Source organism: Aedes aegypti, chromosome 2 (assembly GCF_002204515.2).
Source record: "Aedes aegypti strain LVP_AGWG chromosome 2, AaegL5.0 Primary Assembly, whole genome shotgun sequence".
NCBI classification, from domain to species: domain Eukaryota; kingdom Metazoa; phylum Arthropoda; class Insecta; order Diptera; family Culicidae; genus Aedes; species Aedes aegypti.
Window position 1 is genome coordinate 228,116,139 of NC_035108.1, and position 234,244 is coordinate 228,350,382.

The 234,244-nt window shown below is 37.4% G+C and overlaps 1 protein-coding gene and 1 long non-coding RNA gene across 7 annotated transcripts; one reads left to right on the forward strand and one right to left on the reverse strand.

Annotated features, from left to right (window-relative positions):
* Positions 1 to 12,118: 12,118 nt before the first annotated feature.
* On the reverse strand, positions 12,119 to 234,020 carry LOC23687660 (longitudinals lacking protein, isoforms H/M/V). 6 transcript variants are annotated; one of them, XM_021844272.1, is made up of 10 exons: positions 233,272 to 234,020; positions 193,430 to 193,685; positions 193,195 to 193,359; positions 40,171 to 40,575; positions 39,970 to 40,102; positions 39,209 to 39,802; positions 38,366 to 38,556; positions 32,329 to 32,786; positions 18,077 to 18,344; positions 12,119 to 17,769 (listed from the first exon to the last, which is right to left on the reverse strand). In XM_021844272.1, the coding sequence occupies exons 2-10, from the start codon at positions 193,637 to 193,639 to the stop codon at positions 17,401 to 17,403; spliced, it is 2,793 nt and encodes a 930-aa protein (XP_021699964.1). In that variant the 5' UTR covers positions 193,640 to 193,685; positions 233,272 to 234,020; the 3' UTR covers positions 12,119 to 17,400. The 6 variants fall into 6 exon arrangements, with proteins under 6 accessions (XP_021699964.1, XP_021699962.1, XP_021699961.1 ...); XM_021844270.1 differs by having other exon boundaries at positions 39,209 to 39,859; XM_021844269.1 differs by having other exon boundaries at positions 39,209 to 39,859; positions 39,964 to 40,102.
* Positions 155,737 to 166,950, forward strand: LOC110676422. The gene is made up of 2 exons (XR_002500369.1): positions 155,737 to 156,995; positions 166,811 to 166,950. It is a non-coding gene; the product is annotated as an uncharacterized LOC110676422 (long non-coding RNA).
* Positions 234,021 to 234,244: the final 224 nt, after the last annotated feature.

The following is a 234,244-nucleotide window of genomic DNA, read 5'->3' on the forward strand; positions in this document are numbered from 1 at the left end:
CTGACAATAACGTTAGCCGTGAAATACGGAGGCGCATCATCAGTGGAAGTCGGGCCTACTATGGCCTCCACAAGAAGGTGCGGTCAAAAAAGATTCACGCCCGCACCAAATGTACCATGTACAAAACGCTCATAAGGCCGGTAGTCCTCTACGGGCATGAAAGATGGACGATGCTCGAGGAGGACATGCAAGCACTAGGAGTCTTCGAACGTCGGGTGCTTAGTACGATATTTGGCGGTGTGCAGGAAAACGGTGTGTGGCGGCGAAGGATGAACCACGAGCTCTCCCAACTCTACGACGAACCCAGTATCCAGAAGGTGGCCAAAGCTGGAAGGATACGATGGGCAGGGCATGTTGCAAGAATGTCGGATAACAACCCTGCAGAGATGGTGTTCGCTTCGGATCCGGTCGGTACAAGAAGGCGTGTAGCGCAGCGAGCTAGGTGGACGGATAAAGTGCGTATCGATTTGGCGAGCGTGGGGCAGAACCGTGGATGGAGAGATGCGGCCACGAACCGAGTATTGTGGCGTGAAATTGTTGATTCAGTGTTATCTGTTTAGATGTTAACTAAATAAATGAATTGACGGCAAATATAAAGTACAGTGGAGGAAATGTATCAGTGAGGTAAGTGGATCATTTGTACAAATTGAGCATAAATAGGACAACGGTCGTACAGTCAACTCTCCCTGACTCTATATTGAAGGGACCATCGAGTTAGGGAGGTATCGACTTACAGAACACAAAACCAGTGCAACTGCGATCCAAGGGACCATCGAGTTAGCCATGAAAACCAACTTTTACTATGGTTCTCTAACTCGATATCAAGATACGGAATATCGAGTAAGGGAGAGTTAACTGTATTTTGGACCCCCTAAGGAAGTGATCTTAGTTTTTTGTCCCACCCAACGAACATTTTTGCTGAATAAGAGTTGAACGAATCACGCTAAAGCTTATTTCAGTTTAATAAACTATTGTACAGCTACTAATGTTACTTGGGCAATTAATTAATTGCACAGCGTCATCCAACAGCTGAGATCTCGGCAAAAGATCAAAGTGCCGGCTAGGGTAAATGTACCAGTTATGGACATAGTGGCTCCCTATTTCGCCATACGTTATCACTTTAATGTCTTCAAATTTTGAAAATTGTTGTGTGTTGTAGTAGTTAGAGTTAAGATATATCTTGATGTTAAAGCATTCAAATAGACTTAAAATGTGAATGTTATTAAAATGTCACATATGGCCAAATAGGGAACCATTATGGCTATAACTGGTACACTTTCCCTACATTGTCAAAGAATATCAGCTTATCTGTTAAAATTTTACGAAGGGACCATCGAGTTAGGGAGGTATCGAGTTACAGAACACAAAACCAGTGCAACTGCGATCTAAGGGACCATCGAGTTGCCATGAAAACCAACTTTTACTATGGTTCTCTAACTCGATATCGAGATACGGAATATCGAGTAAGGGAGAGTTATCTGTACTACATTTCCGCTATACATCGCGTAATCGAGCATGGACCCAAATTCATGTAAGTAATGTAAATTTACGCAATTTGCAATATAAATTTGCGATAAATCAGGCATTTTCTTTATATGCGTGTTAATTTTATGATTTGACAACAAACAGGGTGACCAGCGTACCGGGAAATCGGGAAAACCGGTAAAATGCCAGGAATTTCAAATCACCGGGAGAAAACCGGGAAATATACGGGAATTTCAATCAACGCCGGGAAAATGTTGCATACTAGTACTTATGAAACTTGCAAATAGTGTTTTCATGAAGTTCCAAATAGCATTTAATGTTACAAACTACAATGTTAGGGTGTTATCAATTAAATTTGTCTAAGCAAGCTTGCAATTCGCGAAGCTCCAACTTTGCAAAACAAACTTTCTATGAATCTTATTGGAACCAACTTATAGGAAAGTTTACCTAACTTTTCAAAAACATCATTTCTATGAATTTGACATATAAATATAGAAATAACAACGCTTCTTTTTGGAATTTTGAAAAAAATATCTTTCCGAATATATTTGGAATATTCAAACATATGATCGTGGCATCGCTTCTAGTTTGATAATGCTAAAACATATTATAAAACTCTAATCCATTCCAGAATTATAACTATCTGTGTTATTTTGTCAGAAATAATTGCCCTGAGAAAAACTTCTATGTTTTTGGGGGCATACAATATATTGAATTAATTTCGAATGCTTTATGAATGACCATGCTGATGAACGAAATTTTCGACAATTGATAAACTCTTTTTAAAGTATACCAAAACTGTGTGGCTGTTAAAAATTAAAACTATGGTTTATTCTAAGGTTGGCTAGATCATCATACAAGCCGGGGTCAAACTTTTAACGGCACTAAACATTTTCATAAAAATAATAAATTCCACGGTGAAGTATGCTGTTCTGTGACAGAATTGGCCAAGAAATTTTCTACTGCGATATGAAATTAAATTTCACCTCAACTGCGTACCGCAATAAAAAAAGAAGATTTTGTTGGTCATTTCTGAAAAGAAATTTTGAAGTCGCGGCAACAAATCTGATTTCTGTTTTACTTTTCGGATTTACTTACGGACAGTAGTAATGCTCTGGTGTATCGCCAAAATAAGTCGTACTTGAATTCATTTGAAATGATAAAAAAATCGTAATTAACATTTTTTTTTGCTTTTAATGAAACCGGGAATATTTTTGGAATTCCGGGAAAAAATCGCATAAATAAATGTAATCGATTTTTTCAACCTACTAACAGTCTCCATACAAAACTCTTCGTTTCTCTTATATGGCAATATACAATACTTTTCTAAACCATAGAAAAAAATAACTTTTGAGCATTAAAAATATTATGAAATTTGTTGATAAATATTGTAATACACATGAAGTATGAGTTCTGAGTCAAATCAAGCAATTAAATTACCATACAAGCTGACAAACTTGCATTCAAGTTAACTGAAATAGTCAAATTTAGTATTTTCAACATCCAATATCTCAAAACCTAGACGTGCTATGATGTTTCTGCTGAAAACGGCAATGGATTCAGCAACCCTTAATTAAGTAAATAACGGTATTTTGGTGCTTGAGACAAAACCATGTTCCGCAGTGTAATTGGCGCTGGGTTCCTATACTAGACAACGCTGCTGATGATTTAACAAAATGGGGGAATGCGACACAAGTTAGTTCCGATAATCGATGGTTTCGGGATCCTGACTTTCCGTACAGCGCCAAACTGGCCGGAACAAAAGCATAAATCCATTGAAATTAAAGAAGAGCTACGAGCTAGTGTTTTGTTCCATGATATCGTACTTCCAGATGTAGTTCTATCCAGAATAGAGCACATTTCGAAGTGGAAAGTCCTTGTACGAATGGTGGCAACTATGTTTCGTTTCCTAACGAACTGTCGCCGTAAGATCAAGAAACAATCAATTGAAGCTTTACCGTATTCTAAGAAAGGAGCTATAACCGTCTCGGTTAAACAAGTTCCTTTGCGGCAAGAGGAATATTTATTAGCAGAAAATTATCTATGGCGCGTAGCGCAGGGTGCAGAATTTGCGGATGAAGTGAAGAAGTTGATCAAAAACCAAGATTCTCCCAAGAGTCAACCGAGAATGATCGAAAAGAGTAGTCCGTTGTATCTGCTGTCATTTTTAGATGAATGTACTGTTGTGCGAATGGAAGGAAGGACGGTAGCGGCTGATTATGCTGCATTTGATTAGAGTCTATGAATGGTTCATTCTTCCAGTTATTCTGCCAAAAGAGCATTTGATTGTTAAGAAGTTAGTGGAATTCTACCATCAACAATGTGGTCACGGCAGTCGAGAAATGGTAGTGAATGTGGTACTTCAGTGGTTTTACATTCCAGGATTAAGGTCCTTGGTTGAAAGAGTTTCACGAGATTGCTTGTGGTTCAAGGTACAGAAAGCAAAACCAGTTGTACCTAGAATGGCACCGCTTCCCGAATCTAGAATGGATGTAAGCGAACATCCTCTCTCATACGTCGGTGTGGATTACTTTGGCCCTATCGAAGTGGTAGTCGGACGAAGACGAGAAAAACGGTGGGTGGCATTATTCACGTGCAAGACAGTGCGTGCCTTCCACCATGAGGAAGTGTACAGTTTATCAACGCAGTCATGTGAAATGGCTATTCGTAGATTTGTGAAACGTCGAGGAAGCCCCATTGACATTTTTTTCGATAATGGGACTAACTTTGTCAGCGCAAGCAAAGACTTGGAAGCACATATACGAATCATCAATGTAGAATGCGCTGATACGTTTACGGGAGCGAAAACTAAATGGACGTTCAATCCCCCTTCAGCCCCAAACATGGGAGGCGTATGGGAACGAATGGTTCGATCAGTCAAGGCGACAATGTCTGTATTTGCAAACGGAAAAAGGTAAACAGATGAAATTCTGCAGACTTCTCTAACAGAAGTGGAGGAGTGCTTCGTGAAGCCCAAGCAGGACAGTTCGGTTTTGCGTCGTCCGATTGATTTTTCTGACGGATTCGCGCGTATTTTCGTTGCCGGAGAATTTTTCCCCTGTTTTGGAGCGCCTTGCTGGGTAGTGCTTCGTGAAGCCCAAGCAGGACAGTTCGGTTTTGCGTCGTCCGATTGATTTTTCTGACGGATTCGCGCGTATTTTCGTTGCCGGAGAATTTTTTCCCCTGTTTTGGAGCGCCTTGCTGGGTAGTGCTTCGTGAAGCCCAAGCAGGACAGTTCGGTTTTGCGTCGTCCGATTGATTTTTCTGACGGATTCGCGCGTATTTTCGTTGCTGGATTTTTTTTTCCCTGTTTTGGAGCGCCTTGCTGGGTAGTGCTTCGTGAAGCCCAAGCAGGACAGTTCGGTTTTGCGTCGTCCGATTGATTTTTCTGACGGATTCGCGCGTATTTTCGTTGCCGGAGAATTTTTTCCCCTGTTTTGCAGTAGTGTGTGTTCCTTTGACTGCGACGCTTGCTCCTGCGGGGCGGGTGATGCGGTCAGGATCGAACGTGTTACGCGTGGAGTGCAGTGAAAATGTGTATAGTGTTTTACGGAAACCCCAGTGCAGCGACGGAGAAAAACTGCTTCACATCCTGGTAAAATCGTTCTTTATTATTGTTTACTTTACTCACTTATTACCAATTCAAACTAAATACGTGCCAGGGTCGAAAATATAATTTTCGATTCGGGAAGTGTAAAAACATTGCATATATCCATTTGATATCTGGATGTTTTTATGCGGGGCTTACTGTAAATAAAAATGACCTCAGAATGTGTGTGTATTTACTGCCATTCTTGAAATGGGTCGTTGGAATTTCAGTAGAGCTATCACCTTTCATCTCCTGGGCTAAAATTGTCTGCAGATATAAAGATATCGAAGGGTATCATTAAATACATGCATACAATTTTCTTCCATAAAAGCACTGCCGGCCAGTGGGAGGTGGATTGTATCACACACACACACACACACACTTCTCTAACAGAAGTGGAGCACCTGATCAACTCATGCCCGTTGACCTATGTTTCCACCAACGTACAAGAAGATAAAGAAGCACTTACACCCATTCATTTTCTGACAAGCTGCCCTTTGATAGAGTGTATGCCGTCTAGAAACGCAATGCAATTGTCGGATAGACTACGAAACAGCTATTGTCAAGCCCAATATTTAGCGGAAAAGTTGTGGAGTCGTTGGTAGCGATAATATTGTACATCCCGATAAAATTCAGAAAGAGGACTTCGCTCAATTTCCTCTTCTTTATCAACGAACTTAAGGTAACACACGATAGACTCATCTTGGCATCCATGAACAATCTATGTTCAAACTATCGTTGAAAATAAATTTTTTCTGTTTTATATCATATCGGTCATTTGGTGATCTATCGGATCATATGCTTGCTAACAACAGGCATGTTGATACACTTTCAGTTCATCTCTGTCCGGTAGAACCGATATCACATCCCCAAAACAACAAAATTGATCATCATTTATGGATAGCAAATAGTTGCACCTTAAGCACCGCCAACACATTTTCAATCGGAAGGATTTTGGCGCGCTCTAACTGACAAATCCTCCGTTCTGGTGAAACTTCATCCGTCAACGTGATGTTGGACTGTTTTCAAAAACAGTCGAGATAAGAGCCGAGCCGGCAGAGCAATGACAGTTAGTTTGTTCAAAACTTCGCTTCGGAAGTCCAACCGGCGAACTCCAGATTGGTGCTGCGAAGTCAATATCTACCACTGATGAGGTCTTGGGAGCGTGGAGTGATCGAAGAGGTCTTCACAGGAGATGATGGACAAATACGTTCGGCGATGGTGCGTACCAAAACAGCATTGGAGAGGCGAGCAGTTGCGAAACTAGCAATATTGGAATTTGGAGTATAGTATAGTAAGCACTGTGGTCAACAGTCAACAACAGGGCTTACGGGGCATTCCTAGTCGTGCACTCGTCGAGTGAAGCCGCCTTTCACTTGTACCGTACACCCCCGTTAATTTGAACGATACTTCGGGGTTCATTTTTAATTTGAACATCTAGTCACCCTAGAACCGTGTTTCTGGTCACCGCTTTCACCGTTTTGTTTTGATTCTGCGTTCCGTTCCACAGCGTTCCATTCCACTTTACTCCGTTCCATGAGCTAAATGACGTTTGAACCATTTTTAATCTGAACGATGTGCAAATTAGCGGGGTACAAATTAAAAAGTGTTCAGATTAAATGTGGCCAAACCAACGGGGGTACCCGGTACTCCATGTTGCGCTATCATCGATCTTTTTTCCCACACCGTTGTGGTTTTTTGATTCGAGTAGTCACGCGAGTTCCTACGTGCACCGCAGGAAGAAGCTATCCACAGCATAGTTCTGTGGATAGACTTTTCATCATTTTGTCACCCGAAACCAAAATCGCCAAAAACCAAAAATTGGTGAATAATTGGTTCATCGGGCAGCCCATATATTTTTTGTTTTTGTTTTTTTAAGGCACTCCGTGCTCGTGGCCACTACTGTGCCGGAATCAGTTTATCTGTATCTTCCTTACCGATACAGTTCTATTTTTAACTAATCTATATTTACATCAGCTTTCACTCTCTTTTACTCTTTTACTCTCACACCGAGCAGGTAGGAGAGTGCTCTGCTGTTGGTCCAATCGATTTCCATAAGCCATAGTCCATTGCTCTTGCGGTGGTTCGTTTTGCCGTGTTCCTGAGTCGTTTGAGGCTAGCTGCCTGCGAAGTGGGTCAGTTTGTCTCAGTTACCATCTGATACTGACGGAGGATGGATGTGTTCCCCTAAGCACGGTCCTCCGTGCGGCGTCTTCTGGTGGCTGGACGGGTTATTTTTTGGAGGGGCTGGGAATTGAATCCATGACCTTCCGCTTATTAAGCGAAAGCGTAACCTCAAGGCTACGGACCCCCCTATGGGTAAATATTGTTTGGATCTTCTCGTTCGCTTCTATCTCGTCGCTCGACACCCAGTGGTTCTCAAATAGTAGTGATTCCCGATCGTTCTTTTTTTTTTTGTTAAAACTTTTTACCTTCGTTTACTTTTGAGTCAGTCTCAGGGCAGACCACTGCTCTAGTACATCAAAACAAGCAAATCGAATCCATGGAGACTAATGTTGAGGAAAACGTGTCCCCTTTATCAGCTACCGTAGTTTTCCAAGAGCAAACAGACTCGGCTATTCCCTCACGAACTCACAAACAAATGGTCTCCGATAGTGGTCAGCCTAGCAGTTCAAACAAATTCCCTGTACTTCCCTCGTCTTCTGGTACCTTTGTTAAGGACATATCCCCTTGAGTACCAAAATGGCCTCTAATATGGCCCCTTACTTCCCCCTACACTTTCCGCTCCCTCCTCCCACGCTTCTCACAGTGTTTTTGAGATCGATCACAAAACATGATTATTTGAAGTTACTAACCTTATTGTAGAGGGGTGGTTTCTTAACTGAAAGCATTCCAAAATGTGTTTTACATAAATTACCAGTTTTTGAATGCAAACACTTAGTTATTGCTGTGATTTGTGTTGTAAAATACCATGCACTACCGAATCACTTCTTCTTCACGCACCGAGATATTATTTGCTGGCTTTTCGGTGCCCATTCTTAAACTCACTTTTAATGGTTCTTCTACTCACCGTAGCAATTCAAAAATCTGATGCGATACGTAAAACACTATAATTTTCCTCGCGCCGTGCTCCTGGGAGCAATAAATCACTTAAATTAATCGATTTGTGCTCGAAAAACATCACCGGTACGCGAATTCACTGAGGCAACATTGTTTATGAATCGGATGCGCAGCTCTCACTGATTGGAAGTGATGTCAGTTTTTATGTTTGGAATTAAAATCGTTTGGATATTCATACACTTGCTACAACCACGTATTTTACAATTTCATAACACTCAAAAGGTGTATAATGTCACAAGCGTTGCAAAACATTTTTATGCGTGAGAAAAACAATGTACAACGCAATTTAACTGCAAAAATGACTATTAAATATTATACAGTACAATTGACTGTAGGATTCAAATGCATACTGATGACAACTTTCTCCGTCCGTGAGAAGCGAGAGAAGAGAGGATAAAACTGCCAAAAAAAGTAAACAACACACGCATGGTGTAAAAAATGCTTATAATTTTGGTCAAAAAACATGTTTTCACTACCAAATGAAATAAATTGTGATTTTGATTTATTTTTGGCCGACTCACATGACATTGTGCTCCGCCTTATTGGGTGGCTCGAGAGGGTGCTTTAGCGGGTGGCTTGAGTGGGTGGTAACATTATGTTTACGTGCTCAATGAACTTTCACCTTAAGGTGAAACAGCTTGGAATCAACATTCGATAATGTACCAAAACTTTGTAGGTACAAATCTCGCGAAAGAAGCATCAAACTACATTGCAATTTCTATTTTAGCTTTGTGCACTAGCAGAAAGCTTAAAATAAGAAGATTGACTTTGTACTTTCATTTTTTCAGCAGATTAGTGCCTTTGAAATCGTGAGTATGGGCACAAGCCGGCCATTGTGTCTGACATGTTTGGATTCCGAGATGTGTCACCTTAAGCCGGCGACCTTAAGCCTCGAAAGCTTATCCGCCCAGATCTAAGGGTCCCTTTCTGGTTTTCTTTCGGCCCAAAGCTAATGGAAAACCTCTTAACAAGTTACAAATCGCAAAAGATCTGACAAAATCGTTTCGAGGCATCCTTGAGGTAGACTCACCCAGCCGAGATGAATTGCGCGTCACTGTTAGTGATCGTGAACAGGCGATCAAGATTGTTCCTTTGAGCTTTTTTCGTTAGAGTACAGGGTCTATATTCCAAGTCATGTGGTAGAGTGCTACGGAGTGGTCACTGAACACAATTTAACTGACGCTGACATCATGTCAGGAGCCGGTGGATTTAAAAATCGTGCCGTTCCATTTGTACCGGTGCTTGAGGTTAGCCAAATGAACAAGGCTTTCCCTGACGGCTCGAAAAAGCCGTCAAATTCCTTTCGGGTGACTTTCGCTGGCTCGGCTCTACCAAGTGTACTGGTGATAGGTCTTCTTCGTTTACCTGTTCGTCTCTATGTGACGACGGTAATGCATTGCGAAAAAATGTCGGCAGTTGGACCACACTGCACTCTACTGCAGCAACAAACCGGGTTGTAGTAAGTGCGGTGATCAACATGCCGAAGGTTCCTGCAATACGGAACCTAAATGTACCTCCTGTAGCCAGGCTCCCCATGAGCTTACCGCATGCCAGAAGTACATAGAGCGGAAGAAACATAGAATAAATTCCTTGAAACAACGGTCGAAGCGATCTTATGCAGAAATTCTCAAAAAGATTGCTCCGACCATTGCTCCATCGGCCCATTCTAACGCAAGCAATAATATCTTCACGTCCCTGTCGGATAATGACCAAGGCTCTGACCTTGAGGGTGAAGAAGCTGAAGAAGAGTATAGAGCTAATTAGCACTTAAGTGACATTTGAACACACGTAGACTAGCATACGCTCGTCATACACAGTTTGTTTTTGTTTTCCTCAAAGAAACTTGCACACGCTTTCCAGACTCATCAAAATACATATGGAAATACCCAATTTGAAAAATTTACACCCGGATTCTGAGTGTTTTTCGAGACAGAGTGCATATTGTTTTCCTCTAAGGTTCACAACTACATCTACACTAGGGCACCCATACCATTGGGCGTGATAACCACTATACCGTGATTGAGACATGAACGAAGAGGAAGCGAGCTGTTGCAAAACGGCACTCGCAACAGCAGGCTTCGCCTAAAATTCCTATGGAACTCTGCATAAAAAATTACCTATCCCTTTCATCCTTTCATGAAATTTTAACAACAAGGCCAGTAAACGTCAAAATCTCATGCAAATTCAAAACAGTGCAGAGCCCCATTGTTCAACAAACTTTACAAACCCTCTGATAAATTGAAGAATTGGCGGAAATACGAAAAAGGCTTCACCTCCAGGTTTTAAATTCTCAACTAGAGACTTTCCGTCCCTTCCGGGAACATGTAAAACCCCAGTTGTTCCAGTTTCTTGTCCAGAAACTCCATAAACACGTCAGCAGGAGCATATTGATGCTTCCGGAAAAATGACTCTTTCTGGGTTAGTGGATTTCATCTTCGAAATGTTGGAAGTTTCACCCTCAACAAGAAGCCTCATCAACATGGCGTTTTCTTTGGTGAAACCTTTTCTGAAGCAACTATCTTCAAAATGGCCGATTCTTGACTCGTTCATATCTTTCGATGGATAATTTAACCAACGAGGTCGGAGATATGATCGAAGTGTTACAGTGGATTCAAGGGTTTGGACATAAGTCGAGAATTTATCAAGGTAATGTGTCGTCTTATGTCCAATCACTATTCCCTAGGCTCACATTTTTATCGAATAGGGTTCACAGAGAGCAATCGCTGCAGCTGTGGTGCAGGCTATCAAGACGCCAACCATGTGGTATGGTACTGCCCCGAACACGGTATTGCCAGATCCGATTTGTGTGCATCCCTCAGGGCCCAAGGGAAACCAGAAAAGGAAGACATTAGAGATGTCCTGGGTAAGCTTGATCTTGGTTATATGAAGCTCGTTTTCGATTTTTTGAAGCAAGCTGGAATATCTGTTTGACTCCATCGCCCCCTAACTAAAATTAATGCACTGGAAATAGTAAGTAAAAGGAAAACTATTATCAATTCTTTATTACATACATCACTTACAATAGGCGCAGAATTGCCAGCAGAGAGAAGACAATAACTATAGTGGGTGTTGACTGATTGAACTTACCGTAGGTAATTATGAGTAATATTGAATACTGATGGCGAAATGTGGTACAGGGTTACGTAGTAGGAGATTTGGAATGTTCGTGGGCTGAATAGCTGAATTGAAGACTAGATTTTTAAGTAACAATATTGTAAAACCCATATGAATTTATTCAAATATAATTTTAGTTTTGAGTGTGCCCAAACACCGTTACATACTTCAAAAGCCGTTTTTCAAAAGTTGCCATTTTCGCATTCGTCTATCGTGTGGCAGGTACGTCAAGGAAATTTCCATTACGAAAAGATCTTGGACCGACCGGGAATCGAACCCAGACACCTTCTGCTTGGCTATGCTTTGTAACCGCGGACTCTAACCACTCGGCTAAGGAAGGCTATATTAGTGGTTATTTCTTCCAGAGGATACCCGTTTTCCTCGATCATTTGATGTAGATGTTCTAAACCGCAGCCTGTAATATATCAAACTTTACGAATTTGCAAAACAAATCTAAAAAACGATGGTTCTAGCGATTGAGATGATTTGGTCACATCCCGGTTTGTACCAGACCAAGCCATGCAAAAAGGCTTGGACCATCCTTTGCAAAATCATGAAGTTTGGTATATTGCAAACTATGTTTCAGAACCGTCAATGTTCCTCCGAGGAACTGGTACCCGGATAAACGTGACATGTGACCAAGCTAAAAGGATTAAACCATTATTCCTAAGACTTGATTCGCACATTCAGGAAATTTGAGCTTGGATTCAGAACCGTCTTAAAATTAAATGAATTACCAATTGAATTAGTAATACCGTGAAGATTCTAAATTGTACAAGCAAAACATTCCGCTCACATTTGTTTTCGTTCTGCCATATGGAAGTGATATTTTATTAAAAAAGCACAAAATTTCATTTAAAATATCCTGTTTTAATTTTCACATGTAGTATGTATATAATATAATGCATGTATGTATATCCTTTTTGCTTAATTTTGTACACATATCAGTTGTATGTTATGTTTCGTCTATTTTCACCATCGATTTTCCATATTAAAATCTACACGATATTTTATCTACAGAGTTCTGCACAGTTTATTCTTTATATGTTGTTTTAGTAATTTTTCGCTATTTGGTTTTTAATCGATAATTACTGATGTTAAAACTGCTTTCGGAATCTACTTTGATTTGTTGATCGATTTTGCTTTTGAATAGTATAGCTATTTTTCATTTGTAATTATGTGATAGCTGTTATTGTCGGCGAAAAAAGTGAAAATAATAATAATTAAGAAGTAGTCCAAGACTTGTTATCCACTCTTGCGTCCGCTAAACGAACCGTAAACACGAACTTATCCAACAAATAATTTAAAATGACTTGCTTTTAAATATTGAACAGGACAATGAAGGGACGTTGACAATGCAAATAAAACACAAGTTTAAGGTAAATGTCCAATTGTCGACATGTTTACGTTGTATTTAATATCTTTCCTTGCTTGCGAACAATTTAAACTAATACACAAAATTTCCTGATATAAACAAAGAGTTGTTCTTGATTAATATCTAAAAACTAAATATTACTTGTCTCACCTTTTCGATTATTGTTTGAAGGGATGGGGAAGGCAAGGATCGACATGAAAAAACAAAACTAAACGGCCTCTATGATTCGGAAATTTTTATTCAACCAATATATTTACATTGGATTGATACTGATCGAAATCATAAGATCATTCAATGGATTCTTGTAAGATGAAAGGTTTAAGTTTTGTTTCAATGTGTTATGCAACACATAACAATATGTTTTCGTCTGCCATTCTAAAATATACGACCATTCTGTGTCAAACGGAATCTGCCTAGCTATTCTAAGAATTTATTTGATTCCTAAATGTTCAATCTCAAAAACTTGCTAGTTTACTCGCCATGTTTAGCCACAGTTTTCAATCTGTTCAACTGTTTTGGTTTTAGTCTGTTCTAGTCTACTTAAGTAATTCACACTTGTTTTGAATTTAAAAGATTTTCGTGTTTTTTTTTTGTTTTACAACAAATTTACCATTGCACTTAGATGAACTTGCCTGATAAGTAAGGAATTACCGAGCTCCATGATTTTGGGTGATAAATGAAAAAAAAATGCAGAGAACAGAATCATTACTTACGTTTAGTATTATAAGATGGTAAATGCAGTGGTCGATTTCTCTTCATCGATTTTCTCTTTGGATTATTCAGGGAGTTCAAACAGACGAACCAAATAAGAATTCAATCGAGATACTACCGCAATGTACCCATCGGGCGCGCTCCTAATTTCGCTCACTGAAATTATAAATATGTTAACGGAAGAAACTTGTGTTGGCTAGTATTATACAGTCAACCTCCATGAGTCGATATTGAAGGGACCATCGACTCATGGATATATCGAGTCATGGATCAGCAATACTATGGAATGCTGTTTGAGGGGACCATCATAGTATCCATGAAATTTGATTTTTAGTATGGTTCCATGAGTCGATATCGAGTAATGGAACATCGACTCATGGAGGTTTAACTGTACATACATAACATGCAGTTGAATCAATCAATATGTATAAAAAATATGGATAAAATGACAGTGAGCGAAAATAGGAGCGTGCGCGAAATATGGTAGCATCACGGTATAACAAAACAGTTATCCCCATAAGTGTGGTTGCATTCCAGCATGCGCGTTGCTTATTCCTGTATCAAATGTGAATCCATTTAACAACCACCAGATATCTTTCCAGAGGCATCATTGCAACAGTGCTATGAAACGGAAAGGTCTTTTGATCAATCTTTATGTAGGGAAAGAGCACCAAATTTTGACCCATTCGTACAAGTTTGTCCTACTTTGTATGAAAATCCGAAAATTGGTGCCCGAATTTTCGTAGGTCGAAAATTAGTGCTTTTTCCCTACCTAATATTCAAAGACCCATGGTTCACAATTCATTTTTAATTCGAATCAATCCTCTTCCATCAAATTTACAATAGGTAATCTCTCAGACATGGAACAACGATTAGTATTTGTTGATCTTACTTTCCAAATTTGTCAAATCCCGTCGACAGTTTTCCCAATTTCTGAGGGCCCAAAAGTTCATGACGCATTCAGAGTTTAAATTATAGATTACTGCAAAGAAAGTAGTTTGTTTCATAGAGTCGGTGTACCGTTAGCAGACAGTCCCCTATAGTCGCACTAAACGCATTTTACGGCCGTTTTGTGATTGTGTAACATTTTGCGGTAATTCACTTCGCGGTACGACATTTCGCGGTTAGTACCATTTGGCGGCATGTCATTACGCGATCAGTACCATTTCGCGGTTTGTACCGAGATCTTTTTAACAGTGAAACTTGAAGGATTGCCTATGTTCAAAAGAAGAGTAAATCACCGATAAAAATGTTTTTAGTGATAATGCCAACAGATTTCAGTGCAACTCATAGGAAAACCCACACCGCGAAATGCCATACCGCAAAATGATACTACTCGCAAAACGAAAAACCGCAAATTACACAAACCGCGAAACGGTACACTACGAAATGTTTTATTGCAAAATGCCGGACAACCCCATTTTGCTACTTATAAATCGATGCAAAATGTTTAACATCTTGGTATTATTGATTCACAGCTCGATTTTATTAAAAAAAATTATCGAAATTAATAGTTTCGATTAAAATTTAAGCTTCATTGTATTGTAGCACTACTGAAAAAACTATTTAAAAAAAACTAAACAAAAAAATTAAGAACTTTTTTACATTATTCAGAAGTTTTTGATCCATTCATCAAAGCAAATATATGAAAGATTTGTAGAAAATGATTTGTATTTGATTTGATTTGTATTTTGTTTACGTCGTGAAGTTAGTGCTACTATAGGAACAGAAAATAGAAACAGTGCTGCTGTAGGCACGTGTCCACTTAGTACGCTGTCTTCTCAAGTGACGTGAGACGACTAATGTTAATCAAATGGGAGCGAGTCCATAATTGTCACCACATTCGATTCGTCTCACCTCACACGCCGCGGTATAAGCACAATGAATATCAAACGAAAATATGTATATCTTAAAGAGCTCTCAATTTGCCCTTCATTTCAATTTGCTTTTACTGATAGCAAAACTAATATTCGATTTCTTTCTGATGCTTTTTGAGTAACGAAATTTTCTGTGATCTGTCACTTGAGTAGACGCACATCAATTCATGTGTGGTTCAGATCTGTAATTACGAGACCAACAAACCTGAAATGTTGAATGAATCATAAGTTTTTATTGTTTCGTGTCTCGTTTCAATGCGTATCGTGTACCATACTTTGACCATCTTTGCGCATTTAGGATCTTTTTGGCTTCTGAAAAGATGCTCAAAATTAGGGATTGTTCGTAATAGGGAATAAGGCTTCATTGAAAATTATTCATCACAAGTATCTAAATGAAAAACTACACTTTTGCATTAACCAATATCACAATACAATTGTCCAAATTCTTTACTAAATACGGTTGGTTCGGCGCTGTGCGTAGATAATGAATCAATTGTGGACCACAAAAACAATTTGAGTGCAACGCAAAATATTAAAGAAACATGAACATAACATTGTAAATGTTCAAAACCTAATATCCTAGAGTAATGTCCATTGTCGAAGATTTATCTATGTTCGTGTTATATTTCTCGATCGAGTGCAAACACGTGTTTGTATGTATGTAACGTTTTACGCATTTATCAAGTAAGCCACTAAAACTTAACATAAGTAGATGTCTTTTAATCAGCATAATTTAGTTAATGAAATAATAACCTGATTTAATTACAAACTTTTTAGCATTCGCAAGTTCAGTTGTTTTTACACATTTTGTTCTTAGAAAGTAGAAATGCGTTATGATTGATACAAAATCATAAGTAAATCCTGAGAGCCACTGATTTTAAGGCTGATTTTTCTTTGATTGATAGTCAACATAAAATTGAAACTGTAATTAAAAATTCAATACAAATGGAAGAATTATGTTCAAAACATTTTATTTTTCAATCGTTCTATCACTTCCAGTTAAGATATTATCCTTGTTCTCATCATTATAAATTTTGTTATTACAATAATAATCGTTTTCATGATGTATCTTTTTTACCACTTGTATCTTTTCCTGCATGATCGATTCACTAAAACGGTCTTTGATGCTTTCTCATATGAGTTGATTCCGAACACCGACTAATAGACTGTAGAAACAGACGGAATCATCGCAGCGAAAACACGTTCGCCCAATGTTAAAACACTGTTCAACAAGTCGGGTAACATGTTGCTGTAGTATTCAAAGGTTAAATTATGAACACTCATCACTGTCCAGCGACCAGCTTTCTAACGGTTAGATGGACAATTCACCACCCGCAGCGCTGGCATCGTTTTTATTCGTGTTTAACTTTTAAACACTACCATCGCACGACGCATCGGTCAAATAGTGATTTTAACATTGGACATATATGTCCTTGCAACTTGATCGCGATTTGTTTTAAGTACAGTAAAATCTCCATAGCTTGATATTGAAGGAACCATCGAGTAAGGGAGATATGGAGTTATAGAACACAAAACCAGTGCGATCCAAGGGACTATCGAAATAGCCATGAAAACCAACGTTTACTATGGTTCTCTAAATCTATATCGAAATATGAAATATCGAGTAAGGGAGAGTTGGCTGTACGTCTCTTTGTCTGTGCTAATACGATATGATATATTTTAATCGATGTTAACTATGTGGTTAATGGAAGTATGGTAGAAAGTTACGCCTGATAAAAATATTGTGTATTTCGCATCGAACAAGAATTACACACAACTGTGCGCACTTTTAACAATTGTGTGAATGTTTTCAAAAAAGTGCACACTTTTAGGAGAGTCTTATCTGATGCGAAATCCACAAAATGTTCAGTTTAGAGTATTGACATGCAATTACTGAAAAAACAGCAATGGTGTCTATTGGCACTGATCATCGGTGATGTTATCGGATCGATATTTGAGAAGAATCCAATCAAATCTGCCCTTGACATAGTACAACTATGACAGAGACAAATTCGAGGGACAGGTACTTATATCATGCCGTTTTTTGGTGGTTGATACTCGTAGTGCAAGGATTTTAAACTTTGTTGTCTACTAACACTTTAGTTGTCTGTGGAAGAAGTTGATTGCGGGAGCGTTGCGACTGATGACGGAGGAGGATAACGATATCTTCAACTTCTATCGTTCTCCTGTTTGATAATGTGATACATAGGATGATACTGCGGCTGTTGCTGCAACTGTTGCAAAGGCTGCTGATAGATGATGTGGTGCTGCTGCGGAATGATGTGATGCTGTATCAACTGCGGTTGTCCCTGTATTGCCGTGTGATGCGTTGCAACTGTTTGATGCGGTGGTGGCGGAGTCTGCTGCAGTTGATGGTGGTGGTGATTGGAATTTATGATGTGGATATTGACGGGCGATGGCGACGGAACGATGTGGTGGGTTTGTGTCGAAGGCGGCATTGACGACGTTGATAGCGCAGGGTTATAATGTTGCTGGAATATCGTTATTAAATCATTTGTTCCGATTTCTTCTGTTGTCTGTTTTGTTTGAAAAATTGATTGTTTGATTCATTTCATTATATTTCAATAATATAGATGTAACTACCATATTCAAGCTATTAGATAGTAGATTGATTGATTTTTGCTATCATTTTGCTTTACTGTAGAAATGTCAGTACTATCTCTGGTGATTTATCCAAGTTATTTAGCCTTTCATGCTAATGTTATGTATAATAAAATATGTGACTACTAAAAGAAATTATTACTGGAGAAGTTTAGAGTGTATTGTTTCTACATGATAGTTCTTACTGGTTTCTACTGCGAATTAATAATAACTGTAATTTACCGTGTTCTCAGGACTATGTTCATTGTGTTGAGGTTCTATTTTAAATTCCATCTGTGGGCTGCTAGTAACGCCGGCCATTGTTACTGCGGAAACCCCTACGTTGCCTCCGATGTTACCGCCCCCGCCTACACTTCCTGCACCGTGATTCGAATGCGATGGATTGGCGCTGTTTGGAGTGTCGTATTTACCGCGCTTGAATCGACCATATAGCGAACTGTACGGCAAATTATAATGGATGGCAGCCTGGTTGATCGACATGTGTCCCTGTCTGTAGATTAAAAAGAATATCGCAAGAAACAAGAGAAATAATTACCCATAAGATATCCACCACCAAAGTCAAAATTTGTTTGTCAATTTACTAATACCATCATTGCACCAGATTCCGCCCATTTAAGGCAAATTTTGAACAGCTACTGTAAAACTAAACATTACATACACTGTGAAATAAATGGACAAATTGATGTGAATTTTCGAAAAAGTTACACTTCTTCTCGGTGAGAATCGAACTTATGACTCTCTGTTCACTAGATAGCCAGTAGAAAAGTAAATTTTATGCTGTTCTGGAAATGTGTTTTCTAACACCAATTATATAAAACCAGGAATAAAACCAGTAATTCTTCAAACCTATGCTAGCCCAATCATAAACCTCTCATAAGACAAAAGAGGCCCATACTAGAGACGGTATTGGAGAGCAAATTTAAGGTACCTACTAAAACTTGTGATCATGCATTTTTGACAGTCCTCAAAACTGCAATAAACCTTCCACAAGTAGTATTCAAGATCAGTGTTGATAGACTCACACTCAAAATTTCAATCAATACGCTCTCCCGTGAGAGCAAACTCATTTGAGATCTGCTTCGCAAATCTCACGCATGAGATTTTGATGCAAAATCAACTCAAACCGTAAAAAATGATTCAGTCGCAAAACCCGGCAAAAACTCGTGAAACCCGAATGTTGTTGTTTACGTTAGAAGGGATTACTATAATTTTACCAGACTAACAAGAAATTATTGCCGTGTGTGAGTAAACTGTGGAAATACGAGACAATGAGTCAAAAAGGTGAGCCAACTCACCCATGATTTTTTGACTGCTGAGTTGCATGATTGACAACTCACCCATGAAAAATCTCAAGCGTGAGTTGTGAGAAATTGAGTTTTTCACAACACTGTTCAAGATAAGTTGAACTCACAATATTTCATGTTGTTGATTTGGTTAACGAATCAATATAAACTGTTTGATAATATTGCATATTATAAATAACAACAATCGCAAATAAAAACATCTGTGATGATGACTTTCCGTATTTTCGATACCTACCTTTATTTTCGCTTGTCACGCTTATTACATCGTGAATATTATGCATGAAACATCCGAAAAGCGCAATGCGCTTTGATAATATTGCATTATCAGAAAAACATTTTCATCAATTTGATGCCCGAAAATGTTGAACATTCCAGCATACATGGATTCTCCTATCATGGCTTCCATCCCAAAGCATCGATAATCACAATCATGGCTGTAGTTTTACTCAACACCATCATAGAACCACAGACAATAGAACCATAATATTTTTTTTGCAATTTCTCATCGCTGTTTTTCATCACGCCAATCTGCCATGAAACGGCCTACTTTCCTGTATGCAGTGCGGGAATAGTCATTGCGCAACAGTAACCAGTGCTGTAATGATTCATTACGCATATAATACACCCTCATTCTTGTTTACGGCGGATCCTACTTTCGATCGAATCCTATTCGTTCGAATCTACGGCCCACTTGATTTTGCTGGCGTAAACGAGAATCCAAAACGGTTTTCGATCGAAAGCGAATTCGAACGTAAACGAGAATAGGGGTGATAATTTCTGATAAACTCAAGAGGTCTTCTACGCAATTGCAAAAAATGTTGTACGTAACTCGTTACAGAACTCGATTTTTACAGCACTCGTCGTAATTATTCTACTCGGCAAGCATCGTAGGATTAATTTACGACTCGTGCTGTAAAAATCATCATTCTGCAACTTGTTCCGTAAACTACTATTGCTGAACTCGGGCAAGTGTAACAAGTATCACTTGAGAGTTCTTAGACTCAAGGCGATCTTGATGAAGACAAACTGATCTTCTTGAAGAACGTGATAAGATTTGTTCGTTTTATTCAAGAGGAACACGATTTGACGTTTGTTTATTTACACATTTCGTTTTTGGGAAAAAGTTTTCACACTTGATGCACGTAATGGAATGCTACGAAATGACTAATGGTAGGTATTTACAGCTCCTAAGTAACAATTTAAGTTTTATGAAATACTTCCAGGGTGCTTTAAATAAACGCCCATAAAAGAGTCAATGTACTTTTGCCTTCATCGCATCCCCCAAAACCTCTTGTAGACTAGAATGTGTACAGTTGACCCACTCTAAAAGAGGCTATGAAGTGTATAGCTATGTGACACAAATAAAGCAAAATAACATTAAGACGCAAGAAAAAATGGCACAAAAGTCAGAACTGAAAAAGCAGTTTTCTTCTTTTAAAACAACAAATTGATGAAAATAAAAACACACAGCCTTTTTATTTTGCAAATAAAAGAGCTTGTGTGTTTTTATTTTCTTCAATTTGTCTATTTAGAATGAGAAAACTGCTTTTTCAGTTTTGACTTTTGCACCATTTTTACTTGGGCCTTGGTAGCTATTTTGAGGCCACCTGTTCTAGATGAATGTCGCTTCATCGTTACAATAATTTTATCATAACGTCGATCTTGCCGGATTTATTCCAATGTAAACAAAACAAAATAAGATTGAATCTGTGATAATTTATGTTGTAGTGCTTGTTATTTGAAGTGATAAATTTTGATATAGTGCTCAAATCTTTAGTGCCGTGTGAGATTTATTGTGAAATGTGATGAAAAATAAGTAAATTTGCCTGTGCCCCCTCAAAGTGGTATATATCTAGTTATTTAGCATTTGCTAAAATAAACCGCCAGGTGAAGAATAAAACATATTCAACATTTCTTGGATACATTGGGCAGTAATTGTGCTGTAAATTAAATTTATCCAGTTTAATCATCATACAATAGCATCTTATGAGCGAATTCATGGAGATAATATGATTTGAAAAAAGTGAAATTGAGGCAATCGGAGTGAAATTAATATGGCGGAACCATAATTGATCGATTGTCATCGACAAATGCTGTTTTGTCGTCATAAATACACAAATAAGAGCACACTGTTATGATTTGGCATTTGTGGATGTAAAATTGCCTTAATAAATGCTGATCAATGACTCAGCTTTTTTTCGCTTTTTATGATAGCTAAGCAGCATTCAACAAAGTTTGACAGTTTGAGGGTGATGTTTTGGAGAATATACGCAAAAACAATGGAAACAGATATTAGTTTTGCATTTTCCTGTTAGGAATAAGAGTAAAAGAGTAATAACGCAATATTAGCGATGTTATATTGGTGTGGCAAGTAATAAATTTGCAATGCTAATGGTGTTTTCGCATCTTAAGCTAAATATGCTGTTCCGCTCAAGAAAAGTAAAAATTTCTGCCTAAGAAATGGTCAAGAAATTTCGTACAGTGAGCTCCATTTAAATTGACATTTCTTTTCAACTGCGTACTGCGATAAAAAAAATGTTTTTTTTTTAAGCATTTCTTGCAATTTTCTATGCATTTAATTTTCGTTTTTATTGGAAAAAGTAAAATAATGTGTATTTGAATACTTTATATTCAATCAGAATAAAAGTTGCTATTGTGACATTACGTTTGAATAAGCATGAATAGCTTTTCAACCGATTTTTTGTCACATTTGATAAAATGCAAAAATATGTTTTAATCAATTACGCGCTTTTATCATGTTTGTCCATTGTTTTAGATCTGGGCTCACAGTGACAGTTCGTGACAGCAGAATCTCGGCTCACCTTGACGTACATAAATTTCGTATCGGTTTCTCCCTCCCAGGTGCTAACCGTTACTTGTTTGTCTCGCAGGAAACCATTTTCAAGGTGCACACTTAACATACTTAACACAAAACTACTACAGATTGATGCTGGTAATAAGTCCAATAAATCGGTTGAATCGGATAGTTTCTAACCGTACATTAGCAAGAAATATATTTTACCAGACTTTTGATAAACTTATGCAAAAATAAGACCAAGTATAACAATTTTTCAAAAGTTGGAAGTTCTTGTGTCACATGAAACGCATAACTTATTTTTAGCGTGACTAAGTTATGACCGCACACTCCTAGGCATACTCGGATCATTTTCATGAAAAATTTAGCTTGAAAGCAGCCTGGCTGCTTGTTGATATCCAGTTCGCACCCCTAGGTGTAAATAAGGTAAGTTAGCAGAAGCCAAGTGGAATTCATGTAGTTTAAAAGCAGCTTTTATGACAACAAGGTGTAGGATCACAAGTCGGCCATTGTGACGGCCATCTTTAAACTCCAAGATGTTTCACCTTAAAAGGTTTTCAAAACAGCCAAGAGCCGAATGGGTCACTGCACAAAAATCTTCCTCTCTCTTTTACTCTTACATAAAATTTGTAAACAACAAGGCCAGTAAACGTCAAAATCCAATGCAAAATCAAAACAGTGCAGAGCCCCATTACAAAACTGCTTCACAACGCCTACTCCCTAATATTCCGCTCATTATGTGTTATGTGTTGAAATGTTTATTAAAATATTATTACGTGTTGCAAGAAAAATTAAGATTCCCGAAAAATCCAGAGCTATTCTGCCGTTATACGCATAATTGTCCCATGTTACTTATTGTGCATTTTGACTTTTTGTCATCAAACAGTTTATTTTTACGTACAGTTTTAGAAAACACTTACCAAAAATTAACTTTGTTCGGAAACTCAATGAAAAGCAAGCCAAGTCAATTTGTCCCATTGTTGAATTTCCACGCATAACTGTCCGCCTACTGTATTTCTACGCTTAACTGTCACACTATACAATTCGCTGCGCTGATCTCGAACAAAATATTCTGTTGTTAATTTTGAATTAGCTAATGTTTGGAAAAATCGTTTTGAACATCTTTTTTCGTTGGCTTTCCATGTGGAACACAACCTGTTTTATGTGTTTGTATTATCGGGATGCATTCATCATTCATGCGAGCCTGACGTCAAATTTGATTGAAATTTTCAATATCAAAATATTATTTCACATTCGTTTTTCAATTAATTTCAGTTGAATTTTCAGGGTCGATCACAAAATTCTTCTAGTTTTGGAATCGCGGTCAACGATTAGAAATTCACTGTAATTTTGGATTCATCACGGGGAGTACTGAAATAATCCCACTTGAAGAATCAGTAACCACTTTAATTTCGAGTCCATGGCTTGCGATAAATCAACTTCATGATTTAGCAAACCAAGTCTAAATAAAAATAGTTCCACCGTTTTTGGATGACTTGGCCACATGCTGGGTTGTTCCGAATACAGGTTCACTGGTGGAAGTGACCATTATACATCGACATGCATTCGCAACGTTATCAATTTTCTTGTTCAAATGTATTTAAATGACTTGACCACATGTCGGATTGTTCCGAATTCCCAGATCCCTGGAAAAAATGGCCTCTAAACTGTCGGTTCTGAAACCTAGCTAGCAACATCAAACTTCATAAATTCACAAATCAAGGCTAAAGAAGGGTAATTCAAAGGTTCTTGGATGACTTGATAACATGTCAGGTTGTTTTGGATACCCTGTTCCCCAGAGAAAGTGGCCATTATATTGGCGGTCCTGAGACCTATCTTGCCATATATCAAACTTGATGAAGTCAAATTCTAGTCAAAAGAAGAATAGTTCAAAAGATTTTGGATGACCTGGTCACATACTGGGTTATTCCGCATAATTGGCTCTTCGGTGCTAGTGGCAAATATGTTGGTGGTTCTAAAACTTAATTTGCGATGCATCATGATTTGCAAACAAAGTCCAAAGAAATGTCAAATCGTGTGAAGATTTGTGTCGTGAATTTTAAGTTAAATATTTACTCCGCATAATAACCTTGAACTCGCAGACAAGTTTCTGCAGGCTTGACAGCTGGAAGAGTCGATATAGGAATTTATTACATCTTATGAACTCTCTAACTTACTCATCCACTCTTTCTTTCACTATTTCATACATTTTCTCATTATCACACATACATAAAACTTTGCTTTCCATCCCAAACTATAAAATCGTATTTCTTCACTTCCCCACACGTGGCTCCGTTTGGCACATGTCACTTGAGCCTTCATTAGGTGCCTTAACATAGTCTTGAGGATATACGTCCTCTACATTCGGTACAATTTATACGTAAGAACGGTCATCTACAGCCGTATGCCTAGCACATAATTGGTCACTACTATCAGTGGGACTGTTATGCGTCGAAATTCACCAAAAACCCGGTATTTCTAGGGGTCTACCACAAAAGGCCGAAAACACAAAAGGCCGAATCACAGAAGGCCGAATCACAGAAGGCCGAATCACAGAAGGCCGAATCACAGAAGGCCGAATCACAAAAGGCCGAATCGCAAAAGGCAGAATCGAAAAAAGCCGAATAACAAAAGGCCGACTCACGGAAAGCCAAAATTTTAACCCTATCCCGCCCATGACTTTTTTTCATGATTAAAAATAGAAATGTACATTTTTGCGCAAAATCGTAGAACAAAACCTTGTTTTTGAACTATGAATTAGTGTTCAAGGTAACTTAAAATCAAATATGAGGTGGTGCTCTGATGCACCACCAGGAATTTAGAGTACTTTATGGCTCCAACGTATTTTTTCAGATGAGCTTTCTTCAAGCGCTTTTGTTATTGTCGTTTCTTATCTTTTCATTTACCTAAATCGTTACATGAGTATAATCCAATTCTTCGATGTTTTCTGACAGTAGAAGAACCGTAAACTGGATTAATTTAGCTTCATCATTACTCATATCCAAATTCTCCACTTCCGTTTCATCTCCTTCGGGATCGGGACAATGATAAAGTGTACGATATCGGAATCTGTAATATAGCTCTATAATATATAGAGTCTATATATTCTGCTTACAATACGATTCTAATTTTGAACTTACTTCTGGATCTAATCGATTTCGTAGTACGCTTATAGATTTTCGCTGCTTCATTAGTAACTTCGTCATATCCATTCAAAGCATCAGAATCTTCATCCATAAATCCGATAAAATCTTTTTCTGCACCGCTTTCGTAAAGTTGTCTTATTTCTTGACGATTTTTCAGTAAAATTTGTAAACTGAGCTGATAAAAACAATTTCGATATTACGCTTTTTTGTGTGCCGTGCGCCCAGTGGTGCATATGTGCACCATACAAGTTCCATCAAATTCAATGATGGCGAAACTAAATTGAGCATTTCTGAACATATGTTAGAGCAAATAAAGAGTAAATCTATTGGGAAATATTTTTATTGCTACCATGGGAATCAATTCTCTTTGTAATATCAGGCTTCGAAACCATGTACTATTTTTCGACCAGTAAAACCCATACCTTCATACATATTTTTCGTAAAGAAACATGTTAAATGTGTTCGCATCCCGAAAATAAGGCATTGAAGTGAGAGCGGAGATGTGTAATTATGAAGTAACATGAAAACAATATAATTTTGTTCGTTATTTTTCAAGATATAAAGGTTAGAAGTTTTGGTGCTCTACAGACACCATGGGCGGGAGAGGGTTAAAACAAATTTTAGTGAAAGCCAAACATTCAGCACATTTTTCTACAATATTATGAGTATTTTTACAGTAGGGTAAGACAGGACAAGATGCACAAGTAACATTACTAGCTGAATAACAGTTTATCCAGCTAAAATATCGTTAGAGTTTTTTGGGTGTGTGAGCTGGTCTATTCTTGGCTTACACACCCAAAAACAAATCTATAATTGGAGCTGTTGTATTTTGCACTACAGAAGTGTAGAAACTTCGCGAAAACTGGAAGGTTATACCACAGACAAACAGACGTAACATCTAAAACAATTATCAATTTAAAATAGTCACGTGAACATTTACGCCCAATGCTAAAAATACTTCATTTGGCCAACCGTGAACTAGGTGGCGGTAGTGAGCAAACGTCAAACTCGAACAAAAGTGATCTGAGCGCCATGAGTGGCTCGTCGGCCAACTACCAAATATTAGAATTGGGCGTCATTCTTCTGTGCGATGAAAATAATTAGAGTGTTACGTCTGTTTGTCTGTGGTTATACAGTGCCTGTTCGATTTTGGCAACATGCCAAAAAAAATCATGTTGCCTAAATTGAACCGTTCCAAAATTTAACGATTGTTTTTATTATATCTTTTATCACCGTAATAATGACCACGAATTAAATTTACTTATTTTGAATATGTTAAGATTTGTGACTGATCATGATCCATTTTTTCGTGTACATGGATTTCCGTGTTGCCAAATTCAAGCCAAGTCAGAATCGAACGGGCATTATACCCTATCTCAGCAATTATTCTCCTGCTTGTTTCGTAAAAGACTATGTTGGTATTATACCGAGCAAACGCTTGCTGTACGAACTCGCTGTCGCTCTTCGGGCCTAAAAATGGAAAAACATCCTCTGTTTGCATTATACCGGGCAAACGCCTGGATTTGCTGTTTGCATGACACCGAATAGATGCTATACACACCCTTCGGATATCAGAGACTTCGGCGGCCTTCTGCCGCCTCAGTTGCTTTATCCTCAATGCGGCTTCGCCGCATGTAAATTTTACACTGTTTACTGACATGACTGCATTTAACAAAGCATGGACTTGTTCTTTTCATTTTCAAGCTTTATTGTTTATGTTTGTAACTTTAATTCGACCTTCTGTGATTCGGCTTTTTGTGAGTCGGCCTTCTGTGATTCGGCCTTCTGTGATTCGGCCTTCTGTGATTCGGCCTTTTGTGATTCGGCCTTCTGTGCATTCGGCCTTCTGTGCATTCGGCCTTTTGTGGCAGCCTAGAATGTATTCGTCCTTTTGTGATAATCCCATTTCTAGGCATAACAGTCCCACTTTGAATTTCGTAGTTAAATTTACTTTATTTCCATAATACAAACTTTTGACTCTAATAAACACGCTATTTTTCATACTATTGTAAAGATTTTAATTTAATTTACCACAGACCTGGTCAATACGAGGCTTGCATATTTTGGAACATGGGACAATTATGCGTATAACGGCAGTATTGATCACCAACATTTTTCCATAAGAATATCATAGTCACCGATGACTTTGAAGCTGTTTATGTTGCATCTGCTATCACCGTGAAATGTATGATTTCAACGGATTTCGTTGAATTCCTCGGTTTTCACGTGAATTTTGCCTGAAGATCCCGCTAATTTAGAACCCTTAAATAATAATGTACCATTACGCTCTACAGCTTAATTTGATTAATGTAGCATAATCGAATGTTTATCTTTCATTTTTGTCGATCTTCGATTAAAACTGTTTGAATCTTAAATACAGCTACATGTGAGACGCTAATTGATACCGGGTAGCTGAAAATTACGCAGAAGAGGCCATTGGGAACCGTTCTGATAAAGTGAACACAATTCCTCATGTAAAGTGCGGTTTCCAACTACATTGGTCTCGCACGCTGTTACCCATGTTTAAACCGTATGCATAGCGGACCGTGATTCACAAGATTCGAGCATCTACGAAAAATGATTCACATCCATCAAAAGTTTTAATTTTGTAGAATCTCTCAGAGAATGTTTTTGAAACAACATTCCGAACTTCACATGCCGTTTGCTGCAAATTGTCAATAAGCTTGTGCTTGTGCTTCAAACCGCAATGGACCGATGCACGAGTTCACTATGTGACGTTTGAGCGGTGCCATTTACGTGACCATGGCAACGAGTGAATTCGGCACCGCTCAAACGTCAAATTAGTGAACTCGTGGATTGATCCATGGACCAATGCACGAGTTCACTCGTTGACGTTTGAGCTGTGCCGTGTTATTTAAGTGACCATAGCAACCAGTGAATTCGGCACCGCTCAAACCACGGTAAATGGACCGATGCACGAGTTCACTAATTTGACGTTTGAGCGGTGCCGAATTCACTCGTTGCCATGGTCACATAAATAACACGGCACCGCTCAAACGTCAAATAGTGAACTCGTGCATCGGTCCATAGAAGCAAGGTATTATGGACCAATGGACCAATGCACGAGTTCACTAATTTGACGTTTGAGCGGTGCTGAATTCACTGATTTCCATGGTTACATAAATAACACGGCACCGCTAAAACGTCAAATAATGAACGCGTGCATAGGTCCATGCACGGGTTTATTATTTGACGTTTTAGCGGTGCCGTGTTATTTATGTTACCATGGAAACCAGTGAATTCGGCACCGCTCAAACGTCAAATTAGTGAACTCGTGCATCGGTCCATACTCCGAAAAATGACATTTGGCAGTGACGTCATTCCTATCGCGAACTGGAACGAGTGCAAAAGAAAGCAAGGCCTGCTCTCCTTTACTCCTCAAGGCCTCATGCTTGACGATAGGAATGACGACACATGTTTTGATGGAAAATCGTTGTTTACACGTGGGAATAGCCTACCTTGTTGTGTCTACCGTGGCTCAAACGTCATATTAGTGAACTCGTGCATTGATCCATGCTTACTTTGGTGCATTTCCTCTATGCAGGGATTGCTCACTGCGCGTTATTTGCGCGAAGCAATCCAGATTTTTAAATCTCCCCGCAATACTGTTCAGTCGATTCATACTATTTTTATGCGAAAATGTAGCTCAAAGTATAGACAATCAGTGGCAAATTTAAGTGAATTCGAAAAACTATAATCAAAAATTATTTAATTTCGTTTGTTTTTGGATCTCAGTGCCCCTATTTTCGCTCACGATAAACAGATTTCATGACGAACATACTAAAATACGCGTTATGACGAATCTCGTTGTTTATCCTGATATTTTTGTCATATTGTTTGCATGAGCGGATATTGGAACACACAACAATACATACTTATGTTTCAATATGAAGAATTATTTTAACAAATTAAAATCATGTTCGACGACTTCATTTGAAATCTGTTAATGTTGCGAAAATATCCGTACGAAAGAGATTTCATTTTTATATGAAAAATCAGTTTTTGCACTAGTGAGCGGTAATAGGGGGATGAGAGGCTACTGTTGCCCTGATGGAACTTGGCCAAATTTCTTTCTAATTGCGATTCTATAACATTAGCTCGAATGACACTAGTTCGAATAACATATGCCCAAATGCGCCACTAGCCCGAATCTCACGTGCTCGAATATGAGAAGTTCGATTGTTAGTTACGAAGGAATGATTTCTGCTAAAACATTAGTTACTGATGGCGCCAAAAGTCGTCAAAGGTGATAAATAAATTTTGGAAAAATAGCCGATGATTTAAGGCGAAATAGACCGTCATTGAAATTTGTACCCGTCGTTGATGATTGTTGCTGAATCATGTTACAATTTCGAATTAAAGAAAATCAGTTGGTATTGCTGTGATGCAGCTGAAAAAGTATCAGCATCTATAGTGATACTTTTTCGTATTAACTGCCCATACTCGCAATACAGTCCCATTAGAAAAATCAGCATGTCGAGAAAAACGCTTCCAAACATAACTATTTTCGTTTCCCCAGTGCTGAAAGTAGCTAATAGTAGTGGCATTACACAACACATTCTCATTGCATTACTATAATGTATTTAACAACTAAAATACAGTTAAACTGATTGTAATTAATTTCCAAATATAAGATACAAACCAATGGAACTCGTTATCCGAGTATGTATTGCGGTTCTTTAGAAAATTTTCCGTTCTGCAGTAGCCGCGAAGTTCTACCGCAGCTGTCAAAGTTCTACCGCAGGCTTGAGAATCATTGTATCATTGAACAAAAACATCTAATCAAAATATGCTATTAGAGTCCAAAACTTTGAAAAAAATCAGAAAACAACAGTCATCAGCGTGGTTTCCAAGGTGTCTTCGCAACCGATCGATGATGCTTTGGGAAAATCAGTAATGTGACTGCTGTGGTAGCTTTCTGTTCAACCGTAGAACGGAAAGTTGTCTCTAAAATTGCAGTGTATCACTCACCAAACACAAATATACCCGCATACCAGTCCCATTACTTGGATCTCGCTTACTTTGTTCTCGCGCATATTGACACATTTATATTCAAGTTGGCAATAGATTCCAAAGCATTTATCTTTTTGCGTCTACCCCGTTTGGCATAATGACATATGGCATAATGCCGTTTGGCATACAGTCGTTTGGTATAATAGTTGTTTGGCATAATGTCATTTGGCATAATTGTGAAAAACATTGAATTTGATCAAATTCCTTCCATTAAGCAAAGGGATGTTGATAAATTGCTCACGATCGTACATTCCGTTGTCAGTTATTGATAGGACATACTTGTAATCTTCATTTTTCAAGGAAACCAATATCCAATAAAACTCTTTTAGAATAACATCACACATGGCTTCCGGGAGTCATTATGTCCGGGATATTATGAGGCATTTTAAAGAAAAAAAATGTGTCCCACACCTAAGTTTTGCCATGATATTTGAAAAAAAGGAACATGATATTTTATGACGGATATTTTTGTACCACTGCAGTATCTTCTTTTTCAAATTATGCCAAACGACCATTATGCCAATCGACTATTATGCCAAACAACTGTTATGCGAAATGACTTTATACCAAACGACTGTATGCCAGACGGCATTATGCCAAATGGCATTATGCCAAACGAGGTAGACCCTCTTTTTGCAACTGTTACCTAGTACTTGTATGGGGCTACCCCGTTTGGCATGAAGTCATTTGGCATAAAACCATTTGGCATAAAGTCGTTTGGCATAATGGTCATTTGGCATAAAAGAAAAGAAATTATAAATTTAAATAGTGCTACTTAAAAGAAGATCTGGTGATCAAAAGAAGGGAAAATCGTCGATGAAAATGTTAGTAGTCATAACGCCAACGTAGGAAAGAAGGCAAAATTGTCAATGAAAATGTTATTAGTTACAATGCAAACCACTAGTTTAACAACGTAATGAGAAAGAACAGCTTATGACCAAAACAAGGGAAAATCATATATGAGAATGTTAGCAATGGTAACGCCAAAAACATAGCAACTCAGTTTTCAATTATTATGCCAAATAACTATTATGCCAAACGACCGTTATGCCAAATTATTGTATGCCAAACGGATTTATGCCAAATGGCGTTCCCCCGTAAACACGGTCTCCAAATAGCAAAGGTTACACACACATTCCTTCCTCCAATCCCACCTGACTACAAGGACGTGGCCGGTGCCGTTAATGACCTTGTATAGATAGAGGCACTGCATTATGCACACTGAAGAAGATTATGACCAATCCCAGCCGAACTTCTAGTTGATTCTTTGTGCATCTTCGCTGACTTCGGCCAATCACGGAATAGCAACAATTGATATGTGTAGTCAGTCTAAGCTAAGCTAAGCTAATATTGTGCAATATTGTTTCTGATTTGAAAGGTCATGTGTCCGTATGGTTTTGAACAGCCATTCCAAATCAGATTAGCGTTCTTCTTCATAACTGTTTGAGTAACGCATTAGTAAAAATGTCTAGTCGGCCATACATTAGCGCCAATATTTTTCACCGCCAGATAGCACTAAATCTTCTCAATATCTTTGCCGAAGACACCAACATTTTATCTTACAAGAATCTTGAGGTAGAGAAGATTGAAGAAGCCACCTAGGGGATGGATTCCCAATCAGACTCTTCACCGCCAGATAGCCCTCAATATGCTGAATAACTTTGCCGAAGACATCAACCTTCTAGCTCATTTGTATGTTGAGATATCCGTTTGGGGGAATTTCGGACCCCTCGTGTCCACGCTTTATCCTCACCCTCACTCCTTACCCAAGGATTGTGAGACCAACTGAGCGCATTTACTTCAAAATTTATTTTTAAATTATTCAATCTACTAGTCTCCGAGTTGTGGCTATTTAAAAATTCAAGGTTCGTCTCGGGCTTTCAAGGGTGAAGAGTGGAAGATAAAAGCAAGTGAAAGATGCTACTACGAAGAACGAGGAAAGGCCTGGATTGAACCCATGTCCTTCTGCTTATGAAGCAGAAGCGATAGCCATTAGACCGCCATTTCAATAATATGTGTTAATACATATTTTGCCCATTGCGCTATATTTTGCATAATCATTTATGCATAATATGTACCAATCAACTGAAAATTTTATATCAAAATCTGTATAGAATAATTGAGCAGGGTGCGAGCGTTAAGATGTGTGGGAAAGAAAAGAATATCTATACTTACTTGACAGATTCTAAGGCTTCCATCATTGCGTCCTCAGACCAAGGAGTTGGATTAGATCGTGAGAGCTCTATTCCTTCTCGTTTACAGCGACCATACAATGTGCCAGTAGGAATGCCGAACTCTGTGCTAGCTTTCTGCACCGATGTTTGACCAGCACGTATAGCTTCCAAGGCACGATCGAGATCTTCCGCGGACCATGTTGTAGGTGCAGCATTGAAGGGAGCAGCCAATCGAATTCCTTCGCGGCGAGCAATTTTGTATAGTGTGGAAGACGGAATGCCGAATGCTTTTGATGCTTTGTTTGCAGATATCGTTCCGGTGCGCAGTGCCTCTAACGCGCTATTAAGCGAGTCCTCGTTCCATGTTTTAGATGGTCCCTCCTTCTTTGGCGTATCGATGCCGAGTCTATGTGCCCGTTGCCATAATGTTGTCGAAGGGATACCATATGTTGCAGAAGCCTTTAAAATAAATTTGGAAATATGATAAGTGAATAGGTTATACCGAAAATGTCTAGATTTTATAATCGCTTAACCCTGCCCTTTAGTTCAGAAAGAAGTATGGGCGCGTACTGCGAACTCCATCGAGGCACATTTCTTGTGTGAATAAGTTTCAACATGGACGTTCTAAAGTGCCAACCCAGTGAACCACGTATCGTATGAGAATGTGTGCCAAAAATCTCATATTCATACGTCAAATATCAGAATCGCACAATATGCCAAATCAAAACGAATAAATGTTAACACAAATTGTATATAATTCTCCACTACGATTCATTGTCGACAAACTTTGTTGACAACAAATCATGCCGTAAATAGTATAATCTAGAATCGCGTCAAGTTGTATAAACTGACAGATCATATATCAATGCAGACTGGCATCAAATGAAATCGCAATAACTTAGCAAAATTTGCCACCCGAGGTTGGTATCTTCTAGCGGTGGGCTTCAAAGAAAAACAAAGCGTGTGTGTTGTAGAGCAAACTTCCTTTCATATTGGCAAATAATCACTCCTCATTTATGAAGCGGTCTGTGGTGTAGTGGTATGGTACTGGGTTAGGGATACACAGGTCTGGTGTTTGAGTCTCGCTGGAAACTTTTTTTTATTTTTATCGGAATTTTGTGGCATCGTATTGCTGACCATGGAAAATCTGAAAAAGTCGTGGGAAGTGCGTATATGGCCTCCACTTTGGTGTGTATATAGCGTTTTCATGCATTTTATACGAGTCATTTGATTCACATATAATGATGTATAGCAAAAAATATACCAGCCAAAATGTTGACTGGGAAAATGTGTTGTGCTTGTGGTGAGCACTTGAAGGTGAAATGGAAGGTCATTGGTTCACGCTTCACTCTAAAAAGTGACATACAATAGTCGACCTTGAACTTAACTAGGAAAAATTTACAATTGCAATTACAAAAGTCGTCTCTGAGCTTACTAATATGTCGCGTAATTTTTATTATAATATTGGATTTTTATTAGGTACTTTTTGTCAGTACATATACTCGTACACATATCTAATTTATATATGTGGTCAAATGATCTCGAGAATGTTCCTGTGGCCGGAGTCTTTCCGGTGGGTCAATGGGTAAAACGGGTGAAAAGAATGCTGTGCTTTTATGGTAGTGTAAATTGATATTAGGGTAGATCAAAAAAAAAATGGGGTATTAGAAGAAGTCCGATACAGTCTCAACGGTCGGTTGAATATCGGATTTTATAGGTTTATGCAAATTAAAATGAATGTCATTGCAAGTAAATAAAGATAACATGGCATGTCTAAAAAAATAGCCCTTTTCTATCCGACCTGACTCAGTGACCTACCGGAATAACTCCGGCCACAGAAATATTCTCGAGGTCCTCTTGCAATTTTTAGAAACCAGATAAGTGTACAAGCATACTACTGACCAAAATAAATGAAACACTAACGGGTTAAATAAAGCGTTTTTTACGCAACCGACGTAAACAAAACCTTAGTGTAATATCTTCCTAATAACTGTGTATGATATTGACTCAAAAACTTGATTATCCCATATAAGATGAACTAGCCCAGAGCTACAAATCTTGTTAATAAAGATAGTCAAAGAAATAAATAACTGAAAACTTGTCATGTTACCACTACGATGTTTCAAATATAATGTTTTAGGTTATTTTTGTTACGTCAACGCTTATGTCAAACAAAACGAAATCTTATTATGTAATCAACCCCCAAAATATCTAAACAACTAATTTTTTTAAGTTACGGTATTTAGATGGAGCTGCCTGACAGCTTAATTTGTCAAGGCTGAACCCTCGGTCTGGCTTTTGTCAAGTTTACCCTCTAGGGATGGTACACAAATTATGTCACGCTAAATTTCAACTTTTTGGACCCCCTCCCCCCCCCCCCCCTTTGGCACACTTTTTTTTATGAGTCCTCCGAAAATTTTGTAAGGCTTGTCACGCTTGGCTCGACCCACACCCCCCCCCTTTGGAGCGTGACGTAATTTGTACATGACCCACTACCAGGACCAATACTCAGACGGAGTATGCTATGGTGTCCACAAGAACATTGTTTTTTATATTCGTATTGTGACGTGGCAGTTTTTGAAAAATATCCATATTCCCTTGCTTCTGAGAAAATAAAGCATTGTGAAAATCAGCAGCTACATCAGAATTTGTTTGAAATAGTAGTGTAGTAGTGTCATTATTAATACTGTCTAGTTGAAATGATTTTGAATAATTTGTCATTTAAGTGCTATTCTAATTACTCCTGTCTTTTACGTTAGATAAGAGGTTGGTAAATGGCTGGGCATGGCGTACCATTGGTACCTCGCGTACCTGAAGGAATAAAATAGACCCCTCTGTGCGGTCCTTAGCCTCTTGCCCAGCAACTTCTATCCCTACCTCCTCGCGGTACTGGCCGGGGTACGAGTAACCTTAGGGAAGATCGGGTAACCAACCCCCGGTGGGAACTTTGGTCGTATGCTGACAGGGAAGGGGGGGTTGGTGGTTTGCTTCTACAAACCTTGAGCGTCTGTACTCCATGTCAGGAGCGGCTCACAACAGCGTCTGTTCCCCAAGTGCTCAGTGATTTTATTTGGCCGCAGACGCACACTTCTACAGTTTAATTATGGTTTGGCTGGTGTCGAACTGCAACGTGTAACTACGGTGAAGGACTTAGGCGTTCTATTGGACACTAAGCTGACGTTTAAGGATCATGTTGCTTACATCGTCTCGAAAGCTTCTGCGCAGCTGGGTTTCTGTTCCGCTTCAGCAAAAAGTTCACCGATGTGTATTGCCTGAAAGCTTTATACTGCTCAATTGTACGCCCTATCCTGGAATACTCATCGGTTGTATGGTCACCATTCTACAGGAACGAGATTTAACGAATTGAGGCCGTTCAACGCAAATTCGTGCGCTTCGCCCTTCGCCGACTTAGGTGGAGAGATCCACTGAACTTGCCAAGCTATGAAAGCCGCTGCAAAGTTATTGATCTGGACCTTCTTGAACCTAGACACAATGTAGCAAAAGCGTGCTTCATCTCTGACCTTTTGCAAGGATCAATAGACAGCCCTCTGCTGCTCAGTTCATTGAACATCAACACTCGTCGCCGAAATCTCCGGTTTCATCCATTTCTGAACATTCCTTCCGCCAGAACAAATTATGACCTTCACGAACCAATGCGTAGCATGACCCGTGTGTTTAATAGTTGTTATCATGTGTTTAATTTTAATGTATCGCGTGGAACAAATAAGTGTAATTTTAGACAATTTTTATGTTAATTCATGTGAAATGTTTGTTTAGATTTTTTGTGGTTTTAGACTTAAGATCAATTGTCATTGGGGTGGGAACTTCACCTGTTGACTAAAGCGGTAAATAAATAAATGAGAACAGCTTTCCCGGGAAGCTCACGAGACTGATAAGAGCGACGATGGAAGGTGTGCAAAATTGTGTGAAGGTTTCAGGTGAACACTCCAGTTCGTTTGGATCCCACCGGGGACTACGACAAGGTGATGGACTTTCATGCCTGTTGTTCAATATTGCGCTAGAAGGTGTTATGCGGAGAGCCGGGGTTAAACAGCCGGGGTACGATTTTTACGAGATCCAGTCAATTTGTTTGCTTCGCGGATGATATGGACATCGTCAGCCAAACATTTGAAAAGGTGGCAGACCTGTAGACCCGCCTGAAACGCGAGGCAGCAAAAGTTGGACTGGTGGTGAATGCGGCCAAGACAAAGTACATGCTAGCTGGTGGGGGCGAGCGCGACAGGGCTCGCCTAGGTAGCAGTGTTACGATAGACGGGGATACTTTCGAGGTGGTCGACGAGTTCGTCTACCTTGGATCCTTGCTGACGGCTGACAATAACGTTAGCCGTGAAATACGGAGGCGCATCATCAGTGGAAGTCGGGCCTACTATGGCCTCCAGAAGAAGCTGCGGTCAAAAAAGATTCACGCCCGCACCAAATGTACCATTTACAAAACGCTCATAAGGCCGGTAGTCCTCTACGGGCATGAAACGTGGACGATGCTCGAGGAGGACCTGCAAGCACTTGGAGTCTTCGAACGTCGGGTGCTTAGGACGATCTTCGGCGGTGTGCAGGAGAACGGTGTGTGGCGGCGAAGGATGAACCACGAGCTCGCCCAACTCTACGGCGAAGCCAGTATCCAGAAGGTGGCCAAAGCTGGAAGGATACGATGGGCAGGGCATGTTGCAAGAATGCCGGACAGCAACCCTGCAAAGATGGTGTTTGCTTCGGATCCGGTTGGTACAAGAAGGCGTGGAACGCAGCGAGCTAGGTGGGCGGATCAAGTGCATATCGATTTGGCGAGCGTGGGGCAGAACCGAGTATGGAGAAATGCGGCCACGTACCGAGTATTGTGGCGTGAAATTGTTGATTCAGTGTTATATGTGTAGATGTTAACTAAATAAAAGAATGAAGAGTCTTAAATGTCAATTGTCGTCAAGTCTTAACAAAATTAGACTGTTTAGTAGTGATTCTAGTTAATTTCGTTTCTTGTTGCTAAAAGTATTTATTGGTCATTACGTTCATATATTCTTAAAGAAAAAAGTCACTTTCCTTGTCTGTTCAACAATTTCTCGAAACTAGCAAGGGTACCCTAATGATCGATCTCAGCGTCTTACTTTCCATAGTCATTATTATAGTGAATATTTAAGAGTAAAGTTACCTTAGGCTTCTATTACAGTCTTCTACAAGATTCACTTTTCGGTGGCAAATGTAATGCTTCACAACGCCTACTTTCTACTTGTAAATTTTGCGGAAATGAAGCTGGAATTAGATTATTCATACCTTTGTTACAAAAGAGATATTTCTTATTATGGCAATGTAAAAACCATATTAAAATAAGATTGTCGCCACTTATTTCTACTCAGTGAATCTACTAGTCATTTTTCTCAGAGTAATATTCCCTACGTCGTGCATCACATCCGAAATATTATTGCGTCTATGCCATATAAATTATGACGCGGCTTTAGGCAAAAAATGTCAAAACGGGATACCACCACTACAGGTTACGCCTTTGGTTTCCATCATATGGGCTAATGGATTATGCCCTCCCATCGCGGCAAGGTTGCATAACCAAGGGGAGGAAAAACATATCAAAACAACTAAATATGAGACTTTACATTATATTCCCTGCTCGGGATCCTAGTACACCTTAAGATAAATCCAGAACTAATATAATTTCTGGAGCGATTCCAAAAATTAGAATAATTTTGTAATCGGAATAATTTTGAAATTGTAGGTTTCCATCAAAATTGACATCTAGGGAAAGTGTACCAGTTATTGCCATAGTGGTTCCCTATTGGGCCATATATGACATTTTGATAACTTTCACATTTTAAATCTTTTTGAATGTTTTAACATCAAGATATATCTTAAATCTAACTACTACAACACATAAAACTTTTTAAAATTTGAAGACATTAAAGTAATCTCATATGGCGAAATAGGGAACTACTATGTCCATAACTGGTACACCTACCCTATGTATAATTTGCACATTATGAACTATGCTTATAGGAATGGTTGATGACGATACAAACCTTTGTTAAACTCATATTATGCGTACGTAGAGCTTCCAACGCAGATTCCATGTCTTCAGCCGTCCACGTCTTGGGCCCACTTGGAGTTTTGGGATCACCTGCGTTTGGACTCGTCAGGTTTGTGTATTGCGTTGATGATCCATCCAAGATACCTACTTTAGAATCCTCACTAGCATCGGATTGATATATATCTGCATGAAAGGAAAAGGAATACGTTATACATTTTTTTACAATTAAGAAAATGCTTGTAAAATCTATTATCAAAAGCTCCGTTGAGACACAATTCTCGCGTTCAGTATCATAAGGGCGTAACTGTAATGATCGATTTCTCTTAATCGATTTTCTTTTTAGCTAATAATTTGGCCGAACGAATATTTTTAAGTGCTATTTTTTATTTAATAGAAGCTACTCATCGTCCATCGTTATGCTACATCGTAAAATGTTATGAAAATCGATTGAATTTTGTGTTCTAATCCATAGAGAAAATCGACGAAGAGAAGTCGATCACTGCAGATACGCCTATATGCTACTGAACGCGAGAATAATACAAATCTCGCGTTCAGTATCATAAGGGCGTAAATGCAATGATCGATTTCTCTTCATCGATTTTTTCTTTAGCCAATTACTCAGCCGGGTGCCTGTTTTTGACTGCTTTTTTCGTTTCAGTAGAAAGAACACATTGTCCTTCATCATGTTACATCGTAAAATGTTACCAAAATCGATTGAACTTCGTGCATTAATCAAAAGAGAGTATGATACTCAACGCGAGAAATAATAGTCATCGGATTGTTTTTGCGTTTCGGACTTTTTATACACTTTTAGTTAATACATTAACCAACTTACCACTCATTTGGCTCTGACTCATCATTCCAGAAATCTCAGGGGTAACAACCATTCCGTGCATTGACGATTGATCTGGTTCTAGCTCCATCTGTTGTTGTTGTTGCTGCTGCTGCTGTTGGTGCTGTTGCTGGGTTTGTTGTTCAACTTCAGTCATAATCTCTTGTTTTAACGCAATCCTCGATTTCATTTCCGAAACAGTGCCGTTGTCAACAGCAGTGGTTGCAACTGTCACCAAGTTCTCCGGATGGTGTTGGCTAGACGTGCTTGAAGCATTGGATACTGGACTGTGAGTAGAATGGTGGGAGTGTTGCGATTGTTGATCGATCAGCAACACGTGCTGTTGATGTTGAGGTGTTTGCTGCTGTGTATGAGGTTGATGAGGCGAAAGTCGTTGATCTGCTTGTTGGGGTTGAGGTGTCTGTCGCTGTACTTGCTGTTGATGCTGCTGCTGTTGTTGTTGTTGCTGCTGCTGTTGCATTAAATGTGTCTGTTGTTGCTGATGCATAATTTGCTGGTGATGTATGTGCTGCTGTTGCGGTTGATTATGCATTGGATGCGCGACTTGATTATCCAGTTGAATAGCATCCTGAGGATCTAATGACCGGAGGGTTTCAAATTTGACCCGTATGTCACCATTATTAGAAATTGAATCTAATAAAGCAAAAATAAGTTATCAACCTGAAAACAGCGTGATTCATCTTGCAATGCGAAAGATAAACCACTGGTATAAGACTAGATAAAAAAGGGCTACTAACACTTACTAGACAGATCACGAGTATCATGGCTAGGAGCACAACTAATATCATGATGTTCTGTCACTGGAGTTGCCGTTGGAGCCGGTGGCTCAGGAGCAAAGTCCAAATATCCCATTGGAACACCCATAACGGAGCCATTCTGTAAAGTTTGGATGGAAAATTAATTTATTAGCTTATTAATGAGTAATCATTTGATATTTTACTCACTATTCCAACCCCCATTCCAAGGCTGGTCATTTTGGTTTTTCCTTCTTTGCCTGGTGTTGAAGTTAAATCGTGTGACTCCAACACAACTATAGGCGAGGATCCATCATCAGATACAACCGTCTCTAAATTACTGTTATGATTTCTACCAGATGATGAAGAATTATGGCCACTTTTGGAATCCTGTCCACTTTGGTTATTGTTGATTTGCGAGGATGAAGAATGAGCGTTTCTTGTGTTTGACAATGGCTGCGAGCCAGACGGAGGCGGAGGATGGCGACTGTCAGGTGATCGAGAACTGTAGGGTTTGTACCGTTTGACGGATGGTGAAAAATCCTGTTCGTATTGCGGTTCACTTACTTCACATAATCCTTTTATTTTCAACTGTTCCGCAGTTCGTAGCAAACTCTGAAAATACACAAGAAGGTCATAATAAGCGAAAACCGGGTAGAAGTCATGTGCATCACGATAAAAATCAGACAGAAAGCTACGTTTAATTTCCTCTTCTACATCAACGAACTTAAGGTAACACACGATAAACTCGTTGTGGTATCCATGAACAATCTATGTTAAAACTATCGTTGAAAAGAAAATATTTCTGTTTTATATCATATCGGTCATTCGGTGATCTATCGGAACATATGCCTGCTAACAACAGGCATGTTGATACACTTAAAGTTCATCTTTGTCCCCAAAACTACAAAATTGATAATCATAATGATCACCATAGTGTAAATAACACGATTTCCAACATAAAACGGACAATTTGATTGCTCACCAGCTAAATTTGTTCATTTGTTCCCACTAGGCATTCATACATACATCGGTTGAAGTGTTTTACTGGATAAAAACGTAAATTTCGTAACGGGTGTCCGTTAGCAAATACCCAAGGAAGTGACATATGTGTGAGGCAAGATTTTCAAATGTTCATTTTTCGAATGTTCTTATCAAGGCCTAGTTATCATCAAAAACGAATAGTTTTATCATTCCTGTAAATATTAGCCGTTAGGTTCTAGTGGAACAATAAGAAAAATCTTTTTGTTCTCACTGTTGCTACTATAGCCAAAATTGGTACTTCTAACCTATTTGTCATTTGCCATGAAAAGCTGTGAACCTGTAAAGACAATTATATTTATTATCCTGATAAATTTTAACAATCTAATGCAACAATCCGTGCGCTAAATTAGATTTGTTTGTATACTAAATTATTGGAAGCAGTTATTCATTTTAATTCATTTTTTCTGCAAATATGTTACACATTTTTGTTTTTGGTGTAAGTTTGCTAATTAGGTGAAGGTTGTTCAACTCAACTCAATGTCAAACAGAAATTTCAATTTCAAAAACTGTTATTCGGTAGGGGCTGTGATTCAAAATTTAACATATTTACTCGAACGTTTGTCTGGATTTCCTAAATGTGACAAACTTCGTATCGTAAGGAGGCCGTACTATCCCTAAAGTTATCATAAATAGCACAACTATCCGGCAAATTATCTTCGAACAGAAATACAGGCGGTTGAAAAATGAGCCTGAGGCCGTGTTGCTCAGACTCATTTCCCTGAAAATAACATTTTCCGAACTACGAAGCCACGAACTACTACAACCATGCTCTATCCTCCTAAGATAGAAAAGCAGATGGTTAAGCTTGAGTACTGCACACAAAATCGATCAATTTTGATCCCAGAGAGCCACAATTCAAGTTTCGGTGAAATGAAATGAGTGAGTGAGTGAGTGCGAATCATTTCACCGAAACTTGAATTGCGGCCCACCGAGATCGAAACTGTCGGATCCCATGTGCAACACTCAAGCCCAACCACCTCCCCCTCCATCTCAGGAATACAACGCACAGTTATAACAGTTCATGGCTTCACAATTCGAATTTCGGGGAAATGAGTCTGGTCAACACTGGCCTGAGGATGTTCCATCAAATAGATAAGTTCTATGTTAAAGCAAATAATGCAAAAATTTTTTTTTATATTACGAACGCTTTTGGTACGTTCCTCTAAGATCATTGAAAATCACTTGGTTCAATCTGTCTGAACACCGCCCATTTATACTTCGGTGGAATACTTGAAAAAACGGCATACAAATGCAAAAATGACCAATTTGGCAAATGAAGCCATCAGTCGATAGCTGTGAATTTTTTCATAAAACACTAAGCGGACTTAAGACTGTTTTTAATATCAAATTAAAGACGACCCATCATGTCCACCCAATCCCTATATTTTTAAAAACATTTCATCACAGCATACACAATTCGAATCGAATACGATTCGATTTTTCTTCCTAGGCAAACCAGAGACGAAATAAATACGTTCCTATCCCTTGCAGTTGTCCAATATTTCAAGCCGCATGAGGTAATAGATCAAAATCTAGAACACAGACAAGAATGCGACCAGTCAAATTTAGCTGCCAAATGTGACACCTAGGGACCGATTGTAGTACTAAAGGTGATACCAGCCTCTATTCACCCTGAACGAAAATGCATGATCACAGCCAAAGACTCTTGTTCTTAAACAATTGTCGTTTTCTTAGCATTACAAGCCCAACTGTTAAAAAAAACCTCTTCCTAGCAATGCTTAACCCTCTAATACCCAACACACTCTGGAATTTTGTCTATTTTTTCGTAGCTCGTAGGAAATTGTAATGGTTTTACTTTTGGCTTAAATTGTAGACCAGGCTTTTTTATAAATTTTGAAACTTTTTCGTGATTTTGAAAAAAAATTTGAAAAATTGTCTTCAAATACCTAGGGTTTATTTATTGTGTTTATATTTTTCTACAATGAACTTATCACAGATCCCTGGTGGTATTAAAAAAAAATTCTAATCTGTTTTCCCGTTAATTAGACGGAAAATAAAAAATGCACAAAAAAAATAAAAAATTGAATTTTTGAAAAATAACGGTAAAACTAAAATTTGTATTATTGCCAAAAATCAGTAACCAGAAGTACAGTCACTCTATTCATAGTCAGACGGATAGGACTATTGGAGCCATTCGAGCCATTCGAGCCAATCGAACATGACAGGTAGAAAGTGCTTGAATTGGTGAGCAGTATTGTACACGTAGAAATATTCAAATCAATAAAATAAAAGCATGAAATAAATAGCATTACAGGAAAAAATAACAAAACTTTATTGGTGTTAAAGCAAAGTGCAGTTTAAAAAAATATTCGGCGAAATTTGACCTTAATGAAACTCATTGGTTGATCGAGAAAACATATTAATTTGTCATTGTTGAAGGCTTGAAGGCGTTCAGTTGCCTATTCTTAGGATTTTCATTTCGCCAGACTGTGAATAGAATGACTGTAACCAGAAAAGGCTGCAAGGAAAAATGAAAAAGGGTAGAGACGTTCAAAAATAAAGATTAGAAAAATCAAAAACTGTAGAAATTTTATAGAAACTTAAGGCTGGTTTGCTACTGACAAGAAAAGGAATCGCCTATCTCGATGCGTGGAAAATTTCTTCCCGGAAATGGTCCAGAAAATCACATTTTTCTGATCGCAGTACACAGTTGAGGAAAAATGGCATTTCAAAGGGGGCTCTCTGTAAAAAAATTCTTGGCCCATTCAGTCAAGGAATTTATTTACTTTTCTTGAGCGAAACAGCATACTTAGCTTTAGACTGCGTAGTGCGATCAAAGAAAATTGATTTTCTTGATCATTTCTTGGAAGAAATTCCCCACGCATCGAAATAGGCGATTACTTTTCTTGTCAGCAGCAAATCAGCCTTTAAGCCTAATTTGCTGCTGAACAGGAATCGCTAAAGAAATTTCTCGCCGATTCCTTGCACAAATTTTCTACTGCGACTCCCGTTTGAACTGACATCTTTTTTCAACTGCGTACTGCGATCAGAAAAAAAGCGCTTCCTTGATCGATTCCTTGCAGATATTTTCCATGCATCGAGATATGCCAAGAAATTACTTGTCAACAGCGAATCAGGCTTTAAGATGAAAATCAATTATGTGGTTTGTAGTCAGTAAACGAACGCATTTTTTTAATCAGCCTGTCTGCTTTTCTTCAAACTTAACACTTGCTACACAAACTTGAGAGGAAAGGTCTCGACACTTCAAGGATCTTGTGTGAATCAATGTACCGTAAAGTGCCGTAATTCAGCGCAGTTAACGAATAAAACATTTCAAATGCTTAATTAAAAATTAGTATTGCATCAACAAAAAAGCTTTATGGGTGGATCGCTAGCAAATCTATTTTAGATTATGGCAAAAATATAAACTAGACTGTATTCACACGTTACAATTGTGATTTTTTTTTAAATAGTTCACTCGTTGAAATTGCCTAATTCCGCGCATTTTTTTAACGCTTTTCCATATTCCGCGCAGAAGAATGCCTAATTCCGCGCACTTGCAAAACAATCAAATTAACATTAATTTTGTATAAGGCAGCATCCATTCATTACGTAACGCTGAAATTGAACATTTTCAACCCCCTACCCCCCTCCACAACACTTTTTGTATGAAAAAAAAGTAAAGTTTTGTATGATCCGTAACGTAGACTTTTTATAATTTTTTGACTATCACATGAAATAAGGATAAACATTTGTTATAGTCTTTTCCTGAGACGAGACTCGCGAAGACGGTCTTCTTATTCTGTCGTTGCTGAGTTTTTTACTTATTCCTCTGTGTTTGTATCAATCAATCAATCAAACCCTCACATGAACATCCCAGCAAATATGCAATTGCGATTGCATCACACCGAAACATAAAAAGCCTTTGAAGTGAAATTTTATGCCAGGAAAAGTTGCAGACATTTGAAATAACTATAGTCTTATGTTTAGATTTATCAGCAGCTTTGGAAAAACTGCTCCGAACACTGAGGATTTTATAACCGTTTATTCAGTTTATTTGTATTCAAACAATACTTTTCAATTTTTCAGCATTTGGACGTTTCGCGACTGCGGAGACGTTGATATTTTTTCCTTTCCCTTGTCAGCTTTGGGGTTGCATGTTATTCCAGAAGAAATTTCAAAAAATAGGCAGTTTGGCGAAATCGCCCCGACTACCTCTACACACTTAAATTATTTTACCGTAATCCATGAATTTCACCGTAATCTCAACAGCTGATCAGTCCGGTAAAATAAAACACCGTAATTCCGTCGAAATTCAACGGATTGCGGTAAAATTTTACCGAAAACTGTAAAAAATTACCATACTCCGTTAATTTATTTCACCGAAATTTTCAGCTGTTGGTATTACGTTGAATTTCACGGATTCCTGTAAAATAATGTAAGTCTGTATATTCGTATTCTGCACTGTTCATGCAATAACAAATGTTTATGGACCTTGGTTTTGGACAAACTTTTCCTCCCACCATGAATGACCACGTGGTTTCTGAACGGCCGCTAGTTTTCCTGTAAGTGGGCTTTCCCGATATTCCGGTTGTTTGCGAAACGTATTTATGCATGAAAATACTTCCTCAGATAAATATTCAGCTGTGAAGACCAATATAGCATGTTTTACTTGTTTGTTGTTCTGTATATAGCAGTGCGCGGAATTAGGGACTTATGAAAAATGACGTGCCCTAATGCCGCGCAATACTTTTTGGGATAAATCTCAATAATTATGCTAATATTTGATAAGATTTCATAGAAGCCTCATGAAACACATCTGTAGCAAGTAGTTTCATAGAATATTGCATAAATAACGAAACATTTTCAATATAGAAATCACGTTTGTTTGTGTCCTACAGTCTTAGCACGGACGCTAAGGAAATTGAAAAAATGGCGTCTACTCAGACGGGCCTCCACTGATTATTTTTTTACGCCGCGAAAAATTGCTCTATTTGCTTTTATTTGTAATTCAAACTTATTCTAAATCAAAGTAGCATCAAATGGCGTTAAAAGTTGCTGCAGTATTGATGTGTATTTCCATATGTAAATAATTTTGTATGAAATGCGCGGAATTAGGCAATGCGCTGAATTAGGGCACTTTACGGTACACATGCAAAGGATTTAATCACAGAGAGTTAAGCACTAATATACATGATGGCAATACCAAATGATCTTCAATATGTTCTTATATTAGTTAGAAATGGTAAATCGTATGGATTGCATAAATAATGGGTAATCCAAAGCTGCCTAAAATCACTGACGTTATACCAATAGGAAAAAACAAGTAACTTATTCTTGCCCCGCACTCGGTGAATGAATTTGGTAAGTTGGAAATCAATAAAACTCCAAAAATAAAAGAAAAATGCGACACACAAAAAAAAAACCAAGCCAAATGATTTTTTTGTCTCGGGATCAAGTATGTATTAGTGTCGATTTTTACCACGAAGGCAACGTTGCCAATGAAAACTGATTCTGGTATACCGGTATAAGCAATGAGCATGCGAAGACACACCAGAGAGAACCCGAAAAAGATCGTGTGTGTGGCTAATGCGATGAGCTACGCTACATGGATCCTCGAAAGGGATATGGGGGTAATATGATTACATGGAGACATACGCTTGTTAGGTATAAATATAATAGGCATAACAGACATTAGGCATAAAATAGCTTGTGTGTGCCATAGGAAATTAAAATGTTAGCTCGTAAAAAATTGAAAAAAATGTTATAGTATTAAAAGGATAATGTATCATTAGTAATGCACCTAATCGAACACACCTAGAATATGCCGGTAAAATCATGAAATATGTGATTTTAACGTTTCAGTCGTTCGATTTCAAATCCTTCTACCATTCAATTGCATAAACATCACGATTCATTTTAAATTTCCCTGCAAAAATCCTTACACCATAATGGGAACACTGTTCCTTTAGTGGAGGTATGTCTTAGCGTAGTTCATTTTAGTGGCGTAATCAATGTATTTCTTATGGGACCCTTCTCTATGGGTACTAACTAATACATCACATTTAGGTGCAAGTAGAAACAAAATTAAGCAAAACAATTGTTTTTCGATTGCTTGTTTTATTTTCGCATCGTACACCATAGAAAAATATCACATAGTAATTTATTAATGCGAAACATGTTCAAACCACTACCTCACTATTGGAACGGTAATGTGAATTAAGCCCCGATATATATTCATAATATGGGTAGTCGATCATGCTAGTTTTCTGTTTACAACCAAATCCTATTATGATTCAAAAAATTGTTTTTTTTTTGTTTAACTAGTACTTTAAACAAATATTTAAATTTGTAATTAACTAGTAATATTAAAATATTTTCAAAATCAAAATTGAAATTGAAATAAGTAATCAATACGTTATTTGAATAATTTTTGTAGATAGGTCTAAATCAAGTAAGTAGATTTTCTGTTCCTGGAGAATCAACAAGAAGAAAAAACTAAACTAAAAAGAAAAAGGCGAACGACATGACGACTGGACTACAATGCTCCAGTATAATTATTTCTTTCAGACTCACCGGCCTTGAACCTCTAGCAGTGGTGCACGTTATTTAAGAACTAGACATTATGAGGCAAGTTCTCTCTCACTCTTTCCATTTTCAGGTTGGTTGGTTGGAACGAAGCACAGTCGCAACAGTCAGAAGAAAAAAAAACGGCAAATTTGAACTGTTAATGTAGCTAGCGGGAGTAGCTCATGGGTTCTGGTTTGAGAATTTTTTTAACTCCAGACTGCGATGTCGCGCTGTATTCGTGTGTATTGATTAGTGCCACCCCTTAATTTTTATTTCAACTTTTTACATAACTCCCCCTAAAAAGAAAAAAAAATGAACACCATCATCATAAACGCCTTAGTGTATAAAAGGATATACGGGTTCAGGAAAGAAAACTCTTCTGTTCGTCTCAAAATACTCTGAGCTACACACCACCGGCTAGGGTGAAAGAGAGCACAAATGGCAACGGGAATAAGACTGCTCTGTGGCAGAAAAAAAGTATATGAAATAGTTTTCCAAGCTTTTTTTTCCTTTATTTTGCTCATCAGAGGCATCAAAAGCATTTGGGTTGGGAATGGTCGATTTTTTTTCACTTGAAACGGTTTCATCCGGAGGAAATATATACATTATACACACATATATATACATGCAAAATTGTGACGGTAAATGATGCTTAGTGACCAATGCATGGCCCACTGAACACAGTGGTGGGTTTCTACCTCAGCGAGCATAATGGAACCTGTTCGATGTACCTGCCAATGAAACAGATCGATGATCAAGTAACTACTATCAACTATCGGATTGTGTTTCAAATACGGATTGAGCTAAAGTTTGGGCATTATTTTTAATCCTTTTTTCTTGAAGCTCCACTATTTGAAACATATGCTTGAAAACAAAATTGTAGCACACAAAACGAATAATGATTCCCTCTGAATATATAGCGAAACTTCGAAGACATCTTATTGAACGTTGAATAGGTTAAATTTAATGATATTTTGTACGATGGAAAACATCCGTGAAATCTTGCATGATCAACGATTAAAAATCGTCGTCATTCAAAACCGGTGTTTTCTGTTTAGAACAGTATTTTTTAATTGATGAGTTGTTATTCATGCCCATTACGTTACATTATTTTCACAATAAATAAATAAATAAATGAAGGGGTCGTCCATATGTTGCGTCACGCTCTTAAGGGGAAGGTGAGAGGTGACAATTCATAAAAAAATTTTCGAAGTCCCCATACAAAAAGTAAGACACCGGAAATTAGGGTGTCAAAATGGTTAAATATTTCATGACGTAATTCATAGACGTTTCCTAAGCCATTGGAATGGTCAAGTTAAAGCTCAATTCCACAGAAAATGGTTATGCAGGGATATACAGTCAAACAGTTGATTCATCGAGAACAATTTCAAAAATTTATCAGCAGTCATTAACTTGAAGCACAAAAATAAACGCAACTGTCACCTTACGATGAAAACACTGAATAAAAAAATCTTAATTCCTATTAACATAGGGGAACTTACGTGTTTTCGACCATATCGTTCTTTTCATCAAGGAAGGATTTTGTTGCCCAAATCTTCTGAAATTCAGCAGTAAGATGTGTTTTCATGCTAGAAGTATTGATGCAAATTTTGAAAGCAACAGCTTTTAGAAAACTACCCATGACGAAGAGAACAAAATACAACAAATCACCCTAGTTGAATTCGAACTATCGAGTGGTTTTTGTTCAACTTTTGTTTTATGTATTATCCTTTACGGCCTAACCAGGGTTGTTAGTTTGATATACCATTTGAACCTTATATGTCGTTTTTAAAAACGTAGAGTAAAAACTAATACTTGAATACTAACAATTGATCGCAGAGACTTGATAAAGAATAAAAAAATAAGTGTACCAATTACTGGACGACTCAGGTGGGCTGGTCACTTAGTGTAACCGCCAGATATTTAATATTAAATATTCGAGCTGTTTGGTGGAATATTTATAAGTAAATAAGAAACCGAATTTATAGGGTCGATGTACCAATAGCCGCATAGTTAAGAACAAAAAATCGTATAAAATCGAAAAATAACGCTAGTGGCATTATTTTTACATCATTCAAAAGCTTTTTATATTGGTTTTGTGAGAAAAATATGAAAAATACGATAACTTATATGGTTGTATTTATTATCGCTTGTGCCACTATAGGAATACATGTGCGCTTATAGCAGCACTATTTCTAATTTCTGTTCCTATAGTAGCACTAGCATCACGGCGTTGGCAAAATACTAATCAAAACCATACTTTTACAAAGCTTTTATATTTTTCCTTTAAAAAGTGGATCAAAAGCTTTCGTTTGATATCCAAAAAGTTCTTAATTCATTAATCATTTTGTATAATAAAAAATAGTTCTCAGTAGTGCTACTATAGGAACAGTAGGTTTACTATAGGCGCAAGAGAGCTCAAATTTTAAGCAAAACTAATTATTTAATCATTTTTTGAACAAAATCAAGCTGTGTATCAATGGTACTTAGATGAATAGCTCCTGACCTTCATGTCAAAAAATATTTTGAAAAGATTTATATCAAAACGGTCGTAAAAAGCCACTAGTGCGACTATAGGGGACTGTCCACTAAGGGACAGTCTATACTACCCTACTATACTAAAAAGGTATATTACAAAATTCGGTTTCCATTTACTGCCAGATATTTTTAAATCCAGTTTAGGTGCATATGGAGATTGATAACATCGTAAAAGACGGCATATGCATGATCATCCCACAATGAAGGAGTATGTATGTGAATATTAGGCATTTCATTCAGGAGGTTTGGAAGATTTGGGATAATGGCGACAAATATGGTGTTTTACACAAGTGTTTTACCTAACTCACCGTGCTTCGATTCAAGGAAAATGTTTCAAGACGATCATGACATTATTATTGCTAATAATGAATTTTGTACTTTTAGGCTACTTTCAAAACTTTATTAAATAATAGGAAAAATCAAACACATTTAATCGATAGAACAAAAATGCTAAAAAAGCTAAATTTTCATTTTTTTTAACCAAAACAATTTTAACACGATTATATTACTTCTCAAGAAAAGATTGAAAAAAGACACAACGCATGTTCGTTTGGATCACACTGTCCACTACTGCGAATCTCCCTTTCATAGCATAGATTCCCAACCGGTGCGGTGAAAACCACGATGCAAAACTTTACTTTTTCAGCCAACTTGCATGCAAGTTTACCATTTATTAGCTCAATTGTCCATAGAATTCAAAACACATGTGTAAAACTATACTTATCACAGAGATCATAATGTTTTCAATGATCAGAAGTTATTTTTGAACAGTCGTTCCAACTAACGGGCAGGATTCGCTAGATGGAAGGCAGTCGTGTTTTAATTAGCATATCCCGCTGTAGTAGTAGAACAGAGAAGAAATGTTTCAGTAAAAAATAAATAAACATTGTTATAGTAAAAACTCAAAATTGTAATATTGTCAAAAATCGATTGAAGCCTTCAAGAAAAAAACATATAGGGGTGGAGATAATCAAATATAAAAATCAGCAAAATCAAAACCACGAAATTGATAAAATTGCGAATATAAATAAGTCATTACTCAAATCATGCTTAGATCGACAAATGATTTAAAGAAAATAAAACGAAAAAAAAAATCGTTATAACACTTAGAACAAATTGCGATTAAAATCATAGTCGCGAGAACAAAATTAGTGTGTAAACGAACAAAAACGACACGAGCGCTGCGGGTGGTGGATTGGCCACCAACCATATATTTGAATCGACCGTTAAATAGGTAGTCGATGGACATCAATGAGTGTGACGTTTGTTTGTGTGTGGCATACATATATATATTCCACTAAAAAGCTCGAAGATTTATTATAATTCCAAATCATATAGGGCTGTGCAAATATCAATATTATCGATAATATCAACATTATAGGATATTTTTTTTTTTTTCAATATGCTCTGATATCTCTCGGCCCTATAAACTATTGTCGATTCGACATAAAGCCAGAGCACAGGGACGGTTCAAATATGACGTCCATCGTTTTTCGGGATTTCTAGACCCCCCTCCCCCTGTGTCACGCTTTTTCCAATACCTAATACACGCACTGTCACACTTTCAAAGACATCCCCCCCCCCCCTCAATGATGGACGTCATTTTTGGATGACACCTAAATGAAACTGGTTCAATCAAATTTAAGATATTCGTTGGGTATCAAAAGATGGCCGGCACAATGGCCGACTCCTCCCCCTACTCACGTTTTCAAAGGCACAAAACTGGAGAAATAGGTGGCAAACGTAGGGGCCTAGATAGCCGTAGCGGTAAACGCGCAGCTATTCAGCATGACCATGCTGAGGGTCGTGGGTTCGAATCCCGCTGGTCGAGGATCTTTTCGTAAAGGAAATTTTCTCGATTCCCAGGGCATAGAGTATCTTCGTACCTGCCACACGATATACACATGCAAAAATGGTCAATCGGCAAAGAAAGCTCTCAGTTAATAACTGTGGAAGTGCTCATAAGAACACTAATCTGAGAAGCAGGCTTTGTCCCAGTGAGGACGTTGATGCCAAGAAGAAGAAGAAGGTGGCAAACGTTCCTGATCTTCTTATTTTAAGCTTTCTGCTAGTGCACAAAGCCAAAATAAAAAGTGCACTGTTTTGGGATGCTTTCTTCGCGAGATTTGTGCCTTTGAAGTGTTAGTGCAATCTTAGAAGTTGATTCCAAACTGTTTCACCTTAACACTAGACAAAAGACAAGCATGCTCCAGTGGTACGGCCAAGAAACATTCCTGGTGAAAAGTTTCATTGGCTGCAGCGGGAATCGAACCCACACACTATGACACGATACGCTTAACTGCCTCACGACAATAACCGCTCGGCCACTAGACTCACTCCATAATGCCGCAATGGTTTTGCTTTCAATACCTCGGATATCCAGAAGCGCTCGATTTGGTGCGAATCCAATTCAATTTTGTGTGTACATATCCCGACTAGAGGCTTGTAACAAAAATATAATAAAATTTTATCAGAATATGATATGCATATCATATTATGATATAATTTTGTTAGGCTCCGTTATCCATAGTACATAATAAAACAGAAATATAACATAATGTGTTTTATTTCCATTTATGATATTTTTTTGTTCATTTTTAACAACTTTATAACAAAATAAATAGATAGTTATGCATTTCAATAATATACAATATTATCGTGTATCGAACAGTATTATAATTTTGATACTTTGTATCAAACATTATAACTTGGTTTGATATGTTTTTGATAGAATTAAAACACATTTTGTTATATTTATGTTACTATTCATACACTTTTTGTTATAATTTTAGTTATTTTAACAACATCCTGCATCAAGTTTGTAACAACCTATGTTCGAAAAAAACTTATAACATAATAACATATGCTGATATAATTTTGTTATGTACCCTTAGTCGGGATGCCACCGTTGTGCTGAATCATTGGAAGTATTTTTTCGATACTTACCGCATCAAAACAGTGGTGCCACCAAGAGTGCCTAAAAACAAGAGTGACGTCATGTTCCAGTTTTGACAGGTCTCCTGCTCGATTGGAACGCGGATTTGTTTGGAAATAACAGTTCACCGCTGTTCCACAACGGTGGCGCAATCTATGCTTTTCATGGCGGCTGTTTTGGTTATAAGCCCTTTTACGAGACGTTTCGGATCGTCTGATCGTCGCAAAGACGTCAATTGACAAGAGACCTGGAATTTTGTTTTGATAAAATCCAGCGTGATTTTTAACAACGCCTCATCTTACCAAAGGGGGGCATGGAGAAAATTACAAAATAAGATATCCAAAAATGTTCGTTACTGCAACATTACACCTAGTTATTGTGCATCCCGATAAAATTCAGAAAGAGGACTTCGCTCAATTTTCTCTTCTTTATAAACGATCTTAAGGTAACACACGATAAACTCTCGTGGCATCCATGAACAATCTATGCTCAAACTATCGTTGAAAAGAAAATATTTCTGTTTTATATCATATCGGTCCTTCGGTGATCTATCGGATCATATGCTTGCTAACAACAGGCATGTTGATACACTTTCAATTCATCTCTGTCCGGTAGAACGGGATTAATATCCCCAAAACTACAAAACTTATCATCATTTTATGTATAGCAAACAGTTGCACCTTAAGCACCGCCAACACATTTTCAATCGGTAGGATTTTGGCGCGCTCGAACTGACAAATCCTCCGTTGTGGTGAAACTTCTTCCGTCGACGTGATGTCGGACTGTTCTCAAAAAAATTCGAGATAAAAGCCGAGCCGGCAGAGCAATGACAGTTGCTTCGTCCAAAAGTTCGCTTCGGAAGTCCAACAGGCGAACTCCAGATTTGTGCTGCGAAGTCAATATTGTATCATTTAAGTTTTCACCTGTATGAAAAGCTACGCTAGAAATGCGCACAGTCATCAACCATCATATCGCGTAAACTGATGACGATGATTGAAAAGGTAAAATTCCCTCCCAGGTCTCCTGTCATTTGACCAGCTTCGTAAAATGGCTCATTATCCAATAAGCCGTTTTATGAGACGTTTCGGAACAGCTGATCGTCACTGCGGCGTCAATTGACAAGAGACCTGGGACTTTGTTTTGATAAAATCAAGCGTGATTTTCAACAACGTCTGATCTTATTGAACACGGACATGGAGAAAATAACAAAAAAAGAGATCCTAAAATGTTCTTTACTGCAATATTACACCTAATTATTGTATCAGCTACCTCTTTGTTACCCATATTTCACATAAAAGGCAAATTTGTGATCAGAAATATTTAAATAAATATTCTCATTCAAGTTTTTGCCTGTGTGAAAAGCTACGCTAGAAATGCGCACAGTCATCAACCATCATCTTCGAAAAAACTGATGACGATGATTGAAAAGGTGAACTTTAATCCCAGGTCTCCTGTCATTTGACCAGCTTCGTAAAATAGCTCATGAACCATTCTCGAAAACGTAATCAAACAACCGTAAGTCAGAACAGTAAACAAACTTAGTTTATCTATCCTACGTGTTTTGCAGACGAAATTCTACACGTTCCATTTCGAACCAACTCAACTTTTACTTTTATAACATTTCGGAATTACAAAATTATGTCAGTAAGATGTACAACTTCCGCGACCTAACCACTATTTTCACCGCACTGTTATGGAGAGACAAAGTGACGAATCAAAACAAAACAGTACTTGAGTGAATCTTACACCACGTCGTAAGTAATGCATCGATGTACGAGTTCACTATCTGACGTTTGCGGGGTGACGTGTTATTTACGTGACCATGGCAACGAGCGCATAAGCCATTTTACAAGACAGGAGACCTGGGATTACAATCCAGCATGATTTTTAACAATGCCTCATCTTATCAAACGGGGACATGGAGCAAATGAAAAAGAATCCAAAAATGTTCGTAATTGCAGCATTACACCAAGTTATTGTGTCAGCTACCTCTTTGCTTCTTCTCAAAAGGCGTTTTTTTTTTCGATCATAAATGTTTTAATAATTCTCGAAAACTTATTCAAATTATCTCAAGACAAAAAAATGAATAAAATTACTTAATTGATCCTTCGTGTACCGCAGACGAATTCTACATGTTCCGCTCCTACTAAACTAAATTTTTCATTTTTAGAACGTTTAATTTCGGGATTTACAAAACGACGAAAGTAAGATTTTCAACTTTCGCAACCTAACCACTACTTTCGCCGCCCCGCTGTATAGAGAGACAAAGTGACTTAACCACGAATCAAAACAAAACACTACTTGAGCCGATTTTACACTGGTAGAAAAACGTCGAAAGTAACTGTGTGAAACGGCTTATCATTTTGTTATAATTATTTTTGTTGTATTTAATAGAAACTACCTAGTTTTTGAACGTGATCTGATTGTATGCAAAATTTGAGCGATGTACATGGCGAAAAAATGTAAAAAAGGTGATTCATTTTAAAACAGTTTTAGAAGACAGGTTTTGATTCTTCTCAATGGATCAATGCACGTGTTCACTTGTTCACTCGTTGACGTTTAAGCGGTGCCGTGTTATTTACGTGACCATGGAAACAAGTGAATTCGGCACCGATCAAACATCAAATTAGTGAACTCGTGCATTGGTCCATTAGTTTTCTCAAAACCGTATGAAAGTTATTTACGTCGATTTGAAAAAGTAGTCGAGAATTATTTTTCATTTTAGGTTTCGCTTGTATGAAAAGCTACAGTCAAAATAATCCAAACGTCATTGTTACGTAAAAACATAAGTGATTTTTTTCCATCGATATTTTCACGTAGCTCTTACGTAAATCATAGGTAGCCCTGAATGAACGCATGAACTTTGGAAGATCGTCCATTCCACCGTCGCTAAACGTAAGAGCTACGTGGATTTTCCGGTAGCCTTTACGAAGCGTTTCAATAGGACCTAGATGGTTTTGCATTAAATTTAACAGTAATAAAGACCAATATTATTTTTAATAGGCTTTGAAAGAAAACTAATTCCCGATTGGAAAAAAAACTTAAACTTAAAAGATGGTGATGTTTTTATTGTCAATCTGAGCATTTTGAATCCTGTTTCCCCAATTTTGTGAGTTTGGTCTGTCTTGTTGTAGCCTTCGCGTGCTATAATTGAAAGAGGTTATAAATCAGGTATGAAATATGAAGTAATGCAGGGATTCTTCGGTATTCAAAGCAAATTTACCTTGAAATCAATCTTACACAGTGTTTAAAGCAGCAGCAGCTTCTGAAGTTCTTCAAAAATCAAGCGGGTGCCATCTTAGGATTTAAGCTCAACACCGAATGTATTTACACTATGCAGATGTCAAAATGAACTTAGGCACCTACGTGAATTTCACGTAAGTGCGATAGGTAACCTCAGTAAACATTACAGAGTCACTATTTGGTGGTTATGAATGGTTTGGTGAGCTTTATCTTAGTCAGGTGAAGCGGAGGTAAAATGAATTTGGAATGATCTACGTGATTTTTCACGTAGCAATGACGTTTGGATTTTTTGAGTGTACGCTAGAAATGCGCAGTCATAAAACTGATGACGATGATTGAAAAGATAGACCTTACTCCCCAACCCGGTGCTAGGAAACCATGTTTTCGTGGTCAGCATCAAACTCAAGAGCAACAACGTACATTGGCCTAATCATATTGGGGAAATTTTCCTCCAATACTAAAATGTGTTTCTAAATTGACTCTCTGTACTGCAATCCAATAGTTTGCAACCGTTTGTTCGAATTACCGTTGTTATGCAAGAAAATAAATTTATCGGAGAAAAAGATTTCGCCATCATTGATTGTTAGTCCTTAAACGGTTATTTTGTTTACAAACATTGAGCTGTCAGTGGGAACCAGAGATGTTTGCTCGTTATTTTCCAATGGAGTTGTATGGGCGGTGTTACTCCCAGGTCCAGGTTCTTTTATGTGGATTTTAAGATGAAACAGTTTTGAATCCAACTTCTAAGATTACACTGAAACTTTAAAGTCACTAATCTCGCGAAGGAAGCATCCAACAACAGTGTACTTTTTTTTGGCTTTGTGCACTAGCAGAAAGCTTAAAATAAGAAGATCAGGATCGTTTGCGTACTATTTATCCAGTTTTGTGCCTTTGAAAACGCGAGTAGGGTCACAAGTCGGCCATTGTGACGGCCATCTTTGAACTCCGAGATGTTTCACCTTAACACATCCGCAAAAATGATTCATTCGGCACCACTCAAACGTCAAATTAGTGAACTCGTGCATTGATCTATTGAAACAAATCAAAGGGGATAGTGTACAAGACATGCGGAGCCGCATTCTCTCGTTGCTGTGGTCACGTAAATAACACGGCACCGCTCAAATGTCAACAAGTGAACTCGTGCATAGGCCAGGGGAAGTGGTTCACCTAGAGTGAATTTCTGTCAGAGAAAAAGTAGATTTTGTATGAGATTTGACAGAAAAATGAATGACAAGTTCATCCACTTCTCCTGGCCTATAGGCCAGGGGAAGTGGTTCACATAGAATGAATTTATAGCAGAGAAAAAGTTGATTTTGTATGGAAATTGACAGGAAAATGAATGACAAGTTCATCCACTTCTCCTGGCCTATTGGTCCATACAATAGAAATATTAGTAATAGAACGCTAGTAGCGCTGTTGTCACAAAACTGATTTTAATTATTTTTACCTTTAATTGTGGTTTTTCATTGTTTGTTCAATGCCTTGTCGTTGTTTATGTTTTTATAATTAATTTGACACTTTGATGCCCGGTACTCAGGCTGTCTGTTCGTGGCAAACTAGATGTTGGTAACACGAACAGCAGCGACATTAGCATTCTTAGGTTAATGCTTCTACTGTCCATACCGCATGACGTTAACTACGCCAAGTGATTTGGTGCATTTGAATTTTAGCCAATTTTTTTTTAATTTTCATAATTGCAGCCTTCCTTAACTGCCGTGAATCGCAAGTCAGTCCCATCTGCATTTTCGTCAAAGTTGAGTTGAATTCAGTTTTCAACATAGTTTCCATTGCTCTTTCAGATCCACTCATAAGATACTATGATTTGTTCGGAAAAATTAGGAAAAAAAACAGCAAGTCAAATTGTCCCATAATGAAAAGTAACCGCATATCAGTCCCACTACAGATTTCCGCCCCGTGTAACGCAAAAAAGAACCGTGTTTTGATCATCTCTATATTTTTCTCGGAAAGATATCGAAGTGAAAAGCAAATTGTGAAAGTTTCATTAACATCTGATCATGTTTCAATCTTCTGGGATTTTTTGAATATTCGTATGGAAAACGAGTTTGGAAACTTCACAGCCCATTTTCTCAATGCCTACTTTTTACAGATGGGACTGACTTGCGATTCACGACAGTTTAGTTATAAATTAGAATGTAATATGTAATGGTTTGTGCATTTAAGAACAACGAGGAACTCTCCTTTCGGAGAAGTGCTCCAGTCATCGATATCGTCAATTTCAATTTGCCGTGTTGTCAATTATTCATGAAAAGGGCCGTTTCAACTGTTAGATTCGAGTAACACCCAATTTTCAATAGTTTATCGTCAAAAATCAATAGTTTTCTCCATTTGAGTGAAATGTTGTATCAATTTCCGGCCGATTGGGATTGGTGGGAAAATATTGAAAATCTACCGATAAATGATTGAGTTATTAGAGTTCAAAATCTAACATTATTTCATGACGGTCGCAATTAGATTTTTAATTGACACCTAGTATATTGCCGTAAGACGTAGTTAACGTCAAAAAAATGCGGTGTACAATTTCGTCATTAAGTTGTTTTGGAAAAATGACAAAAAATCAGAATTTTTGGTCGCGTGCTACTTGTATGTGAAGTTTTGAGGATACGCGTAAAAAATAATGTCAAATTGTAAAAATGTAGATTTAGAAATAGTTCTATTTTTTCCTCCATCCGTATGCAGGTTACCTACGTCGATCTGAAAATGTAATCGTGCATCATTGTCCCATGTTTTATGGATTTCCTATATACATAAAACTTTCATGCGAATAGGGACAGTAAAGGTAGCATCAAGATAGTGTGCCTATTCTAATCCCAGGTAGCGAACCTGTCAGGAGTGAACAGTTGAATAATTACTAAAAAAACATTCCTTTGCTTACTCAATAGAAGTATAATTATATTAAATCACAAAAAAAAACATATTTTGAAATTTTCTATGTTTCAACGGCTATAATTTATACATATTGTTTTGAAGTTTTTTTACACGGTCAAAACAAAACATTCAACTTTTTTTGGATTCCTACTTACCCTATGAGAAAACGTGTAACGTTGATTTATTGCTTTTCAATGGTTCCTGTGAGTCGAATTCTGATACCTGATACAGATACAGTTTTGCTACAGATACGCGTAACGTAAACGGGTATTTTTTTTCTATAACAGAAACGAACAAAAAGTCATATCTTTTTTAGCTTATGTATAACATTGCTCTCAAAAAATAAAAATATAACTATATTAAAATATAATCAGATTCAATTACGGTAGGTGAGCAAACTGAACAACCAAATTTCAAAATGCAGGGGCAACTGGTTTCACTCTTCGAAAACTGAAAAAAATGGCAAATGCACGCTCATTTTTTTTTCGTATATAATCCGTATGTACAACCGCCATTCATCCTTGTACTACACTAATGCATGAAAAAAATCAACATTATTGGGAGTATTTGTGATTCCCGCTGTAGAAGATAGACGATTACAGTTTACTTTGGGGTCTCTGTCCTCTGTTTCCTTTTAGCAACTTTTCTATACAAAGCATCACTTTCTGTTCAGAATGGTTTCCGGAATGAGATACATTCAAAAGAGCGTCTTCTACAGCGTATTTCATCATGTACAGATATAAGCGGCATCATACACTGACACTAATCGGCTCCGGACTTCACTTCAGTCTTCTCAATACATGGTTAACACAATACCGCAACCATGAGATTCCTTGACACGACGTTTTACATACCTCTCATAGCAAGGGAATTTCGGCGTTCATGCGTTGCATTATTTTCACCAGAATTAATATTAACTTTCAATATCTTGATTTGTAATATATGCAGAGATCTATTTGTCACTTATAATAAACACTAAACACTGCTCACTCCCGGACGGAATCGTATCACATTACTCGCAACTCTTCGTCCGAACCCGGTGACAGCGGTGCTCTACATAACAGACCAATGAAAACTAACTCGCGCTAAACTATACGCTGAGCACACAAACAAAATCGAATGTTAAAGCTCATTCCAAGATAGAGATTGCTTTACCTAAAAAAAAATGTTCTCACAAATACATTTCGAGACGATGTTCATACCACTACACGAGAAATGCATACCATACCAAATATGCACGTTGCTCGCTGGCTTCATATGAACGGAAAGACACTGGCTGGTGGAGTATCCCATACTTCTTCTTGGTTAGGTAGAAAGCAGACGAGGAAGACACCACAGATGAAGAAAAATATTATAACATTGCACTTCAACGTGCTGCGGTGCTTCTCGGCTGACAACGCCACTACTACCACCCACACAGCATAAACACCGATTTTGCTACTTACAGAGCGAGTGAGATGGGCCCGACACTAGGAAAAAAATCTCACATTGTACTTAGGGGAAAGTGGGGCATTGTCGGCTTGTCGCGCTGTTATATTTTGGACACATGTGGAACCTCACTTGGCATCAGCATCAGCGCGAAGGGCGCAAAACTAAAAAAAGAGAGTAAAGCCTTGGATTCTTATATGAATTACGTAATGCTATAGCGCAGTGGTTTTCAGCCTAGCCATCTTTTAACTTTCAGAACATGCCACGGGCAGTATAATTACTCAAACCCATTTTGTACCAAATTTGAACTAAACATGGTCAAACTGTAATTGTGGTTCCTCCTGCCCCCAGTTTCGGATAGCTTGATTTGTCAAATGATATTGAGGATTTTTCCCTTCAATAGACTCACACCTAAATAATTTTGTCACACCAAAATATTCTCCCACCATGTTTGCCATATCTGGACAAACATTTGAAAAGGGCCCAAGAGGTCTTGAGCCTTTTTTTAGAAACGTTGCTGTTGAGCCCTTTTTAGCCCGCCCACGCAAACTAATTCCACTATCGGAAAGATTGGTGTTAGCTCTTCCTGATAGTGGTATTGGTGAGCGTGATCGAGTTGAATTGGGCTCAACAGCGGCTTGCAAAGCCAATGTTTACCAATGTCGATGTGCCCTTTTGAAATGTTTGTCCAGATTGGATGGCGTCGTAGCTAACAAAACCAACAAGTAACGCAATATGTTGGATTGTACATTGAATGCAAGTTGCGTGCTTCTATTAAAGTGCCATAGAAACTGACGTGTGAGTATTTAGTTTTCCACGTTCAAAATGTGCACGAGAATCTATTCCTCAACAAAATATCCTTGTAATTTTTGCACAAGTGTTTCAAAATACATTAACTTTTCATGAATTTCATCGATCATGGTATGAAATATGCAATAAAAATAAGAAGAATGAAAATTCAGAAGAAAACGCATTTTTTTCTTATCATAACTCAAATTACTCCTGTGGATGTTGTAAATGCATTGAATAGGGTCCTAAAGCCCTGTCCCAATTTTAGTGCCAAACGCTTAAGTTTAGGCCAAAAACACATGTTTACTCAATTTTCTAATGTTTTCCGTTGGTTTAAGCCCAAAAAACATTTTTTTAGATTTTGTCACATCCTTTGGCTTAAACTCAAATTTTGGGTGTATTTTGTTTTCCGTGTCCCTTACGAAATGTCAGATAGGAACAACCCCAGTGGTCGAACTAAAACCCCTGTGGTGTTTTTGTCGACTAAGCGAACGTCAAACATGATCAAAAGTGTCAAGGTTCATTTATGGAACAAATTTTTAAATGAAAGTTTAAACATGATATAGCCATTATTTGAGCGGGAAAAATTGCTAAAGTAGTTTGGAGTAACATGCTCTTTCGTGTTATTAAATAAAAACAAGATTTCATTAAAAAATTTAGGACCCAATTGGCAATAAGATATACTGCTTTGCGTTGAAAAATGGGTTAACAAGTTTGGTTTTTGACCAACTTTGCCGCGTCGAAACTGGATTCTCAATAGTGCGCATAATGCACACGGTGGAGGGTATAGTTGCGCACTATAGCGAAACGACTCGCGACGCGGCAAAGTTGATCAAAAATCTAAGTGCGCACGTTGGTTCACCCGTTTTTAGTCGCGAAGCAGTACCCGACTAAGGGTACATAACAAAATTATATCAGCATATGTTATTATGTTATAAGTTTTTTTCGAACATAGGTTGTTACAAACTTGATGCAGGATGTTGTTAAAATAACTAAAATTATAACAAAAAGTGTATGAATAGTAACATAAATATAACAAAATGTGTTTTAATTCTATCAAAAACATATCAAACCAAGTTATAATGTTTGATACAAAGTATCAAAATTATAATACTGTTCGATACACGATAATATTGTATATTATTGAAATGCATAACTATCTATTTATTTTGTTATAAAGTTGTTAAAAATGAACAAAAAAATATCATAAATGGAAATAAAACACATTATGTTATATTTCTGTTTTATTATGTACTATGGATAACGGAGCCTAACAAAATTATATCATAATATGATATGCATATCATATTCTGATAAAATTTTATTATATTTTTGTTACAAGCCTCTAGTCGGGTATCCCGGCAAGAGGCTTGTAACAAAAATATAATAAAATTTTATCAGAATATGATATGCATATGATATTATGATATAATTTTGTTAGGCTCCGTTATCCACAGAACATACTAAACCAAAAATATAACATAGTATGTTTTATTTCCCTTTAAGATATTTTTTGTTCATTTTTAACAACTTTATAACAAAATAAATAGATAGTTATGCATTTCAATAGTATACAATATTATCGTATATCGAACAGTATTATAATTTTGATACTTTGTATCAAACACTATAACTTGGTTTGATATGTTTTTGATAGAACTAAAACACATTTTGTTATGTTTATGTTACTATTCATACACTTTTTGTTATAATTTTAGTTAGTTTAACAACATCCTGTATCAAGTTTGTAACAACCTATGTTCGAAAAAAACTTATAACATAATAACATATGCTGATATAATGTTGTTATGTACCCTTAGTCGGGATACTATTCCTGGATTAACGACATTTAATATGTACGTACAAATTCACAGAATTCAGATTGCGTCTGGTATTAAGGGCTAAGATTGGCCAATTTGGTAATAAATCATCAAAATGCAATGTCAAAATCATATTTAGATTTTCAAATTTATTTATGAACGCTAAAAAATGATAATATTTATCATAAATGGGCATCAATATCGCATAAAATCATTAATTTTTTAATTATGAATTTAGCGGCTTAGGTGTCCGGTACTGGGGGATCTCCCCCTAAGTTATTTGAAATGATGAAAATAACAGGGTGTATTCTAGTAAAAAGTATATCAATGCTTTTATCTCACTCAAGGTATTTTGTATTTTATTATGGAATCAATAAACTGCAAAATAGGCAGTAGAATACTGTTTTGTGTATGTTTTTTCACATGAATTCATAAGGTATCAGAAGGCCGGCACCAGAGGCACATTCCCTGCCATTTGGCAGAGTTGTGCCATCGCCATATCTGAGCCTATTTCATCATCTACCCGATGGGAGAGGAAAGGGAAGATGAGCGGTTCCATTTGAATTCGAATGTCGGTTTACTTTTGTACTTTTTGATTTGGCTGAAATTTGGCATATGCTTTCTTTATACCCAAAAAAGCCTATTTGCATCATCGGTTCGCCATTTTTACCCTAGCGTTACTTTTGAGAAGGGCCTAAGAAAAAAAGCCTGAACAATTTTCAAAAAATTAAATCTCAGAAACTATTTATCTGATCGGTTTGGTGTCTTCCGCAAAGTTTTAGGTTATTGTTGGAACTATCTGGAAAAAATATACACTGTAAAAAAATGTTGTATTTTTTTTATTTCGAAAATAAAGCTTAAAAATCCATTTTCTCAAAAATCGTTTTTTGATATTTTTTATTTTTTTTATATTTTAAAGTAGACAAAAAATGGAGTCATTTGCACAGTGCGTCAAGATGGAGAAATCATGGACAAAAAAGTTATGATTTAAAAAAAAAAAGGTTGATTTTTCAATATGGTCTAAATAAACTTTTTGAATGCTTTTCGACCCGATTTTATGAAAGTACGCAAAATTTGCAAAAAAAAGGTATATGAGAAAATTTTGCTAATTGCTACCGTTTCCGAAAGACAGCGATTTTAAAATTAAATTTATTGAAAATTCACAATTTTTGGTTGTTTTCGAATGTTTTTCGAGTTGATAAAATAAAGAATATTTTTTTTTCATGTTCTTATACAATGATGGAGCGTCCTATTTTATCACTTGCTTGTGTCTATGCTGCATCAGTTTTTTCTATACCAACATTGGTACTTGAATTAACTATTAGGTACGTTTCTGTCCGACCACAAAAATATACCAACGTGCTGTACTTTAAAAAAACATCAGGTACATTTGTGTGAGACAACTGGGCACGTTACTCCTCTACTCATAAAGCTTTTGTTTTCGAAAGGAAATATTTCATTATCTTAAATCGATATAAATGCATTTCACGTATTGATTGCTTTATATTCGTTATTTTGTTATTTTTAACTTTTAACATTTTGTTCCATATTTTCTTGATAATTACATATCAAAATATCACAATGTTGAATGTTGAAGTTGTGTTTCGTTAAAAAAATAAATAAATAATTTTTAAAGGGCACATTCATGAAAAATTACCATGAAAAATTACCAAATCAATATTTTTTTAAACATTTTAGTCAAAAATTATCCCGCTGGTCGAGGATCTTTTCGTAAAGGAAATTTTCTCGATTCCCAGGGCATAGAGTATCTTCGTACCTGCCACACGATATACACATGCAAAAATGGTTAATCGGCAAAGAAAGCTCTCAGTTAATAACTGTGGAAGTGCTCATAAGAACACTAATCTGAGAAGCAGGCTTTGTCCCAGTTGGGACGTAACGCCAGAAAGAAGAAGAAGAAGTCAAAAATTATCTGCTCTTTCAGACAATGAACAAATTTCTAGGCTTATGAGCCTCGAAAAACATTCAAAAATGACCGAAAATTGAAAATTATATCATAATTTTGTATTAAAATCGCTGTATCTTTAAAACGGTAAAAGTTAGCCTGATTTTCCCGTATACCTGTTTTGTTGTAAATTTTGCGTACTTTCATAAAATCGAGTTGAAAAACATTTAAAAAGTTTATTATGACCATTTTTAAAAATTCATCTTTTTTTAAAAAATCGTAACTTTTTTGTCCATGATTTCTACATCTTGACCCACTGTGCAAAAGACTTCATTTTATGTCTACTTTAAAATATAAAAAAAAAAAAAATCAAAAATACGATTTTTGAGAAAATTGATTTTTAAGCTTTATTTTCGAAATATAAAAAATTACAACATTTTTTTTTACAGTGTATATTTTTTTCCAGATTAGTCCCAACAATAACCTAAAACTTAGCGGAAGACACCAAACTGATCGGACAAACCGTTTCTATGTTATATTTTTTTGAAAATTATTAAGGATTTTTTTCTTAGGCCCTTCTTAAAAGTAAGGCTAGAGTCAAAATGGCGAACCGATGATGCAAAAAGGCATTTTTGGGCATAAAGAAAGCATGTGCAAAATTTCATCCAAATCAAAAAATATAAAAATGAAATTTGGGAAAAAAGTCGTCATTTTCTGTGGAACCGCTCAGATGGAAGAAAATAGGAGTAAAGTCCTTTGAAGAGGGAAGATCGCATAAGCGAAATGAGAGCATGTAGCTCTATACCACAATAGGTTCAAACAGCGCCCTTAGGCCCAAGTAAAAATGGAGCAAATGTCAAAACTGAAAAAGCAGTTTTCTCCTTCTTAACCGAGAAATCGTAGAAAATAAAAACACACAGCTGTTTTATTTGGCAAAAGAAAGGGCTGTGTGTTTTTATTTTCTTCGATTTGTCGATATCAAAAGAGAAAACTGCTTTTTCAGTTTTGACATTTGCTTCATTTTTACTTGCACCTTAAAAGGGCACTGAAAAACGCATGAATGTAAAGAGAGTCTATAACTCGTTGTCACAGCGGGTTGAGAATAATAGAATGTCCTGAAAATTCAGGTTTCTAAAATCAGTACTTTTATTTTTTGCATGGTATTTAGTTGGAGCTGCCCGACAGCTTTACTTGTCAAGGCTGAACCCTCGGTCTGGCTTTTGCCAAATTTCCCCTCTACCAATACGTCAGTTTTTGAAAAATACCCACACAGACAAACAAACGTCACACTCTCATCGATGTCCATCGACAGCCTTTTTAACGATCGATTCAAATGTATAGTAGGTGGCCAATCCACTACCCGCAACGTTCGCATCGTTCTTGTTCGTGTTTGACGTTTACACACTACTGACACCTGTTGGCCCATCGACCAAACACAGTAATTTTAGCATTGGGCGTCCATGTTCTCGCGTCTATGATTTTGATTGTAATTTGTTCAAAGTGATACGTCTGTTTGTTTGTGATACCCATATTCCCTTGCTTCTGAGAAAAGGAAACATTGTGAAAATCAACAACTCCATCAGAATTGTTTGAAATAATTGTGTTATTACTAAAACTGTCTAGTCCAAATGCTTTCAACTAGACTGTCATATACGTGTCCTGTTTAGTTCACCACGAACAGACGTAACACGTGGTAACACTTAGAACAAATCGCGATCAAAATCATAGTCGAGAGAACATGTTCGCCCAATGCTAAAATCACTGTGTTTGGGCGATGGGTCAACAGACGGCGGAAGTGTGCAAACGTCAAACGCGAACAAAAACGATGCGAGCGCTGCGGATGGTGGATTGACCGCCTATAATATATTTGAATCAACCGTTGAAAAGGTGGTCGATGGACAAAGGTGAGAATGTGACGTCTGTTTGTATATGGTCATGCCGCAGACAAACAGACGTAACACTCTAATTGTTTTCATCGTACAGCAGAATAGCGCCCAATTTTAATATTTGGTAGTTGGCCGATGGGCCACTCATGGCGCACGCATCACTTTTGTTAGAGTTTGACGTTTGCTCACTATGACTCGATGGTTGGATGTTCGCTGGTTGGAAAATATTCCAACTAAAAAGCACTCAAATGTCAACAGAAAATGTCAAACTGACTTTGACGTCTGAGTACCGTCGCGTTGCAATCTCCATATATAGAACAAATGCGTATGTATATGTGCGTTTCGTGACGGTTTGCTCTCTAGATGCGTTAGTGTGGAGCATTTTCACCAGCTGTCAGTCGTTCCAACTAACGGATCGGATTCGCTAGATGGAAGGCAGTCGTGTTCCAACCAGCGAATCCCCGCTGTACAACTTCGGTTTGAACCTTGCAACTTGTGTTGAACCGCAGACGCGCTTCGTCTCTATTACCAGTGTATCTAACCGAACCCTGTATATGTGTACTTCGGTTCAAACTTGGGTTCAAATAAGGGTTCATTCAAATATTACGTAACGAAAAATTTGCCAATTTTTGACCCTCTCCCACCCCCACGTAACAGCTTTTGTATGGGATATTTTTAATTTTTGTATGGACCGTAACACTATGTAAGACCCCCTCCCTCCCCCTGTTGCGTTACGTCCCTAATGGAACAAAGAAGGCAGACAGGGAACGGTTGAAAACCACGCGGATAAATTTTTACGATCTTCTTGGTTCAAATAGCAAGACTCTTGAGGCTTGGATAAATGTTTCATTTAAGCAGATCAACTAAGATCAATACTTTAAATAACATTTAGCAGTAACTTTATGAGAAAACCAAGGATTTTACTATATCAAACAACAAGACACGATTAGTAGAAATTGATAAGCGTATATATCAACAATTTTCTGCCTCTTCGTTTGTGTCATCGTTCTGAACCTCGGATGCAACCGAAGATTAGCACCAAAATTTGAACCGCGGTTGCAATCGAGGTGCAAATGGACCGGTTTTCGAAACGGCGTTTGCACCGATGTTCACTTTACACATGTTTGGGTTTAGGTTTAGTTTCGAGCGTTTCGGTTTGAACACGAAAACAGAGTACAATGAGAGTACAAAACCGCCTGAACCAACGTGTTCGGTGTTTGTTTGGGAAGACTGGCGTAAATGTTCACGAGACTATGTTTCAAAATGATAATTTTTCTAGCTGTTACGTCTGTTTTGTCCGTGGTCATGCTATTAACACAGTGTGTGCTATTATGATTACTCATGTCTTATACGTGAGATTAGAGTCTTAAATATCAATTGTCGTTTAATGTCTGAATAAAATTAGGCTGCTTTGCTGAATAGTAGTGCCACTCAGCTGGAAATGGGAATTGGGTCCAACGGACGTTCCCGTATCCGGTGTACCGAAAAATAGAGAATAATAAATAGTTATTTATGCAACAAGTTCCAAAATGATGATTTTTTCAGCACGAGTTGTACATTTAACCAGTGATTGCATGAGAACGCAAACGAACGAAAGAAAGGACTAGTTTCCTTCAACCTCATCTCTGGTCTCGAGCACTTCGGGTTTAAACCAGTCTCATTTGCGGCTTGTTGGGACATGGGCTTGTTGAAATACAACGTACAACACGTTTTGGGGGTAAGTTATAGATTTTATTATATTCTGTCGGTACGACTCAGTGAGAGTACCAGAATAAAGAAAAAAAAGCATAAAACTAATACTGTCTGGAACTGGGGATTATCACATAAGGCCGAATCACAAAAGGCCGAATCACAGAAGGCCAAATCACAAAAGGCCGAATACATTCTAGTCTACCACAAAAGGCCGAATGCACAAAAGGGCGAATGCACAGAAGGCCGAATCACAAAAGGCCGAATCACAGAAGGCCGAATCACAAAAGGCCGAATCACAAAAGGCCGAATCACATAAGGCCGAATCACAGAAGGCCGAATCACAAAAGGCCGAATCACAAAAGGCCGAATCACAAAAGGCCGAATCACAAAAGGCCGAATCACAAAAAGCCGAATCACAGAAGGCCGAATTAGAGTTACAAACCTAAAGAATAAAGCTTGGATATGAAATGAACAAGTCCATGCTTTGTTAAATGCAGTCATGTCAGTAATCAGGATAGAGGAACTGAGGCGGCAGAAGGCCGCCGAAGTCTTCGATATCCGAAGGTTGTGTATAGCATCTATTCGGTGTCATGCAAATACCAAATCCAGGCGGTTGCCCGGTATAATGCAAGCAGAGGATGTTTTTTTCATTTTTAGGTCCGGCGAGCGACAGCGAGTTCGGACAGCAAGCGTTTGCCCGGTATAATGCCAACATAGTCTTTTACGCAACAAGCAGGAGAATGATTGCTTGCGATATAACAAGTGTTAAGGGTGATTATAGAACGAAGCCACACCTCAAATTTTCAAGAGCACAAGACTTGAGAACCAAATGGCGCTCCGCAAATTTTATCCCATTTGTCACTACCAGCAAGCAAGCAATTTGATTGATTTTCAACGCGAACTCTTGTCAGATTCTCCAGTCTTGTGCACTTGAAAATTCAAAGTTTGGCTTTGTTTTATAATCACCTTAAGTGATCATAAGAATACTAAGTTTACTAAGAATACTTTTCATCGTACAGTGCCTGTTCGATTTTGACTCGGTTTGAATTTGGCAACACGGAAATCCATGTACAAAAAAATGGATCATGGTCAGTCACAAATCCTGTCAATCTCAATGGTTCTGTGGGCCTTCTTAAGGCTTACCATATTCAAAATAGGTAAATTTATTTCGTGGTCATTATTACGGCGATACAAGTTTTAATAAAAACAATCATTAAATTTTGGAACGGTTCAATTCAGGTAACATGAAAATTTTTGCATGTTGCCAAAATCGAACAGGCACTGTATATCCTTCCAGTTTTCGCCAGGTTTTTACACTTAAGCTAAGTATGCTGTTTCACTCAAAAAAAGTAAAGAAATTCCTTGACTGAATGAAATTTCCTACTGCGATCAGAAAAACGGTATTTTCTGGAACATTTCTGGTAAGAAATTTTCCACGCATTGAGACAGGCGAGTCCTTTTCTTGTCAGCAGCAAATCAGCCTTTATGTTGTACAAAATACAATAGCACGACTACTTAAGGCGCAAGAGAAAATGGCACAAAAGTCAAAACTGAAAAAGCAGTTTTCTCCTTTTAAAACAACAAATTGATGAAAATAAAAACACAAAGCCTTTTTATTTGGAAAATAAAAAAGCTGAGTGTTTTTATTTTCTTCGATTTGTCTATTTAAAAAGAGAAAACTGCTTTTTCAGTTTTGACTTTTGCACCATTTTTACTTGGGCCTTAAGCTCCAATTATAGAACTTTTTTTTGGGTGTGTCAGCTAAGAATAGACCAGTTGACGCACCCAAAAACCACTAACCATACACTCACAGACAAACAGACGTCACACTCTCATCGATGTCCATCGACCACCTTTTGAACGGTCGATTCGAATATATCCAATCCACCACTCGCAGCGCTCGCATCGTTTTTGTTCGCGTTTGACGTTTACACACTACCGCCATCTGTCGGTCCATCGGCCAAACACACCGATTTTAGCATTGGGCGTACATGTTCTCTCGACTATGATTTTGATCGCGATTTGTTCTAAGTGTTAGGTCTGTTTGTCTGTGATACACTCTTATTCAGCTAGTAATGTTACTTGTGCATCTTGTCCCGCTTACCCTACTGTAAAAATGTCCATAATATTGTAGAAAAATGAGGTTTCCCTAAAATTTATTTTAAAATTTCGGCCTTTTGTGATTCCGCCTTTTGTGATTCGGCCTTTTGTGATTTGGCCTTCTGTGATTCGGCCTTCTGTGATTCGGCCTTTTGTATGATTCGGCCTTCTGTGCTTTCGGCCTTTTGTGATTCGGCCTTATGTGATTCGACCTTTTGTGATTCGGCCTTTTGTGGTAGACCCCTGGAACTGCCAAAGTGGTTTCTCGGGTCGTTTCTTCCTAAAAGGTCTTCTAAATTTTTAAGTTCATTTGAATCACGTAGTTTTTCAGCTATAAGCCTAAATGAAGAATATAGCACATATTTGATCGGCGAAGAAATCTTTAATACTTTAATACTTCCATAATACTGATGGTAACGACACTTTATACCCAACATCAATCCGAACCATTAGCTCGGATGCTTATGTTTGCCTACCTAAAATAATCAGAGCATTAGAATGGAATAAAATAGTTAATGTTTATCGAAATACGTTTCCTAAAATCAAAACTGCAACTTTCAAACATTTCTTTGACAACATGAAAAAAATCAACTTCCAGAAGCCTACTTAGATTCAACCATAAACAATTATAGTGTACGCAGGACATATCAGAAAGGGGTGATTCAAAGTTTATAGCAAGCCAGCTTGAGCTTGAGCTTGATTGGCCGCCCGTGGATGCTACTCCAGTATCGCCAGATCAGCTGCACTTACACAAGGAACCAACCGAATGACTGCTTGGGACTAACAGACACCCTCAGCACAGAGAAACAGACGTAACACTTAGAACAAATCGCGATCAAAATCATAGTCACGAAAACATGTACGCCCAATGCTAAAAACACTGTAGTTGGCCGATGGACCAACAGGTGGCGGTAGTGTGTAAACGTCAAACACGAACAAAAACGACGCGAGCGCTGCGGGTGGTCGTTTGACCACCTATCAGATATTCGAATCGATCGTTAAAAAGTTGGTCGATGGACAGCGATGAGAGTGTGACGTCTGTTTGTCTGTGCCCTCAGTGTATAAGTGCTGGTTATCTTCTATTGTTAGGCTATAATGGCGCCTGCCACGTCAGAATGCAGACCAATTTGGGGAAGGGGGAGGAAATGATGTTGCACTTATACTAGCCCACTGTAGACCGTGGAGTCCGACTGCATCTACGCCAGTTCATGCGGAGTGTATGGATTGGGGGAAAGGCATGGCAGAGAGGTTTGCTTTTGTGGTTGACAGACTGCCTATGTATCAGGCGCAGGGATAGGCCTTTTCATGTGACAGATCCGTCTATGCATTTGTTTACATCGGTGGAGGACCGGTGCTAACACGAGCCTGTCATTTTCATAGAAGAACTGTCAAAGTGCTTCCCGATCAGCTGATTTGAGACGTCATGTGAATAGGCCTATTGAATCCTGAGAAAATTGAGAGAATCTCTCACGTATCGCTCTCTGTAACTATCATAACATGCTGCATATTATGAGAGACTGTTTATCGTATACTGCTACAACTTTGATCGGATTGGGGGGATAGTAGTGCATGATAAAACCCCTCTAAACATGCTCCAAGACTGGGAGACACTATTGCTATTGGAAGTTCGTGGATTGCTTATCGTGCCAGTAAAGAAAAACACCTACCCCCAACGGTAAACAAGCGAGAAAAATTGATTTTATCATCGCTCTCTCTTTGGGGCTCTCGCTCGCTGCTTCCATTTATTAGATTTGTTACACCTTGCGATACAATGACGATCGTGGACCGCAACAGATAGGATGTTTTTCTTTGCTTGCTTTGATCGTACTTCATACTCAAATGAGAGCGAATTCTGCAATGCCTGATCAGGCGTAAGGAAAGGCATGCGCGTGGAAAAATGGAAGCGTTGGGGAAACTGTTTCTTGTCCGTCTCTGGTTCTAGAGTTTGCTATGAACGAATAGTTTGAGTGTGATAGATTTAGAATGGAAGACAGAAGCAAATGAGATATATACAACTACAAAGTACGAGGAAAGGGACGGGCCTGGGATTGAACCCATGACCTTCTGCTTATGAAGCAGAAGTGGTAGCCATCAGACCACCAACCTTGTCAAAGTTTATAGCAAGCCAGCGTAAAAAAAAGAAAAAAAAAGGAAAGCGTATAGAAGTCTATAAAAAATATTAACAAGTGATTTTGAGGTTTTGTCCGACCATGCGCCACTGTGGGCCGGCTTGTTCCCCTATACAAATGATTTCAAAGGCTCTAATCTGCAGAAACAGCAAATGTACGAAACTTTTTTTTAGTGTGGTTCTCCTTAAAAGTTAAACTTACAACTCTTGATATTGTAAGTGTTTTATCCTTAGTGTTGTTGCCTGGAAATTTCAAATCCAATGCCTAAAATGGCAGAAATCTACTTCATTTGAAAGTGATCCATAATTGTGGAAAACGATCAGTGACTGGTCCATATCACTAGTTCACTATGAATATCCATTGTTTTCCCTTATGTTTATTTGCCCCAAGAAATCGGTAAGTATTTCATTGATTCACCTTATGAATTAATCTGAATCATGCCAATGCAGTGTCTTTCTCATTTCATAAAACACCCTTATGAACATTGATATGATAATTTAAGATTTTTTTTTCAGTAGTATAAACTACATTACTTTTTATTTATAACACTAATTATTATTTCTTTATTTGTTTTTAATACCTTCATTCTGAATATTTACAGAATTTGCAAAGCTTTCATTTTCTTAATATTAGGTAATTGATTACCTAACGTGTAAAAATCGAATTTCCACCTACTTTGTCGTGTTGCTGCTCGATTTACAATAATAATATGCATATTATGCAGTGAAGTACTGTTTCATATCGAGCTGTGACGCGGCGAAGAATGAAAATTCGATTTTCAAACGCCATTTTTCTGAGGCAAAATATATATTCATTGAATTGAACCATTACTCTCTTTTTATTAATCTTTTCTTTTGTTTTTTTTTTCGAATTTCACAATCTTTTATTTCCGTACCTACTTCTTTCCTAAAGCGACCATATATGTCCCGCGAAACGCGGGATACCCTGTCGGATCTTGTTCCCAATTAAACATTATTCGTATTGGATGTGTATTCTACAAACATTTTCGGTCTAAATCATAATCTAACTGCTCAGTTTAGTCAAACAATTAGATTTGACGCAGTAATATCATGTTGAAAATTGCGTTGTCCCACGAAACGCGGGACGTCTGGTCACCTTATTCCTTCCCCATTATTAGAATTATAAAAAAGTTATGTAGGATGTCAACGATGACGGTGATTTCATGCTGCTCTCCAGTCGAATGACGGTTCTGTTTATTATATTCTATCTAAAAATTCAATTCCGTATTAATTTCAAATTATCTGAAATTATACCAACTTATTACCTTTGAAAATATTCGAACAAATTGATGATGCTTCCGTAAATCAATCCGCAATCAGCGTCCAGTTATGCTTCCATTTGCAAATTTTCATAACAACCTTATGATTTTTTCACGCTAGTGACAGCTTTGAGCTTCATAAGGTGACCCAATGAAATTGATATCCGTTAATGAGGTATAACATGCTTCGTAATTATGGTTTTCATTGAACTAATATGAAATCCATAATAGCCTTATGAAAGATGGTATTATTAAGGAAATGACTAATGACAGCAATGGAAATCATAAGGCGTGCAATGAAATTTGAGAACGTTCATTATAATTAACTATTTTATCAATTATGATTATCATTTCAACGGTATGAAATCCATATTAGCCTTCTGAAATAGGTTTTTATAGATTTTTCAACGCTTCATAAGAGAAAATTTATGAAATTCTGAGTGTTGGAATTGCTAATATCACTAGTTGGAATTGCTAATATTCAGTATCAACAAACAAGAAAAATGTTTTCTAACAAAGAAATCATACTGAATTCAAGAGAACGAGGAACTATTATGTATAATATTTGAATTTTATCACCTAAAAGCATAGGAGAATGCTGATGGCACTTCTTACAATAAATGACTATTTAATGATAGCTTGGCAATACAAACTAAACATTTTTCAAAAACACCATTATTTTGCGGTTTAATGTTATGCTTATTATTTGATATTACAAATGACAGAAGACAAATATTATGACTTGGCAAAAATATGTTTACATCACATGCAAATATGTTTTGAGCGAGTTATCCGATGTTGAACGCCAAAGTGATCCATGACTATGTGTGATCCGTAACTGTGTGGGCATAGTTACCTACTATCAAAAAACGAAACACAGAATTTTTGCCGGCAAAAGAAAGAAATACAAACGAAAACATAATCGTGTTTTGGCGCATTCGCACATACACACACTTTCGAGCTTCGGCATGCTCACTCTTATGTACATGTATGCATAAAGCTTTTTAATAAAATCAGCATAAGCGGCCGGTGCTGAAAGGGTTCTTGTGGTGCTTTAAGTTACATGTGCGTGTTTTTGCTTCACACTTTTTTTTTTTTTTTCTCTCCCTTATTGTGGCACAGACCTATTGGTCCATATCGCCAGGTGTGTCAAGTGATGGTTGTCAATTGATGTACGAATGCGAAAAAAGTGTATTTTGATTATCTTCTGTCAGTTGCAGTTTCAAATCAAATCAAAAATCACAGATGTTGCAAAAATTAGTGGGAATCGTTTATAGGTTTCAATTCTTCGCGGGAATCACTCAAACATTGGCTCCTATCTCTCTCACAAATTCGGCAATTTGAAGATATTCATCATTTCTTTTAGTTTTCAGGACACTGATGAGGTCGGATTTATTGTCTAGGACAGGATACTTTCGTCTTGTTAAGCTATACCTCGGACAATCGTACAGGATATGGTTCAAGTTCTCTTGTACGTCACAGTATTCGCAGTTTTCAGTACGTATCAAATTCCACTTGTAGAGTCTTTCTTTAGTCGCTGTGAGAAAAGATCTTATCCTTCCTAAAGTAATGGTTTGTGTCGTATTTAAATCCATTTTGTAAAACCATGGCTTTCTATCTACAGACTTCATTATTTTGTAGTGTTCTTTTCCTTTTTCCTGTGATAGTCGTATGTACTCCTTATTCCATTCGTCTGTTAGTTCTTTCTTAAAGCTAATGAGAGAATCGCTAATGGTCAAGGGATAGTTTTCAACGTTTGATTTGTTAGTTCCTAACTTGGCTGCTGCATCAGCTCTGTCATTACCTATTATATTGATGTGACCGGGTATCCATTGTATGACTACTTTTTGTAAGTTATTGCAATTGACTATTGAGTAGAATAATTGTACTAGATAGTTTTCAATGTTTTTGTCTATAAGCGCCATACATCCACTTTGTGAATCAGTTAGGATAACAATTTTGAACTGGTTAATACTGATTGCGTACTCTATAGCTTCAATTATACCGGCAAGTTCTGCATTCATAATAGAAAAGTTGGGATTTAATTTGAAACTAAAAGATGTTCTATTCTCTTGGTCATAAACGCCATATTCTCCATCAATTGATTTTGAACCATCAGTAAAAATTTTAAAGTGAGTAAAATATTCTTCTCTTATTAGTTTAAGTACCGTTGATTTTTGTACAGCAAGTGGTGTGTTTTTTCTATTTAAATTGGGTATTGTAGGTACTATTTCAACTATATTATTATGGCAACTAATTTCTTTTATTGGTTGTATTTTACATTGTAAAACATGATAATTATTCTCTGAAGCTATTTTTTCAAGGTAACTATGGTGCTTAGGAATTTCGTCTGAACTTATTAATCTTTTTAAATGATTTACTATTGGACTGGTTTCAAAATATAGTGTTTTCAAAAGTTCTTTGTATGCTAAGTATTGTGCTCTATAATGTAAAGGAAATTCTCCAACTTCGGAATAAATAACCTGAATGGGAGTGGATTGTAGATAGCGGCAAGACGTTCTGATTGATAGATTTTGGACTTTCTCTATTTTGGACAAATCTGATTTACAAGCTTTCGAATAGACTGTTAAACAATAGTCTAACTGTGAACGGACTATGGAATTATTAATCCTTTGCAAAATCTTAGGGTGACAACCTCCTTTCTTCCTACTTAACATTTTTAATACATTAATTTTTTTCTTAGTTTTGTCTACAGTGTGAGTAATGTGTGCTTTGAAGTTCAACTTATGATCTATCCAAATACCTAAATGTTTATGTACAAATTTTATTTCTACTGGAATATTATTGATTCGCACATCAATATTTGATGGCACATTATTTATAAAAACTATTGTCGCTGATTTATCCGGATTGACTTTCATCCCTAAATTATCTAATTTATGTACAGAATGTGTTGAGTGTTGTATTCATGTTATTAGTCGTTCCTGTTACATTACTTCCAATTGCAATAACCGAAAAATCATCAGCAAATTGAATTAGTGAACCATCTTCTGTAATTTCATGTAATTTACTAGTATATATATTAAAAAGAATTGGTGATATCGGACAACCCTGTGGCAAACCCTTATTAGTTGTTTTTTCAATTAATGAGCCATCATTTAATGTTAGTCTAATTGTTCTTTTTCGTAAATAGAAGTATAACCAATCTACTATGTGTTTAGGAAATTTTTTTTCTAATAAAATTTCTAAAAGCTTTGAGATATCCACGTTGTCAAACGCTTTTGATAAATCTAGAAAGGTTACCATTATGCACTTCTTTTCTGCTTTCGCCTTTTCTATAGCATGGATTATGTAATTAACGCAATTAATTGATGAAGTTTTACTTCTGAATCCAAAGGAGTATTTAGACAAAATGTTATTCATTTGAGTAAATTTTACTATTTCACTTTTAATTTTAATGTTTATTGTTTTCAGAAAGATTGGAATCAAACAAATAGGTCTGTATGAACTAGGTAAGTTTTCATCTTTTCCAGGTTTTAATATTGCTACCGTTTTTATCACTAACCAGTTATCCGGGATTTTAAATGTATTCAAAACATCGTTGCACATATTGGTTATTGTTTTAATTAAATCCGTGTTTAAGTTTTTGAGGAAAAAATAGGAAATGTGATCATAGCCGGGCGCAGAACTGTCTTTCTTCGATTTAATTGTATTTATAAATTCGGTTGAGGTATTTTCTTTGTTGTAAACTATTTCATTTGTTATGTTTGGAAAATTTAAGTTCATGAATTGAGTTGCTAATTCTTTACTATTTAATAATTTTAAATTATTTTTTGATGGAAAACCTCCACTAATAACTTTAACAGTTGTCCATAACTGTTTGATGTTTAAATCTGGTGTAAGTGTGTCTGTTAAGTCTTGAAAATTTTTTCTCTTTGCTTTTTTAATTTCTGATTTTAGTTTGGCTCTTGCTTTTTTGAATTCTATAAAGTTTTCTATTGTTAAATTCCTAATATATTTTAAAAATTTGTCTTGTTTATCGTCGAATAGTTGTTGAATGTTATCATTCCACCATTTTTTAGGATAGTGCTTTTTATGTGGTTTATATTTTGTTTTTTCTATTTCGTGAATAAAGACGTTGCTTAGATGTTCCGGAGAGGTTATGCTACCTGGGTCTATTGCGTTTAAGTTTCCTATTGCCTTTTTCTTGTTTATTAGAGTAGAGTTGTAAATGAAATTCTGTGCCTGGTTTATCATTTTCAATATTATTATCTTATGGTCTCCACAAATTTCTTCGTCAAGGACCGACCATTCGGTATGAGGTGCTAGACTTGATGATACTATTGTTAAGTCTATTGCTGAAGGTGAGTTATTTGGGTGCCTAATCATAGTTGGTGAGCCGTCATTTAATATAATCAGATCTGAGTTTTCAATAAAATCTAAGATTAATTCTCCTCTTTGACAAGTTTTATTTGACTGATTCCAAACTGAATGGTGTGCGTTAAAATCACCAGCTAATATTGTTTTAATTTTTGTTTGATTTATAAAGTTGAAAAGATTTGTAAGTGGGGTTTTAAGTTGATTATTATTAATTGGACTTGGAGGTATGTAAATTGAGATGAACAAAAGTGGATTCACTGTATTTGTAGTTTTTATTACTATTGCTTCAATAGGTTTTATGTCGGGAAGGGTAATTTCTTGAATTGCTATTTCGTTTTTTATTAAAAAGGCTACGCCTCCGTAGCCTTTATCTCTAGTCTTTTTGAGAAATTTATAACCTGCAAATTTGGCATCTTCTTCTGGCTTTAACCAAATTTCTGATAAGATTGCTATGTCTATTTTGTGTTGTTGTAGTAATTGAGTGAGGAGTGAACGATTAGCTACTGGTCTAATGCTATTAATGTTATTCTGTAGAATAGTTAGATTGCGGACCGGATCCATCGCTATTTTTTGGGTGGTTTTGTAGGTTGTAGTACTTCTGGATTTATTAGTTCATTCAACTGCTCAATAATGCTGATAAGAAACTTATTTTCTGTTCCTTTCGTCGAGTCATTAGTGTCAGTGATGTTTTCTGTGATTTGTTTACGGATTTCTTGGATTTTGTTAATTAGCTTGTTCAAGTTGAGTTGTTTAACTATTTCAATTTTGAGTTTATTTACGATTTGGCTTAATTCGTCTTTTGTTATGTAATTGGAGTCGTTAATTTTCTTTTGTTTGGTAGTGTCTGGCTTTTGTTCATTAGTCTTTACTGCCTGCTTGTAGCTAATAGTGGGGATTGGTATTTCATGTGTCATGTTTGTTTCCGGTGCTATGGATGGTGGGCCAACTGGGGGGAATTCCGTTAGTGATTGTAGTCTTTGTTGTGTTTGTGATTGTAATTGTCTTGGGTAGAGTTTGTTTGCCTCGTCAAAAGAAAGTTTGTTGAAAGCCATAGCTTTACGGATAGCGTCTTGTCGATTCCTTTCCCTGCAGTTGATATCAAACGTTTTATGGGTTTCCTTGCAATGGAAACATAGTATGTTCGATGATTTACAATCTTTACCTTCATGTCCGTTTAGTGAGCAGTTGTAGCATCGAGTTTGTTCGGATTTACATGTTTTAGAGTTATGACCATACCTTAAGCACCTCCAGCAAATCTTAATGGGAAACAAGTAGACCTCAACTTTCCTTGGTATTGTGTAAAGTACAACTTCCTGCGGTAATTTTTCTCCTTCTGCGTAAATTTTGACCGAGAATGTAGGCATTAGCTTGTTTTGGACCATCTTTTGGATTCTCTCGACTTTAGTTATTTTTATTCTTTCGCATTCAATGTTTTCCAATAGTTCCTTGTCCGAAAAAGAGAGTGGTATGTCCCTGATTACACCAATGGTTTCCTGGTACATCTTGGGCACATAGATCTTGTATTTGTATGAGTCTGTCAGTATTTTGGAGTTGATTAAGTTTTCAGCGTGTCGTGGGTTGTCAAACGTGATTTTGTAGCGGGAGTTTCCAGCGGGTTTGAGTTCTTTGTAATTGGTGATTTTGATGTTCATGAGTAACTTAGCTATTTCCATAATGTGTAGTTTGTGTTTGTCGTCAGTAGGTTCCATAATGAATGTTTTGTACACTTTATTCTGAACCCATCCATCGTCCAGAAAACCATTGGTGTCCTTTTTCTTCGATCCCTTTGTCTTCGGGTTTTCGTTTTTTCTCGAGTCTTTTTCCTTAGTTTGGTTGTTGTCGTCATTAGTTTCAGTCAAGTCAAATTCAACGTCATATTTGTTCTTTTGGGTATGTTTGTCTTTTTTCATTTTCTTTTTCTGTAGCTTGTGTTCGTCGTCCGAAGAAGTCTCAATTTTCCTGCGATTAGTCATCGAGGCGTCACTTGCCGACTCATAACCTGTACCGGATTCATCATCGTTTATGGGGCCATAGGCTCCATCTTCGTCCTCATCCATGTCCTTCTACGAGTCTCCAGGGAGACCGTAGCAGAACCTTCACCTACCTTACTTGATCGAGATATTAAAACCAACGGAGTATGACTCAATTCGTTATTCGCACACGTTTCCACAAATCCACAATAATCAAAATGGCCGAAAAAGCACTTCCGACGAAAATCAAAATTTGAGGTTAGAAATTTTCCTCCGAATGAAATCGCGTCTCGCGCACTGATACACCTGGTATACTTTCCAACCGTCCTGCTCAAAGGTTCGAGGGAGAATGTGTGCTTCACACTTGTTTCACGTCTAGCTTGCGTCTAGCTAAAAACCTTTACTTCAGTGAATGTAGGTATTATTTTATGCGTTGGTGTGTAGGATCTTCCTTGTTAGGCCTGTTTGATGATCCATTCACTAGAGTGGTCGAAAAAAAGCAAAATATGTAAAATATGCGACCAATATTTAGTGAGCAATTATTTATTAATTTGTCAATTCCTGCGTTTTTCTACTTCTTTCTGGCATAACGTCCCCACTGGGACAGCGCCTGCTTCTCAGCTTAGTGTTCTTATGAGCACTTCCACAGTTATTAACTGAGAGCTTACTGTGCCAATGACCATTTTTGCATGCGTATATCGTGTGGCAGGTACGAAGATACTCTATGCCCTGGAAAGTCGAGAAAATTTCCAACCCGAAAAGATCCTCGACCGGTGGGATTCGAACCCACGACCCTCAGCTTGGTCTTGCTGAATAGCTGCGCGTTTACCGCTACGGCTATCTGGGCCCCTGCTTTTTTATAAGGCTAATATTAATTTATATTGACGTCGTTTATGTAGGAAGGAGGGCCTGGCCAATGACCACGCTCCATACCATGACCCCACAGTTATGGATCAAATAGTGTGGAGTCCAACCTATAAAATTCAATAAAACGACATAGAAAACGTAAAATTGTAATTTAAAAGCACGAATTGAATCGTTTCAAATTGGAACTTCGGTTAGTAAACTGTTTTGAGTGTAATATTTACATAGGATTGTATAAAAATTAAAAATTGTATCGGTTTCTGAAAACCATATTATGGATCAATTTTCATATTACGGATCAAATTGTGACATATTACGGATCAGTGCACTAAATCAAGAGATTTTCAACTCAATGCATCTGTATTGCATGATTTGGCGAAAGTTAACAATGTGTCACATTTTACTGCAAAAAATAGCAGTTGTAGAGCTGGAAACAATGGTAAAATGCCATTTTTTGTGATACTGCATAGTAGTAACTGAGACATGTACTGTTTTCGCTCCACACCAAGTTTTCCACCCATTTTTGTCTGCTAAAAAATGAAATTTACAAACCTGTTTTATTAGTATTATCATTAGTGCTATTGTCTAAATATGTCGAATCCAATGCTCAAAATGGCAGAAATCTACATTATTTGGAAGTGATCCATAACCGTGGTAAACAATCATTTCCTGGTCCATATTATGGATCACTAGTTAGAAGTGCTAATATTCGGTATTTAGAATCAACAATCAAGAAAAATGTTTTCCAAAGATGAATACATACTAAATCGAAGCGAACGAGCATGTTTTATGGTATAACATTTGAATTTTACCACCTGTGGGAGCTTATGAATGCTGACGGCACTTCTTACAGAAAACGACCATATAATGACATTAACTAATAACTAAACATTTGTCAAATACACTGTTATTAAGCGGTTGAATGTTGTGCTTAACATTACAAATAGTTGAACACAAATAGTATAACATAGGAAAAATATGTTTTACGTCAACGTTTATGTTTTGAGCGAGTTGTACGATATTGAACTGTGGGTGATCCGTAACTGTGTGGGCATGGTACATTATTATTATTATTTTAACAAAATGATCACGAGGAGAAAAGGTGGGTTCTAAGATCCCAAAAAAATGACACACGGTTAATGGACAACCCCTTTATGTCCAAGACTACTTGGGAGGTACGAGAGGGGATAAAAATATATAGGCACAAAAAATCAAAGGTAACCCACGGCATAAAAATTAACAAGGCAGTCTCTTTACTGATGTAAATATCAAGTTTCATTGTAAACATGTGACGTCACTCATATCGTACAATATACCTTCCGGACCACTAGATCATAGAATGACGTCGTCAAGTAGCTGTCAGCTTTCAGAATATATCACCTTCTTAATTTTAGTACACCGTGAGGTAACCAAGAATTTATTCTAGTATTTATTTTCAAATCAACCAAACTGTCTTCAAACAAAAATGAAATTAAGGCTTTCGCATGTTTGCAATGTAAACATGTTAAATAATGTTTGGAAACAAAACATATATAAACAAATACAAAGCGAAACTAAAGTTCAACAACAAAATAGGTATAACGTTGCCCAGCCAAGTGGTCATTTATGGGAGAAAGGGGGGAGGTGTGGTTGGCTCTCTAGAAAATGTCTATAAACCACGCCATTTGTCCACACACAAATTTTGAATTTTAGTCTTTGGCGAAATTTAGTTCTATTATTGCGGAAGTTTCTTTACCGTGGGGCAAATGGGTAACGAAAATCGTATAGTTGAGATTCTTTAAATCATAAAGACTTTAAATTTAAATAAATTAGATCGTGTAGGTATATTTGATTTTTGTGAAAAAATATAGGAAAAGCTTCTGAAAAATGACTGATACATTTTCACTTTCCCTACAAGTGTGTATTGTCGTTTTAAATAATAAATTGAAAAACTGACAGTTAGATTTACGATTTATAATAACTTCATCATTTGTTAAGTACTCCCGATTAAAAATAACATAAATAATATGTAGATGTTAATTTTTTTTAATTCATTTTTTTCGGTTTAGTCATGTTTATCTTAATCAGTCGACTAAATTATAATTACAACATTTTCGTTGTGTTTTTTGAAAGTTAAATTTGTATCTTACATGACCCCTAGATACTTAACTTCATCTGGCTAATTAATTGGAACTCCTCTCATCGTCACAACATGTCTAGTATTATTAGTTGAGTTCTGGCTTCCAATGCTAATGCTTCATTAGGAGAAATCTTCCATTTTTGCAAGTATGAAGAAAAAATATACAAACTTTTTTGCAATCCACTACAGATGACATGCAGGCTTCGTCAAATGCTTTTTCTATGTCCAGAAGAGCAAGACCAGTTGGAATCCCAACTGCATGCATAAAAATATTATATCAGCTTATGTTCTAATGATATAAAGATTTTATCGAACATAGGTTGTTACAAACTCGATGCAGGAAATTGTTAAAATAGCTGAAACAAAACAAAACAGTATATGAATACAGTTGTGTTCAGAATAATAGTAGTGAAAGCCGATTTTCATATAAAATGCTCAACTTTGACATGCTGTAACTTTGTTTCCTTATGAGCAATCGGTATGAAATTCTCGCAGAGAACTACCAATATATTTATGGGGGGTCCGTAGCCTTGAGGTTACGCTTTCGCTTCATAAGCGGAAGGTCATGGATTCAATTCCCAGCCCCTCCACAAAAAAAACCCGTCCAGCCACCAGAAGGCGCCGCACGGAGGACCGTGCTTTGGGGGAGCACATCCATCCTCCGTCAGTATCAGATGGTGACTGAGACAAACTGACCCTCTTCGTAGGCAGCTAGCCTCAAACGACTTAGGAACACGGCAAAATGAACCACCGCAAGAGCAAAGGACTATGGCTTATGGAAATAGATTGGGCTGAACAGCAGAGCTCTCTCCTACCTGCTCGGTGTGAGAGTAAAAGAGTAAAAGAGAGTGAAAGCAGATGTAAATATAGATTAGTTAAAAATAGATCTGTATCGGTATAGAAGATACAGATACACTGATTCCGGCACAGTAGTGGCCACGAGCACGAAGTGCTTAAAAAAAAAAAAACTACCAATATACTCAATTTTATTGTCACGATATGAGCCTCTGTACGTACCATAAATCCTTTTGTTCTTTTGACTTTTACTGTGCGCCGTGTGTTGGTGCTGTCTCGCTCTCTCTCACGGGCAACTTGAAAACAGAGTGCACAGTAAAAGTCAAACGTTTTATGGCATGCAAAGGCTCATATCGGTTAAAAAGTTAAACACCAGGTGAAACCCTTCAAAATAATAGTACCGTAATTTCGTGTGAAATTGATCATTTTTCACGGTTCTTTTTGTCTGTTTTCCATAATGTTGATAATGCCAAACAACTGAATGCAGGAAAACAAGTACGACGGTGAACCTCACTGGCTCATGTACCGAAATTTTCTTACAAATGTCATTTTAGTGCTAAAAAATATTTCGAAAACAAAAAATCGGGAGATCTCATTTCGAGGTGAAATTTATCACTTGTCATTGCGATTATTGATAGTTTTCAAAACATCTCTCATAATAAATTAGAGCTCTCTAAGTCCGATTATGCTTTCTAAATTCTTAACAATACATTATTTATAGAAATAATGATTAGTTTAATTTCAAGAATTAAGCGGAAAACGCCTAAATGTATGCAATTTCCTGAGGAATCTTGCGATATCAAACAGAAAATCAAATATTTCAACCAAATGAGCAAATCGGTACGAGTTTTGGTGATGAAATCTGTTTTGGGGATATATTCCAAGCATCCTTACAAACTACCAGGTTTATACCATGGTCAAATTCTGGTTTAGAATTAGATGTTTGTCAATGATGCACCGTACATAATTTTGAAATTTTACACTATTTTCATAGAAATAAACATTCTTTAATGCAAAAAACTTCGTAACACACGATTCGACAATAGTTACGACAAACAACGTTAATTCACTGTAGGTTACATTGATATTGTGCTCCATTAGGATGAAACAAAATCGTGTGGCACGGTTTCGTCACTAGGGGTGGCATATTCCGAGACGACGGCGATTGATTGACAGTGCGTGTTGATGTAATCCATATCACGAGTCCGGTCTGGAGTGATGTACCACGCATAGATAGAGTTTGCGGTCGCTAAGCTGAAAACTTGTTCCACAGAAATGCAGGAATCGTTTTCGATTAGACTTGATGTAAGCTGGGTATGGACTCCTACAAGCACGTCACCTCCAATCGTTTTACGGTTGTTATTCGTATTTCTATCGCAGCGGAATCCTCGTATCCTTCTCCAAAAATGTAGCTCGAAACTGATCGAGAATGTAGCTCCAACATATGTTCTTCAGTGTAGAAGTCTGTAAGTCGCAGACGTAATAGAGGGATTCCACGGAGGCATGCAAGTCGATTCTGATCGACCATTTCAAAAATATCTGAAACTTTGCTCAGTTTTTCAGTTCCATCTAAATCGTCATTTTCCGATATCAAATCTTCAAGTTGAGTCACGACTAACTTTTCAAAAGGGTGTATGTGAAAATGGTTCAAAAATATTCAAAAAGCTGCACAGCAAAAACGGTTCGTTCGATTGTTAGACAACTAAAGAAACAAAGTTAGACAACTAAATAAAGATTCCAAAAAAAAAACACACAGTAAAAAAAATTTTTTTTTGCATTAAAAAACATCATTTTTGTCACAAAAACTCAAATATCTCAAAACCCTATCGGAATACCAACGTAATTTTTTGAGGGAAAACGGTCCATTATATTAGCTATCTATCATAAAAAGTTGGTGATGGTAAGCCAATAAACAAAAAAGTTATGACATTTCAAATATTTCACAAATTTGACACTTAGTGAAAAAAATTTTTTTTTTCATTGTTAATTTTTTTTAGGACCGCAGTTTGTTGCTGAATTTTTTGTTAAGGGTACCACATGAGGTTAACAAGTTGTTTTCATGATATTTTATTTAATTATTCATAACTATTATAGCATCTATTAGAAAGTTAGACGCGATCCAGTGTTGTGATCTAAAGTCTTGATAGTGTCATATTTTTTATTGTACGTAACTGAAGAAAAATTCTCTCAATAGTGTTGAAACCTTTTGATAAAAGAAACCTATAAGAAATCTAATATTGAAGACAAAAGCTACAAAAAAAGTTTTCTATACAGGTATACGACTAGTTTACCTGCAAAAAGTTTACCTCGTAGAGAACAAGGCGGGTCTATACCCAGGTAATCTAGTATACGTAAAGCAGGTCGGTTTTCTCGGCGCTGGTTTTCTCCACAAAGTTAAAATCTGATTACACCTGGGTATAGACCCGCCTTGGTAGAGAATAGACTTTGTTAATCATATTTGGGAGAAAGCGAGTAACTTCAACAACATCAAAAACATGATAGGTACATACCATGAACATACTCACGAAAAAGCTAAAAATATACTACCACTATGGTTATAAAAGATTTAATTGTAAAATTTTTCTTCAGTCAAGCAAACGACACCAAACTAGTCAGTAAAAACTTAAAAGTGATTTTGTTTATTAAAATCTGACGAGCAACATGAGTAGTCGCTTTCTCAACTGTTGCAGGCCGTTTGCAGAAAAAAAGTGTTCGAAAGAGCTACGAAATCTCACCGAAAGCACCATAGATAAACTGAAAGCGGCTGGTTATGCTCCAATGTCTACATTGAATACAAATTTACGCATTTGTACGTCCTGCCGTTTAAACGTTGACAAACGGGCAATCTGTACATCATCGGTGGATCAGGTTGCAGGAAGTTTGAAAACAACAACAACTGAGGAATTACTAGATGCACCGACAACAACTGAGGAGTTACCAGAAGTACCAAGTGCAGATAGTCTTGCCACGGTACCATCAGCGACATCTGTTTCAACAAATCAATCAGAAGATGAGTGCACCCAGAAGGTCAACATCGAATGCTTCAACGAAGGGATAGCTGGAATAAAAGTGACTCCGATTAAATGGACGAAGATGGGTTACATCAATTATCCCGAGAAAAAATACCGTGAAATCAACGAAGCTGTACGAAGAAACCTCTTCAAATTAGGACCTGAGGATGTGGAAAATACAGACTACGATGAGGTAATTATGAATATGAAGGAAAGGTTCTCGAATCTAGCCACGACAAGGAAAGAAAAATTATTGATTTTGTCGATGCTGCCAAGCTCGTGGTCTATTCAAGACGCCATTGATGAGTTCAAAACCAATAGAAATACAGCAAAAGAGGCAAAACAATTCAAAAATAACTGTCTTGCAACCAAAAATGCTAGGTCGAGTACTTCATTAACAGATGAGACAAAAGAAAAAATAATTCAATATTTTGAAGACGATGAAGTAAGTAGAGCTATGCCTGGCCAAAAAGATTATGTATCTGTAAAAAAAAGATGGAAAGCGTCAAGCAATCCAAAAACGATTAATGATGACTACTTTGAAAGAAACGTATACACGCTTCAAGGAAATTAACAAAAATATTAAGGTAGGTTTTTCCTCATTTGCAAGCCTTCGTCCAAGGCAATGCAAGCTTCTATCCAATTCAGGAACACATAATGTTTGTGTGTGCACAACACACGAAAATATTAACCTAATCTTACATAGTTTGAAAAGAATCAATTTATCAAAGGATATTAAAATGTTAACTGGTAGTCTTTTGTGTGAAAATACAACATCAAATTGCTATCTACGATCTTGTTCGGATTGTCCAGATTCTTCATCATTGGAAAATACTTTATTCGCTGAGTTTGAAGAAAATTATATTAATCAGTTATCATTTGAGCAATGGGTGACCACGGATAGGTGTGACCTAGAAACTATTGTAAAACCTGTAGATGAGTTTGTGTCATTTTTTTGCTTGAAATTAGAAAGTTTAATTCCTCACGACTTTATTAAAACAGAGCAATCCCGCTTTTTAAAAAATACGAAAAATACATTACAAGATGGTGAATTTTTAGTCATTTGTGATTTTTCTGAAAACTATAGCTTTGTATTGCAAGATGAAGTGCAGTCCCATCACTGGAACGTACAACAAGCTACAATTCATCCATTCGTTATTTATTTCATTGGAAGTACGCAAATTGAACATTTTAGTTTTATTGTAATTTCCGAAGATTTAAGACAGGCCCAGTATCTGTAAATTTGTTCATTGCCAAAATGATTAACTTTTTACGCGTTGATAAGGATAAAGAAATCAGAAAGATATATTTCATGTCTGATGGAGCAGCATCGCAGTACAAAAACCGTAAGAATTTTTCGAGCCTATGTCAATTTAAATCAAAGTACGGAATTGATGCAGAATGGCATTTCTTTGCTACGTCACATGGCAAAGGTCCTTGTGATGCTATTGGAGGAACCATAAAGCGCATGGCCACAAGAGCAAGCTTAGCCAAAGAACGTGAGCATCCAATTAAAACTGCAAAAGAACTATTTGATTGGGCGAATCGCAGAAAAGAAGAAGATTTAACAAAATTATCATTTTGTTTTACTACTACTGAAGAGTACGAATTAACGGCATCAGAGCTCAGCGAGCAATATAATAACGCGAAAACGATCCAAGGAACCCAAAAATTTCACTGTTTCATTCCATTGTCAGAAAATAAAATTAAAGCAAAACTATACTCGAACTGTACTGATAATGATGCAAAAGTGTTCGATATTGTAAAAAAATTGAATAACAATAAATAAATAAATAAGTATTAATAAAATGTTTTCATGATCTCATAACGCATACCCAAATCCAAAACTTTTAAAGTTTATATATAACATTTAGAAACTCATCGATCATACTCTAAAAAAAAATATCCTGGTAAAAAAAAAAAATATTTTCGTGTGATCTGTTAATTCATTTTAATTTATACATATATACATATACATATAATATTTATACATATACATAATATTTATACATATAATATACATAATACTAATGAATACATGAAAACGACTTGTTTAATTCACGCAAGGCCCTTAGCAATAAAATCAGCAACAAACTGCGGTTCCCGTAATAATTTACACCGAAAAAAATATTTTTTTTTCTACTAAATGTGAAAATTGTGACATGTTTGAAATGTCATAACTTTTTATTGGTTTACCATCACCAAATTTTTATGGTAGATAGCTAATATAATGGACCGTTTTCCCTCAAAAAATTACGTTGGTATTCCGATAGGGTTTTGAGATATTTGAGTTTTTGTGTCAAAAAATATGTTTTTTAATGCAAAAAAAAATATTTTTTTACTGTGTGTATTTTTTTGGAATCTTTATTTAGTTGTCTAACTTTGTTTCTTTAGTTGTCTAACAATCGAACGAACCGTTTTTGCTGTGCAGCTTTTTGAATATTTTTGAACCATTTTCACATACACCCTTTTGAAAAGTTAGTCGTGACTCAACTTGAAGATTTGATATCGGAAAATGACGATTTAGATGGAACTGGAAAACTGTGCAAAGTTTCAGCTCAATAGAAAAAAATGAATTAAAAAATTTACCAAATTTTGGTGCTGTTGCTTGGAATCACTCAATAGGCCTATCTGTCAAGATAGGCAACATATTAGAGTTTAAAGGTATTTGCTCGCCTTACTAGTGATTTTAGTATTTTTTTTGTTTTTTGAAAAGTGAAGTGTTTAAGTTCAATTAGTAGTTTTTTCTCTTAAACATACTCTATAAACCTTCTCCTAAATTTAATAAAAAGTATAGTGACTTTTGTAGGTAATTTTTTTATGGCTACTGTTATTTTACGAACAAAATCTATTTCGCATTCTCCTATTCAGTTCCGACTTCAATGATGCCAAACAGTAGGTTGGTTGTCGATTTCCATGTGTTCGCATACTCATTATCAAAGTTATTCCAAAACCGAAAATCGACTTTCAATTAGGTATATGAAAAATCGTCGGTCTATTCAAAATGAATCGCTATGCAATATGTCATCTGTAATCGATAACTGAAATATCAGTACTTGTTTTGAAAATATTAAAACAATCTTTTACATTGAATGCAGAAATATTCAGATTTTCTTCCAAAAAAAAACTATCCAAGTTACCCCGTTTTACCTCCAAGATTGTATGCATATTTCCATATATCAGAAAATCTTGTTGGAATTGATTCACTCGAAATTAGAAGGAAACGGATGTCATTGATGGAAACTATAATTAAGGGCAATTCTCATTATGAGGGGAGGGTACAACAGGTTTGATATTGTCAAGACCGTTTCAAATTCCAAATAGAGTTCAAAACTAGGTACAGGGGATAGGCTAAATAATTGAGATAGGCAAAATTTTGCCCAAATTCAAATGCTTATAATTTTTTGAAAAATGCAACGGCAAATATGGTTTAGTTTTCGGTAAATCGCATTGGCCACCAAACACCGGAGATGTTCCGGATTTGCCGCAGTAGTAATGAAAATCACCAAATGTTTCAGATTCAGCAAATTTGAAACATTTGTATCCTTGAAGGACGAAAAAATCCAAGTCTACTTGAATTTTGATGTTGCGTTTGAATTGCGCGCATATCTTCTGCGCGTTACCGCCGCCGCTGGATGTGGATTTAATATAAGCGCCGCAATACAATGTTCATAGAAACTAAAACCAATTAAAAAATAATTGCCTGCGGACGCATTAAGATTTTTTGGAAATCTTCCGAAATATGGACATTTCCGTAAAACTGGTTCTGGAAAATATGGTTAATCACATTTGTATTTTCAATCATTATCCGGAACTATATTCAAGTGGGCATTATACTTCAAGATGATGCTTCTGGAAAAATATTCCATCCACTTTATAGTTGGTTCCAGGTGCCCTGGAAATAGTGGCCAATTAGGAACATGTCCGGAACCATATAAATATGGATATCAAACATAAAGATTATTGAAAGGGATGCATTCGACAGCATTTCCAGAACCACCGGTTGTCATGAGCACTCTAAAGTAGGTTGCAGGTGGCCCTGGAGATTTGGCCTCTCAGCTTAGTGCTCAGTGAGCACTTCCACAGTTATACAGCTTTCTGCCATTGCTTGCCATTTTTGCCTTCGTAATATCGTGTGGCTTTGCTTTATTGCCGCGGACTCTAACCACTCGGCTAAGGAAGGCTGCCATGGCTAATCTATTATCACTAGTAAGGCGAGCAAACACCTTTAAACTCTAATGTTTTTTGTAAAAGTGAAATGAAGTGTTAAAGTTCAAGGTGTCTGGGTTCGATTCCCGGTCGATGATCACTCTATAGTAGGTTCCAGGTGCCCTGGGTAATGTGGTCAATTCAAAACTTATCCGTGTTTTGTTGTTGTTGTCAGTAGCGATAGGGGTAGTACTGGGACTTTTAATCTGCCCTAAGCTCCTGCCCAACATTTGCTTTTATGGTCAGCAATACGATGCTACAAACTTTCGAGGAAAAAAAAGTTTACACCCAGTCTCGAAGTCTCGAATACGCGGATTCAGAATCCTCAACTTTACCGCTAAACCACTACTTGGTAGCGGAGCGATTATTTGCCAATATGAATGCATGATTCCTATACAACGATACTTGCTTTGAACTGGGTCGGTGATCAACACATAACAAATCAACGTCAAGCAAATTGTAGTTCGGTCGAACCTGAATCGGGATGGAGTTGAAAATGTGATTCAGAACGGGTTTCGTCAGTTCCAACCTAGGTTCAAAACGAATCCGACATAAGTAGCATATTGTCAAAAATATCAAGCTTGACTGGCAAGTTTTGGCTAAGTTACTGTGTACTGTGGTTCCATTCCGTTTTATCTGTCAGTTTATGCAACTTGGCACGATCTTATGGCGTTTTCGTTTATTGCTGGGGCGAACCTAGTTTCGCCCTGGATCCGCTCCAACAGCTGTCAAAACGTTTTTTTATTGGGTCGGATCGAACCCGGATCCGCTTCAGGTTCGACCCAAACACAACGAGGTTCGCTCTGCTAATTTTTTGCGATCAATTAAAGCAAAATTTAATAACAGGAGATGTTTGCGTGCATTAATATTGAGACTTTATTTTGTGATTTTGCACTTAGAGAAGCGAAATTTCATGAAATTATGTGGCTGACAGTTCGAATGTAGGTATGACACGTTCGATTTGACTCGAACCTGGATCCGTTTTCGTTCGTTTATTGCGAGTCGGGTCAGCTCTGACCGAAAACGCCATTAGATTAGTTTATTTACGACATGGTTTGTTGTCAACAAAGATTGTCGATAATGAATCGAAGTCTTAATGATAGTGTTGTCTAATAGCACAGAACACCTAGGTATAAGAAATGAATGTAATGTTTGGAATGATGCTAATAAAGAAATTAAAAAAGAATCGAAGTGAAAAATTATATACAATTTGTGTTAACATCTATTCATTTTATTTGGCATATTGTGCGGTTCTGATTTTAGATATAACTTGCTTATGAAGTGCATACGAATCAAATTGAGGATTTTTTCGAGGTTTTTTAACATTTTATACGATGTGCTCATGAAACTCAAAGCAAGTCTTATTTGAAAAAATATCATGTTTTTCTTATAAACCGAGCCCGGTCTTTTTTTCGAAACGGATGAAAATGGCGTTTTTTTTCATCTTCGGTAAGTAGGCCTTGACCGGGTTAGAGGTTTTTTTTCTGCGCTTGTCATTTTTTTTTCAGGTGAATTTTCATTCCGAAGTATTGCAGTTTGAAGAGAAGGAGAAACAAGTGGATTGCGAAGTCATTCTGAAGGTTCAAATTGCAAGACTCCTCACAAACGTTGGTGTTCCCGGCCTTTGACGTTTTTCTTGGTTGCTGTTGCTGAACTTGTATGGTGTTTGTTAAGTATTAATTTTCTATTTTAACCGTTCATTATTGATATTACTGTTTCTTGGTGTTGATTTGGGTTTTGTTCACCCCGTCATTTTTCCATTATGGAAACTTATGGAAACCGACGGGGATGCAGTTTCTATAGTATATGGGGATTCGAAAGAATCTTCATCTACAATTAAACCTATTCGTATCAAAACTTATCCTTCTACATTTATGGGACCTTATGTAGTGTTTTTTCCGGAAAAAGGAAAAACTTATCAATGTCCTTTTAATATCATCAAAAATTTACAAAACTTACAAAACTGTTAAGGAAATCAAAAAGATTTCCTTAGACAAATTACGTGTCATTTTTGGAACTCGAGAAGACGCTAATGCGTTATTAGAGTCCACATTATTTTTGAATTCTTATCGAGTTTACGCTCCATGTAACTCGTGTGAAATCAATGGTGTCATCTATGATGAATCATTGGAATGTGATGAGATTTTAAATCATGGTTCAGGAATATTTAAAAATAAAGCAATTTTGCCACTTAAAATTTTGGAATGTGTTCAATTATCGAAATTATTATTTTCAGATAAAGGTTCCTCATATACACATTCGAATTGCATCAAAATCACATTTGAAGGTCTGTTCTTCCTGATTTTGTTGTTGTTGACAATGTAAAATTTCACGTTAGGCTATTTTATCCTGAAATTATGCATTGCGATCGTTGTCTTCTTTTTGGAAACACGTCGCAATTTTGTTCCAATAAACAGAAATGTTCAAAATGTGGTGGAATTCATTCTCCATCAGATTGTAACAAAATTTCTGACATTTGTATTCATTGTGGCAAAAAACATATTTTTTTGAAAGAATGTGCTGTTTTTATAGCTCATCAAAAGCAATGCAATTTGAAGATAAGGAATAAGAACAAATTATCTTATTCTGAAGTTATTAAAAAATCTAATGCATTTTCATCAAATAATATTTTTGAACCATTAACTCAAAAGGTTGATATTGAAGATTCAAATGAGGAACACAATTTTGTGTATAATCCTCCTATCAAAAGAAAAATAATTAATAAAACAAACAATCAAAACAATATTTTTGATCCTCAATCATCAACATCTTATTTATCAAAATCTCAAAACATTCATGGTTTTCAAAAAATTAATCAAGATTATTTTGGGAACAAAAAAGATGATATTAAAAAGACTACCAATAATTCTCATGTTCAAAACGATGATGGGGGTAGTATTTTGAACATTTTAGAAGATATCATAGAATTTTTGGGTTTAAATGATTTTGGGAAAAAAATGATAAAGAAATGTTTACCATTTGTAGCTAGCTTATTAGAGAAATTGAATTCTTTTGGACCCCTCATTAGTTCCTTGTTTTGTTCCTAATGGCTCAAATCAAAAATAGTAGTTTGAATATTTTACAATGGAATTGCAGAAGTGTTATTCCAAAAATTGAAAGACTGAAAGCTTTAATAGTCAATAATGATATTGATATATTTTGTTTGAATGAAACATGGTTAGTGGAAACTAATTTTTTTAGAATTCCTTCTTTTGATATAATTCGAAAGGATCGTAATATGGCATATGGAGGTGTAATGATCCGAATTCGTCAGAACATTGAATTTAAATTTTTAAATTTTTCGTTGGACTCACCAATTGAATATATTGCTATTACTGTCAAATATAATGGAATAGAATTTTCGATTTTATGTTTATATATTCCTCCCCAAGCAAGTTTTTCCTTATTACATTTGAAAACAATTCTAAATAATATACCTTGTCCATTTTACATACTTGGTGATCTTAATGCTCATAATTTGGCTTGGGGTAGTGAGATTTCTGATGGCAGAGGTTCATTAATCATGGATCTGATTGATGAGTTGAATTTAAATATTCTGATTCATTCACTAGAATAGCAGTTCCCCCTGCTCATCATTTATGCATTGATTTATCATTGTAGTTTGGCCCTAAAATCAACTTGGAAAATTATAGATGATGCAAATGGTAGTGATCATTTACCTATTCAAATTACTATTCATTTTCCTCTTCGTGATCAACATCACCAAGAACCATTTGTTCCTGATTTAACAAAAAATATTGATTGGTCCAAATTTTCAGATTTAGTTTCTACTGCTCTAATCAATTTCGATTATTAACTTTCTCCTCTTCAAAATTATAACAGGTTTTCAGTCATTTTAATAGATTGTTTACAAAAATCACAGACTAAAAAAATATTTTTGGGGCCAACCAAAAGAAGACATAATTCTTTTTGCTGGGATCATGATTGTACTGTTGCACTTAAAAATAAATCTGAAGCCTTTAAAAATTTTCGTAATTCAGGTACTAGGAACAATTATATTTTTATCGTAAAACTGAAGCTTAGTTTACACGAATTGTTAAGTTTAAAAAAAGGAATTATTGGAAAACTTTTATTGAAAATCTTGATTCAGAAATGTCATTAAATAAATTATGGTCTGTTGCCAGAAAGTTAAGGAACAATAATATTCCTTCTACCTCTGTTTTGGAATATTCAGAAAATTGGATAGATCAATTTTCTTCGAAAATTTGTCCTGATTTTGTTCCTACCCCCATCATATTTAAAACTCATCAATTGTACAATGATTACCCTGATCTTTGTAATGAATTTTCAATTGAGGAAATGGAATTAGCATTATCTGTTACTAAAAATACTGCTCCAGGTAATGACAATATAAAATTTATCGTGTTAAAATAATTACCTATTGATTGTAAATTACATATACTATCCCTATATAATTCATTTTTGTTTCATAACATTTTTCCTTCTGAATGGCGATTCATAAAGGTAGTTAGTTTACTTAAACCTGATAAAAATCTTTCATTAGTAGAAAGTAGAAGACCTATTAGTTTATTATCGTGTCTGCGTAAACTAATGGAAAGAATGATACTTAATCGTCTGGAGTTATGGGCTGAGAAAAATAATATATTTGCATCATCTCAATATGGATTTAGAAAAGGTCGCGGAACTAGAGATTGTATTGTCGGCGCGGTAACTAACTTTTAGAAATGGTTCCTCGCCGAAGTCGGATTTTTCTCGGAATCCATGCAAGATACCTTACTTCGGAAGTGGTGCATTCGATTTGCATCTGGATGCGCTCGAATGCGCCCTACTTCCGAAGTAGGGTATCTTGCATGGATTCCGAGAAAAATCCAACTTCGGCGAAATGCATTTTCTAACGATTGACCGAACTTACAATATTGCTCTTCTAGCTTCTCATATTGAACTATCGTTCAAAAAAACAAGATGTAGTTTCTACTTTTCTTGGCGTTTCTGGTGCATATGATTCAGTTCTCATTGATTTACTTTTCAACAAAATGAATGATTGTAAAATTCCAATCATTATCTCCAATTTCATATGTAATTTGTTTTCCTTCAAAATAATGCATTTTTTTCATAATGGGTCTTCTAGAATGGTCCGTTATGGTTATTTTGGCTTATCACAGGGTTCTTGTTTAAGTCCCTTTTTATACAATTTATTCACCAGAGACATCATTTCCATTATTCCAAATGGATGTTATTTTATACAATTTGCGAATGATAATGTCATTTCTGTTAATGGTCATAGCAGAGAAGTTATTCGTCATTTTATGCATTGTTTAGATAATCTTCACTCATGGGCACATAATATTGCGCATTTCTTTCTCCACTGGACTATCGCAGAAGTTTTTACAAGTGCGGAAATGCTAATAAAAGTGCGCAATTGCGTCAAATCGAGTTGGTGTCTTCAGCGGGGTTATTCCTCGCAGTCTAAAGAATAAATGCTCTGAAGACACCAAAATGATTTGATGCAATCCCGCACTTTTATTCACATTTTCGCACTTATGGAGCCGCACTTCGCAGTCCAGTAGTGAAAGAAATACACAATATATAATTCATATTATTTTCTCGTAAACATTCTCCAATAAATATTGATTTGTATCTTAGTAATCAACAAATTGAACAAGTTATTGATTATAAATATCTTGGTCTATGGTTCGATTCGAAATTAAAGTGTCAGATTAAATATATTCAAAAAATTTGCTCGAAGAGAATATTTTTTTTTTTTTTGTTCTTTTCGATCTATTGTCACAGATGAACAGAGCTAAGATTTTTTATAAACTCTTGGCATATTTTTGAGACTATTACTTATTATATGGAGCAAACCTGAAGTGTACAGATGCATTGGTTTCAAAGTATCATATGTTTGAATTTTACAAATTAGGTTCGTCACAATACTCCCAGAAGGATAATTTCTATTTAAAGTAAAACTTGGAACTGCACTAGATTCTCTTAAAAAGTTATCTTACATAACTAACGCTTCTACCTTATAAGACCTTATTTTACGGAAAATGTAATATTTCGTTATTAATCAGTATTTCGAATTAAAAATGATGATAGAAGATCGAATATGATTAAAGTACTACTTAAAACCTTAGACGACCTTTTCGAACGCCGAATAAGAGAAACCAAATGGTTGAGCTAAGGTGAAACAGCACCGAAGCCAAACCTCGAATTTTACAGAGCACCAATCTAGAGAACTAGACAATCGTTCAGGCTGAAAAATTTGATCGATTAATCACCACCAGCGTTTTCAGCGCAATCGGTTGTCTGGTTCTCTAGATTTGTTTTGCAAAAACCCTAAACCTGAGGAAAATTGAAGTTTGATTAAATTTATTCCTAGCAACACTTGATAAAATACATTCCATAATAACATGCATTATGCATTCGAAAAAAAGAAAGTATATTCTAGTCAAGTTGCTTTTTCAAAGATTTGGTATGCTAATGAAGTCTGTCTTAAGAAGTATTATAAGTTTTTGTTCTCAAATAGAACATCCAACGAGTTCACATCATTACTAATAGTAATTTAGATACTTCTACATATTACGTAACATTCTATGAAAGTTTAACTTTTTATATCAGAGCACCTTGACTAATGTTTTGATACTGACATGAACTTTTTCCCGAAAAATTTGCTCAAAATAGCTGAAAAAAGTGACTTTTTGACGAAAAAAGTGACTTTAGTTGAAATGGCATCAAAAAAGAGACTTTAAAGTGACTGGCTTCAAAAAAGTGACCAAGTCACTAAAAAGTGACTTGCTACCAGCACTGATTTTTTGTCTACTTTAAAATATAAAAAAAATAAAAAAATATCGAAAACGATTTTTGAGAAAATGGATTTTTAAGCTTTATTTTCGAAATAAAAAAAAATTACAACATTTTATTTACAGTGTATATTTTTTCCAGATAGTTCCAACAATAACCTAAAACTTTGCGGAAGACACCAAACCGATCAGACAAATAGTTCCTGAGTTTTAATTTTTTGAAAATTGTGCAGGCTTTTTTTCATAGGCCCTTCTCAAAAGTAACGCTAGGGTAAAAATGGCGAACCGATGATGCAAATAGGCATTTTTGGGTATAAAGAAAGCATATGCCAAATTTCAGCCAAATCAAAAAATACAAAAGTAAACCGACATTCGAATTCAAATGGAACCGCTCTCATACGAAATCTATTGAAGTCCTTGCTGGTATTATTCCACTCAAATATCGCTTTAATGAATTGAATTGCAATTTTTTGATACATTGTTTTTCAATGGATCATCCTTTAATTGGTACACTAAAATCTTTGTTTGAAATCAATCCTTCTAAGGCGGCATCCACAAATTACGTAACGCTCTAGGGGGAGGGGGAGTAGGCTCGAGCGTTACGGTTCATACAAAAATTTGAAATTTTTCATACAAAAAGCGTTACGGAGGGGGGGAGGGGGTCAAAATTTTTTGAATTTTAGCGTTACATAATAAATAAACGCTGCCTAATAGTATATTGAAATCATTTATTTATTGTTCTAGAGAAACTATTGTATCAAATGTTTCTCCACATTTTTATGCATATCCCGACTAGAGGTACATAACAAAAATATAATAAAATTGTATCAGAATATGGTATGCATATCTTATTACGATATATTTTTGTTAGAAATCGTTATCCACAGAAAATATTGAAACAAAAATATATCATATTGTGTTATATTTATAGGAATTAAAGAAAAATTTCTTGGGTTTGTAAAACCAGCCAAGCGGTAACAAAATGTTATGATGTTAATTTAATTTTTGACTAATTGCAAGTGATTAAAAAGTCACTTGTTGCGACTTTAAATTGCTTGTTTTATATCAAAACATATATTTTTCTGTCTATTGCACCGAATATGAACTTTTAGTAGAATTGTTATATATGTAATTGATAAATGAACTGGTTATAACCATATATGTTTCTGTCTATTGCACGGAATATTATGTTTTGTTAAAATGTTCATATAATTGATCAAAATGCTCGTAACTTAATGAGTTACCCCGTATATTATACAGTATTATAATTTTGATATTTTGTATCAAAAATTATAACTGGATTTGATATGTTTTCGATAGATTAAAAACACATTTTGTTATATTTATGTTACAATTCATAGAACTTTTCGTTATAAATTAAGTTATTTTAACAACATCCTGCATCAAAATTGTAACAACCTATGTTCGATAAAATCTCCATATCATAATAACATAAGCTGATATAATTTTGTTATGCACCCATAGTCGGGATGGCATAGATGCTCATTCTTTTCAACCATGTGTGGATTTATCTTTACATGAAGAATTAAAACAAATTCCTCATCATACTCGTTCCCGTTATGCCCATTTATTATTTGAACGTAAATTTATTGGGGTGGACAATGATCAGATTTTTTTACTGATAAATTAGAATCTCCTTGTTCAATTTTTACAGCTGAATTAACATGTATATATTTTACAAGCATATTGATTGAGAATTATTCATCAAATATATTTATGGTGTGCTCAGATAGCCTTAGTTGTCTTCAAGCTCTGAATTCCATTAGATCTAATTTCAAAACCCATCATATTGTTCTATCAATTAAAGGGCTATTAAATGATTTATATTTCAAAGGATTTATTATCAAACTAGTGGTCCCGGCAAACTTCGTCTTGCCATCAAGTAGGCTGTTGAAAAACGCTATGGATCGTCCCATACAAAATGACAGTTCCGTTCGCTCTTGTTTTTTCGACTTTCCCGGTGAATATCCGGGGATTTTTATACACACAAACACGTCGGAACCCTTGACGAACAAAACGGAGAATAAATTGTTAAAATCCGTTGACCCGTTCGTAAGTCATTTCGTGACATACAAACACCATTCCATTTTAATTTATATAGATTTGTTTAGGTTCCAGCTCATTGCAATATTTATGGTAATGAACAAGCTGCTTTATGGACCGATGCACGCGTTCACTATTTGACGTTTGAGCGGTGCCGTGTTATTTACGTGACCATGGTAACGAGTGAACTCGGCACCGCTCAAACGTCAAATTGGTGAACTCGTGCATTGGTCCATTGGCAAAATTGGGGGTTTTTTCGTGGAATAATTTATAATTTTGGTATTTATTATTCGGAATATTTTACTAATTTGAAAAAATATACTATGAATGATTGGCAAATTTCTTGGAATACAAGTGTCAAAGGTCAATATTGTTATTCCATATGTCCGAAGGTAAAAATATTTCCTTGGTTCCGCAGTCTTCCTGTTGGACGTAATTTTATTTGTTTCTATTCTAGATTAATGTCAAATCATTACATTTGTAGTAATCATTTATATCGCATGAATATCACAGATTCAAATATTTGCAGCACTGGCAATCATATGAAGACATAGACCATATCGTTTTTGAATGTTCTCGTTTTAAGGTGAAGATGAATCGAAGCCAAACCTCAAATTTTCAAGAGCACGGATTCGTTTAAGCTGAAAACTTAATCGATTGGTCACTAGCTGGTGGTGACCAATCGACTATGTTTTCAGCTCAAGCGGGTGTTCGGTTCTCCAGATTCGTGCTCTTGAAAATTTGAGGTTTGGCTTCGATTCATCTTCACCTTAATGCACCTAGAGAAAAATTCCTTGATAGAATAATCAGTTTGAGTCATGATATTCCTGTGTCAGTTCGGGATATTCTGGGAAATCATTCACTTCCTGTCATGAGAATTTTATACAAATATTTGAATGAAATTTCTTATCGTGTATGATACTGCTCGTTTGTTTTTTTTTTTCTTTGATTTTATTTTCAGAGACATCAAGATTGGTACTCATCCATCTAATCGATTGGCTTCTGAATGCGTGCTGGCTCCGCTATGGATCGATTCCGGGAGAGCCTTTATTTAATAAATATTATTTTATAACGTTATTCGAAAAGATAAAGAGGTTTTGTGCCTTTTTGAGAAAGATTTCATTAGAATATCACTCAAAGGGGCTTTTCTCTCTTTCAAAATTCATAAGTTAAAAATAAATCAATAAATAAAATGGCGTTTGAATAGGAGAAGCTCGCAAATTTGCACAGCGTTGGCTATGTTTAGAGGTAAATATTGACAATTCGAGTGACAATTAGAAGTTCGGCAGTCAAAACTTCGGCGAAGTTCGGCGTCGGCATTCTAATTTGGTGCTTCGCCGACGCATAAGGATTGCCTTTGTCGGCGTAGCACTTCGGTAGAATGTCGACGCCGAACTTCGGCGAACTTTCTGTGATATTTCATTTCTCTTATGAACTTCGGTCTAAAGTTAATCTGAATGCACAATAGTAAAGAAATAATTTTCACATTTATTATACAGTAATGTCCCAATTTTGCCAGCCGCATGCTGCATTCAGGGTTGACAAAATCGGGTAAAAAAAATCGACTGGTTTCAAGTTTTATTTTAACTTAAGGATTTAATTTTATGATATTGTTAATATAAACATTGTTTCTTTACTTCCATTTTCTATGTACCGTAATCCAAGGTAACATTGATCAGTTTCTTGGATTTTTATTAAGATTTCAAATTTTCGGTCATTTGATGATTGTATAGACGTGGCCAAGGTCATAATGGATTACATGCATGCCCTGATTCGCTACTCACCACATAGTAACGCACATGCGCTAGTGTCTATGCACGAAAAATCGCTAAAAGGTAAGCGAAAAATATTTGTATGACGAAATGCATCTAACGAATTATTTCTCAAAATGAGGAACTATTTTCGAAAAAAAATATTTGGTACCGGTTGTGCGTAATGATGATGGCTAACATGCCTTCCAAATATTTTTTCGAGTGAAGCTTTCATTTTCGAGAAAATTGAAGTTAGATGCCTTTCCCCATACAAAATGAAACGAGAATACTTCTGCTGATCAACTGTGGTCATGAGCATAGCAGTTAATCCATTGACTTTATGCACCCAAATTTGCCAGTATAGACGATAAGCATTCTGATTAAAATAAATATCAATTTTAGGCTGACAAAATCGGGCAAAAAAGGATGCTAAAATCGGGTCAAAAAGGGAGCTAAAATCGTGGGTAGATAAAATCGGATCATTACTATCGATAATTACCAAAATACACAATTTGCTAAAATTTGTTTCGTGCAATGGGAACAGAATGGAAATATGTGCGAGGTTATTTGAAAGAGACGTCGAAGTACAAAACGAGAGTTTAGTTATTGGATTTGTATATTTGTATATTCGTTAATTCATCTGACTATCAATCAATCGAAACTCCATATAAAAAATGTCAACAATTCCAGCAGTGAATGTCAAAGAGCAGAACAGTCAATTTATTGAGCGTGATGAAAGAGGGACAAAGAATAATTTTTCGTGACGTCACCATAAACTCTTCTATAGGACAGCGTGAATGGCAGTGCACCCAGATTACCGACATTTCTGGGCCATGTCCAGAATGTTCTGGTTTCCCTTCAGCATGATATTGTCGCGCGCCCACTAAATCGGAACGCGCGTGTGGGACACGCGACGTGTGACTCGTTCCCGACATTACTATCATAATGACATGTGTGGTGCTGCATTCTTACGATGTTTATGAACACAGCGCACTATTCAAATATTAGTCGCGACGCTTGGAGATTGAGAAAAAATATAGGCGGCATCCACAAATTACGGGACGCTCTAGGGGGAGGGGGGGAGTAGGCTCAAGCGTTACGGCTCATACAAAAATTTGAAATTTTTCATACAAAAAGCGTTACGGGGGGGGAGGGGGTCAAAAATTTCAAATTTTAGCGTTACGTAATAAATGGACGCCGCCATATAAAAATAAATGTTTGTCCTTATTTCTGTCGGAACCATAATATTTAGTGGAGTGGAAGCGTCGCTTCGGTGAAAAGTTTTTTCTGACCCGGCAAACGGTCAAGTACAAGCGAAGTAAAGTGAAGTAAAACCGAGCTGGCTAAAGCTCAAGTAAAGTATAGTGTAAAAGTGAAGTGAATAAAGTAGTGTTTAGTGGATAAGTAATCCACCCGTGTTTTCTTTCTCCAGAGAAAGAAAATTCCCGTTTGAGGTACTGCGGCGCCTCAACATTTGGTCCTTCGAGCCGTGTGTTCTTTCCTGCGAGAAAGAAAATTCCCGTTTGAAGTACTGCGGCGCCTCAACATTTGGTCCTGGGGACGGACCTGGTGTAGTGGTTAGAACACTCGCCTCTCACGCCGAGGACCTGGGATCGAATCCCATCCCCGAGATAGTCACTAAAAAATTTCAGTGACGACTTCCTTCGGAAGGGAAGTAAAGCCGTTGGTCCCGAGATGAACTAGCCCAGGGCTAAAAATATCGTTAATAAAGATAGAAAAAAAAAAAAAACATTTGGTCCTTCGAGCCGGATACCGTACCTGTTGGAGTGGAACCGGCCTACAGTCCCCGGTTCAGTATCGAAGCTTTCCACTGGTCAACGAGGCACACAGTAGAAGCAGGACCCAATTACTCTGGTCATCGAGGGGACCATCCGACAAAATCCAATCAAGGTGTCGATCGGTCTCATTGCTGCTATTCCCTGGTCATCGAGGCGACCAACCGAGGAATCCCCGCCGATCAACGTGACGATTGGTTGCCAACGGTAACATTCTTGTCGCCGGCAATAACACCATAGAGTGTGGAATCTGTGCACAACATACCGTGAGAGGTTAATTCCGATCAGCGAGAGGTTCGATACCATCGAAACCTTCTACTGGTCAACGAGAGGGCGCACAGTAGAGCATCCGTTCTCCCTGATCAACGAGGCGACCAGTCGGGAAATCCTGTCGAATAGCGAGAAGTTCGAAACCATCGAAGCCTTCTACTAGTCAATGGGGCGCACTGTAGACGCAGGACCCGTTTACCCAGGTATTCGAGGCGATCACTCCAGGAATTCCTGCCGATCTGCAAGAGATCGGTACGAAGCGTGACATTCTTGCCACCGCAAGAGTACCAAAGGAGTAAGAGGCAACTACCGGTCTGTGAGGCGATCGGTGACAACAAAGCCTTCTGCTGATCGGGTAAAAAAATTCGACTGGTTTCAAGTTTTATTTTAACTTAAGGATTTAATTTTATGATATTGTTAATATAAACATTGTTTCTTTACTTCCATTTTCTATGTACCGTAATCCAAGGTAACATTGATCAGTTTCTTGGATTTTTATTAGGATTTCAAATTTTCGGTCATTTGATGATTGTATAGACGTGGCCAAGGTCATAATGGGTTACATGCATGCCCTGATTCGCTACTCACCACATAGTAACGCACAGTAGAAACAGAACTCGTTTCCTTGGATAACAAGGCGTGCAGTAGATACGGTATCTGTGTCCGGTGGTCAACAAGGTGACCATTCGAAAAAGTCCAACTAGTCAGTGAGCCGACTGACAATGAGGAATCCTGGTCGATCTACCCCATGAACTACTACTCGCCAAGAGCTGTGACACCCCGCATGGATGAGATACAGAAACTTGTCCATCTATGCGACCAAGTCATTCGCAAGGTCACGTACATCATCCGTAACCTGGTAAAGGATGGCCTATCCAAGACGAGATGCTGCTACGAGCGTACGAGACGAAGCTGGATATGTACTATCGAGAGTACTCCAACCTTTATCAGAAGATTCTGGAATAGATTCCAACGACAGGGTACGAAGAGCATGATGAGCAGCATCTAAGGTTCGACCAGCTTCACACCGAAACGCTGCTGGGGATCGAGCAACTATCCGCGAGTCTGGCTGCTAAGTTTTTAATAGGTGAGAGTGAACGCCTGGTTTTGGAAGGCTTCCAAAATAGGCAGCGGTCAGAGTACGGCCATGAGAAGCGCTCTGACACACCCGGCGTGGAAACGCCACATCACGCTGCGACGGGTGAAAAGTGGGACCCGCTACCAAAGAGCAGTCCGCGCATTGCAGAGAAGAGCAGTCACACAATTCAGCTGCTGGGACAGTGATAGGGATAGCTACAAACATGGTAAATCCGGAGTCCGCTTTGGGGGAGCTCTCTGTGAACCAGCCCTTCCACACTGCGACTTCCGTCGATAAACTGGACTTCATTTTGAAATAGTACAGCAGACCCAATCAGTGCGAAACGGTGCCAATGTATCCCGATATGGTTACCAAAGATTTTCCGGCTTGCAAGGAGATATCAGAGTCTGTTTGGCAGGAACTTTCTGGTCAATCCTGTGCGACCCAACTTCTTCCCGAGGAGACATCTGCTGTACAACCGGAGTTCGACCATGAAGAGCGTAACCTGGCATCCAGTGGGAAACCGAGGGTGCCATCCCTGGCTAATACCAACCAAATGGAGCCCATTCCAGGAAGTACTCTAGGCTGTCGTATGTAAAGTCATTGTGTGTTACGACAGCTACCAACCAATTCGAGTTCACTCAGGATGAGCACTACATTGGGTGTTACGACAGCTACCAATCGACCTAATCGCCTAGTCGCCTGATGCTCTTCACTCATCCGAGATTCGACTCGTCGTACCATAAAGGAGTGGCCTACGTCGAAATATGTGGAGTTCTTGGAAAGAACTTACAACATGTCGGATGGTCACCCAAGGACAACGAGGAAATGGCACAATAAACCAGCTAAACCACCACCTGTGAATTATGCGTGCCATTCGAGATTTGCAGCGCATACTGTATTGCCCAACCGGCTTGTCCAGGAGATTCTACGAGAGGAATGCCTCAGCCTGCGTCTCCAAGAACCGATCAAGCAATGGAGCAATGTGGACAGACCTGGTGTGTAGCTCCGTGTGTTCTTTCCTGCGAGAAAGAAAATTCCCGTTTGAGGTACTGCGGCGCACAGTGCGTTGATCCATAGACAAAAATCAAATTTCATGTTATTTTATCCGGCGATAATAAGTATCCACAAGTGCTTATAGATAGCATTCGTTATTGAAACAAGTATTTATAAGCTATGCAAAGCACGAAAACTATTACAACAAGCGTCGAACAAGACAGTTGTCGGAGTAGCAGAAGAACTAAATTTTGTCGCATGTTTTCAGCATCCCTTTCAACTAGTAAGGAGGGTGTTGAAACCAATCTATTCAATTAAAATCTAAAAGAGAACATAGGAAAATTGATAAAGTATATTTGATGTAATAAGAACACCAATTTTAACCTTGAATATGAGAAATTGGCACGTTGAGTTGGCTATGAAATCAAACTTGTGAAATACTAACATATTACTTTGATTATTGATTCAAAAAACATTCCACCGAGTTCCACCCTAAATCATACACAGATATGTTTCTTAGAGTATCTGTCCTCTAAGATGTCTGAAAGATACAGCTGCAACTCCCTGCAACTCTTCGAGATTTTTGACTATTTTAAGGCATAAGGCCTAAACGCAATGACAGCGGAACGGCAACGGAAAGCGGTACCGGTTCGCCAGTATGAATCACACCATCCCGACTGAGCTGTCAACGATTGAAAGTGAACCAACACTGGACCGACAAGCATGCTATAGTTCATGCTGGCGAACCGGTTCCGCTTTCCGTTGCCGTTCCGCTCTCATTGCGTTTGGGCCTATACTCCTTAACCAGCACAAGTATGAGAATGAGTTGTTTGTGATAAAAAATCCGAAAATCTTGCAACGCTATGTGGTCTCTGCTCATCCTGACATTACACCATAGCAAGTTTATGCTTAAAATAATATATTTCAAATGTAATTTCTAAGATTTTATTAAAATTTTCAATTTAAAACTGAAACACTAAAAATATGCGTTTTTTTTGCATTAAGGCGAATAAGTCACTTTTGCAGCTACGAGTGAGAAGAGACAATTTTGCAAATAACTTCTTACAACATTATGAAAAATAAAAGTACTAATTGGAAGGTTTTTCTTGGAGGATGATTAAATGGGCGCTTGTTACAGTTTTGCGATTATGCGTATATTATATGTCGTTTATGCAAATTGTAGCTCTTTTGACCAGAAACAATTTCCCTTCCATACCAAGGTGCTCAAATGGCTTCATCTTCCGGTTTTGATTTTTGTCCTGCATCTCCAAACATTCAACGCACTGTGCGGCGTCTCAACATTTGGTCCGGATCCAGTGTGTTCTTTCTTGCGAGAAAGAAATTCCAGTACCTCCAGGCGCCGCAGTACCTCAAGCCTCAACATCTAGTATTCATCAAGGCTGGTTCATTGTACTCTGTAGCCAGAGGAGCTGGACCCGCCTTGGTATTCATCAAACATTTCTTCTTTGTCTCGATCTCTCCCTATCTCGATGGTCCCTTCGATATCGAGTTGTGGAGAGGCGACTGTACTACAGAAGTCATCATAATATAAAAAAAAATACATAAATTTTCGTATAGCGGTCCATACTTAACCCCCCAGCGCTCAAAAGTGAACTGTTATAGATACAAATTTAATTCCAACGGGAGGTGAAACGTTATGTTTAATCTTGTTTTTTGATGAACCGGTTCAATTTACCGGTTCACTTTCGAACCGGTAAAATCCATTTTTTTTATTTCAGGAGATAACCGCTGAAGTTTGCTGCTATAATTTGATAGCAGTTAATTCGTAAACTCAAATGTGTAACTTTTTGAACCGTTTCATTCTACCGATTCACTTTTCAACCGGTTGAAAAATTTATTTTTATTTCAGAAAACATTCCGTGAAGTTAACTGTTAACATTTGATAGAAAATTAATCCTACAAATGTAATGCGTAACTTATTGCACCGGTTCATTTTACCGATTCATTTTTGAACCGGTAAAATATTTCATACAAGATAATTAGAAAAAATGCTGTTTTATTTTGATGGAAGAAAAGTCGTTCGACTGAAATGTGTCATATTTTGAACCGATTCATTTTACCGTTTCACTTTTGAGCCAGCATATAAGGAAACTTATGCAGTTAGTGATTGAAGAAGAATTGGGCGTATTTTTAAAATAATGAGAATCAACGTGTAATGTTATATCTTGAGCTACAATCCATTCGTGAAAAAAAGATATAGCTACAGTTCAGAGCAACTGCGATGTAAACTTACTTCTACTTTTGTTCTTTACTTCGATATCAAGCTACGGAACATAGAGTCAGGCAAAGTTGATAGTATTTCGATTGGAGTTTTAATTATAAGATTCAAAAGATTTTATTGAGTTGAAGCGTAACGTTGATATTGTTGGATATTTGTTTAACAGATTTATGGGCCTAGTACACTTTTAATACTGATAATAATAAGAATTTAATAACGTAAATTGTTCTATGAAGAAGTTGCAGTGAACTGTTTGGCCTACAAGAAAAAAATACACACTGAAAAAATATTAGATGTTTTTTCATGAAAAATTCATTTTGGCAGATTTTCAAAATGTTGAGTTTTTGTCAAAATAAATACGTTCTGATGGTACAATAAGAATATTGAAATGATTCTAAACCATAATGATTATAATGATAATTTCTCTAGAAGTAGCCATTTTCCAATTATATAGAGTTTAATGCAAAAAATAATTAATAAAATACTAAAATAGGTATTTTTCATTAGTTATTTGCGATTCTCCATCATTAATAATACGTTTTCAAGAGTAAAGACCATATATCTTTCCATTTACTTATTTTCCTTGATCACGAATAACTAATGAAAATGGCCTATTTTAATATTTAAACAATATTTTTTGCATTAAACTCGAAATAATTCGAAAATTGTTACTTCTAAAGAAATTGTCCATATAATTATTATGGTTCAGAATAATTTCGAGATTATTTTTGTATCATTAGAACGTTTTTATTTTGTCAAAAAATCAAAATTTTAAAAATCGACCAAAAGTTGTCTTTAGAAAAAAATGTTTAATCAAAAATGTCTCTATTATGAAACTTTGTACCAAACATCTGTTTACTATCAAAATTCTATGGTGAAAATTAAAAAAAAATTAAAAATGGGGTTTTGTGTAATTTAAAATTGAAGTTTTCTTTTTGATTTTTTTATGAAAATAAATGAACTACTTTTTTTTAGTGTATATTTTTTTCTTATAGTCCCAACGGTTCACTACAACTTCTTCATAGAACATTTTTCTCTAAAATCAACAGTTTCGGAGTTAGAATTTTTCAAATAATTAGCTTGCAAAAAAATATAGGCCATTTTCAAAAGTTATTCTCAAGTCAAAATGATCAATTTTTCTATGGAAAACAATACTACTACCATAGCAAAAACATGTGCAAAATCAAATCCAAATCGAGTACGGTTTTTATTTTATTTTCGACTCATTCTGGATGGAAGTCGTCTTTTGGGACTCTGAGGTGCTTCCCAAAACAGGTTCTGGGTACCATAACAAAGACCGCGGTGGCCATTTCTGATTTTTCTCGACATCTTACGACTATTATTCTTTGCTTCTTACAGTTACTTTCTGAATATTATTGCAATCCATTGCCATGTTAAATGCATGGACGAAAGTTTGTCAGAGATGAAAAAATCGGAATAAAAAGAACATACTGTGTCCAAAAATTTAATACCTCAAATATATTTGAAGCACAGTTGAAAACAATGCAAACCACGTTTGTTTTGAAATAAAATGTCGTTTTGATTTCCTGTTATAATAGAAAACAGAAAATGGACTTTTTCTGCTTGGAGTCGATTCCCGGTGGCCACTCCGGATTGATGTGGACCACTTTAAGCAAAAAACAAACTAGATAAATATGGCTTTCATTTACAACTAATTTCACGGAAATCAAAGAAGAATTAGATTTTTGACAAGCAAAACAAAACAGGTGTCACCTAGAGGTGACACTGGGCGTTGAGATTCAAGTACAGTTTGATCACAGACAAACAGACGTAACACTTAGAACAAATCCCGATAAAAATCATAGTCACGAGGACATGTACGCCCAATGCTAAAATCGGTGTGTTTGGCCGATGGACCAAAAGATGGCGGTAGTGTGTAAACGTCAAACGCGAACAAAAACGATGCGAGCGCTGCGGGTGGTGGATTGGCCACCTACCATATATTTGAATCGGTCGTTAAAAAGGTGGTCGATGGACATCGGTGAAAGTGTGACGTCTGTTTGTCTGTGGTTTGATGTTTATAATGAATACTAATAGATTTCACACGACAATTTTATGGAATCTATATATTGCAGAACTCATACCATACCACAAACTAATGCGTTCATTGCGCCATCGTACAAATTTATAATATTTTCTTCTAACAAAATTTCAAAGCGGTTTAGTATGGAAATCGAAATATGTTTTCCTCAGTATTATAAGAAAAACCTAAAGACCAATAGAAACATGCAATTCAAAGAGATTCAGGTAAACATGATAAGCCGAGGAACATTGATAGAAAATCGTTTCACTGGTGGCTGAGAACCAGCTGCATGAATATTTAGTTCCCTTTCATTTCCTATTACGGTCAATAAATTTCCAAACCTCGAATATGGTCCAACCAACTTTATTTTCGTAGGAATCTATATTTGATTGGTTTTCTTTAATATCATAAACTTACCCCATTAGGTTTAGTGAATGACAATACGATTGGTCATACCTGTAAATAGATAAAAAATATTAAATTACAGATTTAACATCAGTGCCTCAGATTCCGCTTATTTAATGGAAGTTATATGTTCAAATGTTTATCATAAAAAAACTATTGTTTACCTTACAATTAACTTAATACTATTTTTTGAAATAAGCCTACGTTTCACCTGGGAGATGAACAATATAATGGTCTATTTTTCCTAAAGGTCTAAACAGTGCTGAAAAGCTCTACATTTCAGTACTGTGAACGGTGTTGAAAAGTAGCACTTTTCAGCACTGTTTTTGAATTCATTTGGATTTGGATTCAACTATTAAATAATTCTTATCACAGGTTCTTCTCTAATTGCTCAGGATTATTTTAAAAAATATTCAACTAGTTTCTGATTCTATATCCGTTGAGTGATCCAAATCTTACTCAGGAGATCTTTACTGAGTGATTAGGGATCAGATCATCTAGCGCAGTGGTTCCCAACCTTTTTGTAGCCGCGGCTCCCTTCAATATTATTATAAACATCTCGCGGACCCCTTGAAATTTACATTCTTGGAATCAAATTTTATGAAAATCAAGAATTTATATAGATATGATATAGATCATAAGCATTGAGTCAAATAAAATCAATGCTGCTCAAAATTACAATCAAACTGAGTAGGTACACTAAACTGTCAAACATCCACCAACTATCTTGTTCAGCACCCAAAAAAATGTTGCAAAGATCCATCTTCCCGATAAGAAAAAAACCTAATTGCTCGCGTGTAAATATATACAATTTATTAGTCAAATTATGAAAAAATCGACTTGATCAAATGAGATTCGAAACCACAGCCTAATAGGTTTTAGAAAAAAAACTACCCGAGACAAAGAGAACAAAGTGTAAGAAAATACAACAAGACATCTTGTCACAAGATGATATCTACAATAAATCACCAATAAACTGCCAAGAATATTTTTAGAAATCTACTAGTGGGAAATAATTACCACAAAAAAACGACAGAAACTCTTAGAATGCCTTGTCAAACATCCGTCCAAAATAATCGCCGAAATCTGTAAAAGATCACTACTACAGTTGATAATCTCTTCAAAAGCACTGCTGATAGATTCGAAAACATTCTGCTGATGGTTTGAGTCAAAACAATTAAAATTTAGAATTTTTTATCCTGTCAGGATTCTACCGGGAATTGACACATAAATACAACATAAATTCTTGATGAAATTTAACAAGGTTAAAGCCGAAAATATGCTATGATTTTTTATAGAAACGTTATTAATTGCATTTTAAAATTTTTCCTGGAAAATACTTAAGCAACACCGATAAGAAACATATATCTAATTTGCAATCTCTTATAGACAGAAAGTCATTGAAAAATCAGTATTTCAGTAGTTAAAAAAAACAACATTTCAAAAATACATACTGCAACTCGGTAATGATACTCTCTTGCAAAACAAGCGAATTGAAAAAATCCTCAATTATATTCATCAAAACCAAAAATACGACATCTATTTACAACGGCTTCGCGGACCAACTGATGATTCTTCACGGACCCCTGGGGGTCCGTGGACCACCGGTTGAGAAACCCTGATCTAGCGGAAGAAGAAGATGTAGTAAAGTTAGCAAGTTAATCCAACAAAAATCCGGACCTTTCCGCGGCGGTTTGCGCAGCACCTCATCTGCCAACATGAAGAGCAACTGTGCGTAAAACACGGTAGACACAACAAGGTAGGCTATTCCCACGTGTAAACAACGATTTTCCATCAAAACATGTGTCGTCATTCCTATCGTCAAGCATGATGCCTTGAGGATAGTAAAGGAGAGCAGGCCTTGCTTTCTTTTGCACTCGTTCGAGTTTGCGATAGGAATGACTTCACTGACAGATGTCATTTTTCGGAGTATAATACCTTGCTTCTTTTTACCGTGGTGTAAAATATTTATTGCAGAAAATTGCATGTGAAGACAGCGTGTTACCTGTTTCGAATGCAGTTCAAATGTGATACCGATGGAACAGTAAAAATTTGTGACAGTCCTGTGTGATCTGTATCACAGCCTAGGGCCCATTCATAAATTTCATAACGCTGAAGGGGGTGGGTGGGTGTCCTAACGATGTTACGGCCCATACAAAAATTGAATAATATTCATACAAAAAGCGTTACAAGGGGGTGGGTGGGTGTCCAAAATGGCAAATTTCAGCGTTATGAAATATATGAATGAGCCCCTACGTGATTGAAAAATCTGAGTTGATACTACACATGGTTGTTTGTCCATGTGGGTTAACTAATGTTTCTAGAAATAATCCCACTAGAATGGCATTTTTGTAATTGCAAAAAATGTTGTATGCAACGCGTTGCAAAACTCGATTTTTTCAGCACTTGAAGCCTCGTTGGATAAATGTACAACTCGTGCTGAAAAAATCATCATTTTGCAACTTGTTGAGTAAATATCAGAGTTGGGAAAAGATCTGAGATTCACAATACAGTAGGCAAGTGTAGCAAATCACAGTCAGCGAAGCCAGTGAAACTCACGCCTATCGCTACTGTAGGCAAAATGACTTGAAAATGTTTTGCTATTGCTACTGCTACTCGTTGCTAAGGGCAACCCAAAACTACTGTAGAAAAATGTAGTGCGCATCGTACCTTCGTGCTGTGCGTACACGAATTCTCTCTGCTCTTGGAAGTTTTCTTAAAAACTACCTAAAGCAATAAAACAGTACTTTTCAGTGCTACAAAAACAGTACTTTTCAGTGCTAAAATTAAAAACGGTACTTTTCAGTGCTACTAAAACAGTACTTTTCAGTACTATTTTTTCTACTATTGATCCCTTTACGATCCTTGTTTGGACCCGTGCCTTCGATTTTTCGTTGGACCCGTTGGCGAAAGCTAGCGGTGGTAATCCTTCTTGGACACCGTCTTGGGAAAAAACCTCTCGAAGGTCACGTCTTTCTCGTTTATTAACTAAACATGGTATCAACAACTAACAAAAGGAAGGGTGAATCTCTGAATTCACTACTTCCTTCCAAAAAAGTGGGTTTTAAAACTGTCACTACACGTGGCAAGAATGGAAGAAAGGACGCTTCCCCGGAATGCGAACTTTCTTCCAAGGGTGAAATGAATAATTGTATCGAAATGAGCAATCAGTTCGATGCTCTAGACAAATTTTCCGAACACCAAATCGAAGCAGCCTCTAGCCCAGGCTCTTTGATTCAAGTGAGGAAGCAAAGAGTGCCGCCTATCGTGGTCAGTTGTTCCGAATTTGGGGGATTTAGGCAGGAGATCTTGAACTCCATTAGGGGAATCAAGGTTTCCTTCCAAATCGCAAAGAAAGGAGACTGTCGCGTTTTGCCGGAAACTCTTAAAGGTCGTGAACTTCTTCTCAAACATCTTGAAGAGAAGAAGCACAAATTTTTTACTTATGACGACAAAACTGAACGTTTGTTCAAAGTTGTCTTGAAAGGTCTCTCAAGTGACTATAAATCACCTGAAGAGATCAAAAATGGAATAAATGATATACTTGGATTTACCCCAGTCCAAGTAATCATTATGAAAAAGAGAACCCAATCTGGCATTGTTCGGAAAGGGCTTTCTCAAGAATTTTATTTAGTTCACTTTAACAAAAAAGAACTAAATAATATTAAAGCTTTAGAAAAAGCAAAACTTTTGTTTGATGTCCGTGTTTTTTTTTTTTTTCTTCTAAGCAATGGGGGATAATCTGCTCAACAGACGCCGTGTGGGGTTGGGGACCATTTACTACATGCAAGCAGTAAACAGGACTACACCCCCGACCCACTAAACCATTTCCATTGCCGCCAAACCCTTCGTCTCTCCGGGACCACCAAGAAGGCATTGCTTCGGAGAGGGGCTATTGCACATCGCATCCTCCAGGTTAACTGCGTAGCCATGCAGCAACGAACATCGATGACACGCTTAGGGGGGTCCACCAAGGTAGCATGCTGGCGCTTTGCCAGCTTCCCAGGTGGTCCTCACCTCCCGTTGTCCGCTGAAGACGGGCAGGGTCGACCAGTACGCCCGCGCCCAGCTGCACCGCAGGTATCAAGAACTGATACTGCGGGCTTCGCAATTTGACCTACTGAAGGCTCAGGCCCTATCAGCTAGCACCAGCTGGGATTGCTGACGAAGGGGCCTCCACCTGCCCCGAACAACCAGAGGCTCGTACCAACCCAGTAGGCCGGCGCCACGACAGCAACGCTACCAGGATGTTCTCCCCGCGGCCACTTAATCGCTGTAGGGGTCGATTTCGACCGTAGGGCACCGGTATGACCTACGTAGCCGACTGCGAACCCTTGGACCACCTGTTGTTTAGCGTCTGCACTAGCCACTCCTCGAGTCCACTCGCCACCTCCTTTGCAGTTCCGAGACGATGTGGGTGATAGCCGATGAAACGGCATTCCAGCCAAACTCGTCTTCACACATCCTCTGGACCAAATTGTCCGGAGTCGTGTCCCGACCGCATGTGGCTAACATGCGGTCACGCATTGTGCGGAAACGCGGGCACACGAACAAAACGTGTTCCGCCGTTTCCTCAAAACCTGCACAAACTGGACATTCGGGAGAACCCGCATGACCGAAACGGTGTAGATACTGTCTAAAGCAACCATGGCCCGAAAAGACCTGTGTCAGGTGGAATGTTAGTTCCCCATGGCGCCTATTGACCCAGATATCCAACCTCGGAATCAACCTGTGAGTCCACACTCCCTTGGTGGAACTGTCCCACGCACGCTGCCATTTGACCATGGAGGCCAGTCTGGCAGTCCTGCGTATGCCTCTTGTGCCGCGCATTTCGAAGCACTCTATGTCTTCCATGATAAGGATACCAATAGGCACCATACCGGTGATGACGCAGAGTGCATCGTGTGACACGGTACGGTACGCGCTCGCAACCCTCAGGCACATTAGCCTATAAGTACTCTCTAGCTTGCTACGGTAGCTCTTGGTACTTAAAGCCGTGCCCCAAGCCGGGCCACCATACCTCAGTATGGACGAGGCGACACTGGCCAGAAGCTTTCGCTTGCTGGCGTACACCGCAGAGCTATTGGACATCATCCGGGACAGTGCCACAATAGCTGTGGAGGCTCTCTTGCAGGCATAATCGACGTGGCTACCGAAGGTAAGCTTATCGTCGATCATCACCCCCAAGTGTTTGACGGAGCGCTTCGAAGTGATCGTGCAGTCGCCTACACTGATCACCGCTTGCTGCACCGACTTTCGGTTGTTGACAACAACCGCCTCAGTTTTGTGGTGAGCCAATTCCAGTTTCCTGGAGCTCATCCACTCCTCCACAATTGCGATTGAGTGGGCTGCAGTCAATTCCACTTCTTCGATCGATTCACCTGCACCTCCAGCGTAATATCATCGGCAAAGCCAACGATGACCACACCCGCCGGGAATTTTAATCTCAACAACTCGTTGTACATGACATTCCATAACACCGGACCCAGGATGGAACCTTGCGGGACTCCTGAGGTTATGTGAAAGCACTTCCGACCCACCTCTGTGTCATACACTAATACCCGATTCTGGAAGTAACTTCCGAGAATCTTGTACAGGTACTCGGGTATCCCCAGACGCAGGAGCGCATCGGCAATAGCCGCCCAACTGGCACTATTAAATGCGTTCCTTACATCCAGAGTCACTACTGCGCAGTAGCGAATCCCCCTCCTCTTACGCTGGAGTGCTATCTCAGCGGTTTTCTTAACCGTCAGAATAGCGTCTACGGTGGACTTCCCTTTCCGGAAGCCGAACTGGTTGCTTGAGAGACCATTTACACTCTCAGTGTACCTCAACAGTCTGTTGAGGATGATCTTCTCGAGCACCTTGCCCGCCGTGTCAATCAAGCATATTGGTCTATACGCCGACGGGTCACCAGGTGGTTTCCCCGCCTTTGGCCAGGCCCGCCAGGCTCTGCCTCTTCCACGCATCTGGAAATACTCCCTCGTCCAGGCATATCTGCATAGCAGATCTGAACATACCGGGAGCCTTCAAGATTGCGACTTTGAGGACCAGGTTTGGAACTCCGTCCGGACCTGGTGCCTTCCCCATGCTTAGGGATTTTGCAATCCCTACAAGTTCCTCATCGGTTACTCTATCCTCATCGCCAGCCCCAATCCCCGGCTGTCCTACAAAAGGAGGCCATGGGCTAGGGTTGTGGCGCGGAAAGAGCCCCTCGATGATCCCCTCCAGCATCTGTGGAGATTGCTCCGTAGGAGCAATTGCACCTCTTGTCTTCGCCATAACGATCCTGTAGGCATCACCCCACGGGTTCGCGTTGGCACTCTGACAGAGTCCCTCAAAGCAGGCCTTTTTGCTTGCCCTTATCTCGGACTTCAGCGCGACTTTGGCAGCGGTGAACACCGCCCGTCGTTCTTCACGCTCCTGCTCGGTACGTGCTCGCTGCATCCGCCTCCTGGCCCGTAGGCAGGCACGGCGCAGGTTCGCAATTGCTTGAGTCCACCAGTACGTCGGTGGTCTCCCATTTCTAGGGTGGACTTTCCTAGGCATGGTCGCATCGCACGCACGCGAAAGCACCGCTACCAGTTCGTCCCCGCTTAGGCCGAGTAGGTTACGCTCACGACGGAGCGCCTCCCTAAGTACTTCGTCATTGAAGTACGATGTCTTCCACCTACGAGGGCTTGGCCGTGACCTAGCCGCTTCCTCTACGCGCTGCCTGCTGTTGTTGTAGTCGATACTGTAGCGAACCGCCAGGTGGTCGCTGTGAGTGTAGGCATTGTCTACCCTCCAGTTCGAACTACTCGTTAGGCCAGGACTACAAAAAGTAACGTCGATAATCGACTTCGCTCCGTTTCGGCTGAAGGTACTTTTGGTACCAACATTAGCCAGATCGACATCTAGCACGGCCAGTGCCTCTAGCAGGATTTGACCTCGCTGGTTCGTGATACGGCTTCCCCATTCCACGGCCCAGGCATTGAAGTCACCCGCTATTACTACTGGCCTTCGCCCTGTCAGCACGGTCGTCATACAGTCCAGCATCTGCGTGAACCGCTCGGTCGACCAACTCGGAGGCGCATAGCAGCTACAAAAGAGGACCCCGTTTACCTTGGCGATCACGAAGCCCTCGTAGGTAGTAGACACCAACTCCTGGACGGGGTATTTACCCGTCGTCCATATCGCCGCCATTTTTCCGGATCCATCCACGACCCAGTTGCCGTTGCCGGCGGGTACTCGGTATGGGTCCGATATGATGGCGATGTCCGTCCCCCACTCAGCAACTGACTGGTACAGCAGTTGCTGAGCTGCGTCACAGTGGTTCAGGTTCAGCTGCGTTACCTGCACTGTGACTTTTCGTTAATGGCTCGTTTGAAGGTCGGGCACCTTGAGCCTCCCGTTGGATGATTGTTGTTCACGGACTTGCCGGAACAAATCAAGCACTTGGGAGGGTTCTTGCAGCCTAGTGCCTTATGACCTTCCTCACCACAACGCCTACACAACTTGGTCCTATCAGGGCCTTTACAGCCCCAGGACTTGTGTCCTGGTTCCCTACACCTAAAGCAGATCACCGGTTGCTCATGTATGTTCAGTGAGCATACTGACCAACCAACCTTGATCTTGCCTACCTTAGCGGACTTATTTGCGTCCGCCACAGGTAGGTGTACTAAGGCCACCTGAGTACCTGCCGGACCTTTCCGTAGCTGAACGGCAGCGGTGGGCACCTGAATCTCGCACTGTTGCCGCAGTGCTGTGACGAGCTCTTCTGCGTTGGTGATCTCGTCAAGGTTCATCACCTTCAGAGTCACTGACTGCGTCAGAGCCCTCACTTCGACACCCTCGCCAAGGACCTCTTCCGCCAAACTTTTGTAGGCGGCGCCCTTGCGCTCCTTGTCGCGCTTAAGCTCCGAGAATCATTTCACCTGTACGAGTGCGTCTGACACTGCGTACGTCGGCTCCAAGATCTGCGAGCTTCGCGTCACTGCGCATCGCCTTCAGGACTTCCGAGTACATGGACTCTTCCGTCTTGATGATGATCGCATCACCCTTTTCGCGCTTGGCACCTACCCTCCTACTTTTCTTAGGCCTGGTATCCCTGCGCTCCTGAACTTCCTGCTTCTCCTTCTTCTTCTTTCTCATTACGGTTGTCCAGGGGGCGTCCCCCCCCTGATCCGCCCTAACCTGTGGTGATTGAGGACCTCTCAAAGGTCGCAACCCCCTGTTCCCATCACTCCGTGAGGGGCCAGCCTTTTCGGGCCCACCCTTCTCGGCTTTCCGGGACGCCTGGCTGGGGTCCGATTTTCCGGCACTTCTGCCGGTTTTCGGGGTTAATATCCGCCTGGCCTTGCGAGCGCCGCCGGGTAGCTCCTCCCCTGACGGCTGCCTCGCGCGCTTCTGCGATTGCTTGTTGTAGGCATTCGCTTCCGCACTTTTGGGGCTACCCGCGAAGACGAAGGGCTCCGTCTGGGTAGACTTCGGCACCTTCAATTCCACGGGTTCTGCCGCAGCCACAGTCGCCATGGGTTTAGCATGGTTCTGCTTGGCCGCCAACATCGACTTACGAAGTCTGAACAGGGCCTGCTTGAGGTCCTTGCTGATGGTAGACTTCGAGGACGCAAAGTCAATTATGGAGTCGAGCTGCTGTGCAGCCACTTCCATCGCAGAGAGCCCATCTCTACTTTTATTGATGGCCCTCATCAACCACGCTCCATCCATAACCTCACCCGATGCGTTAGCTGGGGATGAAATATGGTTTCCAGCACTGGCACTACGTGCACTGCTGCCTCCTCCTGATGTCCGTGTGACATGGGAGCATTTCCAGAAACCTGGAGGAAATTACCAGAACCCCACTCAGTGCCGTCGGTGCCAAAAGTGGGGTCATGGTACAAAAAATTGTCGCATGGATGCTAAATGCATGATTTGCGGAGGTTCTTCTCACGTCAAAGACGTCTGTCCAGTGAAGGAAGATACCACCAAATTCATATGCTGTAATTGCGGGGCTAACCATAAGTCCAATTTTTGGAATTGTCCTTCACGCAAAAGGGTCATTGAGGCTCGTGCCAGGCAGATGAAAGATAATATCCGTTACGATAACGGTCGTTTCCGGAATTTGCCTGGTAGAGTATCGAACAATGCTCATTTTTCAGTTAACGATCGCTTGATCATGAATCATACCCATCAGGAAGATCATAATCATGCTCATTCACAAACAAATTTCAATCCGTCGGGTAGCCGTTCGAATCTTTCAATTTCGAATGTATCTACTCACGGTAAATCCTTTGCCGATATCGTAGCAGGAAATTCGAACTCCTCCCCTGTTCGATCCATGGGTACCAATTCTACTTGTTTCAAATCAAATGGAAAAAACCTTACCGCCACAGGTAACTCCGCTTCTTCGTCTACCGGAAATTCCAATGGGAAATCACATGACATGTCTGCCTCTGATTTTAATTTTCTAACTGAACAATTGAATCTAATGATTGATGCAATGTTCAAAGCCACCACTATGACTGAAGCAGTCCAAGTAGGTGTAAAATTTACAAATCAAATTGTTATTGGATTACGTTTTTCTAATGGATCCAAATAATAATTTAAATATTTTAAATTGGAATGCTCGTTCTCTGAATGGTAAAGAGGACGAGCTGTTTAATTTTCTTACGGTTAATAACGTGCATATAGCAGTTATTACCGAAACGTATTTAAAACCTGGATCGAAACTCAAAAGAGATCCTAACTTTTTTGTTTATCGTAATGATCGACTTAATGGGGCATGTGGGGGAGTTGCAATCATCATTCATAGGCGTATAAAACATCAACTGTTTTCGTCATTTGAAACTAAAGTTTTTGAAACTTTAGGTGTTTCTGTTGAAACACAGTCTGGTAAATATACTTTCATAGCTGCCTATTTGCCTTTTCAATGCTCTGGGCAGCAAGTTAATTTGCTCCAAACTGACTTGCGTAAATTGACTCGCAATAAGTCAGAATTTTTTGTCATTGGTGACTTTAATGCCAAACATCGGTCATGGAATAATTCTCAAAGTAATTCCAACGGCAGAATTTTATTTGATGAGTGCTCTTCAGGATATTTCTCAATTCAATACCCTGATAGCCCCACATGTTTTTCCTCTTCTAGAAATCCATCTACGATTGATTTGGTCTTAACCGACTCTAGTCATCTTTGTAGCCAACTGATTACTCATGCTGATTTTGATTCTGATCATGTCCCTGTTACATTTCAAATATCCCAAGAAGCGATTCTCAATCCTATCAGCTCCACTTTCAATTATTTACGAGCCGACTGGAATATATATGAAACGTATGTTGACTCTAATCTTGATGTTAACATTTCTTTAGAAACTAAACTTGATATTGACAATGCTCTTGAAACTTTAACAAATTCCATTGTTGAAGCCCGGAGCATTGCAATTCCAAAATGTGAAGTAAAATTTGAATCCTTGATTATAGACGATGATCTTACACTTTTGATCCGTCTTAAAAACGTGAGGAGAAGGCAATTTCAACGCACTCGCGATCCTGCTATGAAAATTATATGGCAGGATTTGCAGAAAGAAATCAAGAAACGTTTTGCTCAATTAAGAAACAAAAATTTTGAAAATAAAATTTCTCAATTGGACCCTGGCTCTAAGCCCTTTTGGAAATTATCTAAAATCTTGAAAAAACCTCAGAAGCCAATACCAGCATTGAAAGAGGAAAACAAATTATTACTAACTAATTGCGAAAAAGCTCAAAAACTTGCTAAGCAGTTTGAAAGTGCGCACAATTTTAATTTAGGACTTGCTAGTCCAATTGAAAATCAAGTTACTCAGGAGTTCGAAAATATTCTCAATCAAGAGAACGTTTTCGAAAATGCCTGGGAGACTGATTTGGAAGAAGTGAGAACTATTATTAAAAAATTCAAAAATATGAAAGCTCCTGGCGATGATGGAATTTTCTACATCCTCATCAAGAAACTTCCAGAAAGTAGCTTATCATTTTTAGTTGATATATTCAACAAATGTTTTCAATTAGCATATTTTCCTGACAAATGGAAAAATGCTAAGGTTGTTCCAATTTTAAAACCAGACAAAAATCCTGCAGAAGCTTCTAGCTATCGTCCAATCAGTTTGCTTTCCTCTATCAGTAAACTTTTTGAAAAGGTTATTTTGAACAGAATGATGGCCCACATCAACGAAAATTCAATTTTTGTCAATGAACAGTTCGGATTCCGCCATGGACATTCGACCACTCATCAACTTTTACGTGTAACAAATTTGATCCGTTCCAACAAATTTGAAGGCTATTCTACTGGTCTTGCTCTTCTAGACATAGAAAAAGCATTCGACAGTGTTTGGCATGAAGGTTTGATTGTAAAATTGAAAAACTTTAATTTTCCAACATACATTGTTAGAATAATTCAAAGTTATCTGTCAAATCGTACACTTCAGGTTAATTATCAGAACTCCAGATCTGAAAGACTTCCTGTAAGAGCTGGTGTTCCTCAAGGCAGCATTTTGGGACCAATATTATACAATATTTTCACATCTGACTTACCTGAGTTACCTCAGGGATGTCAAAAATCTTTGTTTGCGGATGTATCAGAAGGCCGGTTCCAGAGGCACGTTCCCCGCCAGTTGGGAGATTTGTGCCATATTTGAGCCTATTTCATCATCTACCCGATGGAAGAGGAAAGGGAAGGGAAAGATGGGAGGAAATAGGAGTGGGGTCCCTTGAAGAGGGAAGCTCGCATAAGCGAAATGAGAGCATGTAGCTCCATACCACAATGGGTTCGAACAGCGCCCTAAAAAGGGCACTGCAAAACGCATGAGCGTAAAGAGAGCCTATAGCTCATTACCACAGCGGGTTGAGAATATCAGAATGTCCTGAAGATTCAGGTTTCTGAAATCAGTTTCACTTAATAAGTGTTTACCAAGTAATTGGAATCGCAATTACACGAAAACTGGACAGTTACATATCAGGTGATAAGAAGTTCCATAATCGGAATCACAACTATCACACACAAATGTATTAGCACGCTGAATATTTACCATGTGATAGTTGAGTCCGCAGTGGCCAGTCAAGGTTGTAACCAAGAGACTGCAATTCTGCTTTGACAGATTTTTAAATACTTAGCCATTTTTGGGATGGCTCAGTAATGTACAATTTTGTTTGACGACAAGACTCCAAATTATTCCAATATTGCTTGTGCTGAGTTGCCGCCCAAGAATTTCTGAAGCTTCACCCAACACTTCGAAATTGGAATAGCTGCCTGAGGGCCAATGAAGTCATGCGATGCTCCATTGCGAGCTAATTCATAAGCCAATTCATTCCCAGCAATGGAAGAATAGCAAGGGCCCATACAAGGTTTACAGAGTTCACTGAATTCAGTTCCTCAAATTGAGTTCGACGTGCGATAACAAGCTTAGACCCTGAGTTGGCCGAAGCAAGAGCTTTAAAGGCAGTCTGACTATCTGACATATTCCTTTACAAATAGCCAGACGTCCACTTGTCCTGCGAAGGGACTTGTAAGGAACATTTCCTATAAGCAAAGTGACAAGCAATTGTGAGATCACTCGAAGCAAGGACAATTGTGTCCCAATTCACCGGAAGTGGAAACATCCAAATCACTAGGATTTCCAATGGACGCAGAGAATCCATGGTATTTGGTCACAACCAATTCCCAGTTTGTGGAGTATAACAAATGCAAAGTCTGCAAATTTATATTCATATGTTCATATTGAGATGTAGCGATTTTAATAATAATGATTCATCATCTGATACATGTCAATTCGTCAACTCGTGACTGATTCTGTTCGAGCGAAGCATTATGTCTAACACTTCTTCTCCAGCAGATGCCATGAAGGTTCCTACAATAAGTAATCCAAGATTTGAACTACATAACATTCCATCAGACTGGAGCTTCTCAAATTGATATCCGAGCTGCTCCAGATGATGTGATGAGTATCAGCATCACTGCCCACAATCAGCAAAACGCTTTTTCATAGGCAGTGAACGACAACTCGTTTGAAATCATCCATTGGGGATAATCCATCATGTGGTAAATACACCACAAGACGAAAGACGTATTTGCTATTGAATATATGATATATGAACAGAAATATCAATTGTGACATCACATACATAACTCAGAAATGAGTGTAGCAACGTCAGCGCTATTTACGAGCACGCATGCACGAGGCATGTCACGTGAGTTTGCCATTTCATGTTTCTGAAAGTAGCCAAAACTGGGTCCACAAGGTTACCTAGATAAAAGTTCACAAAAGTAAGGTTTTTGAACTAGCGCCACTTGAGCTGTACCATTTGTCTACAAAAAATCATCGTTGCTGATATTTTATGCTGAAGATTGGTCTAACTAAGCTATCCTAACCGTAGCCACTACCCAAACTAGGCAGGATTTAGCTTTTCGCAATCTCAGCACGAAAGATCAGCAGCGAAAAAACCAGATCGGTATCTCTTAAAAGTCGCCAAAGGCGAAAAGCACAGAATACACTGTGTAAAACGCATAATGCGAAACCATTAAGGTGAAAATTTAAACTAAATTACAACGTATTAATAATTCCACCCTTATTAAGCCTCAGGCTTGAGACTGAAGAAGGGAAGCCGATTATCTCGGAGAAACACAAGGTCACCTGCACCATTGCTCCGGGTAGAACAGGAAGAGCATAATACTGTAGAGAGCGCCCTAATACTCCATTTGCGATTAGGTTTTATTTAGACCCCCCTAACCATTCATTCTTAGGCACGGTGAGCTTAAAGCCACATGAATTAGGGGTCACCTGTTAGGTGGACTTTTACCACCGGAACAGGCAGTCCGTAGTGTTAATTCTTAGCCAGTTGAAACAACCGCTACCGACACTACGCGGCTATCTAGGCTGATCGAAAAAAGGAAGTTAACATTGATGATTAACTCCTGACGTGCCCCGAACAGCCCCAAAAAGACTTCCTGTAAGAGCTGGTGTTCCTCAAGGCAGCATTTTGGGACCAATATTATACAATATTTTCACATCTGACTTACCTGAGTTACCTCAGGGATGTCAAAAATCTTTGTTTGCGGATGACACAGGCCTCTCCGCCAAAGGACGAAGCCTGCGTGTCATCTGTAGTCGATTGCAAAAAAGTTTGGATATTTTTTCTTCATACTTGCAAAAATGGAAGATTTCTCCTAATGCATCCAAAACTCAACTAATAATATTCCCACATAAACCAAAAGCTCTTTATTTGAAACCTTCAAGTAGACATGTTGTCACGATGAGAGGGGTTCCAATAAATTGGTCAGATGAAGTTAAGTATCTAGGGCTCATGCTAGATAAAAATTTAACTTTCAAAAATCACATTGAGGGCATTCAAGCCAAATGTAATAAATATGTAAAATGTCTCTATCCCCTTATTAATAGAAAATCAAAACTTTGTCTTAAGAACAAGCTTTTGATATTCAAACAAATTTTCAGGCCAGCCATGTTGTATGCTGTACCAATATGGACTAGCTGTTGTAATACCAGGAAGAAAGCTCTGCAGAGAATTCAAAATAAAATTTTGAAAATGATTCTGAGGCTTCCTCCCTGGTATAGTACCAATGAGTTACATAGAATATCCAATGTTGAAACATTGGAACAAATGTCAAATACAATCATTAATAATTTCAGGCAAAAATCGTTACAATCTTCTATTGCCACGATTAATGCGTTATATGTTTAGGTTAAGTTAGGTTAAGTATATTAAAAACGTTTTTTTTCCTCTTATAAGCAGGTGAAATCAACTCACCTGTAAAAAAACTGAACTGCTACGGCAAATGAAATGTAATATGTTGTTAACAAAATGTTAATAAAATCTTAAATTTGTTTTTCCAAATTAGGATGATAGTGTTGTCTAATAACACAGAACACCTAGATATAGTAAATGAATGTAATAAAAAAAAAAAAAAAAAAAGAAGAAGAAAAAAAACTGTAGAAAAATGTTCTATTTCCCGCATTTACAGCCTTTAATGACACTACTGATTTGGAAAATTCATGTACCCAAAATAGGCTACTTGATAAGATTCACAATTTGAGCTCGTAGTAAGAGAAGCCACGTGTTTTTCGCGAAATTCAAGCCTACTACTATTACTATTCCCAGCCTTGGCCACGATATAGCTCAAAGGATAGGTAATCAGTAGAGATAGTCGGGTTTCGGGGTTTCGAACCAGAATTGAAAAGCAAACCCGGACCCGACCCGAACCCGAAAAAATATCTCTGTTCAAACCCGAACCAGATCCGAACCCCGAAATTATTTGCAAGAAAAACCCGAGCAAAATCCAAGTTCTAAAAAATGATAAATTCATCTTTTCTGATGCATAGGGAATCTTTCAGATTGTTACTCTTTTTACAATTCTCACCAAGCCCAACCCAAACACAATTTTACATTTTCTCTTAGTTTTGCGAAAATCTGCTATTTTTGAGAATATTACAATTAACCCTGTTTTGGGCAATTTTTTGATGAAAATTTAGTGTGTATTTTTCGGCAAACTAAAGTTTACGGCTGGTATAAAGTATGCCTGTCATAAAAGTATCAATATTTTGTGTTTTAGCCAACGAACTTTTGCCCCACACTAGATTCGAACTCTTGCCCCACCGGTGGGGCAAAAGTTCGTTTAAGACAATCAATTATGAAACTGTTATAACTAAACATGGGCAAATATTTTGACACAAGTTTGTTCAGCAAAATTATATCCAATATGTTGAAGGTTCACTGTATGGTATTTGTTTTGTTTCAACTGCTATTGTTTTCCTGAAAACTTTGATTATACCACTAAGGACGAACTTTTGCCCCACCTTACTCTAGAATTTACAAGAATCTCATTGATTCTTAAAAGAAACCTATGTGGCATTTCGCTTAGTAGTTTTTGCAACAATCTTTATTTGTGTTCTTGAAGAATCTGAAAGAGTTGCTGAATAATTTTCTGTAGGAAGTCCTGGAGTAATCTTCAAATGAATTCCTGGTAATATTTCTTCTGATTCTTCTTGATTTTCTGAAGGAATACTTGGGAAAATCTTTAAAGGAGTTCCTGATGATACACTTTAGAGTAAGGTGGGGCAAAAGTTCGTCCTTAGTGGTATAATCAAAGTTTCCAGGAAAACAATAGCAAATAAAACAAAACAAATACCATACAGTAAACCTTCATCATATTGGCTATAATTTTGCCGAACAAACTTGTGTCAAAATATATACCCATATTTAGTTATAACAGTTTTAAAATTGATTGTCTAAAACGAACTTTTGCCCAACCGGTGGGGCAAGAGTTCGAATCTAGTGTGGGGCAAAAGTTCGCTGGCTAAAACACAAAATTCCGATACTTTTATGACAGGCATACTGTATACCAGCCGTAATCTCATGGTTACCGAAAAATACACTCTAAATTTTCATCAAAAAATTGCCCAAAACAGGGTTAATTGTAATATGTTCGAAAATAGCCGTTTTTCGCAAAACTAAGTGAGAATGTAAACTTTTGGTGTCATTTTTCGCACGATCAGGCAAATTTCGCTTAATTTGAAGATAATATGTGGATTTTAGGCAGTTTGCAGATTTTTCCGTGAGTTTATACATGGGTCGAACTTTTGCCGCGCTGATTCGAACTTTTACCCCACTATGGGCCAAAAATTGTTTCCAAGCATTTATCAAAAAACTAATACACCTCAAAGCATCCTTATGATAGGCCTAGAAACGCCCTTACATAAAATATTGAAAAAGATTTTATCTTTGTTTAGTTCCACGCAACGAAAGTTTGACCAAAAATTACAATATTCACGTCGAAAAACAACAAATAGCCATAACTTTTCCAAATATCAATCGAATTTTATAATATTTGTAGTGAAAGTCTCTTACTTGAACAGCATTCGAACCTCCATGACATTTATAATTTTTGGTTTGAATTGTGCTAGAAATCTTAAAAAGAAACTCTTGCCCCACTCGAACTTTTGCCCCACTTTACTCTACTTGCCCAAATCAAGGAGTAGCTTCAACGAGCAATAAAAACTCCACAAGTATTTCCAGGGATTATTCCATGAATATTTATAGGAATACCTCCAGAAATACCTACAAAGATTTCTTCAAGGATTCCATCAGGAATATCTCCAAGAATACGTCTTGAACTACCTTCAGGAATTTGATCAAAGATTCCTCCATTCAAGAACTCCTTCTTGGATTTTCTAAGGGTTCTCTTAGCAATTTAATCAGAGACTGCTTTTATAAATTTCTACAGGGATTCCTTCATGAATTCTTTTTCCCAAGATTTGTTCAGGAATACCTGTAACCTCCAAGATGTGTTTGTAGGAATTCTTCTAGGGTTCATTTAATGATACTCCTGATAAGATTCTTTCAAGAATATCGCCAGGGATTTTCAACAAATACCTACATGAATATCTCAGGAAATACTTCAAAATATACCTCGACGAATACTTCAAGAGATATCCCCAGGAATACCTCCAGAAATTCTTCCAAAAATTCTTTTAGGAATTCCTCCAGAATATTCACGTCGAAAAACAACAAATAGCCATAACTTTTCCAAATATCAATCGAATTTTATAATATTTGTAGTGAAAGTCTCTTACTTGAACAGCATTCGAACCTCCATGACATTTATAATTTTTGGTTTGAATTGTGCTAGAAATCTTAAAAAGAAACTCTTGCCCCACTCGAACTTTTGCCCACTTTACTCTACTTGCCCAAATCAAGGAGTAGCTTCAACGAGCAATAAAAACTCCACAAGTATTTCCAGGGATTATTCCATGAATATTAAGAATACCTCCAGAAATACCTACAAAGATTTCTTCAAGGATTCCATCAGGAATATCTCCAAGAATACGTCTTGAACTACCTTCAGGAATTTGATCAAAAAAAAAATCTTTTATGAATTCCTCCAGAATAACTATCAAAAATAATTCAAAAAATTCCTACAAGGATTTTTCTAAGAATAACTGCATGGTTGCCTCCAGAGATCAAACTGGGAATAACTCTTGAAATTCTTCTAGGAATACCTTCATTCATTAGAAACAGCTTGAGGGTTCAGAAATACATCGAAGTGTTTTACCAGAAATACTCCAGGTATTACAAGAGGAATACTTTCAAAAATTCCTCCATGAATTGCTCTAGGAAAACCTACTTGAATTTGTCAGAAAAAGGTCCTCCTGTAATTCCTTGCAAAATTTCTTCTGACTTTACTTCACGGATTATTTTATAAATTTTCCCGTGGATTTGTTAAAGATTTTTTCATAGATTTCTCAAGTAACTTTCCTGGTGATTCTTTGGTGAATACCTCCTGGTTTCCTCTAGGAATGTCTGAGGTATTCTAGATTTCTCTTCAGGATTTTCTCTTGGAATGTCTCCAGAGGATTATTAATGGAAAATCACCAGGAATGCCTGAAATAATACCTTCAAAAATGTTTTCAGCAATACCTCCACGGATTCCTTCAGTAATACCTCCTAGGATCCATCCTAGAATACGTCTAAGGATCCTGGAATACCTACAAGCATTTTTTTTTTCTAAACTGTCTTCAAAGACTCCTTCCACTCCTTACTCCACAAAAAAATCCAGGAGTTCATATTTTTTTCAGGCAAACCTTTAAAGATATATGTGAAGCTAATCGTTGAAGAACTCATGTCAAAATCCAAATAATTTATAAGACTCGTGCCTGATGGAATTTCAAAAAACATTCTTAGGAGAAAATTTTTATTTTCGTTCTAAATATAATTTTTAGTTACCTAAAATCGTTCTAAAAACGTTTTGGACAATAATTTATTTTAATTCGCAAATCTATGAATTTTGGTTTTTGATTTTTATAATTTTTATTTTTGAACATCCCTATTCTTTTTCATTGTTTCTTGAAGCCTCTTCTAGTTACTGATTTTTGGCAAAAATAAAAATTCAAATTTTTACAGTGCTTTTAAAAATATTAAATTTTTAATTTTTTCTAGTATTTTTTTTATTTTCCGTGTAATTAACGGAAAACAGGTTTGAATGTATTTTAATACCACCAAGCTTTCCTTCTGTGGTAGGTTTATCGTTGAAAAATGTAAAATGTACGATTTTGTATATTACACGTTAAATGAACGCCAGGCATTTGTAGGTTATATAAGAATACAATTTTTCAAACAATTTTAAAAAATACAAAAAAGTTTCAAAAGTCATAAAAAACTTTTCTTATATGCGTGTTATGAGTCAAGGTTTAAGCCAAAAATAAAATCATTTTGATTTCCGAGCTACGAAAATATACACAAAATTCCAAAGTGTACCCCGTCTAAAGGCGAGGTTGGGTATTAGAGGGTTAAAGGAATTCAAGATACACCTGAGGAAATTTCTTGAAGAATTATTTTTTATTGTAAGGATTTTCATTTTTTTTAACTGCCCTATTTCAATATGTTTGATATTTAAGTGATGAGGAATCTTTCTTTTCATCTTTTGTGTTCAGGATATTGTTTATAGTTTATGAACTAATAGCTTTGTTTGTAATTACCTTATTTTTTATATTGGTTTGTGAGGGATTCCCTTCAGGTAATCCAGGATAAATAATTTAAAGAAACTCTGAATTAATAGCACTAGGCCTACCTGGAGGAATCTAAAAAGTGGTTACTTGATAACTCTCTCTAGCATTTTTTAGAAAATTCCGTAGATGAATAATTCTATACATTTACGAACACATCTCTAATTAATCCGAGTAATCTGATAAATAGAGTTATCAGCAAGAATTTCAGGAAAAATCACTGGATAATTCCTGAATGATTATTCTTTCGTGAGCCTTCTAAATTATTTGTAGTGTAATCTTTGGAATATCTCGAAACAAGTTTTATGGAGAACTTCGGTACTCATCCCTGTATACCTGAAATAATTTTTGATGAATTCTTGCTGAATTAAACGGAGTGAAACGAAAGTTTTTACAATTTGAATGTAAATAAATCGGTGAAGAAAAATATTCAGAGAAAACTGCTGTATTGATTGAGATACGAATTTTATCACTTATTGCTGATAAATGCACGCCAATGAATATTACAGGTAAGTTTTCAATGAAATATGCTATTAATGATTTGCATTAGTGTAATTTAGTGAGAGAAATAAAATTTAAAACATGGAACTTACTGCTGTAATTCGCCAATTGTTGGACGGTCAAAATGCTCGCTAATTGTTGAACACGCCATAAGGAATACACGGGCTGTTCAACAATAGGCGACGTTTTTAGCCGTTCAATATTAGGCGAAACGTAAGTTTGTGTTTTTATGTATCAGATCCGTAGTTAGTGCACTTAAAGACAACGTACATAGCTGGAAATCCTGTTCTTTATTTCTTTTGTAAATCGCTTGCATAGAAAACTCCTAGTTTGTTGCCATGCAAGTCCTCCAACTGCTGAATGAAAGAACTTCCTGAAGTAATCCCTGACAAAAACTCTTGAAAGAAATTAATGAAAAAATCCTTCTGAGAATCCAGTGTGGATTCTGGGAATCCAGTGTGGATTCTGGGAATCCAGTGTGGATTCTGGGAATCCAGTGTGGATTCTGGGAATCCAGTGTGGATTCTGGGAATCCAGTGTGGATTCTGGGAATCCAGTGTGGATTCTGGGAATCCAGTGTGGATTCTGGGAATCCAGTGTGGATTCTGGGAATCCAGTGTGGATTCTGGGAATCCAGTGTGGATTCTGGGAATCCAGTGTGGATTCTGGGAATCCAGTGTGGATTCTGGGAATCCAGTGTGGATTCTGGGAATCCAGTGTGGATTCTGGGAATCCAGTGTGGATTCTGGGAATCCAGTGTGGATTCTGGGAATCCAGTGTGGATTCTGGGAATCCAGTGTGGATTCTGGGAATCCAGTGTGGATTCTGGGAATCCAGTGTGGATTCTGGGAATCCAGTGTGGATTCTGGGAATCCAGTGTGGATTCTGGGAATCCAGTGTGGATTCTGGGAATCCAGTGTGGATTCTGGGAATCCAGTGTGGATTCTGGGAATCCAGTGTGGATTCTGGGAATCCAGTGTGGATTCTGGGAATCCAGTGTGGATTCTGGGAATCCAGTGTGGATTCTGGGAATCCAGTGTGGATTCTGGGAATCCAGTGTGGATTCTGGGAATCCAGTGTGGATTCTGGGAATCCAGTGTGGATTCTGGGAATCCAGTGTGGATTCTGGGAATCCAGTGTGGATTCTGGGAATCCAGTGTGGATTCTGGGAATCCAGTGTGGATTCTGGGAATCCAGTGTGGATTCTGGGAATCCAGTGTGGATTCTGGGAATCCAGTGTGGATTCTGGGAATCCAGTGTGGATTCTGGGAATCCAGTGTGGATTCTGGGAATCCAGTGTGGATTCTGGGAATCCAGTGTGGATTCTGGGAATCCAGTGTGGATTCTGGGAATCCAGTGTGGATTCTGGGAATCCAGTGTGGATTCTGGGAATCCAGTGTGGATTCTGGGAATCCAGTGTGGATTCTGGGAATCCAGTGTGGATTCTGGGAATCCAGTGTGGATTCTGGGAATCCAGTGTGGATTCTGGGAATCCAGTGTGGATTCTGGGAATCCAGTGTGGATTCTGGGAATCCAGTGTGGATTCTGGGAATCCAGTGTGGATTCTGGGAATCCAGTGTGGATTCTGGGAATCCAGTGTGGATTCTGGGAATCCAGTGTAGATTCTGGGAATCCAGTGTGGATTCTGGGAATCCAGTGTGGATTCTTGAAATCCAGTGTGGATTCTGGGAATCCAGTGTGGATTCTGGGAATCCAGTGTGGATCCTGGGATTCCAGTATAGATTTCAGATGTGGATTCTAGGTTTTCAGTGCGGATATGGGGACATCAGTTGGGAGTTCGAGTTTCCAGTGTGGATCCTTGAATCCCAGTGTGGATCCTTGGATTACCGTATAGATCATGGATTTCCAGTACGGATTTTCAGATTCTATGGTGGATGCTGGTATTCCAGTGAGGCTTCTGGCGTCCCAGTGGGAATTGTTAAATGGGATCCCAAGTATATACTGAGGGAATCCTATGGGAGTTATATTGAAAGTCTGTGCAAATGTTGTAAAAATACTGCGGAAACAGTGCGCAAAAAGTTGGAAAGTACACTGGTAATCTTACGAGGATGCTGGGATTCTTTTGAATTCCTGAGAGAATCCCGTGGAAATACTATGGAAATTATGTAAGAATTCAATAAGAGTCATGTGAGAATTCTCAGAGAACTTCTTGCGAAACCTGTAGGAATTGGGATTTGTGCAGAGTTACTGCGGCTTATATTACTATTGGAATTCTGTGGGAAACCTATAGCAGCAATATGGAAATACCTTGGTAATCATGCTAAATCTTCAGTGGTTTTTATTACGAGAAAACATTATCATAATCGTGGAAATTTTTATAAGCATGTACCCCGTAACCATTTGATACTAGCGAACCTGGCGTAAAATAAAGGATATGACCATTGCGGCAATTTATGTATGGATATGTGTGTGTGCAAACGAGTATGTGTTGTGCATGCACGTGTATTTTCTTGTGTCACATTCAGCATCACTTTGTGGTGCAGCTTTCAAATAAACCTCGTTTTGTTAATTATATTTGTGGTATCATGTTATTACCGTTAACATTATGTTTGTCATAATATATTGTCACTTTTTAATGCTTCATACCACCTTCAAAACACATTTGCGAAAATAATCAAGTATTTTTATTTTTCAAATATTTTGCGTAGATGTGACCCACTGTGTACTGTAACAAAATGTAACAGTAGATTTCCATTCAAATTAAGGTTTTAGCATTCTCTTATCATTATGCGATACCGTGCAAGCACCATATTCTTAACGGTTAAGAAAATCCAATTTGAATAACTTAAATTATTGAGGATTTCAACAGCTGGGATATTGGTTTGTCTTGCCGTTGCAATTGTCTAATATCTAAATAAACGTATAGATTAAAATAAAACGTCCATTATTTTAAAAATCATATGTTAGTCTGATGCATGCATGTTCCTAATTATGGACGCCATATACATCAATAGTCCTAATTATGAACACACATTGTTCCTTATTATGGCCAGCAAATGAACTTTACGTATAATATTTGTTGAAAAAACAACTTAACCATGTATTTTAGTTTTGAAATGTTACAATGAATCATGTTTCGAATAGAAATCCTTTATAAGAGAGATTCGCGGAAGCTGACATTTCTGTCAAAGTGTGAGCCAATCGAGCAGCGAGAGCTGTCAAAGTGTGAGCCAAACGAACATGCGTTATGTTTGTTTTGAAATTTTCTTGAGGAGTAATGTAATCCGCTTGAAATTATTTCGGTAAAAGTAATTTTGCATGAAGCAAAAAAATGAAATGTTTTACTTTTTTGAATTTTTGTCAATGCGATTTTTAGTTTTTGATTTTTTCGGCTGTTTATTAGTTTTGATATGTAGCTCAAAGATCTATAACGAAACAAAATACACTTACAGCAATGAGGAAGTCATGCCCGTGTTACAATATTATTCTCGACGCCGAGCAAAATCAGCACTGCTGGTCTGTTGCCAAATCATTCCATTTTACTTCCGCTTATCTCTCTATAAAGGATCACTAGTTTCGAACTGACAGTTTACTATTTTGGATGTTAAAACAATGAATGTTCAACATAAGGAACGGACCGTTCCGAATATGGCGCTGTCTATAATATGGTACAGGCACGGTACTCCAGAAAAAATCAGGCGTGATTACTATAAATGTGAAATAATTCGGGCGTTAATAGGTTAAGCCCCTGCTCACGTTTTCGAAAGCATCAAACTGGAGAAATAGTTGGCAAACGTTTCTGATCTTCTTATTTTAGACTTTCTGCTAGGGCACAAAGCCAAAATAAAAAGGGCACTGTTATTGACTGCTTTCTTTGTGAGATTTGTGCCTTTGAAGTTTTAGTACAATCTTAGAAAATGATACCAAAATGTTTCACCTTAAAACACGAAAATTTTGTAAAATCTCATACCAATTTTGTGCGCCACATTATTTACGTTTAAGGTGAAGATGAATCGAAGCCAAGCCTCAAATTTTCAAGAGCACAAATCTGGAGAACCGAGCACCCGTATGAGCTGAAAACTTAATCAATTGGTCACCACCAGCTAGTGACCAATCGATTAGGTTTTCAGCTTAAACGGATGTTTGGTTCTCCAGATTTGTGCTCTTGAAAATTTGAGGTTTGGCTTCGATTCACCTTCACCTTAAATATGCAATAGACTATCGAAATTGGTCGGAAAATTGTGGAAAATATTAACAAAAATGATTTGCATACACCGTAGGTGAACCCAAACTTTTGCACGATTACTTGAATGTTTTTTTTTTGTTAATATTAAATAGATTTTAAAATGTTCCGACAAATTTTCGCAAGCGCTCTTCAAAGAATATTATTTACGTTACGGTTCTAATGACGCCTTGGTTCAAAAATTTTGGTCAATTCAATGCTGAGAATATGATCCAGTGTCTCAAAATATCTTCATTTTTCATGGATTTTATCGATCATTGCATCAAAGATGAAATAAAAATAAGAAGAATAAATATTCAGAACAACGCGTAAAATGTGTTGTTTTTTATGATCTATTGCGGTTCTTTTGAAAATTTTCCGTACTAAGGTAGCCGCCAAGTTCTACTGCAGCTGTCAAAGTTCTTCCGTATGCTTGAAAATCATGGTATCATTGAACGAAACCATCTAATCTAAGTATGCTAATAGAGTACAAAGCTTTGAAAACATCAGATAACAACAGTCATCTGGTTTCCAAGGTATCATCGCATCCGATCGATGATGATTTGTGAAAATCAGTAATGTGGCAGCTGTAGTAGCTTTCTGTTTAAGGGGGGAAGGATCCGTCATTGATTTGGGAATTTTCAAAGGCAGTTTTTTTTGTTGAAAATCAAGAAAATTTAAAGGAAAATGTGTTTACTGAATTCTATTCTCCAACCTAAACAGAGTGAACATATTTTCATCGAATAATTTTAAGTTTTAAACAGAAAAACTGCTTTTGAAATTTCGATGATGACGACGATAAAGCGTTGAACGTTAAACGTGAACAAAAAGTTATCTCTAAAATTGCAATATGAAAGAGGTTTTTTTGATGGACGACTGGCAGACTAAGTAAAACTCAAATTACTCTGTTGCAAATGCATTGAATCATTGCCAAATACTATTCCTGAAGTCAAAACATCCAATGATGTACAAATTTACAGAATTTAAGACATTTCCAGATCGTGTCCGGTATTAGGGGCCACCTTTCAAGATGGGTCAATTTGGTACGAAAATACATCATCAAAATGTAATGTCATAAGGCAGTGTCCATTTATTATGTAACGCTAAAAATGGAATTTTTTGACCATCCCCCCCCGTAACGCTTTTTGTATGAAACATTTAAAAATTTTGTATGAGCCGTAACGCATGAGCCTACTCCCCCTCCCCCTAGAGCGTTACGTAATTTGTGGATGCCGCCTAATTCATATTTAAAATTTCAATTTTTATTTTGTAGCTACAAAACTGATATTTATCATAATTGACGACCACATAAAAGCAATAGTTTTGAAATTATTAATTTAGCGGCTTAGGTGTCCAGTACTGGGAGATCTTCCCCTGCATAATTAGCGAAAGAGAATTCAATCATAAGAATTCAATCTGGGCAGTAAGACCTTACGTTTCTATTTCTTTTTATTCGTACAGATGAATGAACGAATGCGGAATAAAATTTAGCTACGTATCATGTATGTGCGTATATCATCAAACCACTATGCATTCCACGTTCTTGATCGAAAGTTAGCTGACAGTGACGTGCAAAGTAAAGTACATAAATTGATATACATCCACATTTTACTCAGTGTCAGCGAAGCAGTGCGGATTTGGAATCATACAAACACATATATTTTATTTCGAATAGCTTAAGATGAGCCAAATCAATAACATCCCTTTGAATCGAGACACATGGTATATATAAGGTATTTGCTTCACTTGCTGCTATTTTTTATATTGGTAGTATTTGCTTCTGCAGCTTGCTCGTTCAAATTACTCTACATCCGACATCCAGCCACCTCACTCACTCACTTATCCGTCCTCACTTAGAGTAAAACGCCGACAACTGAAGCACTAGGCTATGCTGTATTATGTATAAATATTTATGTAGAGAAGAAAAAAGGTTGACGGTTGGTTGTAGTAATTATCGATTTTGCGTTCGGTATACAACATTTTTTCGCTTCGCCAACATGTTGTTTTAAATATGTACATATAGTGAAAAAATATTCCTGCCTACTATAGATTTTTTCCTACAAAGTTTAGGGTAACCGCACCTGAAATTTATCTTTTTTCTGCCATGTAAATCCTACTCAAAACAAAAGGATGAACCGCAAATCATATTGTTTTATTCTTGTATGTTTAGGCATATACAGTACACACTAGAGTGGAAATAATCAATGTTTAGATAATTTTGGTACTCTACCTTAGAATAAAATAGGTATACTAATGATAAATGGATATGGCGGTCTTACCTAAGCCTATGCAATTTAGTTTTAATACCCAATTTTTCATTTGTGGTATGTATAAGTATCATTTTTCGCTATCTAAAATCGAGTCAAAACCACAATTGATTGCGATTAAAAATAATTGTTTGTCCAAAACGTATACAAAGATTTTTTTTATTCACAAATTTATCAAATGTGGTTTTTGATTTTTCTTATTTTCATTTATGAACATTCCTATCCTTTTTCGTTCACCAGTCACCGTGCGGCCTCCATTCACCGTGCACATATACAAATTTCTACAGAATATTCATACAATTTTCACAAATTATTGTTTTGTCAGCCAAATAAGACAAAACGGATGAAATGAAGTAGTTCTTGTCACAAAACATTTTTAAAAACCTAGTTTATGTAGTCAAGATCATGTGAATTTTATGGAATTTTTCAATACTCTTAGAAGAAACGCCAAAAGTTATATTTTAACGTTTTTCATATCTTCAACAAGTTTTCACTGTCGATACTTCTAGTAAGATGTATTTCATCGTATGAACCATGAGATTTTACGCAAATAAGATTTTTTTTATTGTGTTTCAGTCGAAACACAAATGCACGGTGAATAGACCCTTTTCAATATGTATGGTTCCTATTACTGTGCATTAGTATAAAAGGCTTGACATTATTGGTAATATTGGATTTATTGTTATGTCGTGATTCAACTACTTCAAATTAAGTTCTTGAGCGAATATGAAATGGTTTAGACAATACAGTCAAACCTCCTATAACGATTTTGATGAAAAAAATATGATTTAGTCATTTTTTCAACTTTCTATGGCTTCTATTGTAAAATAAGATTTGAATACCTTTAAAACTGAGTGCGTACATTACAAGCAACATATTTGCTCCACTAACAACGTTTCTTCAAGATACAAAATTAAATCATTACGGAAACTATACGCACGGTAAATGGTGCACCAGCATGCACGGTGAATGGTGACATAGAACGGTACGAGGCTGATGTTTGTAAACATAATTTTTGAGTAATTTTTTGTTATGCATCACTGATTTTAGATTTTTTTCCTGAATTATGGTAATTGCACGCTTCGTAGTTTGCTTCTAATGATTTGGAAAAAATAAGTATTTTTTGAAGTGCAGATTTTTTTTAAATGCACGACGAATGGTAGGTTGACGGTAAAGTATATTTTTAACTTATTTTTGAATTATTTTTCTCTTCCTATTTCATTCGTTCCTTCAATTGTTGTCAGAAAGTGAAGAGCAAAACAACCAAACCTTAGTGCGTTACTTCAAATTTGATTAAGTGGCATAGTACTGGAAGTTGAGTTTTTTGATCTGCCGGTTGAGTGAAAAGAACTTAGTCAGTAGGTATTTTTTAGCATGGCTGCAAATGAAAACAACTTCAACTCCGTCAACTCAAAATTAGGTTAACGCACGAACTCCCCGAATTTAGTGGAATGATTCACTTTTGAGTACATTATTTTCTCCGTGTGGGGTTTCTGAATATATTGCTAAATAATAGGTACAGGATGCGCCATCTTTTATGTCGGAATGTAAATATTGAATAACTTTATCAATCGATCGAATTAGTTCTCGCATAACTTACGATCTCTGCATAAAAGGCATTGGTAATCGAGTGTGTAACTAAAAATAATCACCACTGTGACAAAGAAAAAAAAAATTCACCACTGTGAGATAGAACAGGATCTTCTCTTCATCGTAGCTTAGACTGACTATAGACAATGGTTGCTATTCCGTGATTGACCGAAGTTAGTGAAGATGCACGAAGAATCAACTAGAAGTTCGACTGGGATTGGCCATAATCTTCTTCAGTGTGCATAATTCAGTGCCTCTATTTATACAGGGTCAATAACGGCGCCAGCCTCGTCCTTGCAGTCAGGTGGGATTGGGAAAGGAATGTTAGTGTGTAAACTTTGCTATTTGGAGACCGTGCATCTCCACAAAGGTTGCTGGAAGAGATGTTAGTTAATGGTGAGTATCGTTGAGTCACATGATTCACTTTGATAAGTGATTAAATCATGATGAACAATTATTTGTGAGATACAAACATGCTTATAAATAAAATATTTTCGATTGATATGAACAATATCGAAGTAGAAGTAAATAATGTGACGAACCATTCAAAGTTTGTTGAACACTTACAGTGGCGAACCATTTAACATTGGTTGAATAAAGTGAACCTTTTGCAAATCTACACTTACAGTGTCGAACCATTCAAAGTCCTTTATTAATTACAAAAATAAAGGTAAAAAAAAAGAGGTGTTTCGAAAAAACTATTCGTAAAACGTAAATAATTTATGAATAAGAGTTTATGCCAACATTCTTAGTGACGAACAATTCATAGTTTGTTGAAAAATCATATTTAATAGGGGTTGGTGTACCGGTTTTGGCTACCCTAAGGAAAAATATTGTTTATACATAAATCAAACGATTTTCGGTTACTGTCAATGCATTAAACGAAAGCTTTCAATCCATGTTCAGCAGGGAAAATATAAAAACTAATCAGAAACTTTATTTTTGTATTAAAAATTGGAGTTGCGAATACTGGACCACTTGCACCAGTATTCGCCACGATTTTAATTTCGGTTCCTGAATTCGCCACCTATGTTGATTTCTTATGGAGGGTGGCGAATCAGGAACACCATGCGAAAAATAGGTGCAAAGGAGCAAAAATTTTAAGGAAAATGATTTTGTTCTATTATTTTCTGAGAAAATATTGCGGTTTCCAAGAATGTTTCCGTATCATCTTAAAGCAATTTAGCGAACACTAAACAAATGGCAACCATATATGTCGTAAAACGGTATATAATCCGGGGTGGCGAATAACTGGAATATGGCGAATACCGGTACACCTTCCCTATTTTATATATTATTATTATTATTATTATTATTATTTACATTTATTGAAGAGACATTCAGCCCAAGGCTGGTTCGCCTCTATAGTATTTTCTTCTATAATACAATACATTCATTTTGAACAATTTTTAATTTTGTTTTTACACTTGTAACGATTTGCCCTCGAATGGCAACCCTGTGGAATGCAAATTTTCTTTGGGTCGTTTCTACAGAGCTTAGTGACATTTGAACACACGTAGACTAGCATACGCTCGTCATACACAGTTTGTTTTTGTTTTCCTCAAAGAAACTTGCACACGATTTCCAGACTCATCAAAATGCATATGGAAATATTACCCAATTTGAAAAATTTACACCCGGGTTCTGGGTGTTTTTCGAAACAGAGTGCATATTGTTTTCCTCTAAGGTTCACAACTATATCTACACTAGGGCACACATACCATTGGGCGTGATAACCACTATAGTCCATTTTACGAGACTTTTTTGATCAGCTGATCGCTTATTTTATGAATGAAATTTTGACAGGAGGCGGTGTCGTAACGTGTGAAAGTAACAGCAATATCATCAGTGTTGCCGTTTCGTAAATCATACCATACCATAAAAATAGTGTTCTGTGAAATTTTCAGCTTTCTAGGTGGTGATTAGAAGGTGGCACAAAGACAAAGTAGGTTTATATAGAAATTACTATGGAGAAATTTTGAAAAATGTTCCAAACACGCTAGTACTGTAATGTAAGTAAAAACTTCTCATCCCATATTGAAAACTCATTCTTCAAACTTCAATGAAGGATATTGCTGAAGAAACAAATCCCTTTTGAGCTAATTTTGTTTGGGATTTTTGTACATGTTTGCAGGACTATAATCCCATATTAAGCGAAATAATAGCAAAGATAGATATTCACTTATCGCCCGGGACATCCGAGCTACGAAGAACACTGTGTGTTGATATATGGTTGTCTATAGCCTGGTTTTTATGTAGAACTTGTAGACATCCATGATTCGTTTTGGCATCAAGGATTTTGTTCTGCTGAACGACAATAATTTGAATCTTATTATTCATAAAAAACGAAGTGCCTATTAGCTCGAAGTTTCGACACGTATATTTTGTCTTCCTTAGTGGGTAAATATCTTTTTGACATGAAGCAATAATTTCATACGATTTTTATCTGGATCTTCCTTTTTAATTATGGTTCATCGTTTACGACTAACCAGCCGTGAATTTTTAGGTGACGTAGGGTGATGTGCTAGTATCCATCGTATTAAGCATTGATCAGTGAGAATTGAAATTTTCCCAGTATTGCAGTGAATGATGCTGATACAAACCGATGCCAAACAATTTCTTTCTCAAAACGGCTTAAGCATTGTACAATAAGATTTTGATAAATCTTGATCGCTTTTTGGAAATAATGCAAAGAAAATGCATATCAACGCTATAATAAAATGTTTTACTAGAATATATAGATCAACGGGCATCTCCCTCCATTCCTTCAGCATGATGGAATATACTAATTTTCTTTAAAATTCATTGTTCGTCATCAAAATTCAGCCCAAACTTATGAACACAATTCGTTTTAACCGAACAATTATGACATTTGCTCACATAGTGGTTATCACGCCCAATGGTATGGGTGCCTTAGTGTAGATGTAGTTGTGAACCTTAGAGGCAAACAATATGCACTCAGTCTCGAAAAACACCCAGAAACCGGGTGTACATTTTTCAAATTGGGTAATATTTTCATATGCCATCAAAATGCAAAACGTGTGTAAGTTTCTTTGAGGAAAACAAAAACAAACTGTGTATGACGAGCGTATGCTAGTCTACGTGTGTTCAAATGTCACTAAGCTTTATTGCAGCGAAACCAACACAATCAAAGGAACCGTATTTTTACGTCGAGCATCGCGCACACATTGATGTGCACAAGCTTTTTTTCTCAGTACGACGGATTGAACTTTTTTATTCTCAATTTTACGCGGTCGTTGAGGAAATTTCATAAAATTTCGTGAATTATAGAACTTTTACGGCGTGTGATTGGGATGAAATCCTTCAGTGAAGAAGTATGAAGTACGAAGGTTTTCCATAGTGAAAATGACTGCCCGGCAAAGTAAGTCACACAGGGGGCGGGAAGAAACTTGTATTATAAAGTGGTGTGACTGGTGTCGATCGTTAAGCATTTCTCTCAAATCGTGTTCGTCCATGTGAAAAAGTGCAAAGTTGATAATTAAACTGAAGTTATTTCACGAAATACAGTATTTTTATTGCATTTTTGGTGCACAAGTGTACAATCCATAACAGCTTTCACAAAATTATACTTGGAAAATGAATCTATGTTGCAGGTAAGTTGGAATATCCGCTGTAGTGGAACATTTTAAGTTTGATACGATGAATAATAGCGCTTACGACGAAGTAGAACGAAACCCTGGTAACGCGCCCTATCTAGTTTTTTTTTTCTGTCACCAATAAGACCTGTAACTTTTTCACAAATTTCAATTCAATATGTCCATTTAATTCAATTGCAAAATATATGTAATGTTAAGTTTTTCGGTAGTTATTGAACCTTTCTGTTTCTATCCGTTAAGAAAAATCCGTGTTCCGTGTCGAAACGTCATACTACTGCCCGGATAAAAACGTACCATTAAGTGAATGGAATAAACCATTAACCCTCTACACGCTAACTCGGAAGTACCAAAGCAGCATGCGTATTATGTACTTATCATTAGTTAATGACTAGAAACTTCATTAAGGGGATTAAGTACCGTTTTTATGACATTTAAAAAATACCCTTTTTCTGACAACTCAGCACTGGTCATAAAAATGGGTACATGGAACCCATTAAATGGGTACTTTTGAGTTAGCGTGTAATACCCAACCTCGCCTTTAGACGGGGTACACTTTGGAATTTTGTGTATTTTTCGTATCTCGGAAATCAAAATGATTTTATTTTTGTCTTAAACCTTGACTTATAACACGCATATATGAAATGTTTTTTATGAGTTTTGAAACTTTTTTGTATTTTATAAAAATGTTTGAAAAATTGTATTCTTATATAACCTACAAATGCCTGGGGTTCATTTAACATGTAGCGGACTTTGGGGCAAGTGTGCCATAGGGGCAAGTGTGCCACCCCTGCTTTTTATAAAAACTACAAAATATATTTTCTCTTTTAGCTTAACAATATGTTCCATTATAGTTCACAATACAATGATGAAAATATGATAAAAATTACTCTATTCTTCACGTATTTACAACGACTTTTGCAAAGACAACCAAATTTGAGTGGATTTTCATAAGATTTCGTTGTTTCTAAATAGCATGGTAAAAGGTAAGTTATTAACAGATTTTTCTAACGTACTGTACATCATGAAACTATTCAAATGTGTAAGTTATTGTGGCATTTGAACGGAAAATATATTTAGTTTTACTTACGAAATCCAGTTTGGTTGAAAGTCATACATATTGGGGCAAGTGTGCCACCTATTTGGTAAACGCAAATTGTTGGAGTGAAATTTATAAAAATGTAAACATCATCAACAAAATCATAATAACAAATTAAAATGAGGCACCAGTAGTGGTTTCTGGAGTATAGTAGGGGAATAACTGACATGTTTGCCCCCAAAGTGATTTTTTCTCAAAATATTCAATAATAACATGTTTCCCGGCTAATTAAGTACCGTTTTACATATCTACATCAATATTTTACCATTATTTAGTGCTGATCTAGTGTAATATTATACATATTCGCCGTAATATAAGGGTAATACATATATTGTATTGAATGGAGACAAAAATAACCATTTTAGTTATTCGAATTAAGTAATAAAGAGTTACGCATGTTTTGTGCCTTGTTATAAAGCATCCCCTTATTACGGTAAACTTAAAATTATTTTCAAAATTATCGATTAGCGTCTGCTTTGTATGTAATATTAATAGGAAATAAATTAAATTCCATTACAAGTAGAACTACATGCGATGTTCATAAGGTGGCCGTCTTGCCCCATATGGGTGGCACACTTGCCCCATAGTGTCGAAAAATAGGTTATTTTGGATGATATTTGAGAAGCTTCAAAACTAATACTTTTTGAAGTTATTTACTTTTCAAATGGCACAGTGGTTATGAAAAGATGTGAAACTCATCATGAGGCAAAATTGGTGGATTTTATAAGCTTTAGGCAAAGTTAGAGAACAATTTGCTTAAGGTGGCACACTTGCCCCAAATTCCGCTAATATAAAAAATCGTACCTCTTATATTTTTCTATGATCAACCTATCACAGAAGAAGATCTAGGTGGTATTAAAATAATTTCAAATTTGTTTTTTCCGTTAATCCAGAAAAAAAAATGATATATTGTAAAAGCTTGAATTTTTATTATTGCTAAAAGAGGCTTCAAGAAAAAATGAAAAAGGATAGGGATGTTCATAAATAAAAATTATATAAATGAAAAACCAAAAATCATAGATTTGCGAATAAAAATAAATCATTGCCCAAAACGTGTTTAGATCGATTTTAGATAACTGAAAATGATATCCAGATCGTAAATAAAAATTTGGGTATTAGAGGGTTAATGTATAGCGTATTGGATACATAACAGCGTATTGTAATTGAATTTCGAAGCAACATTATTATTGATTGAATATACAATTCAATAACAATTCAATATATTGGAACAGAATACTGTACCGTATTTTTATTTATTTATGTGAAATATTCACCCCAGTGTTTAGTTTAGCACTACATTAAGAGTTGGTTTTACACCTTACAATGGATTACATGCATGCCCTGATTCGCTACTCGCCACATAGTAACGCACATGCGCTAGTGTCTATGCACGGAAAATCGCTAAAAGGTAACGCGAAAAATATTTGTATGGCGAAATGCATCTAACGAATTATTTCTCAAAATTGGATTTTTTTCAGAAAAATATTTAGTACCGGTTGTACGTAATGATAATGACTATGACCCATTAATGGCGCTGTTGCTCTTCAAAGCAGCATGCGTATTATGTACTTATCATTAGTTAATGACTAGAAACTTCATTAAGGGGATTTAGTACCCTTTTTATGACATTTAAAAAATACCCTTTTTCTGACAACTCAGCACTGGTCATAAAAATGGGTACATGGAACCCATTAAATGGGTACTTCTGAGTTAGCGTGTAATACCCAACCCCGCCTTAGACGGGGAAATCTAAATGATTTTATTTTTGGCTTAAACCTTGACTCATAACACGCATATATGAAATGTTTTTTATGAGTTTTGAAACTTTTTTGTATTTTATAAAAATGTTTGAAAAATTGTATTCTTATATAACCTACAAATGCCTGGGGTTCATTTAACGTGTAATATAAAAAATCGTACCTTTTATATTTTTCTATGATCAACCTATCACAGAAGAAGAGCTAGGTGGTATTAAAATAATTTCAAATTTGTTTTTCCGTTAATCCAGAAAAAAAAATTGATATATTATAAAAGCTTGAATTTTTATTATTGCTAAAAGAGGCTTCAAGAAAAAATGAAAAAGGACAAACAGCCTTTTGATCCTGTTTTGAAAATTTTCAAATCCTGCTAATGTGGCTGAAACTGATTCTGGTGGCCTATTTGAACAAAGCGATTTAAATGCAAAAATATGGTTTATGCTTAGTTCCGACATTTTTCATACATTATGTGAATTGAAAGCATCCATTTGGCGTTCTCACTCAGTAACACGGGTAGTCACAGAACTACTAAATTTTAGTAATTTTGGCTATTTTCTATCTGCTTTTTTTTCATTCCGCAAGGAAATTTTCATGCTATTTTTCAATTCGCCTGACTTGAAGCATCGCTACGCCCAGTCGAAAGGACAGTTAGTGTAAAAAATCATAACAGAATGACAGAGAGGCATATATAAAATAGTCATTCATGCATAAACTTCAGTAATTTGGTGACTGTTTTATTTCTGAGTGTAGGGCTTTTATATGTATATATTTATAAAAAAATCTTTTAGGCTGGCCAAACCCGGTGCTTCTACCCTATATCCTCTGTTATACCTTTTTTATTTAAGATGTATGGATGAATCCGACTGAAGAACCGAAATGCAGATTGTCTATTAGGCTTCCAGATTCGGTTTCTTGATTAATTTGATCACATAGCCATAGCAGTGCACTGAGGTGCTTGCTGGACGCAGAACATTTGGCATACAACTCCGAACAATACAACTATAGTCTAGAAACGTTCAACGCACAACATTGCAAGAATGGAAAGAGAAGCAACCGCAGATTCCCACATGTACACCAACATATACATAAGTATATCCGGCGAAAAAAACCGGTTTTTTCTTCTTTCCTTGGTTGATTGATTAAATACAAATTCTAGAAACTATGTTTGACTCGTCGCATCGAAAAAATGACCGAAAATCTTGATTCAGATATATAAGAAAGCAGCTTGTAGTCGTTTCGGACATACTAGAAGCTGCTTCATTGGAAATATAAGGTAAGGGAAATGGGTAGAATATGCACCGCTGAGGTAAACGCGATATTTTTTTCTTCGTGCCGGATGCAAAATATTGAACACTGACTATTGTTATGTTATATTCTATAATCTAAATTGGAACAAAAATCAAAATCAATTTGTTAATAATTATAGCTTTGTTAGCTGTAGATCGTCTTATTCCAAATTACACATAGTAGGTATAGCGTGGTCCATGTAGCTCCATGACATAAAGAGATGGGAAGGTCATGTGAGGTCTAACGATGAAATTAAGCATTTTCAAAAAGACATTCTAAACTTGACTTACTCACATTTTGTTAATGTTAATTCGAACACATATTTTTTTTTTCACTTAACTCAATCACAACTAATTTTAAATTGTTTGAACCAGCTTGAAAATGTATCTGTACAAAAATTGCTAAATATGATTATTGATTATACTTTTCAAATCAATGTTGAGACATATAGTGCATGGAGGAGCTTTCAATTTTGAGAACATGTAGGAGAGGGGCCGTATGTATGTAATTGGTTTTACGTGATTATATTGATTTCATGAGTATAACATTATTAAAGTTTGATTAGATGTTTTTTTTTATATTTTCAACACATTTTAAATATAAAAACACTAATACTGTTAGACATTTCCTAGCATTCTGCGTAATGCAGAAGACGTTTTGTTAGTGTTGGGTAAATTTGCCCAAAACATCGGTTCAAATTCGATATGTCGAATCGATTCATTGATTTAATCTAATCGTTTGAATCGATTCGATTTTCAAGCTTATATGAAAATTAACAAACACAAGATCTCAAAATAAGGCCAAATGCTATTTCTTCAATGAAATTAAAAAAAAAAACTTTTGAATTTTATCCTACTAGATAGAAACAAAAAATCGAATGAAAAAAATCGATTAACTCGATTTTGAATGATCTTAACATCGATTCAAAAAGTCAATGAATCGGAACGAAAAAATGATGTTCGGAACATCGATTCAAAATCATCCAGCTACTTGTTACGGTCCACGCTCGTTTCAGGCGGAGAATTTATATGACTTCCTTGGGCATGAAGTATCGTCGTACTAGCCATATGTGATACGAATGCAAAAATGCCAACTTTGTCAATGAAAATTTAACTGTTACTGTATAAGTGATCTAAGAACCTAAAAATTCGCTGCGCACGCGGTGAGCGTCATTGTCATATTCTGTTGAAGTGATGACTGTTATTGCGGAATACAATTATTGCAACAAGAATATGAGAGGATAGTGTCTATGTTGCTGCGTGTTGATTGATAATTGATTCACTGATCGTAGGAGATCCAGGTAATGGCAAAGGAATAAACTGAAGCCGTCATGCGGTTCGAGTCACCGGTCGCTGTGCGTGCTTCATTAATCTTGCACCTGTATCAGTGCCTACAGAATACATGTATTGATGAAATTCTTACTAGGGTAGGTGTACCAATTATGGATACAATAGGTCAACCATATGGATAAAAATCAGATTTTACCCGCGTTTCTAAAACGTAAGCATGACTTGTTGATGTTAATTAATAGTTTGAAGCCTTGCGAAACAGCTGAATTAAATAACTTGAAAACAATAAAATGACTTAAAGCTACTAAAAATTGATTTTAAAAAGCGTTGTCTTTGTACCAATTATGGCAATAGTGTTCCTAGCATTCGACATAAAAGTGTACCAATTATGGACTATCGAATATTTGCACGCAATCGACTTAAGGCTCAAGAATCCATCATTCAATCATCAGCAATCATCAAAAATTTAAAACCAGTTTTTTTGTTCAAATTCAAAGAAATTCTCATTAAAACCTATCACTGCATTACAGAGAGCAAGTGCAATGCAATGATAGATTTTCATAAACATTTCTTAGGGTTTGAGCAAAAAAACTGGTTTTGAAAATTTGTAAAACGGGCTGTCGCGCTGTTGTACTTTGTACAACAGTTGTGATTTCTTCTTCTTCTTCTTTCTGGCATTACGTCCCCACTGGGACAGAGCCTGCTTCTCAGCTTAGTGTTCTTACGAGCACTTCCACAGTTATTAACTGAGAGCTTACTGTGCCAATGACCATTTTTGCATGCGTATATCGTGTGGCAGGTACGAAGATACTCTATGCCCTGGGAAGTCGAGAAAATTTCCAACCCGAAAAGATCCTCGACCGGTGGGATTCGAACCCACGACCCTCAGCTTGGTCTTGCTGAATAGCTGCGCGTTTACCGCTACGGCTATTTGGGCCGTGATTTATATGCTATCATTTTACAACAAAGGTATCTATCGACACCAAACCAAAATGTATTCCTCAAGAATCTTCTTGAGAACAATACTCGACAGTTTTTATTTACGGTATGGCCCTTTATAATACGGTAAAATCAACAAATGTACATGGAAGTCGCATAATAATGAACGCACTATATACGGTTCGAGCAAACCACAGTTTGAAATCGGTATTTCTCAAAATCCAGATAATATAGAAACTTGGGGTCTTCAGTAAAGTTGCTCTGGAGGTGAAGCGCTATCTGATGACACCTCATTTAATTTGGAATTTGACCGCTAGGTGGCATTAGTGGTCATGGAAGTTTGACTTTTATTTTGCAGATACTTCAGGATCCTGGCCATTTAGAAGGATGGCGTCTTCGGCAAAGTTTTTTAGTAAGTTAAGGACTATCATTGTTCGAGCTAGTTGATTCAAAATTTTGCCACTAGGTGGCGCTAGTGATCATGAAACATTCGTTTGCAGATATCTCAGGAGCCTGACCACTTAGGCTATCATTATTTGAGCCAAGGAATAGGATATTTTGCCACCAGGCGGCGCTACTGAGCATTACATTTTTGTTTTGCGGATACTAAAGGATCTTGACATTTTAGATAGACACATTCGGCAAAGTTGTTCAGAAACTCAGGGACTATCATTATTTTACAAAATCTCTAACTTTAAGGATTAAACAAAGAAAGAATTTGAGCTACTGAGCAACTCTGCCGAAGACGCCATCTTTCTAAGTGATCAGGCTCCTGAGACATTTGCGAAACAAATGTTTTATGCTCACTAGCGCCGCCTGGTGGCAAAATTTTGAATCAACTAGCTCAAACAATGATAGTCCTTGAGTCACCGAACAACTTAGCCGAAGACGCCATCTTTCTAAGTAGTCGGGATCCTGAGATCTGCGAAACAAAAGTTTCATGCTCACTAGCGCCGTCTTGTGGCAAAATCCCGAATTACTTGGCTAAAATAATGATAGCCCTCGAGCTACTGAACAATTTTTCCGAAGATGTCATGTTTCTAAGTGGTCAGACTCCTGGGATATTCACAAAACTAAGGGTGTTGTACAAAGTACAACGCGCGACTACTCGCGTTACAAAAATTCGCGCGACGACCGAAAGGTTAAATGCAGTCCAGAGTGAATGATAATGCAACGCTAATAAGTAATGAAGTTATTGCTCATCAAATGTTGTGTAATATAGCCAATAAATCAATTTATTGCAATGAATTCAAGGGAGCAACTTTTTTTAAAGGAGTCAAAATGTAGTGAAAATTAAAAATATGATACAAAACAGCATTAATTAACACACATTACCTCTCCAGTGCCTAATTTTTGGGAAAAAAGAGAGAAAACTCAAAAATCGAGTATCGCTGAAACAATCCTCTCTATCATGAAATCAGCAGCTGCCGCTTGAGAACATTTTCGAACATGTGATTAAAAAATCATAGTAATTGAGCAAAAAACCTGAAGTTAATGCCTTACCGTACCGTCGCGTCGTGGAAGTCACCCGTAAAACAACTATACTTCTTTTATTTCACTGATAAAAAAATGTAAACAAACTAGAATCTCCAAACCAGTAAATACGAATTACAGAGAATTACTGTGCAAATGATGTGTACCGATGTGTACTTGTTAGTTCGTTTATCCGCATGAAACTGAAAATCTATAAATAAAAAATTGACGAATGTAAGTACGTGTTGGAAAATCTCACTTTTATAGTTTACAAAAGTTATTCATGATACTTTCGGAAAATATCCATTATTCACATGAATAACTAATTTATAACTGAAGTGAGATTATTCTTACTGTATTTACTTGTTTTATTGTATACAACTCAATTTAATCATATTTTTTCTTTAATGTATAAACGTAACATACAGTATTCGGTTGAAATATCATAAGGCACCGTAAACCAACAATTCCACAAACATTGATTGATTTGTTTCTTTTTTTCAATTTTACAGTTCAACTGTTCTCAAACCGTTCGCTTTATAGTAAATTAGAAAGAGATTGGGCAAAAAATGGATAGTTTAGCAACTATTTGGCAAACTGTAAATGGAAAAATTTGTTCGAGAACATCGCAGTTTTTTTATGGTTAGGGGTCATGCACAAATTACGTCACGCTTCAAGGGGGGGGGGGTCAAGCCATATGTGACAAGCCTTACAAAATTTTCGAAGGACTCATACAAAAAACGTGACAAAGGGGGGGGAGGGGGTCGAAAAAGTCGAAATTTAGCGTGACATAATTTGTGTACCATCCCTTACATAACTTAACCGCCTATGCCCCATATTGTGATTTTCCCAATTACCATTTATCAAACTGTAAAAACTGTTCACGGCAAGGTGGCTTTATTGTTATTTTTGACTTTATATGAAGCTATTCGGATACTGTCGCAAATAGTTGAGAATAATATACGAAACTGTAGAAGTATGGTTCATAATTATGCGGGAAGGGCATGACTTCCTCATTGCTAAAAAGTGTATTTTGTTTAGTTTTAGATCTTTAAGCTACATTTCCAATCTAATAAACAGCAGAAAAAATTTAACAACTAAATACAGTCAACTTTCGTTTGTTGCACTAAACCTGTAGCCCACCTAGTGAAAGACTTTCACTAATCGGGCTGAGTTTTTAGCTGTCAAAATATTGAATACAATAGGCCTTTTCATGTGACAGCTCCGTGTATGCATTTGTTTACATCTGACGAAGAGCGGTGCATACACGGGTCCAAGCATGGGAAAATTCACTCACTCACCCGAACGCCACCGATAACAAATAGCAAAAAATCTGCTGCTACCGAACATTCAGTGATAGCTGAATCGTACTGGGTGGAGTGTAGCATGAAAGCGTCAAAACCGATTGTGTAAAAGCAAGAATCGGAAGGAACACGAAGAGAAGTGAATACCAATACACTTGTATCTGCGAGGCACGAGTGAAAGCATTAAGCATCCATTCGCCGAATGCATTGAACTGAGTGAGCGGATTCCCACTCACTGAATCATTCTGTGGTGTGGATTGCCAGTCAGTGAACACTCATCAGCACTCAAATCCGAATGCCACTCCAACGGAATCAGAATGTAAACAATCATTCGGTATGCATTCGGTTGCCTTCGGCTTTTACGGTGCGGCCATAGTAACGCGTCCGCGAACGCGATGCAATCAAAGGATTTCCTGTTGTTGATATTCTGCTTTGCGGGCTCGCCCTTAGAATCGGTAGCGACTCAATCAGTAGCCGTTTTTTGTTTCGCTTGGTGTTCGCCGAAGAAGCAGAATGGGCACTGGAAATTGAAACGTTCGGCTTGGTTAGAGAAACGGCTTTCTCGCTCCCGACTGTGCGTGGAAGCGAGTGAGGGAAACACAAAAACTGAGTGAGTGTTTCCCATGCTTGCACGGGTCTGTCACTTCCATAGAAGAACTGTCAAACAGCTTCCGAATCAGCTGATTTGAAACGTCTTATGGAAAGGCCTATAGAAATTTAGGGCTACCAACATTAATAATTCGAGCTTCATGTCAAAAAGTGGCGTTTGTCTTCGTTTTAAGTGGGCTATAGCCCACCTAACGGGAGCCCAATTAAAACGAAGCCCACCTAAAGATAGTGCAACGAACGAAATTCGACTGTATCGCATTGCCAAAAATTCAAAAACGGAAAATTATTCATATTTTTTGCTCTACGCAAAACAATTTTTACCGAAATAATTTCAAGCGGATTACTATCTCCTCAAGAAAAGTTCAAAACAAACATTACGCATGTTCGTTTGGCTCACACTTTGGCAGCTCTCGCTGCTCGATTGTCTCACACTTTGATAGAAATGTCAGCTTCCGCGTATCTCTCTTATAAAGGGTCACTGGAAAAAATCCCAATGTTGGCACTTAAAAAAACTCTTTTGGAAATTCGCGACGAAAAGAACATCAAAAACATGATCAAAAGTGTCACGGTTCAAATTTGGACCAATTTTTTAATTTAAAGTTTGAATATGATGCAGATGCATCTGTTATTTGAGCGCCAAAGTATTAGCAAAGACTCGCTCTCAGCCATTCCATGAAAAACCGATCTAGTGGGTCACCGAATTCCGTGAAAATTTGCTATTTTGTTCCTTATCCGAAATAAGGATACACGTGTTTTTGGATTTTTTGATTAGGTCACTCTAATTTCCAAAATAAAGTGACCAGAAAAATCGCGATTTCGCAAAATTTTTATTTTTTAACTTTTGAACCATTTGACCGATTTTCAATTTTCTTGGACAAAATAAAAGCTAAAGATTTTGACTTTTCAAGAAAAATATAAAATTCCACATTTTTTACATGAAAAATAAACTAAAAGAATTCCGATTTCTTTTGTTTTTTGAAGGCCTCGGGACAAAAGGGGCTATTGCTGTTCTCATTTTTTCTTGAAAGGTTAGATAATTTTACGTTCACTGTCAAATTTTCAGCGCTGTATGTTTTTTTAGTTTTTGAGATATATTCTTTTGAAAATAAAAAATCAGTCATCGGCACACACATTTTTATTTCTACATGTAAAAATATAAAAATTTCATGTTTTTTAGGAAATGTTTATATTTTTTCATGCAATTTTTTCTTCAGGGTTTTATATATTTTTTTAAAAAGTTGAAATCTTAAGCTTTCATTCCATAAAAAAAGATTGGAAATCGGTTGAGCTGTTCAAAAGTTATGTTTTTTTTTTAAACAATAAAACCTCGCGCTTAGTATCATACAGGCGTATCTGCAGTGATCGATTTCTCTTCGTCGACTTTCTCTTTGGATTGGTATTGGAAATTCAATCGTTCTTCGGAAATCTTTACGATCCAGTATGACTAAGGACGATGATTACTTTCTATTGAACTAAAATTATCAATCAAAAGTATTCTCCCGGCCAAGTAAAGCCAAAGAGAAAATCGATGAAGAGAAATCGATCACTGCAGTTACGCCCTTATGATACTGAACGCGAGAAATCTAATGCGCTAAGACCTACAGTGTGTGTCGATAAAAAGTGACTGATTTTTTATTTTTAAAAAAATATATATCAGAAACTACAACGCTGAAAATTTGACAGTAAACGTGAAATTTCTGAACTTGAAAATGAGAACAGCAATAGCCCAAATTTGCCCAAGGCCTTCAAAACACGAAAAAACTGAAATTTTTTACTTTTTTCATGTATAAAACCAATGTTTGTGGAATTTTATAATTTTCTTTAAAAATCTTTAGCTTTCATTTCGTCCAAGAAAATTGAAAATCGGTCAAGCGGTTGAAAAGTTATATTTTTTTTTAAATAAAAATTTGCAAAATCTCGGTTTTGCTGGTCACCCTTTTTCAGAAATGTTCACCCTAATCAAATATTCCTAAAACACGTGTATCCTTATTTCAGATAAGGAACAAAATAGCAAATTTTCGGTGACCTACTAGAAAGACACAATGAAGATCTTATAAAAAATATATATATATATAAAAAAGGACCCTATTGTTTTAACAAATTGAAATTAAAATGAAGATTTTATCGTAAATTTTAAGACCCTATTGTTTAAGGTTTCCATTGATTTAAGTCTAAAAAAACAAATTATGTTGTTTTGCTGAGTTTATGCCGTCATTACTAAACGTCAAGGTTGAAATTTTATTTTATTATATGAAAGTTGAATTGATAAAGTAGTTGAATGAACAGAACATGACCTATTAAATAAAATTTATAGATCTTCAATAATGTACTAAACGAAAAGTTTGTCGAGTGGACAAATACTGACCCCAACGTAAATTATAGCATCGGAATAGGGTCCTAAAGCCCTGTCCCAATTTTAGTACCAAACGCTTAATTTTAGACCAATAACACATGTTTACTCAATTTTCTAATGTTTTCCGTTGGTTTGAGTCCAAAAAACAGATAGTCGTAGCGGTAAACGCGCAGCTATTCAGCAAGACCAAGCTGAGGGTCGTGGGTTCGAATCCCACCAGTCGAGGATCTTTTCGGGTTGGAAATTTTCTCGACTTCCCTGGGCATATAGTATCTTCGTACCTGCCACACGATATACGCATGCAAAAATGGTCATTGGCATAGTAAGCTCTCAGTTAATAACTGTGGAAATGCTCATAAGAACACTGAGCTGAAAAGCAGGCTCTGTCCCAGTGGGGACGTAACGCCAAAAAGAAGAAGAAAGTTTTTTTTTTTGATTTTGTCACACCTTTTGGCTTAAACTCAAATTTTGGGTGTATTTTGTTTTCCGTGTCCCTTTCGAAATGTCAGATACACGGGAAAAAATTCTGTGGTAAAAATAACTATTTTAGCTGACTACGCCCATTCTTAAAACTACCATGGAGATTCAGACCTATTTACTACGTTTACGGTACACCGCATTACTGGTACATTTGACATAAATAATTTAAAACAATCTGATTCCAACTACAGACATGGTAAAATCAAGCGCATTTCTGGTCTGCTGAAAATTGCCGGTGCGAGCGCTTAAGTTAACCCCCTAAAATGATAGTTTTTACCGCACATTTTTTTTTTTGCGTGTAGGAACAACCCCAGTGTTAAAACTAAAACCCCTGTGGTGTTTTTGTCGACTAAGCGAACGTCAAACATGATCAAAAGTGTCAAGGTTCATTTATGAACCCAATTTTTAAATTTAAGTTCAAACATGATATAGCCGTTATTTGAGCAGGAAAAATAGCTAAAAAAAATAAATTTAGTGTTATTGAATAAAAACAAGATTCCATTGAAAGTTTTAGGACCCAATTGGAATAACTACCATCAATGCACCAGATTCCGCTCATTTAAGGGAAATTATGTGTTCAAATGTTTATTATAAAATAACTATTGTCTCAAACAATACTACTTTTAAGGCATAATGTAGTATAGGTAATCAGTGGAAAAATAAAAAGAATTTGAAAAATTTTCATAAAAAAATATTCAATTGCATTTGCTACTGCATCCGCTCACGGTAAAAAGATTTCGTGACAATCTTACTAAAAAATGCATTATTTCGAATTTTGTTATTTATTCTGATATTTTTTATGTTTAAACCATAGCTACTACTGCAATAAAGAAGGCTGTAAACTAAAATCGACATTGGAGCACAAGAATACCTAGTGATCCAATAACCGCTCACGAGGTCTTGTGTTTTCAATATAAAGAATTATTTTATCAAATGAAAATAATGTCAGACGACTTCATTTGAAAGTTATACATATTGCTAGCATATATCCGTGAGAAAAATATTGGTTTTTGACACGAAAAATCAATTTTTACACAGGTGAGCGGATACTGGTGCACTGGGTATTACCAAATTGGAACTTTTAAAAACTTTTGGAAAATTTCTAATTTTAAAATTAAAACTAAATCAGATTTGTGTAAAAAGCAGCTGGCGGTATCGCGAATTGTATGTAGTTTATTAAAAAAATATTCAGTGGCCATATTATATTGAGTTATGGTCTAAAACAGGAGTAATCATACGATAAAAGGATGAGATGGAAAATGTACGAAAATCAATGCAGTATAATTACTTCACATAGATTAAAAAAAAAACTAGATATGCTTCAAGCTGCTGGTTTGTAATTTTCAATAAAAAAATAATCAAAGCATGGACCACTATCATTCATATCGTTATATGCATGTTTTATACAAACCAACGATTTTTAAATATGCACAAAAAAAGAGTTCGTGGACGACATTCGACTACATACGGAGAAAGACTGTTAGTGACTGAATCCGCGCAGGCGTGCATTGTTGTAACAAGATATGATTATAAAATAGATTTTTTATTTGTCATGTGTTTTGCAGGTTGGTTCTTTTGGTGTCTTTTTGCAAAAGAGAAAAAAATCCTATTTATGTACCATGCTTTTTTAACATTCTTCGGAACGCTTCGAGCACATAAACCACTCATACAAATTCGTTCAAGTAATCACTCTATACGCATACACAGCAAGTGAAAAAAAAAACAACTAAGAAGGAGGTTTTGTTTCTGCTTGTCCATTCGACAGAGCCGCTAAAGGTGTAAAAAAGAAATCACAGTGTTCACTACGACATTTAATTAAGGGCTAAAGTAAGACATTTTTTATCGGTCACTGAAAAATGAGTGGTTGGACATCCATCCTTGATTTGAGTATGGTATTGTATTGGTCAAAATCAATAGTTATGTCGAATAAGAAATATGATGGCAACGAAGAACCTAGGCAAATATAATGTGTTTCTAGAATCGATATACCAACACACAGAGTAGTGGCAGATGGTTCGAGAAGTTATGGGAAAAAATCGAAGCTACCATGGGTTGTCCTGCTGCTGGCTCTTTCTTACTCACTCATTGATGACTGCACCTTACAGTAGTGACCAGAGCCAAAGAGAATGCGTGAAAACCGTTCTTGAAAGCACATATTTTTTACAATACTTAATCGAGATAGTTATATCAATAACCAAAGTGTTTATGTATTTACCATTACAAATTAATGTTCGCGCCTTATTCAAAAAAGCTAAGGCTCAATTGATTATTTTATACATTGAAATAATAATGAAAAACTTCCTTTATTTCAATCAGAATGAGAAATCAGACATAAGAGGAGACTCTCCAGTATCGGACACCTAAGCCACTAAATTCATAATTCAAAACCTTTTCATTATATGCGGTGTTGGTGCCCATTTATGATAAATACTATCATTTTTGTTGCGTAGAAAAATACATTTGAAAATATAAATATGATTTTTCACATTGCATTTTGATGATGTATTTTAGTACCAAATTGACCAATCTTAAAAGGTGACACATAATACCGGACACGATCTGGAAATGCCTCGAATTCTGTCAATTTGTACAAAGTAATTTGAGTTCTACCTAATCTGCAAGTCCTCCATCAAAGCACCTCTTTCATATACGATGAAAAACAACACATGTTTCGTGTTCTTCTGAATTTTCTTTCTTCAATGGCATTCCCGTATACTAACCCACATTGCACATTCACCAGCTTATAATTATAATTTCCTGGAGTATAAATGATTTCAATGAATGGTAACCGTATTATGCAGTTGTTTAAAAAGGATCATTAAATCAGAATATCCACAAATTCTTATTAAGGTACTGCGGGGTAAGTGGGTAAATGGGGTCAGTGAAAATAATTGGTGTATTTCACTGAATATGTGAATTAATTTTTAAAACTCATGCGTAAACCTTTGAGGCCATTGAGAACATTACAATAGGTAATAGATTTCTGCGATTTTTCAGCCATAATTGCATAATAGAGCGAAAGATTGTTAACCTGTAAACTATCACTCCGTAACAAGTTGGTGGCGTGCAATCTAATTTTAATATTTTCAGCGAAAAAAAGTTGCGGAACATAATTTTCTGTTCCACTTTTCTAAGTTGTCCTCTCTGACAGTTTTAAACTGCAATAAAAAAAGTTTTAGAATTAATTCTACAGAGACCTAAAAATAACTAAATTGAAACACCGTGAATTTTCTAATTACGTGGGGCAAGTGTGTTTTCTCGTTAGGTAGCTATAAGTATACAAGGTTCGTAATTATCATAGAACAACAGAACATTTTGATAATTCAAGAAACACTACTCAAAGCGTTAAAAGCTATTATCATGGCCAAATCATGGAACTTCTCTAAAAAAAGGTTGTCAAATGTTTACTTCGGACAGCCGATTAAAAGGAAGACGTTAATTGAAAAGTTCTAATATAAGAGAACTCGTGGAAATCTCGTGGAATGTCTAGTTCAAAACATAAAAATAGGGTATAAGTTTATCCACATAAAAAAGATTCTAAATACTTTATTGAAGGATCCCGTTTGATTTCTCTCGAAGAGTTATCCGACGTCATATCCGATTTTCTTAAAAACAAATAACGAGCGGTGGAAATTTTACAGAGCAGAAATGCAATTTCTGTCCCATGATGTAAGAATCAACATTGAAAAGGTTGCAGTTATAATGTTGTCGATTTATTTCAACAAACATAACTGAACAGAAGAAAATTCAAGTAACAATAATAACATTCTCTTTGTTTACATGTTACTTATGTTATTGTTCATTGGGACGCATTAACAAATGTTAAAGATAATATAATTGTTAGTTTTTGAATTTATTGTTCAAACGATAAACTTTTCACTTGCCCCACTTATGGGGCAAGTGAAAAGTAAGCAGACATTTTTCAAAAACATTTTCTGTACTTTTTTCTTCAATTTTATATAAAAATCAATTTCAGCATACTGCTTATATTTGGTGGGAGTCAAGCTAAAAAAATATATACGACCTCTTTTTTTAATTTAAGGTTTCTAGAATTTGAAGAACTCCAACTATGCGAAATCCATTACCCACCTGCCCCACGGTACCTTATTGTAATAAAAAATTTGCCATTGTTTTGAAGCTCATGCAACACTACAAAATACAGCGATCAAATATTTAAAATCATCGCTCCCTGGAAAATATGATTCCAACGCCCAGGGATCTTTGATAGCATGATCGATAAAATCCATAAAAAAAATGTATTTGGATACACTGGTGCAAAAATTACAAATCAGGACTGTGACGAACTAAACTTTGAAAATTCAAGATCCTGTATATTTTTTCTTAGCTTTATTTCCACCCTTCAAATTTTATTGAAGTCTGGGTATATGTTTCAAAATGATTGTACCATGAGTGAAAGTTATTTGCTTTTACTGTTCTATTTTAGACTTAACATCATAAAAACCTCTGCCATGAGATTCTCAAAATGATTTTGATTCAATTTGCAACAAAAATAAAAGAAAATCTCTCAAACTTTTACCAGCTTTACGATTTTGTTTCCGTATACACTGAAAAAAAAAATCTACACGTCAAGGTCGTGTGTTTTACTTACAGATTTGCGCAATGAGAAAACTCACATGACTCGAGTGTGACAGCCATTTGGATTTCGTTATTGACTTCACGATATAATCACATACTATGACAAAGAAAGCTCTCAGTTAATAACTGTGGAAGTGCTCATAAGAACACTAAGCTGAGAAGCAGGTTCTGTACCAGTGAGAACGTTAATGCCAAGAATGTTTACAGCACTGATTACTTTAAGTCTTTCTTCCTTTTGCAGTTTCTTAATTATCGCTCTTTTCGATCTGTATATTTTCACCACATATTTCATTGAGAACTCTACTGCCCATAAAAGCATATCAGTCTCATGTCTGCTGGATTTCCTATTCACATGGGACAATTATGCGTTCATGGGCAGTCTAGCAATTACCAAAGGAAGCTTATTCTACAAGCCTGCTAGGACTCCAAAATTTAAAAAGATCAAAACTACAACTCTTCCTGTTAATTAAAATCATTCCAAATTATCGAATTATAAAAATTAACAACAATTGTTTTACAATAGGGTCCTAAACTGCCCATAAAGGCATAACTGTCCCATATGGAAAAAGTAGAAAATAGCGCTCAAAGTTTGAAATGTGTCTTCTCATACAAATGTTCATACTTTTCTAGTACATTTCTACATGTCATATTAATTTAAAACAACCGCACAGATGACTCATTTTGCTTTTAGTGATCAGCCAAAAATTTAAACATGAACACAATTAACGGTTTACAGTTGCCTTTCGCGTTGAAAGTTCATATAGAGACTGTTATGTCTTTATTTTTCAATATGGGACTGCTCCAACCTCATATTTTTCCACAATGTTTTCAAACAAAGTGTGTTATTTTTTATATGCATAGCAAAGTATATATTAAAACATGGATGTTGCAATGAAAAAAGGGATTGGTTAGAAAATCCATATGGGACAGTTATGCTTTTATGGACAGTAAAGCCCTGTCACAATTTTAGTACCAAACGCTTAAGTTTAGGCCAAAACACACATATTTACTAAATTTTTAAATGATTTTCGTTGGTTCAAGTCCAAAAAAAATTATTTTTTTGGATTTTGTCACACCTCTTGGTTTAAACTTGCAAGAACATGCTATTTCATATTATTAAATAAAAACAAGAATTCATGGAACATTTTAGGACCCAATTGTTCGATTTTTCTCTTTAAAACTATGTGAGTGCTTGCAATTTTCTGTCAATTATGTGTGTATTCCATCTAACACCCACTGTCCGGCAGTGATATTATGGAAAAAATCTTTCTGCAATTCTGCTTAATCAAATTATTAATTGTCCACTTTTAGTTTAAATATGGTACAAACTGCATTCATACCTTCAAATTATGATAAAATTCAATCATGCTTGCGTGATTCAAATAATTTTGCCATATTCAAAATAATTACTAATTATGCTCAAATTAGAGGCGATACGTCAACTTTTTATTGGTTTTCAAACATCTCTGTTTTTTTTTCACAAAAGCGCAACCATTACTCTCTATAATACCTTCCTTTTCTTCTAATATACAAGCATTGATGGGGCCATAATTTCTCAATTTTCCGACGGTCTCCGGTGTTGGGTGGTGTCCGGTACTGGGGGATCTCCCCCATATTCCAGTTAGAAGAAAAACGGTAACTAACCCCAAAAAATGAGAAATAAGTGATTTCGTCAAATGAAGTATTTCATCATTATTTTTATTGAAATATTGCGTTCCTCAATGATGGGTACTACACTGTTCATAAGTACTGTGCAAAAGGATAGGACAACCCGAGTAAAGGTGAATAGCCAAATAATGATAAAATAAGAACAAATTTGGCAAGGGATGGTACACAAATTATGTCACGCTAATTTTCAACTTTTTCGACCCCCTCCACTTTGTCACACTTTTTGTATGAATCCTCCGAAAATTTTGTAAGGCTTGTCACGCTTGGCTCGACCCCCCCCTTGGAGCGTGACGTAATTTGTACATGACCCCCAACCATATCTATTATTATGTTATTATTATTGTGTATTTCTTTCACTACTGGACTGCGAAGTGCGGTCTCATAAGTGCGAAAGTGCGAATAAAAGTGCGGGATTGCAATGAATCCTGTTGGCACTGGTCTGTGCTGTTGGTGTCTTCAGAGCACTTATTCTTTGATTTACGAAGAATAAGTCCCCCGAAGACAACTTGGGCCTCTGGTGGTGAATATGAGAAAGTGTTCTAATCCGCATAGAAAAAAATTAATGCAAATAAAAAAAAATATCACTTTTTGACTTGATTCGATCTCAAATAAAAAAGACAAGGACACCGTCTTCAGCCATTTAACACTAGACAATGGACAAGAATGCTCCAGTGGCACAGCCGAGAAACATTCCTGACGAAAAGTTTCAACGGCTGAAGCGGGAATCGAACCCACACCCCATGACACGATGCGCTTAAATGCCTGACAACACTAACCGCACGGCCACGAGGCCCACAATATTTTATTGCTGCTTGCATTTGAGATGCAAATCTAGACTAAACGTCCTGCAAATGCGGTAACACAAAACAATCAAAGGACACATAGCAACGATTAAATAAATCACCGCCGCCCTAGCAAGAAAAATCTATCTTTAACAACGCATTTCTTGTGAAAAATCTTACCGCGTTTGGCGTTCCCGCATTTGGTATTTGCATTTCAAACGCACACAGCAATATTTTATTTTATGTTACGGCCAGCGCTTTCTTTTGAGGGCATAAAAGAGATCCACAAATCAGTAAGGCTGTATGGTAAGTAATTTCTTATGGATTACTTTCCCGCAAAACAAAGCACTAACAGGTCATTTAAACTTTTCACCGAATGAATTGGTTCGCTCTATAGTTCATTTGGTGCTTAAACTTGGTGATTTTATTAAATTTATTTCCATTGGCAGACGAAAATATCAGACTCGCCCTTATTTCATTTCATTCCATTCGTAGTTTTGCACCCGTCAACAACGAAACAAAATTCCGATCTGCCATAGTGAAAAATTGTGCCGGCAGCGGTGGATGGCCCCATTGTTTACGTTGCAAGTAGGTACGTGAAAATTGCGTTATCTGTCACTTCGCGGGGGGGTTGGTTACTAACGTCGAATTCGTTTTTGAACCTACACGCAGAATAATATACTGCTTGGCGACTAAAAATGGGTGAACCAACGTGCGAAGTTCGATTTTTGACCAACTTCGCAGCGTCGCGAGTCACTTCGCTATAGTGCGCATCTATGCCCTCCGCCGTGTGCATTATGCGCACTATTAAGAAGTGACTCGCGACGCGGCGAAGTTGGTCAAAAATCAAACTTCGCACGTTGGTTCACCCATTTTTAGTCGCGAAGCAGTATATTGACTTCGCAGCACCAATCTGGAGTTCGCCGGTTGGACTTCCGAAGCGAAGTTTTGAACGAACTAACTGTCATTGCTCTGCCGGCTCGGCTTTTATCTCGACTGTTTTAGAAAACTGTCCAACATCACGTCGACGGAAGAAGTTTCACCACAACGGAGGATTTGTCAGTTCGAGTGCGCCAAAATCCTTCCGATTAAAAATGTGTTGGCGGTGCTTAAGGTGCAACTGTTTGCTATCCATAAATGATGATCGATTTTGTAGTTTTGGGGATGTGATATCGGTTCTACCGGACATAGATGAACTGAAAGTGTATCAACATGCCTGTTGTTAGCAAGCATATGATCCGGATAGATCACCGAATGATCGATATGAAACCAGAAATATTTTCTTTTCAACGATAGTTTGAACATAGATTGTTCATGGATGCCACGATGAGTCTATCGTGTGTTACCTTAAGTTCGTTGATAAAGAAGAGGAAAATGAGCGAAGTTCTTTTTCTGAATTTTATCGGGATGCACAATACTGTAGGGTTGAATCTAAAAACTCACTTATTAGAACCACCAATTTTGATTTGAATTGAACCAACCCATCGGGTGGTTCGTTTCTAAGTTGGACTTTTTTTGAAACAACAAAATTCTGCGTCAAAGGTAAAACTTATGCTCTATTTTAATTTCAACAAATTACAATTGTTGTTTCAACAATACCATTTTGTTGAATTAATCAATTTTATTTATCACTGTCGCCATTTTGTATTGAGAAGATAAACAGAAAATTTTGATGCGAAAATTAAAATGTGCTGAAAATTAAAACCGAAGTGTCCGTGCGATATTTGGTGGCATGTCATATATGATTATAATTCAATTTAATGACATCATCATTTCAGTAATCATATGACAAAAAGAATTCTACTATTCTCGATGGTGATGACAGTGTAAAGTGGTGTAAATATAGAAGGAAGAAAAGCTATAGGTAAATATTTGATCAAATTGCAAGACAAGGTAATATATTTTATTTATTTTTTCACTTCAGAATATCCCAAATTAGCTTCGACCGGTGGTTCAGCTGTGGCGATGGTATCGGACTAGATCTTGGCTTACTATAGTTGGCTGTTATAATTCGAAGCACATTCAATTATTATTATTATCTGGAAAGCTCTTTCTGCATTAAATTGTTAGAAATAATAACAAAATTTATGATTTTTCATCAATACTTTGGTTTCTTTAATGTCAATAAACATTATTGTAGAATCAACAATATTTTGGTTTTTGTTTCAACGCACATTTTTTGTTACTTCAATATAGGGTGTTTTAGAATCAACAAATCATATTTTTGTTTCAATTTTATTTCTTTTTGTTTTTGACAGCTGGCTATTTTGAGAAATTTTTAGAAACAAAAATTTATGTTGTAGGAATAAATGGAAGTAATCATTGAGTCAACAAATAATACCGATAAGCCGTGAGTCAAAAATAAAATTTGTTGAATCTATACAGAATTTGTTTGCATTTACAATATTTTTCTCTGCGTGTACACGCAAAAAAATTGTGCAGTAAAAACTACCATTTTAGGGGGTTAACTTAAGCGCTCGCACCGGCAATTTTCAGCAGACCAGAAATGCGCTTGATTTTACCATGTCTGTTGTCGAAATCAGATTGTTGTAAAGTATGTCTGTCAAATGGACCAGGAATGTGGTGGGATGTACCGTAAACATGGTAAATTTGTCTGAAATTCCATGGTAGTTTCAAGAATGGGCGTAGTCAGCTAAAGTAGTAATTTTTACCACAGATTTTTTTCCCGTGTAGGTTGGAACTGGCGCAATCCGTTCTGAATCACAGTTTCAACCCCAACCCGGTTCAGGTTCCACCGAACCACAATTTGCTTGACGTTGGTTTGTTTATGTGCACGTAAACAAATTTTGTTGTATAATCTACCGAATCCATGGTAAAATAAAGAACTGCACCAACGATTTTCAACCGACTACAAAAATCTGTTAAGGGATCGTTCAAATATTACGTAACGCAACAGGGGGAGGGAGGGGGTCTTGCATAGTGTTACGGTCCATACAAAAATTTAAAATTTCCCATACAAAAGCTGTTACGTTGGGGAGGGAGGGGGTATAAAATTGACTAATTTTGCGTTACGTAATATTTGAATAAACCCTAAGTTTACTATAATCTAGTTCAAATCACTGAGCAGTGCAGTAAATGTAACCATGTTCCATAGTAGCATCCACTACAAAGCATTGTACCTATTTCAATCAGTGACACCCACCGTACAACACAGTGTGGTCAAAAGTAGAATGCCAAAATTGTCAAATCAAGAATATTTCTAGTCATAAATACTGCAACTGTGGTTGAATAAACGGAATATATTTTCATGTGTAGTGATGTTGACTATGTTTTGGTAGAATTAACAGATAAATGTAGTCGGTTGAAAATCGTTGGTGCAGTTCTTAATTTTACCATGAATTCAGAAGTTTCTAAATAATAGGAAAACGTAAAAACGACATAAGTAAGCAGTTGTTTTACAACTTGGATACATATAGTGAGCCGTAGCACCGAGCAGCGCATGAGACGAGTCTCTCCGGAAGCACAACACCCAGCGCGCGTTTTCGTGAGACTCCGGCTAGCGCAGCACACTAGGATTCCGATAAGCTGATAGACTGGAGAATCTGACAACCGTTCGCGTTGAAAATCAATCAAACTGCTTGCCTGCTGGTGGTGACAAATGGGATAAATTTTCAACACGGAGCGCTGTTTGGTTCTCAAGTCTTGTGCCCTTGAAATATTGAGCTGTGGCTTCGTTCTATAATCACATATATATATATTCTTGAGAAATGTGTAACCCTATTCCTGTGTATTCAATCTATCAATCTTAACTTTAACTTTTAATCAATATTGTTGAACTTTTATTGAGGAGCAAACTACTTCTAGTTAGAAGACAGTATAGAATAGTGTTTATATCGATAGTTGTCGTCTCGTAACATCATTTTTTCTTGTTCTACGACATAAAATCTACAAACACATTAAATCAAATTTTGTTTGAGACATTTTATGGTTTACACTTATTGACCAATGCTTTCTATACTTCTTGAGCAATAAGTGCAGCAATAAATAATTTAGAAATGTGTATTAAATGAAAATCTACCCTAATGTGTAAGTAATGTTTTGATAATTACATCCTAAGAAAACAACAAATATTTACCTTCACAAGTTTTCAAAACAGCGTTTTTCTTGAAATACATTTTAACATTCAGCAAATGTGGTCCTATTGCTTAAAACATCCTTGGTAAATATCCACACCGAAACACAAACAGTTGACAACATTTTAGATCACTAATTTGCTTCCATTCTAATTAAACTGCAAAACCAAAATTGCATAGGATAACAAATGTTCACGAATCACGACGGTAAATGTTGAAATGTGTATATGTTTTACTCAAGTTCAAAACAAAAATACTAACTTTTTGTTAATCCATTCTGGAAAAATGCATTTCACTCCTTCTAAAATTTCAATTCTGTGTAAGAAAACATGGTGTTTATTTTTTCATCACCTTTGATGTTAACACTACAATTTAATTTATTGTGTTGGTTGAAGTTTAACCACTAAAAAATAGGATATCATTTTTTCGTTACTATAATACAAAACTTTTCACAAAACAACGCGAAAATAATTAATTAAAAAGAGTATTGATAATTTGACAGCATCCAGATCTTTCCCCAACTTTGCAAAACATCAGTGAGGTTCCAGGAAAATCCAGTACTTATGACACACCATACGCGAGCAGAAAAATGCAATACCAAGTAGAAGCCGGTTGCGCGATACGAAATCCACTGTTTGAAAATGACGACCACGAGCCCGATGTTTTCCCAGTCCCGAAATGCATGCTACAATACTGGAGCATTGGAATACATATACAAAGAGAATAATATATAACATTACTAGAATGTAAGAAAAAAGGACCAGAGAGAGAGATGAGTGAACGGTATGTTATCAGAAGGAGCAACTTTTTCTTGAATCGTTAAGGTTGGAACACCCTCACCTTCAGATACTGGATTTTCATGGATGGAATAATTGAAAACAACTAGGTAGGGAGTCGGATCCAATTCTTGGCACTTTTGATTCACTTCGGCAGTGGGGTTTTTTGAACGCAACTTCATATTTGAACGCAGTTCATATTTGGATACAATATGCGTCGTATTGAAATGCTTTTAAATGCAAAGTTTTAGATAATTCGTCAGAGAAAAAATCCCCATGCCAAAATGAATAATGGCCCGAATAAAAAAAGTTTTACAAGGATATAAGCGAGAGTCCCCTATGGTCAGACGATCATATACGGTCATATATAATTATTTTGGACCAAGACAAGGCCACTTATTTTTGCTTCATTCCCATTTTATGACTGTTTTGATAAATTTTTGCTCAAAAGGTAACACACTCGATTTTGACGAATTTCACTACACATAAAAAAGAAAGTCTATTTATATGGAGGTCCTTAGCTTAACTTTAATTTTAGAACTAAATATCATTGTTCGTTATCAAAAATCGATCAAATCACGGTTTGAACAATGATTAATTTTTATTCTAAATATACGAATTGTTTTGTTTAATTATTTTTTTTTGTAATGTTTATTTCTAGACATGCCTATACTTTTTAATTTTAATTTTACTTAAGGATTCTTATAATTATTGATTCTGACAATTACATAAAAAAATTGAGTTTTAGAAAATAAAAAAAATGGTTTTATTCTGGCACATATTTGTTTCCCATGTAACTAATGGAAAAAAGTATTGACATTATTTTAATACCACCAGGTTCTTTTTCTGTGTTAAGTTAATTCTCGCATAACTTGTGATCTCGCTCTAGAAGCCATTGGTAACCGAGTGTGTAGCTTGTTGTTACCGAGCAAACGATTGGATTTACATATTATTCAACAATGCCACGATGCAGAGAATATACTCCTCTATCTCCCAGTAGTGATAATTTTCATCCTGCTTCATTAATTGGCTTTGAAACAAGGAGCTACACACTCGGTTACCAATGGCTTTTTCGGCGAGATCACAGGTTATGCGAGAATAGTAGAAAAATATAAAATGTACCATCAGTGCACCAGATTCCACTCATTTAAGGAAAGTCATGGATTCAAATGTTTATTATAAAATAACTATTTTGTCGATCAATATTATTTTAATGTCACAGTGTAGCTCCAAGTACAGGCAATTAGCAGCAAAAAAATGAAAAACGTTCATAACATCATTATCCTGATATTTTTTATGGTCAAACCATAGCTACTGAAACAATAAAGAAGGCAGTATGCTAAAATCGACATTTTGTAAAACTTTTGTTATTTTTTTGCATGAGCGGTTAATTGGAACACATACAAAAATCTAGTGATCCAATAACCGCTTACGAGGTCTTGTGTTTTCAATATAAAGAATTATGTGTAAGGTACCGTGGGGCAAGTGGGTAATGGAATTCGTATAGTTGAGATTCTTCAAATTCTAGAGACTTTTAATTTAAATAAATGAGGTCCTGTATATTTTTTAACTTAACTCCCACCAAATATAAGCAGTATGCTGAAATTGATTTTTATATGAAATTGAAGGAAAAAATACAGAAAAAGTTATTGAAAAATGTCTCCTTACTTTTAAAAGTTTATGGTTTTGAATAATAAATTCAAAAAGTAACAGTTATATTCACGATTTCTATTAACTTTATCATATGTTAAGGCGTCCCAATGAACAACGACATAAGTAACATGCAAACAAAGAAAAATATATTCTTGTCACTTGAATTTTCTTCTGTTCAGTTATGTTAGTTGAAATGATTCGACAACATTATAACTAGGATAGCAATTGCATCTCTGCTCTGTAGAGTTTCCACCGCTCGTTATTTGTTTTTAAGAAATTCGGATATGACGTCGGATCATCGGGAGAAATCAAACGAAATCCTTCAATTAGGTATTTAGAATTTTCTTATGTGGACAGACTTATACCCCATTTTTATGTTTTGAACTAGCATTACATAAACATTTCACGAGATTTCCGTGAGTTCTCTTACATTGGAACTTTTCAATCAACGTCCTTCCTTTTAATCGGCTGTCCGAAGTAGACATATTAATATCGTAATATGTGGCCACCACTTTTAGATAAGTTCCATGATTTCTAATAGCTTCTAACGCTTTGAGTATAGCGTTTCTTGAATTATCAGCACGTTCTGTTGTTCTATGATAATTGCTACCTAAAGAGAAAACACAAATTCAATTTCTAATGAGAAACTTTTCACTTGCCCCACGTGATTAGAAAATTGATTTAAGTGGTGAACTCGCCAAGGGCGAAAAGCCACTCTAATAAAGATAAATAATAATAACAATTAGAAAATTGATGGTGTTTCAATTTAGTTATTTTTAGGTATATGTCGAATTATTTCTTAACCTTTTTTTATTGCATTTTTAAACTGTCAGAGGGGACAACTTAAAAGTGGTAAAGAAAATTATTTTCTGAAACTTTTTTCCGCTGAAAATATTAAAATAAGATTGCACGTCGCCAACTTGTTACGGAGTGGTAGTTGTCAGGTTAACAATGTTTCGCTCTATTATGCAATTATGGCTGAAAAATCTCAGAAATTTCTTACTTATTGTAATGTTCTCAATGGCCTCAAAGATTTACGCATGAGTTTTAAATGTTAATTCACATATTCAGTAAAATATACCAATTATTTTCACTTACCCCATTTACCCACTTGCCCCGCGGTACCTTAATGAAAATAATGTCAGACGACTTCATTTGTTAATATCCGTTTGAAAAATGTTGATTTTCGACACAAAAAATCAATTTTTACCCTAGTGAGTGGAAATAGGGCTATTTGAGGATACTGGAGCACTGATAGTACGAATTTTTGTATTACACATTAAATGAGGCCAAGGAGGATTTTTAGCGTGGTGTGATAATTTTGATGGGCAGTGCTAAGTTACGGCTCTAACAAGTGTATTCGATTGTTCACTGTTAGAGGAGCGGCGGATTGCAGAGGAGCTTCGTAAGAGGAATTTGATGAGTTTGTTCTACGTCTACCAAACGTATCGCATGGCACTATGGACCTATGCACGGGTTCACTATGGACCAGTGCACGAGTTCACGAATTTGACGTTTGAGCGGTGCCGAATTCACTAGTTTCCATAGTCCATACCAGTAAGTAAAATTTTCAGCGCAAACGGTTGTTGGTTCTCTAGATTTGAGCTTTTGAAAATTCTAGATTTGGATTTGATGCATCTTCACCTTAATAAAAATAAAATGATTCAACGTCATTAGACATTTATAAACTAGGAAACATGGACCGTAAAATTCAGCAATGCTGAATCAGCATCCTAGCAAGTAAAAGCTATTTAGTACCGACCTGATCAAATAAGGCTGATCAAAGAAGATAGTTAACCCTATCCCGCCCATGACTTTTTTCATGATTAAAAATAGAAATGTACATTTTTGCGCAAAATCGTAGAACAAAACCTTGTTTTTGAACTATGAATTAGTGTTCAAGGTAACTTAAAATCAAATATGAGGTGGTGCTCTGATGCACCACCAGGAATTTAGAGTACTTTATGGCTCCAACGTATTTTTTCAGATGAGCTTTCTTCAAGCGCTTTTGTTATTGTCGTTTCTTATCTTTTCATTTACCTAAATCGTTACATGAGTATAATCCAATTCTTCGATGTTTTCTGACAGTAGAAGAACCGTAAACTGGATTAATTTAGCTTCATCATTACTCATATCCAAATTCTCCACTTCCGTTTCATCTCCTTCGGGATCGGGACAATGATAAAGTGTACGATATCGGAATCTGTAATATAGCTCTATAATATATAGAGTCTATATATTCTGCTTACAATACGATTCTAATTTTGAACTTACTTCTGGATCTAATCGATTTCGTAGTACGCTTATAGATTTTCGCTGCTTCATTAGTAACTTCGTCATATCCATTCAAAGCATCAGAATCTTCATCCATAAATCCGATAAAATCTTTTTCTGCACCGCTTTCGTAAAGTTGTCTTATTTCTTGACGATTTTTCAGTAAAATTTGTAAACTGAGCTGATAAAAACAATTTCGATATTACGCTTTTTTGTGTGCCGTGCGCCCAGTGGTGCATATGTGCACCATACAAGTTCCATCAAATTCAATGATGGCGAAACTAAATTGAGCATTTCTGAACATATGTTAGAGCAAATAAAGAGTAAATCTATTGGGAAATATTTTTATTGCTACCATGGGAATCAATTCTCTTTGTAATATCAGGCTTCGAAACCATGTACTATTTTTCGACCAGTAAAACCCATACCTTCATACATATTTTTCGTAAAGAAACATGTTAAATGTGTTCGCATCCCGAAAATAAGGCATTGAAGTGAGAGCGGAGATGTGTAATTATGAAGTAACATGAAAACAATATAATTTTGTTCGTTATTTTTCAAGATATAAAGGTTAGAAGTTTTGGTGCTCTACAGACACCATGGGCGGGAGAGGGTTAATACATTAAAAACATAATCTGAACTTTATTGCCGTGAAATGTGGGTTTGATTCCCGTTTCAATCCGGATTTATTTTCGTCATGAACGTATTACGACTGTGCCATTGGGCGTTGCATGCAGGTCCGTTGCCTTAATTTTTTATTAGTATCATTCCAAACATTACATTCATTTTGTATATCTAGGTGTTCTGTATTAGACAACACGACCATCCTAATTTGGTATTACAAAATAAAGCTTTTATTAACAACATATTACATTTCATTTGCCGTAGCATTTACGAATATTTACAGGTGAGTTGATTTCACCTACTTATAAGAGAAAGAAAAAAACGCTTTTAATTTACTTAACCTAAATATACAACGCATTAATCGTAGCAATAGAAAATTATAACGATTTTTGTCTGAAATTATTAATTATTTTATTTGACATTTGTTCCAATGTTTCAACATTTGATATTCTATGAAACTCATTAGTACTATACCAGGGAGGAAGCTTCAGAATCATTTTCAATTTTTTTTTATTCCTCTGCAGAGCTTCCCGAGGAGGAAAGAATAACTCGCAATAACTTATGCATACCATATTTTGCTACCATACCATAGTTGTGTATTGTTCAGTTGTTAATTCCTTATTTTGGTATTATAATGGTATTTGAAAAAAATGTTTAAAACAATTAAAAATACTTCAATTTGGTATTCGATAGCTATTGAGGACTGCTGGAGGTATTGAACTACTATTGAAAATTTTCACTTCTATATGAAAATCCATCAAGTATTATTTAGGTATTACAATATCTGATCTAGTTATCAGGTTAGTATTTGTAGAATATGCAGAAAGTATTATTTGAGGTATTTTACCTCTTATGCAGGGCTCATTCATACCTCATTCAGGTTGTAAGTATTGGAAATTATCTGGTATGGAATACCTCAATTTGGTATTCAGTAGTTATTTTCTTCTGATCGGGTTTCTTCCTGGTATTACAACATCTAGTTTATATTGGTACAGCATACAGTTTGACTGAAAATTTGTTTGAATATCAAAAGCTTGTTCTTAAGACAAATTTTCGATTTTCTGTTAATAAGTGGTTACAGATATATTTAATACATGTCGCACCGCGTAACTTTCAACGGGAATCGGAATGGGAACTTCTATTTCGGATATCGAGAAGATAACGTCGTGATTTCGAGTTCAACTTTTAATGAAATTATTCGCGCCAGCAATAGGACCGGTCCTTTGCGCTATCACTTGAGTACTGAGTACTAGCTCAAAATTTCAAAAGTTCAGAGTGAGTATGGAAAGAGAATGAGAGCGCAAAGGTCGGCATTTAGGGTTGTTCAATTAATAAACTCCACATTCGGCCCTCCTGGGAAGCATCCGGCCCGGATGCCGACTTCTGTTGAACATTCAGTTTTCATCGGCACCGAGTCACCCACTTTGTATCCTTCAGCTTTCTTCCGTTTCTTGTTGAATCCCATTTTTGTGTTCTGCTGGATCTCATCGATGTTCGCACGAGCTTCAATCCAGGCTTATTCTCTAGCGTTTTCAAACAGCTTCACCCACTCTTCTTCAATGGCCTCTGCTAACCTGACGTCTTCCGACGATCGCAGCTTTGTGCCGAACAAGAGCTCAAAAAGAGTTCGACCAATACTTCGCTGAACGGTGTTGTTGAAGAATCGTTGCAAATCATCCACGTATACTTGTACCAATTCTCGAGACGATCAATAGCTAATTTCTCCAGCGCAGGTACTATGGTACCTTCCACACGTTCCACCTGTCCGTTGGCTTGAGGAACGCCCGTCGTCAACCGCTTTTCCAATGGTGCCAGTCGTCGAGCCAGCTGGTATGTGGGCGATTCATCTTTCAGCAATATCTCCGATGAAACCTTCACATCTACTGTCTGCTGAGGCGGATTTCACTATACGCTTCATTTCTTCGCACACGGCAGGGTCTTCAATATACGCCGATGGTTCATCGGTAGCTTCATCCACAACAATCCGCATTGCATAATGTTCTTCTGTCACTTTAAATTTCGCACCTTCGGCGGTAACAGTCACTTCACCATACAACAGAAGATTCCGCCCCAAAATTACTTCGTGGGGTAATTCTTTCGCAGTATGAACATCGAAAATCATGGATAGCACCGTATCATCCACCTTCACGTCCAAGTTTGCGGTACCCACACTTAAAAAAATCCAAACGTCATTGCTACGTGAAAAATCACGTAGATCATTCCAAATTCATTTTGCCTCCACTTTACCTGACCAAGATAAAGATCTCTAAGCCATTCATAACCATCAATTAGTGACTCGGTAATTGTTACTGAGGTTACCTATCGCACTTACGTGAAATTCACGTAGGTGCCTAAGTTCATTTTGACATCTACATGTTGTACGTACATTCGGTGTTGAGCGCAAATCCTAAGATAACGCCCGCTTGATTTTTGAGGAACTTCAGAAGCTGCTGAACTTTAAACTCTGTGTTAGATTGATTTCAAGGTAAATATGCTTTGCATACCGAAGAATCCCTGCATTACTTCATATTTTATACCTGATTTATAACCTCTATCAATTATAGCACGCGAAGGCGAAGGCTACAACAAGACAGAACAAACTCACAACATTTGGGAAACAGGATTCACAATGCTCAGATTGAATATAAAAATATCATAATCTTTTAGGTCTGTTTACATTTTCGAATGGGGAATTAGTTTTCTTCCAAAGCCTATTAGAGATAAGGTTGGTCTTTATTCCAGTTAATTTAATGCAAAAACATCTAGGTCCTATTGAAACACTTCGTAAAGGGTACCGGAAAATCCACGTAGCTCTTACGTGTAGCGCCGGTGGAATGGACGAAGTTCAAAAGTTCATGCGTTCATTCTGGGTTACCTATGATTAACGTAAGAGCTACGTGAAAAGTGCGATGGAAAAAAACCACGTATGTTTTCACGTAACAATGACGTTTGGATTATTTTGAGTGCAGAGTCCAAACCGAACCGTTCAACGTAACCAGTTTTTTCTTCTCGTCTTTGTTCACCGTTAACCGCAATTCTTCGACCAAGTGGTCGTTCAAAAGCGACACATCAGAACCCGAATCAAAAAATGCTCGAACCGGATACGAATTTAATTTTAGTTCAATGAAAGTACCATTCACTGGCGAAGAACCTGTAATGCAAAAATGCATATTTTTCTCGCTCTTTGCTTTGGAGCATTCGCGGGATATATGCCCTGCCTGTCCACAGCTATAGCAAACTATCTGCTTAGCCGTTGCACTTGTTCTGTTGTTACTACGTATCCTAGCTCCATCAGGTCTCGGCTGACTGCCTTCTCCTTGTCGCCCACTAGCAGAATGTTGATCTGCTGAATCTCTGCCGTATTTCGCATCTTTCAAGCTTTGATAGAGTCGTAATTTCTCACGAAACTCTGCTATCGATTTTGATTCGTACAAAACGGTTTTATCCGGACCGTTATCGTTGATCCCGTTTATCGTGTGGGTCATGATTGCTTCAATGTCCAGGTCGGCCTTCGCACCGATTTCACGCATAACAAGAAAATACTCCAACACATTTTCTCCGCTAAATTTCTTTCGCGAACGTAACTTCTCGTGAACTACTGCACTGTTTTCTTTAAACTCAAATTCGTTTCGCAAAAACACCTTTAGAGCATTCCACGTGGTAACGTCACTCATCGTATTGATAGAAAGCTTCGACAAGCCCACTAGCTTCTTCTTAGCCAACACAAATCTTCGAAGGTCCGATAGTCCAATGGAATTGGCTACTTCCTCGAAATCTGCGATCCACTTATTGACTGGATACAGATCTGTACCACTGAACTCGGCAAACGCAGCCTCTATTTCAGCGATACTCCATCGTTGCTCGCCAACATCATCTCCAACTCGCCTCTCTGCAACTTGCACATCGCGTCAACCGCCAAAACCTCCGTTATCACCAGCCCGGTTATTTGCACATGCACGGTTGCAATTCGCGCCATCTTCACCATCGTAGCCGTCCTCAGCATTACCGCCGTCAACGTGATCACCTCCAGCGCCGTCGATGTTGCCCCTAGCACCGTCTTGAACCTCGAAACTTCTGTGCCTCATAGCGCTCTGTTGTTCATTGTCTAGGCGATATTGAACACTTCGCGGAGTACTACACGACGGTTGAGCCATCGACAGCCCGCTCATATTCTGAATGATTCCATTTAGCCTTTCATTTTCTTGAATCAAGGTTTGCATTTCAGAGCGCAAGTTATTCATCTGTTGGCTCAGATTCATAGCAGTTACATTGGAAAAATTAAACTGATCAATCAGTCTAGCGAAGCTGTTGTCGTTCGGGTTCATTTGTATGGGCATGGTGCTGTTTACAAACAGAGGGGGTTGAAAAGGTGGTATAGGTGGCCTATCATCCATGGTAACACTAACACACCTCAGAACACTATGAACTAATCTACGATGACGTCACGCTGCAACTTGCAGCGGGAAGAAAACCTTTCACTGCGGGCCGTGTTCACAAAAAATGAACGATTTCGTTGTGCATTCATCCACTTCGTGTTCATCCGGTGAACATTCGTTGTCCGGATGTTGGTCCGGATGTCATTTAATGTAAACATTGCCCGCATTTAGTGCAGGAAAGAAAAAGAAAGTCGAGGATAAAAGAAGACCGTGGATAAGTCCATTGATCTTTCTCACTTCTGTTTTGATCTGGTTAGTTTGTTTTCACGATCACAGTCAATTGTCTGAGCTGACCTTGATCTTCAAACGATCACTCTAACTAGTTTGTTTTGATCCGGGAATTTGTTTTTCTAGCCACACAAGATCGATTCTATTGTCTAGCCCGACCTTGATCTTCAGACACTCACTACTGGGGTTTACGGATCAGGGAAAAATATCCCTCACTTGAACACGTGTCTTTGGAAATAACTATTATTTCCCAACGCACAGTTCTATGATCACGTTTCACGGTCACGTTTACCGTGGTTATATTTGCGGATTTACTTCAGAAAATCCACTGATTTTTACGGTGAAGCAATAATCCTTCGAACACGATTGCTCACTGCAAATCCTTCAATATCCGACACTCGCGATATCCGAATCCAACTTCCGTTCCCGGACGAGCCCCCAAAAATTGTCGCACCGCGTAACTTTCAACGGGAAACGGAATGGGAACTTCTATTTCGGATATCGAGAAGATAACGTCGTGATTTCGAGTTCAACTTTTAATGAAATTATTCGCGCCAGCAATAGGACCGGTCCTTTGCGCTATCACTTGAGTACTGAGTACTAGTTCAAAATTAAAAAGGTTCAGAGTTCTACGTTATGGAAAGAGAATGAGAGCGCAAAGGTCGGCATTTAGGGTTGTTCAATTATTAAACTTCACATACATTTGGCTTGAATGTCCTCAATGTGATTTTTGAAAGTTAAATTTTTATCTAGCATAAGCCCTAGATACTTAACTTCATCTGACCAATTTATTGGAACCCCTCCCATTGTAACAACATGTCTACTTGAAGGTTTCAACTAAAAACCTTTTGGTTTAGGTGGGAATTTTATTAGTAGTTATTAGTTGCTTTTATTAGGAGAAATCTTCATTTTTGGAAGTATGAAGAAAAATATCCAAACTTTTTTGCAATCTACTACAGATGATACGCAGGCTTCGTTCATTGGCGGAGAGGCCTGTGTCATCAGCAAACACGGATGTTTTACATCCCTGAGCTAATTCAGGTAAGTCAGATGTGAAAGTATAGTATAATATTGGTCCCAAAATGTTGCCTTGAGGATCACCAGTTAGCGTTGGGCAAATTTGTCCAGAACATCGATGTTACTGAATCGATTCACCTTTGAACTGCTGCACACTGGTTCAGAGCCCGAAAAACATGCGTTTTTTAGTTTTCGATGTCTAAACGTGATTTAAGAAGGATGGTGTATTCTGAAGAGTTGGAGGATATTGCTTAAGCTTTATTTTGATATAAAAATAATTGTGATCTATCCACCTAGCAGTGCAGTTGTGAAAATATTTTTTTCTATATTTGCTCAAATCGAGTAGCAGTCTTCAGCAAAGTTGTAGATAATTATAATTGGGTCCTAAAATGTTTAATGAAATCTTGTTTTTATTTAATAACACGAAAGAGCATGTTACTGCAACTACTTCAGCAATTTTTCCCGCTCAAATAATGGCTATATCATATTTGAATTTAAATTTAAAAATTTGGTCCATAAATGAACCTTGACACTTTAGATCATGTTTGACGTTTGCTTAGTCGACAAAAACACCACAGGGGTTTTAGTTTTAACACTGGGATTGTTCCTATCTGACATTTCGGAAGGAACACGTTAAACAAAATACACACAAAATTTGAGTTTAAGCCAAAAGTTTGACAAAATCTAAAAAAAATGTTTTTTGGACTTAAACCAACGGAAAACATTAGAAAATTTAGTAAACATGTGTTTTTGGCCTAAACTTAAGCGTTTGGCACTAAAATTGGGACAGGGCTTTAGGACCCTATTGAAATTTTTTCTTCTAAGACACCAGTTTTGTACAAACGTTTGTTCAAGAGCTACAGAGCATTTTGTATAAAATACTCCTAAAACCAGATTTTTTCATAACAGTTTTAGCAAAAATGTTTATTCTAGAAAGTTGTCAACAATCAAAAAATCATTGTTTCTCTCGAAGACACCAACTTTCTATCTCATCTTATTTCCGAGTTATTATCAGTCTTATTTAAAAATAGTCACTTTTTAACTCAAAATATCATGGAAAGCGGCAAAAAGCGGCAAACCAAACAACTTCCATCCGAACGATAGTCTTTTAGGCTATAACAATCAGGCATTGTTTCGTTTTGTTCCGTCGTGTTCCAATACTCATCAGGAACTACTGTTTGTGGACCCATTTAGAGCAATTTAAAAAAATAAATAAAATAAAATGAAAACATGCCCCATTTGATCAGCTGTCAGTCTCCTTGTCAGCTTCTCGCCCACACTCATACACAGTACCATGTTATAAAAATGTTGTTCTATGATGAGCGATATACTTGTGTTGGTTAAATGACAAAACTAGTAAACCTGGAAAAACATTTCAAAAGGGCATTGGTAAACATTGGCTTTGCAAGCCGCTGTTGAGCCCAATTCAACTCGATCACGATCACCAATACCACCATCAGGAAGAGTTAACATCAATCTTTCTGATAATGGTGTTAGTTTGCGTGGGCGAGCTAAAAAGGGCTCAACAGCAACGTTTCTAAAAAAAGGCTCAAGGCCTCTTGAGCCCTTTTCAAATGTTTGTCCAGAAATGAGAACTGAAACGATCGTCCAATGAAATAATGTCATGATATGTAGGGGAACACGGGGCAGTATGGACACCCTAAGGAATTTACTTATTTTGACTGTAAAGACATGAACATTATTTTTATGTGCAGTATGCTTTTTAGAGTTCTTGAGCATTTGTTAAACATTGTTGCATGATTTGGAAAAAAATATGTTGTGTCCAAAAAAAGGTTTAAAAAAAGCTTACATTTGGTAGTCACCATCAAGCTAGCGGGTCAAAGTGGACACCCCTATGGGGCAGTATGGACACCTTAATTTTTATAGGAAAATTGTCCCACGATCATTCCCAGAACCTCGAAAAATGATGATAATTTTGTGTTTGAAGTTATATTTCTTTCTCCATAAAGTATCAGCTCTACTTTGTCACCCGGTGTCCATAATGCCCCAACAGTACAAGAAATTTTCATATAAGTTTTTTATGTCTTAAAGTAGCAGAAAAAAATCTACTTTATTTTTGAATATAGTATAAATAATTGAAGATTCAATTAAGAGCTACATTATCGGTCAACTTGCAGTCATTTGCCTCTGAAACCTTATTTGGTGAGGTGTGAATGTTATAATTTTCGAACTCAATAAAATTATGCTCATTTTTTCGGTTTAAAATCAATGTTTTAAACATTTTTTCTGAAATTTTAGTGGATGATTCACTCTTCCGACAGGCAACTGAAATATTGTTTACATCTAAAGTGTAAAACTATTCGCATATGCAAATATACAGGGGGTGTCCATTCTGCCCCGGGTGTTCATACTGCCCCCGGTACCCCTATAAGTGAAAATTATCATGATATTATTACTTTGGCAGTTTTAATTTGTGAGGGCAGTTGTTTAAAGAGCAAAATAGAGATATTAAAATAACTTTCAAGTACAACTACTTGCGTTAAAATCTTCGTTCTGTGAAGTTATTCATAAAAATGCTTTAAATGGCCCCATAAACAGTAGTTCCTAATGAGCATTGGAACACGACGGAACAAAATGAAACAATGTCTGACCGTTAGCTTAAAAGAATATCTTCCAGATGGAAGTTGTTTGGTTTGCCGCTTTCTATGACATTTTGAGTCAAAAAGTGACTATTTTTTAACTAAAATTGATAATAACTTGGAAATACGATGAGATAGAAAGTTGGTGTCTTCGAGAGAAACGATGATTTTTTGATTGTTGACAACTTTCTAGAATAAACATTTTTGCTGAAATCGTTATGTAAAAAGTTATTTGAAAAAATCCGGTTTTAGGAGTAGTTTATACAAAATGCTCTGTAACTCTTGAACAAACGTTTGTACAAAATTGGTGTCTTAGAAGAAAAATTTTCAATTATCATTATCTACAACTTTGCTGAAGACTGCTACTCGATTTGAGCAAATATAGAAAAAAAAAATTCACACTGCACTGCACGAATCACAATTATTTTTATATCAAAATAAAGCTGCACTGCACGAATCACAATTATTTTTATATCAAAATAAAGCTTAAGCAATATCCTCCAACTCTTCAGAATACACCATCCTTCTTAAATCACTTTTAGACATCGAAAACTAAAAAACGCACGTTTTTCGGGCTTTGAACCAGTGTGTGCTGAATTGATTTACCGATTAAATCGAATCCTTTGAATCGATGTTTTCGAATCGGATGAAAATTGACATTTATGAAGTTTTACAAATGCATTTAAAAATCTTTCAATCAAATCAGTTTCGAAAATCAATTGAACAGATTTATTACTTCAAAATTAGTTTAAAATATGGTTTCTTTTCCACTAACTCATTAGGAAACATTTAACGATTTCAACAAAATGAATCGAATCAAACAATCGAATGAAGAGAATCGATTCACCCGATTGTAGGTGCTCCATACATCGATTCACATCGATCTTTAAGTGGGCTACGTTTTAATTGGGCTCCCGTTAGCTGGGCTATAGCCCACCTAAAACGAAGGCAAACGTCATTTTCTTGCATAAGACGCAATTTATCAATGTTGGTAGCTCTGTTTTTCTTTTGTTATATGTTATTTGACAGCTCGAAACTCAGCCCGAATAGTGAAAGTCTTTCACTAAGTGGGCTACAGGTTTAGTGCAACGACCGAAAGTTGACTGTAATCGGAAAGCAAACATTGATTTTCGCAACATCGATTCAGAATCGCCCAATACTAACACCAGCTCTTACAGGAAATCTTTCAGACCTGGAATTCGGATAATTAACCTGAAGTGTATGATTTGATAGATAACTTTGAATTATTCTAACAATGTATGTCGGAAAATTAAAGTTTTTTAAATTTTACAATCAAGCCTTCAAGCCAAACACTGTCGAATGCTTCCTCTATGTCGAGAAGAGAACAGCCTTCAGATTTGTTGGAACGAATCAAATTTGTTACACATAAAAGTTGATGGGCGTTTATTGGGAAAAATTGAATTTTCATTGATGTGGACCATTCTGTTCAAAATGACATTTTAAAAAAGTTTACTGATGGAGGAAAGCAAACTGATTGGACGATAGCTAGAAGGTTCTGCAGGATTTTTGTCTGGTTTCAAAATTGGAACAACCTCAGCATTTTTCCATTTGTCAGGAAAATATGCCAATTGAATACATTTGTTAAATATTTATATCAACTAAGAATGATAAGCTACTTTCTGGAATCTTCTTGATGATGATGTAGAAAATTTCATCATCGCCAGGAGCTTTCATATTTTTGATTTTTTTAATAATAGTGCTCACTTCTTCTAAATCATTCTCCCAGGAATTTTCGAAAACGTTCTCTTGATTGATAATGTTTTCGAAGTCCTGAGTAACTTGATTTCCTATTGGACTAGTAAGTCCTAAATTAAAATTGTGCGAGCTTTCAAACTGCATAGCAAGTTTTTGAGCTTTTTTGCAATTAGTTAGTAATAATTTGTTTTCGTCTTTCAATGTCGGTGTTGGCTTCTGAGGTTTTTTTTTTTCAAAATTTAAAATAATTTCCAAAAGGGCTTAGAGCCAGGGTCCAATAGCGGAATTTTATTTTCGAACTTTTTGTTTCTTAATTGTGACAATCGTTTTTTTTTTAATTCTTTCTGCAGATCCTGCCATATAATTTTCATAGCTGCGTTGAAATTGCCTTCCCCTCACGTTTTAAAGACGGATCAAGAGTTTAAGATCATCGTCTATAATCACGGATTCAAATTTTACTTCACATTTTGGTATTGCAATGCATCTGGCTTCAACAACGGAATTTGTTAAAACTTTCTGATAGCATTGTCAATATCAAGTTTTGTTTGTAAAAAAATGTTAACATCAAGATGACTATCGATGTATGTTTCATATACCTATATTCCAGTCGGTTCGAAAATAATTGAAAGTGGAGCTGATAGGATTGTGAATCGCTTTAAGCGATATTTGAAATGTAACAGGGACATGATCAAAATCAGCATAACCAGTGTGCATCGTACCTTCGTGCTGTGCGTACACGAATTCTCTCTGCTCTTGAAAGTTTTCTTAAAAACTACCTAAAGCAATAGAACAGTACTTTTCAGTGCTACAAAAACAGTGCTTTTCAGTGCTAAAATTAAAAACGGTACTTTTCAGTGCTACTAAAACTGTACTTTTCAGTACTATTTTTTCTACTATTGATCCCTTTACGATCCTTGTTTGGACCCGTGCCTTCGATTTTTCGTTGGACCCGTTGGCGAAAGCTAGCGGTGGAAATCCTTCTTGGACACCGTTTTGGGAAAAAACCTCTTTAGGAGGTCTCGTCTTCTCTCGTTTATTCACTAAACATGGTTGCAATTACAAACAAAAGCAAGGGTGAATCTCTGAATTCCCAACTCTAACCCAGGCTCTTTGATTCAAGTGAGGAAGCAAAGAGTGTCGCCTATCGTGGTCAGTTGTTCCGAATTTGGGGGCTTTAGGCAGGAGATCTTGAACTCATTAGGGGAATAAAGGTTTCCTTCCAAATCGCAAAGAAAGGAGACTGTCGCGTTTTGCCGGAAACTCTTAAAGATCGCGAACTTCTTCTCAAACATCTTGAAGAGAAGAAGCACAAATGTTTTACTTATGACGACCAAACTGAACGTTTGTTAAGTCACCTGAAGAGATCAAAAATGGAATAAATGATTTACTTGGATTTTCCCCAGTCCAAGTAATCATTATGAAAAAGAGAACCCAATCTTTTAGTGGCTGCTTGGGCACGTCAGGAGTTAATCATCAATATTAACCTCCTTTTCCCGAGCAGCCTAGATAGCCGCGTAGTGTCGGTAGCGGTTGTTTCAACTGGCTAAGAATTAACACTACGGATTGCCTGTTCCGGTGGTAAAAGTCCACCTCACAGGTGACCCCTAATTTATGGTGTGATGCGTACCGTGCCTAAGAATGAATGGTTAGGGGGGTCTAAATAAAACCTAACCGCAAACGGAGCCTGTGGGGTACCAGGGCGCCCTCCACAGTATTGAGTCCTTCCTGTGCTACCCGGAGCAATGGTGCAGGTGACCTTGTGTTTCTCCGAGATAATCGGCTGCCCTTCTTCAGTCTCTATCTTGAGGCTTAATAAGGGTGGGATTATGAATATGTTGACATTTAATTTAAATTATCACCTATATGGATTCGCATTATGCGTTTTACACAGTGTATTCTGTGCTCTTTCGCCTTTGGCGACTTTAAATAGATACCGATCTGGTTTTTTCGTTGCTGGTCTTTTTCGTGCTGAGATTGCAAAAAGCTTAATCCTGCCTAGTTTGGGTAGTGGCTACGGTTAGGTTAGCTCAGATCAATCTTCAGCATAAAAGAACAGCAACGATCAATCTTTGCAGACTCATGCAAAATGGTGCAGCCCAAGTGGCGCTAGTTCAAGAACCCTACTTTCGTAGAGGGAACTTCTATCTAGGTAACCTTGTGGACCCAGTTTTTGCTACTTTTAGCAAGCTTGAAATGGCAAACTCGCGCTCCATGCCCCGCGCATGCGTGCTCGTTAATAAAGCAATCGTTGCTACACTCATTTCTGAGTTAACTACCAGAGATGTATGTGCTGTCACAATCGATGTTTCTGTTGGTGACCTCAACAGGAAATACGTCTATTGTTCGGTATATTTACCACATGATGAACCATCCCCAACGGATGACTTCAAACGAGTTGTCGTACACTGCGTAACAAAAGGCCTTCCGCTGATTGTGGGCAGTGATGCCAATGCTCATCACATCATCTGGGGCAGCTCGGATATCAATTTGAGAGGCTCCAGTCTGATGGAATACTTAAGTAGTACAGACCTTGGATTACTTAACATAGGCAATCGCCCAACCTTCATGGTTTCTAATAGAGAAGAAGTGTTAGACATAACGCTCTGCTCGAATAGAATCAGTCACGAGTTGACGAATTGGCATGTATCAGATGAGGAATCATTATCTGATCATCGCTACATCTTCTTTGAACATTCAAATGTAACTGCGCAGACTTTGCGTTTTAGGAATCCCCGGTCAACAAACTGGGAACTCTACATTGAATTGGTTGCGACCAAATTTCATGGATATTCTCCGTCCATTGAAAATCCAAGTGATCTGGATGATGCCGTTGATACTACAACATCCTACATTATGGAAGCTTTTGAAGAAGCATGTCCTCTGCGGTCTGTAAAGACTACAAGAGGGACCCCATGGTGGAATTCCGATCTGACTAGACTCAGGAAACAATGTAGAAGGAGTTGGAACAGACGCCGTTCAGCTGGATCAGAGTCGTTCAAGTCAGCTCGCAAGGCTTACAAGAAGGCTCTTCGTTCTGCTGAACGATCCGGCTGGAAAAACCTTTGTACAAATGTTTCCAGTTTGAGTGAAGTCAGTCGGTTGAACAAAATTCTTGCAAAATCTAAGGATTTCCAAGTGAACGAAATTCGCTTACCTAATGGTGACTTTACTTCTTCCGATGAAGAAGTTTTAGAATGTTTATTCAATACACACTTCCCCGGATGTGTGGACATAGCATCTACGGATGAATCAAATGTCTTTTCATGTAGTTACGAGTCTCTGGCCTCGGCTCGCAGTATCGTAACTACTGAATCGATTCAATGGGCACTTAATAGTTTTGCTCCTTTCAAATCTCCAGGAGCGGATGGGATTTATCCTGTTCTGCTCCAAAAGGGATTTGAGTTTATCAAACATGTTTTGAAAAAGCTACTTGTAAGCAGTTTTGCTACCGGGTACATTCCCAAATCCTGGCGTGATATTACTGTAAAGTTTATCCCAAAAGGAGGACGTGCGTCGTATGAGGAAGCGAAGAGTTTTAGACCAATCAGTCTGACCTCTTTTCTTCTGAAATGTCTGGAACGGATTATCGATCATCACATCCGTGATGTTTATTTGGCAAACATGCCTCTTCATGTGAATCAACATGCTTACCAATCTGGAAAGTCCACTGTGACTCTTTTACACAAAGTTGTATACGATATCGAGAAAGCATTCGCTCAGAAGCAATCGTGCTTGGGTGTTTTCTTGGATATTGAGGGTGCCTTTGATAACGTGTCTTTCGATGCCATATTGGAAGCCGCACGAAACCATGGGCTACCTACAATGATTACCAATTGGATTCATCAAATGCTCAAAAACCGACATCTCTTCTCGACATTGCGTCAATCAGCGATTCGAAAATTGAGTGTTTGCGGATGCCCCCAAGGGGGAGTCTTGTCACCACTTTTGTGGAATCTCGTAGCAGATACGCTATTGAGGCAACTCAATAATTGCGGTTTTCCAACTTATGGATTTGCCGACGACTATCTAGCTCTGATAGTTGGTATGTGCATAAGCACCCTATTCGACCTGATGCAAAGTGCTCTTCAGGTAGTCGAGAGTTGGTGTCGCCAATATGGCCTTTCGGTTAACCCGAATAAAACATCTATTGTTCTTTTTACGGAAAGACGAAACCGCGATGGAATTCGACCTTTACGTCTTTTTGGCACTGAGATTAATGTGACTGATCAAGTAAAGTATGTCGGAGTCATTCTAGATTCCAAACTTTCATGGACACCTCACATTGATTTCAGAGTCAAAAAAGCTTGCATGGCCTTCGGTCAATGCCGGCGAACCTTTGGTAAAACTTGGGGCCTCAAACCCAAATATATCAAATGGATTTACACAACAGTTGTTCGACCAATATTGGCATATGGATGTCTTGTGTGGTGGCAAAAGGGCGAAGTGAGAACAATCCAATCAAAATTGGGCCATCTCCAAAGGATGTGCTTGATGGCGATATCTGGTGCGTTCTCTACAACTCCCACAGCAGCGCTCGAGGCCCTTTTCGACGTTGCGCCACTACACATATATCTTAAACAAGAAGCACTTTCTTGCTCTTACCGTTTATGGGTACTGGATCTACTGGAGAAAAATCCAGTGAATCGTAGATCTACACACACTTCGTTGTTTCCACTTTTGGTGAATTGGGACAAAATTGTCCTTGCTCCAAGTGATCTCACAATTGCTTGTAACTTTCCTTACAGGACATTTACCACACAATTCCCTTCACGGGAAGAGTGGACGTCTGGCTATTTGGAAAGAAGTATATCAAACAATATAGTATGTTACACTGATGGCTCCCTTCTTGAAGGTAGAGCTGGTGCAGGAGTATATTCTCGTGAGCTAAGGCTGAATCAGTTTTACTCACTTGGTAGAAACTGCACCGTTTTTCAGGCGGAAATATTTGCTCTTATGTGTGGAGTGCAATCAGCACTTCAACAGCGCGTAATGGGTAAAGTCATATACTTCTGTTCAGATAGTCAGGCTGCTATAAAAGCTCTCGCTTCGGCCAACTCAAGGTCGAAGCTTGTTATCGCATGTCGAACTCAAATTGAGGAACTGAATTCAGTCAACTCTGTAAACCTTGTATGGGTACCTGGCCATTCTTCCATCGCTGGAAATGAATTGGCTGATGAGCTAGCTCGCGATGGAGCATCGCATGACTTCATTGGCCCTGAGCCGGCTATTCCAATTTCGAAGTGCTGGGTGAAGCTTCAGATAAACTCTTGGGCGGCAACTCAGCACAAGCAATATTGGAATAGTTTGGAGTCGTGTCGTCAAACAAAATTGTATATTACTGAGCCATCTCCAAAGGTGGCGAAGTATTTAACAAATCTGTCAAAGCAGAATTGCAGTCTCTTGGTCAGAGCGTTGACAGGCCACTGCCGACTCAACTATCACATGGCAAATATTCAGCGTGCTGACTCATTTGTGTGTGATAGTTGTGACTCCGATTATGGAACTTCGTATCACCTGATATGTAACTGTCCAGTTTTTGCGCAAATGCGATTCCAATTACTTGGTAAACACTTATTAAGTGAAACTGAATACAGAAGCCTGAATCTTCAGGACATCCTGTTATTCTTAACCCGCTGTGGTAATGAGCTATAGGCTCTCTTTACGCTCACGCGTTTTGCAGTGCCCTTTTTAGGGCGCTGTTCGAACCCATTGTGGTATGGAGCTACATGCTCTCATTTCGCTTATGCGATCTTCCCTCTTCAAGGGACCCACTCCTATTTCCTCCCATCTTTCCCTTCCCTTTCCTCTCCCATCGGGTAGATGATGAAATAGGCTCAAATATGGCGATGGCACAAATCTCCCAACTGGTGGGGAACGTGCCTTTGGAGCCGGCCTTCTGATACCTGATAGGAGGTCTCGTCTTCTCTCGTTTATTCACTAAACATGGTTGCAATTACAAACAAAAGCAAGGGTGAATCTCTGAATTCCCAACTCTAACCCAGGCTCTTTGATTCAAGTGAGGAAGCAAAGAGTGTCGCCTATCGTGGTCAGTTGTTCCGAATTTGGGGGCTTTAGGCAGGAGATCTTGAACTCATTAGGGGAATAAAGGTTTCCTTCCAAATCGCAAAGAAAGGAGACTGTCGCGTTTTGCCGGAAACTCTTAAAGATCGCGAACTTCTTCTCAAACATCTTGAAGAGAAGAAGCACAAATGTTTTACTTATGACGACCAAACTGAACGTTTGTTAAGTCACCTGAAGAGATCAAAAATGGAATAAATGATTTACTTGGATTTTCCCCAGTCCAAGTAATCATTATGAAAAAGAGAACCCAATCTGGCATTGTTCGGAAAGGGCTATCTCAAGAATATTATTTAGTTCATTTTAACAAAAAAGATCTAAATAATATCAAAGCTTTAGAAAAAGCAAAACTTATGTTATGTCCGCAAGTAAAAGTGACACTTCGCTCATTCTGGATCAGCTGTCAAAATGTTACGAAATCAGCTCTACTTGTCAACTGGATACAGCTCAAGTAATTTGGACAATTGAAGTATTTCTTGGCCATTACTTGTCCTATCCTTTTGCACAGTACTTACGAAGTGGATACTACCCATTAGCAACAAATTGTACTTGACCGCTCTACTTGGGTTGTGGATATTGTGCATTCAGATTAACTTTAGACCGAAGTTCATAATGTCATGTCTACCTATCTCAAGTGATATTCCTTATAACTCTGGTACCTTTTACTTGATCGTACCTACGAGATTTCTGAGCTATAAATACTGGCTGCCGTATGCGCAGAAGAGGAGAACCTTCCCGGACTCTGGACAGATTAACATATTATTTTATTCTTTATTTGCAGGATATAAAAGTGGCGACGAGGATCATGGAAACGTACCTCAGAAATCTCGTAGGTACGATCAAGTAAAAGGTACCAGAGTCATAAGGAATACCACTTGAGATAGGTAGACATGACACATAAGAGAAATGAAATATCACCGAAAGTTCGCCGAAGTTCGGCGTCGGCATTCTACCGAAGTGCTACGCCGACAAAGGCAATCCTTATGCGTCGGCGAAGCACCAAATTAAAATGCCGACGCCGAACTTCGCCGAAGTTTTGACTCTGGTAAAAATTACTGACCAGTGTAGTAAATTTGACTATGTCCATAGTAACCTCGACTACAAAGCATTGTATTTCAATCCGTGACACCCACCGTACAACACAGTGTGGTCAAAAGTACAATGCCAAACTTGTCAAATCTAAAATGTTTCTAGTCATAAATACTACAAATGTGGTTAAATAAACAGAATATATTTTCTTGTGTAGTGATGTTGACTATGTTTTGGTAGAGTCAACAGATTAATGTAGTCGGTTGAAAATCGTTGATGCAGCTCTTAATTTTACCATGGATTCAGTAGTTTCTACAATAAAATTCCTTTCAGTGTACTACATGTTCGAAAGGATTTTTATTCATACCAAAAGTGTTGTAAACTTTGTGGATTTTGTTTTTGAGTAGATGTTACATGTAGTAAAGTTCAAAGCTTTTTATTCATACCACCCTATATGTCAGGATTTCTCATCTGGTAGTCCGCGAAGGGGGCCGCCACGACTTTTCAGAGGGTCCACGAAGCCATTGAGAATAAAAGCCGTTTTCTTTGATTGATGAATAAATGTTGGATATCATATCTCTTACAAACTGTTACAAGAAAGTTCTTGGTGTATCAAATATTATCGAAAGTTTACTTATTTTACTCTTTATAACTACGTAAATATCGATAAACTACTTTTAATGTCATTCCATCAACAAGAGTTTGCACAAGAGAATCATGTATTCTGCACTCAGTCGTTCTAATTCTATTTCTAAGACATTGATCAATGTTTCTGCAGTGTGAGCTTGAAAGTGAAACTGGTATCGTTTCTAGAGGTATCCATACCAAATTTTAGAAATATTTGCTGCTTATTCCTTGTCAGTTATGATTTTACAAGTTTACTGGTGGGACCTTCGAAGAATTCCTCTGCACCCTGGTAGTCATCGCTTGGATTAAAAAAAGCATTCACTATTACTTGACGCATATGTGGCAAGGTTTTTAGAAAGTGCTTGGAGATTTTTTTTACGAGTTCATCCCAAAGCCGATTGGTTGCTCCTATGAAACCAATTAGAAAGTTCCTTAAAGTATCAATAGATACCATGTTTTGCGAAGTCTTTTGAGTGTCTGATGAATTCCTTGATTCGCTATCAACCTTTTCATAATATCTTGGAAAACTCGAGATAATCTTTAATGAAATTTTGTGAATATCTCATTATAAGTACATTGATACAAAAATCGTTATTGTTTGTACATTAACAACTGAGATATTTACGTCATAACAAAATCATCTCCAATTTCGTTACACGTCCCAGTCTCCGTATCCACAAAGCGCACCCAAATATAGTAAACAAAGTCTTAGTCATACGTCGAAAGATGTTCTGACAAATCATTCTGAGATCTTTGGGAGGTTTGCATGAACATTGATTTCAAAAGCATCCATTTTTGGTGGTCCGTGGGTTGTTTGTAGAACTTCAAAGCTTCAAAAAAACTACTGCTCTATGCCCAGGGAAGTCAAGGAAATTTCCATTACAAAAAGATCCTGAACCGACCGGGAATCGAACTCAGACACCTTCAGCATGGCTTTGCTTTGTAGCCGCGGACTTTAACCACTCGGCTAAAGAAGGCCCCGTAACTTATAACAGTGTGCGATAAAAATCACATCTGAAATCAGAATCGCACAATATTCCTAAATAAAATGAATAAATGTTACCACAAATTGTGTATAATTTTTCACTAACGATTCAATATCGACAATATTTGTTGACAACAAATCATGTCGTAAATAGAATAATCTTAGATTCTGCCAAGTATAAATGTATTTCCTAATCTTAAAACTTCCCAAACTAACATAGTTTAAAAAAAAATACAAATTTTCAAATGTAAACAATGTAAAATAAACAAAATTTCGACTCTATTATGCCCTACGGCGCCCGAGCCTAATAAATAAACGAGATATTGCGGCGCTTATATTAAATCCACATCCAGCGGCGGCGGTAACGCGCAGAAGATATGCGCGCAATTCAAACGCAACGTCAAAATTCAAGTAGGCTTGGATTTTTTCGTTCTTCAAGGACGCAAATGTTTCAAATTTGCTAAATCTGAAACATTTGGTGATTTTCATTATCACTGCGACGGTATATCGACATTTTCAGATAATCGCATTACGTGGATTTATCTTGCAGAGCACAATAAGTAAAACAAAAAGATCGTGCCAAGCTGCATAAACTGACAGGTCGTATATCAATCCAGCATACAATGGAATGGAATCGCAGTGTCTTAGCCAAAACAAAGCAGTAGTGATTCCCTAACCTCAAATCTACCTGTTCCACGAATAGAAATTCTAGAATTTCAGCAGCAAATTTGCATGTAATGACTAGAGAATTTTTAAAAAGGACGATTTCAATAATTTACTTTTTGATTTATAATCTGAATTTGTCGAAATAGTCATCAGATAGAAGGTGAGGTTACGAGTCGCCACTGCATTAAAGCTTGGTATTTTTGACGATATGTCGAACTTGTTTTTGAACCTAGGTTGGAACTGGCAAAACCCGTTTTGAATCAAAGTTTCAATTCCAACCCAAATCAGGTTCGACCGAACTACAATTTGTTTGACGTTAGTTTGTTTATGTGTTGATCATCGACTCAGTTCCTAAAAACGAAAACGACATTAGAATGACAAAGCAAGAAACATACATTAATATTGGCAAATAATCGTTCCGCTTCTATATAATATCTGATGGTTTAGTGGTAAAGTATTGGATTTTGAATCCGAACGTCGCGTGTTGGAGACTGGGTAGCATTTTTTATTTTCCCATAAAAATTTTGTGGCATCGTATACCATTTATCCATCGTATATGGACCACGGAAAGTCTGAAAAAGTCGTGCGAAGTGCGTATATGGTCGACACTTTGGTATGTATAAGGCATTTCCATGCATTATATACGAGTGAATTGATTCATATAGAATGATGTATAGTGGTTATCACGCCCAATGGTATGGGTGCCCTAGTGTAGATGTAGTTGTGAACCTTAGAGGAAAACAATATGCACTCTGTCTCGAAAAACACCCAGAATCCGGGTGTAAATTTTTCAAATTGGGTAATATTTCCATATGCATTTTGATGAGTCTGGAAAGCGTGTGCAAGTTTCTTTGAGGAAAACAAAAACAAACTGTGTATGACGAGCGTATGCTAGTCTACGTGTGTTCAAATGTCACTAAGCTCTATAGCAAAAATTATACCAACCAAAATGTTGACTAGGTTCTGCCCTACACACTACATACAACAAAAACTAATATGACATATGTCATAAATTTTATAGTAAGCAAAATACTCGATGCACAAAATAAAATGGCGTAAATGAAGATTTGTACTTAAAAATGCGCTTATCTTTTAAAATAACGTCCAAGGTATCTGCAAATTTATGTGGTCTGAAAAATATGTGGAGGAAATTACGTCATTTGTGACTAAATTTTACGTCATTTTATTTGCTTTTAGGGGGGTCTGTAGCCTTGAGGTTACGCTTTCGCTTCATAAGCGGAAGGTCATGGGTTCGATTCCCAGCCCCTCCCCAAAAAAGCCCGTCCAGCCACCAGAAGACGCTTCACGGAGGACCGTGCTTTGCGGAGCACATCCATCCTCCGTCAGTATCAGATGGTGACTGAGACAAACTGACCCTCTTCGCAGGCAGCTAGCCTCACTAACAGCAGAGCTCTCTCCTACCTACGGTGTTAGAGTAAAAGAGTAGGAGAGAGTGAAAGTAGATGTAAATATACCACCATTTGAGGTGGCGAGTTTGCCAATTTTATTTATTTGAGTATGGTGAAATTGGCAAATCAATGAAAAACGATAATAGCCAACACACGTTCTTTTCGGTAGTTATGATTTTTTAAAGCTTGAAAATAGCCCAGAAACACAAAATGGGTTTGCAGCACACCTAAATTTACTCCAAATTGACTGAAATTTTGATCAGAAGCTCATTTCGGCATGTAAAATTGAAGTATTAGTTGACTAGGGAGTTTCCAGACATTTTTGAAATAATGAATAGGTCTACTCTGGAGCCTTCAGATACCTGATACAACAGAATTTCGAATCCTTGGTCCTAGTCCTCGAAAGAACATGACGAAATAAAAAATAGAGTCCTAAATTTGGATTGATAAATATTCTTTTAGAACATATATATATATATATATATACACACACATACATACTGAATTACTGAATTTATACAGTCGAAAAACATAGACAGTAAACTGAAGACCGTCAGTCAAACAGTAGCTGGCTAACGAAACGACGAACACAATGGGACTATCTAGTATGAAACAGTTTTTATGTAACATAGTGGTTCAAAATGCAGGGAAGTTGTTTCCGCATTTCAATCGTCATTTTCCAACATGGGAATGTGGTGCAAATAGGGGCAGTCTAGTGGTCGATATATCAATATGCGAGTGACACGTTAGTTTTTTATTAGAACATACCTGCAATTCAGCTTCAGAAACATCAATTTCTCCTCGATAAACAAATTCGATGATGAATTGTAAATCTGAGAAACAAATATCCGATGGTAAAATGATGGTTGGATGCTTACAAGGGTTGTCTAGTAATATTTTTTGGAAATACGCGGAACATGCTGAAAGCACCACCTAAAAAAACAATTTCTTGTTATATAAATATCAATGTAAAGTAGTACGATAATCAATGTAAAATAGTAACCTTGTGTGCTTTGAGTGAATTATATTCACATGCCAACGTAACATCAACAAAGGACTGCGTTTCTAAAAGTTCGTGAAAAACCGACGTCATATTTGATTGATAGTTATTCCACCTAAGGCTAAAATATTGATGCGACGATCGAGTGCCTTTGGAATATGGCGGTGTCGAAGGATATACCGTAGATATTGCATTTGTAGCTTTGGCATCCATGATTTTGGTATAGATCTGGTACTTAACAGTAACGGTTTATTTGAACCTGAAAAAATAATTATAGATAGAGATAAAATTTGTTTTAGGATAATAGGTACACGGTGGTTTGTGAAATGAATAATGAGTAAAAACGATTAATTTTCAAATATTATTCAATGGTATCAATCGTATATTCAGAGGAAGAATGTCGCTGGCGTCGCTGTCGGAACATATTTTGCTTGCGTGTTCAGTTATGTATCCAACATGTCTCTGATTGAGAACAAAGTTGTAGTTTTGTATCTCTATTGTGCCGTGACAGCCCCATATTCTGCGCACTTAAGGCTTTTAAATTTCAACCAGCTGTAATTAATTAAAAACAAAACATAATACTCTGGGAGCAAATACTTATCGATCGACTCTATGACAATACCCCGAATGCCGTTACCCCGAACGCCACTACCCCGAACATTAACGTCCTCACTGGGACAGAGCCTGCTTCTCAGCTTAGTGTTGAGCACTTCCACAGTTATTAATTGAGAGCTTTCTTTGCTAAAGTTGCCATTTTTGCATTCGTATATCGTGTGGCAGGTACGATTATACTCTATGCTCAGGGAAGTCAAGGAAATTTCTATTACGAAAAGATCCTGGACCGACCAGGAATCGAACCCAGACACCTTCAGCATGGCTTTGTAGCCGCGGACTCTAACCACTCGGCTAAGGAAGGCCCCTTAACGCCATTACCCCAAAAGTGTAATATTTTGAGATGGATAATTGTGGAGTATTGTGATGTGGAATTTCGGTCAATAGGATAATATTTGTATGGAACCCAAATAGCCACAGCCCTTAAGGTGAAACAGTTTGGAATCAAGTTTTAAGACTGCACTGAAACTTCAAACGCACAAATCTCGCGATGAAAGCATCCAACAACAATGTACTTTTTATTTTGGCTTTGTGCACTAGCAGAAAGCTTAAAATAAGAAGATCAGAAACGTTTGCCAACTATTTCTCCAGTTTTGTGCCCTTGAAAACGTGAGTAGCGGCACAAGCCGGCCATTTTGCCGGCCATCTTCAGATTCCGAGATGTTTCACCTTAACACACAGTAAGATCATCCTGAAGGTGAAAGGTTCAAATCCGACGATCAAGGGCATAGAGTATATTTGTGCTTACCACTCACTCAACTTATGTAAAAATGATTAATTGACTAAGCCTACTCTAAGTTAATAACTGTGGAATAGCTCGTGACAATATTAGGCTGAGTAGCAGATTTTGTTATAGCGGAGATGTAACTTCTTCTTCCTGGCGTTACGTTCCAGCTGGAACAGATCCTGCTTCTTAGTGTTTATATTAGCACTTCCCCAAATATTTACTGAGAGCTTCTTTTGGCCATTGATCATTTGTATTGATTTGTATTTGTCGATTGATCAATGTGTATATCGTATAACAGGTACAGGTCGTACTCGATTATCCGGTGACTCGATTATCCGGAATTTTAGACTCGATTATCCGGAATATATTTTTTGATATTCTTGTTTTTCAGTGTTTATGCATAATTTTGAGATAATTTAGTATTGCAATATACAATATGAATGGTTTAGCAGGTTTGGACGTAGGTAAGAAAAAAGGTTCGAAAAAGTTCGAAAAACATCCAAACCGAAAAGATCCTCGAGCGGTTAGATTCGAACCCACGACCCTTAGTTTGTTCTTGTGCTTTTAGTTGTGCGTTTACCACTACTGCTATCTGGGCTCCGATGTAAAGTCAGGATTTTCCAGGAGGTTCTTGAACAACCTATTGCTGTGTCTAACAATTGTAACAAAGGTGGGAGCAAATTGATTATACTTTAGGTGATTTGATCCGCTGGCGCAATACTATTCATTTGTCGAGACTTCATCGTATGTTGGAGCGCTAGCCCGGCTCCAGTGGAAAAATCGAAACTGTCCGACCTCAAAACTGTGCAACTCTAAATAACTCTCAAGGTGCTCTCGCAAGAGCGGATGGTAGCTATCTTGTGTTTCTAAACAACTCAATTGTCCTAAAAAGGATAGCGGGGGGGAACCCCTCAAGCCAAAACGGTGAATGCTACACAGCTTCGCAGGCGAAAGTGGTCTCAAGTGGACGGTATTCCCGGGAAAATGCTTCGTCTCAGGATGGATCGCCGTATTGGATTTAAGCTCAGGAGGACTGCTTTGGCCGGGATGCAAAAAAGAACAGGAACTTCTTCTTAACTTATTTATTGGTGTTCACTCTTTGAGATACAAACGAAGACTGATCATCTTTCTTACTGCTATGCGTCTTTATATACCCGGGTAATATCTATATAAATAAAAATGGAGTGGTGTTTGTATGTCACGAAATAACTTGAGAACGGATCAACGGATTGAGGTAAGATTTTCACTGTTACACTCGACAAGGGATGCGACGTGTTCGTACAAGGAAAAAGTTTGGGAAAGTCTCCGGGGAAACAGGAGAAGACTCAGGTGTCATTTTGTATGGGGGATTACATGACGTTTTGCAACAGCCTACTTGATGGCAAGACGAAGTTTGCCGGGACCACTAGTATGACATAAATATCTCATCAATAGCAAAACATACAATCATAGCAAAATTTGTCATTGATACTTGAAAGTCATGTAATGACTAATCAATAACAAAATATACTATCATCTACCGAAAAGCTAAACATTACATATATTTTGCAATTGGATTAAATGGACAAATTTATGTGAAGTTTTACGAAAAAGTTACATGTCTTCTCAGTGAGAATCGAACTCACGACTCCTTGATCTCTAGTTAGGGCGCGTTACCACTACGCCATGAGAGGAGTCATGGACGCAGAAGTTAACCTGAATTCGATTTCAGCTCAATAATCACGAGGTCCTTTTTCGCAAAGTGCACCTCTTTCGGAAGAATTAGATGCCCATCCAAACACAACGCTTTCTATTTATATCCAATGCCTAGCCCGAGAGCGCATTATTTTTTAGGTAATGAAATAGCACACAACACTAGCCGGCAACTTTACTGGCTGAGGTTTCTATTGTGTGGGCTTCCAATGGGTCGCGACGTTCTTAAACGATCGGTTACGGAACATGAGTCCGTTGCTCGATAAATACTTGTCTTTAACCCCTCTACCGGCAGCTTCATTTTTTACCACCAAAAAAATATTCAAATCGCGATAACTTTTTTGTTTCTCGATTTTTTTGCACCATTTTTTCGCAAGATCTCAAAAAACTCTTCTAGTTTAAGAATCCGTGTCGATATTAATCATTGCTGATCTAGTTTTGAAAATATTCCGATGTTCCTTGGGGGACCGACATTCTTCATATAAAATGTCTTTGGCGGCCATTTTGTTTTTGCTCAATTTACCAAAAAAATAAAATGTGTACTATACAATGACAGGTAATAAGGAGCTACCCTGAAAAAATCATACAAATCTGTTCAGTATTCTTCGAGAAATCTAGAAATTACGAAATGAGGTTTTTTAGAGTTTCTAAGATCTTTATTTGTCCAGTGCGGTACCAAAAACGTAAATGCTCATTACTCAAAGACGGCTGCACCAATATGCTCCATTTTTTCACAACATACTCGCATTAATGTATCATTCCGTGGAGTAAATATTCGAATATGATAAAAATTCTGTTGCCTGAGATATTCAAGTGGGTTATGGCTACGCGTCGGTCCCCCAAGGAATTTTGGAATATCTTCGGATCGAGATGACCAATTATCAATATCGACGCATATTCTTAAACTAGAAGAGTTTTTTGAGGGCTTGTGAGAAAAAAGTGCAAAAATATCGAGAAACAAAAAAGTTATCGCGATTTAAATATTATTTTAGTGGTAAAATTTGAAGCTACCGGTACTTGATACTTGATGGGCTACAATTCGCTACGATGAATCTGCGCCGAATGGATGAGTCTTCTCCACTGGGCTCGGTCCTGGGCCAATCGCTTCCAGTCGCCCTGGACGTTAAGTGCCCTTAAGTCCTCCTCAACCGCAAAAAGCCATCGTGTGCGCGGCCTACCACGAAGTCGGCGGCCTCGTCCGGGTTCTCTGTTGAATATTATCTTTGCTTGTCGTTCTTCCGGCATACGGGCAACGTGACCAGCCCAACGCAGCCTGCCGTGTTTTATGCGCTTGATAATATCCACCTCTTTACACACTTGGTACAACTCGTGATTCATGCGACGCCGCCAGATGCCGTTTTCTAGTTTACCGCCGAGTATTGTTCGCAGCACTTTACGTTCAAACACCCCGAAAGCTCTCCGGTCGACTTCCTTCAATGTCCATGATTCATGGCCATAAAGGACAACCGGAAGGATTAGTATCTTGTATAACGCGAGTTTTGTTTTCGTTTGCAGGCTACGGGACTTCAGCTGGTTACGGAGCCCGTAGAAAGCCCGACTCGCAGCTGCAATACGTCTTTTCACCTCGCGGGTAACATCATTATCGCATGTCACTAGTGTTCCAAGATACACAAATTCTTCCACCACTTCAAACTTATCACCACCTAGCACCATTTCGCTACCACTAACACGTCCGGACCCACGTTGACCACCAGCTATCATGTACTTCGTTTTTGTGGTGTTGATCGTGAGCCCGATTCTCGCTGTCTCCCTCTTGAAAGGCACGAACGCCTCTTCCACTGCCCGACGGTCAATCCCGATGATGTCGATATCGTCCGCGAAGCCAAGGAGCATATGAGAACGTGTGATAATGGTACCGCTTCTCTGCACACCGGCTCTCCTGATAGCACCTACGAGTGCTATGTTAAACAGCAAGTTAGAAAGAGCGTCACCCTGTTTCAATCCATCTAAGGTTACGAACGATGTTGAAATCTCGTCCACCACCCGCACACTTGATTTTGATCCATCAAGCGTTGCACGAATCAGTCTAATCAGCTTCGCCGGAAAGCCATGTTCGGACATAATTTGCCACAACTCGTTTCTCTTGACTGAATCGTACGCTGCTTTGAAATCTACAAACAGATGATGAGTCTGCAAGTTGTACTCCCGGAATTTATCTAGGATTTGACGCAGGGTAAACATTTGATCCGTCGTTGATCGGCCCTCTCGAAAACCAGCTTGGTATTCGCCGACAAAGGACTCCTCATACGGTCTCAATCTGTTGAACAGAACTCCAGACATGATTTTGTACGCCGAATTAAGGAGTGTTATCCCTCGGTAATTGACGCACTCCAGTCGATGCCCTTTCTTGTACAAAGGGGAAATGAGACCTTCCAACCAACTAGTAGGCATTTGTTCTTCCTCCCATATCCTCGATATGATACGGTGAAGGAGTTCGTGCAGCTGCTCGCTTCCGTGTTTGAGAAGTTCGGCCGGGAGCTCGTCCTTCCCAGCAGCCTTGTTGTTCTTCAGTCCATTGATAGCTTTTTTTACCTCATCTAGCGTTGGAGGTTCCACAGCCTGCCCATCGTCATCGATTTGAATTCTGCTACCAGATCCACTTCCATTATCTCCGTTCAACAATGACTCGAAGTACTCTTTCCACCTGGCGGCCACCATTGTTTTATCCATCAGCAAGTTTCCGTCGCGGTCGTTGCACATGGCGGGAGACGGCGCTGTTTTTCTCCGCACACCATTTACGGACTCGTAGAACCGTCGCATGTTGTTCTGTTCCATAGCTTCTTGCGCCTGAGCAATTACTGCCTCTTCATGCTCCTTTGTCTTTCTGCGATGGATCCGTTTTTCGGCTGCCCTTGCTTCCTTGTACCGCTCTCTGCTCTGACGGGTACCAGACACCAGCATCCGGCTTCTAGCCAAGTTCTTCTCGTTCGTCATTCTCTGGCACTCCTCGTCGAACCAACCGTTCCTTGGTCTTCGTTGAGTAGTACCTACCACTTCTCGCGCTACTGTGCTCACCGCTCCGTGGACTGACTCCCACAGATCGCTGAGGTTGACGCTTTCGTCGATTTCGCTAATCCGCTCGTCGAGCTTTTGATGGTAGTCCGCTGCTACACCATCTGCTGACAGGCGTTGGATATTGAAACGCAACGATTGTCGATTTCTATAACTCGAAACGGTTGATAATCGCGCTCGAATTTTACTTACAACGAGATAGTGGTCTGAGTCAATATTAGGACCCCTGAAAGTTCTAACATCGATGACATCGGAAAAATGTCGGCCGTCTACCAGAACATGGTCGATTTGGTTGCAAAGTTCGCCATTTGGGTGTTGCCAGGTGTGCTTGCGGATATCCTTGCGTGCAAAGTAAGTGCTACTGATGGCCATCCCCTTGGTGGCAGCAAAGTTCACTAAACGTAGGCCGTTGTCGTTGGTAACAGAGTGAAGGCTCTCTTTACCAATGATAGGGCGGAAGAAGTCCTCTTTTCCGACCTGCGCATTAGCGTCCCCGATGACAATTTTCACGTCGTGTTTTGGGCATTCTCCATAGGTCTTGTCGAGACATTCGCAAAACGCGTCCTTCACGTCATCGGGTTTGTCGTTAGTCGGTGCATATACGTTGATCAGGCTGTAGTTGAAGAACTTGCCCCGAATCCTCAATACGCAGATCCGCTCGTTGATCGGCCTCCACCTAAGAACGCGCTTCATCTGCTTCCCGATCACTACGAAACCGACTCCGTGTTCAGCTTTATCGCCACCGCTGTGGTAGATGTTGTATTTGAAAGCGGTGTTAGCGACGGGATCTACCGCTCTGAATTCACGTTCTCCAGATCTTAGCCAACGCACTTCCTGAATAGCAGCCACGCACACGCCAACTTTTCGCAATTCACGAGCCAAAAGGCTCACTCGTCCAGGTTCATTTAAGGTCCTGACGTACCAGGTACCGAGTTTCCAATCATAGTCCTTATTTCGTTGCCAGGTCGGTTGCCGAAAATAACGTTCGTTTCTTCTTCTTTCTCCATTTTTCGTGGTGGATAATGAATTCGGTATGCTACCTTACCGGGATCGCGCTACCTACATCACGTTGATGGGACTGCCATCTTAGGTGTAGCTGACGTGATACAGCGTTTCGTACTCAGCCGCTGGATACCAGAACAGACGCTGTTTGAGCCGCACCTCCTGGTGTACAGACGCTCAAAACGCACCTCCTCACTCTAGCTGATGTCAGAAGGACAACAGTGCCCAGGCTGCACTACCAGCTAAGTACGCAACCCTTAGCTGGCGGTCTTTGTCATCATTTGACCCGTGGAAGCGCGAGGTAGGAACTTGTGAGGACCAGAGCTGTGTTGGACGCTCCTTCCTGATTGTCGACTCACCATTTTGCAGCCCAAGCTACCGGTAGAGGGGTTAATTATGAATCGTGGTTTACGGCTAACCAGCCGAGTGGATGTTTAACAACTACCGAAAAGCTAAACATTACATATATTTTGCAATTGGATTAAATGGACAAATTGATGTGAAGTTTTGCGAAAAAGTTACACGTCTTCTCAGTGAGAATCGAACTCACGACTCCCTGATCTCTAGTTAGGGCGCGTTACCACTACGCCATGAGAGGACTCATGGACGCAGAAGTTAACCTGGATTCGATTTCAGCTCAATAATCACGTGGTCCTTTTTCGCAAAGTGCACCGCTTTCGGAAGAATTAGATGCCCATCCAAACACAACGCTTTCTATTTATATCCAATGCCTAGCCCGAGAGCGCATTATTTTTTAGGTAATGAAATAGCACACAACACTAGCCGGCAACTGTACTGGCTGAGGTTTCTATTGTGTGGGCTTCCAATGGGTCGCGACGTTCTCAAACGACCGGTTACGGAACATGAGTCCGTTGCTCGATAAATACTTGTTTTTAATTATGAATCGTGGTTTACGGCTAACCAGCCGAGTGGAAGTGTAACAACTACCGAATATTTGAAAATTTTATTGAAATAATTCATGAGAACAAACCAATATCATATATTTTGCCATAATAGCTAATTTTAAAATTCGTATGATATTCATTGAAGGTTTAAAAAGCAAATGTTTTTTGCAGGAAAGCAAAAAGTTTATTTTTCAATCATTCTAAATTTAGATATTAAAGTCAAAGACCTTAAATTACCATTATTTTGATCTACTCGTGAATAGCTTATTTAGTTATTATTTTGTTAGCAATATCAAAATAATAACATATTTTGTTATTTACGGTTGCCTATATTTTTGCTTTTATTTTGTTATTACAATGGCAAAATATGATATTATTTAGTTTTTATACCATATAAACTTAGTTATGATTTTTGTTATTTTATCTCTTATTTCAAACAAACAAAGAACAAATTTTGCTATTCTAACATTCTATTTTAATGGTAAGTTTTGTTATTCTTTTGCAATTCTCCCGGGTAGCCGGGGTAGAGGAAAATAGCAAACGAATAACAAAATTTACCATTAAAATAGAATGTTTGAATAGTAAAATTTGTTATTTGTTTGTTTGAAATAAGAGATAAAATAATAAAAATAATAGCTGAGTTTGTATGGCATAAAACTAAATCATAACATATTTTGCTATTTTAATAACAAAATAATAGTAAAAATATAGGCGATCGTTAATAACAAAATATGTTCTATAAATAAAGTTTTCAAATATCATATATATATATATATATATATATATATATATATATATATATATATATATATATATATATATATATATATATACAGGGTGTTTGGTTCCATGTTTTTAATAATTGGAGGGTAGATAGGTCTCCATGAGATATGAAAAAGTGCCCATGGAACATAGGGTCGCAAATCACTGCTAAGTGAGTTATTCACGATTTTAAGATTTTCAACTTGTTCATCTTTGGAACCACATATCTAATTAACTATGCGTCATACATTTAATCTCAGCGCATGAATCGAAAGCTTATGATCTAATCTATCTTAGTTTCTTGGACGTAATTTTTGTAGAAAATGATTCAAAGGCTCAAATTACGAAAAGTTTGCAAAAAGTGACGGAAAATTCAGCATTTTTCGACGTATTTTTATGAATTTTATTAAAATTATCGTAATTAATGTTAAAAAAATTCTTCTACAAAATATGCATTAACTTGTTAGCTACCAAAGTGTCTTTGAGAGCAAAAGTGTATCTCTTGTAGATTCGTCACAATATCATGTTGAAAGTTGTGCTTCAAAGAGCAAAAAAATCAAAATAAATATCGGCTGATAACTCTATTCGTTCGTCCGTTCGTGTGTTGATGCCTCCGCGTGTGGATGAAGTGCTCGGAAACGACAGATGTCGGTCGTGCCGAAGCGAAGGGGAAATGAAATCGCTTCGCAACATGCGCCATTTTTTTCTTCTCTTCGCGGCGTTTGGTTTGCAAACAGACGCATAAATAGATTTAGTGCGGTCGCCGCACGACCACCGCAGTAGCGAAAGTGTGTTCATAAAGACTGATCCCTTTAAATTCCTCGCACTAGTAGCTGAGCTACGGTGCAGAGCAGATGGGGGGTGCGCTTGCGCGTGTAGCGAGGACTCAATTTATGCATTTCTCGCCTATGACGTGGAACTTTTGATGCATTTTGAAGGGTTTTAGGTCGTCTATTAATTACATAGAGGTGGACAAGTGAGAGTAGAATTTATGACGTGCCATTCACGCCGTTGTAAAAGTACAACACTACCAAGTAAACCTCGCCCGTGATACACAGCACGAGCGAGGTGAATTCTTAGGTTCAATAAAGTAATTTAGGTATCGCACTAATGCTCAGCGTGAACTGTTGGAGCAGCAGGATGAAATATCTCACAAAATTAGTGACCGTCTATCCTACTACAGATTGGTTTTCTGTATAAGGTTGCTTACAAATTATGTTCAATAGATCAACAATCTCTCAGTTAACTATTTTTATAAAATCAAATAATAGACCTACATGTAATATTTCATATAATTTTCAGTGTCGTATCCAGAAAATTGCTCAGGGGAGACGAACGACGCAAAAAAGTGGATATTTTTACAAAAATTGGGATGGCTTAAGACGGTTCAACCACATCATTTTGTTTTTCTTTTATCCAGCAAAATAATAGAATAACTGCATAAAATTAAGAATTTCTTTTGAAATTGAGACTTCGGCAGTTTAATAGGTTCTATGTGCAGTCACAACAATTAAAAGTCACAATTTGTAGATCAGTACTATTCTTAAAAAAAAAAGCCTTTAAGCCTTGCAATGTTTGTAATATGAAATCAAATATTTTGAAAAAAAAAAAAATCAAATAATTCATCAAATTCCAACATTTTTACTTCATTATTTAAACAATTTATGATACATTGAACGAAAACGACACAATTTTATCAAGCAGGTTGATGCGGTTCTTGTACAAGAATAATAAAATATAAATAAACCTTTTGTTATGCTCTAAATCAAATAGTAATCAGATCAGTACCCAAATATTTGTAGTTCAAAATTTCATTTTTTTTTCTCTCTCTCTCTCTCTCTCTCTGTTGAGTTACTGAGTCTTATTTTTTTAAATTTGAATTAAAAACCAAGAGAAGTGTTAATTTTGAACGATAACATTTGAAATATTTGCAGTTTGCTCTAATAGATGGAAAATTAGAAATCAAATTGAATATAATTTAACAATTAAATGTATTAAAATGAACTTAAAACAGTCACAGTCACAATTAGAAATTGAAGCTCTTTCCAAACTTTAGTCAAGTTTTAATCATCAAGTTAACTGTAACTCTAGCGATGGCAAAATCATTTGAAATTTGACTCATGGAACATATTCAAAGCATAAATGTGTATGATTTTACACGAATTAAATAAAAAAAAAATACCTGCTGGAAACCCACCAAAACCCGGAAATATGAGAATATGTTATTTTTCAAACAAAACTAGTTTCATGTTATTTAAAGCTCCCACAGCAATTTACGGATGCTAATGGTTGTCACTATAGCACTATGGCCTGTAAAATTTCGTGAAGGGAAATATCCATTATCATTTTAGTAACAGAACCTCCGAAATGTCAAGAAGGCGAAAGTGTAAACACGACACGTAGCAAAACATTTTTTGGGATGAACAATATTTCATTAATAGTTTGTCTCACTATCAAGAACTTTGGTGATCACTAAAGCCTCTCACTAATTTGAATTTCAAATCCAAATGTTTAATTTTAAAAATAAAATTTAATTCACATTTTCAAAACTGAATAAGCCAAACATGCTTTTAAGAGCGTTTTTCGTATTTCAAGTGGTTTCACACCAAAAACTTACTCCAAAATCCACTAAGGTGGAGAGTAGACTGATGCAAATTTTGAAGTTTCTGCTCCCCTATGCTTAAACGATGTTAATTATGATGAAAATGATCCTCCAATTATTTGAAGTGATTCGGAAGAAAATTGGTTGTGCACACGCTATTTGAAGTTTATATGGAATTTACTATGGAAATGGCAAACCTTTTGTGTTCAGTCTTCTAACTGTTCGCCATAATAATCTATGGAAAAGTGAACACACTCATCTCATGCGAAAACTTCCCAGCTACAACTTTGCCGAAGACCACATTTCGATGAGACTTAAGGATAATTTGTTATTATTGATAACAAAGTCTAAACCATGCTGAGATGATCATTCAATTACTTTCAGAGCAACACTGCTTTTTTGCTGTAGAACATAGTAGCCTGGATTACTTTGATCTATTCTTCCCGCCAGGAGCACCACTGTTGCCTGCCGAACAGTTGGTGAAGCATGCTACATGCAAAACAACTTTATGATGATGAATAACAATTTATCCTGAAGTCCAATCAAAAAGTGGTCTTCGGCAAAGTTGTAGCTGGAAAGTTTTAGCATTAGAAAAATTTGTTCACTTTTCCATAAAATATTATAACGAAGAGATAGAGGGCCGAAAGCAAAAGATTGGCGTTTTCCATAGTAATCTCCATACAAACTTCAAATGGCGTGTGCACAGTCAAATTTCTTCCGAATCACTTCAAACTTTGGGAGGATGCTATTTACCATAATTAAAATCGTTTAAGCATAGGGGAGCAAACATTTCAAAATTTGCATAACTCTAGTGGAGAGGGAGGGAGGGTTGACCCTCAAACACACCCCCTCCCACTGATCACTTGTTTCTGTTTTGTAGACAATATGATTTTAATTTTCTTTCTGGCGTTATGTCCCTACTGAGACAGAGCCCTGCTCCTCAGCGTAGTGTACTTATGAGCACTTACATAGTTGTTAACTGAAAGGTTTTCCTCAGCCAAAGTTGCTGTTTTGTATGTGTATATGGGCAGAGGCATATACGTTTTAAATATGTTATATGGGACAAAGTCCACGAGACCCCTCCCAGCTCTGAAATTTATGGAAATGAGCATGTAGCTTAAGGACAGCCATAAAAACACTGCAATATTAAATAAATGAAAAAAAAAAACTCTAGTGGAATTAAATGGTATAGTACTAGATTCGGGTTTTCTTTTATTTATAGGTATTCCACTAAACAACAGATTTAATATTCTTAATTTTTTTCATGATCTCAATTAAATGCTTTTCACACAAAACAAAAGCAAAGTGTAGAACTAGCCCTCGTGCGTTAAAATACACTCAAATAAAGATTCAAAAAAAAAAAAAAAACAAAACAAAAGCATGATTACTGCATTCAGATGAAAATATTAATTTAGAAAATATTCAAGATCTATCCTGCAATTTCCAAGTTGTTCCAATAATTTCTCCACAAATTCCTTCAGGAATTCTTTCAGTTAATGTTCTCAGGAGTTTCCCAGGGATACCTTCAGACTGAGACCACTTGAGGAATCCTTTGTCGGCCAATACCAGGCTGGTTTTTGGGAGGGCCGATCCGACAACGAATCAGATATTACCAGATACATCTTGCAAATGAACTTAGATAAATTCTTGGAGTATAACTAGCAGACTCACCATCTGTTTGGATTGGAGACGAGGTGTCAATGTCGTGTGTGAATTTAGATGGAAGTAAGGAGACGCACTTTGGAATTCATTGTTCAACATTGCACTCCAGGGTGATATTAGGAGACCAGCGAGCAAAGAAATGACACTATCATGACACGGTCACATCTTCTTCTTCTTCTTGACATTACGTCCTCACTGGGACAGAGCCTGATTCTCAGCTTAGTGTTCTAGCACTACCACAGTAGTTAACTGAGAGCTTTCTTTGCCAAAGTTATCATTTTCGCATTCGTATATCGGGTAGCAGGTACGATAATACTTTATGCGCAGAGAAGTCAAGGAAATTTCCATTACGAAAATATGCTGGACCAACCGGGAATCGAACCGAGGCACCTTCAGCATGGCTTTACTTTGTAGCCGCGGACTCTAACCACTCGGCTAAGGAAGGCCTACGGTCACATATGGTCCTTGGTCTTGTGGACGATATCGGCCTCATTTAAATCGATCGCAGGTCAGTGGAGGAGGTTTTCGAGGCTCTGAAGAAACTGTATTTTTAGGGATTACCCCTGATACTCCTTCAAGAATTATTTTATAAATTTCTCCAGGGTTTTCTCCAGAAATTGTTTGGTAAATTCTGGCAAATTTTTTTTTCAAGGATTTCCTATGAGAAACATCAAAGGATTCCTCTAGGAACTCTAAAATTTCTTCGGGGATTTCGCGGATTTCACCTAGCACTCCTTCTCTTAGGAATTCCACTAGGGATTTGTTCAGAATTTCCTCCAAAGATTTTAACAGGAATTCTTCCAAAGATTCTATTCTCTTTGAATGCCTCCAGAAATATTTACAAGGATTTCTCGTAAAATACTTCCAGAGCTCCCTCCAGGAATTCCTTAAATTACATTCCTTCAGCATTTTCTCCAGAAATACCACCAAGAATACCTCCAAGAGTTTCTCTGAGGATTCCTCTAAAAATACGTCCTCCACGATCTACACAAGAAATAACTTTAAAATTCCACTAAGAATAGCTCCAGAGATTCTTTAGGATTAACTTCATGGTTTCTTCCAGGAATACCTTCAGGTAGAGGAATATCTTTCAGGATTCGTCCATAAATTACTGCTAACTGGAATATCTCTGATGAATTGTTAGGAATACCGTCAGGGTTTTCTCTAGCAATCAATAATATATCCATTGATTTTTTTCAAGAGTACCACTAGGGTTTTCTCTAGGATTCCGTCAGTTATAACCCGATGAATCCTCTAAAGCAGTGATTCCTAAAGTGGGCGAATTCGCCCCCCTAGGGGCGATTTTCAGGTCCAAGGGGGCGAAAATTTGTAAAACAGAAATTGGGGAGCGAAAATCTAGAAAAAGCTGACATGGGAGCAGTTGAAAATTGTTACTTATAACCTTTGAAGAACACACTCAAGTACAACTATACAATAAGAAACTATTACTAATGCATCTGAAGGAGAATCATTTCTAAACTAAACCATTTTCATGATTTCCTTTATCTTAGACTGCTTAGAACTCTAAGCATGTTCCGTTTAAAATTATGATAGAAAACACTGAATGATTGTCAAAAACAAAATGTTTGTAATATGCATTCATTTTTTCCATATCATGTGAATGATCGGTATTTGAGATTATCTCTGAATCAAAAAGATAAATCACTGATATCATTGAGAACACAGATAACATGTTTTGAAAGTTCAAAACATTTATCTGAGAATTTTAAGTAATTATCCCAATGTTCAATATTGAATACCAGGAACTTTTTTGTATGGAACTTTGAAATTAAGGACTGTTCATTTTATAAAATGGACACTTTGTGCATGCTGTAACTTTTAAATTTATTAATGAAATTTCAATCGGGTTTCTGTACATCGTTCGACTAGTATTTTACAATGTTGTGATAATAATAAATCTCCAAAATAATTAAATTTCACACGAATATAGAACAACGATTGAAACGGTCGATTTTTGGAGGTTATCAAAACCAATGATTGCTCAAATTGGCTGAAATATGCGACAATTTATATTTTTTATTTTCATAAAAGGCTTGTTCTTAGAAAACATCATCAATCAGAAGCCTGATGATAAAAATCGAATTATTTTTGGAGCAATAACAGATATCATAAAATCATTTTTCCCCTATATATTTTAGAGAAAAATATCTTAAATTTGAAAGGCGGGTTTATTCTACGACTGGCGTGAGGTGACAATTGTCGGTCTCGTATAGCGAGGTGACAATTCTCGACTCGAGTGAAGTGACTCTCCATTTGATTTACACGGCGGGTCACTTCACTCGAGTCGAGAATTGTCACCTCGCTATACGAGACCGACAATTGTCACTTCACGCCAGTCGTAGAATAAACCCAAGGAACTGATATGATTAGATTTTTTTGGATAAAAGTACGCCCTGACGGAAGTGCTAATATAGTATTAATATGAAAAATAACTTACGCCTTCACAGAGCTACTTATTAAGTCCCAATGTCACATTGAAAGCACAATAAAAACACAATTGCTTCATTCTTAGAAGACCATTCAAAGTACATTGACAATCATCAAAATTGGCAACACTGCTGTAATGAAATGGATTCTATTTTTCACATATTGTTTTCATAATATGTTATTCTGAGATTACCTATCGAAATATTCGAAGAAAATCGTTAACAATTTGCTGTAGATCGATAAATATGCGTACAAAACAGAGTTGTTAACGTTAATCAACGATTAACGTCGTTTCGATAATTCGTTGACGTTAACCTTAAACAGTTTACGAAGCATGCGTTGATTGCGTGGAAATACGAAGGAAAATAAGCAAAATAATAAACAAGCAGACGTCATCTTATGCACCTATATTATTTTGAATCACGAAAATTTGAACTAGTATCCTTTGATAATGGGCATAGCGACGTACGGAAAGAAAATCAGGAATGAAAAAACTACAAGACTAAACTATCCATATTTGCATATTTGTAACATTCGACAAAAGTAGGCTTTTAGTAAATGATATACCTAGTTTGCATTTCATTGCAGTATTGAAGGAAACTAAAATTTCAAAAAATCACTTTGAATCCATAATTGCTTATTTGAGGCTGAAATGTTGTACAACGCATGTTGCATATAGGAAGAGTAGTCAAAAAATAATTCTGATAGAAATTTTGTTGCTACTACATTATGAGGCTCATGTATAATCTCAATGTGACTGTTATGCGGTTACAATTGCTAATGTGACAAAACAACTATGCATTTTTTTCTAGAACAATCTCATAGATTTCGGTAAGTATATTGAAAGTATTTGTCATTTGATAACTCTCCCCGGTACAAACTCGAAATTTTCAAAAATGTCGATTTTGACAAATATGCAGTTATGAGCAGTATGTACATCGACACATGGAGATGATAATTATATGCAGAATAAAAGGACCGAAGAATTCATCGACATAGGGTGAGATATCGAGATGTGGATAGTCGACTGTATAAAATACTGTTCAGTTAATCGTTTTTAATCATTGTCCGATAACCGACAATATTAAGGGATATGCAAATCGAAGACATTTTTTGGCATACATATGTGTTTCATAAATTAAAGTGGCGATTCCAAAAAATATTAGCCTAAAGGGGGCGAAAGTTAATAAAGTTTGGGAAACACTGCTCTAAGAAGTTCCTCCAAGAATTCCTTTAGGGTTTCATCCAACAATTTCCTTAGGAATCTCTCCGATGTTTCCGTCCGGAGCTTCTTCATTGGTTTCTCCAGGAATTCTTCCAGAGTTTCTCCCTGTTTTTAAGAATGGATTGATTCCTGAAGGGGTCACTGTAGAAATCTCCATAAGAATTCTTGAAAAGATCATGAAAAATATCCTGAAATTATTCTAAGAAGGATTCTTTGAAGTTCCAAGAGAAAATCCAAGAAGTTATTCTTAAAAACAGGGAGAAACTCTGGAAGAATTCCTGAAGAAACCAATGGAGAAGCTCCGGATGGAATCCTTGGAGAGATTCATTAGGAAATCGTTGGATGAAACCCTAAAGGAATTCTTGGAGGAACTCTTTAGAGGAATGCCTGCAGGAGTCACCGAGGAAAAGTTTAAACAGAATTCCAGAAAGACTCCCTGAAGGAAATCTTCATAGTTGACTTGGAGCAATCTTTTGAGATATTCATGGAGGTAGGATATTTCTGAAGAAATCTTTGAACGTTTTCCAGTAGGGATTCATGGGTTTATAACTGACGGAATCCTTGGAGGTATTCCTAGAGAAAACCCTAGTGGTACTCTTGAAAAAAATCAATGGATATGTTATTGATTGCTAGAGAAAACCCTGACGGTTTTCCTAACAAATCATTGGAGATATTCCTGGAGGAAAAAATGAAAGTACTTCTGGAGGAATTTCTGCAGGAATCTCCGGAGGAGTTACAGGATGTTACTAGACAGCTCCTTTACAAATCCACGGAGAAATTGATAAAAATATCCTGAAGTTTATCAGGAGGAACCCATGGTCAAATTTCAGGAGGAATCTTAGAAGCTATTGCTAGCGGAATCTAAGCAGTAATTTATGGACGAATCCTGAGAGATATTCCTCTACCTGAAGGTATTCCTGGAAGAAACCATGAAGTTAATCCTAAAGAATCCCCGGAGCTATTCTTAGTAGAATTTTAAAGTTATTTCTTGTGTAGTTCGTGGAGGAAACCTTGGACGTATTTTTAGAGGAATCCTTAGAGAAACTCTTGGAGGTATTCTTGGTGGTATTTCTGGAGAAAATGCAAAAGGAATGTAATTTAAGGAATTCCTGGAGGGAGCTCTGGATGTATTTTACGAGAAATCCTTGTAAATATTTTTCTGTATGAGTGAAGAACTAGCCATATGTGTTAAAATTCACATTAATAAAGAAAAAAAATGTAAATATTTCTGGAGGCATTCAAAGAGGTATTCCTGATAGAATCTTTGGAAGAATTCCTGTTAAAATCTTTGGAGGAAATTCTGAACAAATCCCTAGTGGAATTCCTAAGAGAAGGAGTGCTAGGTGAAATCCGCGAAATCCCCGAAGAAATTTTAGAGGAGTTCCTAGAGGAATCCTTTGATGTATCTCATAGGAAATCTCTGAAAAAAAAAATTGCCAGAATTTACCAAACAATTTCTGGAGAAAATCCTGGAGAATTTCATAAAATAATTCTTGAAGAAGTATCAGGGGTGATCCCAAAAATATTGCTGAAGGATGTTTTGCAGATATTCCTCAACAAATTCTTGGAGATATTCAGATTCTTCAGAGCCTCGAAAACCTCCTCCACTGACCTGCGATTGATTTAAATGAGGCCGATATCGTCCACAAGACCAAGGACCATATGTGACCGTAGGCCTTCCTTAGCCGAGTGGTTAGAGTCCGCGGCTACAAAGTAAAGCCATGCTGAAGGTGCCTCGGTTCGATTCCCGGTTGGTCCAGTATATTTTCGTAATGGAAATTTTCTTGACTTCTCTGCGCATAAAGTATTATCGTACCTGCTACCCGATATACGAATGCGAAAATGATAACTTTGGCAAAGAAAGCTCTCAGTTAACTACTGTGGTAGTGCTAGAACACTAAGCTGAGAATCAGGCTCTGTCCCAGTGAGGACGTAATGTCAAGAAGAAGAAGAAGATGTGACCGTGTCATGATAGTGTCATTCCTTTGCTCGCTGGTCTCCTAATATCACCCTGGAGTGCAATGTTGAACAATGAATTCCAAAGTGCGTCTCCTTACTTCCATCTAAATTCACACACGACATTGACACCTCGTCTCCAATTCAAACAGATGGTGAGTCTGCTAGTTATACTCCAAGAATTTATCTAAGTTCATTTACAAGATGTATCTGGTAATATCTGATTCGTTGTCGGATCGGCCCTCCCAAAAACCAGCCTGGTATTGGCCGACAAAGGATTCCTCAAGTGGTCTCAGTCTGAAGGTATCCCTGGGAAACTCCTGAGAACATTAACTGAAAGAATTCCTGAAGGAATTTGTGGAGAAATTATTGGAACAACTTGGAAATTGCAGGATAGATCTTGAATATTTTCTAAATTAATATTTCCATCTGAATGCAGTAATCATGCTTTTGTTTTGTGTGAAAAGCATTTAATTGAGATCATGAAAAAATTAAGAATATTAAATCTTCGAGCTGTTTAGTGGAATACCTATAAATAAAAGAAAACCCGAATCTAGTACTATACCATTTAATTCCACTAGAGTTTTTTTTTTCATTTATTTAATATTGCAGTGCTTTTATGGCTGTCCTTAAGCTACATGCTCATTTCCAAAGAATTTCAGAGCTGGGAGGGGTCTCGTGGACTTTGTCCCATTTAAAATATTTAAAACGTATATGCCTCTGCCCATATACACATACAAAACAGCAACTTTGGCTGAGAAAACCTTTCAGTTAACAACTATGTAAGTGCTCATAAGTACACTACGCTGAGGAGCAGGGCTCTGTCTCAGTTGGGACATAACGCCAGAAAGAAAATTAAGATCATATTGTCTACAAAACAGAAACAAGTGATCAGTGGGAGGGGGTGTGTTTGAGGGTCAACCCTCCCTCCCTCTCCACCTTAGTGGATTTTGGAGTAAGTTTTTGGTGTGAAACTACTTGAAATACGAAAAACGCAACATTTGGATTTGAAATTCAAATTAGTGAGAGGCTTTAGTGATCACCAAAGTTCTTGATAGTGAGACATACTATTAATGAAATATTGTTCATCCCAAAAAATGTTTTGCTACGTGTCGTGTTTACACTTTCGCCTTCTTGACATTTCGGAGGTTCTGTTACTAAAATGATGAAGGATATTTCCCTTCACGAAATTTTACAGGCTTGCCATAGTGACAACCATTAGCATCCGTAAATTGCTGTGGGAGCTTTAAATAACATGAAACTAGTTTTGTTTGAAAAATAACATATTCTCATATTTCCGGGTTTTGGTGGGTTTCCAGCAGGTATTTTTTTTAAATTTATTTCGTGTAAAATCATACACATTTATGCCTTGAATATGTTCCATGAGTCAAATTTCAAATGATTTTGCCATCGCTAGAGTTACAGTTAACTTGATGATTAAAACTTGACTAAAGTTTGGAAAGAGCTTCAATTTCTAATTGTGACTGTGACTGTTTTAAGTTCATTTTAATACATTTAATTGTTAAATTATATTCAATTTGATTTCTAATTTTCCATCTATTAGAGCAAACTGCAAATATTTCAAATGTTATCGTTCAAAATTAACACTTCTCTTGGTTTTTAATTCAAATTTAAAAAATAAGTCTCAGTAACTCAACAGAGAGAGAGAGAGAGAAAAAAAAATGAAATTTTGAACTACAAATATTTGGGTACTGATCTGATTACTATTTGATTTAGAGCATAACAAAAGGTTTATTTATATTTTATTATTCTTGTACAAGAACCGCATCAACCTGCTTGATAAAATTGTGTCGTTTTCGTTCAATCTATCATAAATTGTTTAAATAATGAAGTAAAAATGTTGGAATTTGATGAATTATTTGATTTTTTTTTTTCAAAATATTTGATTTCATATTATAAACATTGCAAGGCTTAAAGGCTTTTTTTTAAGAATAGTACTGATCTACAAATTGTGACTTTTAATTGTTGTGACTGCACATAGAACCTATTAAACTGCCGAAGAAATTCTTAATTTTATGCAGTTATTCTATTATTTTGCTGGATAAAAGAAAAACAAAATGATGTGGTTGAACCGTCTTAAGCCATCCCAATTTTTGTAAAAATATCCACTTTTTTGCGTCGTTCGTCTCCCCTGAGCAATTTTCTGGATACGACACTGAAAATTATATGAAATATTACATGTAGGTCTATTATTTGATTTTATAAAAATAGTTAACTGAGAGATTGTTGATCTATTGAACATAATTTGTAAGCAACCTTATACAGAAAACCAATCTGTAGTAGGATAGACGGTCACTAATTTTGTGAGATATTTCATCCTGCTGCTCCAACAGTTCACGCTGAGCATTAGTGCGATACCTAAATTACTTTATTGAACCTAAGAATTCACCTCGCTCGTGCTGTGTATCACGGGCGAGGTTTACTTGGTAGTGTTGTACTTTTACAACGGCGTGAATGGCACGTCATAAATTCTACTCTCACTTGTCCACCTCTATGTAATTAATAGACGACCTAAAACCCTTCAAAATGCATCAAAAGTTCCACGTCATAGGCGAGAAATGCATAAATTGAGTCCTCGCTACACGCGCAAGCGCACCCCCCATCTGCTCTGCACCGTAGCTCAGCTACTAGTGCGAGGAATTTAAAGGGATCAGTCTTTATGAACACACTTTCGCTACTGCGGTGGTCGTGCGGCGACCGCACTAAATCTATTTATGCGTCTGTTTGCAAACCAAACGCCGCGAAGAGAAGAAAAAAATGGCGCATGTTGCGAAGCGATTTCATTTCCCCTTCGCTTCGGCACGACCGACATCTGTCGTTTCCGAGCACTTCATCCACACGCGGAGGCATCAACACACGAACGGACGAACGAATAGAGTTATCAGCCGATATTTATTTTGATTTTTTTGCTCTTTGAAGCACAACTTTCAACATGATATTGTGACGAATCTACAAGAGATACACTTTTGCTCTCAAAGACACTTTGGTAGCTAACAAGTTAATGCATATTTTGTAGAAGAATTTTTTTAACATTAATTACGATAATTTTAATAAAATTCATAAAAATACGTCGAAAAATGCTGAATTTTCCGTCACTTTTTGCAAACTTTTCGTAATTTGAGCCTTTGAATCATTTTCTACAAAAATTACGTCCAAGAAACTAAGATAGATTAGATCATAAGCTTTCGATTCATGCGCTGAGATTAAATGTATGACGCATAGTTAATTAGATATGTGGTTCCAAAGATGAACAAGTTGAAAATCTTAAAATCGTGAATAACTCACTTAGCAGTGATTTGCGACCCTATGTTCCATGGGCACTTTTTCATATCTCATGGAGACCTATCTACCCTCCAATTATTAAAAACATGGAACCAAACACCCTGTATATATATATATATATATATATCTATGTTTGTATGTCACGAAATGGCTTGAGAACGGATCAACGGATTGATGCAAGTTTTTCACTGTTACATTCGATAAGGGATATATATATATATATATATATATATATATATATATATATATATATATATATATATATATATATATATATATATATATATATATATATATATATATATATATATATATATATATATATATATATATATATATATATATATATATATATGACATATTTAACTATGATGGCGATATTTGTTAGATGTGTCTTTAGATATTTAATGTTTTTAGTATTTTAATACATTATTTAAATTAATGTGTAACCTTTGCTATTTAGAGACCGTGTTTACCCACGTAGAGTTGAATAACAAAATAATGATAAAATAATAACAAATTTTGCAATCATATCTAGTTTAACCATTATTTTGTTATTTATATATGCCATTAAATATCTCATCAATAGTAAAACATACCATTATAGCAAATTTTGTCATTTGTTTGTTATACTTGAAAGTCGTGTAATAACTAATCAATAACAAAATATACTATCATGGTAAAATTTGTTATTTGTGCAAAAATACTAAACATTAAATCTTCTTCTTCTTGGCATTAACGTCCTCACTGGGACAGAGCCTGCTTCTCAGCTAGTGTTCTTATAAGCACTTCCACAATTATTAACTGAGAACTTTCTTTGCCAAACTTGCCATTTTCGCATTCGTATATCGTGTACGATGGTACTCTATGCCCAGGGAAGTCAAGGAAATTTCCATTACGAAAAGTTCCTGGACCGACATCAACCTCGTCGCCACGTACTTCTTGTGCCAGTTGCTTATAGACTGCACCCTTTTCCTTGGCGTCCTTCTTTGAGACTAGGATCATTTCACCAATCCTAGTTCGCCTTATGCTCCGCACGTCTGCGCCCAATGGCGATAACTTCTCCGTGCTTCGCTGTTTTCGGTTTAGCGCTCTACTCGGGCTACGTTTTCGGTTTCCTCTGTTTTTTTTTTTCTTATTTTCAACTCGTTGCCTTGCGCTCGTGGCTCGGGTTATCCCGTAGCTCCTTTTTCTTGGCTTTCTTGGTCTTAGGTTTGGTGTTGGCCTCTCCTTTGTTGCCATCTCCTTTTGATCGCGGGGCTTGGCTCGTGCCAGCTTTTCCGCTCTGGAGGACGGCCGCGTAGGTCCCTTTTCCCTTAGCAACTGTTGCGTACGCAAGTACATCTTTCGAGACCACTGTGCACAGACAACTTATGCTACGCAAATCTGGCAACGTTGCATCTCCACACATCATCCTGTGCGCAAACGGAGTGCAAAGCGAGCAGAAAGCAGGATGGAAATTTCCCCTAAACTACGCAAAGAAATCTACCCCCGTCGCGATGCGTGGAGACTCGACTTGCGAAACAGGCTCCAGCACGTAACAAAAAGGACGAGCGAAGGAGAAACATCATTCAGTATTTTCCAGCCATTAGAACGACCAACACCGAGAGAAGATAGAAGTGAATTGATGTTATGCTAGTTCAATACAGTAGTCAGAAAGTGATTGAAGTGTTTTTCTTGGCTTAGCCAATTCACTTAGCCGAAACACCCAAGTATTCTCCTCACGCTGAGTCCATACAGCAACTTGGCCACCACCGAAATTACAGTCCACAGAGATCATCGCCCCAAACATTGGTCCTTCGAGCCGGATTGTGGTTCCCGATTGCTGTCCCGAATGTGTGAGGAGAAATTGCCGACCAACTAGCAAGCAGTGCCGCTTGCATCGAAACGCCGATCAGTGGAGCATAAAAGTGCGCGAAAGAAGCCGAGAAAATCGAGCCTCTCAGAAGACAGTGAGTGAAAAAACCCAGAACGGAAATGCCGCTAGAACATTCTCCTGCGAAGGGGACGACCGATCCTGCCGACGTTGTGAATTTTCGTATGCAACGACAGCAGCAAAGTGAGAGCAATTCCAACGAGCACCAGATGGAGATTGCTGCCGACAGTGAAATGATGGTGCAAATTAAAGCATTGTCACGCCAACGACATCATGTGCTGAATAAAGTGTTCCGCATCCAGGAATCTTTAGATCGCCAACTCGGATTGCCAGAACTGGAAGGTTTGCTGTGCAATTTGCAGTCGGCGTACACGGAGTTCTCTGGCTTCCACAGTCAGATAATAGCGATTATCCCGGACGACGCAATGGAACAGGAAGAAGGAGCTTATGTACGATTCGAAGCTCTGTACAACCTAACGTTTGCCGGAGTGAAGAAGCGTATTATGGATCGACAAGCCAATCATGCTCCGCAAGTGGTCATCCATCAGCAACCGCTGAAAGCGTCAATTCCGACCTTCGATGGCGACTACGCCAACTGGCCAAAGTTCAAGGCCATGTTCCAAGACGTCATTGCGCTTTCTCGGGATTCGGATGCAGTGAAGCTGTACCACCTAGATAAGGCACTGGTAGGAGCAGCTGCTGGAGTACTCGACGCGAAGATGCTGAACGAAGGAGATTACGCCCACGCATGGCGAATCCTAACCGACCGCTACGAGAATCAACGAATGATAGTGGAGACGCACATCCGTGGTCTCTTATCGCTGAAGAAGATGGCATCGCGATCCAGCAAGGAACTTCAACAACTGGTCGACGATTGTACGAAGCACGTAGAGAGTTTGGAATACCAAAACCAGCCACTAACAGGAGTGTCCGAGCTGATGGTGGTGTACCTACTCACAGCCGCCCTTGACGATTCAACGAGGTTGCAATGGGAGCAATCTCTTGCGACGACGACCGATCTGCCGAAATACAAGGAAACGGTAGACTTCCTCAAATCCCAGTGCAAGGTGCTGGAAAGATGGGAAGCCGCCCGTTCAATGACGACAACGAATACGAACGCCATCACGAACCCGCCTACGCCTACACCGAAGCAAGTCAGCCATCAAGTACACGCAGCCACACTACGAGTCAGGAAACGAAAGACAGGTGCGACTTTTGCAGTGGTTCTCACTTGAACTTCCAATGCAACAAGCTGAACGCACTGTCCGCCAATGAACGAATGGAAAAGGTGAAGGCTGCTGGCGTTTGCTTCAATTGCCTGCGCAAGGGGCATCGATCAAGGGATTGTCCGTCGTCGAAAACCTGTCGGAAGTGTCAGCGACGTCACCACACTCAACTTCATGACGACAGCCCCAACATGACGACGAAGTCCAACCCGAATGCAATTCCAACAATTCCCGACGAGCCGAAGCAGGCTAGTGCGCCTGTTCCATCCGCATCGAATCCGATTACAAAAAGCGAGCAATCCCTGTCCACCAGTTGCTCGTGTCAAGGAATGCAGTCACCGAAGACAGTGTTGTTGCTCACCGCAGTCATCTTGGTGAGTGACGAAAACAAACAACAGCAGAAGTGTCGCGTTCTACTGGACAGTGGCTCCCAGGTGAATTTCATCAGCGAGAGAATGGCCAATTCCCTTGGCATCCGAAGACAGCCCGCCGGTGTGCCGATAGCCGGCATCAACAACATTCGAACGACTGCTCGTGACAAAATAGAGGTGAGTGTGCAGTCTCGTTGCAGCGATTTCCGCGCCAAGCTGGAATGCTTGGTGATTCCAAAAGTTACTGGCACACTCCCGTGCAAGTCCATCGACACATCAAGTTGGAACATTCCTGTTGGTATCCAACTAGCTGATCCCAAATTCTTCCGGGCCGATAGCATTGACATGCTGATCGGAGCAGAGCTGTTCTTCCGACTTTTGAAGCCAGGACGCATCGTCATCAACGAACATCTGCCGGAGCTACGTGAGTCACAGCTTATAGCAGGTGCCATTCCGACCGATTCATCATCAGAGGACATCCAATATTCGTAAATAGCAACGATCGAAGATATCGCCGATTCAATCCCTAAAGTCAGGGAGGAAGTACCGAAAGCCAAAACGATGTCAACCGAAGAGCAACAGTACGATGAACATTTCATTTCGACGTACTACCGAGAACCTGATGACAGGTACACAGACCGACTACCGATGAAGAACAACGTCGCCGAATTGGATAGCTGTCGTTCTTTGGCATCAATACGGTTTTACATGCTGGAGAATAGGCTGCAACGAAATCCCAACATGAAGACGCAGTACGCCAACTTCATCCAGGAATATCAAGATCTCGGTCACTACCGGGAGGTTAACGAAACCAACGATGATAGGAGCAAGAAAACAACTGCTTCTGCACCGTTCCAAGCAACAAGGTGCTTGAATCAACGACGCCCAACGACGAAACGAATCAGCTACTTCAAGCAACTTTGGCGAACTCCGAAAGGGTGGGACGATCCACCCGATGATGACACCGAACAACAGTGGATCAGACTCAAGCAGTCGCTTCCGTTGTTGAAGGATTACTCCAAGATACTACTCCAAGTCACCGTCAACGATGCTTTCACTTTCGAGCACGACCAGTTGAAAATATTCTTACGCAATCGTGTCGCTGAAGTTCAACATTTCACCAAAGGCCATCCGTGAAACTATGTCCGACCATCATCCAATCCAGCAGATTTTGTTTCGAGAGGAAGAACTCCCATCGACTTGGTCATCACAGGTCTGCGGTGGGATGGTTTTCCATTCCTCAACGAGCAAGTTTTCAACATCAAGCCACCTGAAAACATCCCCAACAACAAACACCCACACTGGAAACCAGCTTCATGCAGAAAAAGGCGCCCGAAATCAACGAAGTATAGATCCGTCCGCATGTTACAACGAATCATCGCGAGGGTTCTACGCTTCAAGAACGACGTCGTAAAGCTGTGCGACAAGATACGCCTAATTCAATTTTGCCCATCGAAGATAACCATCCAATTAGATACAGCCAATAATTTTGAACCGATGGTTCACCGGGGGGTGTATGTTGCGTACGCAAGTACATCTTTCGAGACCACTGTGCACAGACAACTTATGCTACGCAAATCTGGCAACGTTGCATCTCCACACATCATCCTGTGCGCAAACGGAGTGCAAAGCGAGCAGAAAGCAGGATGGAAATTTCCCCTAAACTACGCAAAGAAATCTACCTCCGTCGCGATGCGTGGAGACTCGACTTGCGAAACAGGCTCCAGCACGTAACAAAAAGGACGAGCGAAGGAGAAACATCATTCAGTATTTTCCAGCCATTAGAACGACCAACGCCAAGAGAAGATAGAAGTGAATTGATGTTATGCTAGTTCAATACAGTAGTCAGAAAGTGATTGAAGTGTTTTTCTTGGCTTAGCCAATTCACATAGCCGAAACCCCCAAGGATTCTCCTCACGCTGAGTCCATACAGCAACTTGGCCACCACCGAAATTACAGTCCACAGAGATCATCGCCCTGAACAGCAACCATACGTCTTTTCGCCACGTATTCATCCTCGGAAGGTCCCCTGTTTCGCATCGCGTATCGAATAATATCATCAGATATATTCGCGTTGCCTGTGAAGGAAAACACTTCGGCCTGACACGACTTAGTGTCTTTTTTGCCGTCTACCTTGCCAAGTTGTTCCTTGGCTTTCTCGTAGTCCTGCTTTGCAGCTAGGACTGATTGTCGCAATTTCAGTAGACTTGTTTTCAAGTCTTTGCTCATATTGCTTTTGTTCTTAACAAACTCGATGATGACATCAAGTTGCTCAGTAGCTACCTGCATTTTAGGGAGGTACTCCCTATTGCGATCCATGGCCTCGATTAATCCCGGGCCATCGGTCACCTCACATGTTGCACTGGAGCGACCAGTGCCTGCCGTCGTGACAGTATCTAGGCTTGCCCACACTGTTTTCACTTAAGTTGATGTTAATCGCCTCCTTCTTTGGCGAGAACGTTAGCCGGTTACTGATAGGTCCAGAAGCCTCTCCTTCACATTCCGCTAGTTGTTTATTTTGGTTGATCATCTCTTATGGGTCCCCCTAAGAGCCGCTATCCAAGTCCTTTATGGGGTACTATGTTCAGAGCCGGATCGGCGCAAGTCAGGTAATGGCATCTGAGCCTACTCCCGCCCAGTTGGAACAACCAGGCGACGAATTTGGAACGTACTCTAAGGCCTTCCACGGTTTTACGGGACGGGGGCAACAAAAATACCAAGAAACAAAAAAGTTATCGCAATTTGAATTTTTTTTTTGTAAAAAATGGAGCTGTCGGTAGAGGGGTTAATTATTTCAAATATAAAAATTTGTCAAAAAATTCACCTTAATCAAACCGATATTGCTTCTTGACTCGTAGTTGTAAAAATCACTCAAACATATGTGTTTAAATTCAAGTTATTTCTGAAGCACTGTGAAAATTTCATTCAAATCGGTCCATAAACGACTCAGATCGAAGCCTCTAAATTTGATCATTTATGGAAAATCGAAAAAGTTGCAAATGTTTTGTCCAATACTGTATGCTTACCGATGATTTTAAACTTTCCGGTAGCAATATTCAAAACGAATGTTTCGCCACACCGAGTGACGTTTCCATAACTTTGGCGAGTGGTGTATGGCTAATTCAAATCGAATCGGTCAATTTCAGTAGAATCTTGTTTTTTTTTTTTTTTTTTTTTTTTTTTTTTTTTTTTTTTTTTTTTTTTTTTTTTTTTTTTTTTTTTTTTTTTGTGGTATTCAGTTGGAGCTGCCTGACAGCTTAACTTGTCAAGGCTGAACCCTCGGTCTGGCTTTTGCCAAGTTTCCCCTCTACCAGGACCAATACTCAGACGGACTAGGCAATGGCGCCCACATGAACACTGCTTTTTATTAGTATTGTGACGTGGTAGTTTTTGAAAAGTACCCATATTCCCTTGCTTCTGAGAAAAGAAAGCATTGTGAAAATCAGCAGCTCCATCAGAATTTGTTTGAAATAATAGTGTAGTAATGTCATTACTAATACTGCCTAGTCGAAATGGTTTTGAATAATTTGTCATTCAAGTGCTATTCTGATTACTCCTGTCTTTTACGTAAGATTAGAGTCTTAAATGTCAATTGTCGTCAAGTCTTAACAAAAATAGGCTGTTTAGTAGTAGTTCTAGTTAATTTAATTTTTTGTTGTTAAAAGTATTTATTGGTCATTACGTTCATATATCCTTAAAGAAAAAAGTCGCTTTCCTTGTCTGTTCAAAAATTTTTCGAAACTAGCAAGTGTATCCTAGTGATCGATCTCAGCGTCTTGCTTTCCATAGTCATTTTTATAGTGAATATTGAAGAGTAAAGTTACCATAGGCTTCTATTACAGTCTCCTACAAGATTCACTTTTCGGTGGCAAATGCAATGCTTCACAACGCCTACTTTCTACTTGTAAATTTTGCGAAAATGAAGCTGGAATTAGATTATTTATACCGCTGTTACAAAAGAGGTATTTCTTATTATGGCAATGTAAAAACCATATTAAAATAAGTTTGTCGCCACTTATTTCTACTCAGTGAATCTACTAGTCATTTTCCTAAGAGTTCTTAAGTATTCCCTACGTCGTATATGATAACGATGTATCTAGCTAGCTAAGTAAGAGTGGCTACGGATCATTCTGGTTAACAAAAGGCAAACTGAACGTCACCAATAGTATTAATGTCCACTTCGAATAGATTGATTATTTGAAATGGGCATCAATTCTATCAATGACGCAGAATGTCCGTTGGATCACATCCGAGATATTATTGCGTCTATGCCATATGAATTATGACGCGGCTTTAAGCAAAAAATGCCAAAATGTGATACCACCACTACAGGTTACGCCTTTGGTTTCCATCATATGGGCTAATGGATTATGCCCTCCCATCGCGGCAAGGTCGCATAACCAAGGAGAGGGAATTTCAGTAGAATCTTGTTATAAACTTAAATACTAGAGACATATGCGAAAAAAGCGTTAAAATCGTAACATACAAACACCATTCCATTTTATACAGAATAGATGTCTCGTTCAACTTTGTTATGGAATTTCTTCTTAATTAGAGCTTAGAATACTAGTTAGTTTGTCTCTCATTTACTGTGATTATAAAAATACATTTTTATGCCTTTGCGATTTCATAGTAAAAAATGTAATTTTGTAACATCATCTATTAGAGCTTTTCAACATGTGCTACAGACTATGTTGATAGAAAAAGTGGCTATCCGATAGTGTAAAGCAGTCTTTTAGTTTTAAACAACTCCCCGTGCTATGATCCCAAGGGCACCGCTTATAAACGATAATGCCATACAAGATATTGCAGATTGAATATAAACCTTTTTGAAATGGGAAATAGGGTTTATTTGATAAAGACAGATAATACAAAACACGTTTGTCCTATTTTTCTTGATGTTGTTTTAATTTTGCATTATTCCCATATGAACGTTGCTCCAATGATACTGGCAATAGTAACAGATTCCAACGTAAGTGTCGCGGGGTTGAATTTTCAACTTGTGCTCTGTCAATACGATCTAATTTCATGTTTGATATGCTGTATAATTGTAATTGTAATTGCTCAATCCACACCCTGGCAGACAATTATCCGCCAATCTAGACACGGGCTGGGTGAGGACCTACCAAGCCTCCCCCGTTAACATGTCCTATACCGTTTAGCACACCGGGTTCTTCCACAAGCAGGCGCCGGAATTAAAGCGGTCCCACAAGTTTCAGATACATTAAATAGATATAGTCCCTCTGCCACTAAACCGAATAGCGCCCTCCACCTCATCACCAGCACTGCCCATCCCGCACACCAAACAAAATGTCGGAAGTGGCGTGCCGTGTAGCACATCAGATGTTCTACAGAGCACACCACCTCCGACACCATGCTCAACGTACAGCAAAGACAGCGCTAATAAAAGCGGAATGCGCCATTCGATTCAGTACCAGAGGGACTATAAATGTAACGAAGAGGAAATGAAAAGATAGTAGAAATGGTTTGGCTGTTGGATTGCTGGAACGAGAAGAAAGAAATAAAGTTATTACGTTAAAACGTGATTTTTATAGTTGAATAAATGTATCGATAGTTTCTCATCTGTTACTTTTCCGTATCGTAGTTCCGTCGATTCTATCCACCTCGAGTTTTGTCGACTCCGCTCGGGCAATGAGGACCGTGATGAAATGAAAAATATAAAAATATAAAAATATGAGCATTAGTGTTTATCTATTATTTAATGTGGTTCTCATTTGCTTTCAAATACCTAAGTAACATGTGAACTCTGCCTCTATTAGAAAATTCTAATAAATCATAATTTATTCTCCTCCACTTTCCCTAACACAAAGTATTCCTATTTAATAAGACAAGTGCAAAAGCACAAATAAAAGTGTGAGACCGCATCGAATCATGTTGATGCCCTCAGAGCACTCATTCTTCGATTTGCGAAATATGAGTCCGCTGAAAACACCGACCCGACTCGACGCAATCGCGCACCTCTACCGGCACCTCCGCACATGTAAAAACTTCTGCGATAATCCTGTGGTGTGAAAGAAATGCGCAATATTATTTTGATTTCAATCCTAACTTCATGACCCGTAGGCTCTACGCGTATGATTGTTCATTATTTAGGCTAAATATACCTGTTTATACCTGTACATCAGAAAAAAAAAAAAAAAAAAAAAAAAAAAAAAAAAAAAAAAAAAAAAAAAAAAAAAAAAAACGAAAACCGACTACGGATATCTTGCAGCGTAAAGTTTAAGTGATCAAATATTCATCCTCTCTTCGACCCTGCACTATAATAACCTCCTAATATAACGCCGAGCTAAAGATTCTTTCTAGCGTTACAAAATCTGAACAAGAAACCATTTTCAAATACTTCCCATAATTTATGCACGGAGACGGAATTCAACTCAATTTTGGGTTGTTTCAACGCAATTCCGTAGTTGAGCCCAATAACTCAATTTTGGCTAAATTTCCAAGGTCCCCACTAGGTAGTTTGGCTTTAATTCCATTAGAAAAATATACTTAATTTTGGGTTGATTTAACGCAAAATTGAGTTCTTTCGACCCAAACATAAGAAAAGTTGCATTTACCCAAATTTGGCTTATTGGGCCAAAGTACCCCCATTGGGTGGATGCAGCTCTCTCTATTTTTGACAACATTCGTGTGGGAGAAAGAGAAAACCGAGAGATTTTGGGTTGAAACTATAATCGATATACTTAATTTTGGGTAAAGTAAACTCAAAAATTAGGTAAAAATATTTCTCCGTGTGCGAAGCAAAACAGATTCCACTTTCTACGTAATGTAACCCAGCATAAACAGCTGCCCAACTCTCCAGACCAACGCCCTCCAAGATCCAAGGTGCTGCTGCCTTACGTTCAAAACTTCTTTCCTCAAAGTCTGTCTATCAATTCCGAACTCTATTGCCTACTACAATACCAATCAGACCCTATTCCTGACAAGACAGAGTCACAACCCCAATGTGATGGATTTACCCACAACCTTGTCATAACCCCTCTTACGTTTCGCTATCCTCGGAAGTCACCCATATTGATGCTTGGCAAAAAATATCAGTATTCAATCCACAAATCCCAGATTACACCACATTACGTTGGTCCGTTTGGCGTCGCCGGTGGATACCTGTTCTGACATTCTTTTCTTTCAAACCCCATTTCAAGCCTGTCCCCCCACTTTATCAATAAGAATGTTGACGAATCACGATAATCTGAAGATCGTGACCAGAACGGAGGTAGGATTTATCACTAGGGACCAACCACCACCTTCATGTTTGATATGCTGTATACTGCCTATATTTGCACTACAGTCCCATGTTGGAAAATGAGTAACTATTAAAGAGACGATTGAAATGTGGTAACAATTTCGCTCCATTTTGAGACTCTATTTGACCAATAATGTGTTATATTTCTTCAAGTCACTAAATGTTGAGTACACAAACAAGCCTAATAAATTTATTTTGAATTTAAATTGAAAATTTACCTTGAAAATGTACAAAAATCATAGTGAGACTGTTATGTGAATACATACAATATAAATTACCAATATATTTGCATACCAGTCCCATCGTGTTCGTCTTCTCATTCGACAGCTCCTATTAAAACACTGGTTGTTACATTTGCTTTTCATAAATATTATTCGGCCGTAAAAATTCATATTCTTCGGCCGTAAAAATTCAGTAATTATAGTACAGTAAACTCTCCATAGCTTGATATTAAGGTGATCATCGAGTTCGGGAGATAACGTGTTAAAGAACACATAATCAGAACGACTGTGGTTCAAGGGACCTGAACACCTCATGAAAATCCACATTTACTAATTCTAGATCTCGATATCGAGATACGGAATATCATGTTACGGAGAGTTGGCTATATGTCCAGGGATGAACCACCCGATAAAAAATAATAGGATTGAATTATTTTTCAACACACCTCATGATGTGGAATGCGCTTACAGTGATTTTATTCCATTACCCCGAACGTATCGTCAGCCCAAATTGGAAGATTGGAATTCAGGGTAATGTCATTGGGGGTAATAGGATAGAATCGATTACAGCTATTAACGTCATGAGAGACCCAGAAGATCATCTTTTGGATAAACAGGAAATGGAATCCGATGGAAGTGATTCGAGATGTTTCAGAACAACTGATTCAAGACGAAACATGCAAATCTTTGATATGGGAGATCCAAAATGACTAATGTTGTGGACAACCCTATTGTGGTGTACCGTAAGTTGTAGTTTAATATTCTTGAGCACCAGTATACAATCGTTTGAACTAAGTATATACAATTTGAAAAGAAAATAATGGAGGATTAACTTTTTTGCATTTTATTTGTTGTCCCTTATTTGTTTTAAGACCCAGAAGATCATCTTTTGAATAAAGCGGAAATGGAATGCGATGGAAGTAATTCGAGATGTTTCAGAACAGCTGATTCAAGATGAAACTTGCTGATCTTTGATATGGGAGATCCAAAATGACTAATGTTGTGGACAACCCTATTGTGGTGTATCGTAAGTTGTAGTTTAATATTCATGAGCACCGTTAAACAATCATTTGAACTAAGTATATAAAATTTTAAAAAATAAATGGAGAATTAAGCAAAAATAAAGATATAGACATAGAAGGCCGTGAAATTGATCGTAAGCATGGACCAATGCACGAGTTTATTATTTGACGTTTTAGCGGTGCCGTGTCCATCATGGACCGATGCACGAGTTCACTAATTTGATATTTGAGCGGTGCCGTATTCACTCGTTGCCATGACCACATAAATAACACAGCTCCGCTCAAACGTCAAAGAATGAACTCGTGCATTGGTCCATTATTAAAGTTGTCAACGGAGAAACATCACAGGGGCAATATGAGCCCCAGGCATTGCGTAATTCGTTCTCATTTGATTTTGAAGCACGATCAAAGCAAGCGTAATATAAAAAAGTGTAGTGAAAGCACGCGTGTTTTACGTTACTGGCACGATAAACAATCCCCGAACTTCCGATAGCAAATGTGACCCCCAGGTTTGGAGCTTGTTTAGAGGGGTTTTATCATGCACTGCTATCCTCCCGATCTGTTCAAAGTTGTAGCAGTACACTGTAAACTCGGCATTACCCTTCAATGTGGAAAAATACCCATTATTTGCTGATATATGGAAACGTCAAAATGATGGGTACTTTATTTTTTCAGATACAGAGTATTTTATACCCTTTTATATATTCCACGAACTTACTCTTTAATGGGTGAAAAAATAATGCAATTTTATAATATTTCTTTATGGAGCAGAGACATTCTTGCAGTAACACGATGAAATAAGTGTTTTTTTTTTAACTTGGATAGATCAATGGTAGGTTTAATTTCTTTCCCTCTAGTGTTTTGATTATAAAGAAACAATTATTATTTACCTTTGCTGCCATATACATCCCGTATGCATGTCAAAATCGACAAAAGTATATGTCAGTTTGCTAGGCTAGTAACATCAACGTAAATCAATTAATTATGCTCCCGCACCTGAACAATAATTATTTGCAAATATTTTATTCAATAAAAATTATGTATATGATAAAGTTTGTTTAGTTGATATTTTTATAAACGAGAAAAAAATATTAAAATCAAATAGAATTTTCATATCTGGAAAAAGAGTAAATTTTACTCTGTTTCTCAGAACAAATGTTTTGGATAATGGGTAAAATTCACTCGTTGATCTGACATATCTTTAAAGAGTAAAGGCCCTTTACTCTTTTTATGATTTAAACTAGTTTCTCTCAAAAAGGGTACTTTTTTACCCTTTAAAGGGTACTTTGGTCTTACAGTGTATACGAACGTACCTTTGTAACGCTTCGATTGTACATTTTGTCGTGTACCGTCTGTTTTGCTGTGAAATTTGCGTGAAATACGTCCTTAAAATTTCCGATTCTGGCGTGATTCACTGTGCCATGTGAATCTCTATTCCGCAAAGTAAATCAATACAGAGTTAGAATTAGGGCGAATGTGAACACTAATACATTGTCAGTAAAATCGGTTTGAAGTTCAGCGAATATAATTTCAATTCTATATTATGTTTACGATCGATTTAATCGCATGATGCATTTTTGTATGATCCATTACAATATTATTTATGTAACAAACCATTTGATTTATTTTCATATTATGAACAACATGTTTAAATAAATAAAAAAGCATCATGCGCCATTCATCAAAAATGAGGATTGTTGCGCCCTCGGTTTTTCGTCTCCTTCAGTTTGACAGCCGCGATTGCGCCTTTTGACCTCGTCCTTCTGTTTTGACTATCATCAGCTTCGCCGTTTCGCTACGCTCTTTCACACGAACCTTCTTCACTATCGACCTTCTGCACACTCAGTTTTAAATGCGCCCTGCTGCCACACTCAATCGCAAATGCGCCCGGTTACCGCAAAGGGAGAAGATGGGCGAAATTGACATCAGAGTTCGTATCGAAAGAGAATATCAAATGCGCCTTTATGTTATTCTCACTTGTTTCGTGAAAAACGTTATTTTTAAGAAACATTTGTGCATTATATGATTGTAATTTATCAAATAAACTGTTAGGTGAATAAAACTCAATTTGTTTACATTTGTCAGTTAGGCCGTAAATCTGGTACTGTATTGAAATGTTTCCATCGAAGTGAACAATTCAACAGTACCTAGCAGCCTTCATTATTTTCACGATCCGTAATCCTGGCAGATCACAACAACGAGCAACACAATCGCCATACTGCACATTTGCCTGGGACACGGTTATATGAAAAATTTAGATTCTCGCTCCAGTCCACTTTTTGGATTGCATTTAGCTTCCATAACAACTGTGCAAAATTTCAGCTCGATCGGTGAAGCTATATTTTAGCGCCAGCCATTCAAGGTTTGTATGGGATTTACTATGGGAAAACCTGCGTTTGCAAAGAAAAATCGCCAGAGGTCGCCCATTGTCCTCTATAAAAATTCTGAACACAGACAGAGGTATTTCTACGATGAACAACATTTCCGAAGACTGCAAAGCAATCCGATGCTTGTGAAAAAAGTTATTTATTAAGCATTTATTCGGTAATTTTGCCCGATTTTGTTATTATTGTTATTCCTTTACGTGTTAGTCAACGTCGCCTTGCCAATAGGTTTTCATTGAATAACTTTTTTCACAAGTGTCGGATTGTTTCGCGGTCTTCGGCAATATTCTTCATCGTAAAAATACCTACCGAAGTCTGTGTTCAGAATTTTTTATAGAGGTCAATGGGTGACCTATGGCGATTTTTCTTTGTAAAAGTAAGTTTTCCCATAGTAAATCCCATACAAACTTTGAACGGCTGGCGCAAAATATAGTTTCTCCGATCGAGCTGAAATTTTGCACAGTTGTTATGGGACCTAAATGCAATCCAAAAAGTGGACTGGAGCGAGAATCTAAATTTTGTCCCAAACTACTGCACATTCTTCTATTTTCACGTTGTACCTACTTAACGCATCGTTCTGCCATCTGGTTTTGAAGTAGTGTAATTGCACTGCACGGTTAGGGTTGACAATAGAAATATTAGTGTTATTTTTCATTAATTGATCGATCCCACGCAATAGAGGATGATTTGTTTTGGCCTTTGACACTTTGAGGTCCGGTGCTCATGTTGTCACATCGCAGCAAACTAGATGTTGGTCACATGAACAGCAGCGACATTAGGGATCATGCACAAATTACGTCACGCTCCAAGGGGGGGGAGGGGGTCAAGCCAAGCGTGACAAGCCTTACAAAATTTTTGGAAGACTCATACAAAAAACGTGACAAAGGGGGGGGGGGTCAAAAAAGTTGAAATTTAGCGTGACATAATTTGTGTACCATCCCTTAGCATTCTTAGGTTAATACTTCTACTGCTCTTCCTCGCATCGTTTCGGTACTTCGAGTTTTGGTACCCACTTTCTGGTCGGTTTGCCCTACACGCAGCGAACTGGACTATCGAAATTCATACATTTTGCCTTATGAAAGATGGAACGATTATCGCAATACGAATGCTTTATGTACCGTTTTAGCAACACTCCACACCAAGGCGTCGATAGGCGCGGGGTGTACGCACGAGCCTATCGATCGCAAGGTCCTTGGTTCGATTCCAGGTTGCCGCGAAACTATTTTTGTTTTCAAATTTCGGTTTCATAAGGCAAATTTATGAATTTCAACTCGATTCCTTGTGGCGAATTTTCATAAGGGGTTCCTATGTTTATCGATAGTCCATTTGCCTGAGTGTAACCTTGCTCTTGATTTTCGAGTATAGGCCTATTCACAAGACGTTTCAAATCAGCTGATCGGGAAACTCTTTGACAGTTCTTCTATGGAAATGACAGCCTCGTGTTTGCACCGGTCCTCCACCGATGTAAACAAATGCATAGACGTATCTGTCACATGAAAAGGCCTATACGGCTCATACGCTGCTAGTGCTAGATTCTAGCAATTAAACATATCGCATTGAATAGTCGTATTTGATGACGCTTTTCATTAGTGCATAATTTTGTTTAATGTTTTACGCATCATCGAGGTATAATTGATGTCTCCTACCCATAAAAACATATGTTTTGTCCCTCCCAAAATAAACAAAACAAGAACACTGGAGGCCATGTTGAATTGATGTTGGGTTGGTAAATATTGGCTCATGCCACCCCCCTGCACACGCCGAACCACTTCTTAAGCTATCAGTACACACTTTGTCAAGTGTGCAAATATTTGGCTATTTGACGTTTCAGACGGTTGCCTAACGTTTGCCGTTTGCCTATTGTTTGCCAAAGGTCAGTACACGGTGGACAAACATTTGACAAACTCTTATTTGTCCATGTTTGCCACTCGAGAACTGAACGGAGATGTTCAAATTAAAAATGTACCCCGATGGTTTGCATGAGGTACCGTTCAAATTAGCGGGGGTGCACGGTACAGAAACTTGCCAGAATCCACAATTGTAATTATTCTCTCTTTCCAGTTTCAACATTGATGCGAGGACGCTGATCGAAGATTTTTTGCTCATGAAATCAACACGATCAAGATGCAGAAACAACAACAATTTCATTGCTTTGTCTGCCACCCTGGTTCACCTATTTTATAACTATAAGTTATATTATTTTTATCTATAAATAAAGTTTCGTGACTAAAAGTTATATTGTTTTGAAATATTCATAAAATAAAAAAAAAACTATGACGGAACTATGAAAAAGAGAATTTTTGAGTATTTTTCAAATCTCGAAGACTTATTCAAACAGACTCAAGTCAGAAAAGATAACAAACTTACTTTATCAATCCTACGTGTTTCGCAGACGAAATTCTACACGTTCTGTTATAAACCAACTCGATTTTCACTTTTAGAACCGTTAATGTCCGGATTTACAAAACAACGAAAGTAAGATTCTCCACTTTCGCAACCTAAACGCTACTTTCGCCGCTCCGTTGTATATGGCAGACAAAGTGACTTAACCACGAATCAAAACAAAATACTACTTGAGTCGATTTTACACTGGTACAAAAACGTCGTAAGTAACTGATTGAAACGGCTTATCATTTTTTGTGGGAAATGATAGGAACTACCTAGTGTTTTAACGCGAGCTGATTGCATGCAAAATTTAAGCGATATACACGATAAAAAAATGTTAAAAAGGGGATTCATTTTAAAACAGTTTAAGAAGAAAGGTTGTGATTCTTCTTAATTAACTTTCTCAAAACCGTATGAAAGTTGCTTACGTCGATTTGAAAAAGTAATCGAGAAATGTGTTTGTTTCAACGTTTGGGTGACAAAACGTCGAAGGGATAAAACGTAGAAAGGACAAAATGTAGAAAGAACAAAACGTGGAAAAGTAAAAAATATGAATACTAAATTTCTTGGAAGAATGATTCTTTTCCGAAAGAATTATTCATAGCATATTTAATCGACCCCGATGTGAAAAAATTAAGTCTGGCAAACAATGTGGAAAATTCGTCGCTTTCGACGTTTTCTGATTCGACGTTTTGTCCCTAAACCTGTTTCAAATACCGTTAGATTAAACTTAGTTGCATTAAACTAAGATTTTGTTTGTGCAAAACTCAACCCAAACTTTAGTTTGAAAAAAACTTTACCAATGTTTTTTTCTCCGTGTTGGTAGGGGAAAAGCACCAATTTTCGACCCTGCACTAATTTTCGACCCATCCATACGATTTCGGCCTACTTTGTATGGAAATCCGAAAATTGTCACAGAATTCTTGTAGATCGAAAAGTAGTGCATTTCCCCTAGCACCCAGCAGATCATTGAAGATTTAAGCTGAAGAAAAGTTTTTTTCCGGCCTTGGCGAGAATTGAGCACTATTTTTTGTGAAACTCATGAGTGCACAGAATGCCTGAGCTACCGACGCCGCAAACGCACGGCTGCGAAGCCCAGAAATATGTCAGATGAGCAAATGAAAATTGAGTTTAAAGCAAATAAAAAAGCATAATGGATTTTCATACCTTTTCAATTTTTTTTTCTCGTCTTGTAACCACTAAGTCATACAATCCATCCAACTACACAAGTATCAAATTACGTCATAAAACATCAAATATCTTTGTTTACACTTTATTATCTCAAAATACACACACGTTAGCAAAATGTATATTTTAATTAGTATGTCCACTGTGTATGGCACTTATTCCTTCTTCAGAGCTGTCTAAGTTTCAATTTATTTGCACTTATTCTTCAATCTTTCAAACCCAATGTTATCCCAATTCACTTTCTTCCGCCAACAAATATTATTATTGTAATTTACAACACTTTTTTCTAACTCGGATATTATCGGACTATTTTTTTACGCCATCATTTCTGTCTGCAAACGCGCAGTGCCCCTAATGTCGAAATAGATGAACACATCTACGCCAGGAATTTTACTTTCTGTAGAATTAAAATCCTTTCCAGTTCTCACTTGCACATAATTCCAATAATAAAGGGGTTTTTTCCGTAATTGGCCAGAAAATTTTTGCACTCGCGACTGAAAAGATGAATAAAATTCACTAGACTCAGTAACCATTACACGAGAGAGATGATTTCGTGCCTCTTTCAACATATATTTGCATCTCTTCACTTGTGTTTCTTTAATATTCGTACCAACCCGGTGCTAGGCAGCCATGTTTTTGAGGTCGGCATAAAACTCAAGAACAACAACGTAAAGTGGCGTAATCATATCAGGGAAATTTTTCTCCGATTTTTTAATGTATTCCACGCTAACCACACCAACTCAAATTACCTTGCTGTACTGCAAACGAATAGTTAGCAATCGTTTGTTAGTGCCAATATAGCTGTTGTTGAGAGAAAAGATTTTTTCTGCATAAAAGATTACGCCTTTCTCGATTGTTAGTCCTTAAACGACTATTTGTTTACAAACATTGAGTTGTCAGTGGGAACCATTTCCCAGTAGGAACCAGAGATGTTTGCTCGTTATTTTCCAAT

Coding starts and splice junctions, on each gene's coding strand:
- LOC23687660 (XM_021844269.1), bottom strand. CDS start 193,639: ATGGATGCCAAAGCTACAAATGCAATATCTACGGTATATCCTTCGACA. Junction 32,787..38,365: donor ATAATATGAGTTTAACAAAG/GTTTGTATCGTC, acceptor TTTATTTTAAAG/GCTTCTGCAACATATGGTAT. Junction 17,770..18,076: donor AACATAGTCCTGAGAACACG/GTAAATTACAGT, acceptor CAAACAAAACAG/ACAACAGAAGAAATCGGAAC.